This window comes from Lissotriton vulgaris, chromosome 11 (genome assembly GCF_964263255.1).
Source record: "Lissotriton vulgaris chromosome 11, aLisVul1.2, whole genome shotgun sequence".
Lineage (NCBI taxonomy): Eukaryota > Metazoa > Chordata > Amphibia > Caudata > Salamandridae > Lissotriton > Lissotriton vulgaris.
Genome location: NC_141699.1, coordinates 207,345,592 through 207,633,949, shown reverse-complemented (window position 1 = coordinate 207,633,949; position 288,358 = coordinate 207,345,592). Strand labels below are relative to the sequence as shown.

The following is a 288,358-nucleotide window of genomic DNA, read 5'->3' as shown; positions in this document are numbered from 1 at the left end:
ATTTTGTTGGTTACATGCCATTGAAAGTAGCGCAGTGCTACTGACCCATGTGCTTGAACATATGAAGTTAATATGTCCAACCTGTCTACTATATAAAATATATTCTACATTTATATGAAAAGTTTCCCTGGTTTCTTTACTTTGTGGATCAAATCCTTTATAAGTAACTACGTCATTACACATATATGTATATTTGTCCCTAGAAACTATACCCTTGAGACATTGTTGTTTGTGACAGTTTCTACACACAAGCGGCACCAGTTGTGTCCTGTGTTCTGTTGTGGATGTGTTGCGGTTTGTACCACATTCTTGTCAATGTTTATGGGCTCTGCATGTGTGTGCGTGTGCTGCATTTCGGGGTAGTCGCCCCTGCTGCTCTGATTTTGGTTCCCCTTATCCCTTTCATGAGGAATGCCTTTGCATTCTGTGCTTATGCAGTGCTGATATGTTGCATACTTGTTTACATTGGTCTCTTGGTGGGAGTTAGGGTCTGGGGCATGGTTTGTCCGCAGATGTGCTCTACTTAATTGTGCATATGTGCCATTGTGCCCATCTCCCCTCGTTCCCCCAGTCCCTGGTCGTTACTCACCCTGGTACTGTTGTGTCCGATCATGTTGAGCAGTGTCCGGTCCCCCTACTCCTGTCACCGTCTCCCCACTGAAAACTGTGGACATCATTTCCTCCATATCATCCAGCTCCTCCTGTGGCGCAGGACTCCCACCTCCAGTCTACATTGCTGCCTTACAGTTGTTGGCGAGTTTCAGCTTGGTTTTGCGTTTGACATCATTTCAGCGTCTCTTGACCTCTTCCATTTTCCTCTTTAGCACTCTGACTGCATTCACCTTGTCCACAATGGACTTCCATAGTCCATTTTTTGATGCCAATGACCAAGTGGAGGTGACGAACAGTTGTTGATGCTGTTCTACCACCATCGTTATCAGGGTCCTGTTTTCCTGCGGACTAAACCACTTCTTCCTACTCTTCTTCTCCTTGCCCTTCCCTAACCCCGAGGTCCATGGCTGGTCCTCCGGGAGCTTGTGGTGTTTTGGTTGTCCGCCTTACTTGCTCCGGCAACATCCATTGTGCTTCTCCGTTGTTTGGCATTTGTCCGTTTTTTTCTTCTTGTATGGTGATATGTCCCGCTCGATGTCTGTAATTTGCAGGCCTGTCGCTGTTTTTCACAGATTTTTGCATCACGATTGGCCTCATCGGAACTTTTTTGCTTTCATGTTGTGCATTTTTGTGATGTGGCGTTGACATTTGACGCATTATCGTGCGCCTATCGCATGTTGTAAATACTTGATTGACACAGTTTTGTTTTCACACGATAGACTGCAATATGCTTAAGCGTTAAGCTCAATTTGCGGTACTTATCACAGGTTCTTGATAATATCCCCCTTAGAGTCCAGGATTCTTTCATGCAGAGGTTACAGCACAATCCAGCCCAGGTCTACTTGCCAGTGGTCACTGCTTGTTTCCAGGAAAAGGCATATTTTAGCTTTTTGTGTCCCGGGAGCCCCACAGGTTGTCAGTCAACTGACCTTTGGAGTCCATTTCCCAGTCCTGGGTACAAGTGGGAGCAGGTTTAACCCTTCAGGTCTCCACATGGATCACGAATAGTAGGTTCAGTTCTCTTCTGTTCTCCCACAGGTCCAGGTGTATTCTGAAGAGCAGGGGGATGTGCTACTTTTGTGCAGTTCAATACCCAGTGGGCAAGGATGATCTACTTAACGCATACAAAGTTCCCATGGGTAACCACTTCCTCTTTTCCAGCACATCATGCTTGCCGTTCTGCAAACTATCCCAAAGTGCACCATTCCCAGGGACGATTAAGATAGCAACACCTGCCACCACTTGACAGCAGCCTGTGAATCACCCAAAGGTGTTGTTTTTAAGGGAATGTGCAGTCCCTGTCCACACCAGACCAGTTATTTTGCCTACTTCTCTTCCACTAGGCTTAGTATCAGGAGTCATAGAATATCCTGGGATAAAAATAATCCTCTTCCTCAGGCTTTCTTATCGTGAAACTATAAAAGAGCAGGCTTCCCCCTTAGTATCTTTCAAGTTAGTGATGTTCCTGGACCCTCCTCAACTGCTCTAGCTCCCCAGCCCTTCATGCCAGGATCAAGCCATGGTTTTTGCTCTGAGAGCAGTTTTTCATGTTTCATTAAAGGGAAGCACTAAAAGGCTCAGTGGCTGACAGGCTAATTATTTAGCCTACTATAGCCTTAGGCAGCATAACTTTCACAAAAGTATTGTTATATAATGTTTAGGGTTGAGTGGAGTCCGCAGAGTTGCAGTACATGGATTTCCGCAGAGTTGCATAAAAACTCTGTGGATTTCCGCAGAGTTCCCCTCCACCCTATTTACCATGCTCTCCTCTACCCCCTTTTCCTGACCCGAGATTGCCTCCAGCTGTCCACTGCACACTGCTTACCTTCACCCAGACCCAAAACACACACCGTCTACCATAATAGCTTCACCCATTCTACCCCACATCCCCGGCTCCTCATGCCGCACCCCTACAGGCTAGGATACATTCCTATGCCTGGTATATCCTTTCCTCTGGGGCTCTCCACACCCTAGTCCATTGGCTTACCATCCCTCAGGTAGACCAAGAAGTGGCACATGAGTAACTCCTCACTCTCCCTGCCCTCTCATTATGCCCTGACCCTCAAGCTGCTCACCTCACAGCTGGCACCAAAGATTGCACACTGGCATGCTCCTCTGCAAGGCGGCCATTACTGCCCAGGGTCTCTAGCCGCGCCGGTGCATGGTCTCAGCTGCTCACCCGGTGTAGGTGCTGCTCTGCATGCTGGGCATGGGTGCTGTGATCCACTGTGTTTCTGTAACCCCTTCACTGCAGGACTCGCGTGGACTGTGCATGCAAGCCTCCAGATATGCGTGATCTGAACGATAAAAACACGCACGATTCTCCAGGAAAAGTAGTCCAAAACAAGCACAAGACCTACCAGAAGAGCACAAAAAAAGTTTGCCCCTACACAACGATTAGACAGGGTTAGAAAGGAAATGGGTATAAGAAATATGGCACACTAGTTGGATAGATAGGTTTTATGGTGGTCTAACGTTACATCATGGCACAATATCTCGACACCTTTCTTCTCGCCATGAGGATATATTGCAAGCATTCAAGGGCCACTGCTGAGCTAGGACGCCCTCTTCACAACATTCATCGGAAAAAGACGAGGCACAAATCCCAGCTTGTTTGTGGAGCAGATTGCGCTTCTTGCCGAGCCGGAGAAGACACTGGAGCAGAGGCACCTGTTTCCTTGGCAGCCCAACCATCTGAAGCGGAATCATTCTGTGGATGAGCAGCAGAAAACATTGTGTTCAAATCAACAAGTCGGAGGGAAGAATTCTTGAAAAGTAACAAGATTGTTTGAGAGAAACAAATAATCAGTATTCGACGTAGAGGTGGGCGGCGAGGACAAATTCTGCCATGTGGTGGAATCTAAGTTTTTTTGCTTAAATCCACGCTCTTCATTGGCAAAACTCCACAAACTCTGCTGGTGGATCAGAGTTCACCACCTACCGCTAGTTATCTTCTGCTACATGCATTTATAGAGTGCATGTACATTGAACAGTTTCTTGGCACTAGAATAACAAAAACATTGCACACTGCTCTGAGTTTCACTCGCATGCTTGTTTAAAAAGCCAAGTTTTTAAAAGCTGTCTAAACCTAATGTAGCTGGTGTCATCCTAATTTCTAATGGTGGTATTTCAATATATTGTGGTGAGTACAGAGAATCTTGAACCACTGAGTCTCTTCCTTTTAAATGAGGTAATGGTAAGAAGATTCAGGGACGTGGATCTCAAATTTCGGGTGATGAAAGCTGGACCTATCATACAGGGATTTAAAAATGTTTCATCCACTCTTGAATACAGTGCATCGTTTTACCGGCAGCCAGAGAAGTATCTTCATCAGGGGGTAATGTGGCATTTGCTAGGTTTTTGGTAGATCAGTCTGACTGCCTGGTTTTGTGCCAATTGTAACATACAAATGAGGCCCTCGGAAAGACCCAGGTAAAGAGAGTTCGCATAGTTTATCCTTGAGATGACTAATACGATAATGGCTTTTATGAATGCTTTGAAGGTAAAACATTTACCTATCCTTTTGATTTCAAGCAGCTGCAAAAAAAGACGATATCATGGACACATTTTTGTTTCAAGGACACATTTTTCATGGACACATTTTTGTCAATGAGAACTCTGAGGCTCTTCACTGAGCTCTTAGGCTGGGAGGGGGTCCCCATTGCCACTGGCCAGAATATGGGATTCCATAAATCATGTCTGCTGCTGGTTATCATGATTTCCGTCTTGTCAGAGTTTAGTTTGAGCTAATTACTATTCATCTGGTCACGGATGAATAGCATTGTATTTTGGAAGGCAACTTTGGATTCAAGTGAGTTGTTGAAAGCAAAGAGCAACTGCATATCATCTGCATAATTTTATAATATAACCTTCATCTTTTTCAAGGAATTTATAAGAGGGGGGAATTTACAGATTGAAAAGGTGGGGGGACAATGAGGACCCCTGGGATACTCCACAGGTAAGTTGGACCTTGGGAGAGCTCTATATTTATCAAAAATCTAAGTTCACAATTAAATAAGGTTTTTAATACATAATATAAATAGGTGTTACAAAAACTCTTTGGGTGGGTTTAAGCCACAGATAGAAAAAATAGTATTCTACTAATACTTTTACTTTCCATATAAACAAACCACAACCTGAAACTTTGAAAATAGCTTTCAGGGGCTACTCACTGTGGGAACGTGCCAACCCTAATTTCTTACATATTCTACTTTTAAATAATGAGAATCCTACCTGGTGGGCTGCAAAGTGTAGACAGGTCTGCCTTACCTAATATTCAAAAATATGGTTCTCTCTTGTCAAACAGGGTTCTTTATTTTGACAGGTCTGCCTACAAGTTTAAAGACTACAGCAGTGAGGTTATTTATGTAGACATGAAGTTATGTTTTCCTTGTCAGCCTAGTGGATAGCACAATATTTGCTGCAGTCCACATATGATTGCCAATACTACAAACTCTATTCTATCTAAATGACTACCCACTAATTGACGCCAAACAAAAAGTTTTTCCGTCTGAATTAATCAACTAAGGATTCTTGTTTATTCAACATCATCTTTTTCTTTCAAATTTTTGTTACTTTTTAAAATAAATCAGAAATTGCAACAATAAAAATATACATGTATGTACAAAACAATTTACATCAATATACTATACACTCACAAGCACAACCACTCTCAAAATTTTGTTACACTCTCAGTCACTCCCACTCCATACATTCACCGCAAAACAACACACCATATATTTACAATGTTCAGAAAGACTTTTTACAATGTTCTTTTTACAAAGCCATAGAATATAGAATCAAACAAATGAATTTTTAAAATTGAAGCTTTAGCTTTTAAGGTCAAACTGTCTTATGGCTTGATGATTGGTCTACGCGTTTCGAACTCTAACTTAGTTAGTGAGTTCTCATCAGGACCATTAAGGTAAGCTGTGGGGAAAGGAAAAGAATGACCTTGTTAGTCAACATTCTCATAGCTGCCTGCCGACCCTCTCTGTGCGTCAGGAATTTCTCTTACCTGGCTTTAATTATGAAACACCAAATTGCAAGATGCTGTAAATGAAAAGCAAACCTGGGTTTAACGCTCTACACTTAAGAATCAACAACCTTGCATCAATCATTCATCCTGGGTCATTATTTGCTTACTTGGGGTTTGTGGATTGTTGACTCAAGTCAAGTCAAGTCAAGTCATAAATTTGTATAGCGCACTACATACCCAGAGGGTTTCAAGGCGCTTAGGAAGGGGAGGAGGATTATTTGTCAAATATCCACGTTTTAAGCTGCTTTCTGAACGCTAGGTGGTTCTGGGTGAGGCGAAGGTAAGCGGGGAGTGAGTTCCATGTTTTAGCAGCCAGGTATGAAAAGGATCTGCCTCCCATGGTGGTCTTGTTGATGCGAGGTACAGTGGCGAAGGCTTGGTTGGAGGAGCGAAGTTGGCGGGAGGGGGTGTAGAAGGACAGTCGAGAGTTGAGGCAATCTGGTCCGATGTCGTAGAGTGATTTGTGTGCGTGGGTAAGCAGTCGGAAAGTGATCCTCTTATTGACGGGTAGCCAGTGGAGGTCTTTAAGGTGACCAGACATGTGTTCGTTGCGTGGGATGTCTAATATGAGCCTGGCTGAGGCGTTTTGGATTCATTGGAGTTTCTTCTGGAGTTTAGCGGTGGTACCTGCGTAGAGGGTGTTTCCGTAGTCCAGTCGGCTCGTGACCAGAGCGTGGGTGACTGTTTTCCTTGTTTCGGAGGGGATCCAGCGAAATGTTTTTCTGAGCATGCGAAGAATGTTAAAGCAGGAAGAGGATACGGCGCTGACTTGTCTGTTCATTGAGAGTGAAGAATCCAGGATGACGCCAAGGTTCCGTGCGTGGTCTGTCGGGATGGGTGCTTTTCCGAGGGCTTCCGGCCACCAGGAGTCGTCCCAAGCAGAGGGGGATGTACCTAAGATGAGGACTTCTGTTTTGTCTGAGTTCAGTTTCAGACGGCTTTGTTTCATCCATTCGGCGACTTCTTTCATTCCTTCGTGTAGGTTAGTTTTGGTGGTGCTGGGGTCCTTGGTGAGAGAAAGGATCAGTTGAGTGTCATCCGCGTAAGAGATGATGTTGAGGTTGTGTTGGCGGGCGATGGCCGCGAGGGGGCTCATGTATACGTTGAAGAGGGTGGGGCTGAGTGAGGATCCTTGAGGTACGCCGCAGATGACTTCAGAGGCCTCGGACTTGAATGGAGGAAGGCGGACTCTCTGGGTTCTTCCGGTGAGGAATGAGGTGATCCAATCAAGTGCTTTTCCTTGGATTCCGATGTTATTGAGGCGTTGTAGAAGGGTGCTGTGGCAGACTGTGTCGAATGCTGCAGAGAGGTCGAGGAGGATGAGGGCGACTGTGTCTCCATTGTCCAGTAGAGTTCGAATGTCATCTGTAGCTGCGATGAGGGCGGTCTCAGTGCTGTGTTTTGCTCGGAAGCCAGATTGTGAGGGGTCGAGGGATTTGTTGACCTCGAGGAAGGCGGCGAGCTGGTTGTTGACGGCTTTCTCGATGACTTTGGCCGGGAATGGAAGAAGCGAGATGGGGCGGTAGTTTTTGAGTTCGGTGGGGTCTGCTGTTGGTTTTTTCAGATGGGCGGTGAGTTCAGCGTGTTTCCAGTCTTCTGGGAAGGTAGCGGAGTTGAAGGAGCAGTTGATGACGTCTCGGAGGTGCGGTGCTATGACGGAGTCTGCTTTGTTGAAGATGTGGTGAGGGCATGGGTCTGTGGGGGATCCAGAATGGATGGAATTCATCAGGCGGATGGTTTCCTCAGTGGAGATTGGGTTCCAGGCGTTAAGGGTGTTTACGGGGGGAAGATGGTCAGCAGATGGTAGGGTGGGTTGGTTTCCGGGTTGGTTGTCAAAGCAGTTGTGGATGTCAGCAATCTTGTTGTGGAAAAAAGAGGCTAGGGAGTCGCAGAGGGTTTGAGAGGGGGTGATGTCGTTGGAGTTGGCCGAGGGGTTGGAGAATTCCTTGACGATGTTGAAAAGTTCCTTGCTGTTGTGGGCGTTGTTGTCAAGTCGATCCTTGAATGCTGTTTTCTTGGCTTTTCGGATCAGTTGGTGGTGAATGCGGGTGGCGCTTTTGAAGGCGTCCTTGGTGCTGGTGGATGGGTCTTTTTTCCAGGCCTTTTCAAGGGAGCGGCATAGTTTCTTGGATTTCTTAAGATCATCGTTGAACCATGAGGCCTTCTTGCTGCCAGGTTTGCTTTGACGTTTTTTCAGTGGTGCTAAGGTGTCGGCGGTGTTGGATAACCATAGGGTGAGGTTGGAGGCGGCTTCGTTGGCGTTGGAAGAGAGGGCTGGGGAGTTCGAAGGAGCGATGCGGAGATTTGGTCCATGGTGATTTTGTTCCAGTTTCTTTGCAGGGTAGGTTGGGAGTGGTTGATGGGTTTCGGCTTGTTGTAGGTGAAGTGAACGCAGCTGTGGTCGGTCCATAGGAGATCGGTAGTGTGGCTGAAGGAGACATGATTGCTGGAGGTGAAGATGGGGTCGAGTGTGTGACCTGCAATGTGGGTGGGGGAAGTGACTAGTTGTTTAAGTCCGAGGTTGGCGAGGTTGTCCACGAGGGTGGCGGTGTTGCGGTCGTTGATCTTTTCAAGGTGAAAGTTGAGGTCTCCCAGAAGAATATAGTCTTTGGAGGGGAGCGCGTGTCGAGAGATGAAGTCCGTGATGTCTTCACTGAATTTTGCGCGGGGTCCTGGTGGTCTGTAGAGGAGAGTGCCTCTGAGTGTGGTTTTGGGGTCGATGTGGATCTGGAAGTGAAGGTGTTCGGAGTTGGCGAGGTTGGTGTCAGAGCTGGTTGAGATGCGGATAGATTTCTTATGGACGATAGCGATTCCTCCTCCTGTGTGGCTGGTACGGTCTTTGCGAGTGATCTTATAGTCTTCAGGGATGGCAATGGTGATGTCTGGTGCGGAGGAGTCGTTCATCCATGTTTCCGTAAGGAAGGCGACGTCTGGAGAGATGGTGTCTAGTAGATTCCATAGGTCAATGGCGTGTCTGTGGACTGAGCGGGTGTTGAGGAGGATGCATTGTAGGTGGTTGGGGTCGGGAATCTGTGGTGTAGTCTTAGCGGAGATGTTGTCGGTGCCGCTGAATTTGCAGGAGTAGCAGGAGAAAGGTCCATGGGTGTGTCCAGGAGCGGCTTGGACGCAATTGGGGGCGCGACCGGGGTTAAGGGCTAGGAGGGTGGCGGCATCGTAGGTAATGCGGGAGGGATGGGCAGCGCGAGGGGCAGGGGGTCTGGCGCTGGGCGCGGTCCAGGCGCGGACGGGCGTAGACGGGCTTACCTTTGGCGCACCTTCGGCGCGGATTGGGCGCGGACGCTGCGCGTGGACGCTGCACGCGGGAATAGCTGTCATATATGGATAGTGGAGGGGGAGGGGCGAGGGCGTCTCAGCTGGGAGGCGGGGCGGGCACACGAGGACGACGAGAACAACAAACAAAATGGAGGCGAAGGGGGGAAGCACAGCGGAGCGCTACAGGTAAACGCGCTGGTAATGCTAGGGAAGCGGACACAATGGCACAAGCAGGCGGAATGAAATAAAATGTCAAAATACGAGCACATACACAGAGCGCCAATGCAGTCTAATAAAATGTCAAGATACGAGCACACACACAGAGCGCCAATGCGGTAAACAATTCAGGCAGGTAAACAGTGCGCAGATGAAGCTAAGCGCTACTTCAGCAGGCGAAATGAGAACAAATGGTTAAAACAGGCACCCGAAGCAATGCAGCGCTGAGATACCAGATGTCTGGAGGGACACTGGGAGCGACCCCTCAGCCCGTGAGGAAGGAGCGAGTCACGGCGCTTGCAGGGGGAGAAGATCTATTTGAAGACAGTGGGAGGGCGTCTCAGCTGGGAGGCGGGGCGGGCACACGAGGACGACGAGAACAACAAACAAAATGGAGGCGGAGGGGGGAAGCACAGCGGAGCGCTACAGGTAAACGCGCTGGTAATGCTAGGGAAGCGGACACAATGGCACAAGCAGGCGGAATGAAATAAAATGTCAAAATACGAGCACATACACAGAGCGCCAATGCAGTCTAATAAAATGTCAAGATACGAGCACACACACAGAGCGCCAATGCGGTAAACAATTCAGGCAGGTAAACAGTGCGCAGATGAAGCTAAGCGCTACTTCAGCAGGCGAAATGAGAACAAATGGTTAAAACAGGCACACGAAGCAATGCAGCGCTGAGATACCAGATGTCTGGAGGGACACTGGGAGCGACCCCTCAGCCCGTGAGGAAGGAGCGAGTCACGGCGCTTGCAGGGGGAGAAGATCTATTTGAAGACAGTGGGAGGGCGTCTCAGCTGGGAGGCGGGGCGGGCACACGAGGACGACGAGAACAACAAACAAAATGGAGGCGGAGGGGGGAAGCACAGCGGAGCGCTACAGGTAAACGCGCTGGTAATGCTAGGGAAGCGGACACAATGGCACAAGCAGGCGGAATGAAATAAAATGTCAAAATACGAGCACATACACAGAGCGCCAATGCAGTCTAATAAAATGTCAAGATACGAGCACACACACAGAGCGCCAATGCGGTAAACAATTCAGGCAGGTAAACAGTGCGCAGATGAAGCTAAGCGCTACTTCAGCAGGCGAAATGAGAACAAATGGTTAAAACAGGCACACGAAGCAATGCAGCGCTGAGATACCAGATGTCTGGAGGGACACTGGGAGCGACCCCTCAGCCCGTGAGGAAGGAGCGAGTCACTATCCGATTGTAAGTACAGGTATACTTTTTCCAGGCTGAATTTTTTTTTGTCTTTTTCAAATTGGTTGGTCTTCTGATTAATTGTGTAGTCCTTGAAGTCATCTATATCCTTCGCTACTTTATCCAGTAGTGCTTTTGAATCCATAATTTGTTGGTTTGTTGAAATTGCTTTCTCTAGGGACTCAATTTCTTCTAGTTGTTGTTTTGAGAGCTTTTGGGCTGTTTCAACAGTAAGGACCATTAGGTCCCTACTGCATTTTTTCTCTATATAGCTGTATCCTTTTTTATAAATTGGATCTTCAGTGAAAAGTACTGGGACATTTTTTATTTGAAGTCCGACTGAAATTGTACCTGCTCTCAGATGCTGAATCAAAAAATGCCCATGCAGGTCAGTTCTTATTTGTTTTGTCTTTAATCTGATGAGTTTAACGGTTTCGTTTTGGTTTTATGCTGATAAGCTTAAAGCTGCTGACGCAAAGAAGGGCGGGGCTGCTATTAATTTTTTAATATGGTCTTCACTGTATGAGAAAGTTTCATTCTCGGACATTCTATCATACACTCTAATGGACGCTAAGTGCAACTTCAACCTATCAGTGCTCACAAGAAAAGGGTCTCCACCGGACACTACACAAAAAACAACAGTTAATAAACCAACTTAAACAGTCATTGCTAAAGGGGGTCACCTCGCAGACCACCGTCTGCTAAATTGCAAGAAATACCACTGGGTTTAGGCTCCCAACAGCAAGGCCAAGCCTACATATACTAAATAACTGAATGATTGCCAATACTGCGAACTCTATTCTCTCTAAATGACTACCCACTAATTGATGCCAAACAAAAAGTGGAAGACCTCTTTTTCCGTCTGAATTAATCAACTTAGGATTCTTGTTTATTCAACATCATCTTTTTCTTTCAAATTTTTGTTACTTTTTAAAATAAATCAGAAATTGCAACAATAAAAATATACATGTATGTACAAAACAATTTACATCAATATACTATACACTCACAAGCACAACCACTCTCAAAATTTTGTTACACTCTCAGTCACTCCCACTCCATACATTCACCCCAAAACAACACACCATATATTTACAATGTTCAGAAAGACTTTTTACAATGTTCTTTTTACAAAGCCATAGAATATAGAATCAAACAAATGAATTTTTAAATTTGAAGCTTTAACTTTTAAGGTCAAACTGTCTTATGGCTTGATGATTGGGCTACGCGTTTCGAACTCTAACTCAGTTAGTGAGTTCTCTTCAGGACCATTAAGGTAAGCTGTGGGGAAAGGAAAAGCATGACCTAGTTAGTCAAGATTCTCATAGCTGCCTGCCGACCCTCTCTGTGCGTCAAGAATTTCTCTTACCTGGCTTTCCTTATGAAACACCCAATTGCAAGAGGCTGTAAATGAAAAGCAAACCTGGGTTTAACACTCTACACTTAAGAATCAACAACCTTGCATCAATCATTCATCCTGGGTCATTATTTGCTTACTTGTGGTTTGTGGATTGTTGACTCTGGTCGTTGGTAAAAATCCGATTGTAAGTACGGGTATACTTTTTCCAGGCTGAAGTTTTTTTTGTCTTTTTCAAATTGGTTGGTCTTCTGATTAATTGTGTAGTCCTTGAAGTCATCTATATCCTTCGCTACTTTATCCAGTAGTGCTTTTGAATCCATAATTTGTTGGTTTGTTCAAATTGCTTTCTTTAGGGACTCAATTTCTTCTAGTTGTTGTTTTGAGAGCCTTTGGGCTGTTTCAACAGTAAGGACCATTAGGTCCCTACTGCATTTTTTGTCTATATAGCTGTATCCTTTTTTATAAATTGGATCTTCAGTGAAAAGTACTGGGACATTTTTAATTTGAAGTCCGACTGGAACTGTACCTGCTCTCAGATGCTGAATCAAAAAATGCCCATGCAGGTCAGTTCTTATTTGTTTTTTCTTTAATCTGATGAGTTTAACGGTTTCGTTTTGGTTTTGTGCTGATAAGATTAAAGCTGCTGACGCAAAGAAGGGCGGGCTGCTATTATTTTTTTAATATGGTCTTCACTGTATGAGAAAGTTTCATTCTCAGACATTCTATCATACACTCTAATGGACGCTAAGTGCAACTTCAACCTATCAGTGCTCACAAGAAAAGGGTCTCCACCGGACACTAGACAAAAAACAACAGTTAATAAACCAACTTAAACAGTCATTGCTAAAGGGGGTCACCTCACAGACCACCGTCTGCTAAATCGCAAGAAACACCACTGGGTTTAGGCTCCCAACAGCAAGGCCAAGCCTACATATACTAAATAACTGAATGATTGCCAAAACTGCGAACTCTATTCTCTCTAAATGACTACCCACTAATTGATGCCAAACAAAAAGTGGAAGACCTCTTTTTCCATCTGAATTAATCAACTTAGGATTCTTGTTTATTCATCATCTTTTTCTTTCAAATTTTTGTTACTTTTTTTTAAAAAATCAGAAATTGCAACAATAAAAATATCCATGTATGTACAAAACAATTTACATCAATATACTATACACTCACAAGCACAACCACTCTCAAAATTTTGTTACACTCTCAGTCACTCCCACTCCATACATTCACCGCAAAACAACACACCATATATTTACAATGTTCAGAAAGACTTTTTACAATGTTCTTTTTACAAATCCATAGAATATAGAATCAAACAATAGAATTTTTTAATTTGAAGCTTTAACTTTTAAGGTCAAACTGTCTATAAGGTGTGTACAACAGAAAGGAAATGAATCCCATCAGCCCACCCATATGGCAGAGCTTCATCATCTGGGATAGAACCAAAGATGGTCCGGTTATGGAGCCACACACCTGTTGGAATTATGTGCTTCTCCAAACCCAAGGAACCACCAGTGATGGATCGTACCAAAAATCAAAACAGTTTGAGATGGTGTGGGATATTAAATTGCAGTGAGAAAAGAATCAAAAAGTGAGATGTAAAATTGGCTACCATGATTTAAGGAAAGGTTTATTGGGGAAAATCATGGTGTCAAGATTAAAATGAGTGTGAGACAGTTTGAAATAATAACTGTCTGTTAAGTATGGTATTTGGTCAACATGTTTTAGCCATTGTAGGAAAGTTTAAGCCTACCCGGCTTTCGTCAGGACCTCTTGAACACTACTGTAATAAAGCTTGACCTAAGCTTAGTGAAAAAAGCAAAAAATAACACAAATTAATGATACAAAACATCCCACAGTACAATGGATTTTCCAGACGGGGATGTCTGTTTCATAAAGTATTTAGGATTCTTTCCCAAAAATGCTTGGGAGAAAGCCTCTTCTCTTCCTGGCCACTGCTCAGGGTTAGAGGCCCCGCTCTGTCCGTCGGTACCCCTGGACTGATCCTGAGCCGAGGGGGAGGGACACACCTTAAAGGTAGACACAGAGTCTGTCACATTTTTCCTTTCTTTGCCCCCATTAGTTGTACAGACCATTGACAGTCCTTTTTGTGTTACCAGTAACTGTCACCTGGCCCCGTGTCATGAAGCTTAGCAACTTCCAATCAGTCCTGTTTTTTCAGCCAACAAAACTAAGCATGCTGGGATTTGTAGGCCAATACATACATACTGGCATATTTGAAGTTATAACCTCCAGCAGGCTGAATGTTTAGAGGGAAAACCCAGGACTGGCACAAGGGCCCCCTGATGATATGAGGATGATTGACAGATATAAAGGGCTTGTTCGAAAGGGGAGGCCCTCCTGCACAAAATTAACCTGAGGTAGGACCCGAGGTCTCTTGGAGGCGGGTAGTATTTAAAAAATATGCTCTTACATTAACTGTGCTGTTCTCTGACACTCAGTGAAGAACTGAGATTTCTGACCTCTCAAGAAGCACTATCAGAGCTGTTCCTTTCCTGGTTCTCATATGAGAATTTCAACTTTTCTATGAATTCTTTCTAAAAAATATTATATTGTTGCCCATCATTTGTAACCAGAGAATACAAAATCTGTGTAAAATGCTGCAAGATGTATAACCTCTCTACCCTTTTCCCCTGACAAAACCTCATGAATTCTCTAGGTTGTTTTGGCCAAATCTCACACTGTGCATTTGTGTGCAGGGGATGCTAAATTGGTATATGAGACAAATACTGCATGTAACACAACTTGGAATATCACATAATTACAACAGGGATGAATGCAAGGACTTCACAAATATGTAAATCAAGTCAGAGGAGTTTGTCAATGCAGCTGCTACTGGTTACTTAGATGCATCAACAAAAAAATGAAGGGGGAAGAGAGAGGATATAGGCTGCGGCCGCCCTCCATTTAGACTTATACGTAGAAACAAAAGACCCGGGGCCTCATTTATGAAAACAAACGCATCGCTGCGTGAAAACAGCGATGCGTCACTTTTCACTGCGCACTCCTTACGACATTCCTGATGCGTCATATTTAATGTATGACGCATCATGTCGCAAGGAGTTACAGATACGTCAGTATTTCTGACGTATCTGTAAGCGCAAAAGTGACGCATTGCTGGAGTGTGTCACAAAAGTGACGCAACTCCAGCATGGCGTCCTTTCACATGGGGAATGCCCCATGTGAAAGGGCTTGCGTCAGTCTTACGCCTGCTGTGAGGCAGGCGCAAGATTTTGACGCAACAGCGTCCTAAAAGTGACGCAGTGAAATCTCATAGATTTCATTGCATCACTATTACGAGGCTTTTTGCGGGGGAACGCCCCCTCTGCATACATTATACCTGACGCAGGTATAATGTGGTGCAGGGGTTTAAAAAGTGACGCATCTACCTAGATGCGTCACTTTTTAAATATGGCGCAACGAGGCGCATATTTTACACCGCTGGTGCATCACAAAAAGTGACGCACCGGTGGCGCAAAACTGACGCAAGGCCTTCATAAATAAGGCCCCCAGTCTTATTTCTAACACGAGAGGTAGTTGTACCATATCTTGGGAAAACCCTTTGTTTTTTTGTAATACCCTCACCCACCAGGGTTATCCCTTTGTGGCAGGCCTCATCATTGGTTCCTTCCCGTTCCGCTACGGAACGGGCGTGCTGCGACGAGACGACTATGCGGGAGCACTGGTTATACAGACTTTTTTTTTTATTTGTGTCTTATTGAGCAGGACAACAGTTAGTAAAACATCATCTTTACAAAGTCAAAGATCCAAAGAAAGAAGAAAACAAAAAAACAAAATAAATAAATAAGAAGAATACAATTCATAGAAAAATTTCTTGCTTAACCATACATTATCTTTCTATGTATCATATAATACAATTTGTAGAGACTCTCCTTTTAATTTGACTAACTTTAAGTGCATTATTATCAGAATATAAAGTTAAAAGAAATATTTACAGCTAGACGAAAACATTTTAAGTGCGCCCATTCGTTTAGCGTAAACTTCCTCAAATTTTTTGGTTCGCTACATCTTATTAAGCCATTTTTCATATGAGGGTGCTTCCAGCGACCTCTAATTTTGTAGGATTAAAGAGCGGGCCACTAACATTAAAATAGCTAGAAAATCACCCTCAAATTTCACTAAACTGACCTCCCTGCTTGTTATGCCAAAAAGAGCTGCTTCTGCGATTGGGGATATGTTTTTTCATAGCATGGCTAAAATAGTCAAAAATGTTATGCCAAAACATCTCGAGTTTTGGACATGAAAAAAATATATGCCTCCATCCCCCTTCAGTGGGAGAGAGGCAACGAAAGCATCTGTTTTCAACCAGGGGTAGAATTTATTAGGAGCATTCAGAGTGTAATACGCCATCCAGTGTGAGAGAAACACCATTCTCTTGAAGTTGGCAGCTCATACGGCCACATGCATCAACGGTTCCCTTTGCGATTCCTAAATTGCGAAAATTAAGGAATCGCAATTTAGAAATCGCAAACGGCAATGCATGAAAAAATCTCAATTTTTTTGCGATTCAGTAATTTTCCTTAATTTCGATTCACAATTTGCGAATCGCAATTAAGGAAAACCCTTCCCATTGATTCCTTTTTTGGCCCATAGGAATCAATGGGGAGGCATTTACAATTTGCGATTTTCAATTTGCGAATCGCAAATTGAAAATGCAATTTCAAGAGTGCAGGGGGGGTCCAAAGAACCCCTCCCTGCACCCCTCAAATTAAACTTATGTGCAACTTACACACACACATGTCCCAAGGATATGTATGTGTGTAAAATGCAACATTCAAAAATGCATTTTTGTGCAGGTTTGAAGGTTTTCGGTAAATTAGCGTGAGGTCCAACCTCATGCTAATTTACAGCTTCCAAATTGATAATTCGCAATTTTAAAATGATCATGCATTGCATTTAAGAAATCTGAAATTGCGATTTGTTAAATGCAATCGCAATTTTAAAAATCGCAACATGATTGCGATTCCTAAAATTGCGAAATACATGATGCATTCCAATTTTGATAATTGCATTCGCAAACTGCTGAAAATTGTGATTCGCACTGTTTGCGAATGCAATTATCGTTGATGCATGTGCCCGTAAGAACCTTATTGCCAGCAGCTGATATATTTTGCCATTCTAAACTAGAAAACGAACACGCAGTTTCTAGAGTAACCGTCTCTAAAAAAGATTCTAACAAAAGGGGTTGATTTTGGGATCGCAGTTCTCGATACCAATTATCTACCCCTCTATATTAGTGGAGAAAAGAGAAGTAGCTACCTTAGAAGGAGAGCAACTCAAAATTAACTTATATTTATTTAAGAAATGAACAATTTGAAGATATTAAAAAAATAAAGGCATAATACGATCATGGCTCCTTGTCTGCACTTCTTCCCATGTTAGAATCCTATCCTGAATAAAAAACTGATTACCTGTACCCAAGCCAGAATCCTGCCAGATTTTGATATGTGAAGAATGTATATAGAAACCCAGATCTCTACATTCATTTAGCTTTAGGGCATATAGCCCCGAAAAGCCACTTTGTTTAAAAAACAGATCCAATCTTCTTTTCAAATCAATAAGCATTTTATATCTAGTTTTTTGGGGGAGTTTCGAGCTTTTGAGAAAAGTGGGGATTTGAGAACCCGCTTCTACAATCATTTTATTAATAAAAAAATTATCTCTACCTTTTGTATTGGATAATAAGCAAACAACAAAGTCTACAAACGCTGCATCATAATTTGGATGCAAATGTGGTAAGGCTAAACCACCTGATTCTATGTCTAATTGTAAAACAAGAGTTTGACTCTAGAAGCCTTTTTGTTCCAAATAAAAGATCTAATCATTGAATTGAGTCCCTTATAATAGGTAGCATTAACCTTAATAATAATATTGGAAAATATGAAAATTAATAGAGGTTATATAGACATTTTGATAAGCGCCACTTGCCCTATTAAAGTTATTGGAAGACTTGCCCAGCTTTCCAACAGTTTCTGTATTTTACTACTGGTGGCCTCATAGTTTAATTTAGCTAACTCACTAAATTGCCCTGTTACATAAATACCCAGATACCGTATAGGATCTTTTTTACAAGCCTGAACTTGGAGATTGTTAGGGAAAAAATTCATGTCCTGAATTTAATATTATGATCTCTGTTTTAGTTGGATTAGTTTTATATCCGCTAATTAATTCGAATTGTTTAAATTCGATCAAAATCCGGTCGATGTTTTGCCTCTAAGGAAATAAATAAAGAATGGCATCATCAGCATCATCAGCAAATAACTTCAATTTAGCCATTCCGGAGATCGGTGCTTGTATATTTCTGTTACCCCTTATTTCAATTGATAAAGGTTCTATAAAAAAGTAAATAATAAAGGTGATAAGGGGCAACCTTGCCTAGTACCCCTATTACTATCGACAGAGCCTATTCGATTGCCATTTATAAATAGCTACGCCTGAGATCCCCTATAAACATTTTGTAACATAGTAATAACTTGGACCGGAAAATTAAATTTTTTAAGTCCAGAAAATAGAGTATCCCAATTAACTAAATCGAAAGCTTTTTCAGCATCAACCATCATGATACAGGCTGGTGTCCTATTAACGTTGAAATAATCCAATGCTTGTATCAGGTAACCCGTGTTGGATGACATAGCCCGCCCAGCGACAAAACCGTTTGATCCATGTGGATTATTTCTTGGGCCAAAGGGGTGAAACGCTGTGCCCAGATCTTCATAAAAAATGTTTAATGACCATTAAGAGACTAATGGGTCTATATGAATTCACATTATTAGGTGGGCTTACCCTTTTTAGGTCTCGCTAGCAAATGCAGTGCATGCGCTGCTTCGCTAGCAAGACTCTATTGTTGCCGCTTTGGTGCTGGAAGGGAGACAGGAGGTGGCACGCGTGGACAGGAGATGTGCACTCCATTCACGTGCACATCTCCTGTCTCCGCGTGTAAACCGCGCACGCATGACACACTTTCACTTTCCCTCCCTCCAAATGTGAGCTATATTTTAGCCCGGCGTGCATTTCCTTGTAGGGCACGTACTGCAGCCTTGTGTGTAGTTCTTTGCAGAGTGTGTGCTGTAGCTCTGCATGCAGTTACAGATGGAATACGTTCTGTACTGCAGCTGTACGTGCTGTACCGACGCTATGTGCAGACACAGGTTTGGTACTGTAGCTGAGCGTGCAGATACAGGTGGAACACGTGCTGTACTATACCCTTTGTGCAGTTATAGATAGAACATGTACTGAAGGCCTGCGTGTAGTTAATGGTTGAACACCTGTTGTATGTAGTTGACATTTCTAAGCAGTTACAGGTTGAGTATGTGTACGTAGTTACACGTAGACACTTATATATTGCATGTGCTAGCTTGTGGTGTTTATACTGCGCTCTGTACTGTAGCTTTCAAGGCGTTTACCCCCCTCCCCTATAGAATTATACGGTAAACTTGTATGATGTGTGCTGTTTCTCTGCACATAGTCACAGGTTGGATATGGGCTGTACTATAGTTCTGCTTGTCATTACACTTTGAACTTGTGTGGCACGTGTGCTAAACTAGCTTGACAACCATCAGGTTGAGCAAGTGCTGTGGCGCAGATTAAACTTTCTGTGCTTGTGATTAAACTTTAAATCTTGCGTGGCACATGTGCTGCACTGGCTCTATGTAAGTGGAACATATGCACCGCAGCTGTATATCTGGTTTTAAACCGTGCTTTATGTGTTTAAGTAATACTGAATGTGAACAAGGGCCATGTGTATACTATTATTAGCCTGGTTTGCTCTTCGTGAGCGAAGATGTAAAAGAGCACCCCGGGATGCCACCACGTGCAGCTAGGGGAAACCAGAGCTTGTACAGTGCAGCACGGGGACCCTGCAGCATAGGATAGGGAGTATGACAGAAGGGGCTCGAGAACGCCAGGACGTGCATGCAGCGGGAACATTCTGAGGTGCAGAGCAATGAAGCCAGAGCATGCATCGCGTGAACAGAATGGAGTTTATGAGGATATTGTAGAATGCATGAAGCGTGCCGGAAATAATGCCCAACATGATAGTGCCAAGATTTAATAGTATCACTGCCTTGTGAGAAAGCTAGACATGCACCTTAATAGCGAAAAGGCATCACATGTGTACATGCCGCATGAGGATAAAAACCACATGCATATTAGTTTGCATGCCCGACAAACACACAAATGCATTGTGGAAAGGCACATACCGCTACCACAAAACATTGTGGCTTGTTACATAAGTGGTGCAGGGCATGCCATATATTCCCCAAAGCATACTATACAAGTACACGAAGTCGGGTTAGAAGAGAGGATGAGATACCACAGGAATAGACCGCAGCCTGTGAGGGTTGCTACACAAGTACAATAAGACATGCCACATAAGCACACCAAGGCATTTCTTAAACGCACACCAAAGGGCACCCGGGCAGAGCTCAAGGCCTACCACAGAATGTACCAAGGTTTGTGGCAGACAGACCATATACATGCTACACAGGCACACCAAGAAATACCAGACGAGCGCACCACTGATGCTACACCAGCAAGTCGAGGCATGCGGCACAAGTGAATCAGGTCAAACGGGATTTAAGACAATACATACATATTCTGTAATGAAAAATTCATTTTGGTCGACGTTTTGTGCATATTGGCTCGTTTCCAGCCGAGAGTGCTCCTCCAGAAAAGTCATCTGGATAAAGCAATCACAGACTGTGCCTGCAGTTTCATATCAAAGACCCACCTCAGTCACAACACTCAGTAGCTGAGAGTGGTGCACAACTGTCTAGAGCGTGAGCGGCTCGAGGCGCTGGAGGAGGGGGGGCGCATCTTTCCTCGTTCACCTTTTCTTCACTCTTTCTTTCGTGGACGTCAGTTATGTTTAGTTAGGGGTAGTTGGTATATCAAGGGCTTTTAAGTGGGTCGGGTCTCACCGGTGCTGAGCACCGATAGTTTTTAGGTCTTGCCATTATATCAGTAAGCCTTGAGTAATCGTGACTTACTACCAGAATGTAGGAGTAAGCCAGTAATACTACAGTCTGGCCCGTTGTGCATGGTAATGGGAGAGGCCTGAGAGGCAAAGTAATAGGGGAGCGGCTTCAGTATGTGTGGACGTTTCAGCCGGGGAGGTCCAGTTGTACCACTGGTTGGTACATCTAGTGGGGTCCGACGTGAGGACCACATTACGCCTTTTCGATTGAGTGCAAAACATAGGTATAAATTGTAAACTTCTTCCCTCTCGAAAAGTTAAATGTTTAAAAACAAATTCCCCATGTGGTTTTTAAATTGATGAAAAGCATTTGTTATAGATTTGTGATAAGAAGCTACAACCCCTAAGAGCTAGCTAGATAGCGGCTGACAGTGAAGAATTGTGTTATCCTTCAAATAGTATATTGAAAGATCTGTAGGAAGACATAAATGCGAGTGAGGTACTGTAAAAAGGGAAGAATTTTCCAGATGCCTTTGCCCTTCACAGATGACTGACTTGGGTTTTAGATATGCAGACGAGGCTTAGTGACTAAAGGTTGACAAATATGAAGTGAACATACAAGTGTTCTGCTTTCTGTGCTCTGCCCAGGTGAGGTTTTCAGGTACTTAAATTACTCATTTATATTGTAGGGGCCAGTTTGATTGTTAGCGGAAATCTGTCATTTAAACAGCTATTTTATTTCCATTTGACAGTAGCACAATAGGTCTCGCATTTACGTGAGTTTAAGCTATTGGCATTGTAAAAGACAATGCCTATTATTTTTGTTTTATAAAACATAAGTTAAAAGGGTTTGTCATTTACAATGCCAATAGCTTAAACTTGCGTAAATGTGAGACCTATTGCATTGCAAATGCTTGTTTGTAAAACTTACTACAATCACCCTCTTAAACTCCGATGGAACTAAACTGCCTGTCTTAACATAATTAAAAAGTTTCGTAAGGAATGGAGTTAACTCTTTGCAAAAATGTTATAAATTTCGATGGGTAGTCCATCCTTTCCACAAGCATTTGCCACCACCAATTTTATAACTTTCGAAATTTCTGCTGACTGGTTATACAGATTTTGAGAGGCAGATGTTGTGCTGTGGAGGACAGAAGTTACAGGGGGGAGTATACTTAAAAGTAAAATTGCCCGGCTGGTGGGAAAAGTGCTTTATTCTGACCCCTAGTCGGAAAGGTTAAAAAACAGGGAAAAGGGAAATTTAGGGCCTCATTATGATGGAGGATTTTCTGCCTCCTCCGGGCCGGGGGAAGCCACCTCCGGCCCGGAGGAGGCGGAAAATCCTCTGCGGACTCACCAAAGACCCACCGCCGCATTACGATGGCTGGTGGGTCTTGGTTACTGTCCGCTGCTTTTCCGCCGCGGTCAGATTACAACTGCGGCGGAAAAGCTCTCATTCGGCTGGCAGTGTCTATCAGACACCGCCAGCCAAATTAGGAAGCATTTGTAAACATGCTTTTCCGCTGCGGTTTTTCCGCCGTGGAAAAGCATGTGTACTTTTGATTTTGGGGGCCCCCAAGGTGTTGGCGGGTTGGGGGTGCACATGGGGGGTACCTATGGTACCCCCCAGGATTTACTTGCACAAAGCGGCAGGCACCGCGCTGTGCCTGCCGCTTTGTGCATGTAAATGTTAAATATCCAGGATGTGACTGACCGCCAGGGTGGCGGTAACATCCTAATCGCACATGAGGGAACGCCGCAGCCCATGTGGATGTTCCCTCATCCTCTGGGGTCGCGGACGGGCGCAACGTGAGGACAAAAGGAGGAAAAAAGGATAAGTTCAGAAAATAAGCAAGAAAAGTTAAAGGTAGGATGGAAGGATGAAAAGAAGGAAGTGAGAATGATGAATTGAGGAAAGGTGAACGGATGGATTGAAGGAACGGTCAAAGGACAGATGGATAGGTGAGAAGAAATATACCAAAAGGTTAAAGGACATGTGGAAGAGTGAAATGACCATTGGTGAAAAAGTAACCAATGGACAGATGAAAGTATGGACAGAGGGGTGGAAAGCATGAAGGAAAATAGAGTGAAAAGTTGGATAGGCGAAAGGATGAATGAATAGATAGATCCAGGGACATATACCGATAGGTAAATAGATGACTACACATATGGAATGATGGATGCATGGAAATAAAGTTGGATTGGTGGTTGAACAGGTAAATAGAAGAACAGTTTAGATGGAAGAATCGATGGAAGGATAGATGAATGGAAAAGTATGCAGGGTTAGGTTTGCTCTCTTTGTGTGGTTGGTGTTATCAGAGGTAAGTTTCAAAGAGGGGGCTATTTTCATTTTCTGCTTACACTCTTGCTTGGAATTTGCTCAACATAACATGAAAAACAATTTCTGTTCTGAGAGCTACTATAGCTGACAAATGACCCCCTGGCATGAACCTCACTCTCAGATATTCCTGATTCTAAGCAGTCTTCGATTAGGCTAGCTGTTCTTGTAGGGGCAAAGCTGAAACTACACTTCCCAGCATGCATAATGGTGATGTCTGAATCACCAGAACTGGCTGAAGGTCACCTTATACCATGGGAGCGGGAGCAGCTGAAATCTATAACATAATAATGACCTCTGTCTGTCACGTGTTATATTTCGTCTTGAGCCCAATGGGAGCAAACCGAGGGTTTTCAGCAGTCCGTGCTTTGCATACGACGTTTGGAAAAACATGTGTCATTTCCCCAGGTGTATAAAGGGCCAGCGATCTCCTTAAATGACTTGTATCTTCGGGCGGTGTGAATAGGTTACCAAAGAAAGCATGAAAAGCCGCTCTATTGTATCCTAGGAGGCATGGCTGCTCTTAGCACCACCTCCCGGTTGCAGCAAAGCTGTTTGTGTTAAATAATGTATGGGCGACTTAGTATGTGTGATAACATCAGAGCAGCACTCGTTGGAAAACATGACAAGTTATTTTGCATATTCAATTAGCTATGTCCTATTTCTTAGTTTAGCCGTGACCTTCAGCTTCCTACCCATGTACATATGAAACACATTTATGATTTTTCACAGCTCTTACGTCAGAGGACGTAATCAAGAGGACACACTCCTGTAATGTGTATGACGCTTCCTTCAAAGCGAACAAACCACAAAGCTGTATATGTCTCTAAGGGACAGGTGTTCTCTAAACCCAAGCCTTTTCTTCTTGTTCCTTTGTGTGTTATGTTATAGTACCTGTCTAGCGCCAGGACGCCCCTTGGCTGGGGCATCTGTGCGCTATAAAAATATAATTAACATAACATATAACATAGAACGCTCAAAATGTCATAAATAATAGCAAGTATTTAATATTCATAATATCGGCGAAAATAACGAGTATTATACAACCTGCTGCGTGAGAATTGTACGGGAGATATGCTCTGATGTGCACCATACCTGCTCAATGCACTGGGCGGTCATCTGCAGGAAATATTATACTCAATGCATGTATAGGTTCTAAAGTCACAATGCATCCGACCGCCCCACACATCCAGTTTCATAGTTTCGGTAACGCATTTTTCACTCCAACCGGTCTTCCGCAGGTGTAAATAAAGCAAAAATGTAACGCTAGAAAAAATACAAGCTATGTGAAATACGTGCGACCCAATAATTGGAATACACGCAAGATTACGTTTGCTTAAAACAAAATAAACGAAGTAATGGTTTCCTTTGCCCTCACAGGGCAGAAAGGAAAACATGAATGGAAAGTGCACAAGCAGGATTCTGTGTAAATTCGAGTTTGTCCAGCGTGTACAGCACATTCTCCCTGTCTTCGTGTCAACGTTTTGTCATAGGCAAGGTGGAAAAGGAATTGCTGGCTAGAGTATGGATAGAAAAATGACAAGAAAAAAACTCTTAATGAACTTTGCTGAACAGAAGAGTCTCAAGGGGCCCCGTTTACGTCCCCACCCTCAGTCCACACACCCGCCTCCCCATCTGCAAGATGTCCTTGAAATGTTGATACAAACTACTTGACAGGGAGGGAGGCGGCCCCGGGGAGAGCTGATTACTGTCTCACAGTGGACGAGAGCAGATAAACACGGCCTGCACCCCCTCCCCCTCCCACCCACCTCCAATCAGGAAGGTATTTCGAGGACCTTTTGCAAGGTCTTGTCAATCAGAGAGTCTTTCTTCTAACTGGATTTCAGACTAAAAGAACACAGCCCGGCTATCTCCACATGTGATGATAAGCACATTACCGCCAAGGGGATTCAGAACGGCGACGAAAGAAGCCTTTCTGGGCTTTTTTTTTTTTTAATTAAATCTGCATTATGTGGCTCTTTGTGATTCCAGGCAAATATGCTTTCATGCTGCTGTTGAATCGAGACAACATTAGAGCAGCGGGCGGTGCAACCCCTTCGATCTTATTTTACTATTGACATGAATAAAAATTAAAAACTGTATCAGCCTTTGTTGAGAACGCACCTTGAGAAAGATGTTTATGTCCATTTCTTCTTCTGGCATCTGGAGACAACCCTAGTGAAAGGGAGGAGGTGAAGTGGTAACCCATTGTGGCATTGAGACTTCCACTTGCAGGCCACTGATTGCATGGCCAGAATTAATTGTTGTCTGGCAGCTAGTGTGCGCGGATGCTGATTGGTGAGGGACGGTGCGGGGTCTGTCTACATTACCCCAAAGTCCACTCAACACCCCATTATAGTCATTAAAAATGCGTTTTATCTTCCCACGGAACAGAACTGTGAAAATTGTATAGATAAAAAATAAGTAGCATAAACAAGCCCCACTTAGAGGAACACCCCAAAAACCTCTACATGATTATGGCCCATTGCATTGTGGGAATTGGGCGGCGGACAGCTCCTAGGGTTGTTGGCTCGTGGCCACTGGGGGCAGACTGGGGCTATGCTTCCATTGGTGGGTTCCTGCAGCCATGGTAGCCACCACTCCCTTTTCTCCTGCCACAGTTCTCGCCCACCTTGTGGGTGGTGCCTATTGAATGCAGGAGCGCAGAATTGGAGGTGAGCTTCTGGCAATGACTCTGCTTCATCCCTGGTTTGTGGTACCACAATGAAAAGCATGTGTTGCACAGAAGCGTGAGTCTGCTGCTTTTGTTCAGTGACCTGGATGAAGCTGTGATACTCTGCCGTGCTTTTTGTGTCGCTCGATATAATGATGGTTGTTAGAATTGTGGTTACCAATTCTACAGGGGGTAGCATGGAGCAGAGCGGGCAGGCCAAACTTCAGAGGACATGTGTAAAGCGTCCACGCAGTACTCACAGACGACACACCAGCAGTGGTTAATTTGTAAAATAAAAAGAGCCGGGGCTCTCCTCAGTAGGCAGCTCTAACAGGAGAAATTTGCTGGTGTAAACTGCCTCCGAACTAGAGCCCCAGCACTTATTATTCTGGAGAGGACTTTGCCTAATGGCTAGAGCAGCTGATTACGGAGCTGGGGAACCGGGTTGGAGTCTCAGCATGGCTCAACATCCAATGATTCTGTGGAAAATCAGGCTGCCTTCCAAATGAGTGTGTTCTTAAATGGTGCTATAAGCACTGGTGCTGAGCATTAGCTGCTGGTGCTGAGCACCTGCAAGCACTGGCTCAAATTAAGCACTGCACACCAGGCACACCACAAAAGAGACACAACACCGCTTCTGGTTGGAAAAATAATAAGTGTTGTATTATCTCCAACCTGCAAAGGTAAAACACAACAATAGCAGTAATCACAAGGGGGTGCCAACTGGCGCCAGAGCAATGAATGCAAAGGGGATTATTTACATGGGAAAGGGGAAGGAATAAAAGGTTAAGTCTGTGAGTCCATGGCTGAAATAAAAGCATGTTATCATTGGCATGAAACCTTAGGAGAATACGTGAGGGAAAGAAATACTAATGCTGAAACCCAAGGTCAATATCGCGGGGCAAACTCAACCTTAATCCTTGGCCTCACCTAGATGTAAGCTGTATGCGTAAACTAAAGCATTAGACATAAAATATACATTAGGTATGAAAGCATCTCCTGCATCCACCGCAACAAAAGGCACACAACATTACATCGGGCCTAGAAAGGCATATTCACATTTACCATGGGCACCAATTACTCTTTGGAGTTCCGTGGGGCAGGTAAGTACACCATCAAATCACCCTTATGTGCAAAACCTCAGGCAGGAATCCACGAGCACCTCCTGCAAGAAAATGGAATAATAGCCGTGCAATTTTAATATCAGGCCTGGCCCTTAACATCAGGCTCCATCACCTAGAAAGAACCCAGAAGCCTAACCTAGGCATTCACATGGGGTCTCAACCTGAGCACCTGGGGCATATATCTCCCTACACATTAGGCATAGACATGTAACAGATAACCACTAGGCCTCAGAACATTATGCAGGACCTTAGTGGGGGAAACATTAGGCATCAACGACAATTAGCACTTCAGGCGGCTTCCCAGTCCAGGGTATGACTACCACCTATGCAGGCATAAACTCTATGGGCCCCAACCGTTGCAGGTGCCCGCTGCCAGGCGGGGCACCTGGAGAACAATACTGTTCCTCGGGGCGGAAGTTCACTACGGAATGCTGGCACCGGGGGTTGGGCACCGACAGTATGCCCCGATACACCCCCGACACAGTCTGTTTGAGCCCCACACTCACCGGGCTCTGGGCAATGTCTCCACGCTTCTGCTCCTCGCTCCGGGCTTCCTGGGCAGTAGGGTGGGAGGCAGGCACCGACAATGTGCCTCGAGGCCTCACCAGACACTGCTCCCCGAGAGGAGGTGGGGTAGGCTCCTGCCCTATTTACAAGGCTGAGAGGCGGCAGGATCTGGCATGGTAGTGCTTAGGAACACAAAAGCAGCCTCTTCCAGCTGCGCAGCTCTAGCCACCACACAGCACTTCTCCTCAGCCCAGCTCCTCATACAGCGCTTCTAGATCACAGCGCTTAGCAGGCAGCACTTATCCAGGGCCAGGCAGCCCTTCCAACAGTCCAGTGCTTGGTTGAAGCACACACAGCAGGAAGTACAGTTCAGGCAATTTAAGACCACCCAGGGCTTCTGAAGCACAGCGCTTCCACGATTATAGCGCTTAGCAGACACTCAGCAATTCAGTTCTTTAACAGGCGGCGCTTCCCAGATTATAGCGCTTGGCAGGCAATCAGCAGGGCAGTCTTGGTCACGGCGCTCTTGGGACACAAGCAGTCTTCTGCAGGCCAGCACTTCCAGGCACACAGAGCATGGGGGGTGGACAGTCCCAGCAGCAAGCCCGGGGTAACACTCCTCACCTCCTGGGGGGTCCAAGATGCTCCTTCCTTTCTGGGCGCTTCTTTGCACAGCGCTTGCGTAGCACAGGGTCCCAGCAGCTCCAGGGACCTAGGGGGGGCCTCCTTCCTCAGGGGCCCGGGGGACAGAGCAGTAGGCACTACTGGGCCAGGTCAGCAGGTAGTGGGGGCATCATCAAAGCAGTGTGGTAGGCTTTCACCATCCCCACTGCAGCGCGGCCCTCCTCCCATATGGCAGCTGAACTCCTGAAGTGGGGCTTCACAAGCCCTGGGGACAGTAGGGGGGTCCTAGATGGGTGCAGGGCCCAGCACACAGGCCCATGTGGCAGTATCCCCTTGCAGCAGGTCCCCTCACATTCCTGTCCCAGCTCTGTCTCTGCTCATCACATCTCTACTGCTCTCTCTATACCAGAAAGGCTGGAAGCTTCTAGAAGGTCTCTCACAATGCTGGGATTGCTGGGTACCAGACAACTAGACCGCTAACCCACCTCAGACAGGCAAACTAGTTCTAACTGGCTCAGGGGGAGGAGTAGAGCACCCATTCGTGCCAGGCTTTCAATCCAAATGCAGGGGTGGCTGGGTACCTAACAACTAGACTGCTAACCTCCTGCAGTCAGGTGGCACAACGCACAGCCTTGGCAGCCATTTTAAATGCACAACACAAATGCAGCATTTCACCAGAGTACATGTTTACAATGGGGGAAAATAAATGTACACACCATTGCATTGCATTTAACATTAACATGGCGTCTCACACCACACATGGCCTATTCGGTAACCTTCACCATGGGGGAGACATCTCAAATTAGGGGGGTCGAAAAGCCAAAAAGTTTTGGGGAAAAGGGCCAAGTCCAACAATGGTAGTGTAGTGGGGATAAACAATGAAGGTGTGTAGGACTCGCACTGCCCAATAGACCTTCTGTCTAATGGTTGTAATGGTCTGTAGCGTGCAGCTGGGGTATCGCTGTCTGTTCCATACAGCGTAAGACGAGCCCGGACTATTGCAAAGCTAGCCCTATTGTGGGATAGCACCCCTGTGCACTGCTGACGGAAACTCAATGGTTTTATGTTCAATTTTCCAGTTCAAATAAAGTTTTTTGAATTCAACTGTATTATTTCGATTCCAAGTTTCTTTAATGCATCAACACATTATTTTCATAGTTGTTGTTTTCTTTCACAATAATTCTTTATCCTTCTTTATATGATCAAAATCATCATCACCAGTTAATTGTCTTCCCAATGCATTTCGGGCTCAAATGTGCCCTTCGTCAGGGAATCACTCTACAAGTAAAGAAAGTGTTTGTATGTAAATGGCATAGTGGAACCCGGTCTTGACTTCCTCCAGGCTTTCAGTTGACAAGACCATGAGGCAGACACATTGTTTTCCTTATTGATTCTTCTGTTAGTTTTACAGGCATTGACCAATAATAATTTCCAACCTTTAAAGTAGGTTTCATTGACGTTTTTAGCTCTGAAGTTGCCTTTTGACTAGCAATTATTTCAGAAAGATATTTAGAAGAGATTGGAGCTCTTCTTTTTAGAGAACCAGTCTTGTGAGTCATACCTGAAGGTTTCGTTCTGAGGTCTTGTTTATCCATCAACCCAAGAGTTTTCCCAAATTCCATTCATCTTGGGATATTCATTTTTTTCCTAATTATTCTGGTCTGGATTATGATGTCCTTGATGTTGGAAGGGGAGTGACAGTGCACTTGCCTCCTGCATAAACTTTCAGAAAAAACATATTCCTTGTTTGTTTCTTTTGGTTTATGACACACCTGATACCATTAATGCCTTTACCTATTCCGCTAAAGAGGTTCTAGTTCCTTTTTCAGTTTAGGGGTGTTCAACAACAGTAATGGCTACCTCTTTAGTGAAATGTAAAGACATTTCCTTTGTTGATATTTGCAGGGCTGCCACTGGGTCTCTGCCTAGTCCTTCCATTTCTCCTGGTGGGGGATACTGTGTTTAGTGTTGCAGCACCTTTTCCTATCTCTTATTTGATCTGATTCTCAATTACAGTGTGGAAATTCTATATAACTGTGAGAATTATGATCTGTTTAAAACGCTCACATGATCCCCGTCTTGTAAATGTGTGGTTTGTTCAATTGGGTGGTTGAATATCAGTACAACGCATGCTTTTACCCCGCATGCCATTACAACGCGGGGATTACAATGCAAGTCGTTACAACGACTTGCGTTGGGGGGCGCTGGATAGTGGAATAGTTTAATTTTCTATTCCAACTCCAGTCCCCGTGGATAGTAGGGAAGGTGTTTGATAGAAAATTAATCTATTCCCTATCCAACAGCGCCCTCCAGCGAAAGTCGTTGTAACGACTTTCGTTGTAATCCCCGCGTTGTAATGGTAGTGCGGGGTAATAGTTGCGTCATAAAGGATGTTCCCCCATTGGGCACCCCTTGATGCTTGCTGCATCCTTACGTTTAAATGATTGCGACGAGGATGAGAGGACATGGGTGAAATGTCTGATTGCTTACCACCAATCTTCATTACACTCTACCTACTCTTCCCTCTCAGGGCTTAGCACACTGCCGCCATCCCAGGTATAGCAGGTTCCCTACTAGTCCTTTAGCTTGCTATATTCAGGAACTGATGCAGATCATGTGTGGTCTAATGGGTATTGCACCCAATGGGGCTTGTTAATACCAATGTTTCCATCTGTACCCTTGCTGTAGACTCATTAGTCGTGGGAGGATACCGTTCATGTTTTATTGACCGTGATGGGGAAAAAAGGATGCTGGGTAAGTAATCTGGGCATTATCTCTGGCACGAGTTTGGAGTTAATGTGACACTGAGAGGACAACATTGGCATGGAGAAATAAATGATATCAAGTTGTTTTGGATGGACTTCTCAAGGCCTTCCATGTCAGGCATGAGTAGCTTATTCAGTCCAGGATTTATTCTTTACTTTGTGATAGTTTTTCATTTTCCTTTATTACATTGCTACAAGTGCCAGTAGGCAAGGCTAAAAAAAGAATAGCGTTGAAGAGTGCCTCAAGTCCAACCTAAAGGAACGTCAGATATCAGGTCTAGGTTGGAAGATGTCACTGAGAGCATTATTTCAAGCCATATACGTTAACTTAACAACCTAACTCATTCAGTTATTTGTAGCCTTGGTTAACATCAATTCAACCATTTACGCACTGTCTCTGAATTGCAATAGTTTGTAAAAGGAAAAATAGGCCTGGAAATGAGTGCTTACGGTTCAGAGTTTAGAGATATCTATGAACAAAAAGTGCTTCAGTGGTACTCACATCATTCTTTGCATGCAGTAGCAGCATACTATGTCTGGCATCCGACACGCTGCAAAGTGGTATGTTCAGACTGGCATGCTTTAAGTAGATTTTCCTGTACAGGATTATTGAAAATCTGCAGCATGAACAAAATGCATAAACATTCTACTAGTATGCGCCTGTTCTGTTTTCATACAACAAAGTGCAACAACTTTTGTTAATCTTCTCTCTGTCTCCAAATGACACCCAGCAAGCCATCATGATGTGCAGTCATGTTGCTTAGATGGCCACTCTATGCCCTCTTCAACAAGAGCATACACCACTGGAGGGTATTTTTTTCATGATTACTTCTCTTCTTCTTCCAAGATGGAACCCACCATTCAATATTTGGACGATATTACTGAGTGAGAGGCCAGTCTATGACCCCTGGAACCTCAGCATCCACAGGTAGAATGAGTCGGTGCTCCATTTTCTCTGCCTGTCCTTAAGATGGCCCCCATCTTTCCACTAATGTTTACCGTAATGGACACTGTGTAACCGTATAACACAAGCGGCCATTTCATGCCCTCGACTACTAAGAGATACGATATGCTTTTTTTTTTTATTTCAATGTGTCTTTCAAAATAGTCACCACCCTTCCAACATCATTTACCGGGCAGGCAGCACAATGCAATATCACGTGAGTGAAAATAAATACAAGGAAACCACGCCTAAACATTGTGTGGTTTGATCGTGTGAGCACAAACAGACCATATTGTGTGCATAATCTTATTTATGAAAGTGCACAGGCTGCTGTGTTTTAGAAAGGGCGAAACCGCCGAGGTCAGAGAAGTGGAAGTTATCTCATACTCTCTGAACAGTGGTGAGAAATGAAAAACAACTCGCTGCCCTGATTGAATTTTATCCTCAGATGCACACCCGCATCAGCAGAGATGATCTGTTTGCTTAAGCTGTTTTCAGCAGACCAAATCGCTTTTGTTTAGCAAGACATTTGTTACAAGACACGAAATGCAGAACAAAAAAAAATCGGAGCGACATATTTGTTCCCGTAGTTCTCTGAGTGCAAGGGAGCATGATTAAAAACCAAATCCTTCCAGAGCCCGCGCGAGGCTTTGTCCTTGACTGAAATCTGTGCATAAACATTCAGCACTTTGGAATAATCAGTCATAATGAGACTTTTCTTTCACGATGAGGAGAATTAAAATAGGAACAAAGACTCGCTCCTTTTTTTTTCGTGAATCCGGCTGCTGGAGGCTGGGAGAACTTAAAATAAGTTGCCGGCAGATTTGCGATAAAATGTTATCCTCACACGAGCAGGCAGCCCTCGCCTCTGGGATGTGCGATTGTTTAAACATTAAGCCTCTCTGGTGGGCCTTGGCCTTAGATAATGACAGGCCATATGTTGCGGGGCCTCAACAGCTGACGCAGACAAGAGCCTGACTGATAGAGGCTCGAGACGACTCGAGGCCCACTCGGAGCTGAATGCCATTATCCTAATGCAGGCAGCTCATTGTGCAGGCCTGGAATCTGCGTGCTCCACCAGGGCTGGCGGGGTCACGGTGGGTGGAATATATTTCGGATTAACCGCCCTGGAAGCCCGTGTGGAGCCGGCCGAGCAAGAGGATTGTCAAAACAGACATGGCGGGGCCGGCCTGTCCTTTGGAAGAAAAAACCTTCTGCCCCGGGGAGGTATAAACCATGCACGCCTAGCAGCGTCGTTTTTACGTGGGGCAAACAAGTTCGCCCCTGTCCTCTAGTTTGAGTTAGGGTCTTCCGCTGAAAATGGCACCGTCAACCCCTCAGAGTGATTTACTCTGCGAGGTTGAAAGGCACACTCCTTTGTGGAAACAGAAGATGCAAATAAGTGTCTTTCACGAGTGCTTGATTAATGCAGGAAGACATCAGAAGGGGCTGGTGAGGCCCAGACATCTGATGTCTAAAATGTCTTCCATACTCGAGTGTGTCCAAATACTCTTCTCTGCACAAATGTATTGGGACCTGGCAATAATAAAATCAGCTATTGGACTATGCAATAGCCATGTAACTATGGAAATTGACAAAATCAACTACAAGGCCCAGAGTTTAGTGGAAGAGGTATTAAAACTAAGGTAGACTTGAAAGACACTGATGCTGGTGTGTTGGAGTGCAGTCACAAAACATGTTAGGATTCAGGTTTGTACTTTGAAGGAGCTGGGACCGTGCACCGTGGGAGGCGGGAATGTTTGTGCTTCAGCAAATAGAGATAGTTGCACTTCGCTTTGTGGATATGCAACTGTTTACAAACCTGCATTGCTCCCACTAGTGGCAAACAGAATGAAATGCACACGAGTTGCATGAGTACATGAGTACTTATTTAACTATAATGACCTTAATGCACTTGGACATGAGAATTCAGGCTATTGGCCTTTCATTTTAATGCAAGAGATCAACTGTGAAATGTAGAACTACAATGCCCACAGTGCAACGTGATACCAGTAAAAAGGTAGAGTTGTTAAAGCTAATGTGCACCTCTGATAACCATTGGTGATGGTTTTTATTTATTTTATTGGAGATTATATAGTGCTTTCCAATCCCTTGGCACTTTTTGTGGTCACACCCTATCTTGGGAGTGGAGGACTCGTGCAAGGAGTATTTCCATCTTAATTGTAATGATGGTGATGTCTTTGCACTGCAATGGGGCTCGACTACTTGATGCTTAGGAGAGCCATCTGGTGACACCGCCTGGTCTGGGCTCACCCTAGGGATGCCTGACATTGCCCTGCCCTAGAACGAGACATGTCCAATGAAAGCAGGCGGTAAAATTTGTCAGTGACATAAAGCAAAATCATGGGGTCCACTAATATATTTGGTGAGACTAAAATAAAATGAGCCAATCTAGGGAGGCTCTGCCTGTGAGTTAAATGTACTTACCAATGCTATCTAATACTGTGCAGTGGTGGGTTAAAGCAGTTGATCTTCCAAGGATATGAATTAAAAAGCAGGTGTAAAGGAAAAAAGCTGCTATAAGTTTGATATTCAGTAGCTGAGCCAACCAAAGGACTTTTAGAAGATGTTAGTCTGAAGTAATTCTTGGATTTGGCTGAGTTCCCTTTCATACTGAGGGATGAAGAATCCAAGGGGCTTATTTACAAGACACATGCGCCACCATTGCATCACTTTTGACATGTGAAAGGTGATGTACTGGCGGTGCAAGGGCCTTGTAAATAAGCCTCCAAGTTCCACAGGGAGGAACCTTGAGCTTACAGTGATCTGCCATTAATGGCTCCCTGTCTTTCTGGATGTACGGCAATCCATGTGTAAGTTTGTGAATGCCTGGTAGGTTAGCAGCAAAATATACTCTAAATATGTGTTACAAATTGAATTGTGTGTGTCTCAGACTGCAACAGAGCTAGTGGCTTCACAGAGATTCGATAGCATTGTGCGAGCAGAAGCCCGCATTTCTAGGCCTGCAGAAACCTACATACCACTGTTGCCATTGTTGTTATCTTACAAGTTAACTTGACGCAACCCGTTTTCCCTAGATCAATGGCACCCATGTTTACCTGCAACGCCAGACTGGCCATAACGGGCACCGGGCGTTTCCCCGGTAGGCCGTTAAAGTGGGGGCCGGTTTTGGGCCCCTGGGGGCCGTTTTTGTTGCCAGGGGTCGGCAAAATCGGCCCCCGGTATTAAAATCGGCAAAAACCGGCCCTCGCAAACTGCTCGGCTGCTCTCCCCCTCATCCCAGGGGGGAACCGGCTGAGCAGTATGCCAGGGCCGGTGTCTGTTCCCAGTCCGGCCCTGTTTACCTGTCTGTATTTTTACATCCCAAAAAAGCTAAGGCGCTGTCACCCATGGGGTAATTGTATGCCTCGGGCTCGTGGCACTAGTCTGCAGTACAGCGCACCTTTAACACAGTCAGGGCCGGATTGGGTACTAAAAACAGCCCTGGCAAAGTGTTCGCCTCCCCCTCCCCCGCGGGGGGATTCGGGGTGCCGCCGAGCTCTTTGCCAGGGCCAGTTTTCTGCCGATTTTGTTACAGGGCCGATTTTGCAGCCATGCTGCAAAAACAGCCCTGTAACAAAAACGGCCCCCAGGGGCCCAAAACTGGCCCCCACCCGTGCGGCGCACCGGGGGATTGCCTGATGCCCGCTACAGCCACTCCGGGCCTGAACACAGTGCACCAGGAGCAGGACGGGCAGTGCATCCTATCACACAGAGTGCAAGCTCGTGCCTGCACTGTGACCAGCACATTGGTGAAAGGCAGACAAGCTGTTTGAAGCCACCTGCCTTTCACTAGAAGTGGCGACCGGGCCTGTGTTTCAAAAATGGGCAAGCATCCTCCAGGCAGTTGCAGCGAGCCTCCCATTAAGCGCCTCTCTTGGGAGATGCTCAGCCTGATGGTGAACTCTGTGTGGCGCATAGATGGTCTTTGCCTCTGAGCCTGCATCTGTAACATGGCATGGGCACAAACCTACAACAAATCCTATTTTTTATGAGGGACTACACCCCGTGCAAATGAGGCCTTGCGCCACCAGGGATCATGCCGTCACACATCTGGGAACAGTGAGAGCCATATTACAGAAGGGCCTGTGCAGGCATCTGTGGCCTCTAATCCCATAAAGACTAGAGGGTGCAAAAACGGGCACACGTGTCTATTGCCCATCTCCCCCATATCCTGGGCACTGTGTATGATACAGCCTCTGTGTATGAGACTGACAGAGGGTTGATTTTAAACCACTTGTTATGTTTATTTAAAAAAAGTCATCTTTGCTTTCTCAAATTGTGAAGGCATGCACGTAAATATCTTTCCACAAGGTGGCGTAGTAGTAGAAAAACAAATCAGCAGTGTTCTAGCAAGTGTGGGATTGGCACTAATGCAAACACGAAAATTCGCACCTCCTAGACCTCAGTAAGGCAGCAACAGACCCCATAATAGAGTAATGTGAGCTCTGCTCATACATGTGGGCACCATGGCCTCTGCACAGGCTGCAGGTTTTACCCCATTCAAAGCACCCAATTTACGTCTCTGTCGAACTTGCCTTGATATTGAAGAACGATCCTGCCTGACCCTGTCCTGTTAGAGAAGCTCTAGCTGCTACTGGTTACTCTTCCAAAACGAATATTCACATAATGGAATCTTCTAGAGGGAAATATTTTTTGGGTGCAAAAAAGGACCGACTAAGCCCTTCATCCTACCCAGGCTCATTAATGAATACATGTACATCTTAGATGGTGGCTTAGTGGGCTACATATCCGTACATGATATTTCCTATACACATGTGTGGCTGTAGCGCTTCAGTGTTTAGCAACAGGTCTGCAGTGATGTGCATAAAAAATAAGAGAAAATTGGGCCAAAGATGGACCTAGACTAGAGTACCAACATTTAATGAGGTAGGCCTGAGAGGGATGGGATGCTTGTTTGACCCCATATTGTCAAAGATCCAAATGCTGGCAAAGCCACTCAGCCCATCACCCTTCATTGGCAATTAAATGAACGCAGAGTAACAATATATATTGTGTTCTGCAAATAACTCGAGTGCAGAGGTTAATTTGAGCCAGTGTTTTCTCGTGTTCGGCACCAGCATACATTTCGTAACACAGGCACATATTTATGACATTTCACCACACGGTGGTGCTGTCAGTCTATTTTTAAAATGTAACAATTCAAAATTAGTAATACCAGGGGGCTGGGGTCATTCTTACAGCTTTGGGTCACCTCGCCTAGTAGAAATTGTCACTTAAGCAGAATTGTAAAGGCTGAGTAGGTGTCGCTGGTACAGCTCTGGCAGGGTCCATAAGTGGTGCATGCTGAACGGCCTGGGAAATATTCTGAGTCCTGGCACTTATTAATTTTACAAATTTGGCACACTTTGGATGCGTTTTTCGGTATTATGTGGCAATTACATATTTTCACCAAGAATACCTTAATCACAGCTATTGAAAGTGGCAAAAATATTTTAGCATAGGAAATATAGGACAAATGTTCCGCTTATATGGGGGCCCACATTAAAACGCTGCAAAAAACCATAAGTTGTATAATGCTAAAAATAAAAATAAAATGTTTAATGGCTGATATCATTCATAAACAATAATACTAAATACACGTAAATGTTCAGTATAATAATAAAACTAGAGAATGAAAGGAAATACATATTTATTACACTTTAGTATTAGCTATCTAAGAATAAAAAAAGGCTTTGCAGTGAAGTATGGATGAAGGTGGCAAGCAGTGACAGGTGGGATGGGAGGCAAGGACAAGGCTGTGAACGTGGTAGGAGGGATACCACTGCCCAAAAAAAACACAGAGGCTTATTTACAAGCGCCTTGCGCCACTTTAGCATCATTTTTAACATCGGAAAAGTGACTCATAAGTGGCGCAAGGGACTTGTAAATCTGCCCCACAGAGTTCAAACAATGAGTGGGAGGGAAGTTACAGGTGATCTGCCAGGAAACACGTATATTTTAATCGTGTTCAAGGTATTGTTTATTTTGGTTTGTGATTTAACACACTCAAAACTATTTAAATTGTTGTAATTGCTTCTAAATTGTGGGTTCGCGGTACTGTAGTTCAACATTTTAGCATTCATCATTTTCACATAAAAATGCATGCTCGACACAGTGCCATTAAACAAAAAAACTGTGTTGAAAAGCACTTTCTGAAAAAAACAAGTTGTAAACGATATCTGCAAGTCCTTTTTATAGTAATTGCTGCAATTGCTGGAACTGAAGAGCACATCTCTTAAAACTAACCTTAATGTACAGATGTATTCCCTTCCCAGGGCTCTCCTTTCCATATGGGTAACAATATTTGCCTGGAACTTGTGCCCTGTCAGAGGGCCTCTAATTTGCTTACTTACACCCAGAAGGCATTTGAATAGGCTTTGTTTGCTCAGGTTCCTGGAAACGTGCAGGTAAATCCTGAATAAAGGCTCCAGTAATTGTATCGTCTTGGGAGCGAGTTCAACCCATCTGCTTAGATGAGAAAGGTCTATAGAACCTACTTCTAACCTAGCGAGCCTGGAGCAGCTTTATGCTGCCAATTAACCAACAGCACACTGTATTTTATTTGAGTTAAATCGGGTGTAGGCTTCGCCCCAATGTTCTAGCATGCTTAAACAACACAGTACGGTTTTGAAGTTAAGAGCAAAAAAAATTTTCTTAGAGGATTCATTCACAAAATGAAAAAGGTGCTTAAAAAGCCAGACATCCAAATGAGATCTCTTTAGTGTTAGGCGTACATGGTGTTGTGATTTCCTAATACTACAAATAACAATGTTTTCCCAAATCCCTTGAACACTTTTATACTACGTCTATAGGGGAGTGCAAAGGTTTGTATTTTTTCCACACAATTTCATTGAAATTTGGCAAAAGTATGCAAAGTTAAACTTTTAGTGCAAAGACTGGTTTACCACTATCACGCCTGTCTTTTTTTTAAAAACAAAAATAAGTTATGTGAGGTACTCACAAAAGACTGATCTGAGCAGTCTCCTGTTAAGACATTTTCTGGATGAACCAATCTCCTGGGGGCAAAACATGCACAAAGTTGCATAATTCAAAATTCCAGGAATTCTGTGAATTTCTTCTCCACATTAAAATATTGACCAAGGCCAGAATATATTTCTTTTATGTAGTGCTGTGTGTAACTTTAGTAACTTCAGGGCACAAAGGCAGGATCAGTGTCCAATCTTAAGAAAGGTAATGCGGTAGAGGGGGGCAGATGGAATCAGATCAGTTCCCATATGTGATGATGACAATTGCCTCCACTGAGAGTTTGAAATGTCTATTTAGAAAGGGAGTCTGAATAGTTCACTGTTCAGGAGTCTCATGAAGTGCCTCTGATGTTGGAATCTCATTAAGAGATTGAATATATTACACAGTCTTGGACCTTTTACACCTTGTGATCTGCTGCCTTCATGTTTCATCCGCTGGAATGATCATTGCTGGATCAAGGCAGAAGTTGCGGAGTGGAGGTGGCTGGGGTGTAGGCGGTGCTAGATGTTTTGGGTTTTTTGTTTTTTTTTCCAGTAGGTTGTGTGGATAGTTCATAGAACTCTGAATTTGATTGCTTCTTTGACTGGGAGTCAGCGGAATACTTTTAAGTCAGGTTTGATGCCGTGTCCCCCCAACACACATAGATTAGGGCGTAGGCTGTTTTTCTAGCTCAAATGCTGCATGCTTGTCGTATTCGGGTATGTTGGTTTCTTGCATAGCGCTTTATGCCACCTTAAGGGTTCCTTGTGTGCACCTCTATTGTTGATAGCACACAGGATTAAAAAAACATGATTTATATTTTGTGCTGGGGACAATGATGAGAAAAAAAAAGAAACAAAAAGTGGGTGGAAACTCTTACCAACTATCCAAAGCTAAGAAGTGAAACACTGCCCTACTATGCTACTTTGCTAGTCATTTTCACAGTCAAATGAAAGGTTTCCCAGAATTCTTGCATAGATGTGTCAAGATTGCTAGTGAAAACCTCTTTATTGCACATGAAAGACTAAACCCCATCTAAGGGATACCCAAACAAGGGTACCTTGTATCCAGACATCAGCCAGGAGTACTTGGCATTAACATTTTCTAACATGTCACACTGCCAGTCAGAGGATGCACTACAGGCTCATAACAAGTACCCTTTAGGGGTCACCATGGGTTGCAGCTGCCACCCCCGACTTGCCCCTTGCTACAACTGGCACTGTTTTGCGAGCCCTGGTCTCAGAGGTGGCAAGATCAGTGCCTGGAACACAGGGACAGCTCTTCTTAATGGATGCGGGTTGGAGCTCCATTTGCCGGGTTTCTGTCAATTTCTTTATTATACAAATAGTGAATAATATTATTCACTATTAAGAGTAAAACAAAATGGAGTACATTTGCTGGAATATGAACCTATCTGGAAGCTAAAGCAAGTAAAAAATGCTCTTAAATGTACGTTGTATGCATGCTTGCCGGTGAGAGTGTGTTTATGTGTGCGAGAGTGTGTGAATGTGTTAGTATGTGTAATCATGTGTGTGTGAGTCAAAGCAAAGGTTGAATGACGTGCGTTTTCACTTCCCCCCCCCCCTTCGATTTTGGTGAATTGACGTACATACGAGTGTCCCTGCAAAGGCCTGGCATCCTGTTACTGATACCGGGAGTATTGGTGACTCCAAGGGTGGTGGGGTTGATTTATCAGGTATTATGAAGTGTACTCTGAGGGTAGCCTTTGAAATTAGAAATTATAGTGGAACTGTGATTACTTCACACAATTCTCTCTTTAATTCTCATTTCTCCCTGAACTTTTACCCAGACATTTTAACTGCCTTTAGCAGCTGAAATGTGCAAGCGAAATGCATCAGGATCTTCAGGGCCAAGGTGGACATCATAACTGGATGTGGCCAGCAACTGCTGTTACAGGCCTCATCAGAATTTGGACCACTCTCAATGAGGGCCAGCTTTGTTCTTACATTAAATTCTTTGGTATGTTGCATTAGATGATCTCAAAAAAATAAACCTTTTGTCTCTCTTTACAGATTCATCAACTATGACTTGCTGGGTTCTTAAATGTTCTATGACACTCCAAAATGGCCTCCTTTGTGTTGAGCACCCGCCATTGGGGAAAATCATTTGTATTATTATACTCACATTCTGGCTATTGCTAGCCCAGCATGAAAGGTCTAAGCATTCTTTTTTCTTAAAAGTCTGACCCACCTATCAGCTCCTTTGGTAAGCTGATGCACGTCATCTTTTTTTCTCATGGTTGCTAAAGAATACTCACAAAAAATAGGAAGGTAGAAACCCCTTCTTAATTTTGTGTGGATTTTCATTAGCAAGCGTGACAAAATAGAAAGTAGAAACCCCTTCAAGTTACAAAATAATATGAAGAGTCTCTTTCTTCAGTGTTTAATTTGTGCCAGTGGTTGCAGGCGGTGGGCATCAACACATATTTTTGAGACCAGGACTTATTGTTCAGCATTAGACTGTGTCTCATGACAAGAGAGAGAAAGACAGAAAAGTGAAAGAAAATGAGAGGAAACATTGAGTGTTGTAAAGTGGAATGGGGAAGAGTGCAGTAGAGTGCTTTAGAGTGGAGTGGTAGAGAGTGTTGTGTATTGGAGTGGCATGGTGTGGAGTCGTGTAGAGAGGCATACACTGGAGTGGCATATAGTAGAGGGGACTGCTATAGAGTGCACTGGCGTAGAGTATGTTGGCATAGAGTGCAGTGGCATAGACATCAGTGGCACACAATGCATCGTAGTAGAATGCTATGGCTTTAAGTAGAGTGGGGCATAGTAGAGTCCAATGGTGTAGAGTGAAGTGGCGCTGAGTGGAATGGTGTAGAGTAGAGTGGTGCAGAGGATAGTGGTGCAGTGTAGAGTGACACAGAGTGGAGTGGCATAGAGTGCAATGGTGAAGAGCAGAGTGGCTTAGAGTAGAGTGGTGTAGAGTGGCTTAGAGTGGAGTGGCGTAGAGTAGAGAGATGCAGAGGTCAGTGGTGTAGAGCAGAATCCAGTGGCATAGACTGCAGTGGCGAAGAGTGCAGAGTAGAGTCAAGTGGCATAGGGTGCAATGGTGTAGAGTAGAGTAGCTTGGAGTAAGTAGTGTAGAGAGGTGTAGAGTGGAGTGGCGTTGAGTTGAGTGATGCAGAGGTCAGTAGCGCAGAGTAGAATCAAGTGGCATAGAGTGCAGTGGTGAAGAGTGCAGAGTAGAGCCAAGTGTTATAGTATGCAGTAGTGTAGAGTGGTGCAGCGTAGAGTAGAATAGAGTTGTGCAGTGTAGAGTATAGTGCTGTAAAATGCAGTGGCATAGAGTGGAGTGCTGCAGAGTAAAGTAGCATAGACTTCAGTGGGAGAGAGTGCAGTGTTGCACAGTAGAGTTTCAGAGTACAGTGGTGTAGAGTGTAGTAGAGCGGCATAGAAAGCAGTGGCATGGAGTACAGTGATGCAGAGTAGAGCAGTAGTATAGAATGCAGTGACAGAGTGCAATTGTGTACAGTGCATTGGAGTAGAGTGCATCGGTTAAGAGTAGAGTGGCGTAGAGTACAGGGGCATAGAATGGAGTGGCTCAGAGTGGAGTAGAGTGGTGTAGAGTACAGTGGCGTAGAGTAGATTCTTTCAGAGTAGAGTGGAGAGGCGTAGTTCAAGGTAGAATGCAGCTCTATAGAGCAGTATAGAGTGTAATGCCATAGAGTAAAGTGGTGTAGAGTGCAGGGGAAAAGAGTGAAGTAGTGCAATGTAGATTAGAGTGGCATAGAGTGGATTGTCGTAGAGTGCAGGGGCATAGAGGTGAGTATTGTAGAGTAAAGTGCACTGACGTAGAGTGGATTGGTGTAGAGTACAGTGGCATGGAGTGAAGTTGTGCAGATTAGATTGGCGTGGCCTAGACTGGAGTGGTGTAGAGGAGAGTGGCAAAGAGTTCAGTGATGTTGAGTAGAGTGGCGAAGAGTGCCTTGGCATAGAGTAGAGTGGCACAGGCTGGAGAGGCGTAGCTCGAAGTGGAATAGAGTGGAGTGGTGCAGAGTACAGTGCCGTCGAGTGGTGTCAAGTAAAGTGGTGCAAATTAGAGAGCAGTGGGGTGGAGTTGTGTAGAGTAGAGTAGAGTATAGTGGTGTAGAGCGGAGTATGCATTGTATGGTAGCACACTGCTATTGCAGACAACACATTTTCAATTGAAATAACCATTACATTTGCAAAGACATCAAGTTTTACTAATAAAACTATACAGTGCACAAACGAAAATGTGTGGAAATTGCAAAACCAAGGGGCCAAGTTCAATGGCGGGCGGGTAGTGTAAAAGGGACCGTCCGCCATAGGTGCGGCTGTCCCGCAACACAAATTAGGATGCGCCCGCCACTGTGGCAGGCGCATCCTGCATCTTTAGCACTGTGGCGGGTGGTGCTCTCAGCACCGCCTGCCACAATGCTAAAAATGCACGAATGCATTTGCATTAACAAAGTGGCAGGCACCGTGCGGTGCCTGCCGCTTTGTTAATGCAAATGCAGGGGGGTACCACAGGTACCCCCCCCCGTGTGCACCCCCCACCTCTCCTTCACTCCGGGGGCACACAGGAGGCCCCCGAAGTGAAGACCGCATGCCTTTCCATGGCGGCATCGCCGCCGTGGAAAGGCATCTGTTTTGGCACATCATAATATGGCTGGGGGTGTCTAATAGACACCGCCAGCCATATTAAACCTTTTCCGCCCTGGCCGCAAGGCGACCGGAGCGGAAAAGCGGCAGACCGTCTTGCCGTCCGCCACGGACCCCCCAGCCATCCTAATGTGGCGGGGGGTCATTTCAGTGCGGATGGTGGGCGGATTGCCCCCGCCAGGCCGGCGGTGGCTACCGCCAGCCTGGCGGGGGCAGTCCGCCCACCATCGTAATCGGCCTCTAAGTGTAATGATTTGTTTTGATCAAATTAAAGCATTTGTTTCCAACACAATTCAGAAATAACAAAAAAAGTGCTTAAATATTGTTCCTAATTCTGATATATTCTGAAATACTTACACAGCTCATTTAAATGTTGTCCTGTGCTCGAAGCAGGCGGGCAACTAGAGCCAAATTTCGGGAAGGGGGGGGCTGAAAAATATTTTGGGGGGGCTAATTCTTCCAAACTTAGACAGAGTGGCTGTAAGAAGGGGTGAACACACAACAAAAGCCTCATTTACAACTGAAAGCCTCATTTACAACTAAATGGTCTTTTAAAGACCTGATAAGTACTCAGGTGCAGCTGCAATTAGATGCTCGCCAGCCCGCGAAGCTGTTTTCGCCCGGGCTGACCCACACGACGGGGGGGTGGGGGGGGCTGAAGCCCCGTAAATCCAATGGGTGTTGCTCGCCTGGCTCAAAGGAACCTCTTTCCTACCCTGAAAGATTGTCCCATAACGCTCACTTTGAAATCAGTGAAAGAGAAGTAAACGAGCATCCTGGGAAGACAGCGCCTGACATTTGACCTAGTTATTTGAATGCACCACAAATGTCACAAGATAAGAACAAATCTAAAGGCCTGTTTACAGAAAGGGAGTTCTTGGAAGAATACAGTAAACACGCTTTAGGCAAGGGGAGGGATGAATTGAACCTGTTAATCAACGGGCAGAATGCATTCTTAGGTCAACTTTCTGAAAGTCTCCAATATGTCTTTAGAAAACCAGACAGCTGCCCTGTGTGCTTGGCTGAGCTGAAATGAACTTCATGAGCGAGGTAAAGAGAGAGAACGTGTAGTATGGTGGTAGCAAGAAGCATGTGGAATCAAGCAAAGCAAATCTTGCCATATAACAACTTTCATTTGGCAGCATCAGAGCAAACTCCTAAGAAAAACTGTGCCCCCCACACTTATTATATATTGATGTATTTATTACAAATGAAGCAATGGTCTTTCCTTTGAGGTGAAAGCCCTTGGGTAAACAACTCTCATCAGGCACTTGAAAAGGGGGCATACGGCTTCCATTTTCATGTGAGGGTCACGTCTTGAATTCAACTACAGAGCAAGGAGATCCTGTTGCATTTGTTTGTGCACTAGAATGAATGTTCTTTCTTCCCACAAATGATACAATCTTATTTTAGATTTGAGTTTTGACAGCTCAGCTATCAAACATGCGTATTGCTTACAATATAGAAATAGTGAGCTTTTGGCATCCCCCTTTTAACCAATGACTTTCTTCAACCAAACTTTTTGAGTAATTTGCTTGAGACTTGGTCAATAACATCTTGGGTCAACCCAGTGGAATATCAGTCTCTCACCTAATGCTATTTACTGACTGCTTGGTTGTACCCGTCTACCTCCCCTCTTGTGCGTTTCTCGAACTGCATAAGGGACCACATTAGATCAGTATAAGCACTTTTAGTCTACTCCTGTTGGCTTTCTCCTGTGTTTCACTGCATGTATTACCAGTAAACCCAGATCTATTGACTTTGCTAGTGCTTCTTTCCCTTGGCATGAAAATTCAAGCCATCCTTCTATCATTATTTCAGATGAAATGTTCTCTGCTTATTCACTGACCTGATCTGTGTCTTGTACTAGTGACATCTTTGATTTGATCCACGTAAACTAAGAAATGACCTTCCCACACTTTGAATTTTGCACTGAGGCTACGTAGTCATGTGAAGTTAAAGGATTATTTCCCAGAAAGTGCTACAAAATTCTAGAATTCTTTGTAAGATGAAGGTTATCCGTCCAGATATTCTACAGGAGGTATCTTTTTTCACAAAAATGTAGTGATGAACGAAAAACCATTTTAAAGAATAAGGAAGTTCCACTGAGGTTCCTCTGAGCAGTCCACTGATAGCTTAGGTGTTTTAGGAATCCGGGTTTGTGGGGTGCTGTTTACTACATTATTTTTATCGCAATAAGAATCCCCTCTCCAGTCTTTCATTAGAATGAAAGAACTCTCAGCCAGCACATAGTTTGTAAAAGGATGTAAGAAACTGTGTCATTTTATGCCTCAAAATGTTTTGAAAATTTAGCAAACAGAAGCAAAATTATGCTTTTCTTTGAAGTGGGGTTTACCAGTATCTTATGGGACTTTTTTTATGCCAGGACCCAACTTACATAAAAATGTAATGTGAGATATCGTCCGGAAATTGGTTTGAGCAGACACTTACCTGAGAATATTTGCCCAAGCCCAGTATTTCTTTAGGTGTGTTAAATTGTGCAAATCGTAATTTTTGGTTGCTTTCGACGATTATGTCCAGTCTGAATAATGCTGGTGCATCTGATCAGGTCTCAAAAGTGATGGTTCGTGATTGCTGCCCCTGAGAGTTTAAAATTTCAGTTTGAAACGTTATTTTAAGATACACTTTGAGGATCAGTTCACCCATTGACCGTCTTTGCAATGTTGAAGATTAGCCTAGTATTAACCGCTGCATTGGTTGATGTGTGAGCAACTCTAACTATGTTGAAAGCCATAACTTCCTGACTTTCCGCACATTTCCCTCCTAACGAGGACCATTTTAATCCACATGGTAAGATATGATCTCTCCCACCCGACACTTGCACGAGCCGACCCCAACATTCTTGGGTAATTGAATAAGGTGATACCACTCAGTCATAATGGAGGGGTAGCAGCTTCCTCCCCTGCAAATGAAGAAGACCTTCAGAGACTGCAAGTTAAGGGGATGCTGATATGAACCCAGTGGGTCTACCGCTTGCGCTCCAAAGAGCCCCTCTAGCGGCTTCCACGCATACAAGCATCTCTTACACAGCACACGCAACTCATGACAAACATCACAGCAAGAAGGGTTAAAATATAAAAGAGCAAATCAAGCAAAAGAGCACACAAGAAAGTTTCAAATTATGTCCTGGTTTTACTTTGGGAAAAGATCCTCAGGTGACAGACACATCTGCAGGTTCGTCTGCTATCCTTCAACACAACATGGTGCAGACAGCACTTCTCACAGTGGAAAATAATGGTCAAATTTCATATAAAAAACATTCTCAGCGTTTTCATTTTAAATGCACTTAGTGCCCGAACAGGTCTTCTCAGGATACAGTACCCTCTACAAAACAATCGGGTCTTAAAATGGAGAGAGGGGGGGGGGGATACTATTCATTTTGTGTAATTGAGAACCCTGGCGGATGGACAATTACGCCAACTCTCGAATTACATGGACTGAAAGGACACACCATTGTGAACATTCTGAAATGTACTGAAAGAAATAAGCAATATGCAAATGAGCTTCGGGCACAATGGCTTTGCACGGAAAAGGATCTCTCGCTCCCGGTAGTAAATCATAGAAGATACAGAAGCTCTGGGAATTTCAAAAGCCGGGGTCGGAGGTTGCGGGGGATGGGGCGTGGTTCTGTAATTTTATACCCCGCCCAGCCACCCTTCATCTCATCCTCTCAACCGCTCCTGCTGGTTGACAGCCTGACGTCACCTAATGGGCCGCAGTTTATCTCCCGGTGATAAATGGGAAATTGCTTTCCATGCTCTCAGCTAGATTTACATGTGTGCAGAGCCGGATTTTGAAAAAAAAATCCCTGGACAAGCAGATGGCATAATAATGACCTAAGATCACAAGCTTCTTTCGGGAGTGTGGGGGTTGATAATTGAAGGTTGTATGTGTTTTTTTTCACAGATAAGATTGTTTACTGCATAGGCCCTCTCATTAACTATAGGAGGAGAGTAAATCTTTACTCATAAACACTCCGTGAAAAGCAGAAGAATTAAATAGGTTTAAAGGCTTCGAAACCAATCTGTGTGTGTGTGGGGAGGGGGGGGGGAGGTCGAGGGAATAACATCTTGCCTTTTGGGCACTGGCCCACAGTAATAATATCCTGACTCAGTTCCTCTGCCCCCCCCGTGCCACCACCTTTCCATGAAAAACAGGGTATGACTCCTCATTCAGAAAAGCAAATGTCATGATTTTCTTGCCGTTCTCCATTACCTTAGAAAAAAAAGAACTATGTCTATGCAATAAGGAGAGAAAGATACTTTCTTTTTAGCAGCCAACACATACATTTACAGTATATTAAACTAAAAAAATTCTGTTCAAGTTTTCAAGTTTTTAATCTTTTTTTTTAAATATCCTCCAGACTGTCCCAGTTTATTAGCTTTTACTCAAAGCAGTGCAAGTTATGGACTTCAACTAGAGATTAGGCGGTAGCTTGTTCCAGTCACAACAAAGCGGCGATGGCGAAAAATTCATTTTTTTGGACCACCTTTCTCCGACTCCCCCTGCTTCCTCTCGGAATTCCGCTCTGGATAGAATTTGGGAGTGCTCCCATCATGCATTTCTGAATGGAGCACGGGTAGGTGGCGGGGGAGATGCGCTGTCCTCCCGTGTACTCGCGCACATTGTGAAGTCTCCCCCCGCTTGGATAGCAGCAACGTTTTCGCGATTCCCCTTCACATTCGTAGAAATGAACGTTAATCGTATTTTTTTGGAGCAATGTAACAAGCATTCCTTCATTCTATGCCTTCAGTAGACTCTGGGATCCATGCCCTGCACAAATTAGTTACAGTTTCTGAAATCCCCCTTGGGCCTGAGAACTTTGTATTTTTCATGTTCCCTTGTGGCGCTGGATAGGAGAATGTGTACACCTAATGTTATTACCATCACCCTTTGTATGTTGGTGTTGAAAGCAGCAATGGCCTCTTATCTATAAACAGGCAGGCGAATGTGGGCATGTTGATGGTCTAAAAGTCTTGGCACAGACACAGTCTCGTAGCCCTTACCCAGCATTTGCTCTTTGATGCATGGAGGGTGAATGTCATTGATGAGATATTCCAAGGACTGTAGGCTACTGCTCAAGATGGAGGTGTTGCACAGTGTCTTGCTGGGCAGGCTTGAGAGCCCATCCGAAGGGTGGACCCCAAGCTCCCTGTGCCCGTGTGCAAGGTCCTGGGGATTGTAACAGTCGCTGGTCGGAGTCACTAAAATGCTATTCCATGGAGGGGCAAAGTATTGCCCCACTGAAAAATTGCCATGCATGCCCACACAGTTCAAAGGAGAGGAATTTACTTTTTCCACTGTTCCCATCAGGGTGTACGGGCGAGAGACCCCCGCGCACACTTCAGGGGATTTGCTGATAACTCCCCCACCTCCGCTGCCACCGCTATACATTCGAAGTTGTTGCGGTTTCTGCTGCCATATTAGGTAATCCATGCCGTCAGGATACAGCATGGGCTTTGGTCCTATTGCCACAGCTTGGTTAGAGCCAATGGTCAGCTCCGTCCCTGTACGGCAGTCTGGCAGAATCGTCCCAGTGTATGCCATGGTTCCTGCTGTCATATTTGTAAAGCCATTGGCCACCACATGTTTCGCTGGGCTCGGGTTTGTCACCAAAACCGCTTGGCAGGCCTGCTGGGAGACCTGCGCCTGGCACTGCTGGTTAATCTGATAGATGATGCTCTGAATGGAGGGCAGATTTGACTGCTGCAGTGCAAGGTTTCTCCCCGTGAGAGGTATTACGGAGGTGGCCACAGTCACGTTAGGGGGCACTGGAGCTTCAAGCTGCTTTTGATTGCTGTGATAACTGATTTGTCCATTGCACGTCTGGAGGTGAGCTAAAGTGCTTGATACTGGATAGGGAGCAATGCCAATGTGTGCCGGCGATGCCTTCATCCGCTTGCCCTCAGAGTTCTTCACCACACCCTTGGTGCTGGAGGCCTTCACAATGGCCAACAGGCCCTGGTACCCGTTGGTGTTCATGGGGTAAGAGCTGCAGCGTTGCCCAGTCGTGTCGTACCCATTCACAGTTCGGTTAAGGTGCTTGTGCTGTGGGACCCTGATGTTGGTGGGAAAGATTTTGATTGACAGGGGGTTGTTGGCCACCTTCTGTGCGTAGGCGTCCAGTTCTGCATGGCTGGGATACCTCGGAGAATGCATGGATGCCACTGCTTCACCTGCGAGACGGGGAAAGAAAAAACAGGCATTAACCTCAGGGAATTTCACTTCAGGACTGTCGCATTTCTGCATTTACTGACAAACAGACGATGTTACAACAATGGTGGAAATTAGGTGATTCATTGTGAAAAAACAAGAAAGGAAGGAATTCTCAAAATCGATGGATTCAAAGCATTGATGAATATTTGCAAAGGAACTCCTCCCATGTTTAAGCAAAGCAAATAGTGTCACTCTAACTTGGAATCATATCAATTCAGCGTCAAAGTGAAACTAACTATTGTTGTGGAATTTTGGACACCCACAATGTAGGTTGCTATTGGCCATCACTACTGTAAAGACTCTGTATTACTCTGCTGTTGCACTCACCCATCATGTTCATTCACACATTCATGCAGGCTTTCCTACACTAAGACACTGACTAGTAAGAGGTGGATTGACTGTCCTGAGCTTTGCCTGAATGAGCAGGTTTGGCAGTAGGACCGCATGGATGGAGGTATGTGAAAGCGGTAGATCACAGGGCCTTGACAAGGGTGCTGCTGGTCATAGGTCTGTGGCCTGACTGGCTGAAAATGAATATCTGATTAGGAGTTAAACAGCCAAAACAATTGGCTGAAAATGGTTATTGTTTTACTTGATCCCTGGCTTTTCGTCACTCGTGTTACAATTTCACAGTAAGTATGGGACCACAAGACCCAGCATGCTTAGCGTTGGGACGCTCTTGGGCAGCCATGCGCTTTACAAATCAAATTTCATTTCATTTCATTTCATGCTTAGCGTTGTTGGGGGTGAATATATTTATTTTGTATTTATTGACATATATTTATTTTGTATTTATTGACTGCTAAAGTATTTTAATTAGAAATGGCTTACAAAAGGACATTGATGGTACACAGTGCAAACGTCAGAGCAGGTGTAATGTACATTTACATCCCTTTAAAATGTTCTGCTATAAACTCCAAATAACTATGACGTCCATGCTATTTCTGTGATGTAACACAAAGGGGTGGAGCTGCAGAGCCCATCAAAGTCTAGTGGAAGGCCTGCTCCATTTATCAGTCAAGGAGAGTCGTCTTTGAACTGAGAGCCACCCACATGTCGTGCAGGAAATCCTCCTTGCTTAAGATGGCTGGCTCATGAACCAAATTAAATACTTTATGGAAAAATGTTGGTAATTATCCATTCTGACATTGAGGAGGGTTCGAGGTGCGAGAGAGATTTCACTTAAATCAAAGCAGTTGATTTCCCCTTATATTGACGCAGGTAACTAGTGAAATTAAAATTAAAAAAGGTGGCATTGGCAAATTTGCAAGTCATTCAGTTTAAGTTGTAACTTCACCAAAAAGGGTGGGAAGTGGGTATCACAAAGAAGTGTGATTTGCCTGTAAGTTTTGTGATTGGCAACAAACTCCAATCCAACGTTTTTACTACCTGGAAATGTTGGAAATTTGCTGGAGCTAATAATGTCTTTCCAGGATCACTCCCATTTATGTAGGGGTCAAAAGGAAGAACTTTTTCCACAATATAAAATTGTTTGTGCAAGGAGGAAAAAATGTGTGTTTGCATATCAGGTTCCATTCTGCCTCTGCAGTGCTATAAACATTTCCGCACAGTGGGATTAGAAGCCCGTGGGATTTGTTACATGACATTCACAGAAGTACACCTAGAAAATAGTATTCTTCTGCCTAATAACATTCCTCACAGAAAAAAACATGCAAAAGAAAAAATTTGCAGTGAAGATTTCTCTATACGTTTTCCATCTTGGCTGTGTTTCATTAGAATGTAAATGAAGTCGTTATGAAGATAAAACCTGTGCGAGGGCGACGATAAGCAAGCAAACTTCACAACCCTCGTGAAAGACAAAAGCTGAAACTCACAAGAATTTGGCCATTGGGGAAAAAAATTCTCACACCCCCGGAATCTGAGGAACAATTTACTGTTCCCTTCACCGCTCAAATCTGCCTCCTTGCTTATGCAGCCCAGTCTAAGTGTCCGACAACAAACCCAGTGTCAGGAACCGAAATGCCACTTCAGCCAATGGGAGAATCTTTCTCCAAGATTGGATTTAAACTACATTATAGAGGCAATTTCATGGGTGCTTACCACTGCTAGGGGCACCCACCAAATACGAAAGGAATTCCATTTACCAGCAATAAATCAGCGGTGGCTCTAATGAGCACAAAATGTCACTTTCAAGCAATTTTACAGATGAACAAAACTGGCAAAATTAACTATGATAACAACCCGGTCAGCAAAAGCTACAGCCGAGAAATATATATGTGTGTGTGTGTGTTTTTCTTCCTCCTCAGAAGCTACTATAAAACCAGCTTTCTTCCCCATGCTGGCGCGAAGCCTCATTTTTCCTGCCCATTACCGTTTCATTTAGGGTTTATCTCCAGTATCCAATGAACCACCAACTGTGAAAATGATTAAATCTACAAAAATCTTTCTATTAGATGGAATAAATTAGGTACTTAAAATCGAAAGGGGGAAAGTACAATCAAAACAGCATTCTCTGAGTCATTCATAAACTTATAATGCCTGTATGACATCTCCTGATGTTTTCATGACTTGAAAAAACCTCATGCAGGCTTGACAGTAGACCATGGTTATTTGCATAAATGTTATGTTACTTTATCACTTTATGTAGTTTGCATATACCATAGCATGTACATTCATGTAGTAGTTGGGGTGGCTAGTGGAGCAGATTTCCTAGTGAGATTCTGTCTGTCCACGTGGCTGGTTTTGGTGTGTCTGGTCAGTGGTCCGTCAGGGTGTATATTGTGTCATCGCAGTACACTGTGAAATGTGATGCCCAGCTGCGTTATTTTGAGCTAGTGCATTTGTAACCACAACCCTCCTTTTCAGTATTGATTTTGCTTAAGTGGTGTTGACCATTGGAGAGACTTCCTCTGCATTAATTGTCTTTTCCCTTCCATCTGGTCAGTGATGGTGGGTCTTGTCAGTTTGTGTGTTCTCGCAGGCCTTGTGGTGGGAGCTCTTGAAGGGGCCGAGTTGTGCCTCTCGTGGCCTTCTGCAGATCTCATAGTTATGGAAAGTGGGACAGGGTGTTGTGTGTGGCCCAAGCTGTGTGTGGTACGTGTTGTTAGTGTGCTGGTTTTGGGTAGTTTTACCTGACAGGTGACCTCTAAAGCAAGAGGGTAGGATAAAGTAGGTCCTCTGATCTTCCCGACAAAATGATTCTGTCATCAGCGAGCCATGTTGCAGTTGTACAGATGCATAGCTGTAAATGGTTTAATGTCTTTTTTATTCTTGTCTTTTAATTATTTATGAAGTGTTTTTATTAATCAAAAACATGTATTGTATTTTTATTGTTATGTGCTTTTAAGATATTTTTTATATCGAAATAAAGCTTTGATTGATTGATTGATTGCATAGCTGCCAACTGTCCCGTTTTTGCTGGGACAGTCCCAGCAAGTTGGAGACCGTCCCGGGTAATTCACTATCCCGGGAAAGTCCAGCATGCCTGCATTGGCACATGATTGGCAACTCACTTAGCTGTGCATGATCTGCAGATTGCTCCCTTTAATACGTTAAAATAAAACGTGAAATCTGTCCTGTGTGTATCCAAAACCTCTGGTGGAGAATTCACATCAGGAATCAAGCAGATGGAACTCCTATATTTGTTTTGAAATGTTATCAACATCTTGCTGTACTTTTCATTATCCTGGAATCACAAGAGCCAAAAGTGAACGCAAAATTATGCTAATTACGTGCATTGGGCGGAGCTTAGGGGCAGTGGGCGTGGTAAATTTTCAAGTAAGTATTGATAGTGGTGCTGTAAAGTGTCCCTGGATTTAACTTTTTCAAATGTTGGCACCTATGCAAGTGTCAATTACTTTTTGTAAGTGCATATGCATGAGATGTGTGAGTGTGTGCAGTGGCCTGTGTGTTGTGCCACCATGCATAGCACAATTGCTGCATGCTAGGGTAGGATAGGTTTTACTCTGGGGGGTTTTATGAATCATAATTTTGGAACCAACTGTTCTTTCTTTACTAGAATCCATTTGCTTCTTTATAAAGAAAACCAATTTAGATATTTACAAGAATCCATTTTTTATGAAACCTCTCAGCCATCACAAATATTTTAGGTTATGCAACAACTGGTACAATTTCATAATTTTAGTATATGATAGGCTAATGTTACAATTTAATTAGAGTCCTCTTTAATTTTAGGGGTTCAGTGTTTTGTATTGTTCTTAAGTGCCCGATTCTGTACTTCTTTGTGATGCTAATGAGAAAAATAAACAAATAGAATGTATTTATTGTTCTAAATGTTGCTTTTTTGTCAAAAACGTGAATGCTTTTTGCTATTTTTTTACAGGGAAAAAGTAGGAGGCTAAATCAGGGCAATTCGACAAATCAAATGTTTGATGCATCTTGCTGGTCCGTACGTCAGGTAACTCTTGCTCTACAAACACTGGCCAGCGCTGATACCATCTCTCATAGCAGGCGGGGCCCTGACAGATCTACCCACCTCCCAAGAGCACTGGATCAAGCCAGAGGCCGCCCTGCAGTCTGCTCTTGGCAAGAAAATATGTGGGCATATTATCAACAACTAGCGATATTTATCGCTAAATAAGCTTAGCAAAATTTTTTTATAGCAGCGCATCGCCAGATTTTATCGCAGAGATAACGTGCTATTAGCAACGTTTATCTCCAATGCGATAAAATATCCGGCGATAGCGGCGAAATACGTAAATATCGCTGGAAATTCAGCAATATACAGGCATTATCGCTAATAGGGACTTTACCTGAATATCCACCTCCCATTGGATACACAGGCTAAGAAGTGGTCTGAGCAGGTGTTAGGATTTTGCGATATTCGTGCTTAGCGCGAATATTTTAATCGCTACGCCTCCGTTGATAATAGGCGATAGCGATGTTAACAACTGCTTTCAGTCGCTAACAGGTTGGGTACGCCCACTTTGCATGTCATTAGCGATAAATATCGCTGACATGCAAAGCGGGCCCCAAACCGCTCGCTATCACCTAAAAGCTGTCGCTCACTGATGTTAGCGACAGCTTGCTAATAGGGTGATTAAATTATCACCGCTTTGCTGCCGACAACGGCCGCAAAAGCGGCGATAATTTCATTTCGCCTGCCTTGGAAATATCCTCCATGAACATTAAATTCCCGGTGAATAAAAATATTTTTTGAGAGCTTTTGAGATCACTCTCCTGTTCCACTGAAATTCTGAACTAGCAGACTTTACTCAAAATTTATAAGCACACATACCATAACAGAAGCAGCACAAGATTTCTCAGCTGCAGGGTTGGTCCTGCTATGGTCTGTATCTATATAAGCACTGCCCTTTACCACCCAAATCCTATTGAATCTTCCACAAGGACAGAGGTGGGTGCTATTCTTGGCCATCAGTGTTCCCAGAGTACCAATTGAAAATGGCAAAAAAGAAATTTCGCCTGTATTGAAGAACAAGCATTAAATTAACTACAAAACTACTTTCCTTGTTACCTTTCCTAAGAGTCACGTAAGTACATCCAGGCCAAGGCTGGTAACAATCTACAACTACTTGACGAAAGAGTTTGTCAGTTGTTGGATAGGGAACCAAAATCAACCTATCTACATACTGCAGAGCACTGGGTCCAATCAAAAAGTCATTCCCATATTTGGTCATGTTGGAAAACTTACAAAAGTGGTCTACAGCCATCCAACAATCCTAGTCAGGAGGTGTGGTGCAGCGGCCAGAGCGGCTGACTCTGGAGTATGGGGCTCAAGGTTCGATCCCCAGCGCCGGAGGCAGATCAGCTCAGCATCGTGTGACACTGGGCAGTAGTGCAGCTGATGGGAGCACAAGTAAATGGGAGCGTAGGCATGCGAGATGAAAAGGACAGTGTTACAAACAGCAAGACAAGTATATCTTAATTTGTAAGAGCTGTTGCTCTAGGTGGAATTTTGGACCAAGTTTGCTCAGTCAGATTAAGCTGATAGTGTCTTGGCACCGGCGCAAAGCTTCATTCTTAACATTCTGTAGCTTTTGTGACCAAAGATAATATCCAGGCAGGTTTACAGTTCATAAAAGGAGAAACAGCCAGAGTGAGCTCTACCAGCAGAAGTCATAATTGTCATTTGATTTATTTCCCAAAACAAAATAAATACACTGGTGTGGGTTATCGACACCAGCACCATATAAGGAAATACAATTAAGAATTGGAACCCAGATGGATACCTTAAAAACACAGAAATAAATTATATATCATGTCTGGAGCAGTAGCCACATGGGGAGTTTCCTCCACCACAGAGATAGAATGGTACAGAATACAGCACCCTTGGATTCTCCTCTTAATTTCTCACCTTCTCCAAAAATCTGAAAAAATGCCCATGGCCGCCCAACTCTTAATTCAGTCCCCAGTTGTCTCACTGTAGAGCTTCATGGCCACCGAAGTACAACATCAAAGTAGCCCAATGGTTCACGGACACTGCGTTACAGCGGTTTACAAACTCACCCAGGCATTTGCCCTTATACCATTGGGTTACTTTACAATAATTTTGTACTGGGGCACAGGAGTTCTCTATACATTATTTCACAACATGATTATGGTATCAACCTCGCCTTAATTGTTTGACATACTTCACCTTTGAGATCTTTTTGACCTGAACGTATGATTATTTTGTTTACTTACACCTTGATAAAGTTGTATTGACGAACCACTAGTTTGCTGCTTCTGTTCTCACCACAACAACCTTCATTAACTTGGCCCTTACTATCTGGCTGTGAATTTCAAACTGCTGGCCTTTTTGCCATAAAAACCCTAATCTAGAATTTTAGCAATAATTATATGATCAAAAGATTGTACTTTTTCATCTATCATGACTGTTTTTTAGCATCAACACATTACCTTTTGATTAGGCACCTTATTGTAACCAAAACTGTACACCAACAACTTTAGTAAAAGGTTCATTGCATGGGTAGTCAGTAAAATAGGAATCACACGGTCCTGTATAATGACTTTTTAACTTTACTTTCATACACTGTGTTGTTACTTTTTGGGTGTGCACCAGACTTAATTGATGTGGTCTTGAAGAACGCAGACTCTAGCCAGAAGGTTAGCACCAGAACTCTCCATAGACATAAAGCAAACTATAACTAAGTGGGCAATTTCAATTTTTTAGAACTTGCTGTTTGAGGCTGAGCAATTCCTCAGGTAAGATTATGGCCTTAATAACAGGATTCCCAAAATGCCATATCACCTGACAGGTTTGTTGTGAGATCCGAGTTAAAGTGGCATGAGACCAGCTGTGGCTCTGGAGGAGATTCACCCCCACACCAGCAGCTTCAAAACTGTAAAAATAAAATGATAATAAATCAAGTTTATTATCACTGTATTTTTCTTTCCCATGAGAGTCTTGGGGGTGGGCGCATGGGGCAGTCACAGAGGGAGAGTGGTGAGAACTGTGATTCAGTGCGCATGATTGTTTAGCCGGCCATCTCCGTCAGGCCAAAGCGTCATGCGCAGTGAAGCTCTCTCCAACCCCAGCTGTGTTGCTGGGTTGGAGACAGCAGTCATAGGCTCCCAGTCTCCCTGGGAGCGCAAATCGAGGTCTCTCAGGCCAATCCTGACGCTGCTGACATGAATGAGAGCAGCGTCAGGATTGGCTGCAGGGGATTCTGGGAGTCTGTGGTGGTGAGGAGGAGAAGAGTGGCAATGTGGCAGGACGGGAAGGTAAGTTATTTTTAAATTTTGTTTATTTGTTTCGTTGTTGTAGTAGTTAGTCCCCACCGCCACTCAGCGCCGACATCAGCCGCTACTGCAGGACACATGGCCTGGAAAGCAACCGCGGCAGTGATGCACAGCCCATTTTCAGATGAGTGAACGGCGGTGAGATCCCTCATTCACGAAATAGGATAGCTAATTCCTGCATTGCAAAATGATTGCATCTTATAAAACGCTATCAATAATTAATTAAAACAATAAATAAATCCCAGATGAATAATATATGAACCAAATGGATGCAGTCACTTCCTCTCCCCACTCTTCCTACATCCTTTCAAATGAACTGTTTTAGGGAAGTAATTCTTTGGAACTAAAGTCTTAGATTAAAGATTAAAGATTCAGGGAACAGTTATGAGCAAAAGCGCTGATGGCATTACCCTCCAGCCTTCAGCCAAAAGGCATGTCACGCGACCACTCTCCAGTGATGGAGACGCCTTCGAGCATCAGGATGACGTGTTTGCATGACCTTTCTCACCAATGCAATATGGAAGTACAGGATACAACGCGATCTTGTATTTTGACTGTGCACTGACTCATGTAGGTTACCGCGCTTCACAAAGCCTCACACCATGCACTTCCGGGCAACTGACTAAGCGGGGCATCTTCATTCATTGATTCCAGTAATTCAATTACAGAATAGCCTGACGTCAGCACAGCGAGAGGACAACTTTGAGAACTGTAGAAAGTCGACTATTCTTAAAGGCGCCCTCCAATGTAGGATGCCAAGCAATGAACCAAACCAGATCCAACCAAGAGGCAGGCAGAAATCCTTACAGATGGCACAGGGCAAAGAAAACGGTTGTGTCATCTTTACATGGGAACGCCCATTTAATATCACCTGCAGCGTAACTAGGCAAAATCTTTCATTAAATCTGAGAAAGGGCTCAATTTAAAAAGGCGCACTCTCGAAAGTCGATGGGTCAATGAAATAAGTTATTCCTGCAGTGATTCGACTTTGCTGTGTGCTACTGGATCCAGTGGGGAAGTACATGGGATAAATGACATTGTATCTGCAACTGAGACTGTGGTGCGCAGAACCGGTGGTCGCTTTATGGCTGGACCCCTGCGGAAGCCGCGGAAGCTGCTGAGCCGGCCTGTCTCAGAGAGAAAACTTGGCGCTGCTTTCAGTGCATGTAATACAGCTCTTTCCGCAGTCGCAGCCATTAAAATGGCATAGTTAATTTAACAGGGACAATCTAACAGGCTGCAGGAACCATTTGCCCCCATTAATGTTATGAGCCTTTTACAGGTGTCTTAAACAGGCTTTGTTACTAACAAGGCTATTAAGCCAATTTGGAAAAGGCGTTCTAAGCAGGATGTAATGTCGCTGGTATATGAGGCAGACACGGTGAATAAGAGGTGGGCTTTTACCACAGCCCTGGCAGAGCCACCCTCACCCAGTTTTGGGAGTAGGTGCACAATGTTCATGAGAGTGTTCTGACACAAGGCCAGGCAACTTGGGCCCCCCCATGCAGAGTTTGTGGGTAGGTGCCACATGCTCAGGTAAGTCTTCTAACACAAGGCCAGGCAGCTTGGCCCCCTCATGCAGAGTATGTGGGTACGTGCACCATGCACATGTGAGTCTTCTGACACAAGGCCAGGTAGCTTGGCACCCTCATGCAGAGAATGTGGGTACGTGCACCATGTTCATGTCAGTCTTTTAATGCAAGGTCCAGCAGCTTGGCCCCCACATGCAGAGTATGTGGGTAGGTGCATCATGCCCATGCAAGTCTTCTAAAACAAGGTCAGGCTGCTTGGGCCCCCTTGCAGACTTTATAGGTAGGTGCGCCATGCTCATGAGAGTCTTTTGACACAAGGGTCGGCAGCTTGGCATGTGTAATGTAGAGTGTTATGGGCCCTGCTCCATGCAGATGAGTGACTTTTAACACAAGGCCAGGCAGCTTGGCCTCCCTCATGCAAAGCTTGCTGGTAGGTGCCCCAGGCTCATGTAAGTCCTCTAACACATGGCCAGGTCGCTTCGCCTCCCCCTCTTGCAAAGCTTGTGGGTAGGTGCCCCATGCTCATGTAAATCTTCTAAAACATGGCGTGGTCACTTGGCCTCCCCCTCATGCAAAGCTTGTGGGTAGGTGCCCCAGGCTCATGTAAGTCCTCTAACACATGGCCAGGTCGCTTCGCCTTCCCCTCTTGCAAAGCTTGTGGGTAGGTGCCCCATGCTCATGTAAATCTTCTAAAACATGGCCAGGTCACTTGGCCTCCCCCTCATGCAAAGCTTGTGCGTAGGTGCCCCATGCTCATGTAAGTCTTCTATAACATATCCAGGTCACTTGGCCTCTCCCTCATGCAAAGCTTGCAGGTAGGTGCCCCAGGCTCATGTAAGTCCTCTAACACATGGCCAGGTCACTTGGCCTCCCCCTCATGCAAAGCTTGTGGGTAGGTGCCCCAGGCTCATGTAAGTCTTCTAAAACATGGCCAGGTCACTTGGCCTCCCCCTCTTGCAAAGCTTGCAGGTAGGTGCCCCAGGCTCATGTAAGTCTTCTATAACATATCCAGGTCTCTTGTCCTCCCCCTCTTGCAAAGCTTGCGGGTAGGTGCCCCATGCTCATGTAAGTCTTCTATAACATATCCAGGTCACTTGGCCTCTGCCTCTTGCAAAGCTTGCAGGTAGGGACCCTGCTCATGTAAGTCCTCTAACGCATGGCCAGGTCGCTTGGCATCCGCAATGTAGAGTTTTATGGGCTCTGCTCCATGCGGATAGTGACTTGTAACAAAAGGGCAGGCAGCCTGGTCCCCCTAATGCAAGCTCTTTGTGGCATATGTTGCATACACTTCTGAGTTTTCTACCACAAGGCACATCAACCTCGGCCCCCCAAGGCAGGTTTTTGTAGGCATGTGTTCCAGGCACGGAAGTTAGAGACAGACACCAATTGAGTGCATCAGGTCTCCTTGGGCCAGTTATTCCTTCACTGTGTGCAAGAAAAATAAACAGGTCACCCCTCCTTGGGAAAGATTTATAGGCCCAAAGATGGGTCTCAGCAGGCCACCTTTTGATGGGGGAAACATATGGAAAGGCTGCACACTATTCACTCCTCATCACACATGGCTTTCACATTGACACAGAGGAAGGGATTCAGCTACTGGATTTCGGCTGAACTATCAAGGTCATTGCTCTGCCCTTGCATGGGTGCAATTCTCAGATGAGGGCACAGGGTACAGATGCCCATCACTCACTGAAATGCTCTGAGTTGCCTTATGATACATTACATCTACAGAGTGTGTGAAATTTCATTAATTTGCCTTTATGTAATTCAGTAGAATTCCACAAAAATGAGGTGGAATTATGTGAAATTACACAAAATACAAAATGACATTTAGGATTATATTTCAGCGTGTCCACTTTGGATGCAAAGATGCATTTTGCACTAAAAAAAATCACAAAGAACACAACTGCTGAGAACTAGAGCTGATTAAATTCTTGTTGGTAGCCTTCCTCCAGTACTAAAATCTTAATCTGAATGCAGCGCTCTTATGCCAAGTGGTGTAATAATGTAATTTCAGGAATTTTACAAGGCAAGAATGGCGTGAGATTATTCAGATTATGCCTTTTGTAAAGGACTGAAGGAGGGGGGAGCTGTCACAGTCTTTTCTCTGCAGCTGCAGTGGTGGAGACTACATGTCCCGAGTTCCCGTGGGCCTGAGGAGGCGGCCCTTCACACTATCATCCTCACCTGAAAGGCATTAGTGCTATAAAGCGGGCCAGGGAGTCGTGCAGCACAGGAGCTTTCACTGACTGTTTTTTGTGGCTGCTTTGGTGGAGACTACGCGTCCTGAGTTCCCGTGGGCCTCAGGAGTCGGCCCTTCATGCTATTGCCATCACCTGAAGGGCATTAGTGCTATAAAGCACATCAGGGAATCCCGAATCATGGGATGAACGCAGGCCACCATGCCTGGGCAAAGCCCGGGCCAAAGGCATGCCCATCCTGTGCCCGTCAGCGCCAGGAAGAAGCAGGGCAGGGCCACCCTACTTGGCCCCTCCATCATCTAGCATTGCTGCCTGCTCTGTTCTAACCTGTACATAACGAATGTACTGTCTCCCCGCAACTTCTAGTTTTCTATTCCCTACTCCTCCATGTGCTAAGCTTGCTGGTCTGTGTGGGCCAACATGGGGAAGCGGAGAGCAGCAGAGTCTCGGGCCAAGGCGCTACCGGGTGCCACCCTGGATGGGTTTATTAGGAGAGCAGGGGGGTTAATTAATAAAGAAATTGATTTGGTGGAACACTGACTTTCCTTGACCTCGATCCAGGTCAGGCCTACTGCCTGTGAGCTCAGGTCCCCCACCAGCCAAGCGCCAGGGCTCCTAGCGGGAGCTGGTGAACCCACCCCCAGTCCGAGAGCTGAGCCTAGCCTGTTGCATGGTGTGTTTGTGGGCCCAAAAGAAGAACCAGAGGAGGTCACACCGCACTCAGTCAGCCCCCCATAGAGCCAAGGAAGTCCTGCAAACAGGAAAAGTGAAAATCAAATCCAGACAGGACTACTACACGGCATTGGAATCAAGTTTTGGGATGTAGAATGGTGCCTCTGCCATGGCGCATCACCAGTTCAGGAAGAAGGCGCCTGTGACGAGTGTAGGCTCTGGACTGCACTATATATATATATATATATATATATATATATATATATATATATATATATATATATATATATATATATATATATATATATATATATATATATATATATATATATATATATATATATATATATATATATATATATATATATATATATATATATATATATATATGTATATATGTATATATATATATATATATATCAACAGCAGTTTCCAAAGCTCCGTGTTTGAACGACCCAGGAAAACCACACGAATCCAACGTGATTGAAGGCACAACGTTTATTCAAAAGCTGAGTCCAACAAAATCTGACGCGTTTCGGGCATCCGCCCTTGCTCACAGACACTGGGTTATGAAATGGGACAGTATGGGTTGTGATAGCCAATCGGTTAACTCAGAAAGCAGGCACTAACTAGAAAACAAACTTTAGCAAAGTCAATAGATGTACACCCAAGCAAAAAAAGAAGCATGTTTAGCACATCAAACCCAGGACTATTGTCTTTGCTAATATAACAAAAAAAGTAACAAGCATTGATTGCTGTTTGCCTTGAATGATAGGAGATGAAAAACTGAAAGTAGCAGCCACTGTTGAGATTGATTGTGCTTCTCAGATGTACAGTAGTCGCTCACACATTCCAACTGAAATACTTATTTGAAGGTGAGATGATGAACCAAACAACCCATGGCAATTGGTGAGAGATAACTGCTCCTCTGAGATCAGCCAAAGCCACACTATAAATATTTTAAGGGATTGGTTGCAAAGGTCAGCAGAATGCGATGCTGTCATCCCAGAGCTAAAAGGCCTGCTGTCTGCAACTGCCAAGCCTGTGACGCAATAGTACTCCGTCATGCAATGAGTTGACTCTCTACTTTATCTGCTGTTACTTTTCTCAATTTAAACGGTATTATGATGTCACAACAATACCTGCCGACCAACATTGCTTACATTAGGCAATGGCACGCCATTAATGTTAGCACTTCTAATGTGAAACCTCAATAGGAGTCTGACAACAACAATTCTCATCTGACGCTGCTTCTAAGCACGTTCAATAAAAGGCACAAGTAGGTGTTTTTAATTATATACTTCCATAGAAGCTCTGGGAACCCTCGCTTTTCCCAGCAGGTGTGTTCTAATGGGATTAGAAAATTATAAGTTATATGGCCTCGATTCAGGAGCCATAACTTGTCTAGTGGGCCATTATCTCAATATAATGCCCTCAAGAATGTTCAATAATACTGTAAAACGAGAATAGAGAACACATTATTTACACTACCCTAACCATGCTCTCCCACAGATGTGACAAAGTATGAGTTGCAACGTGAAGTAGAAAGGGTTACATTTCATTATGAATAGGGAGTTAAGAATCGAGGATATACATATATTTTAATTTTGGTAACATTTGCCTCATTACAGTCTGGTTAATTCTCCAGAGTAATGCCCAAATTAGTATTCCCGATACAGCATGCTTAGTGCCCGGGAGTCGCAAACACAGAATAATCCTATGGTGAGAATTGCAGACCCACAGCATACGCCTGTCTGCGATTAATCAATGCAAATAACCTCAGACATTATTTCACTATAAAAAAAACAGCAAATGTTCCTGCATCTCGAACGTATTTATATGCATATATTTATTCATGAATCTGGTTCACAAGTGTGATTTGTGGTGCATGGAGGCACTTACAGTGCTATTACGAGCTGCATAAATGACACTGCCTGTGCATGATATAACAGTTAAATAGCCCTCCACGCTTGCCATGGTCCCTTAGCACCAGAGATAAAATGTACATCTGTACACAACAACAAAGAAGATTCTGGTGGAGGCAAAGTGGTGGTAGCGGTGGAGGAGGGCAGAAACATACGTGGTGGCGTTTGCAGTTGCAATACATCGTTCCCTATGACCATAGGCATCCTAGCCCGCCCTCTGACTCACGAAGACGTGCACCAGCCATGAATAGATTTACTTGATTGTTGAACTTGTCTGAGATTAATTCCTTCTTGCATTGTATCATCTGCATATTTTAATTTATACTAGAAATGGCAAATTCACTATAAAACCTTTTGGATGGAAAAGTTGCAACATTCTGGAGATTTTGATGATTAAAAAATGTAATCCGTAGATCTCATCCGGAGTAAAAGCTCTGGAGAATTGAACTAAATCCATTGTGCGGTTGTTCATATAATTCAGAAAATCTTGGGGAGTATTCTGCAGGATGGCCACACACAAGGAGTTCACAGAATTTGGCTAAATCCACAATATTGCCTGACTACCCAGGAAGCAGCCTCCTGTCATTTTACCTAGCCCATGCCTGCAGAATAGTGCCTAAGAGAGGAATGTTCTCAAATAAATTATGGTCAAATGGCTCTTCAAAAGGGTGGGTGATTTGCAGACCCAAATAGGAACTTACAGAGAACTACCACCACTAGGGTGGAGGGGGAATTGTTGCAGCGTTGTGTGTCCTATTGTAGACCAATGTGTTCAAGCCAGAAGAGAAAAAAGAACAGGGGTAGGTGAACAAATATAGAGTTGTAACATTCATTACGACAGCTTGATGTGTTAACTTACAGGTTGCTTAGACCTGTATATGTTTTACAGAGTTTTATATAGCGCAAACTTGACCCGAATCGGTTATCAGAGCGCTTTACACAGCACCAGTTGCATTACATGAGGACACATTCATTTTTGCTAGGCACGGGAAGTTCGCCGTCATTGCCGAGACTCGAACCCAGTTCCCCAGATTCGAGGTCTACCATCCTAGCCGTTAGGCCAACTCCTCTCCCCTAGCCGTTAGGCCAACTCCTCTCCCCTGATAACCACATTGATGACTCCAGATAGGCCCATACCCTTTCAATAATCTTTCATCTTTCCGAAGTCCATAACAGGAGTACTAATCAGTCCAGTAAATATAGATCAAAGAGTAAAAGGCGGTTGTTAACCCCTTCCATGCTCATGACGAGCTTAGCTCGTCATGTAGCACAGTGCATGCCAATTAGGAGCCCTAATGGGCGTGCTGCGGGCGAGAAGGTACCTGTGCCCCTGGCGCCAGGACTGGCCAGGGGCGCTGTGAGCCTGTGACGTGTGGGGAGCAGAGCCCAGAGGTGGCGCGGACCGGGACCGGCAGCAAGGTAAGAGTGTGTGTTTTTCTTTTATTTTAAAGTGTTTGGTGCGAGCGTGCGTGTATGCATGAATGTTTGGTGGAGAGTGTTGTGAATGGATGTGTTTGTGTGTATGCGTGTGTGAATACATTTCTTTGAGTGTTGTGTATGTGGGTCGGGGGGTGTGGGGGGGTCGCCGTCAACCTGAGTGGCCTGGGGCCCGCACTCGCAAATCAGTTTGCGCCCACCACTGTAAAATGTCATCAGCCACCCCTGTTCAAAGGTAAAGGTGGTCAATATTTTTTTTAAAGAAACCATGAGTGCAAACTTTGGGGAACTTCAGAAAATATGAGAAATCCTCTGAATTAAATCTGCTAAGTGGTTGTAATAAAAAATTTGCCAACCACCACCTGCAGTCCATCTTCTGTGGTCAAAATAATTATTTGCACCCATAGACCAGAAGGAGAGACTCAGCTAATCACTACTGTGGAAACAGTAGTGATTAGCTGAGTCTCTCCTTCTGGTCTGTTGCGCCGGGATGCCCCCGGGTAAGCTGAGCGCATTACAAATTTCATATAATAATCATATAATAAGAATATTACAGAATATATAACATAAAATAAGGACGGAGTACAGGGCCAGGGTCGGACTGACCTATGGGGCAATCCGACATGGCTCAGTGAACTGGCCCGAGGGATCAGTGTCACTTTGTAGCAGTTTTTGGGCCGGCTTTGTGGACAGGTGGGCCGGTTTTTTACTGTTGATTTCCATTATATTAAAACAAACATTGCCTGCAGGAAGCAGAGGTCCATGAAGAGCATTCCATACCTTGTCAAAAAGACATATACAGATTCAAAACAGGCCTGATGTGCAAATGCGGACCACTTTCTTAGCTATCTGATTTGCTAATGGGGTCCACTTTTATTTGGCCCTATTTTTTGTCCCAGTTCGACCGTTTAGAATGCTTTCTTATAAAGAATGTTAAAACGAAAAAAATAGTTCAGCTTTCACTTAAAAAGTCCATTCTTTCAGCATGCCTTTCATTTCCGTGCAAACTGACAAAATTCAGAATACCAAAGCGCGCTTCACAGGAAGCAACGAAGGTTTTCAGATTCAAACTCCACTCTCACTCCCTCTCATCTGCCTGCAATATGGCGTTTAGAATTTATTACGTTAGGGAAATTATTCGTCTGAGAAAAACGGTGGGGTGATTGCAGTGGGAAGCCTGGGGGCCAGGGTGGGAGGGAGCGCGCAGCAGTGACAATCCATCTAACTGTGGTACGCCGGAAGACCAATGTCTCCAGATATGAAGTGTCGCATGTAAAAAAAAAATAAAAAAAAATACTAACGGCGACAGCCTGCTGAGAAAGGACAAAAAAAATAAGATCTGAATCCCTTTTGCCTTTTTTTTCTAAATCAAATTTGTGATTCATATGAGACTGTTTTTCTGGTGACTCGAGGCCTCGGAGGGCTGGTCTCGAGCAGACGCAGAGGAGTCGGGCTATTGACAGTCTATTGACAGGCCAGGCTGAAGCCAGGCACCAGCCCTGGTTCTGTTCAGCTAATGTCTGCGGTGGCATAAATCCTCGCAAACTCCGGGGCGCAGGTATGATTTACTTCCGCCGCCTCTCAGAGGCTTTTTAATATGGCGTCCGTAAAATATGTGCGCCTTTGATGGCTCCGGCTTCTTTCCTATATTTTATTGTCCGCTACTTCATTACACATCCAATCCGCTCTTTCTTTATCCATCACTCCCCCTCCCGTATCAAAGGAATGGTGATCTGACAGCATAATCTATAATTCGCTTCCGAAGGTCAGGCTAAGAATAAACACGTTCATCTGGCTCTACTGAAAGGCTTTCTGTTTGTTCGCCTGTCTCGGTAGTGGGCGCCATCTTAGTACAGCACCATTTTTATAAATTAATTAAACAACTTATTTAAGTTTCATATTGACTGTGCTTTTAAAATGTGACCTGCATATATATTTTGGGAGAATTCTAGGAGAAGTAATGGGGGGACAAGGGAGTTTAATACCTTATACACAAATGGCTCCATTACATTAATTACTAGTATATTAGGGCAGATTTACAATAACTGGCGCATCCCCAGGGATGCGCCAGTTATTGTGTGCCGCAGCTCCGCCACCCATGGTGCGCCGTATTTACAATGCGGCGCGCCATGGGGCAAAAACGGCACAGATGCGTCACGCATCTGTGCCGTAAAGGCGGCGCATTGCTGGAGTTGCGTCGCAAGCGCGACGCAGCTCCAGCAATGCTCTGGGGGGCCCTGTCTGTCCAATGCTGCGTCAAGCCTTACGCCTGCTTCGAGCAGGAGCAGGGTTTTGACGCAGCATTGGCCTAAAAGTGACTGAGTGAAATCTTGTAGATTTCACTCAGCCACTTTCAGGAGGCAATCCTGCGCATGCGCCGGAACACCTCCTTATGGCGCAGGGCTTTACAACGTGACACATCTCCCAGATGCGTCACGTTGTAAATACCCCGCACCATTGCGCATCTTTTGCTCAATGGTGACGCAACGGAGGCGCAAGAGGCTTGTAAATCTGCCCCATATTGTTTCCCAAAAAGCAGTTGGAGATAAGATTGAGTGCTAGAGCTCACCACTATCTAAAGTGACAGAACCGGAATTCTTTCTAATGCTCTCTTGGGATTTACTTTTGAAGGAATAGCTGCTGCCAATGGGTGGAATTATGCCCCATTCATGGGACATTCTCCTGCTTCCCCTGTCCATTTGATATGGTGGTCGATCTAGTTGACAGACCTATATACCAATAAGATTGCTTAGAACATTAACTGCATTCTAGGCAACATAACTGTTGAAAGCTAGTCAATGGGATTGGTTGAACTGCCCAGTGCACCTTTAAAAGAGACACATGACGTCTTGTGGCAGTTGCAAAGTCTCAGCAGATCCTCTGGGGCGTCAAAGCCAAATTCTGAGGGATGTCATCATATAAGCTTTACAAAGGAACCTTCCACCCTCTGACAACTGTGTCTGGCCGGTAGCACCATTTCATTTCTTTTCTGTAGCGCTTGGACGCCCCAGGGCAGCAACCGCGCTCTACAAATCCCCTTTTCATTTCATTTCACCCTATGGCTACCGAATATCAGCAAAGTGTAGGCCAAAGTTCACCACAACTGATCACATTGATGCTACACTCTGGGTTTTAGTTGGTTTCAACAGTGCCAAACTTTCAAAAAATGGATGACTTCTTCATAACAGCCAGAGATAAAATTCTCAAACTAAATGTGCATTTGGATGCAGAATGAGTCAGATAACCCGGCGTTCAGTGCTTGCAGGCCAACAAATTATCCAACATGCTCTGAGTGAAGAGTAGGGTTCTTCAATGTCCGTGCATGCATGCAATCTAGGAAACAGTACGTTTCAGAAAGAATGAGCATACTAAATGTACGCATTATGATAGCTGACCACGATGCAAGTGGTGAGAAGCTATTTCTCCGTCTTATATAAATTAATGAAGGCAGAGAAGTATAGGATACAATCACCGGTTTTGGTGCTTCAAATACCATTGAGGCAAAAAGACCTTAAAAAACTCAACCCTTCAAGAGAGGAGTTTCTTTCGTGGAGAGCATATCATTTTGCAATCAGAGCACAGATTAAGACCCTGATTAAGAGTTGGTTGATAAAGTCAGACCTATGTGTACCTCGACCATTGTTAAATTTTGTCAGGTTAAACCTGCTGAAATTTAACACATGGAAAGCATACAGTATTTACAATATCACCATATAACACACCAAAATCTGCATGTTATTCCCCACCAACTCACATTTATTTATTGCACTCAATAACGAATGTACCTCACGTATTGTTATTTTTCAGGTGCAATAAATAGATATATGCAATGTTCGATGTGTTTATTGTAAGCCCATGAGACATTTTAATGGTATTGTCATTCTGTTACTTTCCAAATCAATGTTATTTTAATACATTTTGTGATACTTTATGCAATCAATTAAGCCAGTGACACCTGCCAGGTAAACTTTTTATAACTTTGTTGCATTTCTTATCTTTTGGTTTGTGTTGTGCCACAAATTAAACACCAGTTACGTGGTAACTCTCTTACTGTTTACTGCATTTGTTATCCACAATATAGAAAATACATCTTTGAACTTGAATTTCGTATTTCTTGTTTTGCAATGTTTCTCTTTGTAGATATACTACTACTGCCAGATGAAAATTTTAAACTGAAATTTGAAAAGAAGGACCTTTGTGTCAGAGAGAAGGACAGGTGAAATTTTCCTCTCGCTATTTGAAGGGAGATATATATTTTTTAAAGTAAAGAAAATCAATGCATGAAAAAATGAACAGTTCTACATCTCAAAGTCGAAGCTGTCCAAAAAAATCCACAGGACAGGCACAATCATGGTGCATTAGCAACCAAATGTGTCAATAGTGTTGATGGAATTTTAAGGAGAGGCACATGGTTCTAAGATACCCATTAGGACTGTCAATTAACACATTAAATTACTTGATATCTGAAGTTTGATTGGAAAGGTAAGAACAGGAGCAGAGGCCAATCTATGTTACGTGCTGCACCACATCAGACATATACAAGTACAAACAATTATTGTTTATTTTCCTGGGATATTGAAATATCATGGCAGGATCACACTAAGCATCAATTCAGAGTTGGGATTGGATCCTTGTAATTCTTGACTTGAAATTTGTAAATGTAACAATTAGCCTGGATAGTCTCCTTCATATAATACATCAAGGGCCTTTTTTGGACGAGCTAGAAGTTTAATATTAATTTGTCAAACATTCTTAAGAGTTGCTGAATGCATTTGATTCTGGGCAAGCTTTTAAAGTTAAGACTTTCAGGCCAGCTTATTAAATCCAAAGACAGGATGTCACTCCAGACCTGAGCAAGACAATGGGCAATGTATAAAGCTTGACATTTCCTTGCCTGCCATCCTCCCAAGGGATGTGCCAGTTGAAAGACATACTGTACATCTGCATTCTCCTTCATGCTGGCACCACTGTCCTTGGAGGTGGCAGGATCCTGAATACTTAATTAACATGACACTAATTAGCTTGTGACATTCTCGGAATCCTAATGAAACCAGTTTCCTGAACTGAGGTAGGAATATGCTTCATTTGAAGGAAAAAGTCATTCATTAAAAGGACAAGCTGGCCCTAATTGTCCTAATCGCAGGCAGCTGCGGTCCGCGAGCGGCCTATTACGCGCTGCCATGCCCAACTCTTGAGGTCGAATGTTAATGTTATTTACATGAAGCCATCACATCCATGCAGAGTGTGCCACCATTGGAAGCGGTGCCTTGAAAAATTGATGTTGCTGTCCAAGAGGTGTAAGGACAATAGTGCAGTCTCAACTGCATTCTGTTTACGTCACATCTAATGCTAACTTCTTTTTTTATGCATGCTTGCATTAGACCCTGTCTCTTATTGTTTGAATTCCGCTGACGAAGCGCAGCGGCACGAAAGAGTCCTCCTACGTATAGAAAGCAGAATTGATGTGAGCATTGCAGATTTACCAAGTTTGTGGAAGCCTAACTCCTTCTCTTCCCAAAGTCAATCAGTACATTGTACGATCTCATGAAAACGAAGATTTTTTGACAATTATTTATGTGAAAAAGTGATTAAAGTAAAAGGAGATGACAAATTGGCAGCAGAAATGCTAAAAACAACTGAGTCCTGGGAAGACAAGCTACGCCATGGGACAAAAAGAAGACGTGATTGCAAAGGTTTGGTGCCCGAGTCAGAGGAGGATGTATGTAAGGGCTAAGAAACTGGAAAAAGATAGAAAAAAAACACTAATCCCTGACATTTTTTGTCAGAAATATTTAGTTTTAATAGAACCAATCAAACAAACACAACTCCTTATATACTTGGAACACCTGACAGTGTCCCTCCCTTAATAGATTGAAAGAAAGTTGGTGTCCTGGATACATGACTGGCACCACAGAGCTCTTGGCTGAGAGGAACCTGGCTCTCTGTCAACTCATTAGAGTGAGGCTCACAAGGGTGGGCAGCAAAATAGCTGGATGGCGGCCATTTGGTCAATGTCAGACCCAGAAGATGATGGAATCTGAAAGATCTGCCAGCCATCTCCTTTACCGACAAGCTCCGGCAGCACACCGTGCCAAGTTCACACAAGTGAAAGCGCACTGTATGCCAGCGAAACATGTTAGAAGTGGCTTTCTTTTATATTATTGAAGAAGATGGGGTTTCTTAGGTTAAAATCCTCTCTCCCCTCCTCAGACTTTCACTGATCTGGGAGCCAATAAATACTTCTCCACGGAAGACATAACATATCAATTTCGTAAGTGTTGATCTGAGCAGTCTTGCTAAAGAGCCTGATATACAGCAATTGGTAACTCAATATAGGGACATGTCGTCTACGTTGTGCTCCCTCCAATCAGAGTGAGGTAACACGCATAAAGGGACGTGCACATGAGTACAGGAGTCAAAGGCTTTTGAGAAAGGCACACCTGCTGAAACGCGTTATGCCATTAAAAAAAAAAAAATTAACGATTGGAACCCACTGTGTGCCCTATCTGCTTCTTGGATGGAGGGATTTTGTGATATATATATTTATATATATATATATATATATATATATATATATATATATATATATATATATATATATATATATATATATATATATATATATATATTTATCTTATGTAGTGCATCCTTTACTCAAGAGCATATATTGCTCCTTTCACTTTTTTACTTTTATGCTCCCATCTCACCTAGCAATCGCTTGACCTGTGTGAAGGGTTATCCTGGCAAAGGAGCCATGCGGGGTATGGGCAAGTCTATTGAATACCCAGAACCTGGATAATAAATAAGGCTGTGCTAACGAGCAATGTGCTGAGCAGTGCATACAATTTATTATCGCCGCATTTTTTGTTGTTGTTGCTAAAAATAATTTCACGCAAGTGAACTGGGAGATGATGGATCAGATCAATGCAAGAAATGTATTGACTGCATAGATGACACCTGGGCCTGAAGCTGTTACACTACCGACAATTGTTTATAAATGGCCTGATAGAAACCCCATGCGGAAGTTCAGATACCTCATGCCCAAGGATAGCTCTATAGTGTAATGATATTACCTGGTTCAAGGTGAATTTAGCTTGCATCCATAACATTCAGAGTTATATGTCATAGGGAATCACAAAGAATAGTTAAAACAACTGCTTGGGATCCTGCATTACGGGCACGATACGCAAAGTAGTATACTATATCCATATTTCCATGAACTTCTTCCCTTGTTTTGAGATATAACTTAACTTGTTCAACTTTCAAGTCAAGGATATTGACTTCAGAGTTCCTTGCCAAGTTCATTCTTGAATGTTTTTGAGCTGTAAAAAAGTCTCACATTCGTAGTACAAACTTAGAAAAAAGGAGGGAGGAAATGCGTAATATATAGGATAAAGTGCCCCAGTCATGTTGTTAGCCTCAGAATGATTAAAGGCACTCAACACTAAGGGATTCCAACCTGTAGTGCTGACATTGTACGTAGATTTTAGCAGCACATATTGTCCTGCATCATAACAATTGGTCCTACAATGGCTCGCTATGATTTCCAGCCTCCAGAGGTGGCATGGCAAAAAAAGAAAGGTCAGAGAATCTGTTTGTGAGTGCTTGCTGCCTTCTCATATAAATTGAGAGTACTCCATATACTATAACGAGCCGGGGTCTGTTGGCTCTGTGGACTAATGCATCCACTGAAGGAGCCTCTATTCGACCTCATGGTCACAGGTTCAAATCCTGGCGGGTCCACTCAGCCTTTCATCCATCTGAGGTCGATAAAATGAGTACCATTGAGTTGGGTAACAATAAACATCTGTTATTCAGCGCCAAGATGCCTCTGGTGAACGTGCGCTTTTACAAATACGTATGTTATGTTAGCACGGTTAATGCTGCTGGCAGCGTGTGGTGGGTGTAAAAAGCAATGCATTTCTCATGGCGGGGCAGATACAGCTGAAAAATGCATAAATGCTCAAGAGCTTGGTGGAATGGAGATTTATGTTTCTCAGAATGCAAGAAATGTTGTTTTGAACTGTTCATCTGTAGTTGCGGCACTAGAACTTCACCCGGCACAACAGCACATTGTAAAGAAGGAACACTAATAGCCATGGGTGGATTTTCTACTGTCCTCAAGAAATTATTCAAATTTCGGTGTAAACCTTGTACATTAGTATTTTGGAATGTCCGGTTTTGTTTGGTCTATCTGCAGACAGCGCTTTGGAAGAATATTTCTTTGATAGGAAATCACTCAATTTGACCCTAACATTCTGCACATAATTGCTTAAAAACGTTGTTATAGCATTTTCAAATAGATTCACATAAAGTCATTTGCTTTACACTGTTTTTAAAACTCAGGTATTGATGCATTAAGTGCTATAAAGCTATGACCGTTTGACAAGTGGCCTAGAATATTCATTCTGCATGAGGAAGAAACTATACAATGTAGGATCAATTTACTGAATCCAGACTTCATTTTTTTCAGGACGAGCAGTTTTTGAAGGAAATGCACTTCTGCAGAGGAACAAGGCTGCCGAAGGCTAGGTGGTGAAATACTTGCTTGGAAGTGGCTGCCAAGCTACCAGTTTCCCAGGGGAGTTTGATCATGTCTTTGACACTGAAGGGGAGGAATATACAGAACCCTAGAAACCTGGGAAGCTCCTTAGCAACCATTTTAGACAGTTTAAAAAGGAGAGAAAGGATTAAAGTGCATAAAAAGGTACTGAAGTACTTGCACAACTTATATCCAAAGCTCTCCTGTCAAAGTATATGTGGGAAAAGTTGAAACAGAGTGGAAGAAATGCACATTATAATGAGTGTGTTCAGTAAAGAATTAAACAAGATGTGCCTTGCGATGTTTGAGGAAGCTAGGTGGTCTAGCGAACTAACCAAACCTGATGATCCTTCTCCTACCTGGAATTCTCTCCCCACCCACCTCCGCCTTACACAAAACCACATCTCCTTCAGAAAGCAGCTTAAAACCTGGCTATTCAACAAATAATGCACCCACCCTCCCTCAAGCGCCTTGAGACCCTCTGGGTGAGTAGTGCGCTATACAAATTCCTGAACTTGAATTTGAACTATGTTCTTAGGAACCAATTGACCCTGGTTACTTTTTCCTTGCAACCATATTTAAAGTTTGTCCATAATATCCAGCATAAGTTTGTCGTGACCCGCTTCAGACTGGATATCTTTCATTTCTGACTCCAAATGATTGGTCTAAAATCCAACCTAAATGTCCATAGGATAATACATCTATTGAAAGCACTTTACATACTCTGTTTTTTTGTATCTTTTTTAAGGATCTGAGGAAACGTTATATTGTACCGATTTTATGTAATTTGAATTTTAAGCAATGCTGCCTTACTTTTTTGTATTTACAAACATTACCATCCCTGCCAATCTGTTACTCTGTGGCAAAATATCTGGGTAAAGTTTTACAGTGCAGTAAAAAATGCTTTTATAGAATTAGTTTATGATGGAGAGAACTGTTTAATGTTCCTTTTTTATGAAAATGTATGCTTTTATGATGTCTGATGAAATCAAATAAAGTTGATTTGATTTGGTGTTAATTTTCAGACGGTTCCAAAGAACTGGGGAAAAAATCAAGAGTTTCGACCAATTTGTTGAACCAAGACAGGTACCTTGACTGACTTAGAATCCCATGACAGTGAATGTAATCAGTAATAAATTAGACAAATATGCGTCAATATGTTGCTTTTGAGGTGATTTGACAACTACCTCTGTGTTTCTTAACTCTGTTTTGATCATTACCTATGTGACCAGTGCTGGAAGGCAGATGTGGTGTTCCAACTATCCTGAACCTGGCCCACCAACAGTTTGTGAACCTTCGAATCACCCCTCAATGTGTGTAATTCCAGTTCACACTGATTTTATCAACCCACGACTACTTCTTTAACTATCCTTTTTTCAATATGTTTGTTTTTGGTGCTTTGTATCTGGACAACGTGTCACCTTTTGGGGACTTCAGAGCTCTTTGCGACTCTGGACGGTAGAGAGAGAGAGTAGAGGTTAGTGTGAGGAGCAGAAATAAGAGACGAGAAAGGGTGTTGAAGGCATGGACAAATATTCAACTAAGAAAACTAAAAATAAAAACAAAACAAACAAGAATCTATGTGCTTCTGAAGACACCACGTGCTGAATATGGTCATGCAACAACAATGAACCAATAAACTGAGCTAAACAATTGACGCTCTAACAGGATGGCAGTGAAGGGAGGCCGTGAAGAGGCGCGTTCACTCCACATTGGCTGTAGTTGTGCTAGTGCTGGTACCGCTGTCTTCGATTACCATGAGCATCACCATACAAGATGGCTGTTTGTGCTCGCTCAGCCCAGTTTCAGGGCCACGTATTTGCCAAGGAAGTTCCTACGCAAATTCCAACGGGATAGACTGAATTTAGACCGAAAATTATGTTTCAGAATCATTTAATAATTTTTTCATGCCAACTAAGATGGATATGACAAGTCACAAACTCCGTGTATTGTCACATGTCACGATGAGGCACCAGTCCCCCGTTGGGAAAATTACAGAGTTTCCGATTTCCCAGAGGCTCCTTATGCGCTCCGTGTGCGCTGCTGGTAAGCGCCTCGCACTCGCTGCAGTAATTACTGCTTTCTAACGGGCTGTAATTACTATGACATGCAAACGTTCCCAAATCACACCCATCAGGCACAGGCAGCCTGCCTGACACACACACATACACACACACACAGCCATTTTGCTTCCCATGAATGTAGAGGGCATTACGGCCATCTTTGCCCACAGTGGCCACACGGCACAAATTCTGCTTGCTCATAGCTAGGTCTTAAATTGTCCTGTGGTTGCAGGTATTGCTCACTGGCACTCATTATTGGAGACTGGAACTTAATTTTCATCATCAGGCTTTGACCCAAAGCTAGAGAGAGAACAGAAAGGAAGAAAAGGCAAGAGAAAAATAGGAAAACAGTCACAAGCAGAGCAGGGATGAAAAATGTAAGTTCAAGGACAGTGATTACAGGGTGGTGGAAGAAAGAGGTAAGAGGTCAAATAAAGTCTTGGCAGCCTTGGTGCGGGCTCCCGGCATTCAGCTGTGCCTGCATCACACCCTAAGGAAAACTTTGGATCCCTGCGCTCTTTTCTTACAAATTAAGCCCTACTCATAACTATTGAAATTCAGAACATTCTTCCTACTGATCTAATTAAAAACGAAACATATAACTCAAGGTACTCAATTTTTAAGGATCAGATATGTATTGAATGTATCTTTAAAGAAAAAAAAGACATAATAAGACACTAAAAACCAGCGGAGACACTTAAAACCAGAAAACAGGTTCAGCTGCTGGTTCAGAAGGGCTATTGATTGCTTCCCACTTTCTTCCTTAAGCCTGTGGCTCTACCGGTCAGCCCCTACTTATTAAATTTAGATTGGAACCATATGTTCCTTTGAAAGTCATACTGCGTGATTCCACCCTCCAGAAGGACAAGTGCTTTTCATCTGTCACTCTTGTATAAAGTGGCAGCCCACGGGTATCAGTTTGCCCTCTGCTTTTCTTGATGTCAATCAGGAGATTGCTGATGTAGGTTTTGGGATATAAAATGTAGTAAATGCGGGAACAAAGGGATAGTCACGGTCAGTAGAGTAGGGACTCGTAGGAGGCAGTGCAATGCAGAAAAAGGCATGGGCAATAAGAACAAGAAAGTGGAAATCATCTTTACCAGTCAAGGCGGCCATCTCGCAAATAAGTGTGAAGGGGACGGGTGATAGTTTTGATAAATGGTCTATGCAAATCATGACCAGATTCGGTGACCTATTCCAGAAACCTAAAGCAACACCGTGATAAGCTCAAACAGATGGGCTACTGCAGTGCATTCTTAATTTGTGAGCATTCATCCATCCAACCAACCAATCATCCATCCATGAACAGGCTTTGGCTGACCTCTGCTCCTTTCCCTTCGAAAACGCCCCTGCGCTGAAATTTGGAAGGGACACAATGCTATTGCTTAAAGCTGTCATTCTTACAGAATAGGATATTTTACAGGAAATCGATTATTTTAACAACTGCTATATATTTCCTGAATGCAAACTCTTCCAGAATTCAGAAAAATAGTTTCCGGTTACCATTTAATATTTATGTGCAGGGGAGTTTAGAGAATGTTGCAATACAATATTGCACACTGTTAAGCTTCCCTGCATTAACTATTGCTGCCTGTGCCCAGCTCGCGCATGCCAAAAGTTGCCCCTACCCACATTTAATGTATTGCTGCAGTGCTGAGAAGTGCAGGTGCTCTCTCGCATTCAAGTGCAGTCAGTCACTCAGCATCGGGCAGTACCTCCCCCTTTAAAGCACCGATGAAGGCCGAAGCTTCCCGATTTCGTCCGACTGCGTGCCGTAGTGCAAGCTTCACAATAGCCCTCGAGGGACCAAGCTGCTTGTTCCCACTGTCTGTGTTTTCAGAATAATGCTATTATTTTGTGTATTTTTTAGTTTGCTAAGCGTTGAAAAGTGCTTGGAAGTGGTTAAAAAAGCAGCATACATAAAAAAATAACTTAATACATGTGAGGAGCCAGAAAACCTCAGTCTTGTAAACCCTAAAACCGAGGACTTTCTACAAAATAATTTTGTGCAGAAATGTAACTGTCACCTTACCTCTAGAGACATAAAAAACAGCATGTAAAAGTGTCTTTGATAAGCATTGTTTTTTATTTTGTTTTTTTCCCAAAAAAATTAAGACATATTTTTATGGGAGTTCCTTTTGAGAAAACATATGTCAGGCACTGATGATTTTTATAGATAATTTTATAATTTCCTATGCAATATGCTCATCTTTGTCAACAATTTATGACCTATTTGTTGCTTTGAAAGTGTGTGGGTGGTGCAACAAACAGGGCAAATGAATGTGCACATTTCTACTGTTTGAATAATACGAAACAGATTTTGCTCCAGTCCACATGATATATTTTTTTTCCACCAGGACTGCAAAACATGTTCCATACACATATTACTTTGAATCAAACTTAAGCGAAAATCAGTGATTTTAACTAAGAATCCCTAATCCACCAATAAACCTTTGTAACCTGATAAAGCACATTGATTTTGCTTTATTTCTGCTCCTTATGCAACACAAAGGGTTAGTCTCAGGCACAAACCTATATTTCACACTTAAAAAGGAAAGAAATATATTGTTTCTACTTTTTGTTACGCAGACTGCAAAAATAGTGTTAAATCAGTTTGCTCCATAATTTTCCCCGGAACAAACACTACTTATCCCGTCCCATAGTTCACGCTCAGAGAAAATAGTTCAAGTGGATTTGCACTTTTTTGCACAAGTGGAACGTTTTCGTGAAATGGTCCCTGTGCCAGAAGTCCATCAACCCAGCCTAGTCAGAGCCATGATACACGTTATTGGCCTGTAATAAGATTGCCTTCAGTAAAGAGTATGAATGTACGGTTCTTCTATGTGAAATGGATGCCTTAACTCAATAAAGCTGACTCGGGTGAATTAAAAAAGAAATGGCCCACCATTTCTGCTATTTTGATGCACTGACTGATTGTACGTTTATTTTTTTCTATATTTTTCTTGCCACTCAGCGTGTTTTATTTGATAACTGTGTTGACCAATCAGATTTGAAGACGTGCTCCCTCTGCCTGACCTGCTCCACTTTTCAGGCAGCACTCCATAATAGCTAAATAATTGAATCGGCTCAGCAGCTGAAGATTTGTTTTGAATTTTATTGGAATTTTAAATTGTTTTGTTTCTGCAGTATTTTATTATTGTAAATGGAAAATGCATTGCCTGCGGTAATAATCCGACGGCTTTTTATATTACTACTTTGAGCTTGTGTGCTAAAGCTTTATTGGAAAGCAAAAGCAAGGGGCAGAAACTATTACAACAGCAAACGGTGGGCTTATAAGATTAGGGCTGCAACTAATCAACAACTTTTTATTGTATCTTCATTTTGCTATTAGGCTTATGGCTGGCATCTGTTAAAACAAAGGAAAATAAAACTAAAGGTTCAATACTTCCCCAGAAATGATTCCATTAAATGCATATGCTTACTTCCAGAGACACAGAAAGGGTGCTATGTACCCTAAGAAAAATGGCTCCCGTACCCTGGTAAAGTAGAAAAGGACAACTATAATTGGGGTGGAGCAGGCATCTCTGGGTCTTCACCGAGTGCCACTGCACCTGGTGCACCACTGATGTCTGTACCCCAGCAGATTTTTTCTCTCACCGCTCCTCCAATCTAGAAAGCACAGCAGTCTAGGACTGTTGAAATCAGCATTTTTTAATTTGTTGCCACACTGGAGACATAGCACTTTAAGGATCATCCTCTTCCTTATCATCTGCCTGGCAGCCATCATACCAGAACACCTTCCAGTGTTGTAGACAAAATATATCTTTGGATGCTATTTTTAAGTTTTCTGGTCCCTGCCTTCAACAGGAACAATTGTATGTATATGTATTACTCAAAAAGAAGAACATCTTTGGAAAGTTTTGTGGCGATTCGTCAAACGGGTCAAAGTTATTAGCAACACCAAAAACGCTTTTTCTATGGAAAAGCGATCCTAAGTATAACTACCTAATGGCATATATCTGTGATTAGAGTGTAAGAGGCCATGTATTGCTTTTTGTGCGTGTCAGGACATTCTTTCCCCCTCAACAATGGTCATAAATAGGGTATTATCCCGAGCGCGTCTGTGTCTATGGTTCATGCCATTCTATTTTCCTCCTGTGGTAGTTGTAAACAAAGTTGTTTAACCATGAGCAGCAAACAGGTTGTTGAATCAGTGCAGTGTGATAAACCCACAATAACTTGGCACTGTTAGTAGGCCCCAGTTTGTTTTCTATTCTGTAAAGCAATTACCATATATGGGGTTCTGGACATGGAATAACATATATCTCTGGCAATGGACATTTTCTATTTCATTTGGTTCTATAGGTGCTACAGCTGGGGAAGAAATGTTGGGTCTTATCAGGTTTTGCATTTCTTTCTGTTGCCCATTGTAAATGTTTAGTATATTAGAATGCATCTGTTTATGCATTACAAGCCAACATTAGCTCCCTGCCTGGCCATGTAAGCACTGTTTGACTCACAATATATGTGATAAATTACTCCATGTCAAATAATAAAATAATTTTGCAAGTGACAGAGGAGTTTTTTTTGGGACCATATAGAAAACAAGGCCGGGTTCCTTCATAAGGCCATTGAATGCCATGCAGACTTGCAATATCCTTTTAGCATATGGTAAAGGATATTTTATACCTTATAACACATGGTCACGTCTTTGCTACAAACTTCTTAAACATTTTGTATCTTGCTGCTTCATGTGAAAAAGATAGTATGATTACAGACATGAAGAATACAAGTGAAATCTGGTGCACAAAATTAAATCAAAAAGCATTTAATAATTTCTTGCAAAAAGATATTAGAATTAGTCTATTGTAAATCACATTTTAAAAATGCAGTAGTTCAGAATGTTTAGAATCATGCAGAGAGACTATATCTTTCATGTAAGGACCTCTGTCATGCATACAAATAAACTTTTTGCCATAAAGATCTTCTTTCTCCTAATCACTGTTCGTTTATTTTTATTTTTTTTAAAAGATGTTATGTTATACGGATTTGGAGAGCACACTATTACCCGGGAGGGTATCCTTGCGCTGACCAGGTGTGAGCCTAACCTCACCTACGGCCCAGTGGGACTACTCGAAAAGCCAGGACTTCGTTTTTTGTCAAAATTAAAGAACAGAGGAGGAGGCTCCTACGAGTAGGGGCATGTCGATTCACGCTTTAACAGCAGTGTGAGGGAAGGCTTGACCACCGCGTCTGGTTATTTGTATGTGTGGGATGAGTGCAAGTGGGAATACAGACGAGCGGATGCGTCTGGAGTGTTTGATAAAGCGGGTGCGATTTTTGAGGTATGCTGGGCTGGCGTTTTGTAGTGCCTTGAAAGTGAGGGTGAGGAGTTTGAATGTTGCTCGTTTGTGAACAGGGAGCCAGTGGAGCTCCTTCAGTTCTAATTTTCTTCTTTAAACTGCAGTCTGCACCTATTAGTATTCTCATTAACCTGCCTTCCGCCTAGGCGGCTGGCTCTGACACCAGACATTACAATGTCACCACTCAACTGTAATGAATTATTACAGTTGAGCAACTACATTTATTTAATTTTTATTATTTTATTTTTGTGTTTTACAGAGCACAAACTTGACCTGTTAGGGTATCAGAGCGCTTTACAGAGTCATAGAGTTGTGCAAGAGGCATGGAATCACAAGAGTATACCATAAATTTGGGGAGCTGAGTACAAGAGGGATGGAGGGATACAATGTACAGTTTACATTACTGTTGCTGGGGACAGACCCTAGGTTATCATTTCGATATTACAGGTGGCTATAGACGACACAACTCGACTATAAGGAAATTAGAGACCGACATTTATAAAGGGATTGCAGAGTCAATAACAATATTAATAATACTAATAACAATGATAATAATAATGTTTTTTATAGCCCAGCTTTTTTTTCTCCAATATCTTGGTACTCTAAATAACAGGTTGCAAGAACTCCCAATTGAATGATTCTCAGTTTATCGACCTCTGAAGAATGAAAGACTGTGTTGGCCACTACTGAATCTGACTCTCACTTTACTAAATTCCTCTTATTTTTCCATATCTGTATATGGTTTTTTTTTATAAGACCACATGCATGTTAGTTGCCCTATAAAGCACCATTAAATATGTAGATCAAACATTCCCTGCAGTGATTCTTCTCTTACACATGGTGAACGTTTCTACCCTAATCATGTCGCCAGTGACTTTTCAGACGGCACAGACTTTTTTGTCTACCACCAGTTTCCAGTTTAGGATTTTAGTTTTGCATTTTCTAGTTATATATAATGTCCTTCATGATCCCTCAAACAAATTAATAAGGATAAAATACAAGGACTGCTAAAAGGTGGCACACTTAACATGGAATTCACATGGCTATCAAAATTGAAGTGGAGCAACAATGCCTGCATGACATGTGCGACACATGTAGCTGGATCTGTGTGCAAGCCATTAACCCTTTGCAATCTGCTATTTTTAATCTCAGGGCTTTAAGCGGAATGAAAAAATGAGGGGGGTCTCTCAAAGGAGCTTTGCAGATGCAATTAAAGGCGTGGCTTAAAAACACACAAGCAAAAAATCTTTGCCTAGCATAATGTGCCACCCAACTGGTATTTTGCTGCTTCTGTCATTACATCCAGATATATAATACAACAAATAACATCACAACTACAACTAGTCCAGGCTATTTATTGGCTTTGCCAATGGTTGTTAGCTGTGTAACATAAATAAGCAACAACTATGACGTCGTTGTGTAGAATATTGCAAAGGCTTCAGTTCTGAATTTATTAGACTGAAAGAACTATAAACAGTCTCTTTGAAGTAACTTCACAGGCAGTGAAGGGTGGAACTGCTACAGAGCTAAGATTTTGTTTTCGCCCAGAGGAAAAAAAATGGAGATCCGGCTAGGGACCCATCACAGGACCTGCTTTCTAGAACTGCCTGTGCTGAGCACTGGTAGGACCCGGCCTACTTAAAGCCCTGTTGAAGCTCATTATTGCAAATACCACGAAAGAAACTACCAGTCCCAGAATCCAAAGTGATGTTGCACGAAAGGCTAGTAATGTCTGCTTCCCACATGACAAGGAGCCACTTGGCAATCATTGATAGAACTTACAATAGGTTCAGAGCACTTTTTTTCGTAATGGAACTGTATAACCCCTCTCTGTAATAATTTAACTTTGTGACCCTTAACTCCAATTTAACTGCTACTGATTGACTGGGTTCAACCTGACAGGAAATGGGAGGAGGGTACATTCCCACCGAAGAGAAGGGGGGAAGCACCTAATTGTAGCTCTCACAATACCTGTCGAGCATTAGGCAGGAGTCAGCTGGCGCAAACTAACAACAGTTGACAATTAAACGGGCCGCGCGGCTACAACAGTTCCGGTTGTGCTGTGGGAGTACAATGGGTTCTGAAGAAAGCCCAGCTGTTACGCCCTAATTAACCCTGCTTTTCGGCGCTCACTTTTAAATTCGGCAAAGCAGTTACAAAGTGGAGAACAAGGCAGGGTTAATAACGGAGGCCTAAATTGCAGGCCCACTGGGCCTCGGCCTCAAATGGAATAATAGGCCTGTCCCGCGGCTGCTCGGCCGTCAGTCAATCACTCCCATCAGCGCCCGGGGAGGGCCCCGACAGGAAAGCACCGCGGCATCTGGGCCCTGACAGTCGTCTGCGCTCGTTTACAACTCTCACCGAAAATAGGGGGGTAGACATTTTAATGAAGTGAGATTGGTAAAGACCTCCCGTCCCCGTTTGTGAAAAGATTGCAGATTTTCATACCAGGCTAATTATCGCTGTGCAGCCTTCAAAAAACTTAGTCCACCGAGGCCGGGGTAAGAACAGACTGCATAAGCGAGACAAAATTGTTTATTCTTCCGAAGAGTTACTTAAACAATTCCAAGGAATCTCGTGCAATGCACAACGCACTCTGGGTAGCCATCTACTTTCAGGACACTTAGACTGTGGTAGTCTGAGCATTCTGGGTGTTGGAATCTTAGTTTGTTTATACTGCAGTAATCACACTGTGACAATTGCTCTTTTTTGAGGGTTGAGGGTGAAAGGAAACAAATCAACGTATATACTTTGATTTCTTGTTTTAATGGGGAACAAACTCCCAAATTCTCTTCCAGTTAAATAAGATATGCCAAATATGGATTTCTATGTAAATATTTAAAAGTGTATATTCACAGGAGGTTGGGTGTCCTGCAAGGCTCTTGGCTATGGGGTGAACCTCCTCACTAAAGGAATGCTTAAGATTCTATGGGGCAGATTTACAACTTCTGGCGCATCTGTGCAAATCAGCAGGGATGTGCCAGAACAGATGCGTCACGTAACCCCCCCCCCCCGTGCACCACCACAGATGCTTCGCATTTACAATGTGGTGCACCATGGTGCAAGGGGGGGCAGATACGTGACGCATCTTGTGGTGTAAGGGCAAATTGCTGGAGTCGCGTCGCAACTCCTGCAATGCACAGGGGCCGCCCATACTTAATGTGGTGCGTCACTCCTTACGTGATTTGACGCAGCAGCGTTGTAAAACTGACAGTGAAATCTTGTAGATTTCGCTGCATCAGTTTTAGAAGGCTTTCCTGCAGGAAACGCCCACCCTGCGACAGAACGCCCACATAAAACCTGACGCAGGTTTCATGTGGCGCAGGGCTTTACAATGTGACACATCAGCCTAGATGTGTCACGTAAATAAGTCGCAACGTGGCGCATGGTTTACGCCGCCGCTGCGTTACAAAAGTGATGCAACGGCGGTGTAAAAGTGTCGCAAGGGGCTTGTAAATCTGCCCCAAAATCTTTTCTATGTTTTATGGTTGATGTTGTATCCAACTATTTTACACTTTACAATAACACTATGAAGTTGTGAGGATAAGTCACCCTGAACAATAAACGTATGTTGCGTAAATTTGAGCAATTGCAGCTAGGAGTTTGCAAACTGAGTAAAAGCATGTCAAATAGATCATAATTATAATCCTCAAACAAGGCAAAGCCTGTCAATGATTACTGAACATCTTTGATTAAAGTGTGTTGGGTCTGAGGTAAAAGTGTGTGTATGTATGTATATCTATCTATCTATATCTACATGTATATAGTATTCTTGTAGCACATACCCAGTCAAAACGAGTTACGAGTACATGTCAATATCTCTTTTGTAGACCTTTACATTATTTTATTATTTGCACGAGTATCTTGTACTGCGCTCTTATACCCTTGGGTCATGTTCACACTTTAGAAAACTCTCTAAATAAAAATAAAAAGAGACCGTGAGGCCTTTTCGATTATGACTTTTCTTCAATTCTTGTTTGAAATCCTTATTAGAAGGCTGCAGGAGGGATTATGGAAAAAGATCACACCCTGCGTCCACTGAGACTACAGTTCTAATTAGTTCTGGATGATTCGTCTGATACACACACATCTTAAGGGCTAGGTGAAGCTGCAGCTTAATAATATTATTATTAAAGTATTTGTGTTAGCATGGGCCTGGTTCCCAGGAGCAGTGCAGCACCTTCCAGAGTATATTTTGTAATTACAGCACAAGTATCCCCGGCGTGTGTGTGTGTGTTTTGGAGAACCAAGTGTGATGGGAAAGGAGTGGGAACATGTCATTTGGCATTAGACTGCATACTGAAGTGAGGTGTAAACTGAATATTTTCACAGATTTACGATTTGAGTCACAGGGAAAATAATTTTCCAAGAGTCACGCAGTATTTGGCCATGTGCCAACAATTGGAGATCGCCCATCTTTGGGTTTCATTGTCAGCAGCTTCTCTGCCCCTCCAATTACTGGCCTCTCTCAATGAAGCGGCATGATATGGCCATTCTAGCTCAGTAAATTAGGCATATATCTTACCAGGACGACCCAACCAAGTGCCCCTGGTCCATGCATGACTAGCTATTACAGTCAAGGCATTTTCTTTGAATTTTAGCACTTGTCGATCCCATCATCTTATTATAAATCCACAACTACAAGTCCCGGACTGTGAAGAGAAATCCTTGACTAGAGAAGCTAATTAAGTGTGGACCTCTGAAACATGGCAGCTGTGTCAAGATGCTGACTGTTACTGGTAGTGACACAGATAACTGAGTAAAGACGCGGTTAACACAGACTCCAAGGTGACCGGACACCCCATTTCCAGTCCTGGTAGCTTTTTAATTACACATCATTATTATGCAGGGTGCTAGACCGAGTAATTAATTGGAAGCAAACCTAGACTACAAGTCCCAGAATACATTATGCCATCACATGAAATCCCACCACTGCAAAAATTAGGTGGGGGGAGGTTGTCGACAGTGGATAAGGTGGTCATTATAATCCAACAGGGCGGCAAGGACATTATTTAGCCCTCAGCCTGTTTGGTTCTTTTCAGAAAGCCTAATTTAAAATGACCACTGACCCTGAAGGGAAAAGAAATCAGCAAACTATGATGATTGGTACTAGAATTTCAGAAGAACGTTTGATCTAGCCAAATCGGGTGGCATTCACTCCCCAAATGCAAATCCACGTACCACCGTATAAGAAGTTCCCCCTAACTTCATACATATGCTTTTCTTTTTCCTCTTTGATTCTCTGTGTCAAAATCACTGCTGCAGCCTAGCTCTGATATTGACACTTTATACCAACACACTGCGTCAGGCAGTTGCAGAATCTCTAATATTAGTCTTTGAAGTACGAGCTCTGTATTTAGACAAACTTTCTGCTGAGTTTTAGCTTTCCCAGTTTTGGGATTACGCATATAAAAGGTCTATTTTCAGTAAACACAAATTTGCTGCATCATGTGTATATTTTGTATTTGCAGAGGAGTGGTTAGTGTGTGGTGCACACAAACAGTAAACAGTGGATCTAATGAGTCTGGTTTACGGCCGGGCAAATCTAGGTGAGGTCATGTGGTGGCATCAGAGTGATACTGCAGGCAGAAAAGTGGGCCCCACGAGTATGTGTGTTGTGGAAAGGGGGTCAAACACCAGTTTACATGGAGTGGCACAGATCTTTGCACCAGCTTTTTTAGTTGAACAGTTGAATCATGTGCACTTGTGGGATCTCTTGAATGGATGGGCTATGATTGATCAACACAACAAGCCCGAGCCCAAGAAATTATTTTTGATTAAAGAGAAATGTCTCAGGTCATATTCAGTATAAGATCGGTGCGTTCGGATAAAACATATTAAAAACAATGGAAAGCTACTTGATCAATACTGTGTTATAAATCTGTATATTAGTTTTATCCCAATACAGAGTACACTAGACGAGGAAATTCCTAATCAACCCCCTCCCCATGCATATTTGTATTTTCGTAAACTCATGCTTCAACTCCTCCTCAGGTTACCCGGTATCTTCCAAATCAGTCAGAACCCCCTCTCCCCCCACCCAATACTTTGAGAAGTTCCACTTCAATTTAGATTCCTAAAAAAACAGTATTAAGAGCAAGACATACAAGATGCAAAGCTAGTTATTCATGTTTTTCGTGCCAGATACAATATCCTCAGCGGAACCCCTAGGAGGAGCCTAACACCCTGATGGAGAGATGGGCTTGGCAACCAGGCCTTAACTTGGTCGCCTGGTGCAGACTCCATCTTCCACCAACCCAAATAACCACCAAAAAGGAGCAACCAGCTAAACAGAAGTCCAGTAAACACTGAGGCAGCGCCATTCCCCAACCCACTGAAAGAAGAAAAAAAAAAGATTAAAGATCTAAAAACCACCCCCCATTTGATTTCCAAATGAACCAGGCAGTTATCCGGTTGATCTTGCAGATGTCAAGGTGACCAGAAATGTCACTGTGAAACATGTGCCCACCCCCAGAACAAAAACAACAAGAGCAACAGCAAAACAACCAATGAGATAAGAAGAAAATTAACCACAATATATGACCCTACCTGTGCCCGAACCACCATCTGAAGGGGCCGGAGGGTGGGAAAAAATAATAGAGCATCATGGCGCCATAGGGTGTCAGGGTGAGCTGGTGGTGGCAGTGAGGGCTGGTGGCAGAAGAGACTGCACCACTCCAGGTCCCCACTTTTAAAGTGACCAGGCCCGCCTCACTGCGCACCTATCCTTAGTGATACCCACCTACTGGAAGCACACCTTGACCTTTTTATGTGGGTCCGGGATCAAAGAGCCAGGCCTCTGTACCACCATCTTGCCCACAATATTTTCCACCCCACCCATAATGTCACAAAACCCTTCGGGGGGCACCATGTGGGATTAGTGCAATCTCAATTCCGAGAAGCTCATGTAAGTTTCTTCGTAAAGCTTCTCCAGCCTCTCCTTAGCAAACATTGCAGTTTGCGTCACTAGGACCACATTTAATATAAAAGTAACAATGAACATAGATGCTGATGGTACAATGATATTACGCAAGGTCATTGGCAGAGTGTGGCAGAACAAATGTAGTTACTGGTTTCTGGCCTTCATCCGCTGTAGCCCTCAAACACGTAAGCAATGGCATCGTAGACAAAGGGAAGGACACTCGGCTGTGATGAGACCCACACTCACTCCAGCCCTGTGGAGTGCATCAGAACTACAGAATTCGACCTTACATTGGTCATGTGTTTTTTTTCTATATACAATTAAATAGTCACCTTTAAAGTCCCACTATAGAGGTAGTTCATCATATACATTATACACCCTCTAAGCGGAAGTTTGTTGCATTGGCTAGGGTGAGGCAGAGATGTTGCAATGTCCTTCCTTTCCACACTTTACAGCTCAGCAAGGCCTCAGTGAGAGAACTGCTTCCACAAAAAGTGGGGCACCAGCTTCTTCGCCGTGCAACCACATCCAGAGCGTGGGTGCCTGAACCAATGACTGCTCGTTGTTTGTCTGGAACACGGAGCTGTGGTGGAGTCTTGGTTCCAGCAAGAAGGGCTGCATACAAGCCACGTCAGAAGTGTTTGAGGTCACAGGGAACCGCTAAATGCGCACAGTGAGTAGCATCACCAATCTGAGTAGTCACGCTTCACCGCAACACTTTGCAGATGCATAGCTAAAAAAAAAAGGCTTTCTTACAGAAAGGTTTGTTTTGTAAATACTGATAAACTCTTCAAAACTTTTCTGCCAAAACACATGCTCTCATCTATGAACAGATTAAGGAGATTAAGGAGCTGCGCCAATCAACTATGAAGTAGCAAATTCCTCACTTAACAGATTACAAGACAAGTTGAAGGCACTGAAATGAATGTCAGCAAAAGGTTTTTGGAGGTAGGATTTTTTAATCTCACCCAAACGCTTGTGTTTTTTTCCTCGTGACTACAAAGAACCATGTCTGCCTCTTAAAGAGGCCCTGTCTGATTCCTCAGCATTGATCGTGCTAATATTTATTATTGTGTACATTTCAAATTCATAACAATGAGTCTCAGAATCGCTTAAAATCCACATACAAATATTCAACTTCTTTCATTATAAAATTACCAAACTAGAATAAATAAAAGCAAACCACAAGCACATGAACGGCTAAGGATAAACGACAAGTCTTGCTGTAAGCCCTGATTGACACCATTTTATAAAGTCAATTGTGATGGCCTAATTGGTTGAGTCTCTGACTTCCTGCTTGAGACCATCTGCAGGTTTAAGCCTATCATGTGCTTTGTCCAAGAACTTCGTCAAATTACCAAAACAACCATTGGTTTGTTTTGGAAAAATAGGCCTTTGTGTCTTTGTTTTTTTAATTGTACAAAGCAATAGTTTTTTAAAAATTGGTTGCACATATTTGCTGTGCGCATCGCACAAACCAGGGCAAAGGCATAACATGTGTTGTAAGGATTCAACCATATTATTGCAGAGTCTTCAGTTTGACTGAAAATGTGTGGCATTTCATGCACCCTCAACTGAACTCCTGAGATATCCTTAAGAGACACATCCACCAGGTCATACGTTCGAATTGAGTCGAGTAATCCCTTTCTGATAACAACAACAGATTTCAAGTAGGTAACATCACTGCCTAGGTCATTGTGACTACAGGTCATTTTCACAAGTGTAACTATGAAAAACAGCTCCTGGTACCATTATTGTGATAAAAAACAGTGCAAGTGTTTGACCAATGATACAGCAGCAGAACTATTTTAATGCCAAACTGTACAGGAATAGCTGCTGGCCTTAGTCAGGGGCAATATTTGACTGCTGCTACTAGAACCTACGATGCAAGTCAAAGTACTTTGGACACAAAAGAGCAACACTGTTTGCCCTTGAACACAATATTCACAATGTACCAGGCTCATAGTATAGAAAATGTTACACTGAGAGGCGGAGTTATTTCTCCAGTGCAGCCAGTGTCAGCTACTGCAAAGGTAAACTGGGATTGATAGGGGGAGGGTGGGGGAGTGCGAGCAAGAAAAATAGGGGAAAAAATATTACTTACCTGCTGGCCGTCTTCTCCTGTGCTCCTGTCGACTCCCAGCCGCCAATGCACAGGCTCCCAAACACCCCATGGCCAATCCGTAAGCTGCTCTCATACTGGTAAATCAATTTACCAGCATGTGAGCGGCACCAGGATTGGTCTGAGCAGCCATGTTTGGCACTCAGACAGGTTCTGGGAGCCTGTACATGTTCTCCATCCGGCTGTGCAACACAGCTGAGGTTGTAGAAAGGCTAAGTGCGCATGTCGGGTTGGCAGCCCTAAGACTGCTGACCAAGCCGACATGCGCATTTAGTGCCCACCACTCCTCCTCCCTGTTGCTGATGCTCCGTCAGGATGGCCCGCCCCCAAGACTCGGCTCAGTGACAGAGAAGAATAATAAAATGATTAATAACATTGTTTTTATTATCGTTTTATTCTTCCTGTGTATACTTCGGAGAGCAGTGCGACGATGCTCCTCGGCCTTATCGATGGAGCCCCCGCTGAGTGCAGCCTACCTCATGAAAAATCAGGACGTTGAGAGAGGCTGATACTAAAGTAAAAGCAGTGGTTGAAAAAATACAGACAGGGAATTTGTGTGCACCCCTCCCCACAATTGTGTGCTCCCCGCTTGCCCCTGCAAGCCGGCAGCACGCGAGGTAGGAGGGCGCGGTGGCGCTGCCCCCAGTTGCACCCTGCTAATACCTCCGCTAGGAGACAAATAGAAAGTGACACTTGTGTGTGTAGAATGCTATTTGTGGTGACGCTCTGACTACAGATAATAAAGTGCTCGCCCCGAGGTGATCTAATTCAGAGAATGGCTCAGACGAGCCTCGCTTATTCGACACGGTAGGGGAGGGGGGCCCCAGAAAAGGCCTCGCCTGAAATGGCATGTCAGCCAAAACCAAAAAATAAAGGGTAAATAGATGAATATGTAGGTATGTTAAAGGTTGCCATTTCCTTTGTGCTTCGTCAGGAATACTTGTACATAATTCAATGTTTTTATGAGCAGAGCTGGGAGTGCTTTCTGCTATTGATATTTATACATGCTTTTTTCAGGGCTAGGAAGTAATTTTATTTTCTCTGTGCTTTTTTTTGCTGCTTGGCTGGTTGAAAGCAGTGCTTAATCTTCGGCTTCATTTTTTTATTAGCTCTGGGATTCATGCAGGTCTCCTTCCTTCCTCCCCGGCTGTTTGGTTTAAAGGATGGCTAGATTTGTTTAGCTGATCTCTAATGCCATCACAGGGCTTAATCTGGAATGCAGAGCCCAGTGGGACCAGCTAAGTGTTTTTCTCATTAGAACAGTTACTCGAGTCTTTAAGCGCCCTTTGAACTGTGCTGGGGCTGGGGCCTGGAAGCTGGACAGCAGGGGGCGGTGGTTCTGGAGGGGTGGGAGGGCTGTGAGAACAGGTGGAGGTGGTCACAGGTTGGGGAACCTGCTTCAGGGGTGCATTGCTGAATCCGCATTCTGAGGATGCAGAACTGAAGCTAAAGGGGATGTGTAGAGTGGTACATTAATGTGAATGCAGGAGGCTGGGATGCTTGTGAACAAAACAACATTATTCCAATACGGGTTTCTTTTGTCCCTCACACCTCAGTTTCCTGTGCTCCCAGCTCATGAATTCCCCATAATATATTTTCATTCCCTGTTAGTCAATGTTAGGCTCTCCCATTATCATTTTGTTACTAGTACAAACTCGCAGAAGTTCCCCCACACACCCAGTGCCACAGCAATAGCCCCCGTGGTGCTGCACCCCCCAATCTCCAGGGGGCCCCCTCCATCACTGTGCATGGGTGGAAGGTCGCAGGCCTGAGAGCTCCTGACAGGGTCCAGAGCGTGGGGGTGCCCTCAAGTTTTGTTAGGCCACTTCACATACCCCCTGGTTCCTGGGGCACCTACGGTAATTTTACCCATACCTCCTCTCTTCTTTGCCACACACCAAGGAAACTTCATACATCATGGTTCCTCCCTATTTTCTTGTTCTTGGTTGGTCCACGATAGGATTCCATACCATCTCCGCCTGAGTGCACCCACACTACAATTGCCCCCACAACGTTTCGCCCCTTGTGTGCTTGTGTCAACATTCCCAATACCTACTGGTTCCGGATTGTCCCACACCTATGTCGCTCACATCTCCTGACTCTTCTGCTTTTCTATAAAGGTTCCACTACAAAACATTGTTCTTGTCATTCCAATAAGTAGAATCCCCTATGCCTCCCGGGGACCCAAGTGAATATCTTGCAATACCACCAGATTTCGGCTGCCCTTTTACAAGATTCTCACATACCCACTGGCTCCTGTTCCATCATCCCAAGATGACATACATTCTGGTTGCTTGTGGCCCATAACAAGAAGCCTTAATATCTCCGACTCCTGGTGACCTCACTTTACAGAGAGCATTTTAGAGTTCTTGATGCATCCTGACCATGATGTGCAGAACAGAGCTCAGAGTACTCTGTGCATGTGGTCTATTGAGACAGTTACAGAATCTAGGTTGCGATGAGGAGGAGACGTTGGCATGTGCAATTGGAAGAATGCACCCGACAGCTTATTTTTTTAATTTCACAATTTTCATATTTGGATACATGAGGAGATAAAGTGATTTGCCCAGAATCACATTATTTTTGGTTTAAGTGGTAAAGCCGGGACTGGTATCCAAGTCTCGAGGTTTTATTTCAAGGTTACCAATTTCGCCATTTGATCACATACTTTATGCAGTGTTCAGCTGTATCCTGTTGCACAAGGGCACAGTACCATAGATGGCTACCACCTTCGGAAGGGTTAAGGACAGTTCCAGAAGGCTTCCAGATGTCTAGGGGCCATCTTTCTAAACTGTGTACAGAACTACAACCTGCCTTGTTAGAACATAATTCATTACTGACACTCAAGGCACAGTTGCAATATATGACTTTTATTTTAGGAGTTTGCAGAATTCTGTTCTTTGTGAATATGATCAAAGTTTTCCAACTTCGCCCAGGCAGAGTTTTGCTTCATCCTGATCAGTTCTCTTCAGAAAGATGGTTTGCCCAAGATAGATGGGACTTCGGGATACAGGGAACTGATGCTCTGACTCAGGGCTGTGTTAGCCATTTGTGGCAGGGAGTCCACTACTGGCTAGTCCACGCTTGGCAACCACTACTTACCACTCCACGATGGGCCCTCTGACGGCAGCGAATAAGATGTATGCGGCTCTGGCGTCAGGACCCCATGGAGAAGGTAAGCATTCATACAGTAAATAGCCTGTACTGTCCTGTGATGGAGGCTAAGTAAGTTTACTGTGTTTGAAAAAAGCAGTGAGCAAAAAAATCACAAGTTTGAATTCCAGATGGGCTGACTACGCTTTCATCTTTCCGAGGTTGATAAATTAAATATCATAAATTAAATAATTGTAACATCTGTTATCTAAAAACATTCAAAAGTGGCGAAGTACTATATAAAAAGATACTTTTCTAAAAAGATATTTTGCTTTAAATGCAAAGATCGTCCTTATGTGCTGAAAATGTACATGTCTGACTTATGCATAGTATTTGAATAGTAATTATGATGGTGAGCTAGAATCAGGGCCGGACTGCAAAACCGGCCCTCTAACAAAATCGGCCGAAAACCGGCCCTGACAAAGAGTTCGGCGGCACCCACAACCCCCTGAGGGGGAAGGAAGGGGGGGGGGCGAACTGGCCGAGCACTTTGCCAGGGCCGGTTTTGGTTCCCAGTCCGGCCCTGCCTAGAATACATAATAACATAGGAATCTTACTTCACCACTGACCAGTAAAGTGCAGAAAAGTTTTGTTCTGCATTTTTACCAGCAATGTTTTCAGTTGAAGGTTTTTTTCACCAGAAAATCGTGCTGTGGGAGTTTCCTGTAAATGACATCACTAGCCAGGTAAACAGGCATTATACATGGTTAATCTGAGGTCTGATTTGCTAAAAGGGAAAGATTGCCAGACAGCTCAGTCGGATGAAGTTGTCTCTTTGACCCTGCCCGGAGACTCTTGGTGGAGAAGAGAATGGCCACGCCCATTTTCTGACACCTAAAACCTGTTGTTATGATGAGCACAAATTCTCTCTGTTGAGACTGGGTGCCAGGGGTACAACAGGGTCAACCATATGCCTAGAAAGAGATTTGTGGCCAGCCCAAAACAGGAAACGAAGACTGAAGCAGATGCCCGGCCATCAAAAAGCTTGCTTTATAGTAGGTGCTGTGGGAGGTTTTCCTCAGCACATTCGGTTTTGCACACTTGTGACCTGCAAGTGTGTTTCCAGTTAACTCTTTAGGATCTGCCTTAGTGTGGATGGAACTGGCTAGTGAGAAATCATTGGATTCCCAGGCCCATAGTTATCACTGTCACGCAACCCAGCAAGCCACCCTGCTGCGCTGCATGAAAGGGCGAGGGCAGGAAAGCACTGTATTTTCAATTGTACAGCGCATTCCTGTTCTGTGCCTGTGCTGGCTCCCAACTGCAGCCTAGTGCCAATGCATGCATCCTAGCACAATGGTGCAAGGGTACCTGTGCTGTAGGCAGGATTGTTTTTATGCAAGAATGGGTACCTTACTGCACAAAAACAACCCTCCAAGGCATATTCTTCTTTCAAAGTGTGATGCAGAATGCAGAAAGAGGAAACAACTAGGAAAAATAAAGATATTTCTCCGTTTTGCGCCTCTGTTGGTGAGGCACACAATTCTGACACATTCCTAGATCTACCAGTGTTGGTTAATCTGGAAATATATACATAAGGAGGGAACCCCATCCCAGGGGTTCCCTCGTTTGTTTTGTTTTCGTATGGTCAGATGTTTGGGAAGATGAGCCAACCCTGTATGACCTCTCACACCCTCCTTCTTGGAATATAGTAAATGAAGGAATGTGTCAGTATGCGTGGGTACACCCACGCCCCACCCATGGCACGCGGGAACACCCACGCCCCACCCATGGCACGCGGGAACACCCACGCCCCACCCATGGCACGCGGGAACACCCACGCCCCACCCATGGCACGCGGGAACACCCACGCCCCACCCATGGCACGCTTGCCCGCCACAGAGTAATGCAAGGCAGCAATTTGCACTGCATTGTGTTACTCTGGATTTATCAAGCCATGCAGGGCCAGGCAAGGGGACTTTGTGCGGCTTGAAAAATCTCAATTAGGTTTTGGGTCACCGTTTTCAAATGTTAAAAAACTATTTTTGTGAATGTGCTAACTCAAAAGAAGATCCGATTCATCAAGACCTCATGAAGAATGATTCGATCCCCTCCTCCATCTTCAGTCAATGATGTGGTTTCTTCACTTACAGAACATAATTTACCTCCGATTGAAGATCTATTAAAAATGTGAAAAGGTAAGGAAGACTGCTAGGATCTGAACTTGCTTTTCACAATGTTGGTTTTAATATCAGGGAAATCGGCAGAACCGGTCTTGATAACCATCAAACAGGCCGACACACCGCTAAAAAATCAGCCCACACATTGATCTGTCACACCAGCCCGTCTGGCGCTGCCTGGTTGCCCGACAGGCCTGAGCAGGGCAACTGCATTTGAGTAATGGTCGCAGTGGGCTAGAGAACACACACTGTAAAATGTTGTATGGTTTCTCACACCCTGAAGCAAGGGCATGAGCTGCAGCATTAATTAATGCAGTTCTAATACCCTCATGGATGCAGGTGTCCTGCCCTTCGCAGCGAAAGGCTCCCATGAAAAAACAGAGCCACACTGCAGCAGCAATCTCAACAAGTGTTTACCATTCCTAACAGTTCTACACTTCTTTTACTCTTAGTGAAACAGTCCTAAGCAGGTCCTGTGTGATAGGCACAAACTGCAACTCTTTAGCTTGATCACCAACCCATGAGTAGTTGGATCCAAGATCTCAGGGTGCAAACGTTGAAAGGAGTTACATGTGGATGGTTTAGACCAGATGGAAAAGTTTAGCAGAAAACATCAGATTTCGAGGCGGGAGCCTCCATTGAAGTCAATGTGGCCAACTGGACCGGTCAAGATTGGGACTCCCCTCCAATGTGGTCCATCTATGCTAAGCACGTAAGACCTGGACAACCCTGTTAACAACTTGATGGTAAAACTACAGTCAGCTGCACTTGTTAATTATCGCTGGTGGTAAAAAAAAACACAGTAATAAGACAGAAATGATGAGTTGCCATAAAATTCACTCTGATGGGTTACTGCTAGTGATAAATGTTAGGCTTAGGTATAGGGTAAGTTTTAGGGCTGTGTTTAGACTAGGTGTTAAGGTAGGCTTTATGCCTAATGTTAGGATAAGGTTTAGGTTAGCTTTCGGTAAAGGTAAGGATACAGTTATGGTTAGGCTTGGAGATAGGTTTGGGGTAAGACTAACATTTAGAGCTGGGGATGAACCATAGCGCCCAGTCAGACCTGCAACATCCCCCCAGGCGCCTTGAGAGCCTCACAGGTGAGTAGCCGCACTCAACAAGTATTGATTGACTGATTGCTAATGTTACAATGAAGTGTCTAGGATTAAGGTATAAATTGGAGTATTTCCAGGGTTAAGGAGTGGTTTAGGGCAAGCAAAACGGGTAACCTTATGAGTATTTTTGGGGTAAGTAGAAAGATTAATATGGGGTACAGTTAGGACTAGGATTATGGTTAGAGTAAAGGATAAGTTCTGATGAGGGTGGAGATAGAGTTAGGGGTGGTGTCAGGGTTTCAATTAGAGTTTTTGTAGGTCTAGATATAAAACTGATGTAGTGTGGTTAACGTATTGGTTACTTTCATTATATTATATTCTGTGTTGGTGTGGTCAATGTATTGGCTCCAATGTAATCTAAACTTGATTCCTTCCAGTTTTATGGATTACATGCACCATAAGCCTTGGCTTTAAATTACTTCTGATTTATTGTAAGTGCCCCCTCCCTGCCACCCAGCCTTTTTCCCCAGGCTATTCAGTATCACTGACTCCAATCCAGTTATATGAACTGCTAAGGCTCACTTCAAGGATATGGACAACTACTGGTTCTGGATAGTACTGTGGACCAGGGCTTTAAGTGGGATGAAAAGACTAGGGGGTCTCTCAAAGGGGCGTGGCAAGTGCAATTAGGGGCTTGGCTTTAAAACCTTTACGCTATAAATATGTGTTTACCATAGTGTGCTGCCCAACTTGAATTTTTTTGTCTCTGGCTTTGCATCCAGATATGTGATACAAGTAACATCATACCTACGTCAAGTAAGGACTATTGGCTATGTCAATTATTATTATTAGTTGCATAAGATAAATAAGCTGCAGCTATGGCTTGTTATAAATAATATTGAAAAAGCTTCCAATTAAAGCCCTGGTGACCCTACCACAATGTTGCTGCTCTTGCGTTTCAGAAAGAGAAGGGAAATGCAGAAAGAAAATGACTCTATAGGATTTCCCTTCCCCCACAACACTTACCTGGCATGGCGTCATGCCGTAAATTCTCCACTAGTGAGAAGTGAGCAGTGCACATCGATGTGCTTGTTGTCTTGGAACGGGTCTCTACCGGGCTGTTTTGCGCCGTGGCACTTTTTTCGGACTATAGTGAGAACAAATTGCTGTCAGTGCAGTTCGGAAAAAAAACGGACCGCCTGTGCCAGGGCTCAAAACAGAGCCCGATAGAGACCCGTTTCAAGGCCCCTTTTAAATAAATGCCAGTGCTCAGACCCCTTGAGACCCGGACAACTTAAAGCCCTGCTGTGGACCACCTGGACTCCTTGGGTGACCTATGGACAAGTCCGAATCTACTGAAGTACTACGGACATTCCCCGATTCAGTATCGGTAATGGGTTATTCTGGCTCCATTGTGTTGCAATGGACCACACATACTTTATTCAGGGACGATAGAGTATCACAGACTCCCTACTGTGCTATGGCATACCTGGGTAAAGGTTATGGAAGTCCAACAGAGCATGCAGTGAGACTTTGCACCCATTTGTTATAGAAAGGTCCACAGATAGTTGGATCGCACCTTCTGTGATACCTATAAGCTAGGCATACATTTTGCTCTGGCACAATGTCACGGGACATGCCCTCATCTGCAAAGAGGTATGGACAGGTGTACTGATGCAGACCAAGAATGTGTATTCTTTATATATTAGAATGCCAGGACTCTCTGCCAAGAATAGGGATCATCGCTGACTCCTTTCTAGTGCAATGGCTCATCCAGAATATATTCTAGAGTCATTATTATTCTTCCTACTTTATTTCTCCAACTCCAGAGAATAAGGAAAATGAGGAGATATTTTACGATGAAAGCAGTCATCCAAACAATCTTTGCCTTAGTGATGTCCCGGATTGATTGTGGTAACGCTCTTTAGCTGGGACTCCCAATTGGCCTAAATTGCAGGCTGCAATGAGCTCAAAAACCGGCAGCCCATCTGGTTTTTGGTCTGCCCAGACACTGCCACACTAAGCCTCTTGTGGAACAGCTACACTGGCTTCCTTTAGTCCAGAGAACCGTTTTTAAAACAGCTTGCATTATTTTTAAATCTCTTAACGGCAAAAGCCCGGCCTTCGTGTCCTCCAGAATTCAGCGCTACACTCCTAATCGCCACCTTAGATCAGAACACTTGAATTTACTTACTGTTTCAAGAAATAAAAGAAAGAGGCTGGGAGGAGTTAGGTTCTCAGCAATTGCTCCTCACACCAGGAACACTCTTCCCCCTAAAATTAGATCTTCAACCATTTGTGAGGGATTTAGGAAACTCCTAAAAACCAGTCTGTTTAGACATTTTTGGCTAACTCTCCCGCTGCTCGCTGTCTCTGTTACCTGAGCGCCAAGAGATCTTTTGATGTACCTGTGCTCTATAAATTTCCTATACCTTAACTACCCCTGGTTCCATTGCAGTGGCATGGATGACCAATGATTCCACTCCGGGCCGGACATGGAAAAGCCGGGTGCCCGCTATGGCCAGTCCGGCCCTGATTCCACTTCAGTACTGTAGATTGTTACTGAAAACATTGCAATACAACAACTATCCACAATTCTCTCCATGTTATTGGGCTGATGAAGGGCAGTCGGATAGTACCCCGCATCATGCTTCGAGGCCATTGCTTCTCTCTTCCAAATCATTTTGTGTAAATGTGAGTTCTATTGTGTCGGCCTTAGAAAGACCTTTCAAAGGAATGCACACACAGGATATGAAACAATTCCAATGGGATTATCAAAACCCGAATCTTTGTTTTCCCAGCTCTGGTTTCTTACTCTGTAATATGCCTCTGGATTTGTTGACTTGAATCTGTGATGTATAAATAAGGGTATGTGAAATTAGGTCGGATGTTTTTTGTGAGCTTCTGCAACGTTTTATGAAAGTTTTTTTAAATGATGCTTTTATAAGGAAATGTCGCTAGCCAGTATCTTGCAGGACAATTTTAAGCAAGTGCACAATTTGTCACAATACACCAGGAGTAGACTTGCTGGAGCAGAATACATTTTCTGTGCAAAACTCCCTCCCGCTGATATGTTTTGAGACCTTTTTATGCACAAAGCGAACTAGCTTAAAAAAACAGTGAACAAAATATCCTAAGGCAAAATTTTACATTTTGTGCAAATCAGTTTTTTTTAATCTCACCTGTGAAATTACCATGTTACCGAGGCAAATATTAATTCAGGATTCTACATGCATCTTTATCACTAAGCCTTTCTACCCGCCCATACAGTAATGTCATAGCGCTTAGCCCCATCGGCGCATTACAAAAGAAGTGGAGCGGATGAATGGAGGCCTTTGTAGCACGGGGTCGGCCAGCACTGGAAGGCTGTCGGCTGCACGCACCACACAAACATGAATGTCCTAGCTCAGCAGAAACAAGGGGGCAGACATTGTGCACCCTGACTGGTGTACCAGCAAATGTTGTCAAATCGTGTTAGGCTTCTACAGCGCACAAAATCCACATCGAGATGAGACGAGGCTTTCGTTCACATCAACCCTCCTCCTACAAATGTAGTTAAGTAAATGCCTTCCCAGAGGCTTAGAGAATATAAAAACCAGGCGGCTGACCAGGATGCGTCTATGGCAGCAAATACTGATCAATCCCTAATGGATCGCACCATGGCAGTCAAGGTAAATCAAAAGCTAGAGGATTTGAGATGCAAAGAACCAAAAGAACGACAAACTTTGTGGCGAAGCCCCTTTGTGCCATCTTTGGGGTTCCATATATCGAGTTTGGTTCATATGCTTCTCACCCATAGGCTTAAAGAAAATGCCATTTAAGGCGAAGACAATGCAAAGAATGCTTGGTGGCTTAGGAGCACTTCAATGTGATTTCAACCATGCAATCTGCTCATGTTGCTTGTAGGTCTGTGTTTGTGGCTCTGGGATCCAGCAGTTCTGTTTGTAAATTGGTATTTGGTAGTCTGACATTCAGCAGTGATGTATGTCCGTGATGGAGACCTGGAAACCACAAGCGATATTTGTACTCAAGGTCTGTGTTTTTGAGCTAAGGTTGGTGTAAGTGAGGACCGGGAACCAGTGGTAAACATTGTACGTTGCTGTTGGGGTCTTATAATAAAAATGAATTGACAAATATAGGCCTGTTTGGGGGGGTCAGGATGTGAAATCCAGCTGTGGCAGTTGTGTGCTTTTGCTTAGGAGGATAAACTCAAACAGTGAAGTTGGTTGCAGGCCAGTAAATGGATCCTAGAGTCCAGTTTTTATTTGGGACTGGATTCTAGCAGTTATGATTGTAGGTTAGGGTTGAGATTAGGCCTGGGTAAAATTTTATTAATGCCAATTGAAATTTGATAGAACACTAATTTGCACAAAAAACTCTCACCAAAAGATTTTTCTGCTTTATCCATTCTCCTGCTAATATTTTGCAAGACCTTTTTTACAAGGTGCCCGCTTGATTTAAAAAAGTGATGCAAGATAGCGGAAAACCACATTTCGTTATCAAAGCATTTTCATCGAATTTGGTGAAAGTTCATGGGAAAACATTATGCCGTTTTGCGCAGCCCTATTATCTGGTAGTGACTGTAGTTTTCATAGTGCAGAATCGACCTCTGATGTTTGTGTGTGGAAAGCTATGCATAGACTGTGATTCCAGGGTCCACAACATTAAATTCAATGACCGTGCATGAATGCTTGCATTGTCTGTTGTCAATCAAGCAACAACAGTAAGTTTGGAAATCTGAGACTCTACTGTGATATCGGAGCTTTCAAGATGGAAAGTTGGTTTGTGGATGTGACACTTACAGGGTTAGATTGCAAATAGAGGTGTAAACTTAACCTCACTTTCAAAAATCCTATCTTTATTCTTGCTTATATGGAGAAAAGAGGCAGAACATCACGTAAGCTAAGATAATCATGGACTCTGTAACGTAAACTTAATTTGCCGCTGTTTAAAGCACTGCCCTGGTAACTTGCCATCGATGTACAACATTTCCCATCTGAATTCTTTTGGAATTTTACATTGATATGATAGATCATCATGGGGCCAGCCATCTTGGAAATGCAACGGACATATGTGAAAATCAGGATTTACAATATTCTGCTTTATATTCTTATGCATTGACCAAAATAAAATGATAAAAGAACGTTCTGCATATGCATTAATGCTTAGAATTGGCTTTTGCGTTGGGTTGTACGCTGTAAAAAAAAAAAGGTCATCTGTACAACGATAGTTATGACCTGCAGTTGTAGTGGTAGCTTAAGCAGCAATATTATTGTTTTTGTCCTGTGAAAATGTACCATTCATTTTGTAATTAAAATACTTAAAAATACAATTTTTCTTTGCTAGTTTTGGTGGGAGAGAGGCTTGACTGAAAAAAGTGAACAAAAAGAATGATTGAAGCTTCATGCAAAGCATCACTCAGCCTTTAAGCACGTGGCTGTAAGCCTGGATTCAGAAGGACAAAGTACAAATCAAAATTAAGTTGTATGTTGCTTTGGAAGTAACTCAGGGTGTGGTAATGTGACTTTGTGTTTTTTAATTTATTTTTAATGGCCTTGAAATTTGAAGTCTCACTTGATGTACATGAACCAAAACATGACGTGCCTAATCAAAAGAGAATTGTCTGCATACTGGATCATGTTTCTCCAAGAAAAGGACCATTCAACTCCAAGTGAGCATGAAAAGTGCCTGCGCTGTCATGCGGCATAGAGAGATTCCGCAGCGGACTGCAGGTGAATGAAACCGAAGGGCCCTGCAGCTCGCCTCAGGCATTGGGAAGCCCCTCTGTTCTGCCATTTACCAGACATACTCTTGCATGATCTCAGATTAATATTTTATTCCTTTTTAAAAAAGCACCTTTCATGTTGACAACTCCCCGCAGCCGCCTCTCTTTGTAGCGTCTGCCTTCTGAACGTTGAAGCGGTGCCAGGGAAGCCGAGCGGTGTCTCGTCGGCAGGTGGATGCGGTGCTATCTCCCTTATGTCACATACAAAGGGACATGAGGAAGAAAGGGAACGTTCCTTTTCGCTAGCTGCAATGGATCACACATAGGAGAGTACTTGGAGTACCAGTATTTCTGATGCCGCCTCGCAGGCCATCTCCGCAAGTGTTTTTTTTTATGTACTGGCACCGCTCACTTTCCAATTATGTGCAGGAATGTACACCGCTGTGCAACCATGTGCTCAATGTTCCACACAGATCCATAAAAGGATCTAGACTGCCAATATCAAACGAATTGGTACACAATTACCCAGGCAGGCCGGTCACCGTCCAATGTGACTCCTCTCTAAACACGCAAAATACAGCCAAATACAATAGCAGACGACCACTTTGAATCTCGTCTATCAAAAGCCCAGAACCGTACACGGTACCCAGATTCAGACAGTGTGTTGGGCCCATACCAGTGAAGAGAATGCGCTTTACAAAAGTACTCAACGTAAGATAACCTAGCATAACATAATAACAGCAAGACCAGTTCTCTTAGGCAGCCTTTTCTCAAGAAAGCTCGGAATGCAATGAGAATTAATCATATAGGGCCTGACTTTGCTATCCACAAGCACTCAGTGAAGTATTCAAGCTCTGTTAGCATACGTACGTCACTCATCAAGAAGGATTGGACAATGGGCTTCTCTAGTTATCTCTTCCCTTCCAAGGACTGAGTAGGTACCTGCACCACAGTGAAGGCCTCTAGTTTTCCATCCTTACCAATGTTGCAAAATATTGTATTGGCACACAATGTATTAGCTCTAAAGTATAAGAAGGTCATTGGTTAATGATCGGTCAAGGCAGGGTGGGAGGTTGAAGAACAGCCCCGGTTCCTGCGCTTTTAATTAAGAAATGCCTTTAATAACTAACCCAGGCCATTTAAGCGAATAATAGCTAGATCCTTGAATTAATTCAGCCACAGAATGAGAGTGCGTGGAGTCCTGCGGGGCAACATAATGAGATAATACCCCGCAATCTCCGCCATTTCAGCAAGTCACCAGCTAGCACGCCTCCATTTGCAAATGGCTAGGCCTTCATTTTCACAGCGTGCTCGGCTGTGTCGATATTAATGATCCGCTGAGCTGTGTGAATGCTGCTCTTCAGCTTAAAGGTGGTCCTGTAGGATGGGAGGAAACTCAAGTGTTTCAATGCACATTCTCCAAGATAAAGACCATGACCAGGCTCAAGTTGAGGCAGCAGTTAGACCCAATTGGCGGCAGAATTGTAGTTTTATTCACATATGTTTCCGCTTCAGTGGCGGGATAACTGGAAATATGTTTCTTAATTATGAGACTTGAACCAGTTTCAGAAAGCACCAGTATCCCTTAGTTTCAAAGTCTTGGTGAGTGACAGAATGTGCAACCTAAATGGCCAGCCAGCAAACTCCTGGGATGTGTCTCCTTGGTTTGAGGGCCACAATTTCTACACAGCGCCCTTCAAGTGCAACGCTACCATCCCGTTTGTGGTGTCCAGCATCTTCTTTACACTGCTAATATTGCTTGGATTAGTGGAAAAAACATGGACCTCCTGATATGCAAACTAACTATAAACACACAATAGTAGGAGACAACAAATGTCCTAGATGACTGCCCCTCAGGACGATCTCTCGAAGGTCCCGTCTCCTTTTGATCCCCAGATGCTCACGCTGTCTCCCTTTGGAATCTGCTGGCAAGAAAGAAGTGTGGGCACTGATATGCCAACGCTAATAGGAAGACCCACTGCCTCGAGGAGATTCTGCTGTAAGATCAACCCCAGCTGTCTCTCAGGCATGGAAATGTAAATGGACAATGCTTGAACCACCTCCACACTTTTTATTTACATGTGTATGTGTGCATTTATTTATTGTCTTACATAGCACAGTCTCTATCAAACCAGGTTTTAGAGCGTTGTGTGGTCAGAATTAGAAAACACCGCTTGTGTAAATTTCAGTGAAGTGCACTCCAGTGCATTATTTGGCCTTCACTAAGTCACACAGATAGAGGAATACCAAAACGCAGGAGCACTCACAAATATGTAGCCTTAGACAGTAAGACACACTGATACAACACAAATGAACAAGGACACATGGATACACAGAGACAAATATGTTGGCAGACTCCTTCCTCATCCACTCATTCATAGTGCATTCTTGGTGCCAAAAAAAAGAGGCTGATCTGAAACATTGGGCGAGGAACATCTGGTGCAGCCTTTAAGAGTCCATGAGCATGGGAGATGCCAAGAAATAGTATTTGTGTGTGGGCAGGGGTGATGGAATGCATTGAATGGGCCAGGTGGAGAGACCACTGTTCATTAAATTGTTTCGAAATCGAAATGCAGCTGGTTGTGTTTCGTGTCTTTCTTTGTGCCCTTTTCATTTTGGTGAAGCAAGGAGCCAGATGCCCATGGACCTCAGAAGGGAGCTAGAAGTGTCCTAGGCCGTGTTCAGTAAAGCAACAGCTTTCTCAAAAGACAAAAAGACTGCTCCAGGTCACAGCCGCCTGTTTCAGAGTACTAGCCTTAATTAAGCAGCACTGTGCCAGAAATGGATGCATGTATACACACACATGTGTGACCCGATGTGAGGTGTGGTGGCAAACAAAAGAATTGTTAGCGGTCCAGATGTTGTGCGAAACATTTCAGCATCAGAGCCACATCCTTTTAGCCTAATGGTGTGCTCACCATCCACCACAAAAGGGGATTTTTTTTCTCGCACTTTTTGCAATAAGTTGATTAATAGCCCTGTGTGGCACCCTAAGACAGCTGCCATGGGGACGCAGAAACCCTTAAGATCACCATGGCCATCATCCACTACCCGTGGTACAGCAATGCCCCGGAGCCCTGTTCGGAGTACAGTTTGTGAGTGTTGGGCTACCCTTCACAGGGTACCAATGCCATTAAGGAGGGTCTGGTGGAGACTTGATAGTGCGTTTGAAGGCGTCATTCTATGGTGGGCCAGAGACTAACAGCGGGGCTGGGTAAAGGGGTTGGGGAAAGTGTACGCTATTTGTGTACTCAGAATAGTACAAGCACATCCCAGAGGTGTAGACACATGCAATACACTGAAAAGTGCAACAAAGCCAAGTAATTGGTGAACCTGCACCACCCAACAGGCATAGCTTAGCATTTGTAACACGTATGCATAGGTATGCATATATAATATATAACATAACATAGCTTGGAACTATATCATTCCGAGATCCAGTCACTATGATGCAATGTAATCTTTTACTACATGTAAAGCCCACGAATTCCTTTACAGAAAGATGTGAACTAAGTAAAATGTCATAGCATGGAATTGTAGTGGTTGCCCAGGACCTTGTGCCTCAGAATGTGAGGACGGCATTTAGGGGGGGGGGGGGGAGGGGGGGAGAGTACTCCATCCGGACCCCTAGTGAAGAAGGGTTTATATTACACCCTATCTACCCTACTCAGTGCTTCTGCAGCAAAGTCCATTATTGGCTGGAATGAGATACTAACCACTCCCCCCGTCTCCCAGCACGAATTAAACAAGCTCCCATGCACTCCGCTGCCCAGGGGGCGCGTGCAAATGCAAAGCACCTGCGTCCTTCCCTACCCCTGACGTGGCAGACTTGCGTGAGATGCTGCGGCCTGAACCTGCAGCTTCTTAGCCCAGAGGAACTGGTTTTAAGTCCACACTCACTGGCAAGCTGTTTTATCTGGGCCACGCTCGGCGCCCACCCCACTTACGCCATTAGTCCCCAGTTTGCATCGTGCGAACCACATAAGGGCGGGGGAGCTGGAAATCGCCTTTGGCACTGCGCATTAGGATCAGAGACGAGCGTTATCGCAGAGCCTTTAATCTTTCAGACAAGGAAACTTGCATTGTATTAGCGTTGCCCTTATCAGCCCGTCACCCGAGTGCTTCATAGGAAGGTGGAGCCGTGATCCCACCGGGCGAAAAAGACTGCGTCATAAAAAACACATATCCAATTCAAGGCTCAAAAGGGCGGATTCCATGGAAAGGCAGCTTCACGCGAAACGCCTATCGAACACCTGTCTTTGGTTTACCTACGGCGAGCACAAAGGGACACGCAGGCCTCGTCAGCAATATGGCCGCGGGCGCAGGTTTGGCTGCGCGGGATTCTCCTGAGAGGGCTTTGAAGCTGCAGCGCGGTAACTTATCCGCAGACAGTATGTACAAATAATGGAGTGCACGGAAGGAAGGCCCAGGGAGGGGAGACCAGGAGCCGGCCCGCTCTTGTAATTGGAAACCAATGGAAGTAGGGCAGGGATAATGGACCATTTTACAGTGTAGAAAACAGGCTTATAAAATGGGAGGAGAATGAGGCTGAGCACCTTGTTAAACATCCGAGGCCAATGAAAGATTGTATTCAACTGCTCCTTGAACTGCCATGAATATGGGATGGGGAAGCCTGGGTCAGCAGCGGCGGCGCGTCCAGGCAGGGCTGCTCTATTGATTGACTCCGGCTAACGCACTCCGCGGCGTAATTTATGTTAAAAGCCCCAGTGGAGCTATGATGGGCACGTTTAATACACAATGCACTTTAAAAGCCAACGCCATCTTTTTTTTGCAGAAGATGTTGATCACCAGGAGATGCCTATTAACTTCCCGAACCCCCTCCGCTAGAGGGGCCGCGAGAAGGCCCGCTCCATAAAGTAATGGCGTCCTGCAAAACGGGAAGGTGGCAGCATGCGAGAAAGGAGTCCCTCCCTTCGTGTCCACCCATTCTATATGAACATTTATTTTATTTATGCATTTTTATATAGCGTGCACTTTACCCAAAGGTGCTAGAGCATTTGCCAGAGAAATGAATAATTATAACATCACGTAAGGTATAAATCTACAAGTTCGATCAATGCTCAAAATGACATTATCCGTAGACATGGATATGTCAAGAACATTAGAGTATGCTCTATTATGTAGCAGACATAAAAATAGCTAATCAGAAAATGACATGTACTCTACAGTAGCACAGCACTCTAAACTGGGGTGGTCTGCCGGTGGCGTGTGCTCTAAAACAAAATGGCGGTGATTTTATTTACAACTGCCCAACAATGATACCATGCATTTTGTAGCAGTTGTGTGAGCACTTCTGGGAAGAACGCGTGGAATGACCTGCCCAATCACAATTTAAAGGGGCCATTCTGTGTAGAGTAAATAAGCTTTTTTTGCCCAGCTCTGCGTTGCCAACAATCGCCAACATTGCACATTCTAGAATGTAGCTTTGGCTCATGATGTCACCTAGGGTTTCTAGATATATTGCGACATCATTCATCAAATGGCCCCTTTAAGACTCCACACATAGGCTTAACCTCAAATTAAGATCCACCAGCATATTTAATAAAAAACATAAATCTGCAAAATAATCAGCATGAAGATGAGTGCAGATTGTAGGGATGAGTAGAGGTACTGTGAATATTTTGAGCTCACAGGTTAATGAAGAAGTTGAAAGTCACTCAAAGCCAATTTGTCTGTGATCCCATTGAATAAACCCACAGCCACATTTTCATAGAAAAAGTATCCGTTCGGGTAGGATGGGACTTGGATAGAAAATACATCTGGGCACCAAATGAAAGTGGACTCAATTAGCAACTCCAAAAGCTAAAATAGTGGCCCACATTTGTGAATCGGGCCAGTTATGAACTTGCAAAGATGCTCTGTCTAAGCAAGGAATGGGTGACTGCGTACATTTGTGCTTGCTGCAGGCAGCGTTTGTGGTAACAGCCATGCAGACCATAAAAATGACCCACAAACTGCCCAAAAAACAGCCCACTCACCGATCTGTCGGACCAACACTTGGGGCATTGACAGCCCTTTTGGTGTATAGGAAAGTCCATGCAAAACAACAGTTGATGGACAGAATGCAGAACAATGTCATACATTCACCCCAGTACAAAGATCTGGGCCTAAATCCATCGTTTTTTGCACTCCACACCACCCCAGTTCAGACATGGCCATATGCAAATCAGCCTTGACCCTGTGCCTCATGGGAACAGTACAGCCTGAACTGCCAAGCCATGTCTTTCCTGGACTGGAATCAAGCATCCTAGGACCGGTTTCTGGCTATCAGCCGTCTTCAGCCAGGATAGCTTGACTTCAGTGGTGTGGAGAGCATGGGACTCACATGGCTTGGCAGTTCGAGCTGGACTGTTCCCATGAGGCACAGGGTCAAGGCTTATTTGCATATGGCCATGTCTGAACTGGGGTGGTGTGGAGTGCAAAATAACGATGGATTTAGGCCCAGATCTCTGTACTGGGGTGAATGTATGACATTGTTCTGCATTCTGACCATCAACTGTTGTTTTGCATTTGTCCCCCGAGTGGGATGGGTATGCTCAGACGTGAGTCCCATGCTCTCCACGCCACTGGAGTCAAGCTATCCTGGCTAAAACCGGTCGTAGGATGCTTGATTCCGATCGAGGAAAGACATGGCTTGGCAGTTCGGGCTGGACTGTTCCCATGAGGCACAGGGTCAAGGCTGATTTGCATATGGCCATGTCTGAACTGGGGTGGTGTGGAGTGCAAAACAACGATGGATTTAGGCCCAGATCTCTGTACTGGGGTGAATATATGACATTGTTCGGCATTCTGACCATCAACTGTTGTTTTGTATAAGAAAGTCTAACCATGTGTGTGGGCAGTAACATGGCAGGTGTTGAACCATGATTAGGCCTGTGCAAAATATTCATTAGGCAAGTGCAGTCTCATGTAAACCACAGTTACTAGGTAATCCGTATTGTGAAAAATATAAACGTGATCTTAGTGGTCAAATGAGAAATTGATTGAATCAAACGTTTGGGTCCCATGAGAAAAGATGTTTTGGATTCAGAGACAATGCATCATTTACATAATTTAAGTATTTGGAACATCCCCCTCATAACTACCTTCTTCTGCACCTCTTTTCCAGTGTGCCTGTTAAAGCTCTTAAAGAGGGGTGCAAGAGAAAATGTTGTTCCCTAACTGTAGTTTCCGCTACCACACATCCTCCATGAATTACTTTGTAACATGAAAACTTAGGGAGTAAATAGTCACATTAACAAATCAGTTTTCCAACTTCCACTTGAGAATCGCCAAGTTTTTGGAAGAGGCAGGCCTTTTTGTTAGGATGTTTTGCAGGTACCTCTATAGAGAAAGGATCATCTTCTTAAATACAGTGAATGAGTGTGGGTGTTTATCCTCGGCATCGCTAGTTAAAAGGCAGGGTAAGAAAAGTCAGCTATTTAGTGCCCCACCAGCAGGGGGTGCCAACTTGATAGGCAAACAGTAAACGCCGCCCCTGTGAAGGGGTGAAGATGGTTGGGAGCCATGGTTAATTTGTGCCAGTGATTATAGGTGGTGGGCACTGGCATTGATTTTGAGTGATCAGGAAGTCTTTTTTCATCATTAAAGGAAGAGCGACAAATAAGCAAAAAAAAAAAATTAAGGAACATAAATAAAGGGTAGGTGAAAATGAAAGGGTGCACGTACTAACAGAACCTGCAAGAATTAGGTTAAAAAAACAAGAAGCATAGGGTGGCGAAAGAAAAAGACATGAGGCGGAACGAAGACTCCACACTCTTGGTAATCAACAACCAAGGCATACAATAGCCGACTCCTAAGAAAAACTTTGGGGCCTTGCATTTATTTATAAATTAAGCACTGTGAAGGGTTGACAAAAAATATCACATCTTTGCCCAGCCCTGCTTCTCAGACATGGGGCTCGGGAAATGGCATAAGCCGATGTTCTGCCACAGTAAGGTGACGGCATATAGGAAAGTCATCGAGTCACCATTCCCTTCATGTCTTTTAAAAGGGGGTTTGTGCCAACTTGAACCACTTTTGTGGCCTTCTTCCTGCCTAATCATTGTATTGATTTGCTTTGCAAGAGACGCCATTTTAGTTGTTTCTACCGCAGAAACTCTACATTCACAACCATTTCTGAGGCGTGTGCGCAAGTGTTGGCATATCATGCTGCCCACCCCCTCCACCCCTCACCCCCCATGGAGTCCTTTTCAAACGTTGTGCTTTGCACTCCATCAGAGCATTGTCGCTCACAGCCTCTTTAAAGATACAGAATTTTAGTACCTTTATTTTATTTTCTATGGAAAGTAGTTATCACGTTTAAAAAAAGAGACTTTTATCACAGGCCTCAAAACACTTAGGAGAGATCCAGGGGTGTCATTAAAATGCAAATGAGCGCAGAATTATTGGCTTCCGCTCTCGAGTACATGCAGAGCCAATCAGATCATATTTCCTGGAACTGTGAAGCAAGAGCGCTCCTGTCGATATGTTAATATGATCCATTAGACAGTAATCTACTACAAATTCAACTGCTGGGTATGGTGGAAGGGTGAGCTTCGGAGGAGGGGAGGGGGGGGGGGAGGGAAGGGGCATATAAATGCATTTTTCCCGAATGATTATTTTTTCAGAGGAGATGCAATAATTGCCCAGGTTTCACCTTTTCAATTTCAAAGTGTTTATGGTCGGTCGGATTGCAAAATGCCGGTGCGAGAAAATGAAGTGAAATAAAACCTGTGCAGAATGCAGAAACTTGTGATACCTTTTTTATCCTCTCTGTGATGAAGTGCTAGCCATTACTCACGGGTGCAGAGGCTCAGATGAGTTATAAAATGCGATAATTGCATCTGGAATGAAAACCTGTTTAATGGGTTCGCGCAATTCCAAGAGCATAGTCATATAACACCCACACTCGTGTATATAGCGCTGTAGAACTGTAATACACACACACACACACACACACCCCCACACACACACACATACATGCATCCATGAACATCCATGTGTATGATGCTAATGACAACGTACCACTAGACAGTACTGTAGTAGTTGCTATGTCCCCAAATGTAATTGATGGGATATTATAATATATGCAAATTATGTAAAATATTCACAGGCATGACATCTTTGATGTTAAATATGTATTTGGAAACCACTGTTCTTTGCATAAAAATAACAATGAACTCTGACATGCTGTATAGATTCAATGTATCTTTCACTTTCTTTTATGCATGAACCCTGTCTACTTTCTCTTCCTGCTTCTGCATTTATGATCAAAACCGCTGCCCACAGCTACCGCTAATGATTGTTCACGACTGTCTTTCTTTTGACTCTCTCAGGAGGCAGTCAGGTACCTCCAAGAAGTAAAATGTAAACTCCTTCCTGCGTTATTTTTCCACTAGAGTTGTCCTGCAGCTGCCTTCTACCTTCATGCAACTGCGGCACACATCCTGTACCACAGTTACCACAATACATTTTCAGCACGAACAAAGTCTCCTCTGAACAGAAATTACAGGACCAACAAGTGTAACAAAAACAGAAGTAAAATGAATTGCCAATAAGGTGAACGTGAAAAAATGTCTCATTTAAATTGAACTATTTCTCTTCAAAGTCCAAATAACAGTTGCATTGACTTCTGGAGCAATCACTAAACAAAATTGTTCTATTAGTGACATACGACATGGGAGTATGCAGAAAAACCTGTGTCTCTATTCCTAGGACTCTTGATATGACTGGGTAAGAGGGGGAAGTTGCGACTTGTTTTAGTGCATAGATGCCTATGATGTTTGCCTATCCAGTCCAGAAACTTGACATCGTAAGTTATTGCATGTGTTAACACTGTGCAAAATAAATATTATTTATTGAAATAGTCACACATGCCCATTACATTTCTCTAGGGGCCCTTGTTCACTTATGGCACTGCAGCCAGTTAAAACAAGTGTGGAGATGCTTGTTTTATTCACATTAACTGATGCCAGATTATTTCATCAACTTCCCTTTAACCTATAAATGCCTTTAGCAATCTTTTATAATTTTAGAAAGAGCCAAGAAATTGGCTATCGTGTCAGGCGCGAATAATTATTTTGTGTCAGTTATTTAAGGAACGTAATATATAGGTTTAATAGGAAAAATAAAATATATGTATTTATATTTCTCTGTAGAGTGATGTGGATTCCTTGAAACTCTTGAAAAACCAAATTGTCTTCAAGCTCAATGCGAGAGCTCCCTGTTTACCATCAATAAAGCTAACATGAAAAAGCAGGCTGACATGTTGACAAAACAGATGAGTGAATTCAGTATCTCATCCGAATACCTTAACAAGCTATTCTCGACACACTGTCTTTGAAAGGCCAAAAGCTCACATAAAACTGAAGGGAGGGGGGGGGGGGGGGTCTCCTAAAAGGAGTATGCAGAGAATGTGGAATTTGCCCTGCAGCCTCTCAAACCTATGAGGCCTGCTTCCCCCAGAGGGTGACCACAGCTGCCACTTTAAAGGTTCCCACACCCCATGAGACATGTTGGTAAAACCATCAGAAAGATTACACTCTTCAGTTATGGACAGGTAATATTTTACTACTGACGACCATCCATCACACAAGCTAGGGCAGCCCTTGCACCAAGCGGAGTCCTGAAACTGGTCTGAGAGGGGTCAGAGGTTGCAGCCTTCCAGGTCCTATCCCTATTACCCTTAAATGACTTCACTGTCCAGCAACTTTCACAAGAAAGGAGGATTGGAGATTAAATGTTAGTGTTGGTTCGCAGACCCCTCCTGACATTTTCTTTAAAGCGTGACTTTTTGTTGTTGCCAGTTTAAATCTTGGAATAATGGCATGTGCGTATAAAGGTTGTATGACCGAGGCATGCATGGCTAAACCACACATGCATCTACTACGCTACCTAAACCACGAATCCGTCTGAACAGCCTATCCTGTTACCGCACAATTTCGTGATACAGGCATGAATGTGTGGTAAAGATCACCCCCTATGCCACCAGCCCTTAACCCTAAGAACTCCCCCTCCCCCCAAGCCCTAAAAATTACCCCTACCCCACACTGGGCCCTTAAAACTTCTCTGACCCCCCCCCCAGCCCTAAAAACTTCTCCGCCCCCCACTGAGCCCTAAAAACTATCCAACCCACCAAGCCCTATAAAGTACCCCTAAGCCCCCCTGAGCCCTAAAAACGACCCCAACCAGCCCATGAGCCCTACAAACTACGCTTACCACACTGAGCCCTAAAAGCTACTCTCAACCCTTGCAAACTACCCCTCCCCCCAAAACCCAGCCTCACTTACCTCCCGGTGTCCGCTCCCAATCTTCCTGTTCCTGGGCCCGCCCATTCCAGCATGTAGACCGCTCATGGCCTTAACCATGCATATGTGTGGTTAAGGCACGCGTGGTGATACTTGCGTTGGAATGGCACATGTGGCTCTGCCCACATAGTTCAGGCCTTGTTACATGTATAAAGCATTCGGAAAACATTTGTTAATTTGCAAACGTGCTTTTAATAACAGGTATTTCTATTATTCAATTTAATGGAACTCCATTTATCAGCCTCAGAAGAATAAAATGCATAGCTGGCTCTGCTAGGACTTGGAGCATCCTGATACACACAGTTATCGGCAGCAAATGCTTAAGTGTTGAAGTGTGATGCCATCTTTAGATTACAACTACAAAGACAAAGTGTTCACAAAGGTCAGAGCATAAAATATTTAGCCAAGTGAATTCAGTCAACTCACATGCCATGGGGAAAGGCTCAATTCCTTGTCCCTTGCTAGAGGCCAATGTTCTGTGGCTGTAATATTTCTGTGCTAAGCACAAGCATTGATCATATATAAAGAATTTAATAAGTATGGTTCGGACCAGCTCACAATAAGCCATCACTTCCACCAGGGATGAAGGCATCATTTTGTTATGTTCATCTTAAAAAGTAGGTGATGTTTTTTTTCCTAAATCAAAAGTTGATTACAAGCGAAGAACAAAAAAAATGTACATAGTGCTAAATTGTGCAAAATAGCAAAGTGTATTTAACAGGAAAAAACTTCTTGGCTGATTTTGGAGGCCCCACTTTGACCTCTCAGTGACTCCCCAGGGAGGTCACGACCTGCGTTGTTAACCATTAGTGACACCATTCCTTATTCAAGGAGAAGTTGATGCTAGGGAGGAGAGTGCTACGAATAAATTAAAACATCGCAAGTCGTGCGTGCAGGAATGACGGATTAACCCCCCACCCCCCAATCATATGGTGATGTATATCACATCTACTGAGAAATCGGTTTTGGGGGCCACTGGGCTGTGGGGGCACAAAAGGCTCGAGACCAAAGTTCTTTATGGCGCCTGATCAGAAGACGAATTAAACTTCCGCCTTTCCTCTTTGAAAATAACACGAGCAGTTATTTCTTTTCATCTATATAGGGAAGAGAGAACTAACTAGAAAAAAAAGTGCAAGTTGTACTTAATAATATATAAGGCAATCGCAACAAAGTACATTACGAAAGAGCGCTATGGAAGAAAGAGTTTAGCCAAGCTGAAAGTGGAATTATGATTTATAATTTAAATAATGTGCAGGATTCCTGCAAAGCGGACCATGAATATCAAAAGGTCTGCCCTTCTGAAGATAATGCGATGTGATATGTTTCAAAGGAGCCGGTGAACTCGTATAAGGGCCTCGTTGTCTGCGGACAGGCAGACGGAAATGTGCTGATCACATGGGGTAAGGGCTTTGAGAGAGATAAGTACTGAGGACAAGAAGCCCAAGAGGCAGGAGAGAAGGACTTAGAACACCCACCTCAGGGACAAAAATGTATAATATCCTACTGGTAAGGATGGATGGTAATTCTTTAACGGGAGGGGTCTTCAACATAGAAATTGAAGACCTCAAAATCTTAGTGGTCGCTTCACAAACACAAGATTGATCATATGAGTTTTAGGCTTATACTTGAAAGTTTCACCGGGAATGACAACAAAATCCATAAAAAATTCACAATTATAATTTAACATGCGCAGCCCTAATCCTAAATTGGCATCTCTTCCGAGGAGAGAAAATTTGCCAGTTTACCTTAGGTAAGGTTCAAATACTTTCTAATATTTTTTCCCTCTATAGTTTTTCATTAAGAGAAATCCCATCCTTTAGACCCATTTGATATTATAGTTATCTTTCTATCAAGAAGTTTGTAGCAATACTATCCGTTATTAATTCAAAATTTGTCGAACATGTTACGTTTTTAGCTTTATTTATTATAAAGCATATCAGTTTTTTGGTTATGTTTAACCCCACTGTCCCCTAATTCGGCATTACAGGCAATTAATTGACTCAAGTAGGAGATATTTTGTAGGGCACACCACACGATGCGAAAGGCGTGACCACGTCTCTCCAGGATGTTATGGACGCTTTCTCGAGTCCTGACATTTTCACTGACATATCACTGTTTTAGGTGTGTTAGGTTAATTTGTTCAGTGGTCACAAATCAAAACCACAACCCCCAAAAGACATTGGGTTATCTCTTAAAAGTCCAGGACAAGAAAGAGTATCTGTAATTACCTAGAGGGAGGTGGTCACCTGCCAACGCTTCTCTATGGGCAAAGGGGCCAGTTGCTACAGAGAGCCAAATTGTTCTAAGGTTTGAGAGGCAGAGCAGGGAATCTCCTCCCATCAAAGCTTGGAATAGAGTGGTTGCAATAAGCTTGTGCCTGGTGAGTGGACCGAGCAGAACAGAGTCACCTGAAGACAAAAGAGGATAGTAAAATCCAAAGCTTTGTGCTTTAAATACGCATATTTAAACTCAACTCTATCCTCTGTTCTCAGTGAGTCGTGTCCTGTTCTGCAGAAGAGAGATGGTCACTTCATCTTCATTTTATAATTTGGAAAAATACGTTGTCCGAAGCTATACCAAACACAAAAAGTAAAGGGCAACCAGATGTTCAGGGTGCTGTTGGGTGTCATTTTAAGGGTTTTGAGGGCCCTGGGCAAAAAATAATAATCTGGGGGGCCCTGTTTGGCACACCTTTGAATTGTATTACCTAATGTCTGCTAATTCATGTTCTTTTTTGCCTGACAATGTTGAATTATGTGTTAAAGATTGAGAAACAGGAATATTCTTAATTAAGCTAGATAGAAAGTCAACTTTCCTGGGCAGGGAGGGGGCTGGAAGTTGAGACCCTGGGCAATTGCCCCTTTGCCCCATATGGGGCCTTTAAGTGCCTCTAATTGGGACAGTCACAGTATTTCAACACCTTTCCCAGCCAATTTCAGTAACATAAGCACATGTGATGATTTTAAAGAGGGTCATCAAAACAGAGGGGGGTGGGGTGGTTGTGTCTTATGAACTACCAGTGCAACATTGGTTATACTAGCTCTTACTAGAAAACATTTTAATTAATAAGTATGAGGCTGTGTGTAAAACTTGCTTTTCATTCCCCCTCAGTGCCTCCCTGTTTTGGATTATATGTTGGTGAGCACTGCTACTTAAGCGTTTGCTGGAAAATGGTTGTCCTACTTCTATATTTCTGTCATGCCCCAGTTTTTGCTTTTCAAAATCTGATTACCCAACCAAGAAAACTAAACGTGTTTACCTCTTTCTTTCAGATTCATTTGAAATGGAACATCCATATTTTGAAACAGTTAATGGAACTGTATCCACCTGATGCGCTCTCTGCTTGTTAAAATGTTTGTGTCGCAAGGATGCACAAACAAATGCTCCACACATGACAAACAACACCACGCGATACCACACATGCTATCCCCATCCCATAAGAGAGAGAATTATGCTGCAGCACTTCCAGCCAGCTCTACCACTTCAAACATCAGAATAAGAGTGGGAGAATCTGTAAAGTTGTTTTCAGTCTTCACAAAGTTCTATGGAACATTTTGCTTGTCCATGAAGTTTTGTAAACTTCAGATTTCCTGCCATCTATGTTACTTAACCCCTTCGCTGCTGGCCCGTTTCCGCCGCTGTGCGGTAAACAAAGGAACAGGGGCGGGCCATGACGATACCAAGCCGTCATCAGCACACGAGCACTGTAGTGCATGACGGCTTGGTATCGTCATCAGCATACAAGGGGTTAAGGTAAAACCTGCAGATACAAATAAGCCATCCATCTTTTGTGAGTTTTATTAAAGTGAAATATATCTTGCAATGCACTGAAAAAATATGTTGCAATACGCAGAAAAACTCGTGCATGAAGACCGAGTTGAGCCAGCAACTGAAAACCTGAGCAATGCTCGAGCCTAAATCCAGGCCCTTGCTGAGCCTGAGGTCCTCTTGGAAGCTCAAGACCAAAAAGCGACCTGAGTTTTCACTGGGCTCGGGGTAGGTGGACGGTGTGGTCTAGTGGCTACAGGTGCCAACCATGTAACAAGGGCACCCAAGTTTGAATCCAGGCCTCCGCTCAGCACCCTGTGAATCCCAACAAAAAATGTGTAACATAGTCTATGTTTGGTGTGAAGGAAGAACTCTTATGTCCTTGACCAAAGTTCTGCTTTGTAAAACTTCCAAAACTAATATATGGATCATGTTGCTATCATCCTCGAAAAATTAAGGTCGAAGTATTAACCTTTGATGTCCGAAAGAGTGAATTGCACAGTGTGAAACTGGTCCCAGCTTCCCTGCTTGACCAATTTATGTGAATCTAGGTTTCACTGAGCCACTTTTTTGTTCATTATCGCATGAGAACTTCAAATATGTGAGATCAGGAAATGTGCTCTACAAAAACCCCTCTTGTGTTTAAAACAAATACTGTTGCTCCACCTATAATCAAAATCTAGGCCACAGAGAGGGCACACAAAACCCCGATTTGACTCTTAGTTTACTGATAGCATTGTCATCAGGTCAGTGGCAGGAATATTTCTCAGTTAATATTTAAAAACTCACACTTTTAATGAATACTTCTCAAATAATTTTATGTACCAAGGTGAAACGATTCCGCATGTTAAACAAATACACACTCTTCAATTCTGAAGACACCTTTTCATATTCAACATGATCTTTGTTGCATGATTTACAGGGCAAATATTTTCAAGGCTTGGCTCGTGCATGGCTCTTACAGCTACCCCTTAACTTGGCTCTGCTCTCCCTGTTAATTATGGACACAGCACCATAAAAATGTTTTAATGCAGATAACTTGAAAGGGTTACAACTTCCTGTGTAATGTTGCTTACCAAGCAACCTTGCCCTACCTAGATAAGCTGAACACAATATCTTCCTTTAACCCCTTCTCTGCTCATGACAGAGCCGCTCCGTCATGAGCCTCGGTTGAGCTGTGCTCATGACGGAGCGGTTCTGTCATGACCCGCTCGGCGCGCCTGCGTGGTGCGAATTTCGCGCCTGCGCAGGACGTTCCATTAAGCGGGCGGGGCCATGACGGAACCGCTCAGTCATGAGCACAGCTCAACCGCGGCTCGTGACGGAGCGGCTCCGTCACGAGCATGCGAGCGCCGCTTGGCCCCCCCGCCCCCTTAGCGCTGTGGCGGAATTCCCGCCGCAGCGAAGGGGTTAAGACCGTGGATAAATATGCTGAGAAAATTATCGTTGCAGGTGGCCGGGAGTCCATGTGGTTCGGCCATGACCTGCTGAAAAGACTCAGAGCCTTGGACATAACTGGAGTTTTGGGTCTGTGACTGTAGAATGCATGTGTCAAGGAAAAAAAAAAGGCAAAGGCACCAAGTTCACCTAGTTACCTGCCGAATGCCACAACACTACTGTTATAGGAGACTGTGAGCTTAAAACATTTCACTGTTTTATAGGTGATAGCAGCAGGGACTCCTTCGCTATGATTGGTAAGCGCCGCCCCTGCTGCCTCAAAACGTCAGGAAAGGAAAAAGAAAACCATAATAAACACATGATATTATCGTTTTATTTTTATTTTCCCAGCCAAGTCTTTGGTGGCCGGGCCAGGGGGGATGACAGTCACTGGAGGGGGAGTGGTTTGCACTGGTATCAGTGTGAATGCGGATTTGGCCGCTCGTCTCAGGGCGGCCAAACCAACATGCGCACTGAAGCTGTCTCCAACCACAGCTGCATTACTGCGTTGGAGACCACAGACAGGCTCCCGGTCTCACTGGGAGCGCAAACTCAAGGTGCTCAGGCCAACCCTGACTCTGCTCTCATAGATGAGAGCAGCATCCGGATTGGACGCAGGGGAGTCTGGGAGCCTGTGACTGCAGTGGACAGGAGAAAAAGAGCGCAATGTGGTTGGCGGCAGGTAAGGTATTTTTTGTAGTTATTTTTGTATTTTATTTGTTGTCCGTCGTTACCCCAACACCTTCTTTCCCACCCACTCTTCAAAGACCCCAGCAGCTACTGGGTGGTAGGGACTAGAAGGCCGAAGAAAGTGGGTGCCATGTCTTCTTTTGCCATTTCTTAGCTTCCCTTTTACTATCGGTACAATCTGGACTGGACTGTGTTACAGAACTAGCCCTGGAGAATATTGTCTCGCTCCATGTCTACATTAAGCAAGAACCGTGAGTGACTTGGAGGAAATGATGCTTCGGGACTCCAGGGTTGGCCACAGGACAAGGAGTGAAGCAGTAGTGGCCCACCAGGAAAACTTTCCAACCAAAACAAAGGTTTGTCCGAGCAAAGGTTTGTGTTTTCACGAAGGCCCACTGGACCTTAGCCAGCAAAATGGCGGCCATTGCTTGCTAATGTGACACAAAAAGGGCAGTCCCTCTATATCACTTATAGCGAAAACATCAGAAACCTGAAGAAGGACCACTCGAAGGGATTTGGGATCAGATGCAACATACCCAATAGCAAAGCAGGGATGTGCAATTTGCACACTGATATTTTTTGGGAAAGGGAATGTAATTTGCTATGTGGCCTACGTAGTAATAGATCTGATCACCAATTGCCCATTGGCAGGAAGTTGGCTGCTTAATGAATATTGATTAGACGGGTCTTGATTTGTAACCCTTTGTGAATGCAAGTATGCAGGACATTCAATGTTTCTTTAAAACACAGATCATGTTCCTTGCAGGAACACGTGTTTTTTTAATGTTTATTAAGAAAGCAATTTGCTGTTTGGGGAAACATGGGGAGCTTGCAGGTGCAGTCAGTTGACCTCTGGGCCACTGCCTGCTCCACCCCACACCCTAGGATATCAACATCATTCACAAAGGGGAAACCTTCCTCTTAGTGAATCAGTTACCACCTCCTTTGAGGTGTCAGCAGTGCTTAATTTGTGCCGGTTTTTGACAGTGCTTGGCACTTTATTTTTAAACACTGGCACTTGTTTGAGAAAAGACTACACCTCAAGTAAGTGCTCACAGGCTATTATATTTTTTAGCACAGCACGAGTGTTTAGCAACACAGTACATTAAAAGATGATAAATGGTTAGACGGTAATGCTGGCACGGCCAATCGGCAGCAGTGGCAATAGCAGTGGGTGGGGCCAGCTGCAATTGAATACCTTGGGCCAGGCACTTCTATTTTTACAAATAAGGCACTGGCTGTAGGTAAGTGGTCTAAGGTGTGCAGCCGTATTTGCAGTTGCAAACTATTCAGTCATACTATTTGAACTCACATTTAGGAGGGGGTGCCCCTTTCAGACCCCATATCAATTGCCATTTTGAATGACCCGAAACACCCATTTTCAGTCATAATTGCTTTTTCAAACTACAAAGTCGGTTGTATACATACAATAAAGCTCTTTCTCAGTCGCAAGCCATGTGATTTCGCGAATCTCCGGGTTTGACCACAAAAGGACTTTGCGCCTGCTGTCCAAGGTTACTTAGGAGTCCATGTTAAGGGGGATCCCGCGTTCCAGTAAGAGCTGAAGTTTAAGACGCAATGTATTCAGCTATTTATTACAATACTTTGAAGAAGGAAAACCTGGACTGGAATGCAGTCTCTTTCACAACATGGAATCACGCGGTGTCGTCAAGAATGCGCCTCGGCATGTGAACCCGGTTTTAAGGCTATTAGGCCTAGATGTATCAAGCCTTTTGCGATTCGTTAAGGCCGAAATTCGCCGAATTTCGGCCTTAAGGAATCGCAAACGGACATTTAGCATCTTTTGGGATGTATCAGAAATTAGCAAAATAAGGAATCGCAAAAAATTGTGATTCCTTATTTTGCGGAATCACATTTTTGCGATTCCTTAAATGGCATATATGAAACTTATTTTTGCGATTCCTTAAATGGCATATATGAAACTTTCTAAAATTGCGAATTCGGGTTAAGGAATCGCAAATTAACACCAATTTGAGGTTCGTGTTAATTTGCGAAATCCTTTTAAAAAACAAAATATGACTATTTTGAAGGTGGCATGTGACACACATACATGCCCATAGGGCATGTATGTGTGCCATATGCACACACATGTAAGTTTCAGGGGTGCAGCAGGGTGTCCATGAGACACCCCTGCACCCTTGAAATAATTCTCAAATTGCGATTAGCAAATTGCGAATTTGCAATTTGAGAATTACTGCACAATCATTCCTATGGGCCTCCTTGCCCATAGGAATGCATGGGGAATTATTCCTTATTTGCGAATTCGCAAATAAAGATAAATAAAGAATCGCAAAAAAAATGCAATTTTTTACATACATTCCATTTTGCGAATTCTAAATAGCGATTCGCAAAAAATCGCTATTTAAGATTCGCAAAATGGAATCTTGATACATCTAGGCCTTAGTTTTAATCAATTCAGAACCTCTCTCATCCAAAAGTAGGCATAAGGGCCCTCAAAATCTGAAAGCCCCTGTCCACGGAGTATCTTTCTTTAAGCTACATTGAGCGATGCGCCTTCCTTGTGCACAAATCGCTGTGACAGAAGAGATAAAATGCGGAGCTCTGACCAACATCTGCTCCGCTCTCATCTCTGCACGTGCTTTTAAATTCCTTTCCAAATGTTCTCAGGCATCCGCAGAACTGGATGGAAAGCGAAGAGGGACTGGTAAAGGCAAGTCACCCCCACCCGTGGTGGGGTGGATTAACTATTGCAGCCTCTGCCCCTCCCCTCTCATTCTGGCTGCAAGGGGGGGAGGCGCCCACCCCCGGAGCACTCGCGAATGCCTTTCGAGAGTGGGTGCAAATCCCAATACACATGATTGCTGATGTCGGGCTAATGAGATTGCTGCCTAATTAAACCCAGTGAAAAGGGAAGAGAAAGATTGGGTAAAACTTGCATTTCAGCTAATCAACAAAGTGGGGGCTTTTGTTGCACTTTGGATCGAAAGCTCGAGTGCAGAGGCAGCTGAACAGGGCAGAAGGCAGAGGGAAGGACTGTGGGGGTAAATGTCAGTTTACTTCGACGCCTCTGTGCGACCTCTATTTATTTGTGTTGTCCGTAGGTCTGTGCCCTGAGATGGATGGTACTGAGTGGCCTGGTGAAGCACCTGCTGCTGAAAGCTGGCTGAAACTGCAGGTTTAATGCTGGCTGTGACGGCTCAGCCTTTTATCCTCAGAAGGCGATAAGTGTATACCATTGCGTTTGGGTAACAATAACCACCTTTTATGTATCAGAGGTTAAACGAATGAGATAAAAACTACAATAACACTTGTTATTGATAGCTCAACAAACAACTGCACTAGCAACTGCTAAACTCAACACATTATATACTCAGGAGAATATCTTGCAAATATATTTGAAAACATTCTAAACAATACTTGTATGAGTACATTGGCGTTGCTTTTAAGGGGGATATTCATATTTATTTTAAGAGCACAAATACCATGGGGAAAACCATAAATACAAAATAAATTGTTCTGCATGTACTTTTAGTGCACACATTCCTTCTAAAATCCACAGATACTTTAAACAACCTCAACGAATCGGTACTCCATTATTCATCCCTAGAAGAATGAAGGTTCGAGTCAACCTGCAGAATTCGGACATTTTGTAAACAGATCTCTGCAGCAAGCCTCCGCAAGACTAAAATGAGAGCCCTTGTCTGTTCCAGAAGACGAGGGATGTTTGACAGATGAACAAGGGCATCTTTCTAAAAGGCCAGCAAAGGATGCCAAGGAGGGCTGGCGGCAGCGCCGCGAAGTGGCAATTAGGGGCCAGAGATGCAAGGCTGAAAGACAGAAGGTGGGCCAGCGCCCCATTTTGGAAATGTCAGCAGCTCGTGACTCGGCTCAGGAGAGGAAATTACTCGGCTCACCTTTTAAGTGAAATTAATACAAAAATTAATCAGAGGCCCAGGCGGTGTAATAGGATTTCACAGTGGTGCAGGCCGGGCTGCTGCTGCCCCAGCGCCAGGCTCACTTAATATCGACAGAAACGATGCCAGAGGACAGGAATAAGAGCCATAAAGATAATTACTGAGATACTCAGGAGAAAATTAAGTAATCAGGAACACTTCTGCACGAGGCGCGCCTTAAAGGAGAAGGCAGGCTGTTCTGGAAGGCCAAAGTGGGCCACCACTCTTTCCCAGCAGCAATAAAAACATAAAACATTCATATGTTCATGGATCGTTGATGCAACACCAAACCCGAAGCATCTGTTGCAGATTATAGCATTGCTGATCACAGAAGCAGTCAATAACACTAGTTATTGGCCCTCGTGCGACTTACTGGACAGAACAGCAGCAGGTGTTCATTTAGAGGGCACAAGAGATTAATCGGTATAATTCCCCTTCTCTCTCTCTCTCTCCAACCGTTGCACCATCTATTATTACTGCAGCTCGCAAAAAATAGCCTCTGTCTCTGAGACCAATGTCAAAGCAGTCCAATAACAACAGTAATGGATTGTATTCCGAGGCATCCGATTGGCTGACATACTTTGAATATTCAAATGAGTCTGCGTGTATATATAAGAGTGACTGAAAACTCACCCCGAGGGTCTGCAGGAGGCAGTGCTGAGTGAGACCCACCAGAATTCAAACCGGAAGGCCAAAAACGACTTTTTAAAGTGGTCGCCCCGGTCGGATCCCGTGAACACGCTCGGAGCGGCTCTCGCATTCAGGGCTGGCAGGGACTGACGGCCGCCCCTCCCCCCAGCTTATCACAGCCACAATAAACAAGCAAGGGAAGGTTGTATTCAAACGCAGATGTGTGGCCCTGAATATGCGATATGCAATTTAATTCCAAATAGCAGGAGGCAAAGGACATATTGCACTTTCCCATGATGAGATGAAGCACGCGGCACGCTAAGCTTTGATTAAGGTGACTTGTCTCAGTGATGTGGGGAAACAGCCGATGCATTGTGGGTAATCCATTATGATTCAGTTTATCAGGCAAATAAGTTACAGCAGGTACCATTTGGAGATAACATTGTGAGCATTTTATCACTGCGCGTTCTCTTTTTATTTAGCACAACGGAGTGGGTGGCAAGAAAAATGGCACCGGTTCTTTTACTAGGGACAAGACCACAATAGCTTATCTGCAACGTCGAGTTACACATTAATGCTATAAAAAAAATAATAACAAAAGCACCTCCTTATGTGCTTAGTGAATAATAGGCGAGTGGGGGAGGGGGGTGGGAGGGGGGGGGGGTGAGATTGAGGTAAGGCGGGGGGAGGGGGAGGGTGGCGTAATGATCTTTTTTTTTTACATCAGGTACCAATGGGGTTCAGTCCTGAATTTAACTCCATGAGGTGATGCTCGGAAACACAAGCAAGAATGAAACCACATGAGCACAATCAGAACCGCTGGAAGTGCACTATTCTGCGGCTGTAGTTGCCACACAATCCTTCGTCTTCTGCATAATTTGCATTACAAAAAATGTTCCTAGCTCAAACGGCTCAAAAGTTACTAAAAGCGCTACCACACGGATTGCTGCACAGCAACTACAGCCGCAGAATCCAGCGGGGCTTATTATGCTCATGAGGGTTCATTCTTGCTTGTGACTACAGGGCAGTCCTGGCACTTAATGGAACAACCTGGAGAGTGGAAGTGCTCCTTCTGAAAGGACAGAGAGCCGTCACTCAAAGTGAAGTTAGCCATTAGGTAAAGTGGGCGGGCCCATGGTCCCAAGCTATTAGCTGTGCTCTCCCTTTCGATAATCAGAACCTGCTTTCATTAAACAGCTGGATTGGGCAGAAGAATAACAGACATTTGTGAAGGAAAAGTTCTAGTTGGAAGCCCCTATAAGTATATTGTACATATAATGTTAATGATATCAAAAGGTATTTTTTTATAAAGGGAGAAACTGTGTTTTCTAATCTTTATGCTGGTATCTAGGTATTGTCTCCTTATGTGATTAAAAAGTCATGTTACCCAGCACGGAAATTTGCTTTAACTTGAGATTCACTACTGCAGAACTCAGGTATTTGTATGTCTGAGCCAGTGTTTAATTTGAGCTGGTGGTTTTCGGTGGTGGGGGGTTGGAGGGAGGAGTGGGGGCACCGGCACTCATTTTTGGGGACCAGCACTTATTTTTTCCTCAACCAAAATATACTGAACAAGAAAGGAAAAAACACACACACTGGAAAAAAGGGGGAAGAGAAAGACAGAAAAATGGGCACACAGGGAGAAAGCAGGGACCAGCAAGAGTGAGATAAAAGGAGAGCAGCGTCTGGTAGTGCATTAAAGAGGCCAGTAGTGAATTCAATACTACGCAGCCGGGGTACCCGGCGCCCCATTTCTAATAGCCCCGCCAGAGCACAGCCTTGGGCACCGGCCTTTTATAAATTAAGCGCTGCTCTGTGCCAGTCACTGATGGCTCTGTAATATACACTAGAAGGGAGATTTTAAGCTAGAAGTCCTATTTCAGTTGTTTATTTGTTTCTTTTTTAGACAACAAGAAAACAATCTTCATTAAATTTGAAAAAGGGTTTATTTGAACCAAAATATTTACACAGGCTATTGATGACGTAATGTAAGAAGTTTAGAGGTGTCAGTGTTTCTCATTACTGTATATGAAGCTTTTGTCGCATTCCTCAAAATCATGGCTGCATTAATTCACTCTCTATATTACAACAGTACATACTTTGCCAAGCGGCGAGGCTCGAGGAGCGGGCCTCTAGGGCCCGGCCATCTGGCCCCCTCCACGCCCTCTGGTCAGGATAGGCGGCTGGCTAGCCCTATGGGCGACCGGACGCATTTCACTTCCGGGGCACCAGGGGACGCACGTCCGGTGCGGTAGGGGGCAGAGACTGGGACCTATTTAGGCTCTGGGAGCTGAGGTCCCGGTCTCTTTTACCTCGCCTGCACCGGACCGGCTGTGCACTCCTGGGACTACGCCCATTATCTTAACTATCTTAATAGCATAACACATCTTACCAGTTTCTCTACCAGCCCCACCACTGTCTGTCGTCAATTTTTTCAGGATATCCTCCCAGGACCAATTTAAGTCTTATGAATCTAAATCCTTATCAGGAGTATATTAAATGGTTATCCTGAAAATGTGACATGAATCTGGTACTCCTGGACCATAGCTGGGCACTGTCGTGGCAGAGCCAGTACCGAGTTTGTCACCTCTGCAAATCTCACAGAGCTGGTAAAATAGCCAGTTCTTTAAAACACAAATTCATCATTCGTGAATCTTAATGCGCCTTTCGGAGTCTGCGAGGTCAAACCTGCCCGCCTTAAGCAGGCTCATTAAATATACATTTAATCATGGCGTGGATTGAGAGACAAAGGCTGGCGGAGACAGGTGCTCCACCGCAGTGACCTTTGAATCTCATTTTAATGTAACCAGTTTACTGCTTATCTAAAGCCCAGCTCATCAAATATGGCCGAGCCCCGGCAAAAGAATAGAAGAGTAATTATAGGAGAAAAAAAGGGAGGCTTGGAGATATTTTGAGAGTCTTAAGAGTAGGTGAGTCGCTTTGTCTGCTCGCTCCGTTAACAGACATCTCGGCACAATGCGGGGGTTGCCATTATCGAGTCAACCCATTGAACGGGCGCCTCTTTTCTTCCCTTGCTTATTCTCCTCAATTCTCCTGCTCCTCTTAATTATCATTTTGAATAACAGCCTTTCCAAGGAAGACGAGATCCGTCAACGCCGGGAGATGAGGCACATGGTTCTGACAATGGTGCCGGAGACGTCCTCCGCTAGGCGTGGAGTCAAAGTAACAAGGAACTCCTCAGAACACTATTGGAGAAGACTTTTTATGTGTATCAGCTTATAACATTTTCTGAGACATACCACAGCCGATTGTAGGTGTCTTTGCCTTTGGGTTACAACATTGATGTGCAAACAATGCAGAACAGAGGAACGGCAAGGAATGGGTCTTGGTCGAGAAAAATATATTTTAAGAAAATAGTTCCAACCACCCATCTCGCCAACCAAATATTTTGGTAGAAGATATGAGTCCCCCTCCCACCAATCAGCAATCTGACTCAGAAAATGCCACTTGATTTATAAGATAAAATGATAACAAAGGCACAAGATGTCATCATCCAGGAGCCTCTTCATGGGCAACAATTGTGCATTTAAATGGCATCTCCTGTCTATTTTCAATTTTTAACTACAAAAGGAAGGAATTACTTTTACCTCAGCTTCCCCTTTTCTCTTTTCAATCATGGAGTCCTCTTCGTTGGACTATGTTTACAACCAGAAATGCAATACCCAGCTAAGACTAGCAATGGCAACTTATGACTACCTAACTTTGTTAATCAGCAGGTTTTTTTGGTTATGTCCGTGCTTGAGTGCAAGAGGAACTCTATTAGTTTTACCAATGCTTGTTCAGATTGATTTGACAAAAACTACCTAAAGTAGTTGTGGCGCCTTTTTGATGGTGACGGGGTGCATTTATATATTTTCTTCTAAATTGCACAAGTATGGGCTGCTTGTCTAATTTCTATTTTTAGACACTTTTAAAGTACGCCAGAATATTTCCTTTAAACATTTAAGCAATTTTCAGCAATAACTGGGATACAACAGAGAAACCTGGATTTCACCTTATCCCATTCAGTCATTGGACTTGTTCCAGTTTTGCGTTAACAGATGTACTTGCCAGTTTTTTTTCTTCGACAGTGCGGGCTTATGTAAAGTTAGCATAGCAGTCTATGTTGATTAGTTTACACCAGTCTGAAGGGAGTTTGCATTGGTTATTCGGTATGTATGTAGGAAGATTGCACTATTGTTAGCAAACCTTTAATCGTTCAGTGTCTTAGTGAAGCTTGCACTGCCGTCCATGTATTTCCGGATCTGTTTGTATTTGTATTGTGCGGCTGATGTCTATACTGTTACCGTTCTTTGGGTTTGGAGAAGTTTGAACTGCTGCAACCTGTGGTTTACTTCAGTTTTATAAGAAGGGAGTGTTGACTGCTCTACCGGCCTCGATTGTTCTATGTGTATGACACTTGCACTTTTACTGTGTTTCTCACTGCTATCCGGCCTTCACGAAACTTACACTGTTGCGCCTTGCGCTTAAAGTAGATCTGCACAGCTGCTGACAGAGCTGCACATGAAATTATATCAGAGGGAGTGTGTGTGTCTCTTTGTTGTTCCTGGTGGGTGCATATTGTCTACAGGAATCATGCTTGCACTGTTGCTGACCACGACCTCCCCAGCAACACTGCAGCAGTCACTGCAAAAACCCTTAGTTCAGTCACAGACAGACAGGAAGCCGAAAATGTTGCATGGGAGGCAAGTGTGAGACCCCATAAGGAGAGCACCCATTTTTAGAGCAGCAAAGAACTCCGACAAAGAGATTAAGATTCCATATGGGAACAAATACAAATAAATGGGAAAACTGAACGCGCCAAGAGAAACGGAGGATGGGGAAGATAATACGCACGGGGGACAGGAGAAATAGCAACTGGGGGTTTACCACACAATGGAGTGGAGGCGCTGCGGAGAAGAAGGTGGAGAGGGCATGGGCAGTGCCTTCTTAACGAATGGGAACATTGGGCAGTTGCCCGGGGGCCCACGAGCATAGGGAGCCCATGCAGGCCAGAATTTAACACTCATTTTCCGTTCACTTTTTTTTATTCCTGTGAGTGGTTGTGTGGGCAGGGTCCAGTGCACTGCTTTGCCTGGGGGCCTACAATGCTGTGAAGACGGCCCTGGGCATGGGTAGAGAAAGGGCGAGAGATAGAGAACAGAGGGAACGGGAAGAAGCGCATGAGAGAAACCGCACAGGGGTGTTCGGGGGGAGCTTGCGAAGGACAGAGCTGGAAAAAACAAGCACTTGCATGCAAAGTTTAATCATCAAGAAAAAATAAGTTCCCTTAAAGTGTTTAGTGTAAGGACACAAGTAAAAAGCCTGTGCGCCAGGTGAGGCTCAAACACAAGATGGACAAAGCATGCTGTTGAATAAGAAGCAAGGAGATGCAATGACAATAAAACAGCCAATGATGAGCAGTGGGTGGGCATTAAACCCCTATAGGACTTTTTCAACCAGACAGCAGTGCTGTCTAGTAGTTTCGACCAAAAAACAGCATCAGGTCTTCCTTCTGTAATATACATTATACCTTTGATCTGGTGGCTGTAAATAAATCAACACATATGTAGCGTGTTACAGGCTCGGGCTCAGAAATTAATACCCTCTCAGCTTTAAAAACATTTGTTTAAACACTGGTTCCGTTCAGTTTCCAAACCAATGCTTTTAAAATTATACAGGGAATTTCACCCCCAAACTTTTATATTTACATGCAGGTGCAGGCTGGAGAGGAACTCATTTATTCAAAGGCATCAGAAAATGGGACCGCTACCGCTTGCCATGGACTTCTCCAGGAAAGTGCATTTCTGTTTCTAAATGGAGATCGAAACCCGGGATGGAGTGAACGTCTAAGCTGAAGTTCTCATTTAGAGGAATTGCCCCCACATAATCTGTTGAAATATCAACATAAGTAAGGAAATAAAGTTCCCTGTAGTACTAGAAATATCCTGATATCAGCTGCTTAACATGGTGTGCCACCACCTTGTAGACCCAGCCGTGGTGGGAGTACCTGCCGGGCAGTGACATGGGCAGGGGCAGGGTGGGAGGTAGTAATGTATGGATTACGGAGTTTAACAGGTAAATAAACATACAAATAAATAAAACAAATTTCGTTACGTGCACTGCATCACCAAATGCGATGCAGTGCGCGCAACAAAATGTGTTTTATTTATTTATATGTAACTTACCTACCCCCCACCCTGCCCCTCCCTTTCCCCAACGTCACTGCCCGGCAGGTACTCCCACCACCGGCCGCGGCTGTGTAGACCTCAATGGCGGGATTGTGGTACGATCAGTCAAGGAAATCTCCCTTCCCTTAAGCATGAATCCTTTAATGCCCTCTCTTGTGAGGGTTCACCTGATTTAGGTAGCAAGTATGAGTTAGAAACATGTATACTCACACTTTCGTGGCTCCAGAGTCTTGTTTGGGCAGATGAGGTGCTGAGTCGGCGGGTTCTGGGTTCTCTGCAGGCAGGCCAACATGGTTGTAGAGGTCTGCACCAGCGGCAATCACCACTGCAGGCTATCAAACTGCAAAAGACAGAAAGAGAAAGACTTTGAACATCAACATTCAATTGAGGAACATCAATAGGTCTTAGAATGCTTTCCAAGGAGCTGTGCCAGAAGCAGTGAAGATGATGTGACACTGGCAGAGCGGAGGTCTCCACTATTGAATGTCACTGGCTTGTGAGATGGTATTGTGCAAAAATAGTCTGCTGGAAACATACAGTGTTCTGCATGAGATCAGAGCATAGCACTGCTTTGTACAGGGTCTTAGGGACACACAATTCCTTTGAAGCCCCAGACTTAAAAACAGCACTGTTCATGACTGATGGTCTGTATTACCGTTGCAGAATAAATCAATTTGCAACAGACTCCCTTTGATCAGCCATTAGCAGAAAGTCCTCATCTCTGATACATCACCTTCTTCCATATATAGATTATTGTTCAATTTTAAAAGCACACCGCCCTAAGTTTCCCTAACTTTGCTGGTCTGTTGCTAACGCTACCCTTAAATCTTTCAACACGCCAGGCAATGCTTCAGGGGCGGGACAAACACCAGAAGATGAAGGAAGGCCATTGAATAAGATGCAAGTAAATGAGATGACAAGAAAGCCATCCAATGGTAAGCAATCAGCTGACACAAAGCACACTGTAAGTATTGAGATTGTCCACAGTAGGTCCTTTGACCTCTTTTGTAAGCAAGACTTCAATCGTTGGCAAAGCCAACAGGTTTATTAGGTTTATTGTACTAATGTATGCAGCATAAGCACGCTAGACCAAAACATTCAAGAGGGAGCCAGCAGGAATGGACAGACAGACAGACCTATAGTTGGAAAGTAGTTCCATATGTAGTTCAATGCAAATGACGGAGTAGAGAGGAAAGGAAATGCTTGAACATCTATTAGCATTAGGTGAGAGAGTAATCCTCCTTGAAGAAAGGGATCCCTGAATGAGAAAGTCTTTGTGTTCTTTGTTTGAAAGTCAAGGCTATCCCCGTATAGGACTTGAAGCTTTTATGAAAATTATTCCTATTGAAAATTGTTTCCATAAACCTCTTCCACCTGTGCTTGGTAACTGCTTTCAACACAACCATTTTCGCGTTTGCAGTGTTCATTCAGCTTTGGAGAACAGCTCACACCCACTAAATAGTCGACAGAGCAGAGTGTACTGGAAGAGGGGCCTGTTAGCTTTTGGAGGCATACATTAAATATGCTTACTGGTCAAAGTAGAGGTCGGCTAAAATGAAACAAATTGAAAACTACCAAAACCTGTGTGTGCCATGCTGCTGCCCCAGCTGCAATAAAGGAAGCACGGGTAAGCTCAATTTCAGCCCATAGTCTCTTTTTACCCAAAATGGCATTCTCCAATAATATTAATAATTATTATAATAATAATAATGAAAGTGGATATTATCTGGGAGGACATTTTAGAAGTTCAGAAAGATACCTCATTATGTAAACTAGAAAGAACAATGGTCTCTAAGGTCATAGAAAAGTACTGGGCTTGTGTAGCGGGTTGATGCCAGAAGCATGACACCAGACAAGTCAATGTGCTTTTGTGCTGTCACGGCAGCAACTTGCCAAGGACTTCGTCTCTCACCCCTCCCAGTGCAGGGTGGCATTCTAGTTTAGGGTCTGAGCCGTGCCTTGTTTACGGCTTGCCGGTTTGGTGCCTGTCTTCCATTGGGAGCAGTCGGGAAGTTGAAAGAGGCTTGTGACATGGACTGGATGCTCAGAAGTCTTACTTCCTTTGGCCTGGCAGGAGTAGGTGGAATCGTGTCTTTTACTATTGTGTAGTTTCTGCTCGGGTTGTGGACCTTGATTGCTCTTCCACTTCTGCCACATTCAAGGGGTGTATTTATTCAGTGGTAGGCAATATCCCGACCCTTAAAATAAGTGCATGACTACTGCTCAAGTCACTATTTCCCATTTTTATGTCTGGCTTGACAGCACAGCTGTCCCCAGACAATTATTTGAGCATCACTAGAGAGGGGATTGGGCTCTGCCCACATGTTGTGAGCAGGGAGTACATGTTTTGATTGGGCAGAAGTTGCGGGCTTCCACAAAAAAGTGCACCCCCTCCATGCAACTCTGACATAGTTGTTTATTTATTCAGCTATCCAAACTTGACCTGGAATGCTTTTAAAGTGCCTTGCATAACTAGATCATTAATGTTGTTTTTCTCTGGCAGCAGCACAGATGGGAGGAGGGCAGTCATTATCCTGCATAGATTTTTGAGTCTAGCTTTTCAGTGCAAGTGTCAACTGACCTTTTAGCTTACAAAAATAATCACTACAGTTATTTGCTTATACACAAATACATGTCTGTCCCCAAGTAATTTACTTGTAATACTTCACATTACCAGACAACATTCCTTTAAGTCGGACCTATTGGCATGGCCAATGCTTGTTCATTTTTGGCATCCTTTAACTCACTCAACATGATCTCTGACTGGCAAATACTGCCATATTGATTACTAGACCTTCTCTGATAAGCAATCTTTTTGGTGTATAATCGCACACTATCCCAATTACTCCATGGCTAGGCTAGTGCTATGTGGCTACCTATATGTTTTTGTTCTTATTACAGTGACCATTTACACGTTTGTTTCTAATATACCATTTTCTATCACACCACCAGGCACTGCATCCCAAAACAAGATAAGCACACCTTAGTAATCATGCCATGAAAACACTTCCCATAAAACCTAAAAACAAAAATAACACCCTTCCAACCACACACCTTACACAGTGTAACTTGCTATAGGTGTGAGTAAGAGCTCCAACATCCCACGTAGGAGTAGTAAGTGTTGTAGAAATGCTTCAGTATCAATATTAGCACATGAGTACTGATGTACAGATAGATACATTATATACTTAAGGTATTGCCTCACCTCTACCCCAGTATCTCTGAAATCAGTGTCCCAATCTTGAGCTGTACTGTCAACGAGGATTATCTGAGATTAAGCAAATGTGGGAGATGCTTAGAAAACCACCCAGCCACCCGCAGATAAACAATACACATAGCCTGCTTTTCTCAAAGCTTTCAAACATTTGTCACTGGAGGTACCTCTGATCATACCTTCTGAAGCAGGCAGCTGTTTTAAATGCAACAAACAACAAGATGATAGATGGAATGCTTTAATTAATCTCCGACACTGTTGATCACTTGGAATCCATTCCACACTATAATTTTTTGTCCACTGTGCTATCGAGACAAAAGCCCTTGATGCAAATCAGCACTGAGCCTGCTCCTCGTTGCACTGGTCCCTCCTGAACTGCCAGCCAAGCCCACTCCAGAAGGGACAACAAGCAACTCCCAGACCACTTTTGCCTTATTTGTGGCTTTGCAGTGAGATGAAGCTTGAGTCCTATGGCAAAGTGAGCAATGGGACCCACGTTTGAGCATACCCGTCACACTTAGGGCATCAACTGCAGCAAAGAACAAGATGATGGATGGAATTCTTGAGTTAATCTCAGCCACTGGTGACTGCCTCACTTTTTAAATGCAGTGGGGATAGCTTTTTCAGTCTCCCACTGATGATAAGTGTATGAGAGTGAAGTGGGTATTGTAGTCCTGCTTCTTGGGTATGATGCAGTATATGTTATGTATTCCCATTGTATTATTAGTGCAAAGTATTAATACATACGAACACCACAAAAGAACACACACTCTCTTCATCCTTAACCAACAGAAATGTGTTGTACTGTTTCTTACCTGTATGCGTGTGCATAGGACTTGTCACTACACTCAGGGTTGCAGCACAGTAGGTAAACGTAAGTTGTGCTCATCAAATTACTCTGTTCCTAAATCAACATTGAAAACCAACCATGACATCGCTGCTTGCAATATAACCTTTCTAAACTATATTGAGCTGCAGATATCGCCACCCACATCCTTTGTTTGCGTATTAAAACATTATGGCGTGCGCGTGGAACAAAAGCCTCACATGTGTGGTCAATATATTAAAATAACATTGTACTGTGCTGCCTGGTATCAAGAGCCTATTCACCTCGTCAGGGGTATGAAGCGCTATATAAATGCAATTAGTGGCATGCTTATGATGTATGTTGCATCCGAATAAAGTATTTTGAACTGAAATGCATTTACAATACAATAGAAGAGTTTGGAGCTCTAATAAAAGACATTTGCATGACTAGGTAACCTTGAACAAGCCACTTTCTCCTTGTGGGGACAAGGCAGGCTGACTATAATCCAATAATGTTAATAATATCACCCTGTGCCTTCTGCTGAATGCACTGAGCAGAGCGCGTGCACTGGGAGGAGGGCAGCCGCAATCCTGCTCTTGAAGCGGCTGCACAGGGAGGGCTTCGCCCAGGCCAGCTTCTTCTCTGCACGTGGCTGCGTTCTGAAGATGGCATCTAGGCTCCCACCTCCTCTGGGGCTGGCTGCACAGGGAGGATTTTGACTGGGTCGCCATCTGCTTTGGATGTGGCTGCACAGGTGGGTGACGTGCAGGCCGACGTCTACTCTCGATGTGGCTCCACAGGGATCATGGTTTACAGGCCACCATCTTCTCTGGATGTGGTGGTGGTACAGGAAGCATGTCATCCAGGCCTCAATCTCTTGGGAAGCGGCTGCATAGAAGGAGGGCAGCAACCCCCCCTCTCCAATCTTCTCTTAATATAGCTGCGTGGGGAGGATGGCCTCCACACCCCATATCCTCTGGATGGGGCTGCATAGGGATGTTGGTCTTCAGGCAACCGTCATCTCTCGATGTCCTTTACAGAAGGATGGCAAGGTGACCAAGCCAACTCGATTGCCCCCAGCTGCACGGAGAGGAAGTAGCTGCTCAGCTTGTCCCAAGGTATCCTGCTGCTTACACAGGTGGTGGGATGAAATGCAGGGAGTGTGGTAAGATCCAAGCAGCAGCATCCCACTCTTATTTTATCCTGTAAAAAAACGTTTTCCCCCTCCAAATGGGCATTGATTCTAGGAGAGGTTAAATGTCGATTTTGTGGCAAGGGTGCAGGACAGACTAACATTGCAGACGTCATATCCTGCCCACACCGAGCATAGCTGGTTTGAGATGCTCTGGAACAAAAGTCAAAGGGGTCAGCTGGTTCCCTCGCGAGCCACCGTACTCCCAGCTAACTGCAGCTCCCCGTGGAATCCAAATTGAAGACATAAATTATCCTTAATTCCCCTTCATCTGGCCTATGCTTTGATTGACTTTCAGAATGATATCTCATTTGGAAACAGATTCATGAAACGCTGACAGGGAGGAACAGGATTATAGCTTTAACTATGACCTTCATGAGCCGAACTGAAGTCAAGAGACCTGCGCCAAAAATGAGAAGAGAGCAGCAATAACAAAGCAGGAGAAGAGCCGGAGACAATAAAGCAGCAGCGAGTAAAAAGCGGGCATTCAATACATCGATGGAGTGGGCTTGTAGATGCATATCTCCTGCGGATTGAGCGCTTCTGCATTGAAAGATCGGAACCAGCTCAATTCTTAGTGGCCCCCATGGCCCACTTACAGGACCACATTCCACACCCTTTTCTTAACAGAGTGCCTACTGAAATATGGCCTTGTGCTTTCTGTAATGCAGGATATGTTGGTCCCCATTACTAGCTGAGGACTAATGAAGAGGCCCCAATGGCTCCTGGAAGTGTAGGAGACAAGCAACAGACACCCAGATGCTCCAGCGGCAAAACAATGGAGACACGTCTTGCCACCAACTTTAAACAGAAATGGAAGCTGAACATTTTTAAAATGCCTATTCTAGGAGTCTCCAGAATGTTTGCGTTTGTTTTTACTATTGTGTTATGATGAGGTATCATCTAGGAACCATCCCATTGCATGACAGTGTGTTCCCATCACATTCCTGAAGCACAAAAGTCCCCACCGCCTAAACTGTGCTTTTTATGTTGGGGTATTGCTGACTCCGGCTCATCTGAAAGACTTTTATTTTGAATGGATTTTCAGGCTACTGTGCTAAAGCATGCTGGGAACTGTAGGCTCAAACTTGTATGTAAAAGTGAAACTACAAGACCTAGTCTACTTGATGCTCTATTGTAGGTCGAAAGACCAGGACTAGATGGAGGGGATCTTTGTGACAAGGGGCAGTAGCTCACTAAGCTGAGAAGATGCTTGACAAGATAAACTCATTATGTCAGGTTCTTCTAGCTCTAATCCTTCTTTAAGCTGACCAATAACTAGTATTCAACAGTAATGAGAAGCACTGTGTGCAGATATTTTTCCCTTCACATGGACCCGTCTCCATGTTGAAAGTCACTGTTAGGGAAAAACCAGAGGTGGCAGCTCCACCAGCCATGTTGGTGCTTTTGTGAACCTTGTAGCCAAGCCTCAGGCCACCGTCATCTCTCGATGTCCTTTATAGAAGGATGGTAAGGTGACCAAGCCAGCTCGATTGCCCCCAGCTGCACGGAGAGGAAGTAGCGGCTCAGCTTGTCCCAATGTATCCTGCTGCTTACACAGGTGGTGGGATGAAATGCAGGGAGTGTGGTAAGATCCAAGCAGAAGCATCCCTCTCTTACTTTATCCTGTAAAAATGTTTTTTTCCCCTCCAAATGGGCATTGATTCTAGGAGAGGTTAAATGTCGATTTTGTGGCAAGGTTGCAGGACAGACTAACATTGCAGACGTCATATCCTGCCCACACCGAGAGTGCAAGAGTTGATGTTTACAGAACCAATGTGCCGGGCCTGGGTGACATTTGGGGACTTTTTCTTTTAGGACCCACTGTGGTTTGCAAGATGGACTCAGACAAGAAAAATGCAGGTGAGCATCTAATTGGAAGGGTGACCTAAAATAGGTCGTCACCTCTGATGCCATACCCACCAGCGCCCGGTCCACTTATTGCTTTTTCTGATGGCAGTGCCAAAAGGGCCTTTGGGCATACCATGCCCCTTGACCTGGAAATTGGGTGGGAGAAGTGAGAGGTTGCTTGACAGGACATCTGCCAATTTTTGTCAAATGTCACTGTACTTCCCTCTCCAAATAAGGCCCTTAATCTTGTTCTACATAGTGCAGCGGAGAAACTCCATGGTCTACATCAGGTAAGAAACCCTTGACCGTCTTTGTCTTCCTGCTGCAGACAATAGGAAGTGGGATTTCTGAATTCCTAACGATTAACCCTGTCAGGTCTTCAGCTCCTCGCCCCTGGGAGCATCATAGGTTTGTGGATCATGAGTCTGGGCTGGTGTCACAGTGAGACAAAAGGCCTGTCATTTTCTGTCGAGAACTCTCATGATGGAACTTTACTTAAACAGGATGCAAGCAGACAAAACTGGCTAGCTTCTGATCTCACTGTCATGCATTTCACAAACATCAAACACTCCCCCGAAGAAGGGGAAAGGGCAGAGCAATGTTTATTGTGGAAACAAGGGCTCATAAATGCAAGGAAGCAGACCGACAAATAATAAACTGGAATTTCATCATTTTTAAATCAGCTGTTAAGACATCAAAAGCCAACCTGGACTGCTACCAACATAACCAAAGTCGATATTCGCATGCGACCCTGTTAGAGGCCACAAAAACACTGTGGGCCGATTCACAAAAGGTCAATTTAGACGTTTGGTCTAAACTTAGAACAAGCGCCTAAGTTTATGACTTTTTAAATTCACAAAGGGCATTTACGAGTACTGTCTTTATGTCCGCACTTGAGGCAGAGATCCGGCTCGAGAGCAGACTTAAAGAGAGCACTCGTAAATACCCTTTGTGAATTCCCAAAGTCGTAAATTTAGACGTTAGGTCTAAGTTTAGGCCAAACACCTACGTTTCCGTTTGTGGATCAGGCCCAGTATGCACACGTAGGAGCTGTAATATCACGTGCTTTAGAAGTTTTCAACTCAAACCCCTCAACTGAAAGGAAAATACAAGTATATTTTTCAAGTAACACTTATTTTTCCCTACCGTGAATATTTTAACTCTCAAAGAGTTTCCCAAACCATATCTCTGTGTTTGTATGGAGGTGCATATGGCGAGGATGGCGTTAGAACAGTGTTCTACATAAGGGTGTGGAGTGACATGCAACCCTGCTTTGTATTGATGTTGAAATGGGCTGCAGTCTGCCTCCTGATACCAAAGGGAAGAGAGACAGCACCCCAGTGGCTGCTAGCAACACTTCCTGGCAGGAGAGGCAAGAGAAACATGTGCCAGAGTGGAGCCGGCACTCGTTTGAGTGGCATTTACTCTTATTATGTGGCCTTCGTTTCGTGGGGTTTGTTACTAGGTTAGTAACAACTAGGCAAGGAGGAAAATGGAGTTGAGGTTACAACACTTTGGCCATGCCTGTTCTGGAGTACTATGGCTAAAAAAGGTGGCATTGTGGGACTAAAGTTGCATCAGTGATTCAAGAGACCATGGGGCTCCCACATCATCCATGGCCTAGACTCCTAAAACCTGACAACACCTGTAGGCCAGGAGGCCCACCTAACCTGCCCACTTTTCTAGCTTCTATTTCCAACCACAATGTCCCTGTTCTTTTTCCTCGCTTAGTCACTGCTGGTGCCGACTGTATGACCCAGACAGCGCTAGACAAACACACTGACCTATTCCTGAGTTTTGTAAGGTGCTACATATCACCTATGCCACTTCCAAGCATTGAAGGATCACTCCAGGATGTATTTGAAAGCCATCAAGCTGTGCGAGAATCTCCTTAGTTCCCGCTAGACTAGTCAACCACTGCTCCCTTAGAGTGCTACAATTCTCCGTCCTATTCGCTTAAGTGCCCATATGCAGCTCTACTCAAGACTGGTGAGCTGAACACTGTAAACAAGTACATGTAAAGACATCTGAGTAGTCTGAAAATTACCTCTAAGTGCCTACCTCGGGAAATCAAGTGCTCGAAGCTCCTAGGGCAAACTGTTAGCTCAGGGAGGAGCCTTGATCCATCTGCAAAAGGGTTGAGTAGGAAAGCTACATCAGTCTCATGTTGAGCGGATAATCCCTGTCCTTCGGACAAAGGAGGAAAAAACTTAATGGACGGCAATGGGCCAAATGGAGAATGTGCACTTGTATCTGCACACTGCAGATACCAGTAGGAAAGGTCTGCTACTTCGGTATCCGCAGATATGCCTCTTGCTGATTGTAAACACCATATCATGCCGAATATATCTTTAAATCCCACATTCTTTTACCCCGCAGTGAATCACAACGCGGTTGTTACAATGACCGCATTGCGATTCCGCATACCATTACTCCGCAACTCGGAACAACGACTTGCGGAGGGGGGCACTGGAAGTTGGAATAGTATAATTTACTATTCCAACTCCAGTCTGTGCGGACAATAGGGAAGATGTTGCATTTTAAATCCAACACCTTCCCCTACCTCCGCAAGTCGTTGTTCCGACTTGCAGAGTAATGGTATGCGGAATAACAACACAGTCGTTGTAACAATCGCGTTGTGATTCCCTGCGAGGTAAAAGATTTGTTGTAAACTCTTTACAGAGCATGCCACATTGAAGTAAAAGTGCAGGGTCTGGTTGCGTTCGACTCTGAAAACTTCTACATTGGCGTATCAAAACATAAGGCACATGACATAAACAGGAGATCATACATATCTTAACTCATTGACAACTGGAGGGTGTCACCCCATCCTTGGCCCTCCAAAAACTCATCACCCTTTGACTTCTATTCACCCACCTTCCAAAGCCCCTCAATGCCATCCTCCTTGGAGCCTCAACAGGTGGAGAGGCACGGGTCATGCCTGCGTTGTAATGTGGAGGGTTGTAAAGGAACTAGGTAGGGCATACAGAAATCTGGACAAAGATGCAGTACTACAATAAGCTGTAGAACAGGGACTTCTGTTGGAGATGGATGTTCGTGAGTATTAAGCAGCAATGCGTCATACAAGCATTCTATGTGCAAATGAATGCTTGCGCTTCATTTGCACATAGAAAGATTTCCACCCTTTGGAACTTCTGCATGTGTACATTTTGCGCATTGGAGTATTCTAGAAAATCCACAACTGTCGCACATGTCCTGCAGTACTCCAGGAATTTCTTGTAAATGCCAAAAAGTCGTAAGTGCGCTCCAAAGGTATGAAAGATCCAACTGCAGCATTTTTCCGAGTTTTACACCAAGCTCCTGATTCTCTGTGGCTTTCCTACATGCTCAGTTTACCACTGCACACATGTATGGACGCTTCCTCTTTTTAAGCGCACACAGGAAGATCACTCATTCCATGTTATAGAAGTGTTTTAAAGAGGAGGTCTCTAGGAGTGGCATAATGCAGAAGGATGGGCCCCACCTTCAGAACGTGACGAGGGGGCCCGAGTATCCTATATCTTACTGATATTCATTGGGCTTTGACTGGAGGATTGGGGGCCGTGAAGGCCTGTGGGCCCCCTCTACCGCAGGGGCCCCATTGGCCTTTGTTGTGCTCCAGGTCTGTTGCAAAAACTGAGTTCCTTTTGGGTACGCGAGGGAGTGTTCTTTGTTGTGCCAACATGCCTACAAAGACCTACTGCAAAGTTGTGACTGAAAGCATGGCTTGAGAAGGTTATCTTAATATGTCATTGGGGAGGGGTGAGTGCACGAGGAGAGAGACATGGTGAGTTTATGGGGAAAGAGAGAGACACAGGCCTACAGCCAGGAAGGGACTCATGATTATTGTCAGGTCTTGCACCGGTGCCATTTTCAACTCCATTTCAACCCGGCATGAATCACTCTTCACTACTCATGGGGCTCCCCATCACTGGCGGTATCATCATCACTACATACACTTGTATTTCCTATTTGGTGCAAGTAAAGGTGAGGCAATGAGGAAATGCACGTTCAAAGCCCCTAGAATAACCTCAGCCTTGAAAGGGTGAGTTTGTCCCCAGCACAACAGGAGGCACCTCTCGCTCTCACACAATCTTGGAAAGGAACGCACAAACCCCGACTATGAAACCTAATGGTGGATCACTTGGAGGCGTTATGGGCATGACCACTCTCTCCATAATTCAAATATCGATTCAAACAACTGGAACCCCTGCCTCGGGCACCAAGATTTACCACCACAACAAGATAATACCAACGCAGGGAAACAAAACACCCAACTCACAATGAAAAGCAAACATGTTTCACACGAAGGGCAAGCAATGAAACTAATCCCATAATACACACACAAGCGACCTCTGTGACCACAAGGCTTTAGAAAAGCCCCAACAAGTGCCCTCTGAGTCAAGGTGAGCTGGACATCGTCTCTGTACCTCCATGAAATGAATTAGGGTTCCTCCGGCCCACACAGGTCGCACCTTGGAATGAAGTTACACTCTCTTCCGGAGAAAGAACACCAAACATTTGATATGCTTCAGGAAAATATGGGCCAGGAAAGCCAACATAATCCCAGACAGGTGTTCACTGAACATGCATTCTAGCCTCCTTTCAGAGAGCCTATAATGACTTATTCATGATTTGGAACTTTTTTCACCACTTTCTAAGGGAACTAATTTCACAACAAGCTCCTTGTTACCGCACAATTACTCCAATCTTCTGTTTCACGGCAATTGCCTAAACTCCCATCTGTCCCGGATTCAGTAGCAATAGAAGACAGACAATCACGTGCCCACCTTTCATTATTCACTATTTTACTTTCGACAAAGTGCCATGAGAGGGGTGATTGCCTCGAGAAACGACTTCAGAACCAATTTCCTCCCTTCACTATCTAAAGAAAAAAATGATGGGAATGGGGGCATGCATTTCCAAGGCCTGTATGTCCCTTTTTAATACCGCTTCATCAAAGTGGAGGTATCCATTTTCAAGGCTTGAATCCTGGCAATTTTAAAAGACGCAGTCTCCAGGAGACCAGGGTTATGCGCTGCATGAAACTGAGAGTACCCGTAGTCCAAGGCTGAATGGAGTTGGCTGCAGGCTGACTTCCTATGGGATTCCGGGCTAACACAAACTCAGACTCAATTAAAATAAGAAAGGGAAATAAACCACAATTGTTCCTTTAATGAGCTGGGAGGTCGAGAGTGAAAACCCTTTAAAAGAAGGAAGCACACACAAGTAGGCCTTAGCTTTACCAAGCAATCTTGGCCAGTCTGTCATCCACAAACGTGTGTGTGGTGTATATGTGTATACATACATATATATATGTGTGTGTGTGTGTGTGTATATATATATATATCACTGAAAAATCTTTGTTAAGAGCAATCTATGCTTTTTCTGCTCATAGCACCTCAATCTATGTTTTTTAAAAACTCATAAATTCCCTTAAAAGTTTGCAGTAAATGTAAAGTTATGACTATGAAATAAAACCGACACCCTCGGGAAATTTGCCAGCCTCATTTAGCTACAGAAATCATATGCATGCCCCTGACATTAAAACCATAAGTTGCCCCCAACCTGATTTCTCGTAAACTCACATCATTTCTACCAAAAACAATTCAGAACATCATGAAATAACAACACTTATCTAAAGAAAGAAATGGTGCTGTACCCATGTTGATGCCACTGATGATCTAAACGGTGAGGTGGCCTTTAATGGCGCTAGTGATGTCTTCTTGATGGCATCTGGCACATCATGTGTGCAATCATGAGCAGTCCATTTGGAAGACAACATGTGGTTTACAAGGTGGGAACACTAGTTTTCTTTTGTGTAGCTGCTGGTTAATTCCAGGAGTTTTTCAGTTTTATTGCATAACCATATCTTCCCTTTAACACTTTTTCAAAGGGATTTTCTGAGTTTTTGTTAAACCTACCATAACATATTATGAGAAGTATTAATAAAGTAGCTGTATCTAAGCTTTTTCATTAAATGTTCATTTTTTTGAATGATATTCCACGTGTACCTTCTATTCAACCAAATTCCCAACTACCCACAGCCTTCGACTCTGCACACTGATGTTTGCCATAGGGCTTGGATGTAAGCCAAGCACTTTGCCTTATCTCTTGTTCACTCAACTCCAGCTGTTCATGACCTTTAGCCATGCATGACTGGGATTGCCCTTCGGCCAGGCCCAGGCCCGGTAACAAAACTCCCATTGGTTTATCCAAGTGTTACTTGATCTTTGCCTTAAGCCTTTCTGGGGACAGATACCCAATACCCTGCCTAGGAGTGTATGATGCTCCTGCAACTCTCTTATTCCTTCTTTGCCACTCTTTTCAAGATGCAGGCTTCAGTGCCTGACATCCTATAATGGGTGCCACAACGTTCAGTTGTTGCCAGCTAAATCCGATTGGTCGGAACCTACCTGAATCTTGCATTGGAAAAAAATGAAAAATGCTCCCCCTTCCAATGGTATTTTTTATATATATTTATTATCACCATGGATCACGATTCATGAAGATTCTGAAAATTAGAAGTCCAAATATAAAATTCTTAAATCTTTGAAGCCTGCCTTTTTAGTTACACAAATATCTCAGAACATGCTGAATGGATTTACACCAAGAAAAGGCAGTGATTTGAACAAAGTTATTTTTTCCTTGCAAGCTTGATGTAATTCCAGGCTAAACCCAGTCTAGGTTACTTCTGTTGACGATCACGGAGGACTGTTATGGCAGTTCAGCCTGAACTATTCCCATTGGGGCGGGCAATGGTTGATTTTATATGATTGGTCCTTGATGTATGGCACAATAGACAAACAAGAAGGACATAAATGTGGCTAGAGTAATTCCCAGTGGCTGATAGTAATTTAAGCTTCCATCCCATCACTTTTTTGTCTTTCTCTACATTTATTTTTGTATCACTGCTTTTTTGGGGGCAGAATCTGCTGGTACCCTTCCCCACAACCCCAATGGGGGGTCAGGTAATGCTCCAGCAGCTACCCTACACCTTGTCTTACCCTGGTTTCAAGATGTAGGCTTTAGTGCTTTGCATCTTGCAAAGGCCGCCTCAACTAATATTTTCGGTTGCTGTCCGCCAATCAGATTTCTTGGATCTTTTGAGGATCTACATATCCTACATGCAACAAAAGAAGAATGCTTCCTCTTCCAATTGGATTTGTTTACTTTTTATAAATATAATCATCATGACTCCCATTGATCTGAATTCCCAAATAAATTACAAATCAACATTCCACATATAAAATTTGTTACACCCCAAACCCTGAGTGGCACCTTTTTCTAAAACAAATATCTCAGAAAATACTGAATGGATTAATACCAAGAGAAGGCTCTAAGCTATTTAAAGTTAAAGTTTGATGCCTAATTTGGTGTAGTTCTATGTTATATTATTTATTTTTATGGAGTGCTTGAATGCTCATAGGTGTTTTTGGCACTAGCTGAAAATAAAAAATGATCCTCAAAGTATCACTAATTAGTGGAAGGCAACCATGTTTTCAGAGATTTCCTGAAGAGCAGGAAATTGGACATCGCTTTTAAAAAAAGCGAAAGATCATTCCAGGCTTTAGATGCATTAAGCACAAAACATCTTCCACACAGCGCACTTGATGCTAGGACCTTTTTTGGCGAGTGCTGATCGTAAAGATCTGGCTGGAACATACCAGATAAAACTCTTCTTTTCGGGACCTAGAGTTTGTTGAGCAGGTGCAGATGGGCGTTCAAATAAAGCCCCTTGCTGTGGTCCATCTTAGATAGTACCAGAGAGGTGACCACTGTTTTCTGTAAGTAGACTGGAGTGAACGGTAGGATCTTCTTGATCAATCACAGTGTATGGTAGGCAGCGGAGGAAACTGCATTCACCAGGTCATGATATGAGAGTTTATATCGGCTAAAACCAATGCCGGTTACTTGTGTTCCTAGGGAGGGGGAGGGGGGGGGGGAGAGAGAGAGAGAGAGAAATAGAGAGAGAAACACCTCAGATAGATTGTTGTTCTTATTGGGTCAGGGCCAAAGCTGATTTTTAAAGGTTTGGTCCCTGTCTGTGGTGGCAAAATGAACAAAAACCTATGGCCTGGAATGCAACCTAAAATACTTATCAGCAGCTGAGGTTAATTCAAGCATTACCCCATCACGTTTTGTCGCTGGGTCTACTTTTGTACCGTTGCATGCCCCCTCCTCTCTCTACTGTGCCCAAGTGTGTCTATCTGGTGATGCAAGGTTTACCAAACCCCTCCTCTCCCCTTTCCTCCATGTCTTGCATGTGTATGAAAAAGATGATAGGTCTACATTCCCAGCATGCATATGCTCTTCGATTTATTTTTAGGAGACAACAAATACGAGGCTCATAAAATCAGGTACATTACACCATCTGCAGGTTTGCATTTTGAAATAAGACCTGTCACATAAACCATCGCTACCTGTCTCCGGAAGAAGTTCATAAAATGATGAGCAACCATTGTTCACCATTGCTTAAAATGTCAATGTTTTCCCAGTGCCGCTGTTGGTAGAGGAAACAAAGAGCCAAAAATGCAGATCATGTTGTAACCAAAATGCCTGCAAAATATTGGTGTTTCTAACCATACACAGACACCAGGCACGTGATGTGGTTGCCTTCCTCAATCAGAGCATACTCCCCACCGCTGTGATACCCTTTAATTCCTCAAGGAATGTGCAGACACTTTCAAAATGTGTCAGACGGAGAGCTACATAACCAACAGTGTTTCTACCTGCGAAAATGGCAATCAGCGCACTTTACCGTGCAGGTGCTGCACTTTGTTATAACTGAAGTGATAATGAGATGCATATTCAACATTACCAAATCTGCACTTTTTTAAGCAGGAGTCATCTTTCCCATCCTAAAGTTGTATTTTTAGGACCTTCCCTTAAACATCAGCGGTGACAGTCTTGCAGGCACTCAACTTCAAACGATAGAGCAATCTGATTGGAGAAGAGGGATTTTTTTCCGTCTGTCATCTTGCTGCCTTGGGAGCGAGAGGCTCCCAATACTCTCACGGGAGCTCTGATTGGCTGGCCGCAAAATGAGGAGAAATGTTGCACCCACCCTTTCAGGACACGGGACCCAGTGCCCGTGTCCTGGAAATTAAGTAAAAAATAAGGCGTAAGTAGCAGGGTATGGGTATCCTGACTCCCTGGACCTTTTTGGGGAGATTCCAGAAGCCCCCTCCCTGGGGCCAAAATAAAAAAATAATTGGGTTACCGCAATCCCTTGGGACTCTCACAGGACCCAGCGGGACTGCCCTGGTCTTTAGTCCCACGTGAGCGCAGGGGCCGTGCTGATTCCTGCAAGAATCTTGCAGGTTTGGGAAATCATTTATAAAAGGGAGGATGTGGGTGAGTGTGTGTGGTGGGTTGGCCGCATAGGGGCAGTTTGCCCTGTGGCTAACCAATCCCTTGTGCATAGCAGGGGTAGGGCGCCCGGGGAGTGGGCCCGGGCCTGGCCAAATCTGAATGTCACGTCTACTTTTTGAAACATGAATTGGATATACCTTTAGTTCTTCCTTAGTTTTGGTAACTGCAACATTTTTCTTTCAATATTCAGCAATATATGAGGATCATGACATCTAAGTCGCTCTTCTTTTGAAGAGGACTGTATGAGGTTCCTTCGCTTCCATCATCATCATCACAACTCAGGTGTTGTCCATATTCTGGTAATAAACACAGTAGATCCGGGTTCTTCTTTCAACTTAACTAGCGATGTAACTGTATAACTGTGCCACCATGGTGCACCCACTCCACATGGGCAGGAAGCAGTCATAGTGCACTGTGTGATTGTACAAACACACCGGCATGCATGCACACATACACATTGAGGCACAAACACGCGCACATAAAGACTTGGAGGCTTAGACACATGCACACACAAGTAAACACACCCAAATGCATGCTCACATGCATGGACACAGATTCACATGTGCAGGCCCACAGAGGCGCACACGCCCACATGAATGCATGCGTACACACACACACACAATTTAGGTGACACCCAGTATTGTGACGGTTAAGAGTTGTGTATAAATAATCCCCAATAAATAAAAATTTGAGTCTCAGTGGTACAAGTAGTACGATACATGACTAACGGAAACTTGGCATAATCAATCACTTCACTTAGACATAATGTATCCGATAACCAGGCACGGAAGGCAGAATATTGTCTATTTATATAATCACACGTCTACTCATCACATATAAAGATATCAACGACAGCACGTCATCGCCTTCCTGAGGTTGGGCTGCTTCACTGCTGCCCTTCAAACCTCCACAAGCACCTTCCCGAAACCCAAGTTTGTTTTGTTGACTCTAGGATTTGGCGCACATGCTGACTGAAAACTTACACCCAGGGCAATTGTTGTACACAATACAGAGGGTATTTTTAGCAGGCGCATTCCACTTGCCACTCTGCAGCATCCCTCTAAGCCGGACACTCTGTCCTTCTCATCCCCGATGACTGACAGCTGAATGCCAGGGCTAAAGCTAATTGCTACCCATGACCTGGCTGCCAGCTCCTCGCTCATTAAGCCCCAGCAGCCGCCCCACAGGTGCCTCCATCTGGGCGATTAACACAAGAATGTCACATCATTCCAAAGAAGGGCCCCCGTGGCCCGTGGTGACGGACACACACATACGAGGCCCGCATTTACACGGAAATATGTTAATCCCGCCCCACCACGTGGCCCCTCCCTACTTTTAAAAACACGGATGGAAATGAACCCCTGCCAGCGCGAGCCCAGCATCCCCACAAGGTGCTACGGCGTCCTGCGGAGGGCGCCCTCGCGCGCGCACACGCACGCACGCACGCACGCACGCAGCCGCCGAGTGCAGCGCACCGGCGTGGGCTTAAAATGGTCACAAGGCGCGGCATTAATTGGGCGTCTCGTCTCCGGTTTCAGGCGGCTGGCAGCCAGGGTTGTTTTCCCAGGTGAGGAGGAGAAGGTCTCACAAAAAGAATCATGCCTCGAAGGCCCTGGGAGGAAAAGAAAAATAGCCTCTTCAAAACAAAATGGCGGGTGCAAAAAGTGTACACTTGTGGGTGGCTGGGAGAGTTTGAAAATGAAGTGTCGCATCTGGATGAACTCTGTGGCCCACCGGGCTACAGAATGGTCTGAATACTTATGAGGTGACGCCCCATACATAATAAATGGTATGAAGGGCAGGGATGCTGAGGTAGTGGGTGCAACTAAGGCTGTCCGAATGATGTTTGCTTATTCTGACGGATAGTTGTTGAATGCATGTGGAGATGCATGCTTCATGAAGATGCACAGTTTCACTGTGGGCAAAATACGCATAGCCCCAGATTACTTTAGCCACTAAAAAGTGTACGGCTCCATAATCGCATTTCTGTGACTCCATGAGCAACCCTACGGCATCCATTAAGCACTTCGAGTGCCAGCTGGAAAACTGAAGCAAAGGGAGCGAAAGTGATTTGCTGCGCATGAATGACAGCAGGGGGCCCAGTGACTTGAAAGGGGGGCCACACCTACTCATTTCCATGGATGGCACAATTTGAGGGGGGTGTGGGTGGGGGTTACAAGCCTACAGGTATAAGTGACCTAAAACGTACATGCCAGCATTAATATCTTCAAATTATTTATAAAACACATCTATCTGCTCTCGGTAACAGTATTTCTTGCTTCAGGGAAAATGCTAACCTAATTTCTACCCGCATCTATGGTAGTGACATCTGGAAGTGAAAAAAACTCCTAGCATAAACTCAACACCGAGAAAATTGGGATTCTCCTGAGGGTACTTCCCTTTCTACTCTCTCTCTCTCTTTAATATAAATATGTATCTATTAAAGAGAGAGAGAGAAAATATATATATATGTATATATACATATATATATAAATCTACACACATACATATACATGTATATATCCACAATACAGTCCTCAGACCTTGTTCGCCCCTAGCAGGGTCGGTGTGCATTACAAAGCGCGAGGTACCCTGTGTTTCGTATGACTCCCAAATCCGGAATATATATATATCTATATATCCCACTGGGTAGCTATAGGTCATAGTTACTGTAGAACATTTATTTAGGTTTACTAATAACTTTTGGTGCCGTTTGATGAATCTTCACAAAAATTTAAAAAAAACAAAATCCACCTCAGTTTCTTTCTTGAAAGAAACTATAATTCACCATGCACTGCTTATGACCTCACATTTTACACAGATAGGTAGATAGATATGTGCACATTCTCACTCTTTCTTTCTGCTCTCTTTCAGCAAAGAGATGAAGACACAGCTCTTTAAAGAACCCTACATTGCAAATAGACCAACCCCCACTCTTAAAAACCTGTACCTCTCAGCTAGATTCAGACTGTAAGTGTACCTCTTCTTTGGACCCTGTACAATTCTCCACTGCCTTTTGACTGGGTTTACGCTATACAACTGATCATATACATATATACATTTGTGACAGACAATGCTCCAATTTTGCAATTCCCCAAAAAGTATTTATAGGTAAAAAATATATTAAATATTTAGTACTGGGTTAGTCCATGCTAATAATGCGTGGCTTGTCAAGTACGAAATTATTGGCTCTTGCTCATTTGAAAGTCATGACATTTTATTCTGTCCTAATACTTTTCCTCAACTCGCCTGATTAAAACAATCATTTGTCACAGGCTTTCCATCTCCTGCTTTATACAAGCTCTCGATTCCGCTCGGAATTTGCGCTGTAAAACACTATAACCTAACTTAACGAGCATCGTCATTCCACCAAACTTTTAGTGATAGTGGAGGTAACGTCACATACCTTCCTAACCCATGGATGACAGATAGGAAGTGACATCACAATACCTCCCTTCTCATGATGGCTGCTGTTTGCTGTCTTGAATACTGAAACATTGAAACAGTAGCCTGTTATTTTAGCAATGACCTATGATAGGCAGAAACAACCATATTTAAAACTTGAAAAAGCCAAAAGCATTTGAACTTCTAAAAGATCAATGGCCGGAAAGGGTTCAATCAGAAAGGATGCCCGCTGCATCATGAGGTAACAACTGATATTACTACTACCTGTTCACAAACGCTGTCCCTTGATATAACATGCTTTTTGACTTGGAGTTGTGTTCTTTCAATTTAAGAAGTTTTTTCCCGTAACAAGCCTGTCACATACTGGAGAGTGCAAAAATAAGATCACTAAAAGTAAACTTAGTACACAAAAAGATTTAACAGCAAAACCACAGAGTAAATCATAATTGTCGAAAGCCCGAAGAATCCTAATGTGACACCTATTTACACGTTTCAAGGAAGAAAACAAGTATTGAAAGCTGCAGTATTAACAGTTTAAGTGTACATAAGCCGTAACCTCCCCAATTCATTGAGATGTGGAGCCTTTCCAACTTGCTGGAGGCTAGACACCGGTCTCCAGTTCGCTTGAAGCTGGAACCTATGCAATTAGCTGGAAGCTGGGCCTTGTCCAATTCTTTCGGAGTTGGGATGTAGCCAATTCTCTCTTGAAGCTGGGGCCTTTCCAATTCCCTAGGAGCAGGGACGTTTCCGGTTCTCTGGGAGCAGGAACCTTTCCAATTTACTTGAAGTTAGAGCCTTTCCAATTCTCTGGGTGCAGGGGCATTTCCAGTTCTATGGGAGAAGGGACCCTTCCAGTTTTCTAGGAGCAGGAACCTCATTCATTTTCTTGAAGCTAGTGCCGTTTGAATTTTCTGGGAGCAGGCACATTTCCAGTTCTCTGGGAGCTGGGGCCTTTCCACTTTTCTTGAAGCTAGGGAATTACCCGTTTTCTGGGAGCAAGCACCTTTCCAATTATCTGGGAGCAGGGATCTTTCCACATCTCTGGGAACAGGGGCCCTTTCCTATTTTCTTGAAGATATGGCCTTTCCAATATTCTGGGAGCAAGCACCTTTCCAATTCTCTGAAAGTGGGCACCTTTCCAGTTTTCTGGGAACTTTCTAATTATCTTGAAGTTAGACCTTTTCCAACTTTCTGGGAGCAAGCAGGTTTCCAATTCTCTGAAAGCAGGCACCTTTCCAGTTTACGGGAACTTTCCAATTTTCTTGAAGTTAGGCCTTTTCCAACTTTCTGGGAGTAAGCACCTTTCCAATTCTCAAAGACGTTTTGTCTAATAGCGAAGTACATAATGGATAAGGCAGAAGTGTGGAAGAAGAAGAACACGATGTTTTTTGATTACATGGTGTGTACAGGAATATGGCTTTGCTTTGCTCAAGCTCCAAAATGACATGTACTGCCCTTGAGAACAAGCATAGAATGACAGATAACAGTGGTGCACTTATGAAAGGAAATTCAATTCAACATCCAACATCACTATGCTGATATACGTCTTCCAAAAATTAACCTGTTAACACCCGGAGAGCGGTGTGATCCATCATGGCTGTACCATGCTTGAGCCGGCGTATCATCAGGCATCCTTGCCAGTTCTATGGAATGATCTTGATGTAGAGCTGTGCGTCGTCCTCGGCGTGCCCTGAGGAGCAAGTCCTAATTCTGCCCCCTGCACTCAGCGGAGATGAGCCGTCGTCTTCCGTTTCCTGCCCAGGTGATTGGGCGGGTTTCCGCACGCTCGTTTTACATCAAGATGAATTCAGCTTGATTGCTGCGTGACTGGAAACCAAGAGCAATCCTTTGGTAGACTACAACCTCCGGCTGTAATCAGAAAATATTTAATCAAAGGCTGCACCGCTAATTATTAAGGCATTCACTAGCTAAATAGCAATTACCGTATCTTGCAGCAGGAACGTCATGAATAACATGAACCACAAGACATCGCCTTGAAGGGGCTGTGGAGGGCGGATCCTATGGAGACAGACCAGGCAGGTCTTTTAGAACTGCTGGGAAGTCTGGTTTTCATTATTCTCTCTTCCTAGCTCCAGGTATTCAATAAAAAAAAAATACAATGAGAATGTTGAGGACATGAATGAATTAAGGCATTTCTATAGCAAGCGTAGAGGATCGCAGCACATTAAGGTGCTGGCGAAACTGCCTCCAGGCACTTACTTTGACTGGCTACTGAACACCGTGCTATAGATCTGCTCGGCAGCGAAAACGTATATATATTTTTATTGATATAACCTTTATGCTAGCCTTTGACTTTTTCTAAGAATGAAGAACAATCAGTTTTAGCATATACAGCAAATGATGCACATGGAAATAAAACAAATTGCTCAGGACCAATCATTTTGATGGAGTGGTAAGCCAAGATTAAAATCTATTGCCAGTAGACCATGACTCTATTTTATCATTAGTTTTTATATGAACAGTTCTTTCAGTAAAATTGCAATATCATCTTGCATATGCTTGTGTTTTCTAAATATAATCATCGCAAACCTGTGTTTTTTAATATTGGCAAAGTTGAAAGATGATTTTGAAATCCCCATTTACAATAATTATGTGGATTTGATTTTTGACTAATTATCTGTAGCACATCTCCACAGGACCATTGCAGCATCTTTTAAGGCCTTCAGAAGCCCTGGCACATTACAAATTGAATATCTATTGCACAGCCTGTCTTCTGGGAACACCCCATATGCAAATCTTGCTGTGTTGTACTAATGGTAACAACCAGTTCGTTAAACAGATCAGACTTCACATGTTCAGCTCCCAATTGCTTCAAACTTGAGCCATCCATCTTCAGTGTAGTGCAGCTGAATGCAAAAAAAAAACAACTTGAAAACTAAGCACAATTCACCGGTCACCTGTTTTTTTAATTTTGAAAAGCACTATCTTAAACTTGAAAGTGCCTGCTTTTATTTGTCTTTAAAAAAAAACTAAAATTTAGATATTTGGCGGGCAAAAAATATTGGTGAAAAACATGGACTGCGTAGTGAAGTCAAAATTAGATATACCATGTAACATGAACAGACAGTTTATGAAGGAAGCAGTGACTTTACCAAAATAAAGGCTTACAAACATATGTCAATATGTTCAGGATTGTTGCAAGGCCTGTCTATCCTATTCTACATTATGTACAAAGCCTTTTATAAATTGCACTCTATAATATACTTCGTTTTCTGCCAAGCATTTGGTCCTTTGCCATTAATCTAGATAGAAATGTAAACGGTCACAGTTTTTTCTCAAAGTCTGCCTTGGATTTGGCCCTCGTTGGACCAAAATGGACACCCCTGCAATATGGGGCCCATTTTTTTATTTTTTATTTAACCAACATTTATGAAACGTTTTGGCTTTTCTAACATAACGGGTCTGTAATTGTGTAGATTCCAAAGTCAAAACTTTAAAGCTCGTTGATCCGGAAGTGGTACAGCTAATCATTTAAAATTCACAAAAAAATACTAACTTCGGAAAAATGTTATTCCCATTATTTCCCTCGAGCTGTACAGTTTGTTTTATGGTCTTTTTCAACAGATCAAGACATTCTATCTAATGTATATAAACTGCATCAATAATCACTTTTAATTCTTTACTCTGAATGGGCAGGCCCCATGCATGAGGAAAGTCGCCCTTCAGAGTGTATGGGGTTGTGTCCTGTGCTGATTTCCACAAGTTTTAGTTATTTGAGTAATTAGATTATCTCCCCAATGTAATATAAATTGCACAACCCACAGCCCCCAGAACGGACTATTTTTCCTTTCCTGTGTGTTAAGAAATTAATGAAATGATCGTACATATTTTTCAACCCTGTGTATATTTTGGAGTTTTAACTTGGACTGTAGATGGAGCTTATCCAAAGCAAATCTGATATTTTGTTATGTAAGACATTTCAAAATCTAATGGCAAGTCACTACTGAAGTTAAAAAAATACAAACCAATACACGTTTCCTAGGACAATCAAATAATTTACCTTCTGAAAAGTCTCTGCAAATATTGACACGCAGTAGAATAATATCTGCGAATGTCACACTATTTGATTGCAAATATTAGTGATCTCTGAAGGGCAACCAGTGAAGCATGACTGGGCATATTTGCATTTCTGTTCCCTAGCATTAAGGTACATTCTGCATTATCCTGTTCCGTTGCAGCATCTCTTCTCTGTGCAAAGGGACAACCAAGCAGTGTCAGTCAATGAATTTCACTGGATTTTTTTGTGACATTACAACTTCCAAATCCTTCTTGCAAAATCTGTTTCTATGGCTTTCCTATGACTTTCAGTGCTCATTTGCATACACACTGCTTTACTAACAAGCTTAGTCTCTCAATTCAAGTATGTGTACTAGCAGCAAGGTGCACAACCTGATGCCAAATAGCAGCAAAGAGTTTCCGAAATATTTTTCACCTCTATACATTTTGTAAATATGTACATTAAGCTTAAAGGTAAAAGTGATAAGGCCAATCCCTAAACGATTAACAACGACCTAATAAGAAAGGCAGTGAAATAAAGGCAACAGATAATCGATACAAATGTCTAAAAGCTATGGATTCGGAGCAGAGATTAGTCAAAACCAGAGTGTAGAATAGCTTTATTAAGGTTATTTGGAGAACCGAAAGTAACTTCACAGCAGACCGAGGAATTAGTTGGTTCATGAGAAAGGTCAAGACAAAAAAGCACAGGTCTTTTATGAAAAAATTGAAAGCAAACACTCTTAAGAAGTCGATAATCCCAAGATATCGTAAACAATAAGCATGTGTGTATCGCAAATTTTGACAAGTAGAAAAATACAACCCATCAATAAAAACAACAAGGTAAAAGTTAAACTTTGATTTATGGAGTTCGTTATGACTTCCATTTTGGGATGAGATTCTTCAGGTAGACAGACACACGGGGTGTAATTTCTTAAGAATTAATCTTCATTCCCTTTGATGATCTGAACTTGTACCGCTTTGTTCGCCATAAATTTGCAGGGTATGCTCAGACATGAGTCCCTTACTCACTTTGCCACTGGATTCAAGCAAGCCTGGCTGAAGACGGCTGTAATGCCAGAAACCGGTCCTAGGAAGCTTGTTTCCAGTCCAGGGAAGGCATGGCTTGGCAGTTAGGGCTGGACTGTTCCCATGAGGCACAGGGTCAGACTGATTTGCATATTGCCATGTCTGAACTGGGGTGGCAGAGTGGGCTAAAGAACGGTGATGGATTAAACCCAGATCTGTTGACTGGGTGTGAGTGATTGAATGGTTCAGATGCTCCGTCCATCCCCCCCCCCTTATTGTACTGAACTTGGCTAGAGGCATTCCAGAGCACATGACCCTAGGGTAAAAAATAGGGCGAGCGGTGGTATTGATTAGCCAGTGGTTCCTCTTGTTTCAAGCCAGATCTACTGGAGTTCCATTTTAAGCATCAATCAGCGGAACCCCCTTAAATAAGATATTGATGAAAACTGCTGCAATCAGCCTTAGGGGGAGCAAGTTAACTGCAGCTGCTAAAACGAGAGGGATTCATCCATTAAAGGCAATAGTACGAGTTAAGGCAAAGACGCAACCTCCCTTGACATAAAATAGACCTGGCAGATCTGCTAATCATCAAATTAGATTTTCCACTACAGTTGCTTCTGCATAGGAAAGCTGTTCCGTTGGGCGGGGGATGGGGGGGAATACAACATTTAACCACACGCCCTCCCTTTGAATTTCATCTGTTTTTCCCGGTGATGAACATTCTCCAGAATAAAATAAACAATGCCATTAATGAGATTTCTGACTACATAAAAAAAGTAAACTAATAAAGGTGGGGGCTTTACACAACAAATATAACTTGCCTCTTTACATTAGATAGCCAAATTGTTTCTTATTTGTCATCAAGGCACATTCACACCCTATCCCATTTCCCCTAGATCTCTGACCCAAACATCGGCTCTTTCCCAAGGATGACTTATACATCCCCAGAATGTAGCCTTTTCAAACCATTTCATATATGGATTGTTAGTAGCAAAGATGGGCTTTTTGACCCAAACACTAACTCTCTTTGTCAATATAGCTTCTATAGCACAATGATTGACTCTGTATCAATAAAACGGACTCTTCAACCCAAAGATTGACTCTTTATCCTAAATAGGGATTACATTTTCTGACGGTAGAGTTACAAACTCATCGCCACCATCTGTGAGTGACCTGTAGCTTTCAAGTGTAATTCCTGAAAGGGCCAACCAATCCATTCATCCTTATGAGGTTGAAAAATCGTGTACCATTTTAAAATAGTATGAAAAAGCCAATTGTTACTTGCAGGGCTTAGAAACAGCAACCCTGTGCTATTTAGTGCTATATAAACAAAGGGAAACTATTTATATTAATAATCCCAAATATGGGCTTTTTATCCTGAAGACATATTCTCTATTTCAGGAGTGGGCTCCTTATTCTGAAGGGGGCATTTTGCACTAGAGTTGAAGTCTTCATCCACTAGAGGACTCTTCAACCCAGAGACGACCTCTACATCATAGTGGCAAAGTCCCACCTGCCTATCATGATATCTTTTTCTCATGGTCAGCATCTCCTGCTTAATAAAGCAATGCTCCTGCAGGAGTGGGGAACAGAAGTATATGGAAATTAACCTGTCGTTGAGGGTATGGACGCCTTGAACATAAAATATAAACAAAATGCCATTCAAGGGCTGAGAGGGTTGAGGGCAATGGGGCAGCAGGACCTACAGGGTGGTATAGGGGAAATGTTTTCCCATATCCCATGTAAGAGTTGTGATAGTAGGCCAGAATATTCACAGATTGATATAAGGGCCTTAAGGGGTATAGATTCAAGGATTTATTTCTTCTCAATAAAACACTGAGAATACATTATTAATAGGTCTGGTATTAGCCAAGACCTATTGATTTTACCAAGTTATAGGGGCTTTCAGACAGCCCTCTTCATTCATTGATCTGTTATCGTCGTCATTGATTTTTTATTCCACCCTCTGCAGTATACATCATGAGGAGGCCCACTTCAGCCATTGGCTAACTTCACTGTGCGTGATGGCGTTCTTCCCTTTCACAAGGGCACGTCCAAGTAGATCCCTTCAGTTGCAGGGACTACCATGGCAGGGTGTGCTTTCTCAGACCAAAAATTATTTTTGCTTTTAATCAATATATTTTCCAGATTGACGAACACTCGGAAGCTCCCCAAAAATAATAAAGTTGCGTGCAAACCATTAAAAAACTAAACACACAATGACTAAGCCAAAAGACTGGTAGTCAACACAAGACTGAATGGCTTTTTCACCGCTTGCAAATCAGGTAAATCACAACCTTTTCACATAACTTTTATGGCTCTACATTTACATACAGTACATTTTAGCTTGAAATCATTCTTTACATACATCCCAATGGTTCTGGCTTTTTCAATGTATTTATTTATTTTTTGAAAAGAAGTAATATTTAGTCCCAAATTAGCAGCACTCTCGTTTCCTCACGAGGCTTCATGGTAGGTTTTCAAACAGAACAAATTAATGGATGTCATTTAGGAGTCGCTAGGGGGCGCAACTGCGACCCCTAGCTTGCCCATTGCTACCCCTGGCACTGCCTTTGCGACCCCTGGCCTAGAGGTGGCACAATCAGTGCCTGGAACACAGAGTACCTCTTCATAATGGAATTCCATTTTCCTGTTTTTTCTGTGAAATATTTTATTACACAAATAGTGAATAATATTATTCACTATTAGTGTAATAAAAATAGAGTATAATGGGCGGGAATATGACCCTATCTGACACCTAAGGTACGTAAAAAATGCTTTTAAATGTGAGTTAAACTAAAGGCCAGATGGTGTGTGATGTCACTTCCTCTGCCCTGTGCATTTTGGTGAATTGACGCCCATGAACAAATTATGCTAGTTTTTAGATAAATCCCTTGGGTTATAAAACTTATGGCTCTTAGCACAGGGGTTCGTGGCCCACACCATCATCAAAGGGTTAGCACATAAAACATTTACGTTGACGGGCAGCCGGCAGCCTTTGCATTTTCCCGCATGTCCCTGCAGCTACACACGCGGAGTTTGCCAGCATTACAGCTTCATGCAACACAAAAGCCCGACCCGTCCTGTAAATCCATTTGTGACTGCAAGCTCTGTTCTGCTGATGGGAGCAGTTCTCATGCTTACACTGAGCTGTAAACACTGCACAATCATTTGATCCTCCAGTTTTGTGGACAAGGGCACAACAATTGTCATATCCGTAGCCCGCCTAATTCTTTTTGTATGGGGCGAAAAGTGTGGGTGGAATGGCACACAAAAGCTGACTGTAGGCCCGATTGTGCTTCGCTAATACTTTGTAAGAGACAATTGAATCAGCTGATGGAAATTGGAGGCCGATGGTCCCTTGCTAATCATTGGCTTAGCGAGTTCCATCTGCATTCGAGCTAATTCCGATCAGGCAGATCCGATTTAGTTCAAGCTGCTTCAGCCCTTCTACAATAATAGAACACTCAGCAGTTTCACTACCTGCTCAACTTGGCACAGGCATCCTCAGAGAAGGCTCAGCAATATGGCACCAGAGTGAGACGATTGCACGGCACGTCCGTCACCTACACAGGCGCCATCGTCAATGGCCCGCTGCCCTGCAAGAGCTCAGATTATGATAGGCATTTAGAAAGAAATCATATGTTTAGGGCTTTCACTGTTTCCTGCAGGCACAAGGTTATATCTACTGTTGATACTTGTGTGCCCAGCCTCAGATGTTGGGATTGCAAGCATAGACGCGCAGGTAAAGGAAGGGCTACTGTTAAGAGGTGTTTGCATTGTCAAAAATGAATGTGAGCTACATTTTAAAGCAGTTGTGGTCATACAGTCTGTTCTTGGTTTTAATCCTTCCCAAGGAAGTGTCATGCCCTAATAATAGGAATTATAACTACCAACACATGCATTTCAGTACAGCATGAGAAATCACACATTATCCATTTTATTCTCCACATAAAATACATTTGATGTAAATGGGCCTTCAACATTGACATTCTTCTAGCAAATTTGCTGAAGCAGGGTCCGACGTCAAAGCCACATTCTCAGCACATTATACATAGCAGAGCCTACAGTGGCTTCAGTAGCAGGAAACATATTTGCTGTTCAACCGAGGACATCTTGACAGGTACAGACTAGTGAATTTGGAAGATTTGCAAAACTGTCTTCTGGGGCACTGTAGGTGCAGGAGGGCGGGCGTTCTCCTGATAGGTTCTAGTGTCGAGTGAATCCTGATTAGGGGTGGGAGAGCTTAAAATAGTGTAATCGTATTCCACTTACCGAAGGTTTCTCCCTCCATCCTGTCCTATTTGCAATAATGATTTGACAAGGCCGACTTGCAAAGTAAGGCTGCTTGAGGTAATGCATGCTGTTAATCAGAGAGCGCCTCTATTTCAAGCCGCGTGACTGCGCGGGTCCTTGACAGCTTCTAAACCCTCCGGAACATTCCGCGCAGTGAGTTAACGCCCCGGACATCTGACAATGACGTCTGATTTAAATTCATTCTACTCATCTTCTGCACAATCTGCATTAGACTTTTGGAATGCTGAGAGCTCAATTGAAGACAATGGAATGGCAGAGGGTAATAATAATGGCTGGTAGAGCACGCCACCCCCTACCCTCCCCCCGCCCTTCACCGGTAGAATTTTCTAATAGCATTATAGCTTTCTGCCTCAATGTATACTGTTTATGTGCCCTCTCTCGTGTTCAAGGCCCCTGTCTATGACTTGAGACTTTAATTTAGACAAAGGGCAATTAACAACTGTTAAGGCACTCAGCAGATGGATATAGGCTCCCTCTTTTCCATTTTTACAGAGAGAAAACATAGTGTTTGTTGTCTGCATTTAGCTTTAAAAATGGGAAAAGACAGAACATTTGGATTGTTTTAAGTGACTTTCCATGCTGTCTTTCCACCAGTTCCAAGCCAACCGCTGAGCAGATATACGGCATGGGGAGTTTAAAACAAGTTAAGATTTCCTTAAATAACACATGTCAACATCCATTTGTAGTATAATGCTAGTATTTAAGTGCAGGTGTATTGTTATGTTACATTTACCTGCTTAATTTGGTAATTAAGTAAATGTGGATATATATACCATTATACAACTTCATTTATTCACAAAACACACGAATAAATATAAATACAGACAGAAATGTGAAGAAAAAAAAATCATAAATCCGGGATCCCTAGATATAATACTATATTAGCCTATATCGAGATTTCCCCACACGTATCAGATTATATGTCCGCTCAGTATAAGTATGCACAATTATTTACCTGGTGGGTTGGGATACACATATTCTTTAACTCTTGATCCACCTTATTCACTGCCCTGCAAGAGATCCAAGTTTGAAATGAGTCGGTTTTATGCAGATGGCTTTGCATCAGTGGCACCAAGCAGCTTGCATAAGGAGGAAGCTGGGGCACACAGGTCCACATTTACTGATGAAGTGGCATAGTAGGGGGCACGTCTAATCTTTAATGGTGCCTTTCCAGTGCTTTATTTATGGCAGTGGTTGCAGGTTGTGGCCACCAGCACTCTTTCTTTGGCATCAAGACCTTTTTGTAGTCAGAGTTTGATCCATAACAAGAGAGAGAACGGTGGAAAATGGAGAAAGGAGGCAAGACAGAGATAGCTAGGAACACAGTAACAGAGGGCGTATTCAGGTGTGAAAAAGATGCTGCGAGAAAGAGATAAAAAGACGGAAAGTGTAGGGTGGTGGAAGAAAGAGGAATCGGCTGGAATCTAAACGGGAGCGCTCACTCACTCATTCTCTTCCAGACGCTGTCTGGGTATTTTGTAAGGTATGGGAAACTGCACGCATTTATGTACTTGCTGCTGGCAATGTATGTGGTCATATCAAGGAAATCAACAGTAAAAGCTGGCCCACCTGACCATAAAACAGGCCCACAAACTGCTAGAAATCTGACCCTCCCACTGATCTTTCAGAGCAGCTCATCTGTCACTGCCTGATAGCCCTATAGGCCAGTCCGACCCTGGCTGTGTCCTTCCCCACTGAAAGCCGGATGAGGCTAAACACCTAGTTTGGTGTCACATGGAAACCAGATTCAGGCGGAAAGAATGCCCTGACGTCAGACTCTGCCCTCTAACCAATAGATCAAAGCCTTCATTCCCGCAACTGGCAGGTAAATAAAAGGCCTCCCATTGTGTGGCAAGCAATAGAAATATTCCACTCTTATCTCTGGGCTTCAGTTTGGGGGTGAGTGATGGTATCAATAACAGCATCAATGTTTTTCTCAGCTCGTGTGTAGGTTTTGGGCAGGGAGGCGAGAATTCGTGTTGTTTATCTGTCTTACCGGCTGCTGCAAAGATGTGCTCAGTCTCACTTTAGTAAAGGATTAATATTCGAGATTTTTTTTTTAAAGTGTGTGTGTGTAATCAATTCCTAATCCATGATAGTTTCTAATAATTAAGATGCATTTACATTTTTGGCTGCTTATGACAAATCTTTCCCACATTTTCAAATTATGTATTTTAAATTAGGCTCCGTTTGCTGAATCAGCACCTATTTATCAAAAGTTCTGCTTTGTTTACACACACACACACACACATTCACACACACACACACACACACACACACACACACACACACACACACACACACACACACACACACACACACACACACAAACACACACACATATTCAGTGAAAAAGGTTAGCTTTGGTTTGACCACCTTAAAAGGGTTCAAAAAAATACAATGTTCTCTTGAAAAGCATAATTAAAGTGCAGTTATGGTTACAATATAAAACTGAAAAACAATGGAAATGTGCAAGTTATGATTTGTGCTGCAATCCATTACTTAAACAACAGTCATGCAAACCATAAATCTCACCCTTGATGTGACAAACGCATTAAGCTTAGTATAAGAACACATATCATATTACCCGTAGCTGTATAAAAGAGATGTATGAATGTAGTATTAATAATTGGCTTGAGTACGTGTTTTTCTTTATATTATGCTTTTATGAGTTGTTATTTATTGGTATAAATAGTGTAAGGCTTGGCTCTCAGCCCAAAATACTGCAGCTGGCAACTCCATACTGAGCGCGGCGGCGTTTGGCCGTGCGTATCAGGTGTTGGCCATGGGCATGCAAAAACTCCACAGGCAGCCAACCCTGCTATGCTTGGCCTTCGGCAACGCACAGCAGGAGTTGGCCACAGGGCCTGGCTTCTGGCCAGGCCCTGTTTTTAAATAAAATTGTTTAAGGGATCGTGGATACTGCGTTTGGCTTCACGGACTCTAGCAAACTTGTGTACTCTGGTAGAACATCCTGTGGAGTTCACACACCCAGCTCTGAACCCTGCGGGATGTCCACCAAGGATCCAAGACCTCTTGATGTGCCTTTGGGGACCATTGACAAGGATTAACGGAGCCTCAGAAGCTTACCCTGGGAACTCCGAACCCCATGACAAAATCTTAAATTACATTATATTTTGACGTAGGGGTGGCCATTAGGGGCCGCCGACCTGAGCCATGGAGTATGGGGATACTTCATGTGCCCCCTTATGATTGCTTCATACTTTCTTTTTTCAGTACACGGGAACTGTGTCCTGTAACGGCGGCTGCAGCATTTTATTTCTAGTTGCAGCCAGCCAATGAGAGAGCTGTGGATCGGCAGACCTTTTGGATGTGTGGACCCGAAGTGGATGATAGGAGGAACAGTTTTCTCGTCCAATTGGATTGAGTTCTTTTGTCCAAGGAAGTTTGTAACGAGAATGGAGGGGACATCATAACCAGGGCCGGACTGGCCATAGCAGGCACCGGGCGTTTCCCCGGTAGGACACTAGGGTGGGGGTCGGTTTTGGGCCACTGGGGGGGCCGTTTTTGTTACCGGGGGTCGGCAATACCGGATGAGCAGTTTACCAGGGCCGTTTTCTGTTCCCAGTCCGGCTCTGATCTTAACTCACTCGATGCTTCATGGCATACTCACGACGATTCTGGAATTTAGAGTGAATTTAAACAATCTTTCTGTCTGATTGTTTAGTTAATCCGAAGTTTATTCTTCATCTTTAATCAAATATAAAACTGAATGTGCAAATGTATTGCGATTAACGCACCACAGTTGTTCATCAACTGTGGTGAGACCATGGCTGCGGCGAACTGAGAAGGCCACCAGAAGGCAGTTCTGAGAACATGATGCTACTTGAAACGTGTTGACTAAAAGCCTTTGTGCTCACTGTACAGAGGACTGTCAGCCCACTGATTATTGCTGCGATGTATTTATAAAGCATTAACCCCCAGAGATGCCTGAATAATTGCAGTCCCTCTATGTAGCAAGGTAGAGCCTCTCCTGAATTAATCAGCTAAGAGTCTCTGAATATGCCCCAGGGCAGTCAAAAAATGGAGGCCAAAGCAGCAAAATTGACTCTTTTTTTTCCTTCTTCTTTTCTTCATCAGCTCTATGACTGATTCAGTCCCTCTCAGACGCCTGAACAACTATTAGCAAAATAGAAAAGTGCAACGAATATTGGCGCCACAGACAAAGCGCATGTTTGTTTGTTTCACTAACCTCGCCCCAAAAGAAGGGACATTTGTGTAGCTACCTGCTGGAAAAAGGTTCTCTTTACAGGGCCGGACTGGCCGTAACGGGCACTGGGTGTTTCACAGGTGGGCAGGAAGACCGGTGTTGTTAAGGGTGGCTGGTTTTGCAGCAATGCTGCAATATCGGCCCCCTGTAACAAAAGCTGGAGCGGTAGTGGTGCGTCCCACTCACACACCCCACGTATGTAAGAGGAAGGAAACATGCAGTTCTTTATGTGGGATGGAGACAGGTGGGTGGAGTTGTAAATGGGGCATGGCCCAAAAAGCGTGTCTTAGAAATTTCAACAAGAGTTGTGATCTACATAAATTTGGGTGTGACTCAATACATTTGAAAATGAATCCTGGATTTCAACAATTCATAAATACTGTTTTAATTCCGTTTACACCAGATTTTTAGAGTTTAAAGTAGATATCACCCATTTCCTGTACAATAAACAATAAAACACTAGACAAGGTAACTTTCTTATTTAGTTGGAATTAAATTGTATCTTAACGCCTTGGAAAGCAATGGTAATACTCGTATCCACTATATTGCCTTGTTCCTGTATTTGATATGCAGTTTTGGTGCATGACAGGGAGGTAGATACTGAGTTTTTCCTCAGCCATCGAAGAACAGACCAGAGAGCCTCATAGGGTCCTGGTTTCAAGTCTGTTTTTTGCTCTTTCCAAGACTCAACCTTGGCAGTACCTGGCCACTTTACACATTGAAAACATGTTTAGGCCTTCCACGGCACAACCAACAACATGACACAGCCTGCCGGTGCTGGGCGAAATGGTATTTGGCCGAGCTGTTAAAATACCCATTATCCATGTTGGTCAAAATCCTGACTCAGCGAAATTCACCTTCTCGGCCCACAGGCCTCCTGTAAATGTCAGAAATAATGGAGCTATTTGTAAATTAATAAAACAACTAATATAGTGAAGAACTGCAAGGCATGGTGAACTGAGAGTAGGGAGTGGGGGTAGCTTGTGTGCAAAAAAATGTATTAGTGGACAGTGCAATTGATATAGTCACACACGGAACACACTACATTGTAGTCTTTCTTCTTTGGCAAGGTATTAATGTTGTTGGCTTTTAAAGCAAGTGGGATCCATATATTCCCTTTAATGAATTGCTTAGATTAGCTCATCTGCTATAGAATCTGTTCCACCCTCGTGAAGTAGCTCTGTGCAGCCCTTGCACTCTCTTGCGTCTAGTTCTCAACATCTTCAGAGTGACAGACCGCACACAGCAGCCAATCCGCATCTAGGCAATCATAAGCATGACCCTTTTGGCTGTAATATCTGGTATGGCCAGCAGAAGTGCCATGAAGTTAACATTTCTCGGATTATTTTCTTACCATTCCTAGTGCTACTGCGCCTCACAGGCTCATACAGTCCTGATGCAGTACAGAGTGAATGCTAGCCTCCTGATTGAACCAGGATAGTGACTTAATGTTTAACTTGCTTCTGAAACGCTTTGATGTGCAACCAAGAGCTTCCTGACTTCTGCAAGTACAAAATAACTGTAATTATAATCCTTTACTGATCGGAATTGGAACAGCTTGAGTCTGCTTGGAAAGGTGGAGTGCTTCCAACCAAGGGTGAGGCTCGCACCTGTGAGCCACCAGGACATGTACAGGATGTCAGCCTTCCAAGTCATGCAAGTGACATTACTGCACCCAAGTGTTCTAAGGTTTGATCTGGAAAATGGCCCCGTAGTTGGGTTTTCACTGTAGAAACTGGTGGAATAACACCCGAAATACCATGGTTGTTCTATGCCTTTAAAGTACTAATCTTTCAGGGGCAAGATTACCACATCAGGAGTTTTGCCAACCTTGCAGTGAGGACCTTATATTAGTGAAAGCATTGCTGTATTTAACAAAAAAGAAAGATCCGAGTTATTTAAATGCTACTTTACATTCATCCCTCTTTAAGCACACCCAAGTTTTGGCTACTGTATCCATGCTGCTCATGGAAATGAAGTCATTTGCCTGGAATCGTGATCAAGGAGGGAAGCCTGGAGTAGAGACCATTTTCCAGAATCCAAGTTCAGTAGCGTAGCAACTAAATTACTGTAGCTGCCCACAAAAAAGTAACACAAGTGTTAATGTTACATCTGCTTACATTTTGCAACAAATCATCCTATGTGTTGTTTACCTTGCTGCAGTAGAGCTGTAGGTGGGTAGTGAGTGTATCTCAACATTTGTAAGCTTTTTAGTAGTTGTTGTTGTTGCTCTTCGGCCTACCTTGGAAGGCAGCTGAGAAACACCTCTAAAAATGTGACATCTGCTGTCGGGGCGGATGCACATCATCCCTGAACCATGGAGGCTGCACGTGACACTGGAAAGGCCATGTCGGTTCTAATCATGGGCGAGATGGGAACATCTGTTCACATCTGCAGTTTGAGTGCAGTGTGGCTGCCTGAATGACAGCTGCCTCACCCCATGTGTCAGGACGCATTGCATCAAAGAACTGAAAACACGTTGCTTCCTTGCAGTGTGTCTGAACCAAGAGAAAGCTAACATTCTTCGCTATGCAAGGTATGTGCTGTCCACCAACATAGCAAATAGGCTCAGAGAGCCATTTAAGCCCCAAATAACTCTTTGGGTGGAAAAATTGAATCCTGGATTGTGCTGACTCAGCCTTTTATCATCTCAGCGTTGATGAAATGAGGACCTGGACGGAAGCATCTGTTATTACAGTGTTTGATTCTCCATTGTGGGCAAAGCTTTGCAAAATGAACTATTTTACGCTGAAAGTAAAATGGATGCAATTACTTATTTTTTAAATTGCTGACCCATGTATTATTGAGGTTTTCTCGCTGGAGTTTTTTGTTTTTTAGTTCGATGAATGGAGTTTTAGTTGGGGGTTCCGTTCGAGGAATGTCTGGCTTTCCTCTACAAGGAATGAGATGTCACAATAGATGCCAGAATAGCCAACCCGAAGCACACCTTTTCATTTCTTGTAGAGGACAGCCAGACATTCCTCGAACGGAACCCCCAACTAAAACGCCATTCATTGAACTAAAAAACAAAAACTCCAGCGAGAAAACCTCATTAATAGATTCACAGTCTATATTGTCATTAAAATCTAATTTGTGTGGTCACAGTGCTTAATTTGAGCCGGTGGTTTCCGGGGCTCAGCACCAACACTTGATTGTCAACACTGGAGCATTTGACAGTCTGCCACAAGGTGGCGTTGTCTTGCTACATTTGAGATGACCACAACAGGTCATTTGTTAATGTAATATAATTTTTTTTTTAAACGAGTATAACCTGCTGCCTAAGCAATTTTTAAAGCATTGGGGGCCTGAAATAGTCCAACATGTCATACATGTAGGAGTGTGATAGTAGCTGTGCTGGCACTGTCATTGGCAGTATGGCAGGGGCAATGTGTGGTGCTTGCTGCAATGGCCTCCTGACAAGAGCCCTGGCACTTATTGTTTCACAAATTAAGCACTGGTGTGGTGTGAAGGCCTCAGCCTGTCCAACTGTGTTTCATCACTTGGGGGGCTCCCGCTCTTTCTTTCTACTGTTCTAACCTAAACATAATATGAAGATTGACTCAGATTCAGTCAACCTTAGTACTATTGACATAGTCAATAGGTCTTTCTTGGCCTTTAACTGTGTGATTTGTTTCATGTTCACAGTGCAACCAGACGCACAGACAGACTATGAACACTGCAGTAACATATGGTTAGCATGTGTGCAGACACTTTACAGGCAGGAAGAAGTGCTATCCAGGACTTCCTGCTTTGTAAAATGTTACTTGCCATGACTTTTGTGGGTATCTGGTTATGAGGCATAGCGTGCTTCCTGTCATTTTAAACAGTGCTTATCTATTCATGTGATATAGTGACCCTCCTGTCGCGTGAAATAGTGCTCATCCTGTCATCTGCCATACTCATCATATGGTCATGTGACAGTGCTCCTATGGTCAAGTGACCTAGTGCGCTTCCTGTCATGTGATGAACCCATCCGCTCATGTGAGATGGTGTCCTTGCTGTCATTTAACATAGTGCCCTCTGGTCATGTCATGTGACATCTTGTCCTTACAGTCATGTGACTTAGTTCCCTTCTGGTAATGCTCAGCCCTTCATCTGACATAGCTCTCACATGGTCAAGTGACACAGTGCCCTTCCGGTCATTTGAAATAGTGTGATGCATGTTGATTGGCACAGTGTGCTTTGGGTCACGTGACAGGCTTCCATCGTACCATCTGATACGGTGCCCTTCCTTTGATGTGGCATAAGGTCCTGCATATGAGGCGCTACTCACAATAATTTAAACCTAACTTTTCACCGCTAATTCTGGCCAAATGGAAAACACTGAGAAGAATGCAGTAGAGGTGACTTTCAGCTGAACGCGGGTTTACAGCGCGTGACATCCATGCCAGACGGGGTAAGGCTCACTAGTGCCAGAGAGGCAGGAAACAAGTGGCAAGATGCACATGGATAAAAGGGAGACCTATGCTGTCCTGGAGAAAATCGAAGAACAGCCTTTTCTCATCTCCCCATATGACGACAGTGGCTTCTTAAGAAATTCTGGGGCCGGGCAAGAAATATTTTGGAGGCCCCTGTTTGGAATAACTTCTATCCATTTTTCTGCGAATTTAAGCACATTGTTTTCTAACAATACTGAATTATATACTAAAGGATAATAGTCGAAAATACACATAAGTCAGCTGGAAAGAACCTTCACATTGCATGGGGCACCTTGGAAAGTGGGGGCTGGAGCAATTGGACAGTTTGCCCATGCTTTGAAAGGTCTCTGAGCGAGGGTCACGATTTTAAAACTAAATGTGGAACCCAGAGGTGGGCAAAGTTAAGAGACCTGAGAACAAGCTGTCTGTGCTCGTGATGGTGGCGGTGAGACATCGGAAAGTTCCAGTAAATGGCATATAAACACCAGACTCATCAGATGGGACTTTCCATAGTTAGTCAAAGGCCGAGCACACATGGAAAGCAGCCTTGATTTTCCCACGTTGCTCAATATATGTCTTTTGAGTTCCAGATTGCTTTTACAAAAATATAGTGCTAAAATTGGATATGAGCCAAACCCTCTACAGCATGGTTCCCCAAAGGCCTGCGAGCTGCGCCATCATATCTTTTCCATTCAAAATGATGAATCATTAATTGCATTTGATTCCTACCTCACCTTTACCGTCCCGAGGCTCTTGACATCTGTAAATATTATAAATAGGCATGCACTCAGCTCTGGAAGGAAGGCCCCGGGGGGAGGTACTCGGGCTGTTTCAAAAGACTCAAGACTATGCACCTAAGGTTAGCTTCTCTGAACTGGCTATTTATTCAACCAGCAGAAATGGTGCAAGGATTTTCTGAGCATCAGACAAATACAATTTTGCTATCTGGAGTGCTCCCCGTGCACTGAAAAACAAGGCAAACCTCAAGCAGTAATTTGGCACAACTACTGGATGGAGCCTATGGGTTCTGTCTTACCATGGCTTATGGAAGCGCCAGGCCTGCCTTTGGCAAGAAACGTGTGAATTGGCAGGAGATGCCCCATTATCCAAAGCTCCTGCTATGAAACTCAGCAGCCTGGCACCCCAACCTTTAAGGAAGCTTGTTCATATTCTGCGGCATTGAAATGATATAGAAGTTCACACGAGGGGCTTGTCAGGTCACGTGGAGCACGAGTCTCATTTGAAAACTACAAGTTTTACAAATGCTGTATGTTCACATGAAAAACAATGCTCCCTAGAGTCCAATCAGTTGAAAGTCAATAGTTTGCAAGGCCTGGACTCGCATATTAAAGGCTTGAGAGATACCAGTGCCGCGGTCTGAGCACTATTCCTGTTTGCTGCACGATGGATGGTGCTAGAGCAGTGCACGGGGCTGCCGCAGACATTCATTTCACTCCTTAAGAATGTTATGCTTTGGGGAACTTTTTGCAAACAATCGTGGACTGCCCACCTGTGTGAGACCTGTATTATCAGCATGCACTGTGAGTGCAAAGCACTAGATCTCCCTGGGCACGTGCTCAGCAAGCCATACACTCAAAATAACCCTTGTTTCTTGTGTGTCAATATAATTACATATGTAACCATTTGTTTATGTTAATATGTTTGTCTTTTCATAGGCTATAGTGACACTAATGGTATTATCCTGAATTAGGGCAACAACCTTAGGGTATTGCTAATGAATTGTATACATGACTTACCACACAATTGTTACCCCCTTCAAGTTCTCAATCTAAGAACTCCTTTTGTAGATTAGACACACATGTTGGTCCTGAAGAATGGCTATTGATCCTTTTGGGGATGGTGTAAGGCAAGAAACATGTTGACCTGTTTAGACTTTTGTGAACATTGACTCTCCCTGTGGTCTACCTTTGTTGTTAACCCCTTGGGCACGGCCGCGATTCTGCACCTGTGCGGCCGTTTTAATGAGTGGGCAGGTTCATGACGGCACCCAGCCGTCATCAGCACACGCCCACCGTGATGCATGACGGACGGGGGCTGTCATCAGCATGGAAGGGGTTAATCTTAACAAAGACTCCCTATAATTAAATTATTTTTAGGGCGTCTTTAGATAATTTTAACCTTTTCATTTTCTACTTCCTTATTACTCAATTGGCCAATGTACTTCATGATAATACTAGAGCTATACTAACCTGGCCCTTCAGACATCTGTGAAAAGATCTCCGGCAAAAAGCCCTTTCGAGGGGCCAGTTGGCCATTGTAGCGCCGGCCCAACGAGGAGCAGGCCCAATGATGAAGCATTCCATCATGTTGCCTGAGATTAGCAATGTATGAACTATTCATGTTTTGGACGGAGAAATTTCCTCATCCTTCTCAGAACTGCGAACTTTATCTTTATTTATATTGCCTACTTGGGAGGACGTGTGCTGGACCATTATTCCTCTCTTCCCCTCCATTTTTGATTGGTTGTCCTTTCATACCCCTGGAACTGCACTTGCTACCCCTCATCTCTGGGTCATACAGGGAGTAGTAGGAATACAAGTTAATTGGGGCTCTACAAACCTATACACATTCTGTAGTGTCTACAACTTATCCTTTATCTATCACCAAAGCAGGAAATGCAAGGCTGTTCATTGGCTAAGGTTGAGCCAAGCAATCAATCTTTGATGCAATCTGGGCTCAAAGAGTCTGTGATGTCACTTCCGCTACCTCTGACATTTTGGTGAATCTTAATTCTTGCTGATAATATGCCTTGCTTAAATTATCAATATCATGTGTAGGGAAAGCCCTCTTTTACCAACACGCTGTAATAAGAAGTCAGCTACAACTTGTGCTAAAAAGAAGGCCCAGCCAGCACTAAGGCATAATCTTGCATAATTTCATAATTTTGTGATACACTTGTTACATGAAATTCCTGAAATAATGCTATTATTTTATATCAAGTAATTTTGAACTGTCCGTGGCAAAACATTTTCAGGATTCTACAGGAAAAACGTGAACGTCCAGAACGCAAGTGACTGCAGTTTGCAGTGCTTGTGTTTTTTGCACTATTTTTTAGTGGGAAACGCATCCTTGCATCTAAACTAGCTCTAAATGCCAGTTTTGCATTTCACGTAATTACAGGCTATTTTTTATTTTTATTTTGCTTAATTACGCAAAAGAAGTTACACAAATTTCATACACCCCTAGTAAAAAGCCAACATCTTGAGAGGGAGCAGACACAAGACAAGTTGTGCCACCCTCCGTATGAGTCAGAGAGTTATGAAAGAGCATAATTAAATTAGATGCCATATGCTGGCTGACAGTGTGAAATAGGGCCGGATGGCGTTTTCTGGCACCTCCGTCGTCTTTTGGCATTGAACATTTGCTACCCATCTTCGCCTTATGTTTTTAAGAGGCCGTCAACAGCATAAAAAGTTTTAATTGCAAAAGTTTCCTGCTCTGTTAATTGAATCAACCAATGTTTGCCTCCCTGTCGCCTTCTAATTTTAAAGCATTATCTGCCATCTGACTATTTTTAAGCCCAAGGTCTCTGTGACTTTAATAACAAGAGAAACGTGTAAAGCTGCAATGAGAGAATACTTTGGCACCTACCCTGACATCAGAGGCTGATAAGACAGCCTTATCTCAAAGAAGAGCCTTGTGTGAAGGTCCCTCCAGCGAGATAACTCCTCCGCAGCTGTCAATATATCCTTTCATACCCAAGGATCCTGATAAAAGGGCATGTGACAATGTGTGACAATGTGTGTGTCTGTGGGGGTGGAGAGGAGGGTGGGTGGATTTAGGCTTGTGGTGTCTCTGCACAGAACAAGGAATAAATGATGCATTCAGTTAATATGTCATTTTAAGATGCAGGGACCCTGCATGTGGGCTGGGATGCTTAGGCTCACTACTCCCTGTTCGACAATCTGCGCATGCGCGGTCCATGGTGTCTTAAGTGGTTAGGTACTGTGCAGTTTGGAAGGGGATGTGCCTGCCTTTCATGAGGGTCTGCATACTGTGTACGTATGGAATTGTGCATCTTATCTATAGGGCTCCTGGTTTTATGGTATTTATGTTTTTAACATTTCCGTCTGTATTTATCCATATTTAATTTTTGGCCACCTTATTTGTATTTATCCATATTTATTTTGTGTTTTGAGAACCAATGGAGTCGTAAAATGGTATATTTCCACATTTATTTTACTGAATAATATGCACTCATATTTTCTGCCTCTTGCGTTTTTAGCAAATTAAACAGCCAAATATAGTGAAACACTACACCCACTGGTAAAATATCAGCATTACAATACAAATAAATGTTAACGTATGCCTGCATTTAGGGAAATTTCAACCTGTTTTTTAACTTCCCTTGCAGTCTATCTGCTCAACTGTTGTCCTGGTAATCACAAAGATAGCATGGAGAGTCACCCACATGAAGCACAATTTTCCGCATTTCGCCGCTATTAATAATAAATATAGACACAAAACACTTTCTTTTCTGTCTGTAGTTATTTGTAAAAATCAGTAACCATGGAAAACTGGAAGCCTTACTTATATAGCACCAAATACTGTTAGAATGCATTATTGCGCCCGGATAACCCTAACGCTAATTTGAGAGCTTTCTTACTGTAAAGACTTGTGTGCATACTCTTAGATATTAAAGCCTAGCAGAATCCATGTTCTGCAGTAGTACAATTAGTTAAACAGGAAGTGACATCAAGCTGCCTTTCACATCCAATGGCGTCAAATATATTTGCATTATAACACCTTTGGCCTCAATGACTCGCCATTGTAATGTACTCCGAAGTCTGCAGATCATTAATAAACATTGACTGATGTAAGACCACCAACCAGCCATCAAAACTACTAAAAGCTAGAGGTATTCTTACTTTAGAAAGATGAATTCTCGGATTGTTTGAATCATAGGCGTTTGAATACAATAGGCGGTGGTAGTGACAAAGAAAATAGAGGAAGTCATTTCTACAGTGAGGTACCTCTGGGGTTCTATGTGCAAAGGAGCGTTCTAAAATGTGGTGGCCTGCATAGAGAAAGCCCTTCCACCGTTTTGAAGTCTGAGGAGTTAGAGGACAACACTTTTTATATATCTGAGAAAGGGCCTTGAACAGACTAAGCTTTCAGAAAAGCCCTGGACCTTAAACTGAACAATCTTTGCAAGAGCAAGAAGAAACTGGACTTCAGTCTCAAGCAGTGGCGGCTGGTACGGAACGGGGGTGGCGAGGCGTGGGGGGTTGAAAAAAATATAAAACACTTACCTATGCACGGACGCCGTCACCTCTGTCGTCTCTCCTCTTCCTGACTCCCAGAAGCAGAAAGCACACAGGCTCTCCCTCAAGTCTCTCACAACGCTGCTGTCACCAGTATGACAGCAGTGTTGTCATTGGTCTGAGAGGCCTGGTTCGGCACTCAGACAGGGAGTGGGCGTCTGTGTATGTTCTGCACCTAGGCTGTGAAATACAGCCAGGTGAAGAACATGCTAAGGGCGCATGACTGTTCTGCTGGGTTGACAGCCAAACCTTCATACACACTTAAGTGCACATATTTCCTCCTCCCTCTGCTCTGACAGCCAGCCCCTCCCCACCCAAACCTGCCTAGCAATTAAAAATTAAATGATAACATCATGTTATTATCCTTTTATTTTTTATTTTTTGCACTGCTGAGAAGCTGTGGGGAGATGCTCCTGTGCCTTAGTGGAGGAGCCTCTGCTGGATACAATCCCTTGTTGACAGGTGTGCTTTGCAAAAATCCTGTAACAACAACACAGAGCACACACAACCTACAACACAACATCAGGTAAGTGCAAAAAGTGTCCAACCTGAAGACACAACTCTAGTAGTACTTGCTCTTAAACTCTACTTGAAGAGCGCACAGTCTCTTGGGCACCACACCTATAAAAAGCTCTCTTCTCTGGGGGTAAACACAAATGGACACCTTTGCACTAAGGGTATGGACAATTGATTGATGAACAATGTGAAATCGATGCGCTCCTACGGAGGATTTAAGCCACATGTCTTTAGAAGGCCGTCTTTCTGGACCAGTGACATGCAATGTTTAACTAGATCCCAATATGTGTTTATACAGCTCAGAATATTAATGCCTATTTAATATGTTCCAACTTAATCCTCCCTTAAATAGAACTTGATTATTAGATGCTGCTGTCCACTTTAACCTATCTGCACAAGGTTGACTGATTTGTCTTCAGTGTTCAATTAATTAGGCTCCCGGTTTTAAGGTATTTCTGTTTTTTAATGGTTCTTGCTATATTTAAATAGTAATTTTGTCCTGCACACATTAGTATTCATATGCATTTATTTTGTTCTTTGAAAAATTGAAGTTTAAACTAATATATGTTTACATGAATTTACTCGATAAATAAGACTTTGCCTGTTAGATTTAGAACGCTAGGAAGCCATGTATAATATAATGAGGCACTCGTATAACAACATTAATATGTATACATACTTGTGCACACATCTACACTTATTTATGGAAGTCTCATTCCATTTGCTGTCAGTCTGCACAGATACTGACCTAGGAGTCATGCTTGACAACATGGAGAGGCATGCATTTCTCGATTTTTAAAATAAAATATATACAGTAAACGCATTATTATTTCACTTTTTAATGTTTAAAATCAGCAAGGAAATTAAAACTGGCGACATTTTTTTTTAGTTTTATATAGCACGAACTTGACCAGAAAGTATCAGAGCGCATTACACGAGCACCAGTTGCATTACACAAAGACACATCCATTTTTTGTGTTGGGCACGGGGAGATTAAGTTATTTGCCCAGATTCACAGGATGTTGAGCGTCATTGCCGAGACTCGAATCCAGTAGCCCAGATTGGAGACTGACCGCCCTGGCCGATAGGCCACGTCCTCACATTTATTGATAAAACAATAAAATCAATTCAGTCCGAGGCCCACTGGTCAACTCTATTTTGTTGAGTGATGTGTCAGTTCCACAGTTAGTAATGGCGTTGCTTGCAGTCACTTCAGATAACTGCAACTACACATAGAGCGTGCTGGGTGGATACTCAAGTTACATTCAGGGCATCAGAAACATAACATTTCTGATGTATAAATAAAAAAACAGGAATTAATGTTTTTTTTGGGACAGCGCATAGAATAAACTCACAGCTCTCCTGAACTCAAACCCTTTGCATTAGAGATTGGGGTAAGGTGAAATTCACGTGTTAGCGTTCAAGTCTGGGAGAAGGTAATTAACCTTCGGGGCCACTAGGGATTAGAGTGGTTGACCTTTATAATCATTTCTTAACTGCAGAAAAACCTCTGGGGATGGGGAGGGTGTCATGTTTATTTTTTCATATCCGACTTACAATTTTTCCTTAAATATGGTTATTCTGCAAGAAAAGAGGCATAATAGATGTGTAATGTAGTCTGTTAGAGGACATGTTCCTAAGAAAACCTGTTTTTATTTTGAAAACATAAAAAAAAAATGCAGAGCATGCATAATGCAGGATTTTGTTCTCTTTGGTTGTGGTTTGATTGATTGAAGGAATTCTCGCCATTGTTTAAAAGTGGCCTGGTGTTTAATGCAGTATTGTTTGATCCTACAAAAGATGGATGGCGGTATGAATTGGGATGGCTGGTTCCTACCCGCAGCCACCTTCAGATGGCTTATTTATCACGCACCGTGTTCACCCTTTATTTTCCATTTGAAGACGCGCATACATTGGATTCATTACAATTCTAATTTATTCTGCAGTTTGTGGTATCTTGGCTTTTATTTCCCTTGGTGAGCTCTCTGGTGACAGCCTTAGTTTAACAGAAAATGGGCCTTTTCGTCGAGAAGCCACTTTTCAAGCCCTTGTAAGATGGTGAGGATTTGAAAATGGACGACAAATACCTCTGAGTGTTTTTGCAACACAACCACGCACATCTTAAGCACAAGACTCTGGCAGAAACTGAGTTATTGCTTCTCGTCTCAAAAGCTTCTCAAATTGGCCACTAAACATGCAATAAATACATATTACCATTAGGTAATCATGCAAAATCTTTGGGTTTCATTACTGAAACAGTTTTGCATTTTGAACTGTTTGGAGGTGAATGCCTTGGGCAAATCAGCAAGTGGCTAGTTTTATCTTTAGAGAACAGTCGTCTTTACATCAAGATCCCATATGGTGTGGTCCCAGATCCTGGGATGTAGCAGAGATTTCAGCTTCCCACTAAACTCACAACTTAAGACCTTTTTGAAAATTTTTCAAAGGAAGGCTTATTTTCTGGGAAGTGAATGGTCATTTCCTAGTATTGTTCTATGCCTAGAAACAGTTTGGTTAGCACTGTGTGACTGTATAAATTCTCAAATTGAAACAACCACATACAAAGCTGAAATTAGGAAAATGCACCCCCTTGTTGGTACCCAAAAGTACCTTTGGTCCTTGATGGGCATGTACCAAACGGCGGCAATGCTCATGATGAAAGTTCCTCTTCACTATCACTACTCTATGACTCCGCTTAGGACTTCCCGAAAGGTTGCCATTAGACATAATATTCATAGCAGTGGGCCTGGTTTATAAGATCCTTTTTTCCGAATGACCTATGCACTTAGCAGAGAAGAGGGATATTAACCACATGCGCGCTGCTGTTCTTCTGCTGTCATGCTGACTTTTTAAAAAACCCATTGTTCATGACGAGCTGGGCTCGTCATCAGTGTTTGAGGAGGCTACACCATGACGAGCCCAGCTCGTCATCAGCCTCGAAGGGGTTAAGAGGGCTGCATTAAATACCTGAAGTGGGAACATTCTGCATTTGCAAACTCTCACTTTAATTAAACAAATTCCCTTTCCTCTCAGTTTGCCAGAGATTTGCATGAAGTTAAGGGATTTCTGTTTTGGGTTCGCTCCTCAGAGTGCGTGTGACCTTTGGATTTTCAGGGGTATTCAGAAAATGTGCTTTAATTGAGACATATTTGTGATCAGTATTTTATCTTGCGTAAACTTTGTTTAGATCAGATGTGCATTGATCCATTCAGAGGCTGTTCTTAATGAGTCATGTTTTATGTTATTAGTGTGCAGAGATAGTGGGTTTTTACAGACCTGGTAGAAACAAATGAACTTGTTTGGATACAATAAAAAGGAGCAATCAAAGTTTCAGGATATTATTATTTTAGTTCAATTCTCTTGTATAATCTAATGCAATTTCGGTATGATTAATAGTTTATGTTGGGAACATATCAACCAAATCAGAAGTAGCAAAATGGTGGGTCATCACCTGGCCACTATATTTAACTAATTAGTTTCCACTGTGTCCTTCATTGCAAATAACAGGTACAATGATGGTGGTTGTATAAGTTTAGGCTATTTAGAAGGGGACAGCAGAGGACACCCAGCAAACAGACTGTGTGGGGTGACCCTTTAGGACGCCAATAGGTGCTACTTAAGTGGCACAGTGGGATAGGATGAGGGGGCTTGGAATGAGCCCAGAGCACAGGTCTGTCACATGCAAAATGTCCACCTCTCTTGCCACTCTAATGAAGGCACTGGGGCTCCCGTCTGCCAGCTACAAAAAAAGCAATGAAAAGGCCTGCCAGCTAAAGCATCTATTGGAAAGCACTTCACTTTAATTATAGTAATTGCTCCTAAATGTTTAATGTACCCTTTGGACAGTATGAGTCATAATTTCACATTATTATTTTCTGATGTGCCATCTGCAGTCGCAGGAACAAGTCGGTAAAACTCCAGGGAACTTCACTTTTCAAGTGTTTGATTTCAGCTCAAAGGCACCCGAAGTAGTTTAAGTAAGAAAGCAGTATCACCTGATCAGTGTGTACAACACGACTGCGACACATTCTGCAGGTGCGCTTCAGAGCACCACTCCATGTGGGTGGAGTCCATTTACCATCTGGAAATACTCCAACATGTAACGCTGGATCCATGTCAGATTTTCAAGACCTCCACCCAGTGTAAACTTCCTAACAATGAATCTGAACTGAACTCATTTACAGACTCAGTGGTTGTCCTGAATAACTGGCATGGATCTGGGCCACCTGGACCAAGATAGGGCACCGCTGCTTTGGAGTACTGTTGTAGCACCAATGTAAAACTCCAACAAAAATACTGTCCTAAAAAAAGAGGCTTAAGCGAGTGGCCAACAGGTTGACCATATTTATTTGTTTAATACTCACGCGCCATTCTATAGAACGAATACTGCACCTTTAATTGCGAATTTTAAGGATATTATTGCTCACAAAGTATTGTGCTACTTTTAAAACAACGGGCCAAACAAAGGCTGAGTGGCTTATGAAGCTCCTCAGGGCAACGTCATAGATAGTACGCGTTATATCAATGCAATTGCACTACAATATGCATACCAAGGATTCAAGTGAGTTACAATGACCTCAAATTTACTGATTGGAGGCGCGTTATTCTGTATGATAACAATGCAACGATGGATATTCTCTTTTCAAACAAGTCAGTGTGTGCCAGAATGTTTGGGGAAAAGCGGCACCCCTTAAACACTGTTATTTACAAAGTAAGCCGAGAGGGATGTGCTTGAGATGCTTCTCCTCAGAGGGAGGGCTGGCATTAGAGGGCAGCATCCTTCTTCCTTTTAGAGTCACTTCCTGTTTGTGCATGCTTACTGAGGTCATAACTTGAGGATTATACAAATTAACTCAGAGAAGTAATCATTTTATGTTTGCATTGGTAATCTAATTATTACAACACGTTGGTCTGTTTATGCTCATGACACTGTTGACTGCGAACCTCCACGAAGCAGAAAGCCGCTTGAAATAATATTTGTTATCATACTGTGGACGCCATTATTAGATTTAACAAGCATTATACATTCTGCTGATTTCTAATGAACTCTGCCTATACTCTGCTTTTGGAAAATGCGTTCAGAGCACGTCTTATTTCAAGGAACAACACAGCACCTAACAGGAAACTCGTTTTTCGGTCTGGCTGTAGCAAAGGCCTTATGACTTTAGTAAAAGTATATGTGTAATATGCTTTTTTATAGGGGACTTCACCAGCCCTCTTCATCCATTGGTCTGTTATTCACTCTTTCAGATTTTCTTCTTCCTGCTAAAAGCATGGGCAAGGGGTCATCTCACATCAGCCATTGGTTAACGTCACTGGGAGTGACGACGTTCTGCTCTTTCACAAGGATCACATCCACACACAAGTGGTTCTCTTCAGTGCCAGGGACTACTGTGGTGAATGTGTGATTTCAGACCCAAAAATACTTTTGCTCTTAGCCAATATTTTTCTTTTGTAATTGTGAAGGACCATCAGCTGCCCCAACAATAACATTTTACAAAAACGATAGCAAAACAAAACAAGCATTAACAAGCCAAAAAGGTTGGTGCCCAACATTAGACCAGAACAGTATGAATTCTAAATTACAGAAACCCCCCTAGGCAAGAGAGAACCCGTAACTGGAACAATACTGTGTCTGCGTTTTTTGACTATTAAAATGTCAAAATGTAAAAACACACATTTGAAGCACTGGTGATTTACCTAAAAATCACAGGATCTATGGGCATGAGGTGATGCTGGGGTTAGAGCTGATTTTTTAAAATACACAGTGAAGAACTTAACTACCAGAGCACATTCTCTCTCAGAACCAAGGAATGGCTCATATGAGATCTTTCGAATCAAGGCTATTAAATGCAGTATCTGCTGCCTGTGATCTGTACCTTCAGCAGTGCTTAATTTGTGCCTATGGTTTCCGGTGCTCAGCACTGGCACTTAATTGTCATCATCAGCACATATGACAGCTGCCACATGGTGGTGCTGTTTGGGTAATTAAGCGATGAGCAGGACAACAGTAATTTTTTAATTTAATATACATTGATAGCAAGTAATACCAGCCGCCGAAGCCATTCTAATAGCTTTAAGGGCCTCAAACAGTCTGAATTGTCACACTGCTAGCAGTGTGATGATTTGTAGTTGTGTATTTACTATCACTGGCAGCGCTGGCAGGGGCAATGGGTGGTGCAAACTGCAGTGGCCTCCTGACAAATTAACAAATTTAACAAATTAAGCATTGACCAACAGGTCTCGTCGCAGGTTAGGCTTGCTAGAGCCCCTCAGTGAATCTCAGTGAGCTGAGCTTGCACTGACAGACACTATACATTCCTGCTCACTTGCCTACAAGCTATACTGCATTCAGGCCGAGGACTGCCACAGAGGCACTTGTGCAATCGTACCAAAGCACACCCAAGTACAGCTGGTTACTTTACACATCGGTCACACTGTTATACCCCAATCTACCAGCCAAGCACAAACCACGGAGTATTATTCTCACCATCAACCAAAAGCTCTTCGGCGTTGTATCAGATATACAAAGCACTACATACGTTTACCTATGTCTGGGAAAGGACGACAGTCCTTTAGTGCAAGAACCGTTCTAAAACTCAATTGAAAGAAGGAAATGCAAAAAAAAACATGAAAGTGCTTAACTATGCAAGTGGTACAGCAGGCATGAAAAGTTACCATTGAGGGGGTGTGACTGTTGACACTGTTCTCTGCGTGTAATAAAAGGTTCTGATCTTAAATGTAGTAGAGCAGGGGTGTAACATTGGCCCCTTGCAGCGCAAGAAGTCCCCCAACCCTTCAGGGGCCCCCCATTCAGCCCAACGGAAATGTATATCTTTGAGTTATGAGAGACTTGGGACCCTCATCACACTCTGCAGGGAGCCCCATCCTTTTGTGTTACGCCACTGGGGCAGAGGAGGCACTGCTGAGGGCAATGATGCCGAATAGGATGTGTCTTACTAATTAGGGAACGAATCATAATGTACTTGTAATGTGCGGTGTATGCCCGAGGGATCTATGAAGAAGCACCGGGAGCGGATGGGGTGGAACGGACTCACTGCACAGGAAACCCACACATGGTCCCTGGGCGTTCCTTTATTTGCCTGGGGCCCGCCCTTACCCATGTGCCAGGGCACCTCAGACCAAGGATCGGAGGCATATTACAGATGTGGGCGCAGAGGCAAAGATGATCTCAGGAGGTGCACTGACTATACGTCACCGAGGGTGGTCATTCAGACAGGCCATGGATGCGTTCCCGGGCCGGACTGGCCATAGCGGGTACCAGGCGTTTCCCCGGTAGGCCTCTAGGGTGGGGGGAGGTTTTAGGCCCCTGGGGGGCCGTTTTTGTTACGGGGGGTTGGCAATATCGGCCTCCTGTAACAAAATTGGCTGAAACCGGCCGTTGCAAACTGCACTCTCCCTCACCCCAGGAGGGGCCAGCTGAGCAGTTTGGTAGGGCTGGTTTCTGTTCCCACGGACTCCACCCAGAGTGGGGTGTAGTAAAGGACTGCACACTGCTATGGCAGGTCTCTGCGCCCTCCTTTAAAGGCAGGCTGGTCGCCTGTAGTGAAAGACAGAGCATTGGGTTGTACTGATGACACACGCAGTGTGAGCTGTGTTGGCCCTAGAGAGCACATATTATTCTACTGTCGCACAGAGTGCACTAGCTGAGAGTACACACTGGCACAGGTGGGAGGGGTTCATGACGCATGGCACCTCATGTCTATCTTTCCATGCTACCGCTCCAAACACCCTATAACCAGGGACAGAAAGGGCAGTGCCAAGGGAAAGAAAGGACTACCCAGGGGTAGCAGCTGCTGGCCACCCCCAGTAGATGGCTAGGCCATTATCGTGCAGTGGGACTGGCTGGGCGCCTTCTGCTCCGTGTCCTATGCGGATACCAGAGGTCATTCGTGCACCTTATCGCTAAGAGCCCTGCAGATTTTCCAACATGTTCTTTTCACGAGGGCTTCTACCCGGCTGATGCCTCGTCTGCTGCAAATTAGCCTCTACCTTTTGTTTGGCAAAGCAGCCTGATCACTCAGGACGTGGTTTTCTTTCATTCACAAAGGCAGTCCAAGAGGCTGGCCTGCAGAAGTCTGTCTGCACCAATAAAAAGCTTCGTCCTAATCTAATTGCAGGAGTTCTTAAAAGGCTTTGCACAGAAGGCCGTTCTTAAGCGCTGCCTTTTGAGGCAGGGTGCTCGAAGCACATTTCTTCCTTGGAATACGCTGCCTAGGTACAAAGAGCTTGCTTTGGTAGCTCCGCTGCACCTGGGTCCTGCATTTATTGTTCTTCACTATTCAATGTTTGTTGTATGTTTTGAAGCAATTAGGGCTTTTCGATCACTTTGGCAAAACATACTGCTGGCAGTACTTGACTCGGCAGGTAGGGGGAGCTGTCCCATGACTGCCATCCTGCCATATCTTTGTCAACGTACGAGTTCATAGGCCATCAAAATGCTTTGGTAAAAATTAAAAACAGTCAAATGTGCCTAATAGGCGCAGCAGTTTATGTCTCAAATTGTGTCATGTCATGTGTGAAATGAATACCAAGTTCGGTATGCTTGTGCATTATAAGAATTGTAGTCACGAAATTTTAATGCGGAACTACAAACAGCAGCATAGACGCTAAAACCAGGACCGTAGAAGCTATTCATTCCTGAATTGTCAACTCTCATGTTTAGCCCATCCTCGTTATTTAAACTTTAGTCGTTTACATGCAACTGTGTATATATATATATATATTTTTTTTTTTTAGACTAGAAGTGTTGAGGGCATACCAGTTATTATTATTTTTTATTTGTATATTTTTTGTAATGCAGAAACGACATAGCATGAGACGTAGACAACAGTGGCGGCTGCTGCTTAACAGGTGTGGCGGGGAGGGGAGGGATGGAAAAAATATCCTCTTGCCTGCAGGCCGGCTGCTGCCTCCCGGTCATCTTCGATCATCGACGCAGAAAGCACATAGCCTTCCCTAGCCAATCACAACGCTGCTATCACCAGCATGACAGCAGCATTGTTGTAAGTCTGAGTGCCTTAGTTTGGCGCTCAGGCTGTAGGTGGGAGGCTGTGTATGTTCTCCACCCAGGCTGTGCAATACAGCCGGTGGAGAACAAGCAAAGTGCGCATGACTGTTTGGCCGGCCCAAGTCGACTGGCCAAAAATTACTGCGCACTTACAAGAGTGCCCACCACTCCTCCCACTGTGACAGCCCAGCCTGCCCCAGCTAAGCCAGGATGGAAAAATAAAACGATAATAACTGCGTTATCATATTTTTTTTCTCCTTTTTTAACTGCTCCCAGAGCAGTGGGGCGACGCTCCTCTGCCTTAGTGGTGGAGCTGCCACTGGTAAACCATATAAATAGTTGAGGGATGTAACCAGCAACATAGCTGCTGACTTTGGAACTGGGGAACAAGGGTTAAAGTCCTAGAGTCTGCTCAATATGCTGTGATTCTGGGTGAATCACTTAATCCCCCCCCCCCCCTTTGTCTAAAACACAGAAAAAAAGGGATCTATCACATTGTATAATGTATTCAGGTGCTCATGTAAAGCGCTCTGATGTCTCTGGGCCACATTCTTGGATTTAAGTACAGAAAATCTAGACTTACTTATATGTCGATATTTTATTTTCTATATCCTGTTACATCAATAATGTTGATTCAGTAATCAGGGGGCACATGTTACTCTAGTATTATGTTCTAATTGGGCCTGAGAGAAGGAGCGGTCCCTAGACAGACGGTCTATCTGGAACATTTGCAACCCTAGAACTAAGAATTTGCATAAACAGTCACGATAAAATGATACTCTAATGGGCAAGGTTTTACTTCTTCTCCCTCTGGGACACCATACTCTTTCCCCCATCTCAGGAACATGTGAGAAGGCGTAGCTGATTGACAAGCACGTATACATTGTTGCAGAGCGCAAGAAGGCGCAGTAGCAGCACTTACACCAGTAGTCGTGGAAGCCCCGCCCCTATGTCTGTCCAGACCAATTTAACTTCAACAGTAGATACGTGTGGGGCAGGCTGAGAGCTCGCGAGTAGGATAGTCTGTCTAGCTGTTTCGTAAACCTACTTTACGTAAAGGGTGACCAGGGCTGAGTCTTAAGAGCTCTGCACAAGTTCAGACCAGGCTATGGGTCAGGAAATAAACACAACTAAATTTGCAAAATTATAGGAAAGTATGCCAAAATTGTGACCCAGCTCTTATTTTTGCACACACACTTGGGAAAACCTATCTGAATTGTGAGTGAAACCTCATCCTGTTTTTTCCATCTTAGGCGGATTCGCAAAATCAGCAGGTTTCTCACCAGGGATTCCCTGATTCAAGTCATCATCGCTCTCATCACCTCCAGGCTCGACTACGCCAACATGCTGTATGTGGGGATCCCCGCATGCCACCTCCACCGGCTGCAGCTGGTGCAGAACCAGGCTGCCCGCCTGATCTTCCGCCAGCCTAAACATCAGCATGTCACTCCCCTTCTCCGTAGCCTTCATTGGCTCCCTGTCTCCAAGCGCTGCACCTTCAAGCTGGCATGTTCAGTTTTTAAGGCCCTCTCTGATGCAGCCCCTGCCTTCATCTCATCTGTCTTGACACGCCACATCCCCCTCAGAGCTCTTCGCTCAGCATCTCTCAACCTCCTCGTGGTCCCCAAATTCAAACGCAAAAAGCACAGTGGTTTGAGTTTCTCTGTTCTGGCCCCCTCCACTTGGAACTCCCTGCCACCCACAATTCGTTTATCTCCCAGTTACGACTGCTTTTGCAGACTACTAAAAACCCTGCTCTTCCAGTCTGCCTATGAATAACCCCCTCACCCTTGATCACTGTACTTGTCAAGAGGGCCATGAAACCGTTGGTGAAAGTGCGCGGTATAAATAATTTTAACGTAACGTAACGTAACGTAACGTAACGTGAAACATCCCTGTCTGCCAATACCGACCAGTGTATACAATGCATAAGAGTGGGCCCATCAGTTATCATCCTGTGCACAATGTGGGGTTAAACAGGCTGACCTATATGGTCTGCCAAAAGCCCATCTAAGCTATGCCCCTTGCGCATGATCATTCAAAAGCGACATCTCGGACGTGTTGAGCTCTGTCATGGCCCCTGCCTAGCGGTACGCAACCATCACACTGACAAACTTGAGTAAGGCATACCTTTACATCCATATGGTCATTACCACACTGCTATGAACTCTGAGTGGCGGTAGCATCTAAATTAACAAACTTTATAGGCATATACTGTCCCGTTGACACACCCTTTACATCCACATGGCCGTTATCGCGCTGCTATGACTTTTCACATGGCTCTAGCATCCACATTGCTAGTAGCTGTGGTGGCAGCCTAAATTAGCCATGTCACAGACACACCACGCTTAGGCAATAATAGTGGCAATATAAATGTGTTATTAATGTCACGCGATGTCCAGTAGTAGAATCTAGATCATCAGACAAAATTGATTATAGACTGAGATAAGTTCAGTACATGCCGAATTAGACAATTTTTCAGATGGGGGACACTGGGAGCAACCCCAAGTTATGTTAAACAAATTATTATAGCCTTATAGCCCGCCGTAGAGGGCTATACCGGCTATTAAAGGCCCTCTCCAGCGTTAAAGGCACCGAGCCTAAGGCGAGGGCCTTTTAGAAGGGAGAGGGACTTTAATAGCGTTATAGCCCATCTACGAAGGGCTATAAGGCTATTAGAACATTCTGTCACTAGAGGATAGAATGTTCTAACAAAAAAACAAAGCCTTTTGGGAGCGTGAGGGGATTGGAATCCCCTCAGGTTCCATGAAGCCTTTGTTCACAGCCAGAGCTGTGAACAAATAAACATTGGAATGTTGGCGCTCCAGGCTTATACCAGCCATTATAAGCCCAGAGCACTCCATTGTTTTCAATGGAGCTCCCAACATTCCAATGTTCGAATATAAGATCTTGTATAGCACACAGCTACCCAAAATGGGTTTCCCGGGGTTTCAGCCAACAGGTAGGAGCTTGTGGACTGAGAAGTGATCAGAACAACCAGGTTTTCAGATTTTTACAGAAGGTGGTCAGTCAGGGGAAGCTTCCCAGGGCCCCGGCCAATGGAAACTGTTCTCCAAAAGGATGGATCATGAGGCTTGTTCAGCTACAACCTTGAGAATTAAAAAAGGACAGCACCGTCAATTAACAAAAAAGTTGACAGCTCTGTCCGAGAATGAGTTAATACGGTCTGGAACCTGGAAAGGTCACATTCTGTAAATTATGAGAATAATAAAAAGGAAAAAAAAAGTTTCTGGGCGACGACACCTTGCCAAGGGCTGCAATAAAGCATGCCGAGTTACTGTTGCACTGCAGGACGACCTTCCCCGCTCCACTCACAAATGTCTCGATCAAGCCTGCCTAATACATACTGAAATGGCCACTATTCACACACATAAGCCCCAGGCCTTTCATGGGGCCCTGTTAATAATTAAATGTTAATCTAAAAAGCAATTTTAGCTGCTGCACCGAAGATCTGCTTAGAGATTACATTAGCATGTAAGAGTCAAGGGTAATTTTCTTTTTCCCCTCTTGTGATCTTTCCAACCACGGTCTTAAAGCTACAGGGACTTCTGATTAAAATTGGGTCCGCGCCTTACGAAGATAATGAGGCCGCGCTTTCAGCACAGACGGTTCTTTCCCTGCTTAATATTTATTCTATTAGATTCCTTGCCCTGCTTGAGATTAGTATCAATTTTTTTTAATAAAACTGCGACAGGATAAGAAGGTCTGATCAGAAAAAGAATCTCATTTTCCTCTTGCTAATGCGGAGATATTGCTACTTTCCTTCGCCCTGAATGCTGGGCGCCATTTTCTGCTAGCAGGTTGATCTCAGAGGCTTAATCGCCTCAGTAAAATATAGAAATAGCGAATGAACAAGATCTTTTACTTGTGCACGAGGCTTGTAGAGCCTGAGGTTTGCACTATATTATCACAAGACCAGCAGGGAAATGCTCTGCCATCTCGCTTTTTTCACTTGTTTTTTTATAGCGGTGTGAGTCTAGTGTTTTTACCACAGAAGAGCAATAAAAGCACTTTCTAGTGGATGCATGTTATTATGCCAACATTAAAGGCTTTATTTTTTTATTTTTTGCACCTTGAAAGGATGAATCGATACTATCTGGATTCGAACCTGAGACCATGAGGTTACCCAGAGCCTACCACGTGTGGGACTCACTATCTGATCCATCCTATATCAGCAGCTGTGTCCAGTGTAGGTCCAGGGGTTCTGGGCCCATTCACATTTTAAGGCTAGACATATAATAAACATTTTACATGCAGTGAATCTGAATGGGACTCATTTATGTAGTCTGGGGAGATCCTGAAAATCAGGCAGGGATCAGGCTTGCCGCATGGATCAGACACGCTCAAAATTATGTTGGACACCCTTAATGTATCAAGGTGCACCAGGGGTGAAAAAAGCTGAGGGTCTCAAAAAGGGACGTAAACTACATTTTGTGATTTCCACAGTGTGCCACCCGACTGATATTTTAGTGTCTCTCAGAGCTTTCCAGTATTGTAATCAGATATAGTAACACAAATGACCTACAACCAACCTGGACTATTGGCTTTGCCAATGGTTGTGTGCACTCTGTGGAGAGGCCATGGATTCGATTACCATGAATTCTGAACACCTTTTTGACCCACTGGCAGGCACCGTATGAAACTCACACTGTTTACAGCCTCAACTCCAGCGCTCTCAATCTTGGCCCATAGTGACTCAGCTCAAAGCAGGCACCATACAAGACTGAAATGCAGCACAAAAAAAATACAAAACACAACATCCTGTGAAGAGCCAACACTCTAAAGGAGGCCAAGATTCAGTAAGACATGTCAAATACCAGCGAGAACTGAATGACTGACATAGATTACTAAACATTTATTACATTAATTGTTAAAAAATCGTCCGTGTTATAACTTATTGACTGAAAAGTTAAGAATATGAACATGGGGCCTGATTGGGACCCGTTTCAATCTGGGCCGGACTGGCCATAGCGGGCACTGGGCGTTTTCCCGGTGGGCCGAAAGGGTGGGGCCGGTTTTCCAGCGGTGGAGCCCGGTTTTATTGCTTGGGGGCGGTTTTGCAGCAGTGCTGCAATATCGGCTCGGTAACAAAAGCAGCAGCGGTCCTGCTTCTCACCAGCACTCCAGGTTGGAGTCTGGCAGGAGGCTCAAACATCCTATGATTCTGGGAAAATCACTTAATCTCCCTGTACCTAAAAAAAACAAGCATTTCCAATGCAATAGTTCTCACATTTGCGAGAGTTTAAGCTATTGGCATTGTAAATGACAATGCCTTTAATTTATCAGTTTTGATAATTAACACATAAATAAAAGACATTCTCATTTACAATGCTAATAGCTCAAACTCTTGTAAATGCGAGACCTATCTATTTTCAAAGAAGCGGACGTCATTGTCCGGGTTGCTTAAAAATTTAAAGCGCGCATGGCGCGCTGAATGTTGGAGGAAAGCATGTAGTGCCTGTTGCAGTAGGAAAAACTAATAGTGCTTACAGACTAAATAAGACATGCCGTGTAACAACAGAAGTAAAAGGGCCAGTCCTCATTGGAGGTTACAAATGAAGATAAGGCGATACTAAGGAGGGACTAACAAGCCTATTAACAAATCAGAAGCCAGTATATACAAAGGACAATGACACAAGCCAATGAAAAATATGGGTGGAGAGTGGGCGGAGCTTCAAGTCCATACTCGAATACAGCATGACCTAATAAAAAGAATGTGTCCTTCAGTAATGCATCTGTTGCTTATGTAAAGCGCTCTGATACCTTCGGGTCAAGTTCGCGCTATATCAAACTGCAAAAAAAAACCTTCTTAATCTTATTAAGAACTGTACACTATGTCGGCCTTTGTTCTGTGACTAGCTGCTCACCCGAATTGCTTTGCTTGTTATTTAAAAAAAGGGCAGTTCGCCATAATTTACAGGAAAGCAAGATGGCTTCCTATATGGAATCTTGAACAATGAGCGGGCCTTCTGCGCACTCTAATTTTCCCTTAAAGAGTGACATTTGTGGATTGCAGTGCAAACAATGGCCAGCCTGCTCGAGGGCACCTTTGAACTGTAATCTGAGTTTGCACAGCTCTCCTTACGTTCAGCCCTGTGGCCCCCTCCTCCAGAGGGAGGTCACACGCCCCCTAGGGGGACAGCATAAATCTGCCATCCTTTTTACAACTTTTCCAGTTCTCGCCTAATATATGCACGACCTCTTTGTCGGCAGTTTCCACAGTTTAACTGCCCCAATTCTCTGACGGGCAATTTAAGACCCACCGGGTTTTGAAGCTCTAAAGTTCGAAGACAGCGGGGGTGGTAAAGTATGCACCAGTGAAGTGCACAGCTTGCCTTGCTGCATCCTGGAAAGATGTGTAATTTAATAAGAGTAACTTTTTTTTTATAGCGCTTCATACCACACTTCAGTCATTTCTAACCGCTCCCCTGAAAATAGAAATGGTACTATTCCGGATTTTAATGGCACTCAATTTACGGGCCTTGGAAGCATGGAATGCAGAGTCAGCCTTACCAGAATTCCAACTCCTGACCTGCAAATCGCTACAGTAGAGAGTTCATCTCACCTGCTCTCTAGCTATTAAGTCTCTGTGCACAAATACTGTTGGAATTAATAAAGCCAATGGTGGAGAGGACCTACTTTCTCTTTTTGAACATTTTCACCCCCCTTCACAAACCCACACTGACGTAATACAAACTTCCAATTGTTTAATTGGCTTGAATTCAAGCTGATTGATGCTTATGGATCTGATCGTCAAAAATGGCCCCACGCCACGTGCAACTTCAGTCAGCCGTGGCTTTTTAGCTGACAGCGCTTTGCATGCTGGGACTTTTATTAATTCATACTTACACTGTTAAAAGTAGAGCTAAAAGTTTTTTTAAAAAGTGCCGCATGCTGTTGGCTGGAATGCTGGTAGTAGGTCAAAGTGTCACACAAGACAATGGCCAAAGTGCCAGCTATGAGTGCTGCTCTTCTACTCAAATCTAGGAGGTATCCGAAAGGATACCACCTGCAATTTAGTCGTCCAATAATGTAACAGGAAGTAGCACTACAGGATCGTTCACTCGGACGATGGAATTGTGCTTAAAAAAAATAAATTTCAACTGGGTCACGTTACCTTGTACTGGACGTGAAATGCAAAAATTAAAAAAAAATATTCATTGAAAAACCCAGGTTGCAGCATTAAGGAAGGCAGTGATTAATAAGAAAAAGTCCTAGGGAAGAAGCTTGTAAAACTACGGATAATAAAAAAACTAGTTTGTGGCGGAGTAACCCGAGTTTGCGGCGGAGTAACCCGTGTTTGCGGCGGAGTAACCCGTCCACCACACTCTAAACCAGGCCCTTGGTTCCGGAATTAATTGGTTACATCACTGGGGTTGCACTGCAGCCCACAGGGGTGGCATCAGTAATTTGGAAAATCTACACAATCTATTATGGAAAAAAGGGCACTTTCAAATATACCTCCTGGAGCCCTTGTTTGAAGCCCTCTTCCTTTATTTTTGTTCCTTAGACATGAGCTGACAGTAAACACTTCACAGAGACCGGTTCATGGGACTCAAGCCTCTCCTCTCTGCAGCAGAGAAAGGGTTAACAGCCAGCAGAAACCCTGCAGTAGCTCAGAGCTGGGAGAGTCCAATAAAGCCCAACACAGCGGTCCATTACTGGCAAGATAAGGGCTGTGGGAATGCTCCTCGAGGTTGTTTATTCTCCCTGGTCCTTATCTGGCTGATAAACAGCCTCTGACAGAAGACCTAATTGCTATTATAAACAGTCCAGCGTTTCTAAATTAAAAACAATGCTGAGGCAAGCACTGCTTAAATCTGGCACGTTTAGAGCCTGGCTTCCATATGTGCAGAGGACCCAGTGTGAGGGATGTATATAAATCTGCGACAGTAAATGTCTATTATTCCCAGACCCCCTACTCACATTTGGGCAGTATTACACAAGACATTGGCCTCTGGGCAGACTCACATATGGACATAATTCCTGTCAGGAGTGGTCTTTTCAGCTTTTCCCTGGCCATCCTGGAATGTACATGTTTATTTCAGGGTTTTGCATAGTGTTCTCCTCACGCTTTTTGGCTTTTTCGGGTCACCATGTATATAATGAGTAATTTGGTGATGGGTGTAGTCGCTGGCTGTGTGGAAAGAGTAGAGCTGGTCTGCTTGCGGAAGAAATTTAGTTTAACAAAGAAATTTAGTTAAACACCAGCGACCAGAGAAAAGTTCAATGGCGACCAGAGAAAAGGTCAATGGGTGTTGTAGAGAGATGCAGGACCAGTAGAGGATGGGCAGTGGAAACTGTGGGTGACCAGGCGAGACTGTTCGTATTGCTTGTCTGGTTGTGTGGCGTTACTCATTGGTGTATGTAGAGGGCCTTTTTTTGCAGCGCTCAGCCTGTGATAGACTGTGACAGTATTGCTTGTCTGATTGTGTTGTGTTACCCATTGCTACATGCTAAGCGTCTTTTTGTGCCAGTGCTCAGCCTGTGATCGACTGGTCAATACAGTTTTCAACAGTTTCTAGAACGGTGGGACTTGCACTCCAAAGGATCTACCTTTGAACTTTGGTTGGCATGTGATCGTCGTAGTGATGCCCGAAGGTCATTAGTTGCAACATAGTATGATATCAGAAGTACTTAGAGACCCTGTTCTATTGTTTTGCATTGTGTTTGTGTTCCCAATTTTTGGTTAGCAAACTATACAAAGTCCTATTAGAAACTTATTAAACATAAGCTCTACGAAACTGTTTGCAGTCAATTGAATGGAATATCAAACAGAGGTGCTATAAATTGACCCATTGTTTGAAATTACAATACAGAATACCAGCTTAAAGACCTTGTTGCCTCAAAGCAGTCCTCTCACTTCTCCAAATAGCAAGCACATAGAATAAGAAGTTGTTCTTCACACTGTACTATACTTGCAAATTCTAATTAAACAAAATGAGAACTGTTGCTATTGCGAGTTTTATGGATGCAAATGTACCCGCCTCAGAAAGATGGAAGACTAATCTACCTTACCAGGTGTCAAACTCATGACCTGGGGAACACCACATTTGTCAGCTGTGAACGTTAACCTCACTGAGCTATCTTGCTGGGAGCAAAATCAGAAACATGTCAGACCGTCCTTTCTACACAGTGAATGAACTCCCCTTCAAATCTGGGTGCAAGAAGGGGGGGGGGGTGACCAATGCAACTGGTTGAAAGGTCTGTCTCTAGCTGGGAGAGAGCTAGGACACAACAAAGACTGTATTATGGTGTTGCTGACCGCAATATTAAAATTCGTGCAAACTTGTAGCATTTTTGGTGTCTGGTGGTTTTTAGTTCAATTGAGCTCATCTGCCTTTCAGCTTGCAGGAAAGCTATTTCGGATGTGGAACAGCACATTTCTCAAACAGATCTGTCAAATAAACTTAAAAAAAGATTATAAATGGCAGGCTTACGTTGGATGGAGCCAAATATGTCCTCTTACTTAGAAGTTTATAACAAAAAGAACATTTCAGTCCCTCCTTCCTGTCCCCTGTTGCTAAAAATGTCTGCTTCGGAAAGGTTCTTACAAAGGAGGATCATAGGAACTGTTTATGACTAATTCTACTGCACACTTGAAATACTTAAAATATAAACTATTTAGGTCGTTTAAACCAACATCTGCAAAACCATACAGTGCGCGGTCTCAAATGCTACTGAGTATCAACAACAAGAGGTTCTTTGGTAGGGAGGAAAAACTGATAATTATCCATAATATCTGCAAAACAAAGTCTTAAATATTTTGACTGCGATCCTACTTTCCTCTTCTACAGAGTAGAGTAAAAAGTGAGATGTGACCTAATGGCCAGTACTGCTGCTGCTGCTGCGGAACGTGGTTCGATTCCCGGCGTTGGCGCAACATCCTGTGATTCTGGGCAGATCACTCAATCTCCCGGTGACAACAAAAATACCGGCCTTATGTTGTGTTATGTGGTGCTCCTGTAAAGTGCTCTAATGCCCTTGATCCAAGTTGACGCTATATAAAACTGCAAAAATAAATACAAAATAAATACACTCCCAAAGAGAGTTCTGCCGTAGTACAGAAATTAACAAAGCTGATTCACTTATGTACAGTTTCACGGGAACATAGACCAGAACGGGTTAAATTAGCTATATGTACAGATAATGAAAGAGTCCACGGCCAGGTGTATTTAGCACTTATTATAAGAACATTTAGTCTGTATTTGGTTGGAGCTTTCTCAAAGTGCTGGCCTCTGTTATCCTTTGTTATCCGCCAAATGATTGCTTGCAAGGGTGCTGGACAAGCCTATCTACAACTTGTGAGCTCTAGTTCTCTCGTCTGGGAATTCAAAACCAACTGACCACCCTTCTGGGTCTACTTCATGTTTTAACCGCCTTCAACGACATACCCTACACACATGCATGGGAATCAACACTAGATTACTTTATAATGGTGTGATCTGTGAAACAACTCAGTCATCCTCTCAGGAGCCCTGGGAGCCCTCCTGCATTACTGAAGAATCATGTGCGAATCAGTAGATCAATGAGACTCAACTATCTAATCGATTGATCTGGACAATAATCAGATCAAGGCCATTCCTCCTTCTCAGTGTAACTAAGGCCTACCTGAAACTCAACCCAACTCATCCTCGGTGCTACCAGCTCCATGTGTCAGCAGATCCTTGACTGCCTTTTCAAAATGAAGCTGAAGGTACTCCCGGGCCTGCACGCCCTCGCTTCACCATTAACTGCAGCTCCGGCTTCGAGAGACACATCACCAAGGAAAAGCAAACTGCTAGACCAAAATTAACCCAGACACCACGATTTGCTCTGCAAACGCCCCGTTCACCCCCTGGTTCACTCCCACTTGGACGGCGGTAGCATTCCACTCTCTGGCATTCGCAATACTTGTCCGACGTCGATGAAGGCGTCCTGTGCACTGACATGCGACTCACCAAAGGTTTAATGCAATACAAGCACTAGATCCTAATCCCCAAAGGAGTTACTCTAGTTGCTCTTCAGGCCCACACAATCTGTAAGACCAGCTGAGCCATCAACAGGGTGGCATGAACAAACACTTAACCTTATTGGCTGAGGAACACTCCAACCTAGGCAGCCTATGCAACACACAAAGCCATTATATAACCATCGCTATGTGCAAAAAGGAAGAGACCACACGTAAAAATGTATCTTCTTACGCATCGAGGGCAGGAGACAACATCCATCCACAGATCAGGTTGGCCGTTCCCTTCACCGCGTCAGTAAGAAGAACTGCCTTCTCCAATGATGAGGACGCCACAGCTCCTTTGCATCCTTCGAGCTCATGCTGGAGCTCGAAGGAGAACACCCTTCATTCTTGACCAGGATCTTTAATCATTTCCCCGCTCCCTTTTACTCACAGCACTCCATTGCATCCCAGCTAGGTTTGCAATTTGTAAAAATTTCTAAGTGATGGATGAGCTCTTATGAATACATCACGATGACTCTAATGGGCCAGCTTAGATCCTGATGCATCTTACGTGGCGAGGGAGATCATTACTTTATAGATTATGATCCGCTTTCCTTGTCTTCTCTTTCTACCATCAGGGTTCAATTATAGAGCTTCACACAGACCATGCACGCCCCTCCGAACTAATCAGTGCGCAGCACTTCCTGCAGTGGCGAAGCGGCCATGTTGGATGACACCAATATTTACTATTCGCCCGGCATGTGGAATAATAACACAAAAAAAATGGGTCACTCTTAACATCCTTTCCTTCAATGCATCTCATTTGCACGCGCAGCGCAAATCAAGCTGCGTTTCTCTTCGGCAAACATGCAAAGAGAGCCATCCATCAAAGGGTTGATGAACTCAGTAACAATGAGACCCGTATGTTCTCAAGAGAGAGGGAAGAAAAATGCAATTAAGGTCCCATAATGGTTCTCACTTCCCACTTAAAACATAGCATGCACAGAACATGTACATTGGTCATCATATGCTTCTGCGCTCACTGGGAGATGAAACTATTTGCATCTAGCAAGAGAATCAATCTTTCTCCATCAGTAAGGCTTTTTTTTTCCAAACTAACAATGCCTGTGCCTTTAAATTCTCCCAGGGAAGTGGGGCTGTCTGAATCTGCAATGAATAGGGAAAAAAGGGCTGTGACAGCACAAGGAGTAGATTGAATCAGAGCGCAGGAGTAAATTGCCCGGTGACTATTACAAATGATCTGATGTGAAAGCCAAGGTATCGGATGTGTACACAACAATAGAGCGGTGAATTAAAGAAAAAAAACAATGAGACTGTGATGGAGTGCTCCTAAACACAAAGAAACCGGGCAATGCGAAATGTAGGTGTCAGCCTCGGGGATCTCTCCCGGAGCAAAAGCAGTTGTTCCAAGGAAGAAGGAGGGAGACTGCAGAGTGGGTATGAATCTTGGGGTTCCAATGTCACTCCGGTGTCTGGCAGAAGAGGATCCCTGAGTCATATTTACAAGAACTGCCCTCTTACTAGCTCTTCCTGGGGGAGATACACCTGCCCCTAGAGCCTCTAAGGTGCAGGAGGGGCCGGACCATTTAGAGGGCGCCCGACCCTTCAGGGGCCACCATGCAGCCCAAGGCCAATGAATATCTGTGAGTTATAGGATCAGGGGCCTCTCATCACATTATGCTGGGGGCCTCATCATTTGCGTACCGCCACTGGTTCTTCTGTTTTGTGCAATTTTAAATTTGTACCTTTAATGAGGTTTGCGTTGTTCACTCTAGACGTAGTTTAAGGGTGTGTGCAGTGTTTTCTTACACCAAAGGCTGGCATAGTTTCATTTCACTCACCCCACTTTGCCTCTGCCTGCATATTCTACCCAACATGGCCGGGACTTCAGGCTGCAGGAAATTGTGTTTCCCGGTATAACCTGATTGGGGCAGCGGGGTGCACATTAGCCGCTGCTTGGTCGTGCTGTCTCTCTTTCCAGATGCCAAGGGACTAACCCAGGAACTTCAGTTAGTGGGTAAATTAGGTGTAGATCAGCGAAGGTGAAAACAACGTAAGCAGCTTATGGGAGGTGCAATTTGGCCCTTCACGGCAGGGCAATGTTCATGCTGCACCACACAGTTCCTTTTTTGCCCAGGTGTTTTGTTTAAAAAAAAATAAACTCACTTATTTCATGATTTACAAACATTAATGGTATGGTTTAAAAATAAATTTCGTGAAATTGTGAGGTTGGCGACTTTTCTACTTTACCCACTCTCCGTTACTTACATTTTACTCGTGTCTGCTGTATCGCCAAGATTTTCCAGGTCTCTTGGCTTAAACACAGACTTCAGGCACCCCTTCTGCCTATTTACCGATATATGACTTATCTATGTTCCTTCCTCTTTTAGAAGTTCAACTTTTGTCTTAAGATAATATGGCTGTCCAACGAGCTAAGTAAATTGCCTCTATTTGCAAATCCATTGCATTTGTGAAAGAGCATGAACTGCAGGGCAATTGACTTAAAACAACAAGCATTGGCATAGCAAATAGGTCTTGCTTTTGGGACTTTAACGTTTTTAGTTATGCGGCACAATATCAATGGTGCAACAACATCTACTGTTGCATGGCTAAAAGGTCCCAAAGGCGAGACCTATTGGCTATGCCAATGCTTGTTCTTTTTGTCTTTGGACATGCCACACAACATTAGCGATGCATCTTGAGGCCCCTGATGGATAAGGCAGTCACAAATGACTCATAAACTAAATGGAGAAAGGGGCTTCTCCCTGGTGGGTGGATTCCTTCACATGAACATAAGAGGTGGGTTGTTCTTGATTCCTGTCAGCAAACTAGAGATTTCTGAAATGTAGATCCTCATTGACCCACACATTCTCAGGCCAAGAAATGGTTAAATGCACATGTTGCAGCATATTACTGTCACAGTTACTCATCCTAATGTCATGTAGTTCCCCCAAGATGATGATTAGTCTCACTACAAATGAAGGACATTAGACATTCCCCTTTCAACAAGTGACATTAAATTAGGCTAAGTCAAAATGACTTGGTACAGTTAATTGTTTTTTTGATCAATTGTGTAGTGTTTGCATATACAACTTTTAGTTGTTGACCGCTGTGAAAGTATAATTCCTTGCTTGTGACGGTGCCCATGTCCCCAGACCTGTGCACGAGTTTTACTTCACCCTTTCACTAGATATACCAGGTAAATATTATTGCCAAATCCCGAGCTAATAGGAGGCTGTACAGGTCCTGTCCTGAAGTCCTGATTGCACAGCATCCTTTGTCTTGCTATGTTCTTTCTACTAGAAACTTCCGAAGATCCTCTTCCATATTGCCTGATATCAGATAGTAAGGCGTGCGTATTTGCGGCACCCGTGCTTTACTTTTAACGTTAAAAGTAAAGCTCGGGTGCCGAGATTATGGCAAAAGTAAAGAAATAGAATTTTTTTCTATTTCTTTATTTTTGCTATAATCGTGGCACCAGCGCTTTACTATTAACGTTAAAAGTAAAATGTGGGTGCTGCGATTATAACAAAAGTAAAGAAATAGAATAAACCGTCTAGAAATAGAAGTTTTTTTCTATAAAAGTAAATAAATAGAAGTTTTTTTCTATTTCTTTACTTTTGCTATAATCGTGGCACTGGCGATTTACTTTTAACGTTAAAAGTAAAGCGCGAATGCTGCGATAATTGCAAAAGTAAAGAAATAGAAAAAACACTCTATTTCTTTACTTTTGCTATAATCGCGGAACCCACGCTTCACTTTTAATGTTAAAAGTAAAGCGTGGGTGCTGCGATTAGCAAGAAGCGGACGAGGAGGGAGTGGAAGAAGGGAGGGCGTAGGGGAGGGCATTCACACGTGCTCTGAAAGAAGCCAAATGGCAGCTGTGCAAGGTGCGCACGCTTGTGCGCGTAATAGCAAGCTGGTGGCCGGCAAGGTAGCACTTTTAAAAGCAGCTCCTAAATGTCTTGCCAGAACAGTGCATGCTCTGGCTCAGGCGAGACCTAAAAATCACTATTGCTACAAACTACATGTCCCCCAAGAAGTGTAGAGAGGCAAACCAAAAGCCTTAATCATTACCATCAGCCCCTCGAGCTCAAAGAGAGAATGGTGACAACAAACACATAAAATCAGACCCACCACCACTACGAAGCAGAACATAAGGACACAGTGTAGCAGCGAGGAACAGAACATCAGAAGCTGCCCCTGAAATGTGGTGACTAGTGACCTATCTTGTGGCTGAGGAACTTGTCTGGTCACCATATTCGCCACTGCTGACGGGTGTGATTTGGGGTAAATCGTCTTCTCCGTGTGCCTCGATCAACTTAGTGTAAGTAAGGAGCTCTTGTGGTGGATTCAGTATTGTATCTGCATGGTAGGTACATCCTCTGTTCTTTCACTTTTGCTTGAATTGATCTCTGTTCTTCTCTGTCAAGCATTCATTTGTAACATTTCTTTTAAACCATAGGCACGAGTGGCTAGTGGAAAAAAGGCTGACAGCAAAAAATGTGGGGTTGTTCAATTCTAGCTCCTAACCACCCTGCTCTCTAATAAAGAGTGGTGCTTCTGTTCTCCACCAGCAGGGATGTAAACCGGATAAGGACCAAGGTTTGGGGCTAACCATCAGCGATGTGTCAACATTGCTTTAACACAACCACTGTCGCTTACATTCACATGAACTGAGCTTAAGAGAGTGCATCCAGCATTACGACAGCCAGCAGCCATCTTTGAACATCCACGATTGTAGGAGGCCATGTGGTGGCTAAGAATTCTGTCTTAAGTGAACCGTCACCTTTTTGGGAGGACACTGTTGTGCAAATTCAATGTTGCCTTTTCGTAAAGCTGTTACTTACTAGGTGTAAGTGAGACTCGCGCATGGAGACAGTTGTATGCATGCCTACATAAACATAGCTTGCAACCCTGCAGTTTCTTTTGCACACAACTGCACTAGGCTTGGGTAATGCAATGCAATATTTATGAGTGAATATTGATTTTACTTGGTGCTATGTTTTGTATTCACAGGGGATAATCAGTTACACGCAGGGATAAATATGTACTGCTGAAGACATGACAACCAGCTTGCCTCTTTCCCAAATATTTTTCGTACCCGCTCTGAGCATAATGTACGCAGTCTATACATTATGCATGTGCAGGGTTAAGAAAACCAACGTCACCACTGTTTAGGAATACAACACCTATATGTACATACAAAATGGCATGCATACTGTACCCATAAGTAAAATGGGAAAGTACATGAAGGGGCTCAAGTCGAAAAACTTGGAAGATTTGTGACTTTAAGTGATTTGTAATTTTCCGTCTATATGGAAATGGCAGAACCACACAAAATGTTTCCCCTGGTTACGAAAGTGCTTCAATGCCATACCAAAGTACTGTACTATACATAACATAATTACCTAACATATTTACATACCGTTGTGTGTCGAACCTTGTGCTCTCTAATTTTGTGTATGGATTGTCAAATTTTTAGCGGTGATACCACAATTCAGTAATTGCATCACTGTAATTGATTCTTGATAGGCATGATGCTACCGGAAATGAAATATTAGATGGAGCATGTCTGCAAATGCTGGGTTTCTGTATGACTTCTGCATCTCAAGGTGCTAAGTAAGCAGCAGCGTTTTGCTGGTGTCAGCAGGGAGGACTTTCAAGGTGTGGCCTTAACACACTTTTTGATGCATCAATAACACACGAGGTGAAGCAGCCTGGCCACGGTGAATGCACAGAAATCCACTTGCCACCGTCTTTTTTCCAGTTCGTGACCTACTCTACACGCTGCCCCGAGTTTTTCGTTTCTGATGACAAACAGTAACTCCGCACCCTGCCACGGATCCGATTCCCAAATGACCCAGTGACTAATGAGGAGCTTCCTTTGAAAATGTGAAACACACACATTTCCCCCAGGAAGAAGTGGATCTAAGCACAGGTTGGTGTTTTTGTTCATTCTAATTGCAGGCCGAGGCGAGAACAACAAACCGAGATTCGGTAACAGAGCTGCCTTGGGGGCTGCCATTAGGGCTCTTTTTTACCGGAGAGTGGTTTTGTTTTGACTGGCTTTGGATTTTCATCCATCACCACACCTTCTGATATCTGTGCACTACTAAAGAAAAACATGGAACCAGCTTAGCATCACTGCCAAAGTTTAAGGCAATTTTGTGGTTCCCAGGAGTCTGCCCGGCCCTCGAAATATTGAGGAGTGCTCAGAAGCCCGCAGCCAGTGCTGATGACTGTTGGAGTTGAGTTGAGTACCAAGGCTGTGTAGTCTTGACTCCATCTCATGCCTCTTTAAACCACCACAGGACACTCCCTGCACCTTTATCTCTCTCTCTATTGGTTTTTTTTTTGTATCCCTACTTTCTTCTTTATTCACTGTTTTTCAATCTTTCTCTTCCTCCTTCTCTCCCTCTTGGGTGATTTTTCTCTTTCTTGCTCAGGCTCAGTCTAATGAGGAATACAAGTAAGGGCTGGTCCCTTAAAATGAGTGTGGGTGAACCACACTTTGCAGCGACTGGCTCAAATGAACATTTTTTAACAAGGGTGACCCCATAACTTTAGCAAAGTGTCGAGTTTTCCATGGTTGGAGACAGGAAACATTTCCAACTTGAAATTACCAAGGCATATAATGGAAGTTTGGTATTTTCGGATTCCTTTCCTCCAGGTGACGCTTTACTCCACCAGCGGCACCCTATGACCCATGCCTACTGCCTCGTGACTTAATCTACATGAACTATTAATAGCTTCTCCCTAAGGCCCAAACTGTCACCCTGACTGCAATTCCTCATTGACTGATTGCTTGCCACACATGATTGACTCCATCTATGACCAGGCAAGTTACCACAACATTTAATGTCCACATTACCCATTCAGGCTTATTCCGCTGCCAGATATATTCTTATACTGATTTTCTCTGAATTCCAGATACTGGGCGCTCTTGCTCCCGTCCTGATGATGACCTCACATCACATCACAGAGGTCGAAACATCATCAACAGACTCATATAGACTCCAATCACAGTGAAACAGTTTGTATAAATAGGAGTCAAATGTCTTTTTAGTAGTGATGCACTTTGCCTTCTTTTTCTAGGACCCTTCACTGCACCTCTCTTTCACATAAAGCATGAGCACCAGATCTCTTTTATGACGACAAGCATACCATTGTTCAAATCATGCAATGAATAAATTAATTGCAAAATAATGTAGCTCTTTCGGCCAGTTCATTATATGCCTTCATAATTACAAGTTTTATATGTTTGCTGTCTTCAACTACGGAAGACTCTTAACTCGCTATAGAGATTTGAAACCCATTGAACCACTGGCTGAAATTAAGCACTGGTTATGGTTGTAACTTTATAGTGAAAGAGATGTGAACTAGCTTTGTAATTGGGGCACTATATTCGAATTCTGATCTCGGTTAAGCATCCTGTGATTTCGAGCAAATCACTTACCATCTCCCTGTGGCTGAAAAAAAAGAAAAACATATGTAACTGGGTCTCTTGTAAAGCGCTCTAATGCCCTGAGGCCAAGTTTGCATTATATAAAACTGCAAAAGAAAAAAAAGTAGCAGAAACAATGTGCTCTCCCTTTGCACTGTGAGAGCATGGGAAAAAAGAAAACATTCCCACGTTGCTTTTCAAGACTGCAGCCCTGCTGGTTTGGCGCACAGAAAATAAAGATTACGTTACTGGGTATACAAAGGCCCCCTTGTGCTGTTTTATTTGAAGATGGGAATAGGAAATAAATAAACAGCCTGTGTAATATCCCAGATCAGAGTCTGCCATCCCAGTAGGGCCTGTTCAGCCACTCATCCTTTCAGTGGGAATAGGAGGAGACGCAACAAAGGATGATCATACAATGATACAGGCCTTGCATCATCAGAAGAGGAAGCAACCAGTATCAGGGACGCCATTTAACATTGAGGGTGGTGGAGCAGATCAGGACAAGACTTGGAAAGTAAATTGGGCAGAGGAAGAAAAGAGACAGACAGACACCAAGACTGGCTAGTACAGGAACACATTCAGAACAAAAATAAAACAAGCCTAAAGAAAGTTGTAACACACCTGCAAGAGGCCTCAATGAAGAAGACAACCAAGAATAAACAGGAGAAATGAAAAAAGAATAAGAGCATGCCATACATGAGCAAGACTAGGACGAACTCACCAGAACTGGAACAAAAGCAGGGCAGTGCCCTAGGAAACCGTAGCCAGAAGAGTGACAGACCATCTGCCTAGCTGAGACAAAACTAGAAAAGGGTACTAGGCAGTCTAGCACCGAAAAAATGCTGAGACAAGAACAATACTTGGATAACGTAGAGGTCTCTGGAAAAAAACAATAGCGGATCTTTGGATGGAGGTCCTTGCGACTTTCCTGGAGCCCACACAGGACCGACTTTGGCCACTTTGGGCTGACCTCTCTTGCGGGCTCTCCGATGTGCACTACATTGAGGTATGCCAACAATGGGGCATAAATGTGCATTTGTGGGAGGACAAAGTGGAGATGACTTTGCAGGCAGACAGGTGAATCACTGGACTGAACTCGGGGGCGTGTTGGGGGGAGGGTGCTAAGACACAGGAGACTGAGCAGAAGTTGTAAAGTTATTATTGACACAAGGTTGCTGTAAACATCAGTTGTAACTATGTTACTGTGGCTTGTATAACCAGATGATTATACGGATTTTTCGGAGATGTATGATACGCTTTTGTAAGACCACATGTCACAAACTGATAAAGGATTAAGAAAAAAACGAGTAAAGAACACGGTTAAGAAAAAAACAGAACCATGCCTCCTTTTCCCAAACTACAAAGCCAGCTTTGAGGTTATTCATTGTGATCTATCACCATCTTGTGTCGTCCATTCATTGTTGAGCGATAAGGCGATATCCTACACTGGTCTTCACGAAAAAAGAAACAGTTCACTTCGCTCTTCAAGAACTGGATGTGTGTTAGCTTCAAGTAGGTCCAGGACCCACTGCTCCTGCAAGCACTTTTCGTGTTTCTCTGTAGGAGAAATAGCTTCTGGGAAATCATTCAAGTTTGTATTTTCCAAACCCTAGTGTTCATCACTCTCAGTTTTGATATATTTTATTACATTCATTGAAAAGAAAGGGTACAGTTAGTAAAATGGTTAAGCTTTCTGAGTCACTTAGGCTCTTGGATGCAACCCTTTTCAGGTCTGGTGTTAGCCAAGACCTTTTGATATTTCTACAAATGTTATATCTATATTATAGCTACACGGGCTTTCCACCACACCTTTTCGTCTACTGGTCTGTTATTGTGTCATACACATTTTCTCCACTCACTACAGCATGGATCATGGGTGAAGAAGGCAGTCCACTTCAGCCATTGGCTAACATCATGGATCATGGGTGAAGAAGGCAGTCCACTTCAGCCATTGGCTGACATCACTATGAGACTCAGCATTCTGCTATTTCACAAGCACCACATCCGTAGGCAAAGTAGTTCCCTGTATTGTGAGGGACTATTACGATAATGCGTACTTTTTTTTTATAGACCAATGACCTCTTTTTGTTATGAGCTATTTTTCTTTTTAGATTGATGAGCACTCAGCAGTTTCTCAACAATAAGTTTTGCAAAACTCATATAACAAAACAAGCATTGACAAAGCCAAAAGTCTGGAACCCAATTCCAGACTTACTACCAATGCTTCATGCTATTGGTCCACATGTCAGATGCTCATAATGACAGATCACAGTTTCACAACATCGGCCCTGCTCAATGCTATTATGGTTCTGACTAATCTCTCGCCAAGCTCCGGAGGATATTCACTTTACTTTTCCGCGTGCATGCAATTATAATCCACTTCAATTCCCCACCTGTGGCGGGAGCCCGCTCAGGTGTAATTTACAGGGAGCCCAGGGGGGTAGGAGAGAAACGCGAAATGAAAGTCCACAAGGATTTCAGGTGTAGCGCAGCTCAACACATGATAATATTATACTCGCGAGCTGACGCAACCCCCCGCGTTTATTTTATAATATGCCTCTGTTTATGCCTTTCTGTTTACTTTCCCAGAACACCCTGGTGCAATTGTATCCTCATTTGGAAAACAAGAGAAGAAAACACATCTGATCGGAACATTTTATACAAATGCTTGTTCTGATCGCATATGTTGTCCTTATTGAAACCTTCCCAAGCAACCATATGTAAAACTCTTGTGGCTGTGAGTGGGAGATCTAAGGCGGTTGCATTTAGAGGTGTCCTTCCTGGGCAGTCAAGATGACAGCATCATTTCTCAAATGTATGGGAGGAAAACAAGCAAGTAGCCTTGGGGAGCGTGAGGGGCGAGTGGATTGCAGACCCTTGCTGGACATTTTTCTGCCTTTGGCAATAGGCATCATCTGAAAGCTGAAGGCTCAAAAAACGAATGGCACCATGATCCTGCCTCTGCTGCTTATTTGATATTATATCATATCTTGTATTTAAAAATGTGCTGCTGCATTACAGTATTGTAGTACTTTGTACTGGTGTAATGGATTTAACCGTTCTTGTTTATGTATGATTTGCACTTATTGATTTTAACTATACAATTTTATGATTTTTATGCACTTGTATGGCTTATTGCTGAATAAAGATTAATGAATGAATGAATGCTTTGCCTTCAATGTGTTGCACGGGCCTCCGTTGCAGCTGGATGGTGAACCAACTGGAAGAACTCTCTTTCATACTAAATACACTGTAAAGCAGGACCATGCTCTAGAAAATATCTTCCAGATGTAAATTAATGACTATTCATCAACTGCAAAGAAATAAAAGGTACTTATTTGAATCGGATACATAAAAGAGCTATCAACTTTTAAAATGCAACATAATAGGTTAAACCGTTCCAAAGGCGTTGTTGTAATAAACTGAAAGTGGTAGCGGGAAATTACATCACACAACCTTAATCCCTATATATCACAGGAGGTGACATCACGTCGCCTTTGACCCCAGTGAAGGACAACGGAATGTTGTTTAAATGATTTCTTATTATAAACTGGAGGTTGGAACAGTTAGTAAACAGAGATACATTGTAAGTGTGGCTGTTACAAACAGCACCAACATCAAATATTCTTATTTTTGAAGGATCACCTGTCTAATTGTTTAAACCACAAGAGGTATAAATAAGTCAAAGTGGTAATTGCTATGCCAACCTATCTCTGGCTTCCTTAGGGGGAACCAGTGAACAGTTCTTGCCCTGGCAAACAATAGCTATATTGTTAGTGATACAATCTATATAGGTAATAACATTTGGGCACTATATTTTAGGTGGCAGTGACACACCTTCTAACCCCACCTGTGTTCCTCACCAGTGGCAGCAATGGGGCCTAGTGCAAGACTCCTCTCAGTTTGGTTAGAATGTTCTTTTTAAAAACTCTCTAAAAATGCTTTGAATTATTTGTTTTTGACATTTGGACTGTTATAACTTTTTTATTTATGCATTTTGTATCTCCTGCCTTCTGTCAATCTTCTTGTTTTACTCATTGTACTAATAAAGCTTTCAAACATAAAAAAAACTCTAATTTGGGAGCAGTGTACTCCCCCCCCCCCTCCCCCACCAGCCACCCCCAGGCCCCGGCACCACTGCACCTACTGCACTATTAGTGGCTGCGCCTCAGACTCTGACCCCTTTCAGCACACTGCATTAATGAGTAGGCGGGACAAGCAGGTGTGGGCGTCCTTCATTTCATGCACTCAGCCACGCATGTAATGTGCCCGCGCCCTTCGCCATTAAGCAGGTTAATGGCTGCACATTCTAGGTAAGCCAGAGGCCCGGGCCCACTTAAGGCGGGCTTTCATCTATCAGAGCAAAAAGTATATAATTTAGATGCGCTCTCGTGTTCATGTCCCATGATTACACATGGGCACATGATTGCCACGTGACACATTAGGGGGAGCGTGGGTTCGATGGGTGAGAGGGAAGAGTTTGGAAGGAACAAAGGTCAAAGTTTAGGAAAATCATTTCTCTTTGTTCAAAACAATTTACTTGATAATGATTGGTAATGAGCTGAGCTATCTGTGATTAAAGTGGGATTTTATTGCCATCGAAAGAGACACAGTGCATTAAAGGAGAAGCATCTTTCTAATGGATTGTGAGTTCCTCTATGCAAACATGTAGGTTTTGGAAACATCAATTGGAAAATAATTTCTAGTTTCATGCCTCAGCAGTGATAGGTGTATATGAAGCCATGTTTATGCGAGGATGTCACATGCTTAAATCAATTACAATATGTGGTCCAATTAGTAGCCAGGCACGAGTGGCAGCTCAACACCATGTGCGCTCAAGAGAACATTTGCTGTCATTGGTTTTAGGGCTAACCTAAGCTGAATATCATGTTCATCCCCATTTTTATTATAGTTATTTTGTTCACTGTTATGTTCTAATAATGATATGATCTAATTGTTAGGCCAACAAGGTTTGTCTGTAACAGTAAAGCAAGATATTCCCGTGGACGCCTATAAGTGTTTGTTTGTGGCGTGGTGGCTCTTTCATGTATATTACATGGGATTTTCATGAGCACATCTTTGTTTCTTTTATACTGTACATTACAGTTGAACTTGTTTTCCATTGTGTTAATCTCACAATATAAAAGGGAGTTGTTTGGAAAGAGTCAGCTTCACAAGTTTCCTAAACCTCAAACGCCTCATTGACCGGCGACCTGCATCAAAGCTTCAATGGCTGATTGTAGGGGTGTGCAAAATGCATGTAATTTCTTTTGCGTAGTTATGTGAAATTTCAGGAAAATTACGCAAAGTGATTGGTAATTATATGAAATGCAAATCTGGAACTTGGTGCAAAGAGTGTCCTCCTGTCTATTTTGGGAAACATAATTTACCACAAAGTCTAAACCATGCACTATCTTTACTACATGGTCTGTACAATGGCCCGTCTTTACGACTGCAGTCCTTTACCATGCTTGCCATAGGGGAAGTGGATTTTGACTTCCCTACTCTTGCGCAGACTTGAGTTGGAATAGTAATTTCTACCTCTCCAAAGTAAAAACGTGCAAGGTAAAAGAATGCAGTGGTAAAGATGGGTCATTGTAAAGACCAAGTTGTGAACCCACGTGTTGTAATGGCTTGTGTGGTTCATTCATACATCCATCTAATTGGGATACAAAAACTTATTTTGTGCTAAAAATAGTGCAAAAACACATATGCCACTCTGCTCATTATTGTTGTTCCTGCACTACATTTGGCCACAAAAGTAACTTAGTTGCATGATGTAGCACCATTTCGGGAATTTTGCTTAAAAAAAGTATTGCGAAATGTGCACTATTATGCTAAATGCCCCAGCATAATTTACATTTTGCCTTGGCCTAGATGTCTACTAAAGTGTGGCAGTGCTGCTGCATGAATCACCACCCATCAATTCGCCACAATGGTTCTCACCAATGTAAAGGGAAACTCGGTTAACAGAGACATTGAAATGTCAGAAAACATAACATAAAGCAATACTTTATTAGCATAACTAAAACTAAAGGCGTTGCTAAACCTGAGTTGTGCATGACATCTATTCTGTTGCATCACCTCTCTGACAAATTCTCTCCCAAATCCATCTTTGTTCATGATCTAACTGCAAACCTTTTGTCTGAATCCTTGAAGCTAAAAGTGTGTGATCTCTAGTGAGAGTTAATATTTCCATAAAGTCTCAGTTTCTTTGACTCTAGGGTAAAAGCCTTCCATAAAAGGCTGGAGGAGGGCCGTGTCTTGTGTAATTAAGATTCCTATAGGGCGCATATCCTAGCTACAGCCTCTTACAGAAGGATATTTATTTTCCCTCACGTTATCATTGAAATTGTACAAGGAGAATGCCCCATGTGGGAATACCCTTTAAATACCTAATAGATGGTCCCAGCTTCCCAAGAAGATCAATGTCAACTAACCAGAGGGATGCTAAGGTCAGAACTCACCTTTCAAAATACAGTCATTGGCAGATCTTTGAGTGGCAGATACAGACCCAATGGAGAAGCCTGAACTGATCAATGTAGTGTGCGTACTTACTTGGCATACGAAAATCATTGCCATATTGAACAAAAAAGACATTATTAAAATGACAAAGAGTGAAAAACATATTAATGTATACATATTAAGCTGAAAATGTGCCTAGATCCTCTGTTGGAAAGTATTATACTCAAATATGTTCAAGAAGAAATATAAGTGAATTCTTTGTTTTCCTTTTTTTCCTAAAGCGCATCTTTCACCCCAAAGGTCTGTTGGCACTATAAAGGAGCTAACAGTACATAATGGCAAATTGGGCATAAATTCCAGGAAAAAATAAGCTAAGAACACCTTCGCTTTAAAAAGCCAGGTATTAAGTTTAATAGAGAATTTAAGACGTTCACCTTTGCCTCTCAGGAAGGATTTCCCTAACTAGGCTCCTTGCACACTAAGAGAAATTCGGGGGGAGTGTGCTGAGGGAGTCACCACCAGGTTATCTTTCAAATGTTTCTTTCAAAACCAGGCACTTAATTGAGATGGCCCAACAGTTTACACAAAGAGTCCTAAAATTAAAGTGTGTTTGATAGTTAGTGAGATTAGGCAACCGATGTATAAATCTGTCCATAACCCTTGAGATCAAAAATAAAATCATCAACCTCCCATCCATTTGTAATAGAACAAATGCATACTGATGGGTAGGGTAATATGGGCATATGTAAAGTAGAGCTGTCATTTAGGGTTGCAAAATTGTGTCAATGTGGTCCTCTGGACCATTCTGCAACCCCTGAGGTTTGAAATCAATTTGACGACTGATCATAAGAGTAAGTTTACATTGAACATTCATTAGTTTTTAGGGTGCCGTTGTATCTGTTATTAATCAATGTTTGTGGCATTTCTTTGCTTTGAGTTTCTAGTGAACATTGGTTTTAAAGAAACAACAATGACCCATTGGAAAAGGGTCCTGGGATGTCATCTTCTGTGATGTCGAAAGCTAAAAGAGTATGGTGTTACTGTTCTAGCCCCTTTGATTCGGGTGAACTAGCCCCACCACTGCATTCCCAGGGCTTTGATACCCCTTGTGAGATGTTATTGCTGTCCTTAAGACAAGCTGGTGTCCTTATTTTTATTGTTCAACAAAAAGAGAGGTAGGGAGAAAGCCAAAACACTCTTAGTCCCCAAGTATATCATACATAACAAGAAAAGAGTGTAAACGGTTTTTAGGTAAAACAGCCAGAGCAAAACAAATACAACACCGATTTGGTTTGTATAGAACGCCCTCACTCACCAACCTGGTTGGTGACATGCTTCATCATAGGGCCCCACCGGGAGTGGCCGAATGCCACCCCAGTGTGCTTCAACGCCAGATTCACTGCGGAGCGGGTAATGTGAAGACGTGAGTGCTGTGTACTAGTGTTAGTAGTGAGATTGAAGTTGGTAGTGAGATTAAAAATGTCTTAATTGTATCAAAAATGATTTATTACTTGATTAATAGGACATATTAAAAACAAATGTGGTGGAAAATAAACCATTTTTATTGTGCCATGATCTTCATCTATATGCCTTTATTTGGAATTTTAAAAAAACATGTGATCTAAATTGGCAGTAAAGTTCATCCTAGCATTTTTTAGAAAGACTTTCACATTAGAGGATTCTGTTACTTTTGCAACTTCATCAAACTGAAACTTGCCGTAAGTTTTAATGGCTTCTAACAATATGACGCTCCACTCCATTAACTTGCTTAACAAAAGTATTTGGGAAATGATATGTTGGTTATAGCTGAGCTATTAAAACCGCCTCCAGCGTTCCTAATCAATTTCCAGAATTTCACCTTCAGATCTCGGTGTTACAATTTGCCTGCTTAATTATAACGAGAAAGAGATCCATAAATTAGTGCTCTGTGCTGGGAAGCGGTGCCAGGTGATAAAATGAAAGTGAAGCTCTGGCTTCAGCGGCATGCAGGCTGGTAGAGCGCAGGCCATGGCGGATCCAGTGATGCTTGATACCACGATGCGATGTGAGCAGGCAATTTCTTGAGTGTCGCTCATATGGTTGGTAACCACAGAACACCACTAAAGCTTTCTTACAGCCTAGCAGTGGCACCTCCAACCCTCCATACTTGGGGCAAATTTGAAACATCTCCGCTATACTTTGCATTTTACAAATTAAAAAAAAAGATGCATCAGTAAGGAGATGGTGGTATTTTGCTTCCACCAGGATCTAGACAATACTGGCATAAATTAAAAGAAAAATACCACCTGACATAACAATTTCTCTGCTGGATTTTAACACTGGTGTTGAACTTGCTTGAAGAGAGGAAGTGAGAGGGATGCAGTACACTGGGTGCAGATCATGAAGTGGGCGTTTCTAGGTTCTAATCATCTGTGACAAAAGACATGCTTAATTGTGAACAATCAAGTTTTCAATCGAATCCTCCCATGCTTACATTGAAGGATGAAAGATCCACCGAAGATCAAATAGGGGCTTCCAATGGTAGCTACTCCATGGCCTATCAGTTGGACCTCCAGGACTTCCTTTACTTTTCATGTTTTGAAAGTGGTGACATGAACAGAAGGTAAGAACTGCTCTAGGTGTTTTGCTTACTTTCTATAGTTTCCATTCCTTTCCCTTAACCTAACCATTCGCCAACAAATGGAAGGTTGTGGTTGCTGCTCAGGGAGTAGCTAAAGGTCAAATTTGTGATGTCATCAGGTTTAAATGGTGTGTGATGTTGGTTACACTGCCCTTGGCATTCGGTGGATCACTATCCGTGGCGGGGCATTACGTTCCAGAGAGGTGTGCGGTCCTGTCCTGTACCGGTCTGCAATTAGGAGGGAGGGTGAAGGGAAAACAGGTTTGACTAAAACCTACATTTGCTTCAATGTATTTTAGTAGTTTCCAATCATGTAAGAAACTTTTGGCAAAGAAGAGTTGGTAATCATTTACAAATTTCCAGTCACATGAATTAATAAAAATGAATCCTGAATCAGTATAGCATTTATTATCAGGCAAAGGGGTTTAAATGAGGAGCCAGGGTGGCACTCAGCTGACACTGCTTATGGTCCTTGGGTTCTGCCAGTGCTTAATTTGAGCCAGTGGTTTCTGTTGCTCGGCACCGGCACTTAATTGCCAACACTGCCTCTTATGAGAGTCTGCCACAAGGTGAAGCTGTTTGTCTAATTCAAAGATTATCGCAACAGTTGTCTATTAATTCAATATTCATTTTAAAATGACTGAAACCTGCCACCCAAGTCATTCTTATGGCTTTGGGGGTCTGGAATGGTCTCAGTTGTCGCACTTGTAGGTGTGTGATGGCAGTAGTTGTGTTAGTATCGTCATTGGTAGCGCTGGCTCGGGCAATGGGTAGTGCACGCTGCTGAGACCTCTTGACGAGGGCCCCAGTACTATTTTTTTTACTTTTCAAATTAAGTACTGTCTTTGAAATTACATTACGAATGTCTTCTCTCAGTTGTGTGGCTAGGAGGCAGCGCATCACAAAAATAACTTTAAAAAAAAAAAGACTGGCGCTGGCGGAGTCCATGAAAGCATCTTTAATGGGATTCCTGACTTGTTATGGAGCAGACTGTGCTTAAGGGGGACTAGCATGTGATGACTGTTATCAGTAATTGAAAATGTCACATGCATCAAATGTTCCACCCCTTAAAACGTTACCGAGGAGAAGGTCATCGCGGATGACCTGGAATAAAATGTCAGAATTCAATAAAGAGGGGAAGACGCCCGCCAAAGGTCAGCCTTAGCTGGGGCAGGCGGCGAGGGCCATTCCCGAATGCCCAGGCTCTGACAGCCGGCCAAAAATACATGGACATCGGTCGTGCACCCCGTTGCCAGGACTCATGTCCACTAACTCCGGAGGCACAAATTTCCCTCAATTTTTACACTCCCTAGTCAAACATAATCAAAGGCTGCAAAAAGGAATCCAGCCGCTGGGATGGACTTTCAAAACCATTGCGCCCCATCAGTTTGAGGGGAAATCATGCCTGTCTGACACAATTACACTGGGTTTCAATCTGCCGCGGTCGAGGTTGCAAAGGTCTGCCAACATATAACAGATCAATATGTGCCTTTTCAAGGCTGCACTGTAGCCCTCGGGCCCTGCTTCTCAGGGGTCTCTGGGTACTTGGAACTGTAATTGCTCTTTCTATCCCTCGGTTGTTGTCCCTCTAACACCCCACTCCTTAATCTTTCGGGAGACGCGTATTCCCTGATCAGGCGCAAGTCCATTATATTCCTTGTAGAGATGTGCGGAAGTGGAAATAAAGCGCAGCGTCCGGCCTCGGGACGCTCCTTAGTGGCGCGGGGACGCGACAGCATCAATCTGTCATTAGGAGTCTAAAAACACTCGACGAACCTCTGAAAGCTGCCATGATGGAGCTCAGGAAGCGTAGCTCGAAAACTGAATAAAACCCATTGGCATCTACCTACTAACTCCTTGTCAAAAGGGAAATTGATAATTTGTCTTAAAATGTTAAAACACTCAGTGGCAGTCTAATCCTGAGGTGGTGGTATTGTTATCCCGGATGTGAATGAAAAATCAGTTGAGTAGTTTCAATGGCAGTTCATGGGGTGCGCCATTTTGAAAACCTGGATATAACCTGATGGTGTCACGTCAGGCTGGACCGCGCATCTTCTGTCACTGTCAATCAAATGGAATGGGCTTGTACTGGGGTCTACAAGACATGGCTAAGTCAAATGCGCCCCCCACACCACACATTAGTTGGTTTGGTCCAGTATGTCAAATTTATAGTCATCACAGAGATCCGCAAAAAAAGCAACCTGCCTGCTTTAGAAATACAACCGGTTAAATCAGCAGGAAACTTGGACAAATTCTTGGATTCTCTGCCTAATATCTGCACTACAGAGTGATTGATGTTCGAAACAGAGATTCCTTACTTATTATAGAAAGCGTGTATGTAAATAGGACACTGAGACAGTAAATCTACTTGGTTAGTGAGAGCCCTGAGCCCGGCCTGCCCTGGGTACTGCAGGATTTTATACAGAGCATCAAACTGCAAACATTTATGATGAGAAACATGCCTTCTAGAAATGTTTGATTACAATATATGAACAATGGGCTGGCTTTATAAGGAAGCAGAGTCTAATTGTTGGTGACCTAAATACCATTACCAGGGGAACAACTTAGCCCCCTGGGTCCCTTTGCAGGGTACAAGGGACCCCTCCCTGCGAGACCTTTACAAGGCAGTAAGGCAGTGAGCCATGGAGAACTCATATTGAGGCATTTAATACATTTTCAGTGTCCCAATGAATACTACTTCCAGCCACACCTCCCAGGTGATCATTACAAGCTGTTAAAATAGCTCAGTAGGCCACATACCTGCTACAGAGACATGTAACAACCCTCATAACCCGACTTTCTATTCACGTTCATCTAATGGGATACAGTGAGGGACACGACTTAGTACAACCACACCATCTTTTATTTACAGGCATATAAAAGCTGGAAACCTGTTGTAAAAGTTGTTGTATAAATACTACAAAAATGGTATTACAACCTTCATTCAAACCCCAGAGCGAACTTTATGAGACAATACTGCGACCACATCCAAAAGACGATGTTTGCGAACAATGCGTACATTTTGTGCCATACAGTTCTTAATGGCTTTTTACTTTGTTACTTTAATTAGCGCTGTCACATCTTGTTGTAAGAGCAAATCTGCATCTCAAAACTCTAAATTGCCACTCTCTCGCTTACTTCTCCTTGTAGTTTCTCACTTCCCCCGCCATCAAGGATGGACCCTCTTGCACGCATAACCAAAATGTGGGGTCCATAGAAATCTGCTAACGCAGAGTTATATAAAATTAAACCTGGATTTCTGCGTTAGTATATGTAGTTCATCCAAGCGCACTTTTAAGTGGGGTGGCATAATAGCAGAAAAAAACACCTAAATAAAGTGGCATAAAATATAAAAAGTGGGTCACACTACACACAAACACAGCCAAAATAACTCGCGGTAGGTGGAGATGAGCACAGGGTCCTGTGACCCACAACACCCAGGACCCTTCATTTTTAGTGAGGTAGCTCAGTGGGGATGCACACACTCTGCAGAGACCAGGATGCAAATGAAAGGAGCAAGCCTAAATACTAGCAGAGGCAACTCAGTCTTTCATCTGTGAGCAGTGGATAAAATGAGTACCACTACAAAAATTAAAAAGGCCTGTATTTTAGTCTTCAGGAGAGACTTTGTCCCTTTGCAGTAAGTTAATATTATTAGGATCTGACATGCAAGAACCGATGCAATCGAACACATGCACATTCTTTCTTATAATCCATGGGTGTGGCTTCTGTATGTATATCACAGCGAGCTGAAAGGCGGCCAGCACTGTACAGTGTGAAAGGGAAAACAGATAGAAAACTTGTGGCTGGTTGGGTTCTGGGAGTGGGACTGGGCTGATGCTTTGGTGTCATGTAGGGCTGTCTTCGACTTTTTCCTAAATTGGAGCAGTGGTGGGCAGTTTTTTTAATATATGTTTTTGTAAGTTTCGTAAATTGCATTTATGTGTATCTGTATGGCGCACACATGAAAAGCTTCCTGGTGTGAACTGCACAGGGTATTTTAAGTACAGTCCCTGGAGGCATACGTGTAGTGCTCAAGTGCCGTGAGGGTGGGCGTGACTAGTTCTAAAACACCTCGAAGTAAACAAACGAGCGCCCACGTACGTGCCTGAGGAGTGCAGCAGTGTCTTTCCCATCCACCGGTACAAAGGGCTGATTTTCCTCCTGACAGAGGCTGGTTCTATATCGGCACCTCTTGCCCCGCCGCCCTCGCCTTCTGGCTGCAGAGAAAGGCTCGCCCTCCGCCCCGCCGGCCTACCACAGTCTCTCTTCCACTGTACAAAAGATGCCTCTCGCAAGCGCAGGCCCATTTTTCACCGGACGTGGCTGTTTTTGGGGCTACCGTGACCCCCCTCCTGTCCTGGGAGTACTCGCAGAAACAAAGAGTCCCCCTCGCATCACCCCGGGCCCGGCTCCACGAGCCTGCCAGTGTGGCCTCGGGAGCCCCCTTCTCCTGACGGGGACGGCTCTTTTCACAAGAGAGGCATTGAGGGGGCGAGCTGGCCTCAACCAGTCGACAGATGGGGGAGACGCGGAGGCTGTGCTCCCCCTAACGCGGCCGGCACGACCCTCTGCGCCCACTGCCCCGACCTAATGAGGTGACGAGCCTGCACAGCCCACCCTCTCTTTCAATATCTCAGAGTCCATCGCTGTCGACGTCCATTTTGTAAGACAAAGTGAGGGAGATTTAATGCCCGGGCCGTCGCGCGCCGGGCAGTGAGGGATGCAAATGAGTGGCACTTACTAATGAGCTGCGTCAGCAGAGACGATATATTGCTGCGGATTTCTACCGAGAGTCTCTCTGATAATGGATGTCTACTTCTGAAGAAAGATGGTGCTACGGGCGTAGCCAAACATCTGCCAACCTCCATCTATCAATCAATTCAATGGTCCGGTGGAGAAGTGCGAGTGGTCCGCTGCACCTGTGCAAAGGACATCTGCACGTATACTGATGATGTCACACAGGGACATGTAAACGTTATAGTGGCCATAAGGTGTTTTTTTTGATACCTCATTCTGCCATAGGTAGGCCTCATTGCCAGGGGCCGCTGCCCTTACTCCCAACCACTCGTGCACCGAAACTTGAAATGTAAAATCAACATTATCACCCTAGTTTTGTCCCTACCCGAGTAACGTCAACGCCCTCACCCTACTTTTGTCCTCACCTATGTAACACCAACTTTATCACCCTAGCTTTGTCCTCACCTATGTAACGCCAACTTTCTCATCCTAGTTTTGTCCTCACCCATGTATCATCAACATTATCAGCCTAGTTTAGTCCCCACCCGAGTAACGGCAACTCCATCACCTGAGTTTTGTGCTCACCCATGCAGCACCAACTTTATTACCCTAGTTTTGACCTCACCCATATAACACTGACTTTGTCACCCTAGTTTTGTCCTCACCCATGTAACGCCAACTTTATCGCCCTAGTTTTGTCTTCACCCATGTAAAGTCAACTTTATCACCCTAGTTTTGTCCTCAACGTTCTTATATTTCCAGCTATGGACAACCATACAACCTAGTAACTGGCACTTATGTTTGTTTTATCCACTGCCGGTCCCCTTGGAGAAATAGCCTAATATTTTTCCCCTGTGGTGTCTGCCACCCTAGTGAGCTTGTTATATGTATATGTAAATATACATATATATATTGCAAATATAATGTCACACTTAACCCTTTATCACCCTAGTTTTGTCCTCACTCATGTAACATCTACTTTATCATCCTAGTTTTGTCCTCACCTATATAACACCAACTTTATCACCCTAGTTTTGTCCTCACCCAGGTAACGCCTACTTTATCAGCCTAGTTTTGTCCTCACCCATGTAACGCCAACTTTATCACCCTAGTTTTGTCTTCACCCATATAACACCAACTTTATTACCCTAGTTTTGTTCTCACTCATGTAACGTTAACTTTATCATCCTAGTTTTGTCCTGACCTAAATAACACCAACGTTATCACCCTAGTTTTGTCCTCACCCATGTAACGTCAACTTTATCACCCTATTTTTGTCCTCAACGTTCTTATATTTCCAGCTATAGACAACTATACAACCTAGTAACTGGCACTTATGTCTGCGTTAACCACTGATGGTCCCCTTGGAGAAATAGCCTATTATTTTTTTCCCCTGTGGTGTCTGCCACCCTAGTGAGCTTGTTATGTGTATATGTAAGATTGCAAATATAATGTCACACATACCCAGTTCAATGCTACTTGTATTTAAACTTTATTTCCAAGAAATACATTCTTGCAGAAATATTGCACGTTACCCGATTCATAAACAAGCAGTAACAGTTCAGTGGTACTCCTTTTATCCACGGCTAAAGTAAAAAAGTATGTCACTTCAACCGGCATTCAAACGTATTGCCTTTGGTTTACACAAAGGTAAGTTAACGTGGGCACTTATGTTTAAATATAGCGTTATAGCCCCCGGCTGAGGGGTATAACAGCCATTAAACATTCTCTCCATGAGTTATAAGTCCGAACCGCAGAAAAAGACTGAATCAAGGAAGAGTGGCTTAAATGACCTAGCCGTAGGGAGAAGGGTTACAGTGTGATTAGAACACTCCACCCAAAGGCGGTAGACTGTTGTGAATCAAACGGGGAGAAACAGGAAAACAGACACTGGGATTTTGGAGTAATATGTCTAAATCACCCCTAATGGACCTCTTCCAATCCTTTGCTGCCAGTGGGGTTTCCATCATTCTGATGCTCACAAATCCTATATGAACAAGTTATTTTCAGCCCTACAACTCCCTTACACCTATGAGTGGCAGGTGTCATCCTTCTGAAGCTGCAATGGGTCCCCATTTTACTTCCAGATGAATAAGAAGGTGGCACGTGTTGTAAAGCATCATCAATACGGCTCTTGGTTTCATGGTATCCACTCCTTCTGCATTTATCCATTTGTATTTTTTTCTTATTTTATTTGCTTTATACGTATTTTTTAGCACCCACTAAATATATTTAAATAAAATATATTTCTACATTTATTCAATTGATAAATATAGAGTCACACTTCGATGCCTGTTGTCAGTTAGTGCACCAGATATCCGTATATAATTAAACAGTACAATTACCTGAAAACATTAGCAATGTAGGGCTAGTAAGAGTGTAGTTAGGCACCTATTTAGGGTGCTTTAGAAAACGTGCATTTCTTGAAATCTCTTTATATAGTAACTGGCAGCATGGAGAGACACTTAAAGGAAAACCAAATTTCAGAATTTCTTAATTTTTAAAAATAAATACAGATGGGGAAACACGATTTTTCCATGCTATAAATGTTGTAAGCATTGGCAAAGACAATAGGTCTGGTGATGGCTGCCAGCATTTTGGCTTCATCAATTGTCAGTTATTTTGGTTTTTTTTGTCACAAGTTTTGTAAATGTTAATGTTGATTGAAATTCCAGGCCCTCACACACACATATATATATAAAAAACATTGGCTAGAAACAAAGCAATGTTATCATCTAAAACCCCCCCACATATTGTAATTGTAATCAGTGGCACTGAAGGGAACTATATAGTGTGTGGATGTGCTCATTGTGAAAGGACAGAATCCCATCACTCAAAATGAACGTAACCAATGGCTGAATTGGGCTGACCCATGGCCCCTTGTTATATGCTGTTGTGGGCGGGAGAAAATGTGAATGACACATCAAAAGACCAATGGAAGAGGGGGGATGGCTTAAAGCATCTACAAGTGTCCACATATTGTCATTGTAATCAGTGGCACTGAAGGGAACGATATAGTGTGTGGATGTGCTCATTGTGAAAGGACAGAACCCTTACTGGTTGTTTGCTGACGCTGGGAGCCGATTTTAAGATTTTACCCTCGCCTGCTTCTGCACAACCCACACCTTGCCGGACCCGCTTCGCGGGTCCCGCTGCGCCCTCCTGGTTCTTGGACTTTCTAGGGCTGTGAAGACCGAGTGATTGCAACCGTCTTGAGGCACCGGCAGGGCTGCGAGCAGTACTGCAGGGACTCAATATCCCAAGAGTCCCTGCCTGTCACACCTGTGGCTGCTCTCCCTGCCGGCAACGCCCCCGCCCCTTCTTAAACTGTGCTGGAGGTAGTGTGCTCTGGGAACCCTTACTGGTTGTTTGCTGACGCTGGGAGCCGATTTTAAGATTTTACCCTCGCCTGCTTCTGCACAACCCACACCTTGCCGGACCCGCTTCGCGGGTCCCGCTGCGCCCTCCTGGTTCTTGGACTTTCTGGGGCTGTGAAGACCGAGTGATTGCAACCGTCTTGAGGCACCGGCAGGGCTGCGAGCAGTACTGCAGGGACTCAATATCCCAAGAGTCCCTGCCTGTCACACCTGTGGCTGCTCTCCCTGCCGGCAACGCCCCCGCCCCTTCTTAAACTGTGCTGGAGGTAGTGTGCTCTGGGAACCCTTACTGGTTGTTTGCTGACGCTGGGAGCCGATTTTAAGATTTTACCCTCGCCTGCTTCTGCACAACCCACACCTTGCCGGACCCGCTTCGCGGGTCCCGCTGCGCCCTCCTGGTTCTTGGACTTTCTGGGGCTGTGAAGACCGAGTGATTGCAACCGTCTTGAGGCACCGGCAGGGCTGCGAGCAGTACTGCAGGGACTCAATATCCCAAGAGTCCCTGCCTGTCACACCTGTGGCTGCTCTCCCTGCCGGCAACGCCCCCGCCCCTAGCTCTATATAAGAGTTAGTGGATCCCGCTGCGCGGTAGCGCGCGGTAGCGCCCGGGGCTAAGCCCGGGCAAAGGGCGGGCCCTCTGTGGCCCTCCGAGACCCGTAGAACCTGGTCTGGGCCATATCTCCAGGTTATTATTATTGATTGTTTGGTAATTGTTATAAATAAGGGTGTCTTCCATTACTTCTCATAGGGCTTCCTTTGGGTCCAGGGATGTGCACTCGTGAAACCCGAAGTAAGGCTGCTGCTAGCGCCGCCAAACTGACGGGAACCCTGGATAATTTTATTGTGCGCACTAACTCGTTAATAGATGAGGGAATTGCCCTCATGGAACGAAGAGTGTCCAGGGATCTCGAGGTTGCTAGGAGATCATCGTTAGGCCCTTTAGCCCATGCACCCTCACCAAACAGTTCCCAATGCATTCGCCTCCTAGACCCTTCACAATCCATTTCTGAAAACCTACCGGGTTCTACCAGTCATACTGCATCTGAGGACCATACTCCCTTACTAACCCCCCAAGTTGCCTCTCTGACTTCATTAATAGTACATCCAAATAATCCAAATGAACCTGATGCTCTACTCGCACTTAAAGGTCTTAGGGAAGGTGCTATACCCAAATCCTCGCATTGTTCGAAACAGAATAACACTGTTTTAATACCCGTATTGGTTGAGGGGGGAACCCCTAGAGATCCAAACTGTTTGTCTGGTGGGTTGGAGGTAGAAAACGATACTGTGGGCTTCGTATTAACCAGCGAAGACAAAACTGCGGAGCATCGTGCTTCTCACCCCCTACCATTGGGTATTCCCGATGACACAGCCTCAACCCAAAGTTTGGAAAACTTCCTTGAGGATTGTTCTCAGGTGGAGCAACCTGATGGGGAGGAAAACGAGAGAGGTATTTTTATGAGCTCTATAGCTACACTGATGGCTTCCCTTCTGGCCCCTTTGGAAACTAGATTAAAGGCCATAGAAGATAATCTGAAAGCCTTGAATCTAGAAAGGACAGAATCCCATCACTCAAAATGAACGTAACCAATGGCTGAATTGGGCTGACTCATTGCCCCTTGTTACATGCTGTTGTGGGCGTAAGAAACTGTGAATGACACATCAAAAGACCAATGGAAAAAGGGGGATGGCTTAAAGTATCTACAAGTGTATTACACATACAATTTTAGTACAATTAAAAGGTTTTAGTGAACACCAGACCTAAAAATCAATTAAAATGGAAGAATAGGAGCTTTCATTTTGATGGACAGGGCCATGGTCAACAAAAAAGAGTTTTCACAGAATTAGGAGCTGACTTTACCTGGGCTATAATAAAAGTCAGGATACCCGCGAGGTGGCATAATATTTGTGAAAGACTTTCATCAACGCTTCTGCAAATCATTACTCTCATGGGAGCAAATGAGGCTAATAAGCGAGCGAGGAGCGACAGCCCCCGCTGTTCTCCTGATTCGCTCTACGCGGGGAAGAGACAGTCGCTGTAGGCAGTAGCAGAACACACATCAGTCAAACATCAGTGTCCATCATCTCACTTGTGAAACTCTCCAGCCGTACGCCTGGAAGACTCTGCTACAGAAATCCGGCATACGCATGAGCGGCGTAATACTGCGGCTAATGCCGCTATTTTCAGATATCTTGGGTTTTTCTGTGGTTTAAGTCTTCATTCTTGGTCTATTATTCTGTTCAGTATCTAATAGTAATGTGTTTTTAGATGCTTTTAAGTATTATCCCCCAGATGCATCAAGCATCCATTTTGCGATTCCTTTATAGCGAAAAATAAGGAATCGCTAATAAGGAATAGCAAAATGCTATGCAAGAAGAACTCGCTCAAAAAATAGCGAATTCTTAAAATTCCTTAATTGCGACTCGCAAATTGTGAGTCGCAATTAAGGAATACCTCCCCATTCATTCCTATGGGCCTATGGGCCTAAAGGCCCATAGGAATGAATAGGAAGACATTCTCAATTTTCGAATCGCAATTAGCGAATCGTAAATTGAGAATGCGATTTCAAGGGTGCAGGGGTGTCCAAAGGACACCCTGTTGCACCCCTGAAATTGATCTGTGCACATGTGTTGCGCACAACATGAAACTTTGAAAAATGCACAAAAGTGCATTTTTCAAAGTTTTTGCAAATTACCATGAAGTTGAACTTCATGGTAATTTGCCACTCCTATTAGGGAAATCGCTTCTAACTTTGATGCATTGCATTTAAGGAATCTCAATTTGAGATTCCTTAAATGCAAGTAATCGCAATTTAGCGAATTCTTAATTTGAGATTTTTGCATTTGGGATGATGCATCCCAAATGCAAAAATACCAGTCGCAAAGTTCTGAGAATCTGCCCCTTTGCAAGCGGATTTTACCTTGATGCATCTGGGCCTATGTTCCCTTGCCCCATTGATAGTTATTTTTTTTTATAAAATCCTAATAAATTCCAAACTACGATGGAGAACAGTAAAGACATACTAGATAGTATTACAGGCAATAATGACATCTCACCTAGTTGTGTGAGAAGTCATGCGCTATGTTATACCGCTGTGTGAGCAGAATTTTTATTGCGAAAGTACAGAGGGCATGTTGGGAAAATTACACACAATTACTCGTTAAGTACGCAAAATGCATTTTGGGGCCATTTCGAATGAAAATTGATTCCAAGAGCTTACTTTGCATCAAAAGTCACTCGAGGCACAATCAAGGAACTAGTTTGACTCAAAAACGTCTCCCATAACCAATTTCCTGCGCTAACATTTCTCCTACAAGACACTCTCTCAACAAACCAGTGTTTAACATGAAGTGTGCAACATTTTGCACTGTAACAATATCTGGCATTTCGCATGATTTCGTACTGTGAAGCTGCCCGAATTGTGTAAATTCCAAGAGTGTGAGGGAAAATGTCACACAGGCCTTTGGATTAATTCACTCAATATTTTCTATATAGGTTGAACAAGGGTGTAGGAAACGTGGTCTGGGTTACCTGTTAGGACCAGTTGGAAGAACAGAAGGGATTGTGTTTGCATTCATTTTAACCCACTCTTTCCTTTCAGGTAGGCTTGTTTCTAGCGGTGGAAGGTTTGTTGGCATACCTCTGTGCTTCCTACTGTCTTTCACCTTCAAAGCAGGTCCATTTAGACAAGGCAAGGGGTTTGAAGGTTCTGAACAGGGGCAAGTATGTCTCTAGTTCAAATCACAAACTGTGCGGAATAAGCGAATTTATCATCACTGAACTCAACAAAAAAGGGCCCTTTTGAGCAAACTCGGAAGGATGAAAGGCGGAATTGTCCCTACTGCAACTCGAACCTCAGCAGGTCCTCAGTCCAACTGAGCTATCTAGCCAAGAACAGATCCACATTTTGCATGAAGAACAACCACTTTCCGACTTTCCTACATGGCGAAATCCTTCCAAAACTGTGAAGTATTTAAAAAGGAAAACCAAGCAAAATAAATTGAAAAAAATATATAATTAGCAACTTTAATATTTATTTTTTGTAAGACGTTTGAAGTTTTCGCAAAAAAGGCACAGCCATATATGTAATTTAGCTGCACATTTTTATTTTTCGTTGTCACTGGTGAGGTTAAGCAAAGAGTACCTATCTCGGGAGGTGTCATCTATGTAGGCGGTGCATGCTGTCTCGCAGATAGGAGGGCGTGCTCTCCGAGTCCGAGGGCTGTCTCCCAGCAGATTGCAGAAGAGAAGCCCCCAACCACATCAAACAAAAGGCCGCCCTCCACGTGCAGTGGAAATAAGAGACAAGGAGAGAAAGCGGCTCTGACCAGTTCAGGTTTGCACAGGAGAAAATCGATATGCATCGATCAGTGCCATAAAGTGGGATAGAGCGATATCAGATGGCAGACATCTGGTTATCTGGCTGATAACAGGCAGGGGACAAGCCTCTAGGTCATGGAGTGTTGACTCAGAGAAAGTGACAGCTTCCCAGGCGCTTTACTGCTGCACAGACATGAAAGGACTGTAGCAAGGCAGCAAAGACCTGTCTGTGTGCTTTTTACATAGCGCTTAGTTCCATAGCCAGGGCCACCGGAATTATGCGGAAGGGAAGGGGCAAATTAGGCGGCAGGGTTGGCAAAAGTATGCAGCAACAAAAGGCAGATTATGTGGCATAATGCAACACAACTTGTGATACCATTTCTGCATTACTTGCTCTTTTTTACACGTGTTAACGCTGTCTGGGCATTGGCTGCACCTCATTAGTACCAGTTTAACACCCAAATATAGCAATAAGCAATGGAAACGTGATCAGCTTTTAGTAATTTTTAAACCGGTGGAATAAGAAATAATGTTTTTGTTATAAGCTGTAGATTATGCAGTTGATGAAGGGTTATGTGGCAAAATTCACAGCTGCACAACTGCATAATTCAAGTGGCCATGACCATAGCTTTGTCGTTTTTAAGCGCTGTAAATAACAAGTATTACTGTTACTCAATTTAATGGTACTCTGTGATGAAGGACCCCGTCAATTGGCAGCAGGGTCAGACGTGGGCAGAATATAGGCCTGGTCACCAAAATAAAGCTGCCTGCCATTAGCTAACCAAGTAACTACAAAAGTCGCCCGCATTGTGCAAATCGGTCCATTTTTGAACTTGTAAAGACATGGGGTGATTTACAAGGTATGGGAGACTGCATGCACTTGTGCTTACTGCTCAGCAGACAGAAGCACCAGCATCACAAGATGGACATGTTTGCCACAGAACTCAGGCATGGGCCCACTAAGCTCTGACACCAAATCTCTCTCAAGGTTGGTAGGTGCAAATACATTCACAGCTATCTCTCACTTTCCTTCACTGTATGCTTAAGTGCAGCGACGCATTTGCTGACATGACCTGATTAGCCTCTGTCGATGACACCCAAACACGTGCAACATTGGCTACATTGCATTTACAAACCTTGCCAAATGCAACATTCTTATAGGCTTACATGCCCTACTGCTCACTACTTTGTACTAGGGCTGAGCTGTTCCAAAAAACTCAGCTCCATTTTTATCTCGCTTGCAAACATTAAGTTGGCGAGTGCAAGCAAGGAAAATCCACCGCTAGGCCACCTCTCATCGAGATTTCTGATCGCAGATTGTCTCAAATGGTCGCGACCACTGTGTTGAGAAACCATCCGTTTGCATTGAGGAAGCTGCCGCTCAGGTAGAACATCTACTAGAGTGGTAGAAAGAAGCAACACCCTTGTGTTCTGTATGGGGCCGTTCGTGCTGATTTTCCAGCGTGGGACAAACACCCAGCATAAAAAATCAGTGCGAACAGTGTGACCTAATGCACTCCCCAGTTTCAGAACTCGCGTAGCACAGCAGAGTATTTTGGTCCCTTCGCTAAGATTCAAGTAGCGGAACTCCGCAAACTCCACCCAGGCCTACTTTGTACTTCACTATTTATCAAGGTTTAGCTACCCATGACAAGATAAGATCACAACTCTAGCCATCAAGCAGGATACTAAAACACTCCCACCTAGGCCACACTGCAGACCTGAAACCAAGTACACCATTCTAAGTAGTGTATCACCTGGTCACAACACACTTCAGCACCACCTCAGGGGTATGAAGCGCTAAATAAATGCAACTACAGTATAATACACAATCTCTGTGAAATCAAAACGAGATTTCAAAGTCACTAAGAACTGACAAAGCCAATAGACCTAGTGTTGGCTGACAACTCTTTGGCGTTGCCAACGATTTTTTTTGCAATTGTTTTGAAAATCTTTATTACAAAAAAATTAAAAACAAGAGACCTTTTTTAAAAAAAAGAAAAAGTACAACGGACTTTTTTTGGTGTAGATGGTAACACTGTGTGTGGGCAGACCAACACTTTTCACACTGAAAGTAACGAACAGCTGAAGTGGGCTGGCCCACTGCTAGATGCTGCATGTTGTGGTTGGCAGTAGCTATATGTGAATGATACTACTGCAGACCAATAAATAAAGAGGGCTGACTGAAAGCCCTTCTAATTAAGTATATTTGTTGTTTGGGTGCAGTTTTTCTTCTGATCCTTTCCCATAGTATTCCCTGCATTTTCGCCAGAGCGGACTCCTGAAGCTTTCTCCACTGATGTCCCAGAATAAATGCAATTATTTTGTATTATTTATATTGTGGCAGTTTTCCACCTGCAATGTTTTAAAGCATGGTTTTGTGTCCAGTGCAGGCCAGTGCGAAGTGCCACACCATATATGGAGAATCTGCTGATCTAACCTATATACCAGTGTCGTTAAATTATCTCTGCTTGCCTTGCTCATGCACACGTGGCATTCCAAAGTGCCTCCTCTTGCACACAAGCTTGCAACCATAATAGCTCCTAAAGCAGAATAGATCATGATATGAGGATAAGACCTGCCACATCACACCTCTTACCTATCATAAATACATAACTTTGGAACACGGTGCTATATATGGAAGGTAAACAGCGCCAACTGCTTGACCCGGATCAGTGCTGACACGTAGTCCCTCCTCGTCCTCTGGGAATGATTTCTTCTTTCCTATTGGTCGAGACAGCGTGTTCAACCTGGGACAGTACATTCAACAAAAGCGACATAGAAAAACACTGCACTGCTGTCAAAAGTATCTCAACCCTAGGGCGTCACTTCTAGAAAGCAGATGCAGGCCTAAGTTTCAGGTTACCTTAGTTGTCATCCATGTTCTCTGACATTTGACAGAGGTGACCTGACCTGGGAGGTAGTGGTCACAGGGGCTTAGGAATGCTTTTCTACTCTTCACTTACTAGCTGGCAAGCCATTGTGTCACCCCAAATTTCTATCCTGATCGCTTTTCCTCCAGCAGCTCCTCTGCTACTAAAGAGGTGCGCTGAAGAACTAATAACAGGCATCGCATAGGCCAATAGGACTGGCCGTGACAAGTGTGCAATATTTATTTGTGTAAACATATGCAATAGGCATTCAAAGTTTTTAAGTAGTAAAAATGCTTCTAATTGGAAAATGCTTCACCCAGTTTGAAAACAGCCAATGGGCTAAACAGGCAGACCCATTTCTTATTCTATATGCTGTGTTGGGCAGAAGCAAAGCGTGAATTACACTTTAACAGACCAATGGATAAAGATGGAAGACCAAAAGATTCTGTGCATATAAATAAACTTGCATTTATTTTTCATGAAGATTTTTGGGTAAATGTGAGACTGGCAGGACAGCTACAATTGATATCCCAGGGAGTGACTGAAACAAAGGCCCACTAGATGAAGAATAAAAGAGAAAGTTGCAAAAGAAAGAAATGGCTTTGTGTCGTGTGTGACCAGCACTATTTTGTAGGTCTGGCATTTGCCAAGACCTTTTGATTTAATTCAAATTATATATAAATATACTATCCTGTAGGGGCATTCAGTTAGCCGCCTTCATCCATTGGTCTATTGCTGTGTCATTCATGTTTTTTTCTGTCTACTACACAATACCGCCCATGACAGTGGTTCAGACCACTTCAGCCATTGGCTAACCTCATTGTGAGTGATGGCATTTTGTTCTTCCACAAAGTAGTTCCCTTTAGTGCCAGGAGCTACCATGGCAAATTTCGTTTTTTAAGACCCCAAAAATACTTGTACTTTTAGCAAGTGTTATTTTTTTTTAATATATCTGCAGTGCCCCAGTAGCTCCAACAATAAAGTTTTACAAACACCATGACAAAGCAAGCATTGACAAAATAAAAAAAAACCTAGGAGCAATACCAGAGCTACTGGCTTTGTTCCTCCTAATCTGCACCCAGATCCATAAACATACTTTTTCACATTCTTGTTCAAGCTTTCTGAGCTCCACTGTTCACAGCCATATACTTTAAATGTCACCTTCACCTACAAATTCAAACAATTGCGCATACAGGTTTTGAGAGCTCTGCGCGGCATGGTTAAAGCTTTATACACAGCTGGCAAGGCTGCTCTCCCTCCATGTACATACACTAAATCTTTTAATTTCCCTTTTAAAAGCAATGCAACTTGCTTTTAAAAGGTTTACGAGACACAGTACAGACCCTCACTGCCGATTTGGCTACGCTTGCTCGTAATCTGTTCCCTCAAAGTCGATTTGTTGGGTAAATCAAGATATTTATGCATATGGTGGCACAGATGCAACCACAATCCATAAAAACTGTTTGCAATTAAACTGCCACTTTGCGTGACTTGATTTGTCAGCTATCTGAAATTAGATTGCATTGTTTCTGCATTGACAAGAGATAAAACACGGAGCCAAATACAGAGCGCGCCCAGAGGAGGGGGGAGGGGCTTATATTATTAAAGGGGGGACTGAGCAGGCAGGGAAGAGAAACTGAAAAAGTGGCTGAAAATAGGTGGGGAAAGGGAGTGGATTTGCGTCAGGGAGGGGACGGGGTAGGAATATCAGTGGAAAAGACAATGCGTCATATTCTGGAGCCACAAAGGCCCTTTTTCTTGGGTGATGTCTGAATTGGACAGATGGCGGCAGTGACCTGCTCCACGATCTCCCACACAGTACATTGTGCCTACTTCATGGCAGCCTGTATGCAGGAGCATGCATCATCAAGGGCCTGAAGGCATCTGACCCCATCATCCCACCCTGATGAAACGCCACTGGCTGCCCTTGCCAGCCCGCACCATCTTCATATCTGCAAAGCCTTCACGGCCAGCACCTCCACCTGTATGGCTGACAAGCTCACCCTCTCTGATACCTGCAGCCAGGGCTCCCTCAAAATTGAAATAAGGAAATGCAAATAAAAGGTAAAAACAAAGCAACAGGCCTGTCCGCTTTCGAACCCAGGATCTGACCTCATATCCATCAGGACTTCCTAAATTGCAGCAGGCTTGGGGAATACCCAGGAGACACACCTCTCTAAAGAACACTACACCATGATGCAATGATAGCCTATTTCTGAACTTCAAAACCAGCTGCCCTTTCAATCATACCTAGACTCTGTCTGTGTCTGGAACCCTGCACAACATTCCGCAGCTTTGTGGCAACTTTCGAGCCATATAAATACAGCATACATTATGCATGCAATTGTAACATTTTGATGTCCTAGCTCACTGCAATGCGTAGATCCTCCTCATCTCCGACTTGTTGGGTAGTTTAGTTGTAAGGTCATTTTAACTTCCTAGATGGATTCTAGGCCTGTTGTGTGGGAAGCCCACTTAATTTGTGTAAGGCACCTATTACACAGACGGCTGTAGCAGCAAAATCACAGGCTCTGCTGGGGCTTGCCACTTAATTGTCTAATCAAGTTGTCCAATACATGTTTTAAACTAAATAGATACTGTCAGTTTCTAAATATTATTTTAAACAAATTCAAAGCAGTGTCCATTAAAGTGCACAAATCAAACTATACTCCTAAAACCCTGCATGAAAATTGACCTTGGTGTACTTTGGCTTGATGCTTCTCCTTTCTTTCTTCAGAGTGACCCTCTCCTTACCTTCCATCTTCTTTGTGCCTTCTATTTCTGAGTATAGCCCCTCCCAGTCCCATGCTGTCGGCTTTAATCTCTCCTGTTGTAATTCTGCAAATGGCTCCCAGACCACTTTATAGATTACAATGTATCCTTCCTTAAAATCCTATCCCTACAACCTAAGATATCTATTTATCTACTTCATCAACCATTTGCCTGAAACCACATTGCCCCTACTAATGATCACACCTAACTGGTATTAATTTTAACCTACTGCAAAGAAAATGGGGCAAGTGCAGGGAATGTATTTTCTTTTCTTGAGAACACATTACTAATCCCAATAACCAACAATACCACTGGATTGACCACTAACCGTGGGTTTTGGTGTTGCGTGCTTCTCGACACAAAGAGCTTCACCTCTTCGTCAGGAGAAGCAAGCACCATATAAATGCAATTACAATTACCACAATGTATGCCAACAAAAGGGTCTTGGCTGCTTCTAAATATTTCTAATGCATGCCCGATTTCCAACTGACTGGATGGACTACTTTTGTAAAGTGCTGTGCCTCATGAAAAGTACGTCTTATGCATTCCAATGCCGCTGTGACACCCTTCAACACAACACATCGGCGTAAAGAAGCCCCTTTTACCTTTGTGACACCAGGCTAGTAAGTACTATGTCACTGCTTCGCTTCGAGAAGTGAAAGCAGAGCGGTTTATTTGTATGGGGCCAATGTCCGCTACATAAGAAGCATCTTTGTGTCTTTGGAAAACCGAGTCCAAGTAGGAACATTGGCCTGATTCAGACGCTCCACTCTTTTTATTCGTCAATGAGATTAATTTTACATCTGGGCCCAATTAAGGTTTCGTTGGGAACCCATGAATCTCACATTTGTGGGAGTTCTCCGCAGCTGTGAATTGAAGAGCCTTATTGTAGGGTTAGACCCAGCAGAATAAAGAACTCTTGTCCATTCGTGTGGGGCGGCCGTCTTTCTATGTGAGCATCAGCGTCACAATGAAAAGCCAAGGTTCCTTCAGCAAATCCTGAATGGCCCATCAATTCTGCTACCCAGTACGGGAGGAGGCAAATGGGGCAGGGAGACGAAGGCTACGCACCACTGATATGTGTACCTTTATGTCAGTGCCTCTCATGCAAAGATACCCTCCCTCAATATACTGGACAAACTTGTCTGTTAACCCTTAGACCAATTCTTTATCAAGATATATTACCATTGTGGCTAGGGAATTCGTTTTGATTACAGTCATAAATAATTACTTATAACCCAATAATTCTCTAGACTATGCATGCAAGGAAACGGCCTACTGCATTAATAAAAACAATTCTAACTGGAAGTCAAAGATTTGGCTGACGTCCAGTGATACAGCAAGTCAATCATGTTGAGTGATAGAAGAACAATGAATATTGTTTATAATTTACATTCAAAATATGTTAATTCTACAAAGAATTCCAAAGGGATTTTTGGGAGCCTTCAGTGGATCAAAGGTACCAGCTCACATAGCTTTCTCCACGCATAGGTCCATAATTATGGATGCATTTTTTTATGCGTGATTCACAAATTGTGACTTTCACACAAATTAATGTGATTTACACACATGCAGGACTTTGGATACATTTCCTAATCTAATACATGCTTGCACTGTGCAATTTGTAGATTAGGCATATTCTCACGTGCAGCCTTGATCACGCATTCCTTCGATTGAAGGATAATTTACAGGCACAACTCTGAACATGATTGTGATTTAGTCGGACCCTTCTTACAGGGATGATCCTTTGCCAATGTGCCACAATGTTGCCGCAGCTCACATGGGTTAGGTGGAGAGCTGTAAAACCCGAAGCTATCATAAAAAGAACCCTGCCAGGCTAATCTTAAAGGTAGCTATCACTCACAGGAAATAAGACGGAGGATAGAATGATGTGCCCCCACATGAAACACTATTATCGCGAAAGTCCTCGATTTAACAAGTATATCTCCTGCACATTATTAGGCCAGTAGAAGGTTGAATGCCCCCTTTCTTACTCCCCTCGACCCCGAATTGCCCCCATCAACTCCCCCACCACTTCCCCATCCACCAGGAGACACACAATTGGGTCCACCCACAATATCAAACATTAGTCCCCGCACCGGGAGCTATTCCATCAGGGACACCTACAACAACAAACATTAGTCTTTCCACATGAATGTGAATACTCAAGAGGCACAGAAGTTGGCCAACGCAGGGATGTAAACACACCTAGCAGTGGAGTGGTGTGGCTCACTGGTTAGAGGCGGCAGACCCGGAAGCAGAGAACGGCCCGGGACCAGGGTTCAATCCCCGACGCGGCAGGGTCGTGGACCAGGGTCAACGGACTCGATAATTATCGCCTCGGTGCCTACTCTAACCAGGGACCACACTTGGCAACTCGGGGCATTAAGCTTGCCTCATCTCTACAACGGCCCTCCACAGATGCTGGGGATGCCTAGTTTCACCTTGGAGATACCCAGAAGGGACCATCTCACAGGGAAAGCCAGGACGGGTTCCCCAGCGGTCTTCAGCGCCAGGACGCTCACGGGCAACAGTGCGCTTTACAAGTCCCACACATTTAACATGTGCATTCATAAACTACACCTGCATTCATTTGCATGTGCTGTGGTGAAGTGGCCGAACATGTTTATTGGTGAAAAAGTACAGAAGATGATTTAGGTTTCCCATTAAAGTAAGTCACTTTAATGCTTGATGTGATGGTGATGTCGATAGTGCCACCATGCCATGAAAGTGGCAGCCATAGCGGTGATATTTAGAGCCAATGTGGCACAAGCAGCTTCATGTTCTTCTCCGGCTGCCCTCTTTCTTCATCTCTTCTTCTCTGAATGGCATTTCTGCGTTGGATGGAAGAAACAAGCCTACCTACTGTTTGAGAGAAGTGAAGGGTCCATTTTCTGCTCTGACCGCTTCCAGCACCAGAGCAGGTGCAGACAATAACCCCAATGAACTTGATAAATCGTAGCAATTACATTGACAGACCCAGCACATTACAATGTCTGCAGGTCAAATCAATTCAAAACTTTGGTAACAAATGACAGTATTACACCTCGGTTACAAGGCAAATATTTCATACTTATTCTATTTATTGGGACTTTTAGCTCATAGCACATACATTTAACCCTGAAAGGAACAAGAGCTATAAGAGGGTTTGTTATCTCGCCTACAGAGGCTCTTATGCTATTGCTAATTGGGCCTAACATTTCTGTCTTGTTCTGTTCTCTGAAGCTAAATCAAACAAGCATTTACAATGCAATGGTTTCGCCTTTGGAAAAGTTAGAGCTATTGGCATTGTAAATGACAAAATTTGTATTTATGTGTTGGTTTTGAAAATGGATAAATAAATGGCAGTGTCATTTACATTGCCATTAGCTTAATCTCTGCAGTTCCTCTGCAGTGCCTAGCACTCCCTATTCCCTCTGCACTCCCTATTCCCTCTGCACTCCCTATTCCCTCTGCACACTCACTACTCTGCACACTCACTACTCTGCACACTCACTACTCTGCACACTCACTACTCTGCACACTGCACAAAGATCCGTTACAATTAAAATAAAATAAAACAATGTGTAAAAGAATTATATGAAGTAATCTTCCTCGAGTTTTTCTAGCACCCGATTCTCTCCCTTCCTTCCCCCTTCTAGCTCCCCACCTCACCTTCTGCCCACACTTTTTCAGATAATGCTGTGAATGGGTGCAAGTATTTATTTTACTTAATGCAGTTTTATATAGCGTAAACTTTTCTAGCACCTGATTCTCTCCTTTCCTTCCCCCTTCTTGCTCCCCACCCCACCTCACCCTAATCAGGGCATATTACTGCAGAGACACCATTTGTACACAAACATAGCACCCCACTGCCCTCTATGGAAGTACCACCGAAAAAGTGAAAAATTTTCGGCAGATTAAAGATGACATATGAACCCCCATACCGATTATTTTAATGTTTCCATCTCATTTTGCCTCGTTTGTGTGAAGGTACGTTGAGTGGAGTAAAGTGATCTATAGTTACTAAGGCGACATTCCATTCGATTAATTTATACGGCTCAAAGAAAACTATTATTGTGCCAGCAGAACAGCTTTATACTGTAACCACTACATCAAGCCCAAGGAGAAAGCAGATCAGCAATGAAGTGCAGGGAGGTACGACGACTGGCCAGCTGGGAAGGCGAGGGCCAGATGCCGCATCAGATTTCCAGGATGCCTGCACCCGCATTCTCATGTCCTGCACTGCTTGGAGTCGTTCTGGTGAGAAGGAGATACGGTGAGTGCGCCAGTACCCGTGCTGCCTGTGTGCTAGGAGGGTGGCGCACGTTACAGAGGCCGCAGCTGTGAGTGGTTGCAGTCCCTGCGCAGATTTCTCTGAGGGCCCTGCTTTGTGATTCGGAGAGTGCACCTCTTCGCCCATGGCGGAGAAAGCAGCCTCACCTGTGCAAGCCCTGCAGCTGTAGGGTGTGAAGCAGCCCGAGGGAGCTACCAATTGTCCACGCATTGGTGTATTAACTGCAGTGCCCAGTATTATTACCTCGTCTCGTGAGGACTGTGTGTTCCGGAAGTGTGTGATTACCACGAGCACCACGTAACTCCTGCACCCTCATTTCTGTCTTGTATGCGGGTGGCTACCTGTGAAGCGTTGCCGGCAGTTCCTCTTTGCACCGCACCCTCAGTTGTTCAAGTCCCCCCCCTCTTGCTGTGGTTCAAGTCTCCTGGACGGTGCTGAGGAGGCAGGGCTAGGGCCACGTGCGGTGATGAGGCCGTAGTAGGATGAGAGCTGCTGTAGCCCGGACAACAGAGAGGTGATTGAAGTGCCACCTAGTTGCGGTTTTACTTTGCTACACTCCCCGTAAGTGCTCGTAGACGAATGACTGTCTGAATTAATACTTCAATTCAAGTGGTGAGATTTGTTATCTGAGAAAGAAATGTGAATGCTGGAGAATTCTAAAAATAGGATCGGCCGGCTGAAGAAACCCCCGAACGGGGATCGAGCAGGCCCTGGGTCCTAGTGCCTCCCACAGGGCTGGGGGGGGGGGCGCGGGCGGGAGAGGACGAGGGGGGCGGGAAAGGTCACGGACGTCGGGAGGGAGGCGGGAAACGTGGCGGACTTCGGGAGGGAGGCGGACTCACCTGGACTTCGTTCCGAGGCGGGACATGCTCTTTCCCCGGGGCTCCTCCTTCGCTCGGGAGCCTCGCAGAAGTGCCGGCAAAAGTGCAGCTCAGAGTGCTGGCTAGCGCCGATGCATGATTGCTTGAAGCGCCTCTGCAGCCTTGTATCCGGCAGTCGCGGTGCAGGGGTGATGTCTTTCTTCCTGCCATGAAGCGTGAGGTGCAGGGAGGTACGACGACTGGCCAGCTGGGAAGGCGAGGGCCAGATGCCGCATCAGATTTCCAGGATGCCTGCACCCGCATTCTCATGTCCTGCACTGCTTGGAGTCGTTCTGGTGAGAAGGAGATACGGTGAGTGCGCCAGTACCCGTGCTGCCTGTGTGCTAGGAGGGTGGCGCACGTTACAGAGGCCGCAGCTGTGAGTGGTTGCAGTCCCTGCGCAGATTTCTCTGAGGGCCCTGCTTTGTGATTCGGAGAGTGCACCTCTTCGCCCATGGCGGAGAAAGCAGCCTCACCTGTGCAAGCCCTGCAGCTGTAGGGTGTGAAGCAGCCCGAGGGAGCTACCAATTGTCCACGCATTGGTGTATTAACTGCAGTGCCCAGTATTATTACCTCGTCTCGTGAGGACTGTGTGTTCCGGAAGTGTGTGATTACCACGAGCACCACGTAACTCCTGCACCCTCATTTCTGTCTTGTATGCGGGTGGCTACCTGTGAAGCGTTGCCGGCAGTTCCTCTTTGCACCGCACCCTCAGTTGTTCAAGTCCCCCCCCTCTTGCTGTGGTTCAAGTCTCCTGGACGGTGCTGAGGAGGCAGGGCTAGGGCCACGTGCGGTGATGAGGCCGTAGTAGGATGAGAGCTGCTGTAGCCCGGACAACAGAGAGGTGATTGAAGTGCCACCTAGTTGCGGTTTTACTTTGCTACACTCCCCGTAAGTGCTCGTAGACGAATGACTGTCTGAATTAATACTTCAATTCAAGTGGTGAGATTTGTTATCTGAGAAAGAAATGTGAATGCTGGAGAATTCTAAAAATAGGATCGGCCGGCTGAAGAAACCCCCGAACGGGGATCGAGCAGGCCCCGGGTCCTAGTGCCTTCCACAGGGCTGGGGGGGGGGGGGCGCGGGCGGGAGAGGACGAGGGGGGCGGGAAAGGTCACGGACGTCGGGAGGGAGGCGGGAAACGTGGCGGACTTCGGGAGGGAGGCGGACTCACCTGGACTTCGTTCCGAGGCGGGACATGCTCTTTCCCCGGGGCTCCTCCTTCGCTCGGGAGCCTCGCAGAAGTGCCGGCAATGCCGGACCAGACACGGGGGCGTTCCCGGCGTCCCGTGACGTCGGCAAAAGCCAAAGAATGTCGGGAACGCCCCCGTGTCTGGTCCAGCATTGACGGACAGGCCCCTCGTCCAATGGCAAGGCTCCGTTTACGGAGCCAGCCAATCACGGACGAGGGCCGAACCAAAGCCACACTACGGTTCTCAACAGGATTTCGCCTGCGCGGAAAAGCTGCGCAGAGCGCAGCTTCCGCTAGGCGAAACCTAAAAAGTGCGGCGGCGACTGCACACCAATTACATCTCTGGATGGCAGATTCGGGCTGCCTTTATTATTATGGAGTTAAAAATTGTGAGCAGCCTAGATATTTAATATCAGACACCCAGAAATAAAATACAGCTGTTCTGCATCGGTTTTGGGATACTAGAGCGCACAGTGATGTGATAGGGAGACACCTAGACATCTAGTTGCAGGAATGTGGTCTTCAAAAACCAATTAAATAATCTTTTGCGCTCCTGGTGGACTGACGGGAGCTGTGAAGGAATCCAGTGGTTCCTCAGGAGGAGCGCGGTGAGCCAATTTGCTGCTGCAAAGGACGATGTCCCTTTCTGGTTCTGTCCAAGGATGAGCGAAGTGCTGCATCAATAGAGTGAACAAACCGATGTGGAACCACCTGCGGTCTAAATTCAGGCTAAGCTGCTGCCTTATAGGGGTTTTTAGATCATGAATCAAGAGGTGAGGTCAAAGTTGAAGCATCTCAAAAGCCAAGATCCTTACTTGGAAATGAGGGTACCTAACTATAAATTTAACACTTGAGCGTTTTGTGGAGTTAAATATGGATCCTTCTTTTCCTCCCTTCTCCTTAATGGATACATGAAACCTCTGGATGAAGTAATATTACTTAGTGGCATAACTTGTAATCTATGATCTTGTCATCTTTATGCATATGCTTGGAGGGAAGAGGGAACAAGAACAGGTCAGCACAGTTCCTTCCCTTTTCATGGTCTTTGATGGCTCAAAGACCATTCCAGCACTGGATACTGAATCAGTGTTTGCACTAAATTGGTCAAAAATAAAGACATTAATAGTGGGATTTCTGCAAGTGATGCCACCCACAGTATTCCCTTTCCTAGCAAGCAAAGTTGGTTGACTTTATTAAAATAATTCATTCATTGTTAAACTTGGAGTCATGATGCATCTTAACCTCGCCGGGGAGGTATGTGGCAAAGACCTCAAATTACTCAAGAACGTAATTCCTTATTTCGAATATGGGCACAGACGTTCTCCTGTTGGATGGAATACTATTATGCCTGGGCAGTCCTGCTTTCCTTCTCCCGGCCTGTTTTTACAGTTTTTAATTTTTTCATTATTCTTTTCTTTCAGGGGCCCAACACCTTCAAAGTGCTACCAAACCATTCACTTTTTTTATGCTTGCGTGCATTTTACATAATACTTAGAATTTACCTTTAATGTCAATTAAAAATTCCAAAATGGCGGTTGGTGCATCCCTTGATGCACTGGAGGCATTTTTAGTATTAATAATTTACCATTCAAACTTGACCTAGGCCATTTTAGAATATTGTGCCTTTAAAATGCACAGATATTTTCAAAGCTAATCCGTTAACAGAGACGGTTTAATGCATGGGAAAAGTGGGCGCTGCCCTAGGGCTGCAGACTTTCAGGGGGTCCCCTGTAGAGTCACCTCTGTACTTCCTAAACAGATTGCAGAGAAATGTTTCATAAAAAAGCCATAAAAAAGGTTCTTTAACAACAAAACAGGACCTCACATATGAGAAATGGGAGGGTGCCAGAAATGATTTGCAATAATATAAGTGAATTGCTACAGTGTTACAATATTGAATACACACATCACTATCCCTGAGTGTCAGATGTAAACACATTTACAATTTGGACCAGTGTGTCTGTAAACTGTCCGTGACCTGGCCAAAAAGGGCACGAAAGAGCTGAAATTGGATAATAAATTCAAAGCTGTTACACACAGGGCTCCCCAGAATAAGTTTGACCCAGGGCTCCCAAAATTCTTAGGATGTCCCCGTCAGTGAGCATTTGCCTTTTTTAAGGTGCCTATGGGGTTTGCAAATGCCGGTTTATTATTTTGTTATGTTTTTAGGGCAGGTAGAACTCATTACTTACTATATATAGCAAGGTCATATGAGTAGTTTGCTATATTGCTCAAATGCTATGTAATATATATTGCTAACTTTGTAGCAGGACAAAAACAAACATTAGTCGCATCTAATTGTTTTCTAACATCACCCTCTTATTTGCTGTACTTGTTCTAAAGCTGAATAAATACCATATTATAATTCATGTTAATGCTGCAGTGGCAATAGCCCAGTAAGTACTGGTATTCTTTTTTTTTACTCTAACTAGTGCTTATTAGTTTTTCATATAAATTGGTTCCTTGGGGCAGTACCACCATCTTTTGGGCAAAAAAAACAATTCATGAATCATTGTATAGCTCCATAAACACTTATCAGTTTTCCACAGAGGACAACATGAAAGGATACATACATGAGTAAGTGTGTATAATAGTGGGCATCTTCGAACCCTCGCCGAAACCCTGAATGCTCAGGTGTGCCTTCACTGGGAGAGAACGAGGATGCTCTCAGATGGCAGTCCCTCTCATTAAAGTGCACGCTGACATCTCTTGAGCCTTGTTGGAAGCCCTATGAGGATGGCTACGGTGCTATGTTGTGTATGCCTGTCATATGCTAGCGCAAAGACAGCATAATCCTGCACATGGCCAGTATAATGCCATGTGTTTGTGTTTGTTGTTTTATTTCGACAAAACTATAAAATTAAACCTTCGATATCCTTTAAGTATTGTTTTGTGCACCACACTCTAATGTGTGCTCAGTGATCGTCTCTAAACTGTACTGTCCCTCTTTATTCTTTCAATGTGTGTCATAGCGGCCGGCCCTGAGGGGTTGTAGGCAGACTCTGTGTAACATGCATTTTGTAAATAAAGGTTTAAAAAAAAAAAAATCCTGCACATGGCCAGACTTTGGAGGTCATCTGTGCTAGCTGTACAAAAGGTTTCAGACAGTGACTTATTTGTGCAGGCTAGCTATCTTCAATTAAATATATTTATTTTGTGCTTTACCAAATGTATCTTTAGATATAGCTATAGAGGTTCATGGTTATTGATTCTCATGTTTCAATGAATGTTCAGATTCATTGTCTTAAGCAAGGAAATGATGGTAGACTGAAGCAGGAGTCATGGGTCGTGACATTGTTTATTGTAGTAAGATGTTTTTTGAACAAGGACAGGGCAGGGAAGTTCTGGGGAATGAATGAAGAATGAAACAGTCTAGAATCTTATAGTAAGCAAAAATCCACTAGACGTTTTCCCTCAAGTCAAATTATCAATGGAGAAATTAAATTTCACGATCCACTCTAAAGAGTGTTATTGGATATGTGCTTGGGAGACAAATCAATAGCCCAAATTAAGTGTGTTCAGGCGTTTCAGTGATATAAAGAATGATTACCTCATCCACCCATACATTTCACTTGTATCACGCTCGAAGGACGGTCCACGTAACACGTGCATGATAAATAATCCCTCAAAACTCACTTTAATTCATTATTTATTGCAAAGCTACCTTGACATAAATTCACCGGCCCGGACACATATATATACATCACTGTGTGATTAACTGCTAACCTATGGCTTGTCAAGATTTAAAATCCCACTTTAAATTATTGTGTGTCACATAAAAAAATATAAATGTATTGGCTAAATAAAAAAAAGCTTTCCAACATGTCTATTTTTGGAAGTAAGGCTGACTGAAGTATAAATTGAATAAAACAAGAATGTGGAATGTTTGAGTGGGGACTCTGTTCTGCTAGGGCCGCCGCGATATTAAGGTATGCTTCAGATTGACCGCGCTCTCCCCCACTTCTGTGAGCAAGATGGAATCCTGTTCTGTAAATAAGGCTTACTCCTGCTATATGGAAAAGCACTTCCCCTAGGTCAGCAGAACTCACCCAGCTGAATGACCCTGAGTGCATGCTCATTAAGAGCAGCGGTGATTGGTTTTTTCCAATAATGCAAGGAAAACAACATTTCTTCCCTTCAGTAATCATGCTTGGTACACATCACCACATAATGGAGAATAAGGCATCGGCTTCCTAGCCGTCCTGTGTCTCTCTTGTGACTGGTGCGCCATTAAATGAACAGGCCTATGTACAGTGTTTTAGTGTCACCTCCCAAACTCCACCCCATCTCTCCCACCACCCACCCTCTCGTGTAGCACGTCCACAGCTGAATCAGGAGGCTCCATGAATATTTATCTCGGATCACTTCTTTCCACTGCAGGGTATTAGCTTTATTTGTGTTGTGCTACGGCTGATGACAAGCCTGCTTAATTCTGGCCTCCAGCTCAACGTGCATAAAAATATGACCCCCGGAAGACAGATGGTGTCCTCTGACGAATTGTTATTGCTGAAGCAAACATTGGGCTGATTTCCATACTCAAATATCTCTCTTCTTAACTCTAAGGGGCGGCACCAGCCTTGCACAATCATATTGGTTACCCCCTCCCCCACCCACTCTGCATGTTTGGCTACATCTATGGCCTTTCAGGCTGACGAAAATAGGCCACCTCGCATGTATGCACCGCTGTGGAGCACATTTAGTTAATAAAAATGCTGAAATGCCTTCTCTTCAGTCTGAGGGTCTTGCTTGCTGCAGACATTTCCAGCCGGCCCTTGTCAGTGCAAAGTTATTCATTTTTTTATGTGGCAGTTTGTTTACTGTTAGACACACACTACCAAGGACTTGTAGAGGTTCTGTGGAGATAGAAATATTGATTATAATTTTCATTTCAATTACACCTTGTACAGTGATGTATCACCTTCCTCTGCAATCCTAGACGATATTCCTCAACTTAAAAAAAAAAGATGGTAATAAAGTGATAGTTAACATAATATTCCGCTTTGCGAAAAGGTCTTGGATTCAGGGGCTGTGTTATATTATGGTAATACCAGGCAGCTGTTATGTTATGTTATATTATGTTATGTTCTGTTCTATTGATTTGTATAGCTCATCAATCACCCAAGGGGTCTCTAGGTGCTGTCAAGGGCACTCTATACATGGGGAAATGAGCACCAAACATGGCCGCAATCCACAGGAGTTTCAGACGTGGCGAGCTGTTGACGCGGGTCTCCATTACTTGTGAGATGTGTGTGTTGGTTCCAGACCTCCATATTGAATATGTGAGGAGTGTGCATGATCTCCCCGTCTCCAACCATGGTCTGTGTGGCACCACACATCTGATATGTTGCAATACCGAAACCAATGAGACCATGTTCGATCTTTATTTGAAACATGCAGCGTGAAGGAACGAAGCATGGAGTGCATTTGATTATCTACATAACACGTGAATTTGTAAAGCGCATGTTCACCCATAGGCATAATGGTGCCGAAAAACAAATGTTTATTGATAGCCATCTCAATGGTACTCATTTTATCAACATCAGATGGATAAAAAGCTTAGTGGACCCGCTGGGATTTGAACCTGTGACCATGAAGCTGAACACAGGCCCCTGCAGTGGGCATATTAATCCACTGAGGCACCAGACTCAGCTATCTATTGTAGCCTTTAAGTATTAACTATAGGGCAGATTTACAAGCCCTTTGCACCTCTTTTGCGCCGCCGTTGCGTCACTTTTGTGATGCAGTGGTGGCACAAAAGATGCACCATAGTGTGGACTATTTACAACGTGACGCATCTGGGAGATGCGTCACGTTGTAAAGCCCTGCGCCTTAAAGAGGCGTTCTGGTGCAGGGGAGGCGTTCAGGCGCAGGAACGCCTCCTAAAAGTGGCTGAGTGAAATCTACAAGATTTGACTCAGTCATTTTTAGGCCAATGCTACGTCAAAACCCTGCGCCTGCTTGAAGCAGGCGTAAGGCTTGACGCAGCATTAGTAGAATGGGCCCCCCAGAGCATTGCTGGAGCTGCGTCGCGCATGCGACGCAACTCCAGCAATGCGATACCTTTACGGCACAGATGCGTGACGCATTTGTGCCTTTTTTGCCCCATGGTGCGCCGCATTGTAAATGTAGCGCATCATGGGTGGCGGAGGCATGGCGCACAATTACTGGCGCATCCCTGCTAATTTGCAGGGATGCGCCAGTAATTGTAAATATGCCCCTATGTATTTATTTGTTTGGAAGCCACTGCTTTGGATGTCAGAACTACTATGGGCCAGTGCTTCAGTGCAGCACAAGCAATCAATGGCAAAATAATATGACAGTTAAAATCAGCTTAGGATATGACACAGTAATGTGCTATTCTTTGCTCATTTGCAAATAATGTTCAAATACTTGTATTGGAAGAATCACTGCTTTTTTTTTTGAGGTAAAGCAATTTCTAATCGCTTACCAAAATTGAAAGCACTAGAAAATGGAGAAACCGTGCTATATAATGTCCAACTGTCTTATTTAGACAACCTGCTCGCAGAAGTGTGCGAAAGAAGGCTCCAAGGATACCTGAGCGCTGAGAAAATGTCTTATTCTGTAATCAAACAAATGCAATCATCTCCCATCCCTTCCTCCCAGATATAAATTAAAAAAGCCCATTAGGCAGATTTCAAAAGATGTCCGTCCGGCGCATAATTGTATACGACATCCTTCCGCGAGATAAAAGTGATTACTGTGGATGCAAATCACTTAGCAACCAATCACTGCCTCCAGAGAGCGGAGCGGGGGACGGCCATCCATTTTCGGCCTTCAGCTTTCTTCCCTGCACCAAGCAAACACAAACACAGATAAAGAGAGACACAATAGCTCTTGACACGCAAATAGGTTAACATAATAAAAGGCAGCTTTGGCTGGCTCACTCCTGGGAGAAAAGCAATTCTCAGGCAGGCAGGAGGTAATAAAACAGGGCTTTTGTGTTCTTGCAGCTATGCTCTCCCCATCCCAGATCTGCTGCACGAGATGATAGTAATCACGGCCTTATTGAATTACCTTTCATGAATATTAGCTTTCTGCGAAATGCAAGAAAGTGGGGGCAGAAACGAGGGATGCGTATATGTGCATCCGTGTGGCTCCTCCTCCACGTCCATAGCATCACAGAGAAATCCTCAGCTCCCACTACAGAACCCCACAACGGCTAGGCATTTACTTCAGACTGACCGAGCACCAGTGCTTTAAATTGAAATATACGTGCTTGTGCTCACTATCCAGAGGACCTGTGTGCTCTCGTGAAGTGCAGGTACTGCCATTAAATATATTGCAGTCTCCTTTTCAGATATAATAAGTGCAGGTACTCAGTACCCGATAGCCCCTGCCCATTTAAAGTGCTGCCTAACACCAGCTAATTGGGTGGCTATCAGAAATCTTTCAGATGAATAGGAAGATCCTGTATCTAACTCTGTTCTTGTGAGACACCTAAGACTAGAATCCCTTCTTCACTGTTGACTTCTGGGGTGCTGTACTTTAAGACATCTACATTCGATGGCAGGGGTCCTATGTACGCGTCAATGTTCCTTATGGACAAACTGGTTCTTCATAACCAGGATATGCAAAGAAGTATTTCACCCCCATCATTATATAAATCCACACCCCAAAGTGCCTGAGGCTGGTCAGAGGCACTTTACAAATTCCGATGTCCAACCCAACTTGGACTCATTGGTGAGCCCGCCATATCTGCCTTTTACCCTTTTCTCTCTTCCTCTGGCAAATATTCTGAAAGTGCTACTGACGACACAGATTGCTTACAAATTAAACATAAAACAAATTAAAATTGGCCTTAAGATTTATATTCACCACACTTATGCCAGGAGGGATGGACAATAGTCACTGGAGCTCAAATGCTCCCCTTCTCCCCATCTTTCAAGCTGATGTGCATAGCCATCATTCACTGGTAGCTAAAAGTGGGATTCATACCCCCTTATGGCTGTTTACGCATCTGCTCTGCAACACAGGATTCATTTCTGCGGCTACCAGTTCACACACTATATTTTAAGCACATCATAGAACATTACAAACACCGTTCAACACGTACACATAGGACAAACTCCATCCCACAGCTTTCCAGTCAAGCTCTCCGAAAGGGTGCTCTGACTAAGGTTCTAATGGGAGCAGGGCCCATGGTGGCATCAGGGGTATGATGCACTATATGCTGCAGTTTGATACAATTCAACCTATTGCAAAGATATAGATATATGAATAGAAATGCAATGTGGTTGGGGAACTCATTTGACCTGGTCATGGGGATTAAGCAAAATCCTTTCATGAAGTAGGCGTGGATGACGTTTGAATTACACAGGGGGATTAGTGCAAAATACACAACTGTGTGTTTTCTGAAGTTGCAAAGTTTCTGTACTTAACACATCTTCCCCTAGAGGGATCCTAGACTTCGATCCAGAAAAAAAAATAGACTATAGTATATTTCAGCAAAAGCATTTCCCGAGTAGGAATTTAACCACGAGCCTTCATTTAATTAAAAATAGTCTCGCTAATGATAGTTTTTTTCCTGGATATTTTTCCACAAACAACTATTTTCACTAGATTTCTTGAGCTCTATTTTTTGAAAACTTTACAAAGTGTAAAACAAAATAGGCAAGGTGGTTAAGAAATGCTCCTCAGAAGTAGAAGTTTCATTCACCCTTTTGACAAACAATTGGACAAAAGATGCTAAGAAACAAATTAACATCAAATATTTCTGACTGAAGCACAAGTAAATGAGATTTTAACAAGTAGGTGTAAAGAAGATTTGTCAAAAATAATGATTTGATGGCTTTGAGTAAAAGCAGGAGTTCATCGCTGCACTCCAGTGGCTTGTCATATCTCCCATGTAAGGAAAGGCACAGAGGGCATCCCACAACATACACAGGAAATGGATATGTTCAACATCCTGCATGTTTTTGAACGCTTATCTTTATTTTCAGATTTTTGCTGCCCTTTTAAGTTTCTCGTGCTGGTCATTATGTAAGATTCCTTCTGAAAGATGCATTAAGCCCAAGCATTGCCCGCTGAGCTTGACGCAGATTCTGGCCTACACGGCTGACCTTTGCAAAAGGCTTGTTTGTGTGCACGGGGTCACTGCTCGCTCACAGCATCATTTCTGGAAAGGCATGTGGGACTTTCATCGCAGAGGCCTGCGGCACTGGAAGCGCGGAAAATGAACTCGAGCCGTTTCAGACGCGAGCCATGGATAATTGTAATTACCTTTAAAAGGGAAGGGGGGATGCTTAGAAGCATTCGGGGCAGGGCTGCAGAATGGATGCAGCTGTGCAGGTGTGACCACTTAACCTTGCAGAAGAATCCCCCATCCGCCAGCATGGACTCATCCCTGGCGGGTCTGTTCCTAATCAGCCAATCAGGAGGCGGTATTGTCAACACTGGGGGAAACTTCAAAGCAGGGTTCTGGCACCCAAGCCACGTCATGTCAGCAGCTCTTATAGGATTAACGGAAACGCCAGCCTAAATAATGCAATAGCAACGTCAATAAACATTCTTTCTCATTTAGATGTACCCTAAAATGAAAACAAGTAGAATTTATGAATCAGTGAGGTGCTTCAAGAACCCACTATATCCCTGGTAGCACAAATAATGTACGTTTTCCGTGTACATTTAAAGAGTATAGAGTACTCAAATTATGCACACAGTGGTTCCAATGTGAAGATTTGAGTTGCTTGTGTGCAAACCTTCATTTCCCCATCAGAACAGGAAGACCTGCCCTGGAACAGGAAGGGGTGTCTTAAGAAAAATGGAGGCTTTAATGGAGTTGTTCTAAGCATATGTGGAAGTAAATATTTCGTCCACTGTTACTCCTAAACATGGCCCCATCGACCTGCCTTTTAAAGAGGTACTCTACAGCAGGTGAGCTTGTAAAGAAACATTTTTTTGCTATCTAGGCACAAGATTTCTGCTGCGCCTGATTGAGTTCTGCGCGTTCTGGTTCTACTTTGCCTACATTATTTGCAGCATCCCTCACCCTTTCATACTCTGCAAGCCAGAACAGTGTTTTACCGCAACATTTTCTTACCTCTATTTTTTTGTGATATGCACATCTAACACTGCAAGGAGGCATCTCTGAGCCACTTTGCAGGGTACAAGGGGCAACACAGAGGAAAGACCTTATGCACGCTGGGGTGGCGGGGGTGGGGTTTGTTAATCTCATTGGTAGTGACTTAGGGATAGTTACAAGGGATGTCATCCATAGGTTCGTTGATACTGGTAAATTTTTAAACCTTCTACTGATTTAACCACTTTTAGTTCGACGCAGGGGTAGTAGTAAGAATATCAATAGAGAATGTGCCGCAGCAGTATATAGACCTCGGATTGTTGTGGACATATGCACATGCATGTCTGTGTTTTAGCCCAGCCTTCAACTAGCACATGCATTGACAAGGAGAACTGCAAAAACTTCAAGTTTACAGCAAAGGTTGGTCGAAGGTCTCTTCCAGGATTCACTTTGGGACCAAAATTCACTCTGCTGGGTCCAGACCTGAATCAATCCACGAGCAGGCTCCAGCCGAAACACGGCAGTAACTTTTTAAGCATTTGCAACCCCAGACTGCCACAAACTAGGTTCATGCAGAGAGATAAATACCCACAGGCTCTGTTGCTTAATTTTTAATGCTGTGCTGATCACGATTTCCAGTGGAAATATCATCTTGCCACTTGAACTCTGAAAAGGTATTTGTGGTTTAACTCATTGATCTTTTAAACTGGTCGTGAGGAATCGTTTTGCAGGAAGAGAACGCAGATCGTGCGCCTATGCATTGACTTTCTTTTTTCCGTTGCTAAGGGTAATTTTGTTGAATATTTTTTTTCATGAAATTTATGGAAAATATTTTTCTTCGCCTGTGTTTCTTTCATTGCCACTCCCTAGAATTGTGTTGTTTGAAAATGTCTATTGAAAAAGGGCTTTTGACTATTAAACTGGGATACATGGTGTAAGTTCTTAAAGGCACTGATTTTTTTTTATTGATGCGGGCTTTGCTTGGAGCCACTGTAACTAACCCAGTAGGGTTCCTGATACCCACTTTGAAAATGACACACCCGCTCAAAGTTAGGCAGAGAAGCATGTTTATTTATATGTATATTTTCATGTTTAGAAAACATACACATAGAAATTAAAAAGGACTTGTGCAGTGGTCTTTCTTCCCGTTGTTCATAATTGTCAAGTTGCATTTTCCAAAACTTGCCCCGTTGAAGGCCCCTCAATGGCCAACACTGGTTGTAATCCTATTCAGTATCTTCATAACAGGATCTTGTACAGGGACAGTGTATTTTCCTCCAGTAATAAAGCAGACCTCTATTCCACCCATACCATAATTCATTGATAAGGAACGTTTCATTGTCATGTATGTGTTTGTAAACTCTAAAGGCCTAATTTACAAAACGTTTTGTCTGGCTTAAGACAGGCTTAGAAACAACTGTCTTATCCAAGGAAAGGTGGAACTCATTTACGCAAGGCTTTATTATGGTTCTTACCATAGTCTCAAGATTGAATATCCTGGTTTAAGACAGTCTTAAACACGTGAAAACTTCCTAAACCAGGCCCGTAGCTCTTGCCTTAAGAGGTGGTTCTTCTGTAGTTCTGAGCTGTGCTGTCTGCTGATCATGAGTTTGTGTGATGGCGTACGTGCTGCTGACCCAGCGCCCTTGAAGACATATAGATCGTGAGTGCTAGGCTGTGGTCTAGCACCTCCCTTTGATAAACCTATGCTTTGTACACCTGGTCATTGTCTGCAGCCAGCCGTGCACACAAAAGTGTTGGCAAAATTTTGAATACCTGAGTTTCAAGTTGCACTTAGAATCAATCCGCCAAAATGACTGAAAGCCATTGAGAATTATGGAATGTTTCATGAAAATTAGAAAACGAAAAATTCTTGTATATCTCAGCTAAATTGGGGAACTAGCTAAATATCAACCGTCGAAAGAAATTTATTATGGTTTATATGAAGTATATGTAATAGATTTTAATACATGCACGTCTTTGCCACTGGGACGCCACTTCTATAGTGACCACCTCACTCCAGGTCATTACGTGCACTCTCTGGACTCTTGTTAGTCTAATTAGTTCAAAGGAAGCAAAAAAATACTATGGCACCCAGAAAACATTAGGCTATCAGACAAAAGTCCAGGACTGGAGACCATGTCGGTAATGACCTTGAGGGAGGGGTCAACCCCAGCCGCTTCAGAGCTCTCAGAGTGACAGGGATAGGTAGGAAGCATGGCTAACAAGAAGCTGCAGGGGAGGCAGTGAATATGCAGCAGGAAGGTTCTAAACCTCTCTTAATTTTTTATTTTGGGGAGTTGTGCTCTGTTGACTACCACATCCAGGGCTCGAGTCGGGGTACCACGCGGGTGGACGGCGTCCCCCCATTTATTTTACCGGGTGGACACCGTCCCCCCTGCCCAAAAGCTGGACTTCACTCTTTGGCCTCTCTGGGTCGGGATCGGAGCTCATTCAGAACGTCTGTCTACCTGTGTTCACTGCGGGGGATTAAACGCAGGCACCGGCCGCCCTTGCGAGGCAGGGTGCCGACCACCTTTCATCTAAAGGCATATGAATACCCATGAGATTCCTGTTGTGACGCCACTTCCGGTGACAGCGCCCCCCCCACTTCTTTTTTTAGAACGTGTGCCCTGACCACATCACTATACAATTGCATTCTGGTGGCAAAAAGCCCGGCGGAGGGAGAGCACACTTCTCCTTTAAACAGCCAATTTTAAAACTTTGCAGGCCCTGAGCTGATATTTCTCTGGAGCGCTTCATCTCTCTCAAGAAGCCTCAGAATGAGATGCTCTGAAAACAAATACAAACACATTTCATTCACACCCATTAACCCCTTCAGCCGCCGCGGTGCTAAGGGGGCGGGGCGGAAGAGCGGCGGGCGCATGCTGGTGACGGAACCGCTCCGTCACCAGCCGCGGTTGTGCTGTGCTCATGATGGAGCGGTTCCGTCATGGCCCCGCCCGCTCAATAGAACGTTTAGCGCAGGCGCGGAATGCGCGCCGCGTAGGCGTTCCGAGCGGGCCGTGACGAACCGCTCCGTCATCAGCACAGCGCGACCGCGGCTGATGACGGAGTGGTTCTGTCACCAGCAGGGGAGTGGTTAAATGCATCTGGCCTCGGTGCCAACTGCCCTTTACGCACTTTCTCCACCCAAATGATTAAATTATCTTTATCATACTGTTTTCTTGTTACCCTTTTCATGGTTTCCCCATCTGTGCTTCTTGGTTACCTGTAAAGCGCTCTAATGCCTCTCAGAGACAGCGCACTACATAAACTAGAAAAATACATAAAAACTGGGGTGCTTTTAGGTGGGCCAATAAATTAAGCAAAACAATCTGGAAGAGAGTAACCTATACCCCAAGAGAAGAATCAGAAGACAAATGTATTTTCACATCTTCCTGTGTCTGTGTGTGTGTCTGCTTGTGTTTGTCACTCACAATCTGAGCTGATGTTGATTAACCTAGACCTAATCTATAAAAAGTCTTAAGAAGAATAGCTGTCTTTAAATTAATAGTTTATGGATAGTTTAACCGAATAAGTCACAATATATCTGGTTTTCGAACAGATCTTCCATATGAAGCACGCAAAAGAAATCAGGAATATGACCCGGATGGGAGGCGGCGGAGTTCATATTCGTGGTTAATATATCCTCTGTATCCAGTTTTTCAGCTCCTTAAACTAGACAGGCCTGCTGCGGACTTTGCAGCAAGAAATCAGATTGTATTTCCTCCAGGTCCGCGCCCTGCAGAGCTCTTTGCTCGCTAATGAACGCACGCAATGCTTATGGCTCCCTAAACATGCCATTAAATGTTCCCCCTTCCATCACCCAGCGGAGCGATCGGACATTTTCTCCTTAATGGTTGCTAAGCATGTCTTCCGTTATCATCCTGCCGCTGCCGTCATCCCATTTGGGCTGGAGAGGTTATTGACAATTGTTATTTTTAACGACACGCGCTAATCTGGCTCCTAATTAGAAGTTTGCTCCAGTCGAAACCGTTCGCTGGAAAATGTCAAACTTATATAATGCACCGCAAACAAGCGAGAGACAACAAAAAGCCTGTTTCTCCCTGTTTAGGGGAAGAAAAGTTTTAATGATATAACTGTCTCATTAAGTTGTGCCGGGTGATTTACAATACATTTAAATGTCACCCACACACGCACACACACACACACGGCGTAAACCAGTCATTAATTTGCGTGTCACTGCGTAGAATGACGTCTCCAAAGAGCGGTTATTTTCTGTTTTCCTTAATTGGGTGATTTTGGAGAAATGAAGGGCTCATTAGGGGCAGTGATAGCTCGCGCTGGGCCTGGCCAGCTGCTGGACGGGGTGGCCACACAGCTCGCTCCCAAACACCCCGCGCCCTGGGAGTGAGGGTGCGCTCACTGACAGGGCCTGGCTCAGCAGCGCCCTCACTGACAGGGCCTAGCTCAGCAGCGCACTCACTGACAGGGCCTGGCTCAGCAGCGCCCTCACTGACAGGGCCTAGCTCAGCAGCGCACTCACTGACAGGGCCTGGCTCAGCAGCGCCCTCACTGACAGGGCCTAGCTCAGCAGCGCACTCACTGACAGGGCCTGGCTCAGCAGCGCCCTCAGTGACAGGGCCTGGCTCAGCAGCGCCCTCACTGACAGGGCCTAGCTCAGCAGCGCCCTCAGTGATAGGGCCTGGCTCCGCAACGCCCTCAGTGACAGGGCCTGGCTCAGCAGTGTACTCCATGACAGGGCCTGGCTCAGCAGCGCCCTCAGTGACAGGGCCTGGCTCAGCAATACCCTCAGTGACAGGGCCTGGCTCAGCAGCGCCCTCAGTGACAGGGCCTGGCTCAGCAGCGCCCTCAGTGACAGGGCTTGGCTCAGCAGTGCCCTCAGTGACAGGGCCTGGCTCGGCAGCGCCCTCACTGACAGGGCCTGGCTCAGCAGCACCCTCAGTGATAGGGCCTGGCTCAGCAATGTACTCCATGACAGGGTCAGGCTCAACAGTGCCCTCACTCACAGGGCCTAGCTCAGCAGCGCCCTCAATGACAGGGCCTGGCTCAGCAGCGCCCTCAGTGACAGGGCCTGGCTCAGCAGCGCCCTCACTGTCACTGACAGGGCCTGGCTCAGAAGCACCCTCAGTGATAGGGCCTGGCTCAGCAATGTGCTCCATGACAGGGTCAGGCTCAACAGTGCCCTCACTCACAGGGCCTAGCTCAGCAGCGCCCTCAATGACAGGGCCTGGCTCAGCAGCACCCTCAGTGACAGGGCCTGGCTCAGCAGCGCCCTCACTGTCACTGACAGGGCCTGGCTCAGAAGCACCCTCAGTGATAGGGCCTGGCTCAGCAATTTACTCCATGACTGGGTCAGGCACAGCAGCGCCCTCAGTTACAGGGTCTAGCTGAGCAGCACCCTCGGTGACAAGGCGTGGCTCAGCAGTGTCCTCGGTGACAGGGCCTGGCTGAGCTTGGCTCAGCAGCATTCTCAGTGACCGGGCCTGGCTCAACAGAGCCCTCAGTGACAGGGCCTGGCTCAACAGCGCTCTCAGTGACAGGGCCTGGCTCAACAGCGCTCTCAGTAACAGAGCATGGCTCAACAGCGCTCTCAGTGACAGGGCCTGGCTCAACAGCGCTCTCAGTGACAGGGCCTGGCTCAACAGCGCTCTCAGTAACAGAGCATGGCTCAACAGCGCTCTCAGTGACAGGGCCTGGCTCAACAGCGCTCTCAGTAACAGAGCATGGCTCAACAGAGCCCTCAGTGACAGGGCCTGGCTCAACAGCGCTCTCAGTGACAGGGCCTGGCTCACTACTGCTCTCAATGACAGGAACTGAGGTAGCCTGCTGAGCCACAGCTGCTGGGAAATTGGCTTCAGTTTTGCCAGTATGCTGGGTGTTCGCTATTTATTAATTTTAATAACAGCACAAAATTTCTACATATTTTATTTTGCAGGTAATAATTTAGCCGCAAAATATTTGAAAATGTTATGCATTTGTAATGAGGGTTTCTTAAAGTTTAACTGTTCAAGACGCTTGTAGGGGCTGGCAAAATTCCCACTATGCCCATATTTTCGGGCCAGTTCAGAAACATTGGGCTTTGGTAAAGCAGACCACATTTTCCATAGTTCGCTGGATTCACTCCATGCTTAGTGTGAACTTCACCCAGTCTTCTGTTTGAAGAGTGGGGGTTTGTCCTGATACATGATGTCTATGGGCGGGACACCCAGGACAGAAAACTCTGAGCCGGCCCTCCACAGACCCCCTTGAAGAGGGTGGCAGTAGACGAGGTGTGAGGTGGCTGGGAGAGGAGAGGGCGCAGGTGGACAGTCAGGTGCCTTTTTTGTTGCACTGGCTGAGTGACTGGGGCGTGGCAAGGCCAGAAGGAACACCTTTCTTAAGGAGGTGGGGGGCAGGGTTTGGGTGAGGAGGACCACAGGCTGCTGATGACTGTTGCACCCCCACCCCTGCCTTTAGCAGCCCCTCACAGCAGTGTGGACAATATCTGACTCCTGCAAATGCCCCTGCCACTATGCCTCTTGTTTGTTCATCAAAGAAGCCCCCTTTAAGCCCTTAAACACAAAACGGGGACTCCGCCCTGAGACGATGCCTGCATTTGGGATTGGATGCATTACCCAAAGGAGACATGGCCTAGGAATTTTGGCATAATTATTCGTTTTTGGGATAGGGCCAATATTTAATTGCATAGGGTTGATCCATGCATGCATTGGTAGAGATGAGCTAAAAACAATGGAATTGAATGCTGCTCAAGAGACATTCCTTGGCTCAAACTTTTATGTCTGTCTCTTTTTCATTTTCTAGTCAGGTGTCTGGGAAGTTTATGGATGTCCATACCATGCTTTGTCTTTATCAATGTTCATGCCCAGTCACTGGCCCCTGGAAAATTTGATAAAAACATATTTTGCATAATTATTATGTTTTGCCACAAATATGATGTCATAGAGCACATTTAATTGAGCAGGTATTCCTTACTACCAAAAGATGTAGGTGGGGGCTCTCTATAGGGCTAAAAACCAGCCTCAGTGCTACCTGCTGCCCCCCGCTGTGGCCCCGTGCTGCACGCGGGCCGCCTCCCCACGCCGCCGAGTCTCGCGACACTGCGCGTACTACGGGTGCCTGAGTGGCGCACATTTCCCCCTCTGTCAATAAGACAAGCTCATTACCATGAACACTTCCATTTCATTACACTCAGGCTGCATTACAACCGCGCTCTCGAAGGCAAGCACTCGCAGTGTTATGAAAAGGTGTTGTCGCTGTAATGAGGGTTGTAATGAGGTAAAGCATAAACGGCGTGTAAATGTGTTCCACAATAAAAAGCACAGACAGCAGAGAGGAACAACGTGTACCCTAAGCAGTCGCATTGCTTTTAGCTTCTAATTGTGTGTCACGTTGCCCTAAACAAGAGAAGCGCATTCATAAAAACTTTAATTAAAGGAGCACTACATTAAAAATAAAAAAAATACAAAACTGAAATGGTACAACACAATCATAACCCAGTACTCTCTGCCATCAAAAGTGGGTCTTTGAATGTGATTGCCTGCATTCATTTGCCATCTATTATTGTACGTACCTGGTTCCTGATGTGGCACGAGCTTTCCAATGTGCATTTCCATACTAATGTATTTTGCAAACATTATCATTGTGCACGAAATGCCCACTCCGACATTAGCTCAAAACATATTTGCATCTGAATCAGCAATGCTTTTCTCTGTTTAAAAAAAACGGTGGTGTTTAAAATGGTAATAATGGAACTCTAATGGAGAACATTATTCCAGGCTGCATACTGGGAAATGTGCAGGGTTTAAAAGGTGGTTGTAGGGTTGATTCCTGCATAAAATGGCAGAGATGAGCTAAAAACAATGGAATGGAAGACTGCCTTTGAGATATTCTCAGAGATGAAGAAACTTTTTCTCAATTGTTTTTATCCATCTTTTCTAGTTTTCTAACCAGGTTTCTGGGTAATATTTAGATGCCCGTGCCATGCCATACCTATAGATGTCCATAAACGGTATAAAAGTCCATGCCCACTCACTGATGCGCCGAGACAGCGCCAGTGACCTGCGGAGACAGCTGAGCAGGCATATCTTAATGACTTGAAATCTACAGATTTCGTTTTGGCCATTCCTACTGTGCATTCATCTTGCAAAAATGCATTTGTCGTTCCCTTAAGCAATGCAGCACAAGGGAAAACCAAATGCAGCACAAGGGAAAACCATGTTCTGTGAAAGGGCCACTAAAGGTTTTTCATGAACTGCTGAAAGGGCCCTGTGTACACATATTGTGATTTTGAGTGTGATGTTCAAATACTAGAACGATCACCTACCCCAGAATAAATCCTATGGGATTTAAAAGTCAGTCTCTTATTGTTTCTCTCCTTCCCTAATTATGCTCAGCATCCTCCATTTGCCTTAATTCTACTTCTGAATAACCCACTGCTACTTTGGGGTTTCTCAAAGGGCACATGAAATCAAGCACAGAGCGCTCGATTACTGCAATGTGCGTCCCAATCTGCTCTCAGGAAACAAACACATTTTGTGCATGCGTCATTTCTCGAAAATAATTTGTAAATGCGCAAAAAAGTGGCTGTTCTCAATCTGCCTGCATCTGTGCCCAGTACAAAAACCTGGCTTGACGTTTGCCAGGAAACGCTTCAGATGCAGAGCTCAATTTCACAGCCGGGCATGCCCAGCTCTCCTGATAAACCCCCTGGTCCCCACCAGCTGCTGCATGGGAAGAGAGATCTGTGGTAGGGGATGAGAAATGTACTCAGGACATGCACAGGGCGTGGACCAAGGACTAGCTTTTACGGCTACCTTGGGGCCAGAAATCTAATTGAAGGCAATGAGATGTTGGGGGCATTTGAGATCTGCAGATGTCAACGTGAACTCGATGTGACGCGGGTTAACCCCTGGGGCGCGGCCGCGATTCTGCGCCTGTGCGGCAGAATCGCGAGTGGGCGGGTTTATGACGGCCGTCATCAGCACACGCCCACCATAGTGCATGACGGCTGGGGGTCGTGATCAGCATCGAAGGGGTTAAAGGAAGGGAACCTGTTGACATCAGCAGGCCGCCTGAGCAATATAATTGGAGCAGAGTGTGGATCTAGTGCCCTAACAGCCAAAGAGGCCCTGGCTTCAACTGCAAGCATAGTATCTTCAGTTGAGGTCTGGACCCCAACTGCAAGTCTCGACTGTGGATAAGGACCGTAGCGGTGTTTTGGCTAGACCTTTTGCGGTCTATGGCGGCCCTGCATTAACTGACACACAGCAGCCACATGTAGGAGCGGGGGAGGGGTGCTGGCTCTTCCTGCATCCGACGCCCTGCAGCGGCAGCAAGTAAGAGCGGGGTGGGAGGCCGCCGCCCCAAAACATGTGCCGCCCGGGGCGGCCACTCCCTTTTACTACACCACTGGACCGCAGTCATACAAAAGGTGGTGTGAGGAATGCTTGCAAAAGGTCTAACCACTGACAATCGCTCTGGATAGCATTCCAACCCTTTGGGACCCCGAGTCAAAAGAAATGGGAGAGCAAATGTGTAGTTGTAATTCTGGTGATATAGCCTTTAATTTCTATTGTTTCCTGAGATCAATTTCCCCATTCCTAAATTACTTATTAAGTCAATGATCTATGATTGAATACGGGTTTCATTAAATCAAAATCAATCGTACTTAAAGTCAATATATATTTGCAATAAGACCCTAGATGAGATCTCAGATCAATTATGCAATCAGTGGTGAACACAAAGAGCACACCTGCACTGGAATTCTGCATGGTGATGAAATAACTATCGATTTTCATAGCCTCAATCAGCATGTTTGCATCAAAATGACTTGTATATGAATACTTGCTGACAAAGACCATTTGCTTCCAGACACATCAGGCATAAACTGTTCATTTCAGAAATTATTTTTATAATTTCTCTACCAATCAAACGTAGTAGTTTGTTTTCGATAGATCAACAAATAGTCTGGAAGTGGTTTCACGGTGGAAGTTCGCAGTTGCACAGACAATGCTGAGGATGTTCGCCTGTCTGTTGCCTTTTGCACATTTAGCACAGGTGTCGCCCTGTGATACCTCACACTGAGCATCATAGCCTTTTTGAGTTGCTCCTCAACCCCTTGTCTCATTCTTAGGAGTGGTTCGATAGCAGAGCTGTATAGAGACCTATTGTTTATGATCCTATATATGAAGTTTACTTTGGCTCTGCCCCACAGGAGTGTTAACCTCTCACCTCAGGCTGTTGGCTGTTTGATGTATCATTCTTCTCCCTGTTGGGCATTTGCATTGCAATGCAAGAGGGACTATTTTGCATTTCAAAAGAACACTGTACTAGCACACATCAAGTGTTATCTCATAGTTGCATTGCATGAAAAAATGTTTTTGTTTGTTTTGTACAAACTTTTGTAAATATATTTTAGTCAGCATTCACAATGCAAGAAGATCTCTTGGCGTTGCCAATGCTTGTGTCCCACTTGCCAGCCCTGGTCCTATCTTGGTTTGCTGATTCAGGAATGAGCAGAAGATTCAGGCAAGAGAAATGGAAAGAGGCCACAAAACAACAGAGGTGGGCCACAACCCGGAAACTAACCAGGAACAGCTGGGCCTGCATTATACTCTGTCCCCTTGCTAAAGCTGTAATTCCTTATTCAGTTGTATGTGTCTTTCAACAGGAGACACCCACCCCTTTGGACCTGTTTCATCTCTCACGCTGCACTTTTATTTAATGCTGTTGAGGGACGCGGAGATATTGTGGTACCAGCAGTGAATTACCAGGCAGTGATATTATGGTGACAAAGTTGCTTTCTACCATGAAAGCATCACCGCTGAATGCAATAGGATTGATAATATACTTAATATGTCTACCTAACAAAATACACAATGTAACTAAGCAGGTAAAAAAAATGGCAAATGCAATACACTTCTATTTCAAACGACTGGATCTTTCCACACCATTTTTAAAAAGCCCCATTTCCATAGTGCAGAACCACCGCCTACGACGTGCAAACTAGCCCGCCATGTTTGTGCTGCAGGTAGAAATTTGCATTGGGTAATTTTCCTAAAACCACTTAAAGTACCACATTTTATCTCTGAAATGGTTATGCCAACGTGCCACAATATACATGAAGGGGGGAAATGTCATGCTAATTGGTTCGTTTTCTGCAAAAAAAATGGATTTAGTGTAGAAGCAATTTTCTAGCAATAGCCACGTTGGTGCTTTCCAGCAACCAGACAGGATAATTGACATGCTATTACCTCAAATGCCACTCTGCAAAGTTTATTTTGCCCATTTGCTTCAAAAGTCCGTGTTTGCCTTATGTAGCAGATCGAGATCTATTCAAAGGGATTTCCTAAAAGTGTGCATGAAGCGGTGTGTGATGTGGATTCTACTTGGTAAGAGCAAGTAACAACCTCACGATGTGAGATGATGGCAAGTGGGAAAAATGATTGTGTAGACAAAACCCCTCAAGTCATCTGCATACCACACAGACCCCCCAACCTTCACTCCCCTTCAGACCTGATTTGGGAGGTTTATCCCAGGGTCAAAGCACAGGCAGAGCTGCGAGGATGTCAATTCACAGCTGGGAGCTGATTGAAAGGGTTCTTAGAAAACTGACTGCACGATTTAATACATAAAATGTGTTATGTTATCTGGCACTTTTATGCCACATAACTGCCTTTAGCATGGCAATGTGGCACTTTAACTGTCCAGATAGATTGCAGGCGGACCTGTGCCCTGCCTGTGCTCAGGTAAAGTTCTGGGAGAGGAAGTCATGTGGCTCAGTCCCTACAGATTTGAAAGTCAATCTCATGTCAGCTGTTTCTTGTGACGCTCTCCCTTACCTCTTAGCCAAGTCGTGTTCAAAATATGTCATAGTGAATTAAAAAATAACAATATTAAAGATACTTTTTGCATTAATAAAGACAATATATTTTGGTCACTGGACTATCCTTCTAACTGTTGATAGCGAAAGAGCCACAGTTTTAGGTTTGCAGCCAACTTCACCGCCTACTCCCTAGAGATTAAAATTTGTAGAACACAAAAATACTGCCTGCCTATCTGGATATTTAATTTAGCCTTCGAATCTTTACTGTGGCTACTGAGCACATAAATGATGGCCCAGGAGTTAAAATAAGTGTGAATTAAATAAATGTTTTTTAATTACAGATGATGGGCTTCTCATAACATCTTCAGCGATAAATTCCTTTCCTGAAATATTTAAATTAGCGATCAATTCTCTAACCTTCTCTAGATATAACGAAATATACCCACTCAGTACAGTTCGTGTTAGGGGAGCTGAGTGAGGGCATAATAGCAAGTTGTACAAATTAGAGTGGAATGATATCAACATGATGTTGGTGGCTTTGTCCAAATTGATGGACAGACAGTAAAATGAATGAAAACATCTAGTTGAACGGTTGCTAGTGGTAATAATTATAGCACCAGTAAAAAATGGAACTTTTTTAAAATCAAAATACAAAACTTGGTGTGGAGAGTATGACATTAAAATGTTCCCTCGCTCTAGGCCAGACTGCCACTGATAACAAATCAAGCAACAACTGCCTCCCGGGTGGGCCTGACCGACTTGAATACATTTCTGCTGGAACTGTATATATTTGTGAAGGTTGATAAAGCCAGTGTTTACCCGTGGCTGTCCTTGGCCATCAGTCAAATGTGTTTTAACAAAAACTTAACACGTTTTCTATGTGGATACACAAGCAACTAGGACAACGTGGTTGGTGTGTTTTTAGTGATAATTTGAATTTAATTTTTTGTGATAGAAGTCTTTAATTGACTGAGGGGTTGACTTAAAAAGCTGAGTGGCTGATGAAATAGGGAATGATATTTTTAGAAGAATGGGATTTTCAGAATCGCAGTAGCCTTCCACCGGGTACATTCTAATCACCTGTGGAGAGACAGCAGCAGCGGCAAACAATAACCCACACCGGTGCCCATGGATGGGCACAAAGGTTACATCAACCAGTCCGTCCTACTTTAGCATCTTTCTACCCAGTTATAACACTTCTTACGTGAGGAGCGGGTTTAGGGACGCTGAACCCCTCCTCCCAGCCATCCAGCATCACCGGGGCAGTGCTGAAAACACCTGCCGCTGCTGTGCTGTTTGTCACGAGAGCGCCATGTTTGCACAGAGCTCGGAGCCCCACTACGAGCAGGTGACACGGGACGCCGAGGCGGCGATCTCTCACACATGGGTGGTCCGAGCTATAAAACAACCCGACACAAGTAATGCCGTGGAAGCAGCGACGGCTCGTGGAGGGAGTTACGGTGGGGCAGGAGGGTGGGGAGGGGGAGGGGCAGGGCGGAGGTTGCTAAAAACCGGCATATGGATAATTGCAGGTAAGTAAACAATTTAATTAATAAAACGAATTTCGTAGTGCGCCTTGCATCGCAAAATGCAATGCAGTGCGAGCTACGAAATTCGTTTTATTAATTAAATTGTTTACTTACCTGCAATTATCCATATGCCGGTTTTTAGCAACCTCCGCCCTGCCCCTCCCCCTCCCCGCCCTCCTGCCCCACCGTAACTCCCTCCACGAGCCGTCGCTGCGTGGAAGGTCAATCGACAAAAACACACACGACACAAACCACTGGGGGAATTGTGTATTCCATATTGTGCTTGCTGTGCTGTCCGCTCGACTCAATTTTTCTGCACCAAACCACCTTAGACTTCGAATGTGTAAATGTAATAATGATAACATATATCGATTCGGGTGGCATTGAAAGCGACAAGTTTATTTTTATTTTTTATTTTTTTAAATAGTGCGGACCAGACCTGAAAGTATCGGAAAGCTTTACATGAGCTCCGTTGCACATGGTCATATGCAAGGGTTTTGGGCACGAAGTGATTAAGATCACTTAGTGATTAAGTGATCTTAATCACTAAGTGATCAGCCCAGAACTACAAAATGCTGAGCCAACGCCGAGACTGGAACCTGCTTCTCCAGTTCCAAAGTCTGCAGCTCTGGTCGTAGGGACACAAACTCTCCTATGATTTTCTTCTTTCTTTTGCAGTTTTTATATAGATCAAACTCGACCCAAAGGTATTAGAGCGCTTTATAGAAGCACCATTTACATTAGGCAACAACACATTCGTTTTTGGTAGGCACGTGGAGATCAAGTAATGTGCCCAGAATCACAGGATGTTGAGCCGAGACGCGAACCTGGTACTATAGGTCCAGAGTCGGCAGTTCTCTGGCCGTTACGCCACATCCTATTCCCGAGTGTTGATGTTGGGGGTGAGCCGCAGACTCTCCTTGTGGATATATTTTAAATCTGTCCTGGACACGTCCACTCAGCTGCCTCGGGTCCACGTAGCGTTCCTCGGTCTGGGTGGCACCGGGGTGTAGAATGTGCCCGGGTCTGTGAAGGCTCTCTGTTTGCAGGGCACACGTGGGTGCCAGATTCCAACGTCCGGACGGCCCGGCCCTAGCGGTGCAGACAGTGTGGGTTCATGCCGGGGTGGGGCGCCAGGTGCGGTCCGATCTGCCGTGGGATGCGCGGTCTGCGCGCCGAGAGAGGCGTCGGGCTTTTTAGGAAGAGTAATGCGACCTGTCAGAGCCCAGAACGAGCTCGCAGGCGGGAGGATGGCGGGGCCAGCGTCTCCCAGTGCCAGCCGCAAGGGAGGGGGCGCTGTAGTGGGGGCTTGAAGGGATGGGGTTGCTGTCCTGGGAAGGTGTGAGGAGGCTGCCGGAGACCGATGCTTCTAAAAAGATGACGGACGGTGTTGGGCGACAAACTCTTCCCCGGCTCTGACAGCTCTGTAGAGGTGCAGGGACCATGGAATGTGTTCGGAAACTCTAGATTTGGCTTCGGGGTGACCCGCCTGCCCGCGAACGGCCATAAATCACCTCCACTGTGTCTGACAATGGCCCCAGAAGGGCTCAAAGGCCCCGGGAGCGGGGACCCAGGACGGGGAGGAGCAGCAGATGGTTTGAGATAAACTGAAAGCTGACTCCGGGACCATTCTTTCTAGAATTAAAATCTGTCAGCCAAGGAGAGCCCGTGAATAAACCCCTCCGCAATCCAGCACTATCGAAACCCCAGCCACCCCCTCACCCCACCCGCCATCCCTTCTCATTAGTTTCAGAAAAGAAGTCGAGACTTAAAGTGCCCCGTCACCTCGAGGCGCCCCCTGCCCTCTCTCATTCAAGGGCTGCCCCCGCAATATGGCAAAGCTTTGGGTAACACTGCAGCTCACAGGCTCCCCGACTCGCGGTATCTCGGCAGCCAATTCCACGGGTCGGGGTGTTAATGCGCCCTCTGCAGAGGTCTGAGGGGAGCCGGTACCTTCAATCCCTGCCTGCTCAGCCTTTCATCCTTCTGACGTTGATGAAATGTGAATTATTAAAAATATGCCCGTTATTTACAGCGCCGCCAAATGTACAAGTATGCGCTATACGTGTACGCATCATCACAGCATTCATTCCAGTGTCCAGATACAATGGGTCAATGGTATAAGAAAGTGACACGCATCTTGGCTGTGCCCTAACCCTATCGGGACTATGTCTGTTTCACCCCAGACATCGCCCTGAAGCTTGCAAACGCGTCAGACATCACACGCAGGCTGCAGTGCTTAGACATGTTTCGTTGCTGACTATTCCAATTACAATTACGCGTTCCAAAAACACACACCGCTGCGGGGCCGCACCAATGACAGATTCTGCGCGCTATCAATCCTGGTCGCATATCAAGCACTGTACACAATAACAACGTTAACGCCCCGGGCACCAACCCCTGGAAAAAGCGACAAAGGCAGGACACCCACCTGTTCTAAGCAAACCACCCCAGGGTAACACGCCTAGCACGGGCCATCTCTTGTTACAAAGGCCTGTCAGGAAACCAACACCATCCAACGGCAACCAATTCACGGGAATCTGAGGCAATATTAAACTCCAGAACAGAGAATTACTCGTAAAAGACGTGCCTGCTTATAAAGTTCCCAATTATCCATGTGTTTCCCTCAATCGGGGTTTGTTGTAACCAAGCACTAGAAAAGTCTCGCGTGCCTCTAGCTATGAAACCTCTCTGAGACGCGCTTCTCCTGATGATGCTAAGTAAATTAGAATATATAAATAAAACGACATTTAAAGGCAGCGACTTGCTTTGGGGACACCGTCTCTCTCAACAAAGTAACTTAAAACAAAGTCAAAACAGTCTCTACCTGTTGATTGCACAGGCGCCTCAAGTCCGGCCACATATTGCGATGTGAAATTAAAGCGATTTCTCCACTTGAAGTGCTTACCATAAAACGAGTGAGGCGGGGACGCGGTCCTCGGGGGCTCAGGGGGAGGCAGTCCGGAAATGGGTCACCCTTCTCTCCATGAGGGTGCAGATTACAGCAAATAAAACCCTGAATCCAGAAGGGGGAGAGAGGATGTGCCGGGGCGCGCCTCGACCCCACACGGCGGACGGCGACCTCTCTAAAAACACAAGCGCCGCAGATCCCAGGTGGAAAACATACATGGAAACCCAAAATCCAATGTTCAAGGAAAAGTGCGTCAGGCTCGGCCGGGAAGTCTCCTCCGGGGGGACGCTACAGTCCGTGAAACGGAAGAACCATTCATTCGTCTTGCAGATTAATTTTGAGGGCACTGAATCGCCCGCTGCTGGGTGATTGAAACTGCACAAAAAGCGAATCCGGTGTATTTATTTCAGGCTGCAGGGGTCGCCGTTCCTTTCATGTCACAATCACGCTGGCTCTACTCTACGCCTTTACTGCCACTCACAAGTACAGCCGTCAGGATCTGTGGTGAAGATTATATTTCCAGTGGGGGTCCCCGGTGGCTGAGGGGGCTGATACAGGGCCGGGGGAGAGGGCACTGAACTGGTGGATGAAAGGAAGCAGTGTCGGGGTGGTCCCGTGATCCCGAGCCCGGAGGAGCTGCTTTCACAGAGGTGGCCCAGGAGAAGATGCGCAGCTGGTCCTCGGCTCTTCTTTGACTGATGGTTGATTCTCTGTGTTCCGTGCAGCCCCTCTACTCCGCCAGGACTCGGGGCTAGCAACGGTTTATGTACCCTCCTGGGTCCAGAAACCCTCGGCTCCTGCTCCCTGGACGGGCCGATGAGATCTCAGGCAGCTCTGGACTGAAGGACCGGTGCTCGGGAGGCAGCAGCGGCCCCTCGGGATCAGCAGAGCGTTCTCTGATCACTGCCCTCCCTTTGGTGGTGTCTGGGACGCAGGCAGTCCCCGATCGCTCCCTTGGTGCTGGTCTGCGCCTGGTCCCTTCCCCGGGCAGTGGGAAGCAGTGGGTGGACGACAGTCCCCCGGGCGCTCTCCTGAGCCTGGAGAAGTCCCTTCCTCGGGCAGTCAGAGGTTGCGGACGCAGGGAGAGCGCCGGGCTCGGTGCATGGAGCGCTGCCCTGATGAGCCCCGATCCCCGGGACAACCTGATGTTCTCCACCAGAGCTGCCTGTGCCCTTCCTAGGGTGAAGCGGCAGCTGCGGGTGCACCAGGACGGGCTGAACCTGTAGGTTCCCCCTGGGGTCTCCCGGGACCTGCGAGTGTTCGCGGGGAGATTTCCTTCCCTCCCAGGGTCAGCCCTTCCTCGGTTGAAGCCGAAGCAGCCCTGCGTGGTACTCCTGCACCGGCTGCTGCGGCTCAGACGGTCTCCGTGGCCTCTCTGCCAGGTGAGCTGCAGTTCTCGCCCCCCGGGTTGCGGCTGCTCTCGTCCGGGTTACTGCTGCTGCTCGCCTCGCATCCCCAGTGGTGCAGTGTGTGATGGACAGCGGGCGGTGCCTGGTGCCTCGGCCGCCTCTCCCCTCTTGAGTCCAGGGAGCTCCTTCCAGCTGCTCGGCTCCGGCGACACTGACACAGTGTGCGAGCTGTGCCTGCCCTCCAGAGGAGGCCCGGCCCACAGGATGGGAGGACGGCCCACCGAGGCGCGCGCTCAGCATCCGCGGCTGGTGCCAGGCCCCTCCGCATGCATGAGCACCACTTGAAACTTACTGGCGGCCGATAACAGCAAAAGACACACACATCTCGGACGATAACAGGACACGTTTATATATGCATCAATTGGAGATTTATTTTTAACAAGGACCACTTTCTATATAGCCTGTTTAACTGTCTTCAAACACGATGGAGAGGATGTGGTCCGTCTGCATAAACGCCCGACGCTAGTGCTGGAAACCAGGGTTCGAGCCTCAGGTCACGTCCACATCCAGTGATTCTGAGCAAATAACCTAATCTCAACGTGCCTGAATGTGTAATGTAAATACGGTGCTCATGTAAAGCGCTCCAATACCTTCAGGGTCGAGTTCGTGCTATATAAAATATGCAAAAATATATAAATAAACGAAGCACCTAGTTGGGGGCCTTGATTGAAGAAGACAGAGTGTAGGTCGAGAAGTAAGTATGTACTACCCCTAAATTAGATGTTACTTTGGAATTTTCGGCCGGAAGATACCCTTAAGTAAAATGCTATGTGAATTGGCACCTTGCTCACTAAAAAACAATTATCCCACTACAGCCATTCTGGAAAGGGTCTGTTTTGCAGCCTATTCATATCCAAAGGTCAATTTTAGCACCTAAAAGTTACTGTCTCGTAGAGGAGGTAGAAGCAAAGTATCATGCTCATTTATGTATAAAGAATTTGAAATATTGCACAATGAAAAATAATGGTTACCTTGGTTCATCTTAGAAGTGGCGCTTTTGACAACAACAATATTTGCTATGCGCATGTTTCATGGACTTTCAAACCGCCTTTGAGAAGTCTGACAAAACACAGTTGTGGCATAAGTTAAGTGTAAAGTGCATGTGTTCCATGGTTTATGGTAATGAGGCCATTCCAGGTAGGTAAAACAAGTGACCTAATTTAACAAGGCTAACCTCTTTAGAATAGTTTTAATTACCTTCTTCAATGGCGCAATCTCAAATAAAACTCCAATTTCAGTTTTCCAACCAAAACCTTGCACTGCATGTCCAATCTTTATATATCTTTTTTGGTATACACATTTCAGAGTGAGATTTTATGAAACTGCTCTCGAAAAGTGGTTAGATAACAAACGATATGTTGTAATGTTTTACATAGAAGGATTACAAGTATGACAAGCGAATAAAGCATAAGATATGCAATCTTATTTAACAGCTGATAGTTATTTTTAAAAATATCTTAAAAAAGCAATTACAGGCTAAATAATTTACGACTAAACTAAAAAAAAAACTCTATAAAAACACTGCCCCACTGATGTACCACATATTATACCAGCTGTTCCTTTCTTGTGAAATTGAATTTCCTAAGAATGTGATTTGTTTTGCTGACTTTGGAAAAATTCACCAGAATTAAAACAAACTTATGTAGATCAAACAGTAATTGTGAGATTTGTGATCAGTTGTCTGAATTTTTGATGCATATTGTATGCTGCTGCTCAGATTTTCTATCACATAGGAGGTAATATTTTAAATATTTTAAACCACAATTTTTAAGGTTGGGGATTTGTTCCTGTAAAATGATGTTGCGTAATAGTTTTACTGGAAATGATGTGCAGCAGCTTAGTCGGTATGTTAAATTTATGAACCAAGCATTACTAACTTTTGTTTAAAAATAGAATATATGTTAGGATATGTCATGTATCTGAATCAATACTGGATTTTCCGTTCATAAACTTTATTTCAATTTATGAAAATCACAAAAGTTAAAACATATAAAATATAGGAGGCCATAAGAACAATACATCATAATTTTAGACACAAAATCTTAAAAATCATCTTGGTAAAAAAGTGTGAACTTGTTAAAACAATAAATACAATATGAGGACTCTAAAACATACCCAGAAAAAATGGCCTAGACTAGCATACAATATTAGTTTTTACAGGAGCATCAGAACTATACAGTAAAGCGCATCATACTATGAAGTAAAGACAGTAATATCAAGGTGAGAAGAATGTCGACCTATGCCTCTTTCCAATCCAGCGGATAGTCGAACCCAGCTCAGGAACTTTGCTATTGCAATAACGGTGGGGCCTTCCATTGATGTTTTGAGTAATCTGAAGGCCTAGCTGCTAGACCTAGTACCCAGACTACCACAAATAGGTTTCAACCAGCAGCGTCTAGGTTTTCTGTATGCTTGGCAACCCAAAAAAATATGTTCAAGGCTTTCGGACCAATCAGGACAAAAGTGACATTTACTCGAGTTAGCATAGGAGTTACACCCAGCCGCGGCCGGTAGTGGGAGTACCTGCCGGGCGGTAACGTGGGGAGGGGGAGGGGCGGGGTGAGGGGTAGTAATCTATTGATTACGGACCTTAACAGGTAAGTAAACATATAAATAAATAAAAAGAATTTCGTTACGTGCACTGCATCACCAAATGCGATGCAGTAAACGCAACAAAATTCGTTTTATTTATTTATATGTTTACTTACCTGTTAAGGTCCGTAATCCATAGATTACTACCTCCACCCTGCCCCTCCCCACGTCACCGCCCGGTAGGTACTCCCACTACCGGCTGCGGCTGGTTACACCACTTAGAGATGAAGACATTGGTCTGTAATGTACCCACCGAGAACTGGTGGAATAGTTTCCTGTCTCGTACTACGGTAATTAGATCCCAGTACATCTCGTATTTGGGTTCATGTTTAATATCGAAAAAAACTCTAGACAGAGTTGAGTTGGAAGAAGCTGCAAGCCGTTTTGTGTTAATCCTTTACCAATAGGCTGCCTTAAGCTCAAGTTTGCTTGGAAATATACTTCCGGCTGGGAGGGTCCATAAGTGGCTCATTCCCAGCTCATGGAGTATATTTTTGACATCACTAAACCACACAATATGCCTGTTAACATCTAAATCCCTGACTTCTATAGTGTGCTAACTCTGGAGTCACCCAGAGTCTCCTCCAATATGCTACTGACCTATATTGTGCCACGTCCCTAATGGGGTTGCATCCCAAGTCCAGAAGCAAGGGCGCCAGTGGGGTGGATTGAGGGAGGCCAATTAACGATCCTAAAAATTTGTTCTGGCCCACCACTAATGAATCCAAATTAGCATAACCCCAAAGCTCAGCGCCATACAGGTTTGAGGCACCAATTTTGGTATTGTAGATTTGTAGCAGAGGGGCTATAGGTTTATTGTAGGAACGCCAATGCTCCTTAAGCAAAGCCCCTGAGAGTTGGGCATGTCTAGCATTGAGGCAGTCTAATTGTGGGTTCCAGCTAAGTTTTCTATCTATAGTTACCCCCAAATAGGACAAAGTCTCAGTTTGTTCCAAAGCCCCGTCCTTCATTCTAACCTCACCGATGACTTTGTTGGAGTTTTGGAAGACCATATACTTTGTTTTATCAACATTGATAATAAGGACGTGGCCCACACAAAACTCCTCGAATCTAGAGAGCGCAAGCTGGAGGCCCTGTCTCGTTTTCGATAGAATTAGAGAGTCATCGGCAAACATTAGTAATGGGATCTTTGTCCCTGCCAGGGTTGGGGCATCCATAGGGAAATCCTCACAGTATTTCACTACCCCATTGATATACAATGAGAAGAGGATTGGTGCCAGAGCGCCCCCCTGCCTTAGTCCTCTCTCAACTGCAAACTTATCTGTCATACCACCCTCCATATCCCATCTGACCTGTGCATAATTAGCAGATTGCAATTTAACAACAAAAGCCAGGATTTCCAGTGGTATACTCAACTTTAGGAGAGTGTGCCTCAATTTGGATCTCGGGACCAAGTCAAAAGCTGACTTCAGGTCCACGAAAGCAGCGCAAATTGAACCTCTCCCCAGAGTTACAGTATGCCAATAAAATGTAAATGTAAATGTATTTGAGCTTATATAGCGCTCAGCTACCCGCAGTGGGTTTCCCGGCGCTTGCTTAGGGAACCCGTCCTGGTATTCCCCTGTGAGATAGCCCCGGCAGGGTATCCACAAGGTGAAAGCCAGGCATCCCGCCGCGAGGGGCCGTTGTGGAGATTAAGCAAGCTATTTAATAAGGATAAACCTTAGCACCTGATCAACCATGCTAATACATTGCCGAAACCCTGCCTGTAAGTCAGAAAGGATGTGGCATTCTTCCATCCATGCTTGCATTCTGCCTAACACCACCCTAGCCGATACCTTTTGTATGCAGTCAATGCCAGCGTTGTGCTGGATCATCCAAAAATTTAGTTTTCGCTGGATTTTGTTTAAATACCAATGAAAGGCAGTCCCATTGGATCATAGATGTTTCCATAGAGAGAGGACAGGGAAAGTTCCACAAGTAAGTACTTTCCTCTCTCCATAGGTCCCTCAAGGCTCAGTTCATTCAGTCCGATGCTCTGTTCCACGCCAAGTACACAAGACAGTCCAAAATTGCGAGTTGAGTACAGTGACTCACCCTTGCAACCAATTGTGCCCTGACTTTGTCAGCCTTTAGTGCTGCTTGCTCTTTCTCCTGCTGGATCACTGGCGGGTTTCCTCGATGCGGAGCAACTATCCAGCAGACAATCTGCTGCTCTCTCCCCGTTGCCTTTACAGTCTCGGCCAGGGAGGCGCCACGTTGTGCACCTTATGCACTAATACCACCTCTTGCCAGCAAGACGCGGGCTCCAAATTGAGAGGCGTGCCTTACTGCGGAGCCAACATCTGCCACATATAAAACACCAATCCCGCTCCTCTTTGAAAAACGGGTCTGACACTTGCTTGAGTTGCTTTGCAGCAAGGTTTATTGCCACCAAATAGCACAGCAAAATAACGCGTTGTCCTCAATTGTAGCACCTGACAGACACGTTTCGGCGGTTGCCTTCCTCAATGCCAGTGTTGTGCTAAATCGTCCAAAAATATAGTTTTCGCAGAGTGTTGTTTAAATACCAAAGAAACGCAGTCCCCGTGGATCATAGATGTTTCCATAGAGCGAGGACAGGAAAAGTTCCACAAGTAAGTACTTTCCTCTCTCCATTGTTCCTCAAGGCTCGCTTCATTCAGTCCCATGCTCCAATCCACACCAAGGACACAAGACAGTCCAAAATAGCGAGCTGAGTACAGTGACTAACCCGTGCCACCAATTGTGCCCTGACTTTGTCAGCCTTTCGTGCTGCTTGCTTCTTTCTCCTGCGGGATCACTGGCGGGTTCCCTCGCTGCGGAGCAACTTATCCAGCATACAATCTGCAGCTCTCTCCTCATTACCTTTACAGTCTCAGCCGGGGAGTGGGGGAGTGCCGCATTGTGCACCTCTTGCCAGCAAGACGCGGAGCTCCAAATCGAGAGGTGTGCCAGACTGCGGGGCCCACATCCGCCACGTATAAAACACCAAACCCGCTCCTCTTTGAAAAATGGGTCTGACACTTGCTTGAGTTGCTTTGCAGCAACGTTTAGTGCCATCAAATAGCACAGCAAAATAAAGCGTTGTCCTCAATTATAGCACCTGGCAGACACGTTTTTGCGGTTGCCTTCCTCAATGCCAGTGTTGTGATAGATCATCCAAAAATTGAGTTTTCACCAGGTGTTGTTTAAATACCAAAGAAACACATTCAAACTTTACAGAAACACACAGTCACTGAATGATGTCATCAGTGATGTCATCAGTGATGTCATTTGAGATGTCATCAGTGATGTCATCAGTGATGTCACTGACCATGTCATGAATGATGTAATATGTGACATCATCAGCAGTGGATTGCGGGCGCGCGAGTTATAGTGAGTCCAACTAACTATAACATGGGAATTTCAATGGTTTTGTATGAGTAAAATTTTTAGCTAACTATAACTGGTGTGAAACCTATGTTTTTTTTAGTGAATTTAAAATGTTTTTTAAATGCTAATTCCTAACTATAACGATTGTGAAACCTATGGTTTTTTCAGTGAATTTGAAAGGTTTTTTAAATGCTAATTCCTAACTATAACAATTGTGAAACCTATGGTTTTTTCAGTGAATTTCAAAGGTTTTTTAAAAGCTAATTCCTTTGTATATTGAGTTTGTAACCTACGATTTTTAAACAGATTTTTTTTTATTATCAGTTTTTTATAACTGTTAATTTTTAATTTTTTTCACAAAAAAAAATTTTTCAATGTATTTTTCATGTAGGGTTTTTTTTAATCATATTGTCTTGGGGCGCTCACGGTGCGCGCACTGGTAAGCTCACCCGAGAGCGCAGCAAGAGCGCTTTTGCCGTGTGCGGAAAGAAAAGTATGTATTTAACTAAATAATAATGCAAGACATTCAGTAGCATACTTATAAAAGTAGTATTTTTGATCGTAAATACCCGTATTATAACTTTAAACATATTTCCGTAATGCTAGCAAAACGCCAATTAGACGCGCAGCGTAAGAGCCCGCGTAAGAGCCCCCGGAAGCGCCTACGTACGTGCCGCGTAAGCGCTCCCGGAAGCGCCTACGTTCGTGCCTCGTAAGCGCCCCCGGAAGCGCTTCGGTGCGCGCAGCGTAAGCGTGTCAAGTCATGTGACCTTAAAAGAACTCTTTTCATTGGTTGTTAACAGTTTTTTTTACAACTAATGAAAACCCCACCCATTTCCTTCACTTCTTCTTTCACTTTGGAGACAGCAAGACCTGTTCTTTTCTGTTCTTCCTTTTTGTGAAAAGAATTGCTACTAGACCACCCAGCAGCAGTGAGGACTCAGATGGCTTCATTGCGGAGGTGCCTCCTTAGCCCAAGGTGAAGGAGCACTTTATTTGGAAGTTTTTCACCATACCACCAGGTGAAAAAAAGGTGAATGCTCCAAAAGTGTGTTGTAATTGGCCCGGCCGCGTTAGCGATTAGCTGAACCTATACGTTGTCCTCCTTAACTTGACTGTATATGAAAAAGCCATTTTGAATGTTCCAGCGGCCATCTTAGATCATGAGCGGCCTCGTGGCCGACGTGCCCTTTAGTCCGTTGTCCGTTCCACTGACCACTCCTTTCTGCCCAGCAACAGGCTATTTTTAGTACTGGCCAAACCGCACATGCGCAGTTCCCACTGACCCGTAGCCCTCCTGGAATGTGCACCAAACTGACCAGCGGAGTTGTGCCCCCTCCAATGAGCTGGCAGTATTCCAAAACATGACCATATATGTCCTTAAATGTGTCCTAACTTGTGCCGCCTATCTTTTATTACCCCTAAAAACTGTATATAAACGGGGTCACACCGGTGTTCGGTGTGATACCTCTAGCATTACCGAAGGGTGCTGTTTGAGTGTACCACCACCCCATGGGGTCTTAATAAACTTGTTCTTTGCTTTTTACAGCTTCCGTGCCAACAGTTCTTGAATGTAACAGGGTTATCTTTGGAGTGTGTAGGCCTTGGGAACCCCGAATTACTTCAATTGGCGACCACGAAGGGACTCATCGGCGACTCGGATGCCCGAAGGAGAGGTCGTAACGAAGGCTTGGAAACCCGCCATGGGCGCGCGCTGCCACGAGTGACCCGAGTCTTGGCTGCCACGGTGTTTTTCCTTTCCTTCCGATCTGACCTTCCAGGTGGCGCCGGTCTCCGACTGAGTTCCGAAGTGTCTGCATCGCTGAGAAAGTGCCGTTTGGCTGATTTGGCTTACAAGACCTTGGCAGTTGGAATCTGGACATTTGGGAATTTGGGTAAGCTTTGTGTTCGGTAAGGTAGTCTTTGGACACTTACTGAAAAATCTGTGCTTTGCGATCGGTGAGGTAGCCTTCGGACGCTCGCCGAGTCCTATGAACTTTGATTTGAGTTAGCTAACATTGTGAATTTGTGATCTTTGAACTTATATGTGTAGTGCACTTCACATAGGCAGGCATGTAGAGATGTTTCTCTAACTTTGTTTTTCCTTTGAGCGGCACAATCGTGTGGAGAACTGTAAGTGCCATTTTGTCCGGTGTCACGTTTTCGTGATACTTTTCGAACATGCCTGTTTTCAGCACACTCAGAGGAATGTGTTGTCTTGGTGAAGGTACCTCAATTAGGTTAGCGGAATCACAGCCGGCTCCCCCAGAGGGAACTCCAAATAGGGACATGTATATAAAATTTGGCCTTCCCCCTATTATGTACAGTAAATTATGGCATAAATACACCAAGGCCGATCCTGAATTGCAATGGCCTCTACACGGGTCGTATGATTTGAGTAAAATACAATTTGTAGAGCAATGTATGTTTCAACGCAGATCTAGACAAAACATGTTTGATTGTGTGCGAATGTGGGAGAAAGCGGCGCGTGAGCGAATGAAGCGTGAGGTTGCCTTGGCGGACAAAGAGCAGCGCAAGGCTGCTCGGGATAAGGCTTTACAGCTTGAGGAAAAGGAGGCTCAGGAGAAGAAAGAAAGGGAGGAACGGGAACGTAACTTGCAAACGACTGGTCAATTTCCTATTCGTCGACCACTCTATCCTGTCCTTAATAATGAAGTTGATGATTTTTCTTTGTTAGATCGGTCACCGCCTCCGTACGTTCCGCCGACGGCTCCGGCTGCAGACCCCGAGAGTGATGGACAGGATTCGTTGAGCAAGAAGGGGGTATCGGCTCTCAGGTTTACTGCGGAGAGGTCCGCTCATTTACGTAGTTGGGCTCGTAAAGTGAATAAGCATTGTGTTACTCAGGAGCAGTTGTTAACAGAAAAGAAAGGGTGGTCGGATCTTGAATTAATGTATTTTCTGTCCAGTTTGGCGGATGAAGTTGTAAATGCATATCGTGATCTTTCTGATACGTTAGAGCCTAAAGTGTTGTCGGTGCATCGTGAGAATTTAGCTAAAGGTGATTTTGATCTTTCAGATGTTGACGACCTGTTCAAGCAATTGATCAAGCTGCGAGATGAGACAACCCAATTGCGGGAGGAACGGAAACGGAGGCAAAAGGAGTCCGAATCGGAGAATAATGGGCGGGCTAAGGAGTGTTCTCTCCGTGGTTCAGATAAGAGTTCTGCGTTGCATGTTATGCCTATGCGTGAAGCCGCACCTTTGTATGTTCCGCCAAAAGGGGAAGGTACGGATGATGATAAATTGTCGAAGGATGCGAAAGGGTATTTTGTGTATAATTGGGTATATACGCCATGGAATAGAGCAGATGTCATGGCATTGAAAAATTCGTTACCTGATCTTCGGAAGAATCCGGCGGCATTTTATGAGGGAGTAGAGGGGGCTATATCGTCTTGCGTGATGACTCTGGTGGATATAGACTTGTTTTTTGGGCTAATATTACCTCCCGATATGTGGAGGCAGATTCGTAAAAATAAGGATGAAACGGTACTGGGGGGACGTGGAAGGAAATAAATGCCGCAGATTTAGACAGAGAACCAGCCTGTAAGCCTTGCCAGTTGATTCTAGATCTGCCGGCAGCTATCTTGAATAAATTAAAAACGCTTGTTCCCTCCAAAAAGATTGATTGGACTATGCTAACATCGTGCAAGCAGAAACCCGATGAAACGGTTTCAGATTTCTTTACACGATTCGAGGGAGCTTTTCATGATTACAGTGGTCAATCTTTAACAGATGATACGGGTCGGCATTTGTTTGTAGATAAGTATGTAGCTAATCTCCTTCCAGAGATTGCAAAGCGATTGAAGTCGAGTGAAAGTTCCTGGGCCACGGTGACCCCTGCGTCTTTGTTAACTATGGCTCAGTATTATGAGCGGCAGGAAGTGGAGGCTAAAGAAAGTGTAGGGAAAAAGGCGAAGGAATTGAAAACGAAGGTGATGTTGGCGCAAGTTCGGGGAACACAGGGTAGAGGGAATGATAAAGGTAGACGAGGTGGAGGAAACGCATCGTATGGTCGTACGGATATTGCGGAGGATCAGTGTGCTTATTGTAAGGAGTTTGGGCATTGGGCCGAAGATTGTCCGGTACTTCGTGAACAGCGTAGTCAGCGTGGTCGAGGAAGCGGAAGGTCGAGAGGAGGTTATACTGGAGCGAGGGGTAGCGGAGGTGATCGTAGACAGGTTGAGGAGAGGGGCCGTGGCCAGGACGAACGAAATACGTTTGATAGACGGAATCAATATCAGATCTTGGAAGGAGCGAATGTGGAACACCAGGATTATGTGCATGCATAGGATTGCGTAAGATGGGGTAAGGAATCAGTTGAAGTGCCGGTAGATCAGCAAGGTCCATATGTAACAGCGGGTATTTTGGGTTCTACTGATCAATTTCTAGTCGACACAGGAGCTACTCGTAGCGCTCTGTCGAAAAACTTGGTTCCGAGGGCTCCCCTGTCTGGCGAAATGATTACGTGTGTAGGGTTTGATGGCACACCCTCCCCCAGCCCATTGTCCAAGCCCCTTGCACTATGCATTGACAAATACTTTAGCTTTGGTCAATTTTTGTTATCACCCCACACCCCAGACAATATTCTGGGGATTGATTTGCTTAAATATTTTCGAGCAACAATACGCTGCGCTCCAGAGGGAGTGCGGGTTATTCTGAACGACAATTACCCTGACCCTGATGATTGCCCTGACCCTGACAGATTTTATGCCATTTTAGACATCCCTGCTCTGGCTTCCCTGCCGTACACGTTGTGGGCGACCTCAGATACGGATGTGGGAGAGATGTGCATTCCACCAATACACATTACTGTTAAGGAGGGGGCTCCTCTACCACGAGTGCCACAGTATAAGATTTCGAGAGAAGGTGAAATTGCACTGACTCATATTGTTCAGGATTTGATTTCTGTGGGGGTGGTGGAGGAGGTCCCTAATAACGTTTGTAACAGCCCTATTCTACCGATTCTTAAGAGAGACACTGATGGCAAAATCTATCGATTTATTATCGATTTGCGAGAGATTAACAAAATTGTCATTCCCCAATATCCGGTGGTGTCTGATATTACGACCTTGCTCACCTTAGTTCCACCGACAGCCACCACCTTTAGCGTTATTGATTTAAAGAATGCGTTCTTTTCCATCCCTGTTCATCCTGATAGCAGATATCTGTTTGGTTTTACGCTCAATAATAAATCGTATAGATTTTGCCGTGTTCCCCAAGGATATACTGAAAGTCCTAGCATCTATAGCCAGGCCTTGAAAAGGCAGCTAGATTCGTTTAAATTGCAGTCCGGCGTAGCGCTCATCCAGTATGTGGATGACCTTCTGCTTGCCGCTGACTCCTATGCACAATGTGAACAAAGTACACTTGCGTTGCTTTCCTTTTTGGCGCAAAACAATCACAAGGTTTCGAAGAAGAAGCTCCAATACTGTAGACCCCAGGTGACGTACCTTGGTCATCTGTTGTCTAAGGAGGGGCGTGCATTAACATCTGATCGAATTCAAGCAATTTTAGACACACCAGTCCCCCGCACCCAGAGAGATGTACGTGCCTTTATAGGGTTGACATCTTTTTGTAGGCAATGGATCATGGGTTTTTCGCACATCATAAAACCATTGCTAGCATTACTGTCCAAAGCCACACCAATGCCTCTTGAGTGGACAGAAGAATGGCAGAAAGCTTTTGAGCAGTTGAGGCAGGCCCTTTGCTCCGCACCCGTGTTAGGTACACCAGACTATACGAAACTTTTCACATTGTACGTGCACGAGAATGATGGGTGCGCGTTGTCAGTGTTAGTGCAATTACATGGGGATAAGCAGAGACCATGCGCATACTTCTCTGCAATTTTGGATCCTGTAGCACGAGGGTTGCCAGGGTGTTTTCGAGCGGTAGCAGCAACTGCAGTAGCCATACGACAGAGTGAGGGAATAGTGTTATCACACAAATTGTTGGTATTAGTTCCTCACGCAGTAGACGCCTTGTTAAACCAAACTAAGACCCAATATCTCACGAGTGCACGGCTAACAGGATATGAGCTGACACTCTTGGCACCACATATTACATTGAAAAGATGCGCTACTTTGAACCCTGCCACTTTATTGCCCTATCCGGCCGAGGAGGGTCAGGAATAAAAACATCATGACTGTGTTTTCCTGACCGAGGAACAGACAAAGGGTCGTGTTGACTTACAGGATGTGCCACTTCCAGATGTGGATGGGGAACTGTGGGTTGATGGATCGTGCCTAAGGCTGCCAGATGGCACGACTTCCGCAGCATATGCGATCACGACACTTAAGACAGTGGTAGAAACAGCTAGGATACCACAAAAATCAGCTCAGGCAGCAGAGCTGATAGCTTTAACAAGAGCCTGTGAATTGAGTGCCGGATTATGTGTGAACATATACACGGACAGCCGGTATGCCTTTGGAGTGGCCCATGACTTCGGGCTTCTTTGGAGAGAACGCGGGTTTCTGACATCACACGGAGAGCACATTATGCACGGAGAGCTAGTGCGTGATCTCCTAAATGCGTTGCTTGGCCCTAAGAAAGTAGCGATAGTAAAGTGCAGTGCCCATAAAAAGATTACGGATAGAGTGGGTCAAGGAAATGCCTTTGCAGACAGTATAGCAAGGCAAACGGCTATGTCCCGAACTAGCTCCCCCATGTACGTGGTACAATCACAGGCTGAGCGATGGAGTGATGCTAGAGCAGAGATACGGGATATCCAAAAATCAGCCACAGAATCTGAAGTTGCGGCTTGGGCAGCAGATGGGGTACTAGATGACGAGGGTTGTTGGAGAAGCAAAGACATGGAGAAGTGGAAATTGCCTGCGGCTTACTTACAGGCGATGGTCCAGATGACACATGGACTGGCTCATGTCGGAGCTCTTGCAATAACTCGGCTTTTAACACGAGTTTGGGAACATCCCGAGATTGCTAATACTGCAACAAGAGTAGTGCAGACCTGCCTGGTGTGTTTGCAACACAATCCTGGAAAGGGGACCCATACTCCGAAAGGAGGTTTCGTTCCACCTTCTGCACCATTTGAAGTGCTTCAAATGGACTACATCCAGCTTGAGCGATGCAACCACCTGAAGTACGTCTTAGTGGTGGTGTGTGCTTTTAGCAAATGGGTCGAGGCCTACCCCACGAAAGACAATACAGCTTTGACAACAGCTAAGGTGTTGCTTAAGGAATTCTTTCCTCGCTTTGGAGTTTGTAAATTTTTGTGGAGCGATAATGGGCCCCATTTTGTTGGAAAGATTGTGGAATATGTACTGAAGGGGTTAGGAATTCAGCAGAAGTTCCACGCTGTATTCCACCCTCAGTCAGCAGGTTTGGTCGAGCGGTACAATGCCACGTTGAAGCTTAAGCTGGCCAAAATTGTGGCGTCTACATCATTGAAGTGGCCAGATGCGTTGCCGCTGGCACTACTATCTCTTAGATCAGTACCCCACTCACGAACCGGCCTTACGCCCTATGAGGTGGTGTTTGGCCGCCCTATGAACATTTGGGGAGTGCCCAAGCCGCGATTAATACATGATGTGCCTTGTGTTATGATGAATGATTATTTGGCACGATTAACAAATGATTTGCTCTCTATTCATCAACAGGTTCGAGAAGCGCTCCCTGACAACTCTACTGGAGAAGGCCATGATCTTCGTCCTGGTGATCATGTGATGGTCCGCTCGTTTGAGAGAGCAAGCAGTTTGGAGCCCAGGTGGAAGGGTCCTGAGCAGGTCCTCCTGGCGACCCGCACCGCAGTACGAGTAACAAACAGGAAGCGGTGGGTGCATTCGACACATTGTCGCCGTGTCTCTCCGGATCTGGTGACTCCTGCTGTGTTGACTGATTACAAGGAGATTTTGGAGAAAGAAAAGAGCCCAGCTGTGACGTCGGCCGAAGTGGAGGGAGCCTTCCCGGACCAAACTGCGATTGGAAGAGAGCGCTACAACCTACGCCCACGATAAGAAGATTTTTGTGTCCTTTTTAAATGACTGGTTGGTTACCGCTCCAGGTTTGTGAAACGGAAACCGGGAATTCCAAGGGGGGGGGATCAGTTCTGCCAGAGTAGCGACACCCGTCTTGGCCCGGAGAAGAAAACAACGGCTACCTCGGAGTTCAGCACCGCATTTTTCTTTTTTTTTAGGTATACACGTACGTGTATCTGAGACAATTTGTGAACAATTTACGTCACTTATGACTTTGCACTAACTTTCTTGAACTATGGCATCAACGGCATTTCGTGCTAAGAAAATATTGGGTGCCTTTCTCTTTGCCTTGACTATTGTGGTGATAGCTGTTATAGCCTGGGTAGTCGAACTTGTGGTGCCTGTACGTGAACATTTGCTGCCGACTACCCCGGCACCGTCTGAACATTTTCATTTTACATTGCCATTTCATGAAGAGCGTCATCGCCAAACGTATTTGAATAACAGCTTCATTCAGATTCTTCACCACACGCATAATATGACCAATACCTCTAATTGTTGGGTGTGTGGAATGTTGCCTGGGCACCAGAAAAGAGGGGGCACCCCACTTATTCCACTCCCGTTTTCACACAATGGGTCATGCAACGCCTGGTACACCCTCCTTTTTACTTTAAGATGGCCAACAAAAGGGGGGGTGCTTTTCCGTTTGAACAAAGTATGTTTCCATGACAAAGATGGGTTTCCCCGGGCTGAGGGCACACGTTTTGAATGGGAAGAGTACAGGCCTGACAATGTATCTGCCCCACGTGTATATAGCAATCAGCGAAATGTGAATGTATCTAGTGCTCATGTCATAAATGTTATTTCTACCAAAGCCGATTTATGTATTAGAAACAAGGGCACGATTGCAGTGGGGAAGAGTGAATGTAACATTACTCTCACGTTTGATAGCCCGAATGGCATTTCATTTGTTGCATCTCGGAACACATACTTTATCTGTGGAACGAAGGGGTACCATCAGCTTCCAGTGGGGTGGTTGGGCACGTGCTACGTATCGTTTGTGCTACCTCCTGTATTCATTGCCCCTCCGATGTACCACAACGATTACACATTGTATCACGATTTTGTTTTGAACAGGGTTAAACGAACTGTTGCCCTAGAGGACATTGATCAAACGGACACTGCATTACAACAGTATGTGGACTTTAATCTGGGACTATTCTCCTTTGTGGGGGCTGCATTGAACAGCCGGAAAATCAGACGACTGACACGCGTTGTCGAGGCTGTTGCGAATGACACTGCTGTTGCCCTGGGGAATATTACCGAGGAACTACAGATTTCCAGAATTGTCACCCTCCAAAATAGGATGGTGTTGGACGTTGTTTTGGCTGATCGTGGGGGGGCATGTAGGATTATCGGAAGCAGCTGTTGCGTATATGTCCCGGACAATTCTCCATCTGTGTATGATGCTATTTCCAAGCTTCATAAAATAGCTGCTGAAATACACCCGGACAATGGAACTTGGACACTTTCAGGATGGTTCTGGTCTACGATTGCAACTTGGGGTTGGAAACTGTTGACAATTCTCTGTATACTTGTGGGAGCAATGTTTTCCATATGTTTATGTATTCAATGTGGTCCAGCTTTATGTTCAATGTGTTTATCAGCTTGTATACCATCAAGACGAGCTCTTGCCCATGATAAAATGATGCTTCACAAGGAGGTAACACAAATATTGTTAATAGACATCGAGGACGAACATTCTGACTATGTTCACTATGAGGTAGATTCAGCTAACCGCTAAAAGGGTCGTCTGTTGTAATTGGCCCGGCCGCGTTAGCGATTAGCTGAACCTATACGTTGTCCTCCTTAACTTGACTGTATATGAAAACGCCATTTTGAATGTTCCAGCGGCCATCTTAGATCATGAGCGGCCTCGTGGCCGACGTGCCCTTTAGTCCGTTGTCCGTTCCACTGACCACTCCTTTCTGCCCAGCAACAGGCTATTTTTAGTACTGGCCAAACCGCACATGCGCAGTTCCCACTGACCCGTAGCCCTCCTGGAATGTGCACCAAACTGACCAGCGGAGTTGTGCCCCCTCCAATGAGCTGGCAGTATTCCAAAACATGACCATATATGTCCTTAAATGTGTCCTAACTTGTGCCGCCTATCTTTTATTACCCCTAAAAACTGTATATAAACGGGGTCACACCGGTGTTCGGTGTGATACCTCTAGCATTACCGAAGGGTGCTGTTTGAGTGTACCACCACCCCATGGGGTCTTAATAAACTTGTTCTTTGCTTTTTACAGCTTCCGTGCCAACAGTTCTTGAATGTAACAGGGTTATCTTTGGAGTGTGTAGGCCTTGGGAACCCCGAATTACTTCAAGTGGAGTGCAAAATTTGCAAAACTGTGCTTTCACAGGGTGATCCTACAAGGAAGTACAGTTTTGGAAACTCGACAATGATTCGGCATGTTCAGAGGAGGCACCCCTAGAACTATGCCCGGGAGAGTGTCAGGGCCCTGACAAGAAATCCCCAAGGGATGGTGCTTCAACATCTACTGGAGGACCAACTACATCAAACGTGAGAGGGAGAACTGAGCAGCTGATTCCTAACATTCAGCCTGTTTTTCATGGTATCACTATAAAATGTAAGGACTGTGATGAAATGCTTTGTTACGGAGAACAAAGTATCATGAACATTGTACGTACAAGGGAAAACCACCGCTGCCGTCCCCAGCCCTAAATTTTACTTTTTTTTCCTCCTGTTTAGCAGTTTGACATTCCCTGTTTTAGTTTTTGTTTACAAAGAAAACCTAAAAAGAAGAAAAAAAACTGTTCTTTTTAGAACTACCTCCAATTCTCCAAAAAGAACTGTATTCTTAACAAATACAAACGGAGAGAGTGAAGTGGAGTGCAGTGAGAGAGGAAAGGAAAATGAGTGAGGGAGCAAAAAAAGGGACGAGAGGGGAAGGGAAGTGAAGTAAGGGGATTGAAAGAAGGTGAGTGTGGGAGTATGGCTGAGTTATATGGTGTGAGTGTGACAGAAGAGGAGTGAGAGACTAAGGGGACGGAAAGAATGAGGCTAACAGAGAGAGAATGAAGGAAGGGGAGTGTAGAACTAAGGGGACAGAGGGAGTAAGACAAGGAGTTAGTGAAGTGGAGTAAGGATAGTAAGGCAAGGGAAAAGAATGAAGGAGTGAAGGAAGGGAAGAGAGAGGAAGGAAAGTAAAGGAGAAGGTCTGAAAGAAGGTGAGTGTGGGAGTGTGGCTGAGTTATAGGGAGTGAGCGTGACAGAAGAGGAGTGAGAGACTAAGGGGACGGAGAGAATGAGGCTAACAGAGAGAGAATGAGGGAAGGGGACTGTAGAACTAAGAGGACAGAGGGAGTAAGAGAAGGAGTTAGTGAAGTGGAGTAAGGAATGTAAGGGAAGGGAAAAGAGTGAAGGAGCGAAAGAAGGGAAGTGAGAGGAAGGAAACTAAAGGAGAAGGTCTGAAAGAAGGTGAGTGTGGGAGTATGGCTGAGTTATAGGGAGTGAGCGTGACAGAAGAGGAGTGAGAGACTAAGGGGATAAAGAGAATGAGACTAACAGAGAGAGAATGAGGGAAGGGGAGTGTAGAACTAAGAGGACAGAGGGAGTAAGAGAAGGAGTTAGTGAAGTGGAGTAAGGAGAGTAAGGGAAGGAAAAAGAGTGAAGGAGCAAAACAAGGGAAGAGAGAGAAAGAAAAGTAAAGGAGAAAGTCTGAAAGAAGGTGAGTGTGGGAGTGTGGCTGAGTTACAGGGTGTGAACGTAACAGAAGAGGAGTGAGAGACTAAGGGGACGGAGAGAATAAGGCTAACAGAGAGAGAATGAGGGAAGGGGAGTGTAGAACTAAGAGGACACAGGGAGTAAGAGAAGGAGTTAGTAAAGTGGAGTACGGAGAATAAAGGAAGGGAAAAGAGTGAAGGAGCAAAAGAAGGGAAGAGAGAGGAAGGAAAGTAAAGGAGAAGGTCTGAAAGAAGGTGAGTGTGGGAGTATAGCTTAGTTATAGGGAGTGAGTGTGACAGAAGAGGAGTGAGAGACTAAGAGGACGGAGAGAATGAGGCTAACAGAGAGAGAATGAGGGAAGGGGAGTGTGAAACTAAGAGGACAGAGGGAGTAAGAGAAGGAGTTAGTGAAGTGGAGTAAGGAAAGTAAGGGAAGGGAAAAGAGTTAAGGAGCGAAAGAAGGGAAGAGAGAGGAAGGAAAGAGGAAGGAAAGTAAAGGAGAAAGTCTGAAAGAAGGTGAGTGTGGGAGTGTGGCTTAGTTATAGGGAGTGAGCGTGACAGAAGAGGAGTGAGAGACTAAGAGGACGGAGAGAATAAGGCTAACAGAGAGAGAATGAGGGAAGGGGAGTGTAGAACTAAGAGGACACAGGGAGTAAGAGAAGGAGTTAGTAAAGTGGAGTAAGGAGAATAAAGGAAGGGAATAGAGTGAAGGAGCGAAGGAAAGGAAGAGAGAGGAAGGAAAGTAAAGGAGAAGGTCTGAAAGAAGGTGAGTGTGGGAGTATGGCTCAGTTATAAGGATTGAGCGTGACAGAAGAGGAGTGAGAGACTAAGGGGACGGAAAGAATGAGGCTAACAGAGAGAGAATGAGGGAAGGGAAGTGTAGAACTAAGAGGACACAGGGAGTAAGAGAAGGAGTTAGTAAAGTGGAGTAAGGAGAATAAAGGAAGGGAAAAGAGTGAAGGAGCAAAAGAAGGGAAGAGAGAGGAAGGAAAGTAAAGGAGAAGGTCTGAAAGAAGGTGAGTGTGGGAGCATGGCTGAATTACAGGGTGTGAGCGTAACAGAAGAGGAGTGAGAGACTAAGGGGATGGAGAAAATGAGACTAACAGAGAGAGAATGAGGGAAAGGGAGTGTAGAACTAAGAGGACAGAGGTAGTAAGAGAAAAAGTTAGTATAGTGGAGTAAGGACAGTAAGAGAAGGGAAAAGAGTGAAGGAGTTAAAGAAGGGAAGAGAGAGAAAGTAAAGTAAAGGAGAAGGTCTGAAAGAAGGTGAGTGTGGGAGTATGGCTGAGTTATACGGCGTGAGCATGACAGAAGAGGAGTGAGAGACTAAGGGGACAGAAAGAATGAGGCTAACAGAGAGAGAATGAAGGAAGGGGAGTGTAGAACTAAGAGGACACAGGGAGAACTTATAGTATAGAGTGCAAAATGTTTACGTTACATAGTAAGTTTACTCATATTTACTGCCCTTCTCCCACTGTATTTTTACCAATGTATATTTGACATCTCTTCTTCATCTCCTGCCTCCTTTCTCTCACTGTCTGTCCCTGATGCACCCTATCGCCACCATTTTGTGTAGTTTCAGAAGAGAGTGAAATGTAATACTTCAAAACTTGAAAAGAGAGCAGGGTAGAGTGCCCCTCACCCCCTAGACCGTCTCAGGAGGTCCCAAAAGGATCTGTTTCTGCTTTCCTGAGAAACTATGGTATGAGTTGAATATACCACAATAACTTGCATTACAACATGCAAGATATCTACAGAGGAGACGATGTACATTTCTCAGATGAGAACAGAGTTTTGCTCTTGAATTTTAGACCCTACATCAGTACCTACTTGTAGGTACTTAAATCACCCACATAACACAACAGCTCTTTTTAGAGCTACCCTACCTCTAAGCAATCCAAATTCTTATTTAAAACTATTTTCTTTCACTGTTTTACCCTGTGGTGCGCTCAGGGTGCGCGTACTGGAGAGCGTACATGGGAACGCACCCAGCGCTTACCCCGCGATTTAAAAAACAAAACGTTTTTTTGCCCTTCAGGGTCCTTCTAGGCCCCCCTCAGAAAACCTAGGGGGTCAGGGGGTGTCTACCCTGCCCCCTTTTAATCATTTCCCCCTTTTTATTTTCATCTCAGGTGTCTCGATTTTACCGAGACACAAGATGGCGGACTCTCCGGACTGTTTACAATGTTGACAGACATCCGACAGCCATTCACCTTTCTGCTCTCGCACTACCGTAGAGCGCCGGGTGCGCTCCCCGGTACGCATACCAGTGAGCTTTGGGATCGCGCCTATAGATATATATGCGTTTTAGAAGTTAATTTTCATAAAAACCACTGGAGCAATTTTCACCACACATAGCAAAGGCACATCTGCGTACCAGTCCCTACAATTTTGCCAAGTTTGGTGTAATTCCGTTCCGCGGTTCGGGCTGTAGACTTGTCAGACCGTCCTATGGAAATTAACAGGGGGAAAACACGTTTTGGGACCCCCCTTTTTTCACAGCCCCCCACTTCACGAATCCAACTGAAACTTTCAGGGAAGGAGCGGAGCGGAGCTGGCCAAAATTTGGGAAAATTACACGCAAATTCCTCAACTGGCGCCAAAGTTATTCCCAATAGAATGTTGCGGATTTCCCATGGTAGCTAGGTCCTAACTATAACTACCTACTGGCGAGGTAATATATATAGCGTGGGAGGCCGATATTGATTCTGATCACTGAGTTTTGAATGGTCTGAAGAATTCTGGTGAATTTTTTGTTGATCCCAGCATAGAGGGTGTCCAATAGTCCAGCTTGCTTGTGACCTGGTCATGCGTGATTTTCTGGGTGCTAATTGGGACCCATTTGAAAATCTTACTCAGTATCTTCAGGCTATGGAAGCATGAGGCGGTGACAGCTTTGACTTGGGTGGTCATGTCGAGTTTACTGTCAATGATGATCCTGAGGTTCTTGGCATGGGTGTGGGGTGGGTGTTGGTCCACGCTCTGTTGGCCACCAGGTGCAGTTGCACTGTGATGTGCTCTTCCCAAAGATCACATTTTCAGTCTTGTCGGTGTTCAACTTTAGACAGTTGGTCTTCATGCAGTGGGTGATTTCAGTCATGCAGGCATTGAGAGAATATGTTGAGTGTCATCGGCACAGAATATATATATATATATATATGAACACACATATTTATGTATATATAAATACAAATATATATAAACAAATAAAATATCAGTTTTCATAATAAGTTTTAAAATGGCACAAGTTGTAAAAATCTGCAGTAAAGGAATGCATTGTAAATGACATGTGTTTTAACTGATATTCATGTGGTATGTGTGGGAAAACCTTGTACACTGCTACTTCCAAGATGGTTGTCTATTCACAGTGTTCTATCTGAAGTCCTAAGATTATTTCCCTACAATATCATTTCCTGCTTGAATCATATGTAAGAAGGCATTTCCAAGTGATGAATGCATTGCAGTGCCTATGGTCTTTATTTTTCACCATGTTCTTCTTCCACTTGCTACCATTTATGTTCCTTGTTTTTACTTCTTCTTTTCTCTTATTTAATGTGATGAAAGTTGACTTACTAATAACCTCGGTGTTAGACCCGTCTGCTTCTGAGAGTCCCCTCACCACTATGATTTCTTTTGTTCCCCTGTACCTCCCAAAATTTGTCGCTTTTCTTTGTCTACCAAGACCTTTTTGTGTGCTGTTTCAATGGGGCTAGATGTTCCTTGACGCCCAGTTGTTCACAAGGTTTTTGGCACCTATTCACAAGACACCTGGCGAAATCTGTGACATTATAGACTGGGATTGGCAACCTGTATTAATGACCTCAAAATGGTGGCCATCCATTTTCCTCATGAGAGTGACTCCCTGTGGAGCCTCCATGAACCCTGACCTTTCAAGGTTTTGGCGCCCTTTTACTTGGTGCGCATTCCTGACAGGAATTACTTTATTTCCCTCAGGTACACAAAATGGCTGCTCTAGAACCCCAGTATGGTGGCTGTTAGAGACCCAAATACCCCAGTAGTGCCATGTCATTGGCCTAACCCAAAGAAGGTTCTAGAACCTACTGGCACAAGCCAGCACCTCAGGGCACTGGCTATATAAGGTCCAGTCCCTGGCGGACATTTTAGATGACCAAAAGACTAGATAGGATAATTATGTTCCAGATCTAGGTGAAGAAGGAGATTCCAGACTTGACACCAGATTGACACCTGCCCTGTTGACCCCTGAGGCGGCTGGTAGTGTGGCAGTCGAGCAAGCAAGAGTCACTGGCATGGATCCTGACTGGCGTTCCAGTCAGCTGTGTGTGCGGTGACCTCGCGCCTTCAGCGCCTGCCCAGCGAGTGCCTCGTCACCCCCAAGAGACTGTGGCCGATTTTTCGTGTGCCTCCCCGCCCCTCCGGTGGCGAATTACGACTGACTCGGGTCGCGAGTCGAGAGCAAGTTCGCCGCGACCATGAGCGTCTTCTGTGCCCCTTGTGTGACAGGCGCCTCCAACGAGGAGCTCGGACGTCTCCGAGCTCCACCGGCGTAGAGTGCTTCCTGCGCAGACTGAGGTGAGGTGGTGCGCCGGGGCGGGGAAAGGCCGGCCTTCGTTGGGCAGGACTACTGTCCCTGCCCCTCCCCAGTGGATCAGCGGCTGTAGCTGTGGGCGGGAACCATCCCTGTTTGAGGAAGTCGGAGGGAGGTCCGTGGAGCCCCTGAGAACCCGTCGCTGGCGAGAGAAGTGCTGAACCCGACTGAATCGCTTTTCGATTGCAGCCGATGTGAGGTGGGCCCGTTTCTTCAGGTGGGAAGCGCTGTTATAAAGGAACTGTGAACCGGCATTTATTTGACTGAGCGCGAAGATTGTGTGACCTCTCCGGCAGCCCCGTTCGGCAGTCTAAAGACTTGGAACTGGTGCCGCCTGAGTGCTAGCGGGGACAGAAACCCCTAGGCGCGCTTAGACCCCGACCGGCAAACAGAGATCTCAACCCGGTGGCAGCCGAGTATAAATGAAGTGTTCACTGTCTTTCCTTGCCTTTTAGATATACGCGCATAACCCCCGTGTGATTCTTAAAGAGTCCCAGCACTCCCTGTTAAGCCCAGAGAAGCCTGTGTACACTAATGGTGAAATCGTCATAAACTGTAAGAGTAATCTTTCCAACCTGAAATGTATTTGCAAATGTAGTGTTCCTGAAGTATTTAATTGGTGGCAGCGATACCAGAATGAATCTGTAGATGTTCTTGAACTGAACCAGTATTTACTCTGCTACACAGACAGTGATATTTATGCTATTTATTGAAGATATTTATTCCCGATATTTATTCTATTTATTGGCAATATTTATTCCTGATATTTAATCTATTTATTGATGAACTGTACTCCTAAGCTTATTTATTGAATCTATTCCAAAATCGAAACCCAGCAAATTGTGACCCAAAAGAAATGTAATTATGCTTTCCTAATTGATCCCCATTCACAACAGAGAATTTTTACAAAAAGGAATCGTATTTTTCTACAACAGTGGTGTGGTGTCCTTCTTTTTGGTGGTTGTTCAAGGAGATATTATTGGGTCGAAGCCGGCTTAACACGATAGCCTTCATTTGCCTTGACACTTGAGCCAAGCTACCCCCTTTGTGCTGGGCGTGCCCATCGCAGGTCCAACATAAAATTGGTGCTCAGCGGGTGGGATTACGAGCCGTGCTTGTTTTGGACCCCATAATAATTCCGTGTGCGCCACAGGTACACACCCGGAGTTTTCTCCCAGCGGCCCTCCAATTCCATATTTTGTTTTTTCCAAATTCTCTTCTGGAGGTGGGTGGAGGTGACCCTCAGAGTTCCTATCCTTGTAACCTACTTCGAGGTGGTTGTCCACACTTTTCACTGACAAGATGGAATTCGATATGTCAGAGCTGGAGACCTATACCGTGGCGCAGCTCAAAGAGTTCTGTCAGGAAAGGGGAGTGTTTGTTAGGCGAGGGGCCAAAAGAGAAGAGCTCCGCATTTGTCTGCGAGCCTGGGTGGAGGCGCATCCGGAGGGTATGGTAGAGGAGGAGGAGTCAGACAGGGGTACTGTCGTTGAGAGAGCCGCAGAATGTCCCCTAGGGGTGGGTGATATGATAATCAGCCCCAAGGTAGCCTCACGGGAGGGCAGCAGTGCATCAACAGGAGGGTTGTCAGAGACCGAGTTAGCTGATAGAAGAGAGGAAAGGCAATTGAGGTGGGAGTTAGCTAAGCTGGAGATGGAAGGGAAGAGGATGGAACACGAGTTCAAGCTACGAGAACTCGACCTCAGAGCCAATAACATCACTCCGGAGGGTGTCGAGTCTAAGGAATTTGCCAGGGAGCTCAGGCCTCACTTACCCAAGGACGTGGTCGCTAGCTATACTGTTGGAGATGACATAGCTAAGTGGCTGGCAGCCTATGAGGTCTCCTTAAGAGCCCATGGGATCCATGAGCAGCATTGGGGTGGTGGATTGTATCGCTACATGCCTCCAACAGGTAGGGCTGCCCTATTGGCCCTAGACCGGGAGGATCAGGTAGACTACCCCGCCATGAAGGTGGCGCTCATTAGAAAGTTTGGGTTGACCCCCGAGAAATACCGGCAGAGGTTTAGGGGCAGCCATAAACTGAGCTCACAGAATTGGGTTGACTTCCTGGATTATGCCAAGAAAGCCCTGGATGGGTGGGTCCAAGGTAGTGAGGTGGAAGACTATCAAGGGTTGTACAATCTCATACTCAAGGAACATCTCCTCGAGAAATGTCTTCCTGAGCTGAGGCAGCACCAGGTAGACAGCAAACTTTCTTGCCCCCGTAAGCTTGCTGAGGAGGCAGACATTTGGGTAAGTACCAGAGTGTCCACGAAGGGGACGGGAGGAGATTTTCAGAAGTCCGGACAGGGCGCTCCCCAGAAGAAAGAGGGGGGAGATAATAAGAAACAGGAGTTCTCCAAAGGCCCCCAAAATAACTTTAAGGGGAAAGGTTTCTTCTCCAACTCTTCTCCAACTCTAAGGCTAGCCCGCAAAAGAACCCTAATCCTGGCCAGAGTCAGCAGCCAAGGGTTGTCCATTGTTTTGAGTGCGGTGGTATTGGACATTATAAGGGAGACGCGAAATGCCCAAAGAGACCACCCCCTCCCACTGGAGGAAAGGCCCCGGGAGTTGCTAGTGTAGCGCTCGGGGAGGAGATGCTCTAGTTAAGGGGAAGGAGTGGGCGGGTGTCACCTTAGTGTCCCTGGGTGATCGGGAGATCGGGAGATGGGGTGATCGGGAGATGGTTCCAAAGATCCAGGTGCCCCCAAATACTACCAAGTATGGGCAATGGGTCACCATCAATGGCCATAGAGGGGAAGCTCTTAGAGATACCATCTGGTGTCCTCAGAGCAGGCGTACCTCATCCAGCCGTGATGGCTGATGGCAGAATGAGCCACTATCCCGTGGCTGAGGTTCCCTTTGAGTGGGGAGGGGTTGCAGGTTCACTTCGAGTTGCCGTAAGCCCCGCCGTGCCAGTCGATTGTCTGCTGGGCAATGATATGGAGCACAATGCTTGGAAGGAGGTGGAATACCGGACTCATTCTGAGATGCTGGGTACACCTGATTGGGCCCGTGTGAGTACCAGGTCGGCGGGTGCTCAGGAGGAGAAGTCGCATGGGTTGGAGCCTGGAACAATGGCCCACCCAGCTGCCGATGAGGGAGCATCTCGAGGACAGGAAGAGCCTGCCTCGATGTCCGTGCCCCGTGAGACGGATAGGCCATCGGAGGAGATGGACCCGGAGTCCGCGGAGGAGGACATGGTTCCATTGGAGGATCTGCCTATCCCCGCTGAGTGGCGAGAGGAGGGAGGACCATCCAGGGAGGAACTGAGCAAGGGACAGAGGGAATGTCCCACCCTCGAGGGTCTGAGGCAACAGGCTGAAGCCCAGGCAGCAGGTAATGAGTCTGGGAACTATCGTGTTTACTGGGAGGATGGACTCCTCTACAGTGAGCCCAAGGCGCCAGTGCACGGACTGTCACGGGCCCTGGTAGTCCCACAGTGTTACCGAGCCTTCCTATTAGAGTTGGCTCACGAGATTCCCTTGGCAGGACACCTGGGACAGGACAAGACCTTTGCACGGCTTGTCCCCCACTTTTATTGGCCTCGAATGAGGGTGGCGTCCGATACATACTGTCGGTCGTGTGTGTCATGCCAAGCCAGTGGGAAAACAGGGATGAAGCTGAAGGCTCCCCATGAACCACTTCCCGTCGTTGGCACCCCCTTTGAAAGGGTGGGCATCGACATTACTGGGCCCTTAGATCCGCCGACAACATCCGGTCACAGGTTCATCCTGGTACTGGTGGATCATGCCACAAGGTATCCGGAGGCAATACCTCTGAGAACCATTACTGCACCGGTAGTGGCGAAGGCCCTGATGGGGATCTTTGCCCGAGCGGGATTCCCCAAGGAAGTTGTGTCTGACAGG

At 44.3% G+C, this 288,358-nt stretch overlaps 1 protein-coding gene across 1 annotated transcript; it reads right to left on the bottom strand.

The window, feature by feature from the left end:
• Positions 1-46,421: 46,421 nt before the first annotated feature.
• On the bottom strand, positions 46,422-262,427 carry FAM222A (family with sequence similarity 222 member A). Its single transcript, XM_086943116.1, has 3 exons — positions 260,860-262,427; positions 130,172-130,301; positions 46,422-49,485 (listed from the first exon to the last, which is right to left on the bottom strand). Exons 2-3 carry the CDS (start codon positions 130,251-130,253, stop codon positions 48,236-48,238), a joined length of 1,332 nt encoding a protein of 443 aa, XP_086799242.1. The 5' UTR covers positions 130,254-130,301; positions 260,860-262,427; the 3' UTR covers positions 46,422-48,235.
• Between the last annotated feature and the right edge of the window lie 25,931 nt (positions 262,428-288,358).

Coding starts and splice junctions, on each gene's coding strand:
- FAM222A (XM_086943116.1), bottom strand. CDS start 130,253: ATGTTGGCCTGCCTGCAGAGAACCCAGAACCCGCCGACTCAGCACCTC. Junction 49,486..130,171: donor GACTCTGGAGCCACGAAAGT/GTGAGTATACAT, acceptor CCCGTCTCGCAG/GTGAAGCAGTGGCATCCATG.